The sequence below is a fragment of the Pagrus pagrus genome (genome assembly GCF_965226575.1).
Source record: "Pagrus pagrus genome assembly, chromosome: 15".
NCBI classification, from domain to species: domain Eukaryota; kingdom Metazoa; phylum Chordata; class Actinopteri; order Spariformes; family Sparidae; genus Pagrus; species Pagrus pagrus.
This window is the reverse complement of record NC_140199.1, coordinates 15,296,187-15,533,120: the sequence shown is the minus strand read 5'-3', so window position 1 is coordinate 15,533,120 and position 236,934 is coordinate 15,296,187. Positions and strand designations below refer to the sequence as shown.

Here is a 236,934-nt window from a genome sequence, read left to right as displayed (position 1 = left end):
GTCCTTTAGTGGCCTGGAAACATGCCAGCAAGGCCTGCTGTATTTCTCTACTGTGCATTTTACAGGACAAACAGTAGAGGCCCGCTCTTTATGGTTTGGTGACCTAAATTGCCCACACTGTCAATCCCAACACATTTTAGCTTAGAGATGTAAAGAAATCCCCTCGCCATCCATCTCCCATGACACACCCCAGTCTTGTCTTCACATCTCAGCTCAGACACTTCTGTCTGTGTCAGCGGCTGAAGGCTCTGATTGACGGCTAGCCTTGGCTCCAGAGAGTGAAAGATAAGCAGGCCCAGATGGGGCAGGTCGGATGTGTCTGCCCACATGATTTAGCCCTGAGTCTGGGACAGTGGAGGGGACCAGCATTGAGCGTGCACCCCCCACCCCCTCCCCATGTCAAATACATACCACATGGGAGAGGTGTAGATCACCGTTTGATCTGTCCTCTGGGGGAATCAGGAGATCCAGACAGGGCTGGTGTGTTTCTGTCCTCAGCCTCTGTATGACCCAGCTACCGCGGGCAGCCAGAGAGGATGGGATGGTTTAGTGTGCAGTAAATTGTGATGGATAAAATATATGGCTGCCCATTATGCCACAGATGAGAGCTGATGGGTTGATCTTGGCTCCTTCCATGACCCTTCTGACTGGTTAGGTGAGGAGGTTGCATTACATCGTGCTGCAGTGAAATAGATTCAGTTAAAAAGTGGCTGCTAATCATGACTCAGAAGATGAGTGATGGCGCTGTAATAGTAGCCAATGTTGTCATGTAAGAATAAGTGTTTCTGTCTGACCTGCATGAAGGGAATTATACTCACATAATAATTATCCATTATTTTGTAGTAAACTGTGATGGATTACAAGTCGGTGAAGACAAGTCTGGAGTTGAGCTTGATCCTTATCAGCTCTCTTTGACACGTGGTTGTTAGGGAGAGCTATGCCAATAACAACAGCTTTTACAGAAACATCCCAAGCCCGTGCATTTCACACACAACATCATTAAGACTTCTTCCTAAATTATTACAACACACAGTAAAGTCAATATATTACAGATAACTTAGAGATAAGCCACATTCTTTGAGCCAAACCGTCAGCATCTATCATTTAAATCTAACCTTAATAGCTCTGCTATAGTTTAGAAACATTACCTCTTATCTTAACTGATGTTTAAGGAGTTCATGCCTAAAGTGCTGTATGCTACCATTATGGTTCACATGATGTATGAGTTGTTTTAGCCTGTGAGCAGCTCACTGGGGAGAGGAGGACCAGCAAAGCGTTGCGCTCTAGCAGAAGTACTGCTTATTAAAGATGAGGAAGGGAAATAACTTGGTGTCAAAGTTTAGCAGAGACAATAAAAAGTGTTTAAACAAGACTAAGAGTCTACAGCCGCGCCAGGGGCTCTGTGAGGTTGTACAGTAGGTTCCTTTAGACACAGCAGTGCTTTGAGCTACATGCTAATGTCAGAGTGCTAACATGCGCACAGTGACAATGCTAAGGTATAATTTTGTGTTGTCATGTTCCTTATTTTAGATGATTTTAGTGTTATTTGTATTTTAGCATGCTGACATGCTAAAGTTTAGCAGGTAAAATGTTTATCATGTTAATTATTTTATTTGTCGTTTTATTTTAGCATGCTTACATTTCTTAATTAGCACAAAACGAAGAGAAATTAAGGCTGATGGGAATGTGATCAGGTATATCAGGTCATAATCCAAAGTACTGAACAAATTTTGACCTGATGATGGAGTTAAGAAAGTTAATTAAGGGACAGACATTCACATCCATAGAGGTGTTGCTAGCCTGGCTAAAAAGGAGAAGCTTGTGAAGTTTAACTTGGATCATTCTGAGTTGAAAAAATGAAAAGCATTAATCAGTAGCCTACTAAACAGATTCAGTTATGGTTGGCAGCTTTTCAGTGCAATGCACTTTGCACCTTGTGGAAATACAAATGCATTCTGCTAAATTACAGCAACACACTGATAATTAGCTTGGTCTCAGTAGGCCTGCTACAAGTCTTGACCTGATGTTAAGGTATTCTTTTGTAACTGAGACTTTCATTATCTAAACCTTTAATCCAGATTATTGAATGCTTACAGGCAACATTAGATCCTACCTAACCTCAGCTGAAAGATTTTGAAAACATAATTTGTTCACTGGCGAGATGAATTTATCAGTTAATTATCAGCTTGGCTTCCAGTCAAGTTCCTCTTTTGATGGTCTCTGTGTTGACGCCACACACGGTTTGTGTCCAAGCTATCAAATGGCCTTCCTTTCACATGATCAGCTCTTTTGTGGCCTTTGTGTGCCTCTGTCTTTTGCACACGCTCAGTTTCACCGCACACGCTCTGTGTCTCAATACTTCTGTACACGCTCACTGGCTCTGAATACAATAAAGCCTGAGGTATCCCTGGTATTTGTCTAGCCCCCGCAGCAGCTCCCTCTGTCTTTTGACACATACTCGACTTTCTGAGGAACAGACCGTTATTACAGGCCTCCGGACAATCCTTTTCTGAGCTAATTCCTATGTTTGAGTTGAGAAATGTAGAGTGTGATACTGTGTGTGGCATGTATTACCATTACATTGAGTGAAGGATTGGTTTGTGAAGTTGAACACAGGTTGACAGGAATGTCAGAGTCAGTGGACATTTAGTTCAACAGAGTAACTGAAGGGGTGTCAAGTTAAAATACCTGCAGTGTTCTTCCCTTCTGTGGACAGGTTTGGACAGATCACCACCACATTACCACTTAAACTACAGTGTCAGCTTTACAATCAGGCAGATAGTCGTTGAGAAGTTACTTAACACAACATTTTAGAAATATGCAAATTAAATCAGGTTGCTTCTCTTATTGAAATTGCCAGGCCATCAGCCAATAGATTTATCTACCTATCCAAATAAATACTGTTTCAGAATTTTGCCCTTTGTCCGTCTCTCTCACAGCTTCTTCTTTTGGTGTCCAAATAGTCCAAATCCTAATTAAGAATGTATTTTCATTTAAAGTCGCACTAATGAATATTTTTTATAGTATTTAATGTGAAAGAGGTTTCTTGTACTGACAAAATTAAGCGAAAAATTATCACTCAAATCTGCAGTTACCCTCATCTTTTCCATCTTTTTGCTCATTATTTTGGTTTTACAACCTGCGCTGTTTGTGGACTGTCTCACCTGCATTTTTATGGATCCCATCTGACTTCTTGTAAGACCCGCCCTACTCTGCCTCTGATTGGCTTGCACTATCTTCCCATCGAAAAGACTGAATAAATCTGATGGACATTTTCATGGCACTGGTAGTCCACTGGAAAACAAGAGGGAGGGAGATCGGTGGTGCCTGTGCCCATGGCTGAGTGACTGTTCCCAGCTGTCCTCCCTTGTTCACACACCCCTGGGTGCCCTGGTAGTCTGCTGGACAACCAGAGAGAGGGAGGGAGGTCAGTGGGCCAGGATGAATTTATTATTTAATCAGACCACAAAGGAGACAAGAAATAAGTAGTGTGCCATTTTCTAATTGTATGTTCAGTGGTAGTCTGGTGTCATTGGGTTGTGTCAGTGTTTTTCTCATGGTTGGTTTGCAAAACAGGCAGCCAGCGGCAGAGCTGATGCAGTGGATTGTGAGCAGTAGTTTCCCCAGTAAACACACCAACCAATTTGACTTTTTTGCAACTGTAGCGTTTAATTTATACAAAATTAATGAATGCAGCTTAAAATCCACTTCCTGTTCAAACCACAGGCCATACTGTGATTCCAAACAATAACAACCTGTTAAAACATAAACTTATATGTAGCTTTGAAAATGTTTATGAAAGATTATTAATGCTAAGCTAATGCATATGAAGTAAACCAGTATTGGTGAGGTGCGCTTCGCTGCTTTCTAACAGAGCTGCTGATGCTCCAATAGATGCTCATTAATTAAGCAAAGCTAATCTGATTATGCTTCACTTCTGTAGATGTAGAAACCATTTCACCAAATTCTAAATGCCAAATGAGGAAGACAGATTGTTAATAGTTGGTGGCACAAATGGAGTTAGATGTCATTTTGCTACAGAGCGCTGACAGTGTGCGGCCATAATGTTCATCGTCAACTGTCACAAGGTTTTATCCGACATCCTCTGGAAAAAAAGGACAGCAGAAGACAGAGATTAATTGGATCCATTCAGTAGAGATAAGAGTTGCATTCACTGTCTGAAAGAATGAAATTGTCAAATTAAAACTGTTGCGATCAAAAGCAGAGCAGATGGTGTCTTTAAGAAGCCTGGCTCAAATCTTCCCGTGTCTGCCTCTCTGCCTTTCCGTGCTCAACACTGTTTTGGAACCAATTGTGGGCTGCGTGCCGTACATGGAGCTGCCGCTACAATGAGCAGCAATTCCCGAGAAATCCTCAGGAATGCGTTTCTTATTTCAAATTACACAATTAAGCAATTTAATAAGAAGCATGAATGCAATCAACTCAATCAAAGTGCTTCTAAGACGACAGCTGGAAACCTCCAACACTTCCAATGAACTGAGCTTTTGGAGATAATCTCGCCAGATGTTACAAAGCACATTGCTGTTGTGCTGGAACTAAAACCACACATACTTCTATCTAAAGCTGATGAAAAGTAGCCAACACACACTCTCTCTAATAATGTAGAGTGCTCCAAAACACTCCCAGAGATCATAAATACTCATTATTATTATTATATTATTATTATTATCATTAGAATTATTAGTTAAATGAAAATAAATCAAAGGAATAACTTTCTGTCAGTTAATTTAGGACTCTTCTCTTCTGCTCATGTTTCCAGCAACTGCAAAGTGTGAGTCTTTTAATGGACACAACAAGATTTAAAGTGCCAGCTACAAACAGAAACTTTTCTCTTCAGCCCTGGAATGTTATTTACTGACCCAACAGATAAGACTTTCATAAACCAAACTGGAGCGACACATGTATTCCCAAAGGACATCCAAGTAGGCATGAAGAAAAACAGGAAGTAATCATTCGATCAGATTGGAGGTAACCCGACAGCGATGGGTTTCAGTTGAGGTCAGTACCCTCCCAACGTTGTCATGCAACACCCATGTAATATACACCAGGTTCAAAAGTAGAACTGAGCAGCCATTCACTCAGTATCTCACGAGGAATGCTGAAAAATGTTCCTCTTCCCCATGTGACCAGTGGAAATCGTTACTGTCTGGGTCATTGCTCGATAATTGCATCCAAACATCAGTTTTACGCACATTATATCCTTTAATGTGAATCATTATATAACCACGGCTGTGTACATTCTCCAAATTCCGAATTGGTGGAGCATGTTCTCACAGCCTGAAGCTTATTTCTAACGAGGAACAGACTCAAAGAACTGTACAGTACGTTGTGTCCCTCAAGGTATCTAAAGATCTCCACCAGCGCAATGTGAGACATCCATGACTGCTGCTGGTGCTAATATCTTCCTCCCAGCCAATGATGTGAACACAGCTCAGGTCCAGGCCTCCAGCTGGCCTCAACGTGACTCCAGCTGGTATCCTACTCTGCTCACCCCTCATGATACAGGCGAGGGCAACCTGCCAGTTCTCATGGACATAATAATGCTTTGGTTGTGGACGGAGCAGGATGTAGGCTGGTGGAAATGGACTACCGCAAGCTGATTGCAAGAGTACGGGCCTATGGCACGGCTACTGGAATTCCAGTGGGAAGACTCACTACTTAGCAAATGATGTATCACTTGCTCTCTTTCCAAGGATGTGAGCCAGACGTGGACACATCAGCGTAGATGTGGTCAGATAGTGTACTGTACAAGAGTTTGTCTCTTCAAGGTTAAGGAAAAATCCACCTCAGATACTCTTACACCATCATCAATCTGAGATGTTCAATGCATTCCAGGAGTTATCATGTGATGAAGTGTAAGATTAAATTACATTTTCTTGTATTTTCTTGTATTTTCCCCTCAAAGTTTGTCCTTTTCCCATTTCCCAGAGAGCATGCCTCAATTTGCTGCAATCAGCTGTGGTTTAAACGTGGACGTCACAACCACGTCGAGAGGCATAGCAGTGAAGATAGTGAGCAACAGCATTAATGAGTGGGTGTTGGCAAGTTTTCCCTTTAGCAAGATTGAAGAGTGCCCCTTACTCCAAATGAGGCGTGACTGTGGTTGCAATGCATTGTGGTCTTTTGAAGCCGTTATTGGTCAAGTGCTAAGGTTGGTATATGTGCCTTGTTTATGAAGATTTGTCAATGTCAGTTTGTTTAAGGCTGCATTGATTTTCTGGCCGCTAAGGGACTGTGAAACAAGCCGTGAACACAACATTGACCGTTGTCGGGGCAAATGTGTTCGCAGACAGCTACGTAGTAACACCTGAGCAACATTAGCATAATATAGAGTCATGTTTCTGACTACCTGACAAATGTAAGTCCAACTTTTACTGTCTTTTTAGGGCTGTTTTGGTCTTCACCAACTCCTTCCTTGAGAATGTATCCGGCTCTTTAGTTACTACAGATCTTTTTTTACTAGCTAGTCGCTTACTTTTTCAGTGTGACATGTGGGGCAAGTAATGTACAGTGGTTTTCAAGTACATTTTTAATGCATTTTTAAGTATTATACCTGTAACAAAGTATTTCTACACAGTGGTATTGTTATTTTTCCTTTACAGGATCTGATGACTATATCCAACATTGAATACCAGCATTTCAAATCCTGACCACTTGCTGTCCTCGCTTTTGAACTCCACCTTTCACCTCACGCCAAGTTTGTCCAAGTTGCTAAAATAGGTACAAAAGCTGAGGTGCTACCTCTGGTGTGTGTGGTCTGCTGTAATTCAGGAGGGTGCATCGCCCGTGCATACACACAAAAAAACATTTTGGGATACGGCCACAGAGCAAGACAGTGTTTAGACTACCCACAATCCCCTCCTCCCTCCCTCCCTCCCTCCCTCCGCTCGGCTGCACATCTCCTGCACTCAGAACATTGGCCAGTGCCCTCAGGATCGGTTCCCTCCCTGTGTGCTGCCTGTGGGGCTGGGAACATTGTGAAATGTTTACTGTCAGGATGAAAATAAATGTGCGCATGTGGACCTACAGTGAAATAGTGCGACCCTGAGAGAGAGCTTTGATAAGACTGTAAAGGAGGCAGTTATGGACGAGGCTGTCAACATGTGGCGTCAAGTCTCAAACTGTTAACAATGTATATTGAGCATTTTGTTCATTTTAATGTTATGAAAACAGTGAAAAACGTTGTGAAACGCCACTGAAACTCCTCCTGAGTTGTAGGGAGGAATGTTGTTGTTATTGCTACATATATCTTTATTATTTTAGAGTTCCCTGTGGAATTACTCACACTAACCTTTTCAATACCCTCCTTATGAGAGTTCACAAGCTGACATTGCACTGTGTCCACACATATGTGCAAATACTCCCCATCTTTCTATCTTGATCACACACTAGATGATTACAGCACGTAAAAACTGGGCAAACTTCCATCAGACCGTCACCGGTTTCAAATAACTGCACTAAAATCCAGCAGTAGGAGCAGCAACCTTTTTAAAAAAAAAAATCAATAGTCGAGCTTCGTGATAGTGTTTCATATTCCTCACCTCACTCACATGGGCCACTTCAGACAGCAAGTGATAATGATGTAGCTTACTCCATAATGGGTGTGAACACATGCGTCGCAGCAGCTGGAGGAGGAAGGGTGGAGTCGGCTGATGTGTCAACCGAGTGAGGTGATAACATGAGATTAGAACTGAATCTGCGAGAAGGGAGAAAGTCTTCAACAACGCTTACTGCAGGCTCATTACACCTTGTGAGTTACAACAGGCAAGAGCGACCTGCTTCTTTAAAATCCTGTTTTTCTAGGTTGATTTACTTTAGTAGACAAGGACAGGCTTGTTTACCTGACCTAAGATCGGCACGTGGTGTGTCCGCTGGAGAAAAGTAACCTCAGTGGAACAGTTTAGACAGGACACCTCAGACAGAAAGCTCTCCTTGTGTAAACGGCAGAGACGTGGGCCGAAGCAGGCCAAGGCAAATGAGTCTTGAACTGGAATAAAAAACGAGTGTCATTTCTCCCAAAAACAAAAATAAGATGACAAGCATATTCCTGGCAAATACTTCCATATTCAACAGAACACAGCATACAGTTTATGTTAGTGTCTTGAGTTTGGTGAGGAAAAAAAAAACTCATTCACTTCAATGGTGACTTTGGTAACACTGTAATAAGGCACATTTTTTTTAACTAATGTCAGTTGTGACCTATGACTTTATAAATGTCAGAAAATCATTCATTAAGCCTTTATAGATCAGTAACAAGCCAGGTCTGCTGGGCTGAAAACAATCTGTTTGTCTGGTGTATTACTTTCAACCTTTAGCAGACAGTACAGACTTTATGACTAATTAAAAAGTGTGTATGATGATATGTTAATGACTTGCTAACATGTAAGTACAGACTTGATGACTTAATAGAAAGTGAGTAAGACCACATTCACAACGTAGCAAAATAAAAACACCATTGCTTTGCTCCACACAGGGTTGTGAGGAGTCTGTGGCAGCTAACATATCTGCAAATAGTAATGAGTAAAAACACTTTAAAAGAGCTTTATGTAAGAGTTTTTGTTTAAAATTAACTAAATATAATCACCAGAGTTTGAAGAAATAACCACTGATGTCATTTATGGTAGCGTCGGTTCTGCCCTAAATCCAACATGAGAAAATGAAGCACAACAACAGTTAGCCTAACACTGGCATTTCCACTGCTGGAGACAGATGTTGACAAGTAAACTTATGTACTCATAGCACCTTTAAACAAGTTTTATAATCTCACCTGATCTGTTCTGGTGAAGCCACCAGGCAAAATGAGCTACATGTAACAATATGATTGGTGATATTTTACTCAGGCGATGTTTTTATTTTGTTTCTAATGTGATCATGATTTATGGTTCATCATTCAAAAACACTCCTCATTATTTTTTCCTCCATTTTAAATTCACAAGTAGTAGCAAAGGTCAGCACAACAAGGATCAAAGCTTAAAAAAATGTAACCTTTCGTTGCCATCAGTGTGTAGATATAATGCAGAATAATCTGTAGAATGACACTGAATGTTGTGGTAATGTCATGTTGCTGTGTTCTGAATCTGACAAATTAATTTAATTTCACCACTTCCTGATTGATCTGCAACTGAAAGAGTGACGGAAAGTGAAAACTCACTTCCAGGCTTTATATTTTAGAAACAATACATGCCTTTCCTATCATATCAGCAACACTATCAAATGGTGAAGTTAGCTAGGAAGTGGCTGAATGCTAATGTTAGCTGTTGTCTAATGGAAGCTAATGGGTTATCAAATATGTTGTTTAACATTAAAAAGTGGCTCGATGTTCCTCCAGATTTTCACTATCCATTGTCTTTTCGGTTGCTGATCATTAGAAAACAGTGAAGTGATAACGATTTGTCAGATTACAGCAGTGCGAGAATTCACCTACCCACCCTGACATGATGTCAGTGGAAAATAGCAGCTGTATGAATATTACCTCTGGAATTCTGTCCTCATTCACTCTGAAATTACAATGCAATTTTGATATAACAGTAAAAAAGGAAGCACATGTGGAAAATAAGCAAATGTTTAATGGCTGAATTCCATTTAGCTGCATCAGTTTCTCGGTTATGGTATTTTGCATGCTGGCTCATGCGGTCAAACTGTCATGGTTTACTAGGTCACTAAAGAGCCATTGTTAATAAGTCAAAAGACCTATTAAGTTTAAGAATATCTTGCCAACGGACTGCAGCCAGCTGGCTAACACTGACGCACTTAGAAAGATGATTAATGTGCATTACCCTTGTGAATAAGTAAATTAAAAGATTGATTAACCATTTATAAAGTAATTACAACGTCTCCTTCACTCACTGAATTTCCCATCCCTATTACTACTTTATCTTTCTGGGGGGAAAGTACATGGAGTTTCCATGGTTGCAATGGTCCTCCTAAATGAGAAGACAGTGTTGTGTGTTCTACTTACAGATCATGTGCCGGCCACATGGACGCCGCGATGACATCACCCCCAGGCGACACAACAACACCATGCTAAGAGGGCTCCATTCACAACTGCTGTTTAGCTGGTGCTAAATAACGCCTGTGCAAGTTAAATAGAGGGTGTCTCAGCAGCGTAAGCTGTCCACAAACACACACAACCACTGCATTCATTCATTTAAGTGGAAGACTTTGCAAAGCATCTCATACGGCTAGTTATTACAGTGGTGCATCCATGACATGAAATATAGCAGCGGGGGAAAAGCAGATTAAGGAGAGTGAGCTATCCAGGCCAGATATAGCAGGAAGGAGAAGCGAGAATTTGAGGTGTTTGCAGAGGGATGTGCCGCCTCATATGACCGACAAGGCAGGATTATCGTTTAGGTACGACTCCGGCTTGTGAGGACATGCATTCACCCCCTTTCTTAACCGCAGACACACACACACATTGATTTAAAATACAAGCACCCCTCCCCCCACATGTGTCGTTTGCCCCTTTGTAATCCACTGTACAGGCAGAAACACACACCTCTCCTATGCTTTCCCCAGCCTCTTCGGGGGGCAACTACACAGCAGCGTGTGACATCACCTCTGGGCTGCACCGGTTACCAAGGTGACAGGATTTTTCTTTTAACTACATAGGAATAGACCCAAAAAAATGGATGCACCGGCGAGGTTTGCCGTGTCCTTGACTTGAGGGCATCAGGTTAGAAATGTGTCTCTGTCTTTGAATTTTAATCATATAGAGCAGCACAATTCTCAGAAGGTCTGTTTTTGCTGCAGCTCTACCCACGTGCCGTCCATCAGCTGGTTTTAAAGTGTCCCCTGCATGTGCTGCAGTGCTGCAGTATTCTGCAACAATTAGTCACACAGTGTCGCCCCGGCTGCAGCTTCGAAAAATAAAGACCAGTGCACAAAATGAACAGAATTAGGCAATTTTGAAGAGGCAAACAATTAAAGGGTGGGTGTGCATGTGTGATAGACAGATAAGGATGGAGAGGAGAGGCTTGAAAGACAGACAGGAAGAGTCGAGTCAAGTGTCTGCCGGCTGCATTTACAGAATAGCTCTTATCAGATTTGGGCAGTCGCAAAAGTCAGACAGGGTGAGGCAGATGAGGGAGAGAGAGAACACACATTAGTGAACATATCATGGACTGTTTTAGAAGTGGAGAGACAGCCAGACATCCCATGAGGCGCGCAGTGCTCATTTTTTCGAGCCGGGGCTTGTGATCACTCGTCACCGCAGCTCCACCAAGGCGCAGGAAGCAAGGAGGATCCTCAAAACACCACAGAGCTGCTTTAAAAAATCTCAGCTCTGGGTAAGGAGAGAGAGAGGACAGACATGCACAGGTGCCGCTAGAGAGAGAGAGAGAGAGAGAGAGAGAGAGAGGAAGAAGAAGGAGGGGGAAGTTGAGGGGAGGTGTAGGAGGAGACTTGACTTGAATAGGAGCCGGAGCGCAATTCCAAAACAGCTGTCCGGCAGACGTCCCAGTCGACAGAAGTGCAGCCCCGAGGCAGAGCAGTGTCAACATGCCACAGGAGCAGCACAGCAGCCACCGAACACACACATACTGACACACACACACACATCAACCTGGGGCTGCAGCATTCAGGAGAGCACCAGCGATACCTGGGAAGGATCAAGACCTCATCGGAATATCTGAGGTGAGTGAGATCAGAGATGTGTTACAGTAATCTGAAATAGTAGGTCGGATGATGTTGCTGCAGTTTGCTTGCTGTCACGGAAGTGTCCGGGTTCTTTGTGAATGTCTAGACCAGAATATGATATTGCTTAGTAACAGTGAAACGTGCAGAAGCATGCATTGTAAGTTCAGCTTGTGTCTCACAGACGCTCTTCGTGTAACACAAGAGCTGAACTGTTAAGAGGAACATGATATCTTCCCCGCTTTCCAAGGGAGACATTTTTAGTCCAGCTACACATTTAAGGCATGTTCCTCTGAAAAAAAATGCAGAGCTGGCTTTGCCTTTATCTCTCGGGGGAAGGAAAGGAGTTTTTTTGTTTTGTTTTGCCAGTATATGTTGACATTCCCTTCATGTTTCATGCGCTTCCATTCGCTTTCCTGCTCATCTCTGCCAAGGATAACTCTGGCAAGTGCCGGCCATGCTTGCGGGTGGCACACGAGGAGAGCGAGAAAGAAAGACAGAACAAATACTCCACCCTGCTATTCGCCCTGGTCCCAGCACCGCCACCAGGCCCCCGAAAGTTAGGCCTTTGCCTATAATTGAGGTTTTTTTTTATGAAACAAACAGCTCGGTCTATTCTGTAAGGCTACCATTACCCTCTGTGGTATGTGCTTTTTATAACAGCCCCAAAGAGAGGGTCTTTCTGCTATTCAAAGGCGTGACAGAAGTCAAGGCTGGTTAGATGTCAGAGGAGTATTTGGAAACTTCAAACTTCCATGAAGTCGCTTTGAAGACAGTGAGAGGATGATGATGTTACGCTGACCACAACTATGACAGTGCAGAAGAGCATGCTATTTTTCAGCGGCACTGATGTGAAATGTCAGCACAGTAATCCCATCACAGGAGTAATATTTAGGGGATGCACAGTTTCTATTTTAAAGAATGAGGAAGTCGTATGCAGGTCGTATTTTGAACAGCTGCTCTCGCTGTCCATCCCTCATCGCCGGCTTCGGAGCAGTTTACTGTAAACTGCAGAGCATCATTTGTTTAGTGACACTTCCTCTAAGAATACACTGACCCACTTGTGTCGCACGTGACTTTGAGGTGTCCAGAAATACCCAGACAAATCGTGAGTCGTCACTTTAATTACCAGATACCAACCCCACATTTATCTGCTCCAAACTTTCATCACCTCGGTCCTTCTGCTGCCCCCCTCGCTTATAACTAACCCTCCGAGCACGAGCTGATGAGGCAAAGCTCCATTTTTAAAGAGGCTGGAGTGGCTCCAGATCACTTCATGCCCAGACAGATAGCTCTTGCTGACCCAATGACACAGTGGCTTTATCCCTGCAGCTCCCATTATGACTGGATGGCTGCTCAGGCAAGCACTTCTGAAAGGAAGGTGCCATCAGATCCGCACTTCCCCGGAGGTGTAAATGAAACCCGCGACCGCATTCTGCGGAGGTGGGCGCCGCTGAGCCTCGTACCAGTCGACACGTGCCACAACGCCTTTTATTTGGAGCACTTCCAAAAGGAGGGTGCAAATCTGGCCTTGGCTTTGAGATATACCAGAATACACCTGCTTGACTATTAACAGCCTGCAGATACACAAATGGATTGATTGGGTCAGTCGTCTTGAGGCATACTGAGCCCTTGTAATTGATTAACTTCCTTTTGGTCCAACAGAAGCTTAACTAACATCACTATGACTCTTGAGATTCTCTACATATACTCAAATCAATGCTAATTTCCATAAGCCCTTATTAAATTAACCCTCATACTGGTAGACATGAGGATATTGTTTTCCTCATGCTTTTCTCTCAGCCTTCGAAATTCCAGTCATGTTTGTCATAGAAGCCAAACTGAGCCACCAGCAGGACGGCTGACGTGAAGGTCAGACCTCCAGGCTTTCACCATACCAGCTGACTTCTCACGGGCCACAAGTGCTGACCTTGAGGATGCACAGCAGATGTCCCCCTGAGTTGGATTCTTCTAGAGGAAGACACAAGTTCACACAAGTTCAGTCCATACTATTGATTCCAGCCAACATTATCATCTATTATAATGCATGAGCTTTGCGCTTTCCCGTGCCACTGGAGAGCAGAGGGTCCAAACAAACCAGGCGGATGTTATAATTTCATCAGGGCGGCCAATAATCAATAGGAATGCTTGATGGGAAGTGTGTCAGCCAGCAGTGCAGCAGTGACCTTCTATTCTTAGGAAAAAGTTAACACAGATATGGATATGTGCACCCTGAGCCCACAGGAAGCAGCTTTTGGCGTGCTGCATGCATTTGTCTCCCTTCCTATCCAAGCCCAATTTCCCACTGCAGCATCTGAGCATCAGCTGTCAAGGTCAGAAATGAGTAAGAAGCAGCAGGGAAGGGGAGAGACAATACAACAAGGGAAAAGAAGTGGGAGGAAGAGAACAAAAATAAGAGAAGAGCTGGAACTAAACAAGCCAGGGATTTTGCTGTAACCCCCCCCCCCCCCTTCATCAAACACTGCAGCACTCCTCTTCGCCCTCCCTCTCTCCTTCTCCCCCTTTCCCTTTCTCTCCCTCACTATTAGCAAACAAACACGCTCTCCTTCGCACACATGGCGTGGATTCAAAAGTGCTATCTCAGGCGCCTCGCACTCACACCAGCACTCGAATACACAAGGACTCTTGCCATTCAACACACTCACACATGTTCTGCATCTCTCAGTGTTTGTCATGCCTATATATAGCCCCATAGCGCTCGCTGGGTGACAGGTTTATTTGTGTTGTAATGGCGTCCCCTACTTCACATCACATACAGTTTATTGAAGTTCTGGCTCTCGTACGGCAGACACTGGCGCTATGGCACTTCATCAAACAGGTTGGAAGCTCAAGAATCCAAAATGGATGTCAGTGCAATGGTTCCCAGCCTGCTTTTTTGGATTCGAATACGCAGCAAGTGTCTGTCTCTGTGGCTCCACACTAATGTGCCTGCTGAATAAACATAGCCTACTTAAAGTGTCTCTGATAAGGCTGATGCAGTGCGTCTCTACGGGGTCGGTTGCAGCAGGAATGTGGATGTTTTCTCTGTGAAACCTTTTTGCTGCGGACTTGACCGCCCAGGCGCTTTCTGTGCGGCGGTGCGCTCTGTCAGACGGTCACTGCTGACAGACCTCTCATAAGTAAATATGTCTATAAATGGGCAAGCTCTCTCTTCACTGGTCCTCTCTCCCACCCCCCCCATCATGCACACACACACACACACACACACACACACACACACACACCCTGTCAACTCCCTTCCCTCCACCAAGTGTTTTTCCCTTTCTCCCCGGTTGCTATGTCATTTCAAACGGTCAGAGCGGTTCTCTCCTCTTTTTACTGAGTTCATCCTACACTAAGCTGGCTGCCAACGTGGTGACATTCTTGCTCGGGTCGTAATGGAAAAGCTCAATGCAATCAGGCACCTTTTATCAAATCCAATACTCTTTAATAATGTTTACCCTCCCCGATGCATTGTGCACCCTAGCTGGTACCTCAGCCCTTTATTAAACTCGAAGCCGACCCTCTGCCCATCAAATCAATTCACATTCTGCATCACCTTCTTTCTTAAGATCCACTTGCTCCATAATCCCTCACTCTATCTCCCTCGCACAATCCCCCTAAAAACCCCCCTTCCTCCCCTCTTTCTCCCCCATCTCCTTCTATCTCTGTGCGTGTCTGAGCAGTAGCTCGCTTCTAAAACAGGCTGCCCTGCTCTGATCCTACTAAAGTCCCGCTTTGCTTCCCCTCTCCCAATCTGCGGTCCAGCTGTTCCACATTAGCACATCCAGAGCTGCAGAGGCCAAAAGAGGCTCATGTGTGGAAATGTGAATAGAGCAGCAGAACGCCTTCGACCCAGGCCTCATCCTCCTCTGCTCTGGCTTTTAAGCTTGCCAGATGCAAGATGAGGATATTTTTTCTTGCAAGATCCGGAGTTTATTTGTGGGACTTGGTGACTGAATTTCTTTTTCTGGAAGGCAGGACAGTAGAAAGACTCATCAAAGTAACCTTCAGGGAATTTGTCAGTGCTGAGTTTGTGTTTTTAAAAAGATGCTGATATATTCTCTATTTGTCTCTGATTTCAGGACAGTTGCCATTCGACCTTTCAACACCGTCGGACGTCTACAGTCCTGCTTGGAATCCCATTTCCTGATCGATGCTGCAATTGCTGAGATTATTTTTGGAGTCCTGCATGACTGGTTACTGAGAATGTAACTCGAGCTTTTCCCCAAGGGAACTGTAACGTCCAGAACTTATAAAGCACTTCCGACTTTTCTATCCTGCATATCTGAGATCTCTTCAGTTACAGCCATGCCAGCGAAAGCACCAATATACCTGAAACCAAACAACAGTAAGAAGGGAAAGAAATGTCGCCTCAGAGATATTTTGTCCCCAGACATGATCAGTCCACCGCTTGGGGACTTCCGCCACACCATCCACATTGGCAAGGGCGGAGAGAGAGATGCCTTCGGTGACATGTCATTCCTCCAGGGGAAGTATGAACTTCTACCTGGGAAGGAAGGGGTCCACCCCCAGTATGGTGCCCAAAGTGAGTTTCTCAGAGCAAACAGCACTGGTGATGCTTCCTTTGCCGAAACACCCTCTCCGGTGCTAAAGAACGCCATCTCTCTCCCAACTATTGGCGGCTGCCAGGCACTTACCCTTCCTATGATCTCCTCCACTGTGTTCTCCATGCCCCCAGAGCCATTGGAGGACATCATTGGACCTACAGCTATCATGAAACCTGACAGCACAGAGGAGGTAGAGATCCTGCAGATGGATGCTCTGCTGCGCTCCATGGACGTCTTCGGCAGCGAGCCTTCGTCTCCCTCGGCAGATATCCAGTTGAAGCCTGACGTCCTCTTGGATCTGCTGGAAAACACAGACAAGTCCACCTCTAAGGCAGTTGCCAAAGCCAACAAATTAAACAAGAGTGACACCAGATTTGACAAGCCATCGTCCTATTACATCAACGGTCACAGCAACAGCACCTTCAAAGCTAACGGAAGCCTGAACAGCAACACAAGCACCGACAGCTTTGAGAGCTTCAGTGGTAAAGGGGACTACCAAAACAAGATCTACAACGGCAGCAGGAGTCTCAACAGGAGCGGCAACTGCAATGGTTACGGACACTTTAACAATGACATTACCATGGGCTTCAAGCAGGAGCTCTCAAAGTGCAATGGAGAGTGGGTGGACAGAGACAGTGGGGTGGAGGAGGGCCGCATCTGTGATTTTGAGTTTGAGTTTTCCAAGGAGAAGAGCACGTCGCAGGATTCCCTCGCCCAGATCACGGGGTCATTCCTCTCCCTCGAACTTGATCTGGGCCCATCCATCCTGGACGATGTGCTCAACATAATGGATAAACCCGCAGCGAAGAGCAGGCCTTGAGCTGCGCAGTGGCCCCAGGAGGAGAAAGGGAATAATTAAACTATAGCCATGAGGAGAGAAAGACTCACAAAGCAATCAAAATGGTGTCTGGATATATCATTGAGATGAGAATGAGCTACAATAGACAGAGCTGCTTATGTTTTTATTGTCAAAACATATAACTATTCTAGCTTCTATGGAGTGTTGATTCTTCTTCTTCTTCTTTTTGTTTGCCATGCCAGCCGCATGTTTAAGATGCATGTACTATTGAGTTACAGTTAAAACATGGCCATCGTGCCTCTGACTGTAAAAACGCTACATGATAGATTTGTGTTCTTACGTTGACTTCCACGGTATACACACGATGACTTTGCGGTCCTTTGCTTTTTTACACAGTCTTGAACATTTTGCATTTTGTGACTTTAAGTGTGTTTAACAAGGCATTATTTTGATTGTCACATGATTCATTTTGCCACATGACAGAACACTATGCATATTTGTGTTTTTAAAGATTTAACACAAATAAATTGATTTTGTCCTATTCCGGCTAATTTCTTGCAGGTAATGTGTTCATACTTCAGATCTGAGAGTTTAAGGTGCAGTATGTAAGAATTCATTATCTGTTGAATTCACACCTAAAACTAATAAGGAGCAACACCAGATAAGCCACCAACTGCAGGTAACCGCTAGCTAGTTAGCTCAGTTAGCCATGCAGCTAGCTGTTCAGACTGGGGGGCTCGGAGCACTCGGAGAAAGTATTGGAGTTTACACTGTTAGCATAGGAGCTTTGGACTGTGATGGACCAGAGCTAGCTGGTTAGCATGCCGAACATGCTTTGCAACACAATACATAGACGTCGTAATGTCAAAACTGTTATACCCTCACCTTCTGTTGATAATTTTAGTTAAGTTTTGAATGTTTTCCACTCAAATCTTTTTATATAGCGCCTTTAATTCCAGACATGATTAAGTAAGTCAACTGAAGAGAGGCTGGAAATCAGAATAATGCTGGAAAAAGAAGTAGCACACAGAGAGATACCGAGGAGCTTCAGATTGACAGAGAAGGATAGAATGGATTTATTTTCTCGCCTCTGACATTCCTTACATTCTGCCTCCCTGCCCTGCAGTGGGAGCACCGGTGGGCCTTCATCTGCCCAACCAGGCGCCTGCTCCATTTGTTTGCGTGTGGACGGGACATGCAGAGGAGGGGTCTTTGAAATTCCCTGCATTCCAACCACAGAGCACAAGTGTCCAGGACCAGACATAAATCAGCTGTTTCAAGTGCGGAGGGAGGGCTTCGGTCTTAGAGCTACACTATCTTCAGCCGCAATGTTTATATTGAGATGAGGTTATAAAACATGTGCTTAAGGCAAACTTTGTCCAGTGCTGAATGATAGTCTCGCAGAGAGTCAACAGCCTGGAAGAGCAGGACAGTGATCACCCATACATGCGGCCTCTTGAACTCAACAACCCTTTCGCCCCCCCTTGTCATGATCCTCTGTCCCTTCGGGCCCTTCAGTGTAGACACATGAAGGGTAAGTTATAACAACACCTTATGGAGGCTTATGGCAGGCTTCCCCCAATCACCCACGTGCCGCTGTGCCATGCCGGACTTCCTCACATCCAGAGTCAAATGTACTTGTGCTAGCAGGCTAATTTCACATGCAAATAATTATCTGGGGTTCGGTTTCACTTCTGTCATTGAGCAGGGCCAACGTGGCCAACCTCTCAAAGGCTTCAGAATGTCCGTAAACAACCGCAACCGGTCCGGCCAAGGCATGTGAAGCTGCCGTGAAACCAGATGTTCGAGCAGACATGAACATTTCCCCACACATGAAAACCCATGTCATGGCAGATGCTCCGTGGAAAATCCCAGAGTTAGAGCTGTAGAGTTTGCATAAGCTCAGCTGAAGCATACAACTTCTGAGTATGAGTAATGAAAACCTTTGCTGTCGGGGTAATTACTATGCTTCTACCTGCAATGGTACATCATTGACTTGATGACAGCCTTCATTTTGACAGGCATGGACCCCAAGCAAACTGCGTTTGGTTTACAAAAGAATTTGCGACCACAGCACTGTAGCGTATTGTGTAACATATCAGAGGAATTTCTGTGGGGATGCCAAAGCTCCCGGACACGAAATACCAGGAAATACCAGTGTTTTGTGAAATCCAATACAAATACTCGACATATGTTACACCCTGAGCTCTGCCTCCATGTTCTCTGACTGTGAGTTCAACACTCTCACATGAAATAAACAATGAATTTTGTTTGTGTGAGCGACCGGTTGGCTTTGAGCCCTCATTTTATGGTGGTATGTCTTAAAGATGCAATATGTAAGATTTGGCCATCTTGAATTCATGCTCGAAACAAATAGAGGTAACATATCCCCAGAATAAGTGCTACCTGCTGCTTACTGTATTTTTTTTTTATACATCCATGACTGTAGCTACTGTTAGCTTGTTAGCTTAGTTAGCCATGAAGCTAGCAGAACTACAAGGGCAGGCCTGGGGTAGCTGGTTTGCATGCTAACTTTAGCAGGTATCTCTTCAACACATTACATAGCTGTCAAAATAGTTTTTCTTTACATTATGTTGATAATATTAGTTAACTTTGGGATAAACTAAAATTCTTACATATTGCACAGATTGATTATTTCAAAGCCAAGACAACAAGCGGGCAGACACAGGATGTCTTGTCTTGTTTCTGGCTAAATTCTTCCCAAAGGGCCTGAGGGCAAACGACAAAATACCAGAGAGGGAAGGTAGAAATACTCCTGGTGGACTGTTTTTCATTACCACAGGGCCAAGGTGGAAGTTTGACCCGATGAGACCTTGACTCCAGCAGCCTCTGATATTGAATGCCGTACAGCAGCGCGATCAGGCAGCTCATTGTGACTCCCACAGACTCACAAGAAAGAACAATATTCCACTTGTTGTAACGAGCAAGTCACAGTGTAGCTCAGCTTCGTGTTTGTCTTGAATCTCTCTCGAAATAAATTCACTTCAAAATGAATGTCACTTTTGTTCAGATGTTTGTTATGCAGCTGAACGGGTGTTACTACTGAAAACAGGGGAGTGACTGCCAAATTGGTGATGTGAGCCGAGTGAGGGAGGAGACACGGGTGTTGCCACTACCTGCTGCCTTGTAATTTCCCGACCAGTTGCTTTCTTGACTAAAACAGAAAAAGCCTAATTGCTGAATTCTGCCTCTTTGACTTTGATGTCGTGGTTTGGTAGGATGGTGAAAAACATGAGAAAAAAAACAAGAACTTTTTAAGCATGTTAGAATTTTTAGCAACCAGACATTGCACATTTAAAACAGCTTGTGAGGCATATCCTACAATAAAATATAAGATATCGAGACAAAAAGGCACACAAAAGCCCTTACATTACAAGGTAAATCATTCAAGAACATTTCATGAACCTTCCTCCAGCAGATCAGTGATCCGGGGGATCCAGCTCCTCAGTTTCCTGGGCTAAGGTGAAGCTGTCAGTTCACAGATGAATAAGCTTTGGCCCAGAGGCCACCAGTGCCAAAGAAAGCACAGCTCAGACCCTGCAAAATTTTCCACCCAACCTCCACAACAGAGCTGCATAATGTGCACACTGTCTCCCACATAGAGGTATCGGGGAAGGAGCCCCGCGTAGCCGGACTTGAGCTGTGTCAGGCGGATGAGAGGGGAAACTTTAATAAGACGTTTCCCTGCTCACTGGCCCTCGATGGAGACAGCAGAGGCGTAAGCAGGATAAAGCTCCTCTTGTCTTCACCTGCTGTAAATGTCCTAGAGCACAAAATGAGCCCAGACACAGATACAGTACTTTCCCACTAGCAGGAAGAAAGCAGGAGGAAATGTCTGAGGTATGAGAACAGCCTTTCGTAGAAATATTATTGTTAAATATTTCTCTTCTCTCTCGTTGATATGTACTGTACCTGATCCAAAATTGAATGCCATGACTGCGATAATCAGGGCCTCAGTAGTAGGACTTCCTTGGGAACATTTACTTTGGGATGCTGAGCATGGAGCTTGGAATCAAGTGTTCTGCAGATCTGCTGATTTAGCAGCGTCGGGCCGCAGCTCCCTTTCAAAAGACAACAAGAGGAGCGAGCGGAGAGAAGTTATTCTCAGGGGTGAATAAAGTGAGCCCGAGCAGGGGTTGATGCAGTGCAGATACGAGGGAGCTCACATGCAGTTTGGTCTGGCAGGCGAAGCATGCCTCAGGTTCACTGCACTGTTGACTGTTGTTTGGCGGACAGTAACCATGGCGAGTTGAGTTTGTATCTTCAGCACGTGAGGGCCGAGCCGAAAGGAGGGCAGAGACAGGGCGAGAGTTAAACAGAGCAGCGTCACCTCAGAGGCACCAGAATACCTCTGTGACAAAACACAGGCCCGGTTAATGGCGCTGTCACGCTATGTAGAGCAAAACAAGAGCTACTGTACGCTTAATCGTGCCTTTCGTTTATCTCTAATGAGAATCATAATTCAGGGTGATTTATATTGGGCAGTATTCAGCACAATAACTGGTCTTGTGTGAACTGTACCATTCAGAAAGTGTTCATATGGGCCCACATGTAATACAGTTACAGCTATTAAGTGTAATTTTTAAAGGTAATTACAGTATTAAATGCTTTTTATTTTTAATGTGTATACTTTATAAATTTGTATAATTTGGCATCAAATGAGCTACAAGAAACTGTAGGCCCCTGTGAACTAAAGCTGTCTGAGCACCACCGTCTCCTGCTGTAAATATCCTAGTCTGGCCAGCACATGCATTAGTTTTTTTAAAGAAAGATGGATAGAGATATTGACATCATACCAGCGTTTCACTACAGTTTTCATGTCTTTATCCATCACGATATGGATAGAAATAGAAATAGCTGAACGGCAGTATTTTTCTGGCGCACTCCCTCTCTCTCCCTTTCTTTCCCTCACCCCCTCTTCTGCAAGGAAATCACCTCATCATCATTATTGATCATTATGAAAGGCAAAATCCATGTAGAAAGATAGGGATGTAAGGAGAGGCAACAAAGCAGCAGTTTGTAGACGCAGCGCCACACTTTGTTCATAAGGTCCTGGGACCTTTCCCAGTTAGTGCTAAGAAAAGATGATAAAAAGAAAAACTAGATTTAAAGAAAGACTGCAGCCTTTGAAGGAGTAAAATAACACAAACTTCCTAATAGCCTAAGAATAAACTTGTGGATTTAACAACAATCACTATTTTTGTCGTTTTGTTGAGTCATTCAAATCCTCTTACTGTCGGGCGTCTTATTGTATTTCCCAGATAAACACTAGATATTGTACATTACTGTATCAGGCTGCAGTCAGTGACTTTCACTGTCATGTCAGCTTTATGATAAATACAAGGCTGCCCTGAGACACCGGGGTGAGCATAAAGTCTGTGCTTGCCATTTAATCGGCTTAATTTACAACAACCCCCACACTGCAAACAATTCATGAATTATTCATGTTTATTCACATTTATTCCAGACTGAGAAGAATGAAGAAGACTGTGACTGAGCCCTGTAGGATGGGACAGCAACATGCGCTCTGTATCTGAGCTGTCCTTCTAAGGCAGCACAAGGGAATGAAACCAAAGGCAGTCGTCATGTGAGTCTTTCTAAGATCACCCTTGTCTATATTTTGTCTCTTTTCAAATGGCATGCCCCCAACCCAAGGCAGCAACTACCCAGTCGGGTGCTCTCCTTGGGCCAGCAACCTATATTCACCCATGGGAGGTATTTATATATGTGCTCTTTGCTGCATTTCCTCCAGACAACCCTCTGAGAATTCCTAATGCCAAGCTAAGGGAAGGGTGAGGGAGGGGAATGGGATTAGGGGTGTCTCCCCTTATAGATGTGGGTGACATCACTTGCCATGTTTTCCTCTTGCAGGTCAACAACATCTCTGTAACCCAAATAAGATGACTGTACTCGGTCACTTAATGAGGCCAGGTCACCGAGTTGCCCTGGGTGTGGTGTTTATTGGCGCATTTGTGACACGTCTAAGAATAGTTGAGAGCGTTTACGAGATTTAGATGCAAAACATTTTTGCATTGTGATTTTAAGTGTTCATATTTGTTGATCAATGTATTAATATATTCATTTGTTAAATATCCAGTCTTTTGTTATTCGGACTTCAGAGTGTTCACACACATGGTTAGCACCACTGCTAGCTTTGTAATCAAACTTTCCAAGATTTTTTTCAACATTTCAGTTAATTTGCAGGGAACAATGTGTGGATATTGAGCAATATACAAATAAAAATGTGTTATTCTTCCACAACAAAATAGCTGTGACAGATCTGGTGAGCTTAAAGGGGCACTATGTAAGAATTTTACTTTACAGTTCTGACATTATGACTTCTGAATATTATGTTGCAGAGCTATCTACCAAAGTAAGCATGCTAACCAGCTTGCCCCAGCTTGTTCGACCAACATGTGTATTAGCAAACCATAGAAGTGCTGCTCGGCAGATTTTTCTTTTAAATATGGACACAGGCAGGCTAGCTAATGCTCTGTTTCCAGTCTTTATGATACGCTAAGCTAAGCGGCTGCTTACTGTTGCATCACATTTGGCGTACAGACATGTGGTATGAATCTCGCCATCTAACTCTCAGAAAGAATGAGTATATTTTCCAAAATGTTGAACTATTGCTAAGTAACATCCTTCAGCTGCTCCAATTCAACCCCAATGAGCATTATTTAGTGCTTTTAACTCTCAAAAGGCCTTCGTAAAGCTTACAGCTCTCAAAAAGCGAATCATTACACATTGCCATAAAACTACCTTGGCTCGAGAAAGTTAGCCTGCTGTTTATTTTCACTGTAACTGCCTCTGGTCTCTTGATATCATGTTGAATTCCTGACTGTCTTATATCTACAAGAGGGATGACTCAGTACTGAACTGTCTAAGACCATCCAGCAGTGTCGGCCATTTAAGCATATTCTTATTTCATTTAGGTTTATTTGTTAAGAATGTAATGTGAGTTCTACCTGTGTGGAAGTACACAGCTACAGAAAGTGGAGTGTATGAAAGTACCAAGCGTTCAGGTCAGAGGACTACATTCCTGCTGTTATGGCCTACAGCCTTCAGGATTCTGCCTTTTAAGGTAAGACCCCACTCTGTTTCTCCTTATCCCCATGCAAGCTTGATCCCTCTGTCTCCCGGGGGCTCACTGGGTGCCCCAGAGTCTCCTTTTATAAGTTGTCACCAGCCAGTCATGCGATCACATCTGCAGGAAATTTCCGAGGCAGGTTCCTTTTCCGAGGACCGTAAAAAAAGAAACAGCAGCTGGTGGCCATTCGTTTTACGCTTTGTTTGGAGGGGCTTTTACACTTCAGGTTTGCACAGTTGAGTTACAGCCAGGCAGTAAAGCGGAACAACACAGCATCGAGAAAGAGATAGACAGCGAATCTCCAAACTTCTCATTTTTAGAAAAGAACGAGGCAGAGTTATGAATGAGTGTCGATGATCTTGTGCCGTGACCTCCGTCCTGCTCTCTCAAGAGCCGCATTGTGCTTCCACCTGAAAAACACCAAGCTACGTCTGCGAAATTCATCTCATTTCCATTTGACACCGCGGGGAGTAAAGCAATATAACAGCTTATACTTCAGCCTCTTTCACTGGATTGTCAATCATCTGTGAGGACTGAGGAGCCCTGGCTCTCTTCATAACCCCCATCAACTTTAAGAATGTCTTGGACAGACTCCTGGTATGCATCAGGATCAACATTAAATGACTACCAAGAGTTTTAACATTGAACAGTACAATAAGAGTCAATGTCTGGATCAGCAAGGATGGCTCAATAACTCAAAGCAGAATGTCATGTTTTCTTCAAATATTTCGCTGTAATAATATACCTCATAATCTCTTCCCCATAGGCCCATGAGCCGAGTTATCAATTCTTCACAAAGCTGACAGAAGAAAAACAGTTACTCCAGTGAGCCCTCTATCGGCAAGTCCTGCCAAAACACTGAAATACAGTACGCACTATGGAGAATTTTACTTTCGAATGTTCACTTTCCCTGTAAACCTCAGGTTTCCTTTGCTGATGGCGTCTCCTCTGCACTGTTGCACAACAACCTCATTAATCCCACACAACAACTCTTACATAACTGACCTTTCCCAGGGTCACAGGTCACAGGGTCTTCTTTTTGCAGGAGGGGAAATACCAGCGGTGAAGTCTCCCAGATGCAAAGTTCATTTTTGGGCTGTCAGAGAGTCTGAAGATCGTGACATTTTGTGAGGAATATTCCCAACCAAAGACAAATCACTGAGGTCAGAGTTAATGTCCTCTGAGGACCTCGGTGAACATGGCCTTCGGGAGCTGCTGTCCAGTTTTTGAAAGATGTCAAATTGATGAATTAATGATGACTATTCAGATAAGGAGTCCACACACAGAAGCAGGGTAATTACTGCTAATACCAGAAACTACAACTGTAGTGTCTCAGTGATCTCAAAGTTGGAAACACATACGCAACAATCAGCACACCATTAGCCCGGCGAAATTTGTCAGGTCTCCATCTAAATTAAAACTAGGGTTGGCATGGTTTTCCAGAGGCAATGTTTGTTATATTTGAATATCATCATGACAGCAACTAATACATCAAATGTTCTGACAAATAACAGAAAAAAACTCACTGTCGCAGGCCTCTAATAAGAAAAGGCTAAGCATATATATTTGCAAAAGCTAATAGCAAGCTAGTCGTAGAAGAATGGAGGACAAAGTGCAGCCAAATTCTCCCAAATCTAACATGCTAGGTTGACAGCAGTGAGTACAAGCAATATGTTCATTGTTTATGTATGTTATGACAATTTGAGGCGTTTTCTTACATGTGAGTGAGATATGAGGTAGCTGGACATGGTTAGCGATGACAACGATGCTCTGCACTCACAGTACACAGCCCTTGTTCAGCGGCTAACCCACTTAGCACAAAGCACTGACCTACAGCAGTCAGGAGTGGGCTAACTGTTGTGCCAGGTTGCCTTTTGTTTGTATGATTGTGGAAGTTAGCTAAAACGATTACATTTCAGTAACTCGATTAGACACATTTTATTGAGTTTATTTGATTAGATACTTATTTGAGAAGCTGGGAAGAAGTTGAAGAAACATTGTTGTTATTGTACAGTACATTACATCTGTGGAAAAATTATAATTTAGATTTGTTCACACGGTTTGGGGACTGGTTAATTGATTCACCCTGTTGATGAGACTCATCACTGTATCACACGCAGTACTTCTTAATGGTAATGGTAAGTTTATTGTGTGCATTTGGAGCCCTCCTTCTTATACATTGGGAGGATTCCCATCGTTATTTGCTTGTGATTTATTTACTCTGTCTAGCACATGACAAACATTGAAATATGTAGCCTGTTAATGGTGCTGACAATCTCTGTTTCCAATCAGCTACTCACTATGAGCAATGTAAACACAACAAACTGACACAGTTGGAATAGTTTTGGTTATTGCACATGACAGATTTATGTATATCTGTTTTTTTCTGCGCTCTTTTCACAGTTTTGAAGTGGATGGGACTCTTTCGGGAACATGATGTCACAAACTGTAATGTACTAATTAGGGTTAAGCAATATTTAAATCGAAAACTGATGACAGCTGGGAGGTAGTACTTTATATTCACATTAACATCTGATCAAACTGCACCAAAACAGTCTGGATGAAGCAGATAAGATGCACTTTTAGACTTTTTAAAGGTGGGTTGAGCGATTTTGGAGAAAGATAGTAGATTGTTGAGTCTCATTTGCAGGTCATCTGTACTTGACGACCTGGGAAGGAGACTCAACAATGAATGATAAGGGCTCAGACAAAGTCACCGACCCAGACTGTCAGTATTTGTTGACCTGAGAATGACACTCAACAATCAGCTTTTCTTACAAATATCACCTCTAATACATTTCAATATAAAAAAAATATTACAATAATGAAGATATCGCTAACCGTGATAAAGGTTATTATTGAATTCAGTCTTGACTCAATCATATATATACAATTAGGCGAAAATATGGGAAAAAAATGGTTTTATTTGTGCTCAAATACTGGAACAAAGTCACTATCAGCAAGTTGATGGATTGTATTGACTCTTCAAGAGACTTTCATAGGAACTTGATGGTTAATATGTAAATTAAAGGATAGTTCTTTATAGATAAATCTTATTTTATTTGTGTTTATTTAACTTAAGATGGTTATTTTGTACAATTAAGACTCCTGAAAAGAAATGATGTATGTGGACTAATGATTTTGAGGAAAGCCCACTAACGTATACTAAATATGTCTACTACATTTAATTATGTGTTTAAGTTTGTACAACTTGACCTGCTTGGTTTGTTTTAGTTTTTACTAACATTAGGTCGGAGACCTACTTTTTTTTTTTTAGGAGAACAGCTTGATTTTACCCAAAACTAGCAGTTAGTCTGAAATGTCACTGTTGTTTAGCATCAGAGTCACTGGCAAAGCAACACAGTACAGAAAATAAGCACAGTTGAAAATTCAGATACATGTTTAACTTCTTCAAATGTGACTGTTGTTGTTTGTTGTTATTGTGATTTGGTCTATGAAGCAATACTCACATTTTTAAACCAAGTTTTCAGTGGCTTTAAGAGCGTGGTTGGTTTGTGTTCAAAGGTAAGTATCATTACTTTTATAAAAATATGAAACCTTGTGGTCTCCGCACAGCCTAGTATGGCTGCATGTCCACCTTTCTTACAGTAAACCCAACATCTTTCGGTTGTGGAGACAACAAGACATTTCAGGTGGTCATGCTGGGCTTTGGGAAACACAGAACAACTAATCGATTTATTGAGGAAATAATCAACAGATTAATCAACAATGAAAATAATCATTAGTTGCAGCCCAAACTGAAACATCAAACAAAATTAGTATATGAACTTTTTCATGTTGGATCATGAACTTATTAATATAAAGACACCCTCTTATCTAGTGGAAATGAGTGATTGATTAAGGCAGATCAATAACAGCATTACTTTCAAACACTGTAATTTGGGCTGTTAATAATAGAAGTAAAGATATTATAAGTGTAAATATTTACTTTACTATTTATTTAAGTAACTAAATCAACAGTTTTTTAAAAAATGGATCTTAATCATTCCCAGTCTCTCCTTTTCATTTTTGTTCTTCTTTCGTGTGTTTGTGTTTTTTTTCTTCTTTTGTTTTTGTTGTTGTTGTCTCTAAATATGAATACTATCCATTTACTTGCAGGATTGTGATTTACCAGCTACAATCTAGGAAACACAAACTATCAACCCAATGTTAAGGACGTATTCTTCAACATGTCACATGCACAAAGAATCAGAAAATGGTGAGCAGCACCCTCTACTGTTACAGCAGTTAGTGTCTGCTGCCCACGACCATTAAAAGACAGCCACATTTAGCAAAAACACAGAGCTTTAACAATCATAGCTTTAACTTCATTAAGAGGATTTTTCCGTTGTTAGCCGATCTCCAGACCACCCAGATTTGTCTCAGCAGTTGACGAGAACATTCCTCCAGTCGCTTATGAATGTCAAACACAATTAGGACTGAATGTCCTCAATTGTTCTGAGACCAAGATCTTCTTATTGTAGCGACATTAATCTGTGCGATGGTAGTTAAAAACTCTCTCTGGATAATCTGTCGATCATATACGGGGTTCTGTTTAATGCTTTTGTTCTGTTTTTCCTGTCATAGCCTGTCACTGGATTGTGAATATTTAAACTGCTGATGGAAGTGTTTGAACGATCAAAGCCTGCAGATGACAAAACAGATCAACATTTTTGCGCTTTAACCCCACATATCAGAAGGATCTTAAGATGATCGGGACACCTCTGGGGTCACCCAACGTCCATCCATCGTAGCAGGGTAAGGTCAAAGGGTCAACACAAGAGCTAACAAGTCCAGGCTGAGCTGGATGGGTGGGTGGGTGTCCGATGAAACAGGAAGATAAACTTTACCACTTGGAGTACACAGTGAAGACGATCACATGAGGAAGATATAATGATAACATTTAGACTTGTTTAGATCTATCTCTGTGCAGCTGCATCAGTCCTCAGCTACTGAAAATGTTCAACCAAGGGTTACTCTAAAGCTCTTTTACAAAAGTTATGTTTTACTAATGAGATTATCACTTCCCTCCAAGGGCAGGGAGAGGAAGAATGAAAATGACTCAACTATTTTGTGGTCTGGCCTGATCCCAAGTCCTTTGCATGCAACCTGCTAATTCGTCCGGCTGGCTAACGACCTGCTTGCGTGCCAGTCGATCATTAGCGCCCCGTCAGAAACGGTCACCAAACATGTCACATGGCCCCCCGGTCACTCTGCTCAGGGCCCAGTGCTGGGGGCATGAGCAGGGGTGGACATGAGACACACAGCCAAGACACTGGGAAAGAAGGGAATAAATTGGCCATGAGAAGCACAAGGCTATTAGACGCAGTTAGGGCTACTGTTTGTGTTTAATTATTCCTGGCATAGACAAATAAAACCACTAAAATGTGGCTCTTGATCCAAGTTGCCAGGTGGACAGTGATTTATAAAATGCTGTAGGTAAAACACTTCACTGGAAAAACACAGTAGTTATCAGAGAATCTTGTGATAGATTACATATGCACGTCCTGTTGCTGTATGATCACACTGAGCAGTGTTTTTTCAACCATTAAATACACATTTTAAAGACGCTTTTTAAAACAAAAGTAGTGTGTCATTGAAAGGGGTTTGAGAAGAATGTAAAAGAGAAGAGGTCGTTGTTGGCCATCTGCTGTATTATATCACTGTTATAAAGCTAATTTAAAGAAGCTACAAATATTAAAGGAAATTATAATTAGAATAACAAAACTTTCCCTTACTGGTATCCTGTCATGGAGATAGATTTCAGTTTTGAGATGTCAAGATATTTGCCACTGCTGAAAATTATGCTGCTACCCCAATACTATTTTTATAATTTATATATAATATATATATATGTATATATATATATATATATATATATATATATATATATTTAATAAATATGCAATTATGTTAAGATTTTAAAGTAAAGCTGCTACAAGGAAGTTTCATTTTATGTTGATCCTGGTGGCCCCTTGATGACCATGGTGATTATTTTAGTACCGCAGCAGCAGACGACAGAGCAGCTTCTATCATCAGGAGACTCCTCCATTCATCCTCAGCACTCTGCAATAAAAAATTGTTTTAATTTTATGACCTTTCCAACCAGGAATAAGTCTGAATCTGACCCAGTGACAGGCTATAATAAAAAATATCCAGTCTGCTCACTTGTGGTCTCGTTTTCTTATGTAGGTCACATAGAGGCATCAGTATTAAATAGACTGTTTAGGCGACATGTTCAACCAGTATGATGCCAGTGTGTAACACAACCAGACAGTGTTGGATAATAAAGCGGAAGGTATTCTAGTTATGGACTTACAGTGTATCTTATACAGTATTATCTATTTAAGTACTGTTTTCTTTCTGCTACTGCACTGTATTTGTTATTACACATGTGGCTGCATGACATGTTAAGACACATGAAACAGAGAAATATTTACAGTACCCGCTGTGAAATTCAATACGAACAGTTGTTCCTCTGGATATGTAGGTTTGAATGTCGCTCTTCTAGTGTCATTAGTTGTGATCGATCAGTTCATCAGCAAAGTCATACGAGGAAATCCTCTGAGTGAAAAAAGATTAATAGTGGCAAGAAACATGCTACAACTTCAGACCACTGTGCTGTATAACTTGAGGGCAGAACTGAATCTAAAAAGACAAGAGCAGAAGAAAGAAAGTCATGATTGGATAATATCTACACTGCCTCTCTGACGCACTGTAAATCTGACTGTGTGCTGTCAGTTATTCTCTCTCTGGGAGTCTTCCCAAGCAAAACACAATGTTTAAAGCCTATTTCTGATTTACAGGAAGAGAAGACAAAAAAAGAGAGCAGATTCTTCTTTTGCTCAATGGAGTGACTGTGATAATCATTTTTCCTAAAAACACATTTTACATTTTTAGTTGTTGTCATGTGTGAAATGGAAACTCAATTATGGTCAGAAATCATATTACTTTGTGGTAAAGAGCTACACAGATACAGTACAACCATGTGTCTCCTCTTTCACTGCGTTGTGTTTTTCTGCAACACAGGGAACCACTGGGTGGCACCCTGCCTTATGAAATACTCTGTAAAACTGACAACAGATAATCATGTCTCTGTGCTGTCATGAAACTTTCTCCGCAGGGCAAATATCCCCAAAACAATGAGATTTGATAATTGTCTGAGCGTAGCAGGACTGACTCTTAATGGGCTGGTGGTTTTATTTAGTGTCCTCTGTCTTAAAGGTGTGTTTACAGATCTTTGTTAAAGGATAACTACCGTTTTTTACAACCTGGACCTTATTTCTGGCAAAACATATGGTCATTTACTCACCCAGATAACTTTGGTGTCATTCGGCGTCGTTCGGACGAAATTAGATCCAGTGTAGCGGCGATATATCCATATAATGGGAGAGACGGGGCAGCGACACACAGCCTCTATATAACGCATTATCTGCCACGAAACGAGTTAATTTCATCAATATTTTGTTATGAAATGCTAGCGCTATTCCCCTCTGAGTCCGGGCTCGTCCGTTATCAACATCCGGGGTCAAACTAGCAGTAGCAGCTACAGGTAAACAAGCCGGGCTGTCGCGGGTGCGCGCGCAGCTCAGAGACGACATCTTCCAGGTCAGAGGTAGTAGATCAACCTACAGACCCCGGATGTTGACAACAGACGAGCCCGGACTCAGAGGGGAATAGCACTAGCATTTCATAACAAAATATTGATGAAATGAACTAGTTTCGTGGCAGATAATGCGTTATATAGAGGCTGTGTGTCGCTGCCCCGTCTCTCCCATTATATGGATATATCGCCGCTGCACTGGATCTAATTTCGTCCGAACGACGCCGAATGACACCAAAGTTATCTGGGTGAGTAAATGATCATATATTTTGCCAGAAATAAGGTCCAGGTTGTAAAAAACGGTAATTATCTTTTAAAAGGTACACTGTGTATTTTTGGAGAAGAAATTCAAACGAAGAATTTTAATATTTACAATATTAATGAGGTGATAATACAAACTCAGAGATATTCTTTTTTTTTTCATTTTCCAGAAAATGAAGAGAGTTTTTTCTCTTCTGATTAAAATGTTTTCCCCAAAACTACATAATGCACCTTTAAAAATAAAATCTTTTTAATTTTTATACATGTGTATAATATTTCGCGATTATTTCTAATATTTCTGATTATACATGTGTGCGCTCACATCATGTGTGTGCTCCGACATGTACTCCTCCCCATATAGATGAGCTGATTGTTGAAAAAAACGAGACTCCTTTTCATCATTCCAGTTACAAAGTTGCACCACGTTGCAAGTTCTCCTCTCCAAGACATAAATGAAGCTAGAAACTTAAAACATTTGGTTCGTCGTTCAAGAGTTTCATTCACTCGAACAATCATGTTCATCATCTTCTTCTTCATCTGTATAGATCTGTATTGCTGCTTTTTCTACATATTCAGCCTCTTCTCACTCCTAACATGTCAAATACATGTTTGAAACTGTAGTTACCCCTCTAGCCAACTCTTGAAATGTCTCTGCAGAAAACTCAGAGTTGGTGGGTGGTTAGATGGGTCACACACTGGATGTTCCCTTCTTCGGGAGACAAAGGGTCCCTTGTGTGACCAGCGGTCAAAATTGGTTTGTTTTTTGGAAGCTGGTGATGAACTATCATTTTAAGGCCACTGACCAAGCTGCTCTATTTGATGAGTTAGGAATGAGAACGTGTTGAAATATCCAAAATCTTGACTTGTTTGCATCCGGTCCTCTTCACTGCCTTGTTGGTGCACATGCATCCTCGTAAGTACAACAAAACGAGGAGCCAACTAAATGAAATACTCACCACTTGTGACCCCTTTTGATAGGTTAGGGCCTCAGAGTTGACATAATTAGACAGATTTTGAAAGTCTTTTTTTTTATTTAATTTTAAAGAAGAAAAGTACAGGAAACTGCAACATTATTTAAAAGCATCTAGTGAGTCCTCAGATTTAGTTACATCTTTATTATCTGAGAAACTAAATGTTTGTCCTGAAGGAATCTGATGTGAAATCTTCTCCACTAAGACGAGACTAAACATAGACATCAGATCTGTGTCATCTTCCTGTGCTGAGGTCAACAAAATTCTCACCAGGCTGCGGTCATGTCATAGTGTTTGTGACTTTATTGTCAAATATCATTATGAACCATTCAAGTTCAGCACCGTCTCATTTTGACCTGCCCCCTGAGTTTGTATTAAGAAGGGCCCCTGGCTGGCACTGAGACAGAAAATTATGAGGGAATATTCAAGCCGCTTAGTCCTTGCATGCTAACTGATCCATTAAAGCCCTAAAATGATCCGATCCAAGGCAGCTTTTCTTAATTACATAAACCTTATTAGAAGAGTTTAACAACTCAGAAAGTGGAGCGGTCACAATACAGCCGCCATATGACTGAAATCTCATCTGTGAACGAAATGATGTTGTTTTTGAAATCTCGTCTGTAATCTCATATGAAAACCTATTGTTTCATGTTTAAACCAATTTCACTGACTTAGCAAGCCATGTGGAAAGTTTTTGTTTGGACTTTAGTGGTCACGGTTCAGTTTGCGCCGATGGCCACTGCAGCAAGAATATGTGTTTCTGTGCATCTACTGTATGTGCAACACTGCCCGGCATGCATTTGTACAATAGTCACGTCTGCATATTTGAACAGTGTTTGTAGCGAAAAGTGATTTGAGGTGAAGCTGAGCTGTTATTTGACGTACTGCATTCAAAATGTCTTTTGACTGACAGCCTCTGTGTCTGTGATGAAGCCATAATGAGTTTTCTGTCTCCAAAGAACAGTTTGTAAATCCACAAGTGAAGCTGCTTGTTTAAAGATGACGAGATCAAAGAAGACTTTTCAAAGCTGACAGTTTCAGTGTCTGAAGTGTCAACTGTCTGAAATACTCTGCTGCTTTTTTATGTAGCACCAATAAATGTGAATAACTCAGACTTCAAAGGAAGTGAACGCATCACAGTGAGGAAACTGTGCTGGGAAATGGTTGTATTTATCATTTTTGACTGCAGGACAGAGCTGATTATTTAACCTCATGTGCCATCTAGTGTTCAAATCAACATGGTGCAGCACCCACTACTGTCTGTGTACAGTACGAGCAGGGGCGGAGGAAGTTTTCAGATCCTTTGCTCAAAGGTGCACTGTGTAGTTTTGGGGAAGAATAATCTTCGTTTACCTTTGTTTACATTTGGCGGACCCTGCCACCTGTCTTGCTTCAAGGAGTGGCGCAGAATCTCTTATCCTGTGTCTTCTTCATCACGTTTCTGGCCCTTCAAATAAAGTGGTGCCCCGGTCGGTCTTTAACACTGATAAATAACAAATAATCATCAGTGTTATGTTTATGAAATCACATTTATTAACATTTTTTTTTAGGTATCATACATCATACAGAAAAAAAGTACAACTGGAAATTAGATCATAATTTTGGAATTCATTGTACTGAGGTACATTATAAGATATAAATCACTGTTCAGAGAAAATGTTTGCATTCCCAGTATGTTTAATTACTTCATGTATATAAATCAGGTGCGTTTATCTGCAAAACTCACACAACAGAAAAGTTATCAGTGTGATTGATAACGCAAAGTTGGTAGGTTTAAAAATAACCTCATTTCTATTTATAACTGTTGACATAATTTCCATTATGCTTGCCATTGCACTGAACACCTTCATCACCATCACAGCTGAGTGGTTTATTCAACCCATAATGAATATCTGGGAGCCAGCAATAACTTGATTAACAGGCGATACAGGACTGCTGTGGGTGCGGCTGTTTTGTTGGCTTTGCGATCCTTTGTGACTTTTCATGACAACTTTCTGTGTTAACCAAGTGATTGGGATTAAAGTCAGGCGTTTGGTGTCTGACTGTGTGCCGGCGCCCTGCATACAAATAGCCATCGATCAATAATGACACAGCGAAGGGTACATGGGCAGGAGACGTTACAGACAACGCAGCGTTGGTTAAAATCACAGGACTTCAGTTTGTTAGACGTCTCTGTGTGTGTCTGTCTGTGTCCTACTCCTTTCAGGTGTATGCTTGAGGATGAAGACAGGTATATTGTGTTGACCAAAACAAACATCTGTTAGAATTGTTTATGTTGTACGACGGAGAGCTTGCATGCATAGTACTTCATGTGTAATAGTATGCTGGATGTATACTGGGAGTAAATAGGTCACTGAAGGGATATTGAACAAGCTGCATCCTGAGATGAAGGAGTCCCCTGAGCATTACTTGAATTCTGATTTCATGGTACCAACAGTATTACAATCACACAAGTAAAAATCTGTCATTTGAACCTATAGAAACAGTTTGTTTTATTGTTTCATTGTACAGGATAATATCATTGTTCCTGTAGAAATGATGTACAGCTCAGTGTAAGAAGTAACTCATCATATCTGATTGTTATCAAAGATTTATTTTTCTCATTTCCAACCATAAACCTAGAGTGGGTCCAGGAAGGATATAGAGCAGTAGCTGAAACATTGCACATGAACTCTTGTTGCAGTAGCATTGTTCAGTATATTACAGAGAACGTTTTCTGCTGACTGTTAAGATTTGGGCAACATTTTGCTCCCCATCATTTATCATTCGTTGGTACTTTTAGTTCAGTGGGTATTTCTTCCTTTTCCTTGTTTTTATCTTTCTCTGGAACCTCCTCTGAGTGTTTTCAACTTCTTCTGCCAAGACATTATTAAAGGTCATATTAATTTTTTGCAGACAAATCTTTTTTCTTTTTTTCTTTTTTTTTTTACAAATAATGGAGAGGTTGAGGAGCGGTGCAGAACAAAGTACCTCTTTTCCTTAAAAACATAATTTTTCAATGTTTGTCAGGTCCAAAGTAATTGTTTTGTTTATCTCTGTGTAAGAATTCTGACAGCTGGTTCCAGCTTCTAACAAGGTTTGTGAGCCAATAGTACAACGCCGTTGGTATCGCGTGGTGTCCGTGTTTCGTCAGTGATCAAGAGTTTTGGTAGTTGCCAGTTTGTGGGGAAAAACCCATAAAAATGATTTCTATATTCAGTATGCACCCAGCATACTGTACCTCCCTCATGTTAGCTACAGTAGCTAGTAACATTAACATTTGATATCTAACGTTAGCAATATTAGCTTGTGCAACAAACTGACAACCACTTGAGGGGGGACTCCCTAAAAACACAGTAATACGGAGTGTTGTGTGTCTGGTTGTTCTAGTTGGCTTGCATTGGGTGTCTCGTCACTTGTAACACCAAACAGAGATGATTTTCATTTATGGTGATCAGATCTCACCAAGCTGTATCTTAAAAGTGGAAATATTTTTTAAATACTTAACCTAACATTAAATTCACTGAGTCTAGTGGCTGAATGTTATCAATAACACCTTTAAACTTTGAATCCTTCAACTCCAGTCAAACCCCAGTTGAAAGTTATTTGCTGAGTGGTAATTACAAATGGATTTATATGAGGATTAAGTGCTTCTTGTGTGGCATCCACTGCAGCAGGTCATCATGTATTCCCGCTGCACCGCTTCGTTAGAGGTCATCAGACGTACAGCTACTTTGCTATAGGATGGGACGTAATGGCATTAAGCATGCGGCAAAATTTAATTAGATGCTTTTAAAAACGCTGGCAGAAGAGCATGTTACAACCCCATCACTCCAAGGTCATCCATCAAACTGTGTATCCATAGCAACAACGAGACTTTGTTAAGAGGTGACACCCTCCAATCAGCCAGGACTCTCTGTTCCCAGCCCCAACCCCCCACCCCTGCTGACCCAGCATGACTCTGGTCTCATAAATCACCAGGCTTCACAAGTGATGCAGGGCACTGTGTCGTAATCCGACCAGGATTGATGATTTCATCAGTGAGAGACGATGCCCCTTTAAAGGGAACTTTCAGGATTTCTCAACCTTATTCTTGTTCTGATGATTTAGTCGTTCTGACTAAGGGCTATGCTAACTGCCCCCCAAAGACTGCATAGGCCTACGTCAGGAAACTGGTGGTGCTCCTATGGTCGCTGCTCTCTATAGTCGATGAAAAGAAGAAAACTTTTTCTGGGAAGAGTGGAAGATTGGAAAATCTAGATGTGTTCACACATGGGAGTGATCTCAGCTGAGTAATCTCAACAAATTTGCAGCTCAACATCGCTGCACATCCCCTAAATCAATAAAAGAAAAGACCGAAGGTGAAACCAAATCCTACACACCTTTAAATATCAAATCAGAATCAGAAATACTTTATTGATCTTGGAAATTGAATACGTTACAGTGGCTCCTTCTAGAATAGAAATATCACACCATGAATATAAAGAAGATATAAATAGAGAAAGACATAATAAAATGCAGTACTAAATGTTTATTTAGATAAACAAATATAATTGTAAAAATATGTGCACTAAAACTGTAATTTGTGACAAATTTGTATACACATATGTATGTAAATATATATAGCTGCTTACTGCGCAGCATGCTGAACACCCTGGACCCACATTTGGACAGTTTGCCCGCCGGCTGAGATTTTTTATCACCCAGAGGTGGGAGAGGGAATGTGGGTGGAATTACAGATATTTGTCTGTACCAGTGAATCTCTGCTGTCACATCGTGGCCAGCTGCCTCCCCCAGGAAAAAAGCAATCAAAGTGACTCCCTCAGTGCTGGGGCACTGCCAGGATGGTCTGTAGCTGAGTTTCTCTGAAGCGAGGGCTGGCTGAGACAAAGGGAGAAAGGGGCAAATGAGGGGAGAGCTGTTTGAAGTTTGATTTGTGTGAAGAACTGTCAGCCTGAGTCTCACCCTGCAGCACTGAGCTGACCTGGGAACCATGATGAAAGAATTGACCGACTGCCATCAAGACATTTTCCTATGCAACCTTTAATTGAATTAACAGACACATTATCCCAACAGACCCCAATATCCTAAAGCTGAAAGAAAGAAGTGAAAAACAAGACTAGTAGTTGATTAATTCAGTCTTTAACTCCCTTAATCCTGACACACAAACATAGAAACACAGCAGCTTTAATAGGTCGCAATCACAGGGTCTGCTTAAGCACCTCTGTTGAATTTTAATCTAAGCCAGCCTCCTCTTGAGAACATACAGATGGATGTTAATGTAGATGCCTAGTTGCCTGTGAAATCGTCAGGGGGTTGTTCACTTCAACGCACTGTAATTTCGTGCTAAGCCTTGGCCACCACCCCCCGGTGAGCACAATTTGTATGTTTTACCCATTATTTCTCTGTTTGTTTACTCGCCCCTTCAAATTAAGACTGTTTTCATTTAATTAACTATGGTTGCTCTGTAGAACTCCATGTTGAGTAGACACAAAGGTGTCATCTGCATCTGGAGGGTTTCATCCTCTCTTCTCTGGTATAATACTCTTATTGTCCTCTCTTAGAGGCAGAGTAGCATAATGACAACAAGCGTTTTTCGAAGTGTTCTCATATCTCCGGGAGAGCTGTCAGGGATTTAAGAAAGAGGCTGCACCTGAGGGAAGCGATGACAGAAACATGGACAATCAATTACCTGAACTGCTTTTTGAAACCATTTTGAACATCTACGACAAATCCCCATCTGCCCACCTGAAGTTCAGGTTCTACTTCAACTCCAGATTCGTGGCAGCGGGAAAAATGAGAGATGACAGACGGCACGACGCTCTGGGATAGTGTGCACAAGGTGAGGCAGTGAGATATACCTCCAGGCCAGCCTTCACTGCTCGCCCAACATCACTGCTCTGTAGCGCTATGACGCATTTAAGCGATGACATCTGTAGCCATTTGGGCCCGGGCTGCACCCTCAAATGGTGCCTCAGGGTGACACTTAGGTTGATTTACACCTCAGATAAATTAGGGGACAGAAACATGTCTGCTGCGCCAGCGGTGCCATCATCAGCCTGTCAGCTGAGCCCTAAATCCAGCACAGTGGACAGGGACCTACCAGGAAATTCATGCAGCAAACTGTGATGTCAGAACAGTTAACTGTCAACAACACAGTCTGTAAATTATACAGACTACATGGGTGTAGAGACAACAGTTTCACAGCATAAAATGCATGTAGGGCAGGGCTACAAATCAGTGGGGAAGTAAAAAGGAAGACACACGTGTTTTTTTTAATACATTTTCTGGAAATGTATCAATACACACGGTAAAATGTGCCATAAGTTGGGTCAGAATTCCAATGAGAGTTTTCAGCTAAAAGTAGTGTCAGGCAGTGCCATCATGAATCACCTCTGACAGGTGACACCATTCTCTATCCTTGACCAAAAACGTTAAAGTTTTTGAATACTTCTCCTGCCTAAGTAAAGTGCAGATACTCAGCTGTTTGATCATAACATAGAGGTAAAATACAACTTAATAAATCCCAAAGGAAATTCTTGAGAATGCTAAAAATTACAGTGACAAAAGGAATTAAATACATTTCTTATATCTAAATTGTATCTGCTTAGGCTAAACTACATTAGCTTTACATTTCTTTACTTTGCAACTTTATGTTGTTTTAGGTTCAATTTTCAATGTTATGTTGTCACAACGCTGTGCTTATGGTCTGGTTAGTATTAGGCAAAAAAAACCCAAAACACTTGGTTAGGGTTCAGAAAAGCTCTTGCTTTTGCGCCAGTGGTTTTGTGCTTACAAATGTTTAACTGCTGCCTTGGACAGTGTACTGTCACTGGGCACTTCTGTTGCAACAAACATGGAAAATGTCTTGACAGCTCATTAAAAATATCCAGTGGTTTCGTGCTTACAGATATTGAAACGCTGCTTCCAAGAGTGGTCTTTCGCTTGGCACCCATCTTGATTACTGTTTTTCCTAGAATTGGAAGTTGTAAAAACTGAATTGAGAGTACAGTGGGGAGTTTAAGGGGATTCTAAACACATTTGTGCAATCAGATTTGAAATATGTAGTTGTTAAACTGGTGAAAATCAATATTAACCATAATTTATCAAGATCTGACAGCACCACCATTTGTTGACTGTACCCATTTGATAGCTGAGGTCAAGAGCTCTTTATAAGAGTTGGTCCCATATCTGTAGCCCTTTTTGTTGCTGAATTATAAACTGTTAAGCATGCACCCAGGTCAAAGTTCAAAGGTCAGTATTTCAAAGCAGGAGACATGAAGAGCCGTCATACTGACATATGTTACTCGCCAGGTCAAGACCTTTCCAACGATATATTTGGTTTAGCTCTACGACAAAGTTAGAATTTCTTCATGTCACGGACAAAAGCCATCGGAGGTAAAGTTTCAGAGGACTTTGTGGGCCCAATATATAAAATGAACATTTTTGTTTGTCAACAGGTTTAGCTCTGAAGGTTAGTTGTTATGGTCACTATTTCCACTCAAAAAGAAAAACAAACAAACAAACATTTTCATTCCATGCACAGATTGTGATTTTGAATGTAAACATTTAGAAAAAAAGGAAAAGAAGACTTGGAACTGTACAGATGAAAGCAAAAGATCTAAGCCGAATGGAATGAGAAGATTCCATGATGCATATAGTTATATCAGTGGCTCTTCTTCAGACCATCAGATCATTGTGAACAACCATCTAAACAAGTACACTACTGAGAAAAGGGAAAGCAAAGCAACGATTCAACAGGCAGATCACTGATACAGACGACATCCGTCCATCAGACGACATCTGTCCATCAGAAGACATCCATCCATCAGAGTCAAACTGAGCATTACTCTGAGACTGATTCTACCAGCCAGCGAAAATGCGGTCTGTGAGGAACACGAGAGGCATCCAGAGGACTTCTAGACGGCAGCTCAGAGACGGTTTTCGGGAGAGGCTGTCCAACAGGTGCCTTGCACTTTGTCAGGAAAATGCAGAGCTGACAAGGAAGTTGGGTGAAGAGAAGAACAACTCTGTCAGTCTGAAGAAACTGACAGTCCAGAGAGACCAGGTCGACAAGGACATGAACAAGCTCCTCCAAGACGAACTGGACAGGATCAACAACGAGATCAGCCAAAGGTGCGAAACCGATGTCATCAATGCCAGACAGCAGGTTGACAACCTTTTGCGTGAGCTTGAACATGAAGTCCAGCAGCACAAACTCCTTCAAAAAGATTACAAGGAGCAGCGTGTTGCACGCACGTTCAGCCAGGAGAAATTCCCAGCTGAGCTCCGTGCAGAGATAGAGAAGAACAGGATTCTCCAAGAAGAACTACAGAAGACATCTGTGTCATACTATGAGGTCAGCCAAAGATACGAAACTGATGTCATCGCTGTCAGACAGCAGGCCGACACTCTAAAGCGTGAGCTTGAAAAGGAAGTCAAGTCTCACGCAGACACAGTGTCCGCAGGCTGGCATGTCATCAACAACTTGAGGGCTGAGCAGGACACCCTTCGTCAAAAGATGGCAGAGGAGATCAATGTCCTGCAGCAAAACACCGCAGAGAGGGAGAGATCTTATCTGAGAGAGCTGGAGGAGCAGAAAACTCAGCTCAACCTTCAGTTCTCGCTCAACCATGAGCTCTCCACTAAGCTCACAGCTGAGAGAAAGCCCGATCGCTCTGCTTGCAACAGAGGCATAAGGCGTAAGGCGCATCATGACACTCTCAACACAGATGTTATCATGCTTTGTGTGTAGGCATACTGGTACATGTCACACTGTGGGTTTCCCCCGGGTGCTCCGGTTTGTCCCACAGTTTTAATAAAAAAAAAAAATAAACCAATAAAAATTGAGAAATAACATTGAAAATAAATTGTCTGCACTAATAAATGTATTTTGTAGGATGTAAAATTCATTAAAATAATGGTTTGCAATTAGAACAAAGCTACAGCATGAATCTCATAGCGAGCTTGATGGAGAATGAGTAATCCAGTAGACAGCAGTGGTGGAATGTAACTAAATACATTACTCAAGTACTTTACTTTAGTACAAGTTAGAGGTACTTGTACATAACTTGAGCATTCCAATGGCATTTTCTGCTACTATTTCCTAGGCCTGGGTGATACAGCCGGAAAGTCTATCATGATAGTGAAGTTTCATTTTGGTCGTTCATTTTGAATGAATGAATTTCTTTTTATCATTTTTATAGACCAGGCCAAAAAGGTTGACTTTAACTTCTTTATTTTGAGTTTTAACCACTTTATCACGGCAAAAGGGTAATAACTCTTCATGTGAGACTGGGTTGTATCTACAGATGTGTAGTATGCAAGACATATAAAATGCCAGCACTTTATTCTGGCTATTGGGTTGTTTTCTAGCCACAGGCCCTTTTAATCTAATTTCACTAATCTTACACAATGTCTCCAAAGGCTTAGTAGTGAATGCAGTACGTTGGCAGTGCATCAGCAGCAGCAGCTTCAATCCACCGTCTGTGTGGACACTGGATGCATTCAGGCACAGTACTGAGTGTATAGGTCACCCACATTTTGGTAACAGTAGGTGCCAATTCCATAATCACTGTAGTTACGCACATTAAATGGCATAAAATAGACATGAAGCGTACAATTGTGATTTGGCTCATGATTACATGCATATAGTGATGGTGAAACGTGGGCTGTTTCACAGCCTGTGTAGACAGCTGGATGGATTAAAATAGACACTATCTGTTGGCTAAGCAAACAAGGGCTCAGTCTGCAAACGGATATGGACTTATATTTTATTGCGTCAGTCATTTTCTTCACTTTAAACAAAGTAAAGTAAATTTTGCATTTCAAAGCTTTTCTGTCACACAGTTTTACTCTCATCATGTGACTGCCATAAAAGCCCCCAACTCCCAAGGTCCAGCACTTATAAAACACTTCACCTGTTCAGTAATTACCTGTCAAGTGCTCGTCAAATGTCTTCAAGAAAAATTAAACTTGTCAAATCCTCAGAAAAGTTTAGTGCTGAGTGCTGACACTCACTGTCATTATAAATCCCTGTCTGGTCTGGACTTTGCTGTGATTGTCACACACCTCATTTAAATTCAAGACAACCGAGCGTCGAGCATGCAACTTCCATGTCAGAATTTAAAGCCAGCGAGAAAGGCAGAACTCAGATATGACACAAATCAGAGGAAGCTTGATGTCTGTATCTGCCTCTGCCTTTAATCTTAGTGGCCTTCTGAACATTGTTAGTGCGCTTAAAATGCTGTGCTGGAGATGGCAATCAATGCTACTTTTTTTTTTTTTTAAATCCCAGACTCACAGCAGGAAGAGCAGAAGAAGAGGCTGAAATGTAGGACACAAACACATTAAATTTCTTGCTTCCATGGTGACCACAACTCTCATTGTCCTTCCTTGTGGATTCTTTGTCGTTGTACTTTTCTTAATATACTCAACTGTTGCTTGTTAGCTGAAATCATTTGTACGTTTTCACTGTTTGAATGTTAAACCTTAAAATACATTTTTGTTCTTTGCAAAACATACATTGAGCATTCCTTTCATGCTTTAATGGTGAAATATGAAATATAATATTTCACATGCCAGTAGAAATGTGAAATTAAATTACTTGACTGACTGACTGACCTGAGTTATTATCACAGTCTGTCATTTCCCTGTTGTTTTAAGTGTTATTTTCAAATGCCAATCGCACTCTCCCACACACCCTACACAGATATTGCTACGGCACTAGACTTCATCCATGAAATACGCTATTCTCATGCACAACCACAGTCCACTTTATTACAGATAGAGTATTGGAGTTGATGCCAAACTGACTTACACCTCCATGTGATGAATGCAGAAGGATGTGAAATGCAACAAATGTTAACCTTTTCATTCCTTTATTTGCTTTCTCTGACTTCCATTTACTTGGCCCTCACAGTGTATCATTAGCAGGGAAGATGAAGAATTATTTCATATTGCATTCAAGATGAATGACGGGTTATAAATATGCTGTAACCAGGGAAGATGTGAGGTTCGGGGTGGAATTGCCCAAATTCTTAGTTGTATAGATGAACTTCTAAGCTAATACCACCTTAAAAGAGTGCAACAAAAACAGAAAGTAGATTTTACTTTACTTAAATCAAACAATGTCTTAACTGGAATGGGATTATTTTTTCTTTTAAATGTATTTTTATTTTATTTTGCATAGTCATAGAAAATGCACACTTACTCATTTGATAGCCCCATCCCTGGACACATATCAGTGAATCAATCCATAACAGCCACATTTCACATACAGAAACACTGTATTTATACAATTTAAATGAGATCAGCTGATCACATCTATCCAATAGCACAGCCACACACCTTCACTGTTAGCCTCTCATCTTGCTGCTGCTGTCTTTTAAAATGATTGTCGCTCTGCTTTTAGTTCATTCATGCTGCTGTCTTGCGCTCCTCCTCCACCTCCACATCACTGCCCAGTCTTTGTAGATGCACCTCCACCCAGTCTTCACAGACTCACCAGCTGCATCATTTCATCAGCCTTCCAGTCTCAGGGTTAGCATTAGATTTATCATCAGCCACCAAGACTCATTATCACATAGCGTCCGCTTTAATCAGCATTTCCTTTGCTTCATATTAGTCTGTCCTGATTGAAATTCATATCCACCATTATTTATTCAATTCAAGCAATGCAGAGTTGTGATTCCCGTCGCTGTTCATTGCATAATATAATTTTGATATTAATCCCTTCCGTGAATTTGCGTTCAAAGTTATGTTTTTTAATCAGGGTGTGAAACATAGGAACAATTCTGAGCAGTGTTTGTTTTTACCCAGCTCCTTGTCTGAAGGAATATTTTATTAAGTGCAGTGGAAAGCAAATATAGGGCTTTTTTTTAAGTCCCTTTTCTTTCCAATTGGCAGTACAGTAATACAATCTATCAGAGGGAGTGTGTTTAAACAAAACATAATGTATTCCTACCATGTTATGGCTTTCCTGCCAGCAAATGTATGGCACTCAATCTTTTTTTCTTTTTCTTTTGTAGAATGTGAATAATTAACAAAATCAATACAAACATGAAGCAGCAGGGGAACTATTCGATTACAGTTTCACAGTTTTGGAGATACGTCTACACAGTTTCTTTCAAAAAGTTAGACGAGAAGATCAATACCACTCTTCTAACTTTGAAGTAATATGAAGCAAGAAGACAGTTAGCTTAGCTTAGCATAAAGACTGGAAACAGGTCTACAACCACAGTTTGTCGCTTTTTGCACTTCACATTTAAACGGATTAAACAAATGAAGGTGAAGCTGTTCTGAGGACCAAGATGACTGAGTTTTTCAAAGCGGCTCTTTCAAAGTTGTCAGCAGATGGATTTGAGTGCTCGAGAGAGAAAACAAGCAATGAATGCACAAGGATGATGATTACGTTGCCTCGTGCATCATCAAGAAGCATTTGGTTAAAACAATGGCCGTCTGGAGGCGTGAAAAACACTTTTGATGGATTACATCTGAAGCTATTTAATGAAAGCAGATTAGAAAAATGTCTCACTCAAAACAAAGAGCATGGAAATCAGGGTCAAGTTATAAAGCTTGCTTTTGAACTATGTCACCACTGTGGGCAATCATTCATTGGTATTCATGCAGAAATTTTAATCTTGAGAAAAGAGCCTTTCAAGCGTCAAAGGGAAAAAATAATAATAAATGTCACAGTTTGTCATTTTAAAGTGCTCTGCAATGAAATGCGGTTGTTTTTCCAGTTAAGTGGGAAGTTTATCATGAAGATGAATGCTGCTGACAGGCACATAACACTCATGCTACAAGATCCCATGTATGCACTACACTCTGTCATTGATTTTTCTCCTTTTGTCTTGTATGTGTTTTTAACCTTGTGCCAGAGGATTTGCTACAGACGACTGCTGCATAAAAAGATGAAAATCTGAGCAGGAAAGTGGGTAAAGGTGCTTAAAACAAGAGAGCAATGTTCCAGTCCACTTTAAAGCCTGAAACAGCTCCTTAAACAGTCTGTCAGCTGCCTGCCAGGAGAACTGCAGAGGAGGAGATAAGATCATTTAATCAGAGTTGGGCCAATTCCTCAGTGCAGGGGACTCACCTGAACAGAGGTAATTCAGGAGTGATGGGTTCATCGACGAGGGTCAAGGGTTCACCCAGACATGTGGGACAGTAAATGGGACAGACTGACAGTTCAAGGGCTGTGAAGCTGAACAGGACAGAGAGTAGAGATGTACGAGACACGTCCCTACAATCACAAATGTCAATTCAAGACATCAAGCTTTGAGCAATAATAACTTTCAAACGTGCCTTCAGGCAGCAAAGTCTGCTTGTTGTTGCCCTTCAGAGTTCACATCTAAACAGCATCATTCATCCTCATAAACTGTCTACTTTGACATCGTATCCAGCCGCCGGCTGTGCTGCTTCAGGGAAGTCTTCACAGCTGTTGTGGAAGCAGATGGCAAACAAAGACGATCCCTTTTAAGAACGCAGTGACGATGTTAACCTGCCAGCTGGATGGTTTATTACAGATCTGTGCTGTTGCTGTACAGCTGATTGTGTCTACAGTATATTCTGTTCTTATTCCTGGAAATGTATGTCAAATTATCCTGAAACGACTATCCCAGTCGAGCACAAAGTAAATTCAACTTCCATTTGGAGTATTGGCTTGGTTTCTGGCTCTTTTGAAAGATTGTAAGTTGATTTTTTTCCCAAGCCGTCAGAAGCTCTGTAAGTGCTTCTGGCAGTCGGAACAGACTGAATTATTAATTCATTGTTCTCGCCTAAATTTTTAAATGCAAAAATAAGCCTGCAGATGACCTGCAACTGCCTCTGTTAGCTAGAAAGCACAATGGGTCCACAACATTTAGTCTTACATCGTCCAAGTTCAAATTAGAAAACAATATCATACAAAATTAGCATGTAGCATGTTTTTCTAAGGAAATATTCAGGCGCCTGGTGAAAAAAAATAATTTTGTGACCTCAAGATACTCCTAAGAGTCACAGGGGCAAAAACTCATTATCGTTCTTTATTTCCTGATTTACACAAACTTTATGCAACTAAAAGAGTCAATAACAAGTGGTCAGGTGGAAGGAAAGCCTATTCAAAGAAAAAAACACATAAAACTAGATAAACTTGCATAATTTCCAAGTTCAGGGCTTTAAAAATTAAAATAAATAATATATTACTGGATTTGAAGTCTCATTTCCTACATGAAGCATCAATCATCTGGAGGCCAGCATGTAAGTAGTTGAGGAGAGAGGAGATAGAAGAGAGAGGGGGTCACTTGTTTACACAATCACTCACTGGCTGGTGAAGGTTTCTAGGGAGGGCATATAGGCTGGACAGGCTCTGTTGCACATGATTATTTTCACCATACAAAAAAGAAAACACTTCCTGGCTTTCATCAAGCTTCTTAATCAATACGTTGAAAAACACTTTTCTTTCCACTTTATTTTTCAGCATGTGATTGTCAACGTGTACTATGAGAGAATAAAAAATGTCTCTGACGGACTGCAATTTTTACTTTCAAAGAAAAACTGCAGAATTGCACATTGCAGCTCAATAAAATGGATGTACAGCAGTGTATAAATAAGGGGAAAGTATTGCAGCTGTGTCAGCAGTGAAAAACCTTTCTCAGGGTTAAATTTGTCACAGTGCAAGGAGTCCTTTCTGCCTGTGACCATTCCTGTGGCCACCCTTCCCCTGAGCCACAGGGTGGTCGGAAAAAGTCATTGAACCATTGCAACACAATTATATATGCATTGTGGGAGCAGCCGTGGGCATCATATAATAAGATCTAGTGCATGCACAGTTCATGTGTGAGCAGGTCCCCTCCTCCTCCTCCATCCCAAAGCAGGCAGAAGTCGCTCCGAGCTTTTGGCTGCAGTCAGAGTGAATCTGTGGAGGAAACATGGTGCCATATGTTTTTGGTGAATATCCTACTACTCTTCCAAGCTCATTGAGATGATGGGCTTAGCGGATGAGCGTGCACGATTCACCTGTAACCTATTAAAACTGTAATACATGTATTTAAAGTTTTCCTCTATATATTTGCTCTATAAAGCATTTTAGAGTCTTTGAGCTCACTGTTTTGAATTGCACACAGATGAAGTTGGCAACTGAAAAGAAACATATTTCTGTCAGGACTGAGATAAGAGGAGAGTTATGGTTGGACTTCAGTCGACTCACCCTCATGCTGATGGAAAGTTGGGTGAAGTTTCGAAGTCTACACACATTTCAGTTTTACAGCATTCTCCAAACTACTGAAGTAGATGGTGACTTAAAATGTTGAAAAAAAACCCCACAAACTTATCTTTTAAATCTGCTACTAGGAGCTTTTAGTTTTTGTTAATTATGGCAGCCCCTAGACAAAACCGGTATAAGCACCACCGCCTCCTGTGGTAAAGATCGTGATCTGACTAGCACAGGCATTTGTCTGGAAGCAAGTAAACGAAAGACATAACATATTACACCTCTTTACATGGGTGCTGAAATAAAAAGCAAGCTGTTCTGTCAGAGCAGATTCTTTTCTCAGGCTGTGAGAGCCATCAATTCATCCTCAGCACTCCACTTCATTATCAGTTAAAATGTCCTTGTATTGCATTTTAAGAGCTTTGAAAAAGAAAAACACAGAATTGCATGAAATCTTACTCTTTGTAGCCAATTAGCAACAAAAGATCATACATCAACACAGATCATGGGATGACATTTTGTCTTGTTTTTTTGTTTTGAAATTCAACTGGATCGGGTGCAATTCACACATGTGTATCATGAAAAAGAAAATACAACTCATGCAAAACATTCTTTGGAAAGAATTAACTTCAGACAACTATACGTTAATTCACTGAATAAATGCATTTAGTAAAAACTGTCCAACCTCAGCCACCCTTGAGCGGAGATGCACACAGGTGGCCAGACACCATGAGTCAACAGAGTAAATCATTATGAATGTTTCAGATGGGCTGCAGCAGGGAGGCGCAACATCCTCAGGGTAAGCAGAGCTCGGACTTGTCAGTTCACCGCGCCTCAAACAGCCTGCTGCTGGAGAAGTGGTTTGTATTGATCCGCAGGCACCGAGGTCATCAGCTGCCAGTGCTCTGCAGCACAAACACAGGCTGGCATCTTCAGCATCACATCACTCTCATTTCCTGCCTCTGTATCTGTATCATGTCCACTGGCCCACATGAATTCACCAAATGACTGCATTTTAGCATTTGAAAGGAGACATATTCTGCTCATTTTCAGGTTCATAATTTTATTTTAGTTTTATTAGTAGGTTTACATAATTTAATGCTCAAAAAACACATCAGTTTCATACTCATACTGGCCATTTCTGCAACAGTGTATTCCCCCTCTGCACTTGTGCCGATTACTACCGCCACTGTAGTGTGATGAAGAAGGATGACCATGGGAGGAGAAGGGAGGGGAAAGAAATGAAAGCCAAAGTGGCAAATGAGACGGAAAACTAGACTCAGCTCAGAGGCTGGAAACGGAGGTAGAAGTAATGGCTGTAGATGAATAATCTCTCCCGCTGTCACTGACCACAGTTACCCACCTACACTGTCACAAAGACAGAAGTGGCATATGAGACCGAGCTGCTCTGCCGCAGCGTTAATGGTGGCTGTTGTGGCATCTGGGAAGTTTTGACATTGTGCCTGGCAGCATGGCATCTTCGCTCTTTGCGTGAGGCTACATAATAGGACTGTAGATGTATGTTTTTGTGCACGTTGAACATTTGTTTCTCCGACTGTGGTCCTCCTCCCCCCTCTTCCCGCTGGGTTTATCTCACCGACCTTGTCCTTGAGATACTGTACTCGCCTCACACACTCAACCCCATCTCATCCACCACCTTCACACACACATGCACCCCGTCCAAGAAAATCTGCTGAGGAAGCTTTTGGACACATACTGAGAAGTTATTTGCAGGTTATCTGTCGTTTCTCAGTTTAACACTCCTGTTTTTTTAACATTGAGTTTAATCACATCTTATATGTGTGTACAGTACATGCACATCAAGGACATCCATGATGGGTTTAATCTCACCTTGCTCTGTATTTGCTCATCGTAGGGCTCTACTGTACCAGCACTCTGGTTCTCCTCATATTACAATAGGCAGTAAATGTTTCGCAGCCAGGCATGAGGATAATAAATGGGGTCTAATCAATACCCTGTCTACTGCAAAGATAAACCCTCAGAGACAAGGGAGAAAAATCGAAGCAGAGACTCTTATTGATTAATCATAAACAAACATGAGATTACTGGATAAATGCATTGTTTTTTCCTCACGTCAACTCATTGATTCTACAGCATAAATGTAATGGTTGTGAAATTGTTAATGCTTTATTGATCTGAACGTGAACTCTGCCATATATCAACTCAGCTACATATTGGCGCTGATGTCAAACTGATGTCAAAGTAGCTATTATCTTCAAATGTCATGTCATGTTCGTGTTTTTGTTCCCTGGACCTGACATCAAAATACAGTCTGCCCAGTGTAATCTTTTTCTTTCTCTCTGCCTGGGAGCATGTGCATGATCCTGCCCATGAGCTTGATGAAATATTAAGACAAAATGCTGTGTGCCTGTAATTTTAATACAATAATACACAATTTTTAAGTGGAGCTGTGCGAAAAAATAGGTTGTTCACTATACCCTATATAAAAACTCCATTTCATGCTAAACTGAGCAGTACATTGAGATTTAGGACACTTGTGGACCATCATTTTGCATCATCAGAGATGAGTCACACCACCTGCCTGTTATTTCCATTTGGCTGCCCAGCAAAGTTGAAGTGAGTATCCAGAAATATTGGTAGATAAAGTATGGGTTTGATGTGTATTCATGTTGAAAGCACATCATAAAAAAAACCCACATAATCTGCATAAACGGCAAGGACTTTAATGTTAATGTTGGCCATGTTTCATGCTGGTTGAAAAAAAAAAAAAAAAAATGCAATTGGAAATATTATAGCAGCTAATCAAATGTCAGCACAATCAGAGCTGCAGCCATAAAGCAGCTGGGAGTTGACCTGTGAAGTCAAGAAGCATCCTCATGTACCACAATCAGTATCTCTGCCTCATCAGTCTCAGCGTAGGGAGGATACACTGAGCATACTAAGTACATCTTTGGATTAGAAAAGCAAGTTATGCCTGTTGGCATCAACAGCAGAGTATTAGTCCACATGGTTGGAGAAGAGCTAACTTTGTCGTTTGTGAAATTAAGTCAACAGGTCTGATCTAAAAACTTGCTAAACCTGCCAAAGGGCAAACTCGCCATGATGAAAAGCCATTTTCTGCTCACTCGCATGCGGATGGAAAGTCAGGTGAAGTTTTGTAGTCTACCAAACATTAGACTGTTTTGCTGTCAAGCTCTCTCCACCTTCATGGGGGTGTGTATTTAATGACCGAATTTTCATTTCAGTGTGAACTTATCCTTTAACAAAGTTAGGCTGGTAGGTTTTCTTGGGCATTTTGTACAAAATTGGACACTATTTTGTAAACAAATGTGTTTCCATAGCTACATGTAATTTGTTAATGAAAATTAACATATTATTCAACATAATCAGGTTTCATAACCCCATTAATAAACCCTGATAATAAGCCTTACATGCAGCAGTTCACCATTCTCTCCCTTACAGCTCAGAGTCACATCCTGAACCTCACTGCTGCAGAGAGAACGCAGGTTGGCAGCTCAGTGTCAGAGCAGCTTTAATTCTAATTTCAACCCCATACTGTGTGTACCGTGCATAAACCAGGCGTGCAAGTTTTAAAGAGAGGAAATGTCTCAAAGTCCTCCTACCAAATCTTCTTACTTCCTCCTTTTTAAATATCCTCCTAAATCTCTTGACTCTGGGGCTCCTCATATCTGCAGTAGTTTCAGGCAGAGCAGAAGTGCTGCACAGCAGCTGGACTCAACGCTTCAGTGGTTGTAGTTCTCCGTTGATGGCATTTCCCTGTAAACCCTCCTGTGGAACAGATTGTGCCGCCTCTCTTGGCCCATGGTGGATGATATTGACTGCTTTGAAGCATCACTTCACCCAGAAATCCCCAGTAGATGTTTGTACTGAAGGTTTTCTGTCTGGGAATCTGAGGAAAACTTCATATTAGAGGATCCTTTTATAGGATATGAAAATTCCTACTGTTCTGTTTTATTACATTTACCAGGTCCACAAATGTCACGGTAAGTAGGTGGTAATTGCCAAGTAACATAATTATTATCTCAAAAATTACAACAAACCTAATGAAAATCACCTCAACATGATTGTCCAGTAAAGAGTTAATAAATAGCTGGTACTTTCAAGGAAACTGTGTTTTTTTGCTTCTGTTGATCATGCCATTTTAAGTGAAATATATATCAATTCTGCATTAAAACGTCTAAAATTGCTAAATGTAACTGCTGCTGTTAAGATAATTAACTACCGCTAAGATAATTAGCATAGTTAGGGTTAGTGAGGAGAGCATGCAGGGTCAGGGACAGGAGAGGAGGAGGCCATGCCAGCTGTAAGATACAGATGATTTATTTGGACCTTTTCACAAGTTCCTTAGCTTTTCTAAGGTTTTATTTAACTTAACTTCTATCTTCAGCACATCAGTTCATTTTTGGAGCAATTTTCCTAAATGTCAATTTTTATCCACCATAAATTGCTAAATACCGACAAATACAACTTTAATATCAAGAAGCAAGTGATTAATTTCCCATTTGAGTGTCGCCTATTGTGGCCTCATTAAATGTTTTCACAACACTCAAGTTAAATGTCACTCCTTTTATATTAGTAAATCAGTCGATAACAGAAAAAGTTCATATTTATAACAATTTAACTGCCTTCATATAATAACTATGAGTGTGTGTGCATGTGTGCGTGTGTGAGAGAGAGACAGACACAGAGACACAGAGAGAGTGAAAGAAAGAAAGAGCCTGATTGCTGAATTCAGTTCAAAAGTGAAAAATAGCGTGATCAGCAGAACTTAAGCAGAAACCAGTTGGAAGTTTTCTGGAAATGTTTTGAAGAAATAGGCAGCTATTTGTAAAAACTGCTTGTTGGAAATAGCAGATTATTATCATCAAATAATGTTGGTCTTTCTTTCTTTTCTCTGTGAGTTTCTCTTATTCTGTCCTTGGCATTAGCCCCCACACCTCTCCCGCTGCAGCACTGACGTTAATTGCCACAACACGCTACAAGACCTTCACCACGATACATCGCTGTGATTGTGAGCAGGGCACAGCATTGATCTCCACACATTTTCAGTGTTGGTTGCTATTTGTTTAGAATAATTAGCTGATGCAGGCGGGCTGTCCGCCTCCGCCGTGTTTGAAACCAATGTGGGACTGCTGGTGGCTGGAAATAAAGCCAAAATCATTTGAGCATGAGCCACGGTGGATTTATGCTCCCAATTTCCAATCACAGTAAATCAATTATTCCAGTTGTGTAACACATGAGATTGTTGTGACTATTTAAATTGCAGTATATTTATACAACTTGGATATAGATGTAAGTGTTACATTTTAAATATGCATAATTTCACATCTCAAATATATGTCATTGTCACATAACATCAGACAGACAGACATAGAGACAGAGATGCATCTGTTCTCCCACACATGCTCGTTAGACATGATTAGAATGACAATGAAGCTGCAGGGCTGACTACAAATGGTCCTTGTGGTATTTTATAATTGCATCTCAAGGTAATGGCTCAAAGATTTGACCTATCCAACAAAGACAGGTACATTGGAATACTGTGCAGTCTATAATGGATGAAAGCTCCAACGTATCTTAAATAATATGTTTGCTGTATGCACAGTTATTGATGGGTTTGCAGGAAGGTAAACAAAACAGAAATCTATCTGTGCCATCTGTAATAGTAAGAGCGTCACAGAAATCATTAAGTTTGGAAAAGATTCACATCACAGGATCAGAGCTCAAACATTTAAAAGAATACTCAAGTTTGGGATGAATATTCTGCAAGAAAAAACATTTCTGAGAGTAATAATACAGCAGTTTATATGTTGAGCACACACATAATTAAAGGAACTTGTTTGCCATTTTACCTGGTGTCAGATGAGGAGATTGATAGAAAGGTCATGTCAAGCCTCCATTACAGTGATTTGCTCAGGATACATGAAGCCAAGCTGAGATTGGTATCAGAGCAGGACTGAAGGAGAAAGGAGAAACAAGATCAATCAGAGTCATACTTGTCAACCCTTCTGATTTTCCTGGAAGACTCCTGTTTTTCATCGCACTCTCCCGGTTTCCTCCCAGGTTCAATGTTGTCCTGTATTCCCCTGATTTTGCTAGCATTTGCTGTCTGGCACTAAACACAAAGTAGCCTGCACGAAGCTGATGGTAACGCCATTAGCTCTGCCAGTAGGCCTACATCGTCATCGACTAAAGTACTGAACAAATACATCTTTTGACTTGATGACGGTGCTAAAAGAGACATCAGAAGTTGACAAATTAACTACAATTCACCCGGAGGGGTTTATAAATATCTGTAATATTGTGACAATTTGTCCAGCGGTTGTCAAGACTTCTGACTGAAAAGCAAAAATGTCCATCTAATTGTGGTACTAGAGGAAAAAGGAAAAGTCATAAGGATTTAATCACTGAAATATGAATGTTTGTACAAAATTGGCAACCCATCCAACTGTTGATTAAATATTTCAGTCAGCACCAAACTGGTGGGTAGAGGGATGATCACACCGAACACTGATTATACAGTGTGGAAGTAAAGATGAGCACCTCTCACTCAATTAGGAACTAGAGCCTCATAAACTCACTCAACTCTGTGTCAGGTGTTACCTTTATAGATAAGAGCTCCAGCACCTCAAAGCCTGCCGCTCTGAAGCAGTTACATGTTAAGAGTATGGCACAAAGGAACAAGATATAATGAGAGGCACTAATGGTCTGAAGGATGAATGTCAAAAGGTCACACGAGGACTGGTGAGAAAGTTATAGTGCTGTAAAAAGCTCATTGAAGGTGCCTGCACGTGTCCATCTCCTCCTCTGCTCACACAGTAGTCGGTAGGCTTATATGAATTGTATGCAAAGTTTTCAAAGACACTTTATCTGATGCTACAGCCAACTCGGAAGCCAGCTACGCTAGCTGACAGGCTAACCTCGCTAGTTAAAATCACCTACGTGATTATCTAAATCAACAAAATGGATGAAAAACTTGAGATAACTGTAGACATATGCTGTAAAGACCTACAGTTTGTAAAGCACATGTACTGTATGTCCCACTACATTGTGCAAGTGGAAATAAATAAGACTAAAAAAAATGCCTATGGCCTAAACTGTTGATGTATTCTTGACTGTGTGCTATAAGTGCTTGAACTTGACCATAATAATGTCAGGAAAACAAATTAAACAGTAAAGGTGCACTATGTAGTTTTGGAGAAGACATTTAAATCAGAAGATCTCAATAGATTAATTTTCATGACTGAGTAAACAAACTTATTCTCCTCTGAGGACAGCTTATTTATTCTGTTATTTCTATTACCATGTCTATATTGCTTCCATACACATGAACTGTCCACTGTCCAATGTTATAAATAATAGTAGCTTTCTATATCAGTCTATATTGTTTACATTGAGTTTGAAAAATGAAAAAAATGTCCAGCGCTTGTCAGGTTCCACTTGTGCTCGTAGATGATGCCAATAAAGTCTTCAAAGCCAAACTGGAGCTAACAGGTTTCACACTATGTTTGTATTTTCACACGTAAAAATCAACAGCATCCCAGTAATATCACACTTTCCTGGGGAGCGCGTCTTTATGTTTTTTATGATTTTGAGTGAGGCTTCAACACAACCTTTCAGCACAAATTTCCAATCCTCTCACAGCTGCAGAGCGACACAAGCTGAGGAAAGTTAAATAATTTATCTCAGGAAAAGGCCACTTCCTTTATGTAAGACTGAGGTGAATAGCGTGCAGGTGGATGGATGGATGGATGGATGGATGGATGAATAGGAGGATGGATGCTAGAATGTCAGCTGCAGATAGGATCATTAAGGTGTTGCTTGTATCCCTTCTGGTAGCTTCAAGCCTGCTGACAGAACATGGCAGATTGATGCAGCGCTTAGATTATCTTCCCTAACGCTGAAATAGATTCTGAATAGCGATAAACCTCTGCGACATTTGCAGAGTTTATTACAGTGAGCAAAGCCATCCTTCCTACAGAAACTAGGGCTCAGTTTCAAATGTCGTACAGGGCCGTGAGATGAATCCCTGAGCAGGTTTTAAAATGAAAGGAACTTGTTGGGGTTATTGTCAATGTCATTTTATGATTACACAGGGACATTTGTTAACTGATTTCCTCTGATGACGTAACATGAACAGCAATAACGACTCATTTGGTGACACTGAAGCAAAGCAATAAACTGAGCGAAAACAATTTAAAGGCCACGTAATACTGAACGCTGCTTTTAAGAACCATGGATTTTCAAGGTCAAAGAAAAACCTTTGCCTGCATCGCTCCATGATCACTGCAATCACCCTCTGCACATTCAACTGCACAGCATGGACAAGCCATTTCCAGCACAAACAGGTATTCCCTTACTGAACATAAAGAGGATATGTTATCCCTATAAGGATTTTCTCCTGCAGAGCTGCGATTTTGACAGCGAGCAGGGTGTAAATTGTATCGTGAACACACTCCAAGGCACAGCAAGATGCAAACACCTGCTGTTAGGGAGTGTGCCTCTACCACAGCACATTATACCTTTCATGCAACACAAAATCACATTGCACTAATATGTGGGGCTTAATTAGCAGGTGGCATAAAATTGATTATAATATTTCAATTCATAAAAAAAAAGAACAACCCTCCCTTGTGTTAATGTCATGCAACAGATCCATGTCAATCTCAAAACTGACATCATGACCCTGCATTTTGCATTTGATGGGGAAAAACATCTAGCCATTAGATCTTTGTTTGCTTTTCAATAAATATCACAAGGGATGAATACAATAAATGTGGGGTGAAAAAAAGATGACCATACCCATAGAAGAGAAAGTTCACAGCAATACGTATCTTTCCTCGCGCCTCTAGTAATTTATCAAGTAGATTGGTTTGGAGATATCTGAATATAATGGAAGTAGGTGGCACTCAGCTGGTGGTGCTCAAAGTGCCAAAGAAATCCACAGACCCATGTTGTGAGGAGTCATATGTCCTGTAGTACTATTCTCTCCCTGTATAACTGCACAGAAGGAAGCATGAATCTATTAATGGACGAGAGGCTAGCCAATTAAGTTGCAGCAAATGTTACAGCTCAGCTGAGGAGGATGGTATTTATGTTCGCATCCCCAGGTGTCACAAGCTTCTCGTCCATAAGTAGATTCACGCTTCCCTCTGCATGGTGATGTGGGTGGCACAAACCCCCAGGCACAGCGCCAGGCTTTCTTGGTAGCTAAACTGTGTAATTACTTCACGTGATGCACTGTGGCCCAAAAACACTTCCCATAAGCTTATATTGTGAAAGAAGCAGCTGTAACACCGTGGATATTTTTGAGTGTCACAGCCCTCATAATTTGAGCCGTTTGCACCACTAAAATGCAAAAAGACTTGCAGAGCCACATGCTTAAATCATTTTATTTCAATTAAAGTTAGCCAGGCGCTAAACTGGATGTTAACCAGCTTTTTTGACTTCCTGCGCCACAGCTTTTATAGGAAAGAATAGGGCTCCGACGCTAGTTTTTTGATTTTGCTCCTGAACTGTTACCTAAAATCTTCTGTGTGGCCATGAAAGGCCATTTGCAACTGATTGCAAGGAGCAAGTAATTGGTAGTCACTTGGTTGTCAGACAGGCAGCAGCAGCTGTCAGCTGTTATCACATGGATGAAAGAGCCCCCACCTGAAGCAATCACTAGGTAGATGGAGGTGAAAAAAGACACTGGACAAGTAGGACGAGCGGAGGGGAATTAAGGTGAGGAGAGTCACAGACAATAAAAATGGTATTTTTTATCTGCTGGCTTTCATGACAGAGCCTTGCTTGGAGACATCAAACATCATGCATGTGTGTGTTTGTGTGAATGAGTTTCGGAAGAGATGGAGCCAACGCCACCGTGGGACCAGTCTGCTGGCAGAAAACACACAATCCCTTGATGAAAACATCAAAGAAGCATCCAAACCTCCTCCTTGAGGGTCTTACCCCTCAAAGACGTACAGAAACCTCATCCCACATCAGCAAACCGATTCCTAATGAGGTTTGAAGACTTCAAACAGCTCTGACTCAGCCCTGCTCCCTCGAAGACGAGGAGCAATGTATTAAAGATGAGACGAGCTGATCGTCTTATACCTGCCACTGTCTTTGCACTTCGACACACAGTAAAAGCTCCACACACACACTTTTGACCCGGTTCTCTGTTTCATTCATAAGATTCCAGAGAGCAGACTTTCTGAAAGTCTCCACCAGCTTCCTGTGTTTTGCTGTTTTACAGTGTTATGTAACTGGGAACAGGTTGTAGTAGGACGAACACAAACATTTACATCAGACAGATGCAGACTGCTGCTGAATAGACTTTTGGTTACCTCACTGCTCATTACATGTACGTGCTGTTGGACTTTACCCATAACTCCAGGGGTGTATTTTACCGTCTAACTGTTCACTTCACCAAGTTTACTCACTGAAATCTGCTTGAAAGTACAATTGGCAAGCAAATAAAGACAGTCCAGTGTAACAGCAGGATTACACAATATACTCTTGGAGTGAGGAGAATGAAGTAGCTCAAGGTGCTACTTGAACCATTATTTAAGGAAATTTGATTATATTAATAAATGTGAATCATTCCACTGTATTGATACTTTGCAAACACAGTAATAAGTACGGTTTACTAAAGCTTTTACGCTGATTGATCGAACCACCTGGTGCGATTTGTTCTTCTGACAGGCTGTACATTGTGTTCAGGTCAGGTTTATTAATTACTTTTCTATGCGTTATTTATTATTTCTATTTAAAATGCTCTGGTTATTTCCATGAAATACTGATCGCACATTGTTAAGGCAAAATGTAAGCACCAACACAGCCTCATACCTAAATGAGGTCACCAGGAGGAGGATTTAAGAGGACACAATTAAAATATAATGTACACCAAGCACCAAGTATTGAAGTAATGATGTTATAAAAAGACCCTGTGGACTGAGTTTTTGTTTCAGGTGTTACTTCTAAATGAGTGTCACTTGAACACAGGCCTTCCAGTAAAGCAGAGCTGCACATTATTGAGATGTGAACTTTACTTGATGATGACTTTTCTTCAGTGGATTTAAGACGCTCCCTCTTTCACCTCCATGACCCAATTTTGGAGCTTATCTGAAAGTCTGCAGTGCAGCCAAAGACCCGTTCCTCTACATTTCAGGGTTCTGCTGGTGATCCATAAGGAAACTCTGGCAGATGCACTTTGGGTTTCTGCATGTGAAGTTCTGCTGCAGTTTTAAAGAGCTCAAATCAACTTTTTGAGTAGTTTGTTCCTTGTCTGTCCATCACGTCTTTCTGGCTCACCATAATATAAAGCACACTGCTGAGGCGGTGGGAGTGATGAAGCTGGAGAGGGAATATTATTTTCTCGGGCTGATACTCAGGCAGAGGCAAACATTGATTTGAGGAAACACTAGATTTTTACACACAATATAAATATTCATAAATACTGGGCCATGTCGGCATTTCAGTAATCTGACCAGTGGCTGCATTGTGAAACAATCGAAGTGACGGCGCACAAAATGCACAAACGCAGCGCACACACTCATGGATCAATGTTACCGGAGGAGGAGTACATGTTCCTCTTTTCCAATGAGAAATAGTACGAAATTAAGTACATTTCGATTTGAGGCCTTTAATCACACACATGGCACAGACTCAATCTTCCCGCAAGATAGGATGATAAATAATCAAATTCACTCATGCTGCAAATTTGGTGTGACTTCCATCAAACCGCAACAAGACATACTCATTCACCACCACAGCAGCACCTAATTAATTTGTCTCTTTGAAGTTTGATTACGAGGCAGCCATGCAGGATGTACGTGAGTGATTTGCAAAAGGGTCTTTTCAGCGATAACTGAGCAAATCATGACAGGAATTCTTAATATATGAAGCATTGTTCTATTTTTCAACATTTTGTTTTGAATCATCTTGCCAAGAACATTTGCAATGTGTAACTCAATGTGAAATACAATATGTTAATAATGAGCTTTAGAGGCGGGCTTGTTTCCCTCCTGCTTTCAGTCTTTCTGGAAAGCTAAGATAATCCTGGCTAGCTCAACACTGTGAAGGCAAAGGAGATATTTTAAAAACATGCTTATTCAATTCTTGACTGAGATTTGGATGAGAAGGCCACAGGCTAGTTTAGCTGAGCGCAAATCCTGGAAACAAAGAAAATACTACCAAAAACATACGTAGGCATTTCAAAGCATCTGTAATAAAGAACACAAATTGTCTTTTTGTAATGGCACAAATTCACCAGGATTGTTAAGCAACAAACACAACTAACTGATTGACATTTCTTCACCTACATATTTATCTGAGTGCATGTTTGACAGTGAGGATTTGGCTCTCTGTCAGATGGAGGTAAGGGATATCACAGTGTTTGGGCTCCACTACTGGAAGTTTGTCATTACTCAACACTGTATCGTGTCAAACAGTCTTGCAGATCCTTTTTATTTACATTTGAAGGGAATGCCGCAATGCTGCAATGAAAATGGCCATAAAAGATGAGTCATTAAACACTTCTTTTCAAACCATTATCACAGCAGTTCATGAAATACTGCCAAAATTTAATACATAGGCACAATTTATTTGCTTATTTTTTTCATGACAGTCAGCAAAAGTTTAAAATGGAGGATTTTTTCCCTGTACACAGATCCGAAAGTGCTTTTGAGGCCTTTAAACTTAACCACAGACTGGATGCAAACCTTGGATTGTGGTGTACCGGTCCTGGATTTCCTACACCAATCATCCACCTCGAAGAATAATCAAAGAAACATGGTGCAGGCACGAAAGATACTCATGCTGAGTCACGAAAACAATTTAAATGTTGCGTCCATGTACACACATCCTGAGTATTGGATATCATGACAAAACTCAGCCATGATGCTACAGTATGTTGCTCCTTAGTTATATTGCACCCTAAAATCTCACCAGCTAATTGGTTTGTGCCCTCAATCTCCAATCAATGACCTTTGAAGATATTAATCACTTCCTGTTAAGTACAGGTGATGAAGTAAAGTTGTTTTAAAAGTGTCCAAAGTAACTGTACCCACCCTGATGGGCTCTGCAGCCACAAACAACCCTCCACCTGACCTCCATCCACCGTAAACCTGACCAGGACCAAGTCCAAGTCTGTTCTCACTGTGAGGAGATAAGCTGGACAGTGATGATGAACCGGGGAGGATCCGATGGCCTCTAAATTGTCACCCTGCCCCGACTATGTTATCTGGTTTCACCCCCACATGTCTATAAGTTTTCAGGCCCTGCAGAGTGAGAATGAAGATGTGTACAGTCCTTTTCATCATCTATCATCATCTTCACCACAGGGGCAATACTGTCATATCAGATGTCTGTCTGCTGGTGTCCGTTGCGGCTGTTAGAGGGAACTTTACTTTATGGGCCGACAGCAAGCGTCTGCCTCAGTGTTGGGCTGTCTGTTAGTGTTTCGAGTTAACAAGGAAAATCAATGAGCATTCACAGCTCATCATCTTTCATTAAGTTATTTCATGACGTTTTAGTCAGCTTAATTAACCTCAGGTACCACACACTAAAGGTGCTACATGATAATATTGAATACAGAGTGTACATGTACACATGAAACATCAATACAAGTAATATCGTATGAGCAGGGTCTGTATCAATACCTGCTTCAGTCGCTGTCTGACATTAACCTGACTTTTAGAGATCAGATTCCACCTTCACATGGATTTCCAGTCATCTGCTTGTACTGGTTGAGAATAAAATACTCTTACTATATTTGTCTGACACTGACATACAGTAGTATCCTGGATTTTGCAGTCCCAGGGCTCTGCTGGTTCTCATCTCTTCTGCTGTGACCTTTTGTCTTTCAATTCCTCAGTGCCGCATTGACAATATGTTTCGATGGTGAGAATGGTGACAACTATAAAATATGCAGTAAAATACCATCTGCTTTGTGCCTCCTAGCAAAAAACTTGGCTCTCTGATTACACCCATCACTACAGCAGACAAACCAGATTCTGTACTTTGAGTAAAACATTGTAATAATGTTGTTTTTGGGTTTTTTTTAAATGTTGTTGGTGAATTATTACATTTGTAGGGTCTTTTGGCTTTCTCTTAAACTGTGGGAAACCTTCAAAATGGAGGGCACATAAGAAGGAATGAGAAATGAAACAACAAGTAATTAATATCACATGGTTGTCCTATTTTCTGTACATGTTTGTTAGCTGCCTTTCTAGTGTTATCCACAGATAAGCATACATTCAGAAAATAACCTGCTGGAGTGCTGTGTGCTGTCGCAAGGGCTAATGTGGTGGTCAGTTAATACCAGCTTTTGTTGTTGTTGAAAACGAATGTTTCCTCATGTTTAATAAAGAAGATGAACGTCTGGAGGCTTTGAAGTCGTTTTAAGTCACATCTGACGGAGCTGGAATGAGTAATGAAAGTAATAATAAGCAATGTAACACTTAAGTTTTGCTGTCCAGTAAAGTGATGTCTGTTTTTTTTTGTTAACGAGAAATGTATTTCAAATTACATTTTTCAGTTACGCTCCTGGTTTTAGCTCCATGGCGCCACTTAATAACCACGGCATAATATTTGATGTTTGTCTTGGCATTAAAAAAAAAAACATGTGGGAGCTTTTAAAGGCATTTGAGACAGCAGGCTGCCCTATGAATAACATAAACTTGCCAGCTACAGTACTTGTTAATTAGGAGTCAACATCGATCAGCGAACACCCACTCACTTGTCTGTACTCTGTATGAATGAAGCGAGAGGAAGAAAATACCGGGAATTTACTGCAGCACATAAATGCGGGGTTCTCTCTGTGCATTCAAAGATGTGTACGGGAAACTATACATCTAATTACATGTTCACTGGCTGAATGCTAAACAAAGGGACGTGTCTCTCATCCATTATTAGACATTGTTTCCACCAACATACCATACAACACACAGCTGCCAAGTGCTCGTCACATGACTTTGGGTTTAATTTATCTTGAGTAATGTAACACTCATTTGTGTCAGAATATTAATGAGATTATTTGGTGTGATAAACAGGATAACGTATGGTGAGTCCGACAGTATTGCCCTCAGCAATGACACCATCTTTTGCCAATAAAGGAGAATTTCACTTCCTCAGCTCCAGTGTATTGTGTATATGCTGTGACTGCTATCGGCTAAACCTCCCCATGTTATTGTTTTACAGACACATTAAACCAGCGGTTCAAACAGAGGGCTTGTACCAAAGCAATTATACCCTATTGGAGCAATAACTACACGCAATAGCTTATTACTACATACTTTTGTAATGTTTCCTCTAACTTCAAGTTAATTTATATGTTGCTGTGTCTGCACATACAGTCATCTTTAGTTGCCTTGAGCAAGGTGAAGAGCTTTAGACGCAAATTACACACATCGAACATAATAACTGGGGTGTTGTGATTGCCTCGGCTGCAGGGCAGAAAGTAATCCAGATGGACATTAATTATGCAAATCAATCGTAAAATCGCAATCAATTGGTTTTAAATAGCCACAGTCTCTCAGGGGAGCCTCGTCCAGACTCCCAGTATGTACTTTACATTTCTGGCCTCTGCTTAAAACCAGCCACCCTCCCACCACTCCTGCTTTTGAATCCGCAAATTACTTTTTGTAAATCGAGTCTTGACGAGATGCTTATTCTAATAACATGTGCATGCCTGTGCGTCTTGGGGGACATCAATCCAATTAATGTGATGAAGAAGAACACCACTTGTTTATGAATCAGCATTTTATCACCATGACAGCCAAGGACATTGAAGATGACACTGAGGGTTGCTTGCAGTGCATGTTTCAGAGTGAGGTGAGGGGACACTGTCTGCAAAGCTATTACTTATATAATGATGACCACTGCAGGGAAGTTCGCCACAGAGAAATTCAAACACTCTTATTCCTCTGGCAGATTTAGACAGCAGCACTTGACTGGCGTGAGATTACCCAGCGGTGAGGTGGGAAGACAGGGCTGATTGAGTCGGGGAGAAAATAGACAGCTGACACTGACAGGTCCCACTGGGTGAGTGTGTGGTGAATGCTTTTAATGTGCACAAAACCCCCGCATAAAGAGTGCATCAGCAAAAACAACAAAAAGGGAAGATAGAATGATACTTTTGCCGTGCATACGTGAGTCAGTCATGGTCTGCAGGAGGAGTGGTGGTGCTGTGTTATATTCAGTATTGACTTGAAACCTTTTTGCAGTATTGTACTGAAAAAAAAACCCTCCAGAGATGTCAGTCCCATCAGAAAGAAAGGTGAAAAACATTTGAGAGGAATGTCAGTGCTCAAAGGAGAGAGCAACGGAAGAGAGAGAGATGCACAAAAGCAAGCGCGGCTGCACTGACAATAGCGTGAGACTGTGGAAAGAGATGTAGGTCAGGAGTGTGTCTGGATAAAAAAAACAAGCAAAATCTATTCAATCACTTTTGAAACACAGATAAATCTTAAGGCAACTGTAAACACAGAACATGAAGCTTGGGGAAGAAAGCTGGGGATGTGGAGCTACATAAACATGTGTGAACAATCAATGCAGCCTCTTATACGTACTGTAGTATTGTATAGGAATTGTACACATTATTCATTATGATTCTTTTAATGCCATGCTTAAGAACAGAATTAAGCGTTTAAAGTAGAGTAAAGTAGTTAAAAAAATGTTTATGACACAAAAATACAGTAAATTCTACTTGTAACATTTACATGTTACATGTTAGAGTGGGTAGCAGGTGTGATGTGAAGATTAAAGGGGATTCCTGTAACAATTTGTAGTATTTTACATGTATCAATCACTGTTTTATTGGCCATATGTGAGGAGATTGTAAGGTAATGTGAAAAATTACACTTTCCCCTTCTCTCTCGGTGGAAGCCTGTGGACAACTTAGTTTAAGTTGTTTAATGCTGCTGGACTCTGGATTTCTTTGTGAGCGAGTCGGGTCAGATTTTCTGCAACACTTCGAAGGATGTGATTTTAAGCCTCGTATCAGTGCCTCTCTCCGCTCTGCTAACAGAGAGCAACAGCAGCTAACGTTAGATTAGAAATGGACTCCACTAATAGAAGATAACAACCGGCTTCGGTTGCATTAATGTCTTTTTGGCCACTTGGGAGCAGCAGAACAAACAGTCACACAGTGACATGTTATCACCATATTGCAGGAACAAATCATTAATAAGTTTTCATGTGACCTGAAGTAAACTGGTGTCCTTGGTATGTTTCATTTGTGTGTGAGAAGCTTTGCTTTGCTGCGTGAGGAGATAGGTGAACATTCAGTTCTTATGAAACGTACAGTATGAGCTCAAAGCAGGTGGCTGATTGTGCTCAATGTCAACTAAGATTCCTTTCTTGCTCTTCCAATGAACTGTACTTCTTTGTCAGACTCACCAAGTGCACTCCAGTGTATGAGCTCTGTCCTTTCAAATGAAAAAGTTGCTTTAATACTCTGTTCTCTGTTCTCTGTACTCTATTCTGTTTTATCACTTAAATAACACAAAAGAGTACCTTCTGTTCATCCAGTCTTTATTTGTTCACTTCTCAAGGAAATTCAATTATTTAAACCTCGATTAAACACAACAGACACTGCAACAGTAACATTCATTTGGAGCCGTGCATTCAGTCAACAGATGAATGTAAGTGCATTATTCACTCTCTTTTTAGCTCTGTTTTGGTCTCCACTAACTCGAAATGGGGCTGTTGAGCTAATTAATCCTCCGCTATGCTGCCAGCTAGTCGCTGACTTTGTCTGTCAGGTGTTTTGTACTGGCCAGGTGGATTTTTTTACCATAGAGGCATCCAATTTTTCTAATTTGTGGCACAAGGGAGGGCAATTAGTGTTGAGTTTGGGTGCCAGAAAACCAAAACAGTTGGCTAAAGGAGGCTAAAATGTAAAAAATTTATGATCAGGTAATACTTTTCTGTGGGTTAATTAAGCAACCCATTTCACAATACACATCACTGCAGCTTTTAGAATTACCTCCACGTCCCCCTGGCAACACTTGATAACACTGGCCAGGCTCGACACCAGCCTGACAACAAAACCCTTTTGGATCCGTGCCTCCACAGGAGAAGAGAAACCTCCTGGGGTGGAAAAAAGATCTGAAGCGTCCAAGAATACCTCCACTGCTCCTCTGCTGATCTGAGAATTGTAGCCCTCAGAGTCAATCATAACCTTTTTATGTGTCTCTCACTATGGCATGTTAACACGTGTTGTAGTTTACATTTATGACACACAGCTTTGAAATCATGCTCAGCCTCAGACGTACACACCATTCTATCTTATCCAATTACTGCCAGAGCAAGATATGTTTAACTGGAATGAATTATTCATAACTCGATAAAGATACAACAAAAAGGTTAGCCTGTTAATCTGGCGTCTGCTGCTCTGAATCCCTTTAAAAGATTATTTCTTGAATTCAGCTGACATCACTGCCCGCCGTAATTAAGTTGTATTTTGCGGCGGCAGAATTGGGCCACCAATCTGTGACTCACGCTGATTGCTTTGTAATTCTGGCTGCCCTTGCAGCTGCATGGAATTTGACTCGGGTCTCGTGTAACATTAAAACAAAGCGATTAAAGTAGTTCAGGGTGAATCTCCTGACATCGTTTCAACTCAGGCCAAGCACACACATGCACATTGTTTGCATGTGCCAATATTTATCTCTATTCTATTATAGTAAATTTAAATATAAGCCTTTGTTTTCTGGTTCCAATAACCACATAACTTGTTGCAGATTTTGTTTACCTCTCTATTTTATCTTTCCCTGCAATGACCATGAATGCATCAATTAAATGCCTGTCAAAGACGTAGACACTGCAGGACTCAGGCATTCATACATTTTTATTCCTCAGACAGACAGAAAAGCTCCTTTGGCAAATCCTCAAAGACACTTTGCAACGACAGCGATGAGGAATGATGATAGGTAAATCACTGAACGCCAAGTGAGATGACGGCAGTGACATTCACTATCGTTTGAGGGAAATGTTCTCTTACATTAACTGCTTAGCTTCATGATACGAAACCGTTGTAGTCCAACACCAGGCTGAAAATGCACAAGCATTTTAGCTGCTATGAAAGGACGAAAACAGATGTGAGAAGCTAAAAGAAGTCTTCCCTTGAACTCGTGCACAGACTGTCTACAGCAGTGCATTAAAGCTCCAGTCCTCAACTTCCAAATGCTCCTCTCTGTTAATCCCTCAGTAAGAGCAGGGATTATAACGGAACAATTTGAGAGAGGCTGGTTTTGGGCACATGCATTATTTCTTCTTAAAAATGATTTTTAAAACGGCACGTGTAGCTGCTCTAGCAAGAGTATGGTCCAAATGTAAGTTAAGAGGCTCTACGGTGCAACTTCAGATGAGTGCCCTCTGGAGCTGGAAGGAAATCAGTCAAGATCCTCAAGTGTTGGTGGAGGAGCTCATTAGGGTCATCACTGCCAGCAAGTCTTGCCCTGATTATTAATTATCTGGTGAATTTAAGGAGTAAAGAGACATAGTTGGTAACTATGACATGACCGAAAAGACAATGAAACAGATCTAAAGGTATTTTAAAATATTTAATCCCAAACCTAAAACCAGACGATTATATCAGTGTTGTTTTTTCAAAAGATTTATAAATTCCCAGTTCTTCAAAATTTCAGGCAATTTTGTGGCATCAAAGACTTTGATGTCTGAAAATGAGCATACTAACACCTTCGGATGTCTCCGTTGGTCACAGTCGGTCACCCTTTTCCTGTTTTTAGTCTTTATTGCTAAGCCAACCTAACCTCCTGCTGACTGTAGTTACGTATTTAGCATACGAACATGACAGAGGTATCAGTTTTCTCTTTCAACCCTTGGAAGGAAATAGAAGAAGCATATTTTCTAAATGTTGAACTGTTTCTTTAATCCCCCACTCTGCATTGATCTCTGACAGCTCAGAAATGACTCACTCCCTTGTTCTGTCTTTTTCTGGTGCAGGACTTTGCATTTTCCAGTTGAGATAAGGATTGAGCTTATAATTTCCAATGACGAATAAATGTTTACAGCTTGATTTTCCTTTCCAGCCGAACGCGGGGATGAAAAAAGTCAACAAATTAACACCTTTACTTCTGCCTGCAGCTCTGTGGCCACGCATAAAAGTGGTTGTAATGATCGAATGAGCCGACGGGGCCGTGATTATCACCTCCTCTTTGAAGCTCCACAGCAGCTCGCTCACGAGAGACAGACAGTAGCATGACTGCAGACTAACAGCAGAAGAATAATGATATTGAATTATGTGAAGATGTGCAGGAGAGCTTGTACAGAGCTGTGAGATGTCTGAAGCGCTGATGTTTGTGACAGTTAAAAGCGTGTTAAAAATTCATTATAGAACCAATTCACAGTACAGTGAGTATAATGCTGCGGTAATTGCATCTCAGGGGGCAAAGCAGCAGTTGCTTGTGTGTATGCGAGCAGATGTGTTTTGCTAAAGAGTGAAGGCTCATACTGTACTCTCGGAGATTACCTTTAATAAGACTCGACCCAAAACGCTCGTCGCTTCTTATTAAATTGAGAGAGAGACAAACTAACAGGAGGAGGGAGACCGATAGAAGGACTTTGAGGAATGCTTTGATAGGGAGCTTGACCTAGTTACACAAACTCTGACCAGAAATGAAAAGCACAACAGGGAAACTCAAATAGAAGCATCTGTCTTTCACTACTTGAAGAAATTATGTCAGCAACAAAGACTACGGAATTGATTTATACAAGAAATAAAAGAGTGACGCCTCCGCACAACAACCTTGACCTACATCTGGCTAATTTCTTGTCAATAAAGCTTTGTTCAATTTCTGACATTTACAAAACATAGTCTTCTTCCTGTTGATTTTTGCAAGCCGTTGACCTTTTTATTCATTGGATTTGGTTACTCATTTTAAAGTGTTGATGGCCTGAACAATTCATTTATGGCTCACTGGTGATGCAACTGTTTTTCAGCATAGCGACAATATGCTGTTCGTCTGCAGCAGCCTGTGCACTGAGACGTCAATATTAAAGGATGAGTTCACCCAAAAACTTTAAAGTCAATCATTATCTACTCTCATGCCGATGAAAAGTCAGGTGAGTTTCGTAGTCCACAAAACATTTCTGGAGCTTCACAACAAAGCGCAGCTGCACAGCGTTACAGCATTCTCCTAAACAAGTGAGGTAGATGGGGACTTGTTTTAACTCGTAAAAAAAAAAAAAAAAAAGACAAAAATGGCTCCATACAATTTAGCTTGTACAATCCAAGTCTCAGAAAAGCCCTGGGATCCTGAAGTGATTTGAAAAGAGGTTAGTTACACCCGCAACGCACTGTTCAATTTGTGCACCCACTTTTGACACAGCGCGTGCTAATGCTTTTAGCGTCATAGCTACAGTAAAGATTTGGCTTTACAAAGGGTGTGAATACCGTCTTTTCATATCAATTTGGGATCTTCCAAAACTTGGATTACGCCAGACGAGCTATAAAGAGCCATTTTTTGTTTTTTTAGCTTTTTAATCCAAGTCCCAGTCCAAGTCTTCAGTTGTTTATGAGAATACTGCAACTCTGTTTTGCTGTGAAGCTCCAGAAATGTTTTGTGGACTATGACACTTCACCTGATTTTCAGTTGACATGGGAGTGAGTGGATAATGACTGAATTTTGAAGGTGCACTATGTAGTTTTGGGGAAGAAGATTTGATCAGAAAAGAAAGATCTTAATTGACCATTTTTTATGCCTAAACCAACTAAATAAACAAACATGACTGAATAAACTGAATAAACAAACTGAGCTGAAATGACAACACAATTCAAACTGTTCTCAAACTTATTTTACTTGTTTGTATGTGGCGGACCCTGCCACCTTTCTAGCTTCAAACGGTGTTGTGGGGACCTTATTTTCCTCTGAGAACAGCTTGTTTATTCAGTTTTGGGAATTTGTTTTATTACCTAATCAATATCGTAAATATAAAAATGATGTGTTTGAATTTCTTCTCCAAAACTACATAGTGCCCCTTTTATTTTTGGATGAACTTGTCCTCTAATGATGTGTGCTAACATGGGCAACAATGAAATGGAGCCACTGACCACATTACTCCAATTCCCTTTCACAAATCCCTTATTAGAGCGCCCGACTACACCATTAATCCTGGTGGCTTTGAGTATAGAGCTTCATCTATACCTCAAGTGAAATACCATCAGACTATGAATGAACATCACAAGTGTGTCAGTGGAGGAGCCGCAGCGTAAAATTAAAACATTCCTGGAGAGTCACGCACATCCCCGGCGTGTGCTCTCATCTCTTGGGTTATTCGGGAGAGATCTGCTATTTTGAATCAACCTGTAGGCACTGAGAAATGAGGTCAGACACAAACAAACATCTCTGCAGGAATCCAAGGTTTCGACACAGTGACATTTTCTGTGTGGACACAAAACTAGAGATGAAGAGCACCACAAAATGTCACAGAAGGTACTGACACACAATAAAAATCTGCCCTGTGAGTGACTCGACCACTTCCAGGCGTTCTCAAAGCAAAAAATGTACACAATCATGACACTTTGGATACTTCAAACGCACTTTTTACTTTCGGTGCCTCATTTCCTGTTATTCAAACACTCAATTATTATTTTTTTCCAGCTCCCTTACTTAAAGAGGGATTACTACTATAATAAAAAGAGATATAAATCATATGTGTACTGTTTAATATATGCAGGAGCATCATTAGATTCAACTGTAGGTTCCAGTGAGTAGCTGGGCTTCATTTGTGCTACAGCTTAAAAAAAAAAAAAAGAAAGAAAGAAAAAAGAAAGGAAAGAGACGTTCAGTGTTTGGTTGAGTCTTTTGAGCAGGGAACAGTTTTGAAAGAGCGGTCCTTGTTGTTGTGTCTTCATACATAAGCATCTTATTCAGCTTTCAAGTGCTCATGATTAAACCGGCAACACTTTACAGTAAGGTACACAAAAATATAAGACATTACTGAGAAAAGAGTAAGGAATTAATTAGGAATGACTTGATGGTTAATGATTAATTAATGAGTAATTACTGAATAACTGTGATGAGGCATTACTACCTTGTGCAGCAGCTGGCTCATAGTTAATCAGGAACAGCTCATGAAGAAAGTGGTCACAGTGTCAATTCAGATTTTTATGAACTAATCATTACCTAATGATTCATTAATAGATTATCTCCCAGTGTGTTCTCAGGTAATTCATCGTTAACCACTATATAGTCCTCAAATCATCAATTACTCATTAGTGATTCATTAACTATCAAGTCGTTACTGATTCGTTCCTCACTTGCTCCTCAGTAACTACACACATTTTCATGTACCTTATTGTAAAATGTTACTGATAAACCTCAAATGAATGTAAACTGCGGTCTTAGATGCATTTAAACATTTAAAAACACAAAAAATGTATAAAACAGATAAAATGCATGTGAAGTCTTTGTGTAGAGGTTTAAATTATTTACCTTGTTACAACAATTGAACTGCAGGCTACATCAGTTCTGCCAAAGTTAGTCCCAATAAGATGGGAAATTACCTGGAAACTTTTTAAAAACTAAAAGCATGAAATGTTTGACATACTCCATCACCTGTACGTATTTTGTTTTTCAGGTGACATTTTTAGAAAAGGTGGTTTTAAATGCTCCATATATGTTTATTCAAACGTAGCTTTATTGACCATACAATTATAACGCCCGTGTTCGTCTCCAAGCCGAACATGTGGGTCAAAAACTATTTTACTTTGAAAGTTGTAGCGGAAATATGACGTTTGTAAGCGGCCAGGTTTGACAGTGTAACATTGACCCACTTTCAAACAGCAGTCTGTCTCGGGCTGGTTTTGAATGAGCGGCGCGGGGAGCGCGTGGAGGAGCGCCCCTGGAGATCACGCAGCCTCTCTCGTGCGAAGGACGCGCGCCCTCATCACTCCACGATGCTGCGAACCAAGTTTTCATCCACGCGATGAATCCCGCCAACGAAACCAGAGCCGAGAGAAGTGCTGAACATTATATTTTTGCAGTTGGCACCTACAAACTTCTCGCCTTCACCATCGGGACTATCGGAGTGCTCGGCTTCTGTAACAACGTGGTGGTCCTCATACTCTACTGTAAATTCAAGAGACTCCGGACGCCCACCAATCTGTTACTGGTCAACATAAGTTTGAGTGATTTGCTGGTTTCTCTGGTCGGGATAAACTTTACGTTTGCTGCGTGCGTCAAAGGCGGATGGACTTGGAGCAAGGCGACATGCGTCTGGGACGGCTTCAGCAACAGCTTGTTCGGTGAGAGAAATAAAAAAATAAAAAAAACCAATATATTTTACATTTATGAATATCTACACTTAAAACTTTTTAGATAATGTAGTTCAAGTGTGCGAGTGTGTTAAACTGTTTTCCCCTTGTTCCCTTCATTACGTGTTCCTCGCTGAAGGCAGAAATATTATATCTGAATAAGAGCAAACAGCCGAATGTAATGTGAATATGTTAAAAGCAGATACGAGCTCATCCGCTGTATAAAATTCATTATAAAGCATTAAAAAAATGGATATTCCACGTGGAAGTGATTTCTATAAAATGTATGTAAATACAGATTCAAGCTGAGCCTCATTTGAACACTTTTTCTATTAGATTTTGTGCAGATGTCCTCACTTTATTTGTCAAAAAACAGTTAACTGACCCTTTAGTCTCCCAAACAATGAGCTGCAAACAGCCGTGAATCCCTGCTGATTATATACTTCCCTTCTCCATCAGATAGTGTGTGTGTTTTATGTAAAGTGATCCTGCTGTGCAGGTCCCTGCTGCATGCAGAGGAATCCTTTTGTCTCCCCCATCGCACCCACAGCCTCCATTTCTTTTACTGTAACATGATTGTCCATTTATTACCTGCATAAGTGTCTCTGGCGGTGACGTGTGAATGAACACTCAGGGTCATTCTCCAGGTCCCCCTCCTGTAGGATTTACAGCTGGGGAGGATGAATGTGTGATAATGAGCTCATTAGAGCGAAAGCCTCGAGCCTTTTTTTGCTGCTTTATCAGCAGTCTAAACACAAGACATGTGCTGGACGCTCGCCCTCTTCTTCTGTGGTCTTATTGTCCTTTGGTTGACATTGGCTTCTCTGCACATGATCTAAAGGACACGTTTGTCTGCCTCTGTCGTGTGGCACCACTGACTTTATTCATCTGTTTGCAGATGAGGATTTTAGATTAAAGCTGTGCAAAGTTTGCGTTCAGAATTACTCAAGATTATAGCCTTCTTTCATCATCGAGGCGACATTGAGCAGAAAGGTTTCCTGCTGCTTTGGCCCACGCTCACATTGGCAGAACAAACCTGGCAAACAATGGAGATTTCACTTCACATCCTGAGAGCTCACCTGCCTCTCCCCCTAGTCATTCACAGAACGGCACAGCAGCTGAAAATGCTCAAATCTACTGGGTGGCATTTTCACTTGTGAAACCCAAGGTCACCCACCTAGCCATGGCAGGATCACAAATCTGGAGAACCTGAGAAAATGAGTTAAATAGATACAACTCCCTGCTGACACAGGCTATAATACAGAAGTGTGCAAAAATAAACGGCGTAGCTCTATCTGTGTCCTCTGGTTCTCCAGACGCGAACATGCTGTCATCCTTCCGCCTTATCAGAGGTATTACTCAGAGGAGGTTTGTGTCAGTGTGCCCGACACACACAGACACACACACAGGGGCCACACACGCTGCAGCAATAAGCCCTGGCAGTTCTGTCAATGCTAGTCAGTCCTGCTGAAACCCTATCTGGGTAGACATGTGGCCCAAGCTGAGAGCACATCCTGAAACAATTCACCGTATCATGTGTTTGTAATTCAGTCAGTTCTCGTGTTGATCCCATTAAAGGGGCACTGTGTAGTTTTGGAGAAGAAATTCAAACTCAGAATTTGAATATTTCCAATATAAATGAGGTAATATGTATGTATTTTTTCCATAACTGAATAAACAAGCTGTCCTCAGAGGAAAATAAGGTTCCCAGAACACTGTTTGAAGATAGAAAGGTGGCAGGGTCCGCCAAATCAAAGTAAAACAGTATGAAATTGTGTTGTCCTTTAAGGTCAGTTTGTTTATTCAGTCATGAAAACAAAGGAGTTTGTTTATTTAGTTTGTTTAGCCATAAAATGCTATCACTGAAGATTTTTCTCTCCTGATTAAAACTTCTCCCCTAAACTACATAGTGCACCTTTAATGAATAGATTAGTGGATTGCAGACAGCGATGAAGCGGGTATTGGAGTGTGTAATTGGATAGATGTGTGTCATGTGCATCGACTTGAAAGATGCAGAATCGATTTTTTATACCTTATCATGCCTCTGGCTTTAACTAACATGCCATGATCAGTAAAAATGAGAACAAAATTATGCAACATAAGAGCTGCAAATGTTTTTATATAAGATGTACACACCATTCAGCAGTACCCACTTCACTTTGTGTGGAACAAGCCGGCTGTCCGATGCAGACAGCAGGTCTTAGCACCGGTGTGGGGGGGGAGTAAAGAGTCTTTTTAACAACAAAATGCTTGAATGCGATTGTCAGCTGCATGATGTCCAGAATTCTGTTGAAATTATGATGAAACCCATTCAGTCTAAAGAGACGCTGAGTAGTCACTGACCCAGATCCTGCAGTGAGTGCTCTGCATTACTCAGCATGGCTCTCTGTCTCTCTCCACTGCCAGGCATTGTTTCCATCATGACTTTGTCTGCCCTGGCCTATGAGCGCTACATCCGGGTGGTCCACGCGCAGGTGGTGGACTTCCCCTGGGCGTGGCGGGCAATCGGCCACATCTGGATGTACTCCCTGGCCTGGACGGGGGCTCCCCTGCTGGGGTGGAACCGCTACACGCTGGAGATCCATCGGCTGGGCTGCTCCCTCGACTGGACGTCTAAGGACCCCAATGATGCCTCCTTCATCCTCTTATTCCTCCTGGCCTGTTTCTTTGTGCCTGTGGGCATCATGATCTACTGCTATGGGAACATCCTCTATACAGTGCAAATGGTAAGTCATGCAGATTTTTTCTGTGTAGTTGTTTGCATAGTTAATAAATTATGAATGAGTTAGATGAATAAACAGAATGAGTTACACAGAGTTGTGAGTGAAGGGTTTCTGGGATCAGGGAAGGAAACATTAAAGATGATTGTATCAACTGACAAGTGGGCTCGTCCCCAACTAAAGAGAGAAAGTTATGACTGATCTGCCCGTTTAAGCTGCTTCTCATGAAATATGTAACAGAAAAAGTGTTATATATTATTAGAATTATTTACAACTATCACTTGAGATGATCGTACACAAATGACATTTCAACTCCTCACAGTGCTCACACTTGAACTGTCTGCAGCACCTCCACTTCAACCAAAATTTCAACTACTTTTACCATTTACACGCACGTCAACAGACATTATATCCACTTTTATCTTTGTCTTTACCACTGACAATTCAACAGCTTTCATCTGTTAATCTTTAAACAACAGTTCAACTGTGTTAAACTAAGGGTGGCCAAAAATTATCACCTGGATCTATTTGATTACAAAAACGAGCCACAATCTGAATTGTGTCCTGTAGAATATTATAATTAATACAGAGTTTAATATTAAACTTTATTTTTTTTGCCCCTTTTGTACAAAACTTGCAGCTCAAAGTGCTCTTTACATTTAAAAAGGAATAAACACAAAGTTAAGATAAGAGGTTTAGAAGTATAAAAGGAATAAAAACAGCAACACAAATTTAATTAAAAGGAAGCAGGTAAAGATAAAGGTAGACACTCAAACGCATAAAAGGTCCATTAAAAACAGAATATGGGACACCAGTGTGAAAAATGCAAATGGTGGCAACATCGGCACCATTAAACCACAACGTTGCATTAAAAATAGTTCTTTCTTGGCACAAGCTCCACGTCCGCCATGTGACTACCTATAACTCATGTTGCATTATTTCCAAGATGTCACACAAGGAAGTGCCACGTGAAGTTATTGATCCAACCAGCATGGCAGTCTAGTTGGCTGCATCACTCTACTTGTATGTTCATGTTTAAAGGAAATGGAAGTGTGTGATCTCTAGGATTCTATCGATCGCGATCTAAAATGATCAGCTTGCCAGCCACTACTTAAAGCACATAAAATCTGCGTGACACTTCAAATGATTTCAGGTCTCAAATGTTCACCTTCAAACAACAAACAGAAAACTACCTCTTCCTCCACAACTTCCACCATTCATACACAATTTACTCCAACTGTCAGCACTTAAATTGACACTTCAGCTTCTTCATTCAGGAACACTTTTTTTGCTATTGTCTTGAACTGGCATTATATCAGGACTTCAACTTAAACCGACTTCCAGGTCAAATTATCTCCTATTCTGCCACTGACATATCAGCTCCTTCTTAAACACTATTACTACACACTTAAACTGACACTTCGACTTTATTCAGCAGCACTCTCATTGCTAATATCTTTCCATTTATATTCCTGAACTGGCATTACCTCAGGACTTCCACTTCAACTGACTTCCAATATATCACCTACACTGCAACTGACGTCACTGAGCTTACTCTTAAATCAACACTTCGACTTCATTCATTGCTTCCAATCAAACTGAAAATATAACTTCTTTCAGCACTTCCATTTCAACTTCTTACAGTATCTGTATTTCAGCTGCCACTAAATAACAAAAAAATCATACTTTTACTACATAATAACTGTGAAATTTAAGCAACACAGACACGAACATTTTCCCCAGAATATCTACCCTTTTCCAATCAGAGAGGTGAAATAATGGATCACAAGTATGCAGAATATATCCTGGACATTATTACTTTCGGCCATAGTCTGTGCAGATTCAGACTCCTCTGGGTTTTCATTTTTATGAAAAGAAACCCCTCAACCCTCACTCGTCAAGTGCTGCCTTTCACTCCTCTTTCATTACAGGCACCATTTCCATAATATGCCACGGTGCCTTCTGGGTTTGTCCTGTACAGTGGGAATCAGTGGAAAGCTCATTGTTCCTTGTGGCTGTCCGGACGCATAGAAGTGTCATTCATGTCATTAGTCACTGAAGACAGCCTGGTAATATGTGTCATGCGAGCAGGTTGTCAGGATGAGAGTTAAGCAAAAAAACGATGGAGAAAGTATGACTGTTAGAAATTGGGGAACATTAGATTATCATCGTGCTTGTATCATCTTCATCTGTTTGTACAGTCGGACAGATGGCCACTGAAGTGTTTGAACAGAATAGTATGTAAGCAAACGTGTAAATGAGAAACAACACAATGTCACTCTAATCAAATGAGCCAGATGTCTGTCTGCATCACAATGTGCAGCTGCTGCTGTTCTCCCTTTTTTTAAGTATTCACAACCTTGTAGGAAATATGAGCCGCATCACAAAAAATCCCTGAACGCCTCAGAGGCCTGGGAGGACTCATCACGCGTCACAGTGTTCAGGGAGATGCTATGAAAATCTTCAAAGACAAGTACTCTGAACCAGACAGTATTTTTGGCTTGTTGTGAAAGCCGTTGGCTCGCGTTGGCAAAGCCAGAAAATCTCACTTTAGACACATGAAAACCTGGAGAACGACATCAATTAACAAGGAAATAGATTGTTTCAGAAATATAGAGCATAAACAAAAACAGACCTTGTGAATTCATGAATAAAAATAGAAGGTTGCGGTGACTCAATCGGCTGCTGTAGACTGTCTTGAGGGAGTCTAGAAAATTGCCATATGCTCTATTATCTCATCCGTTTAGCTGAAGGGTCTAATATAATCTATAGTGTCAGTCATCAAATCTATTGAGGTATTCACAGTGTTGTCTCCATGAGCTGTTAGCCAAGATTATGGAAATAACACTGCATAGTGAACACTTACAAGCAGTCATATGCTTTTAAATAGAAAGATTCTCAAAGCCAGGTGTCTCTCCATTTTGTTAACGCTGCTTTTAATAAAGTGTTATATATCCTTGCCTTAAAGGTAACTGCATAGTAAATAGCATGCAAAGCGAGAAGATATATTCTCCCTGATGTCCATCGTGCGAATTACAAAGTACATGTTTCATAGTTTCCTAGTTCCAGTGTTCATAAATGCACTCAAGGTCATTGAAGTCAGTTGGTCCCAAGCTTGGGAACTAGACTCCTCGATGGGTCTGAAGATTTATCATAGGTGTCCCGAGATGACTAACTAACTAAACTAAAATACTATTAAAAAGAAGCAGTCGTAGAAGAATACATCATTCTCTGTTCACACTGCTCCTGCTCATAGACATATGCAGTCGGTGACAAGGCGTTACAAATCGTCATGACTTGGCTGTAAGGTCAAAAAGGTTGGGAACTAGTGATCTAATTTATTCCTGACAGGTGGTGTTTGATTATTTTGGGATGACTATAAAACCCCATGTAATACAAATCAGACTAGCAGCATCTTGACATCAGATGAAGGCATTTAGGCATTTCTCCCATTCTTCTTCACATGCATACACACCAAGCCAGCGGAGTGTGTTCACACAACAGCCTTTATACCCCTCATGACAGCATCCTCCTCTCTCTTTCTTTCAGCTGCGCTCCATCCAGGACCTCCAGACGGTTCAGATCATCAAGATCTTGCGGTACGAGAAGAAGGTTGCCGTCATGTTTTTCCTGATGATCTCCTGCTTCCTGTTGTGCTGGACGCCCTATGCTGTTGTGTCCATGATGGAGGCCTTTGGCAGGAAGAGCATGGTCTCTCCAACCGTGGCCATCATCCCCTCGTTCTTTGCCAAGTCCAGCACAGCCTACAACCCCCTCATCTACGTGTTCATGAGCAGAAAGGTTTGTAGTCCTTACATTCTGAAAACAATAGATTTGAATTTTGGGTCATTCAAACACCTACAAGTAAAAAGATGTCAGATGCCAGCATTCATTTCTTGCTCTGTGTGACTGGTGAGGGTGGCGTCAGTTGAAACGTTCAACCATGATTGCTGAGCTCGGGCTTTGCTGCCTCTAGAATATATTACATGTTTGGCTGGAGAGCTCCGATTGGCCACTTCCTGTATGTTCAGTCGATTTTTTCCCCTCCAGTGACCAAAGCTGAACTCAGAACTTAATATGGACAAATAGGGCAAATCAATAGCATCTCAATAGGGGTGATGGTTTGCTCTCCTCTCATGCTGCTTCAGTTTGTGGTTGTAAAAGAAACAAGTGAGCAGTTGTGGGAGAATTTTCACAAAAAATAGTGCAGAATTTGATTTTTCGATGGGAGACATTCTGTAAAAATGATGGAAAAGCAAGAAAAAAAGAGAAACTACAACATAGTATGTTCTCACACATTTCTTCAAGCCTTATATGTACAGTTTGTGTGTATTGTATGTGTGGGAGTGAAATTGTCACTCATTTAGACTGCTGGCATCCACGTGTTTGACGGGCAAATAAGTGAGGGACGGGTGCTATTTTTTCCCTGTGCTAAACACCATCCTTGTACTTCCCCTCTCACAGTTCCGGCGTTGTCTGCTGCAGCTGCTCTGCTCGCGCCTCACGTGGCTGCAGTGCAGCCTCAAAGAGCGCCCGCTCGCTCCGGTCCAGCGCCCGATCCGACCGATCGTCATGTCCCGGCAGTGCAGCGGCAGGGACAGACCCAAGAAGAAGGTGACCTTCAGCTCCTCCTCCATCGTCTTCATCATCACTAGCGACGACCTCCACCGTCTGGAAATGACCTCTAAGACTCCAGATTCCACGGACATCAATGTCATCCAAGTGAGGCCCTTGTGAGCCATATGGACTGGACTCCCTCTCCCCACTACTCAGTATGCCTTAGGACCTAACATGCAATTCCAAGCCAAAATAATCCTGTCTGACCTCCCTGGACATTTCTGCGTCCACACACGGTTACAGGCTCGCTACCACTAATTGTAAATATCCACCTGTCAGCCCGAGATCTCAACTGAACATATTTCCTGACAGTGTTTTGTCTCAGCAGGTAGTATGAATGTGTGACATCCTCATCTAACATCAGCTGTGGTGATAGAACATAGTACATACTTATGTAGTTAACAACTAGTAATATGTTTCTCTTGGAAAAAAGATCACACTTATTTGTCAAATATGCCACGCAGTACACAATATGTAACAAGAGCAGAGTATTCAGAGGACAGCAGTGTTATGGACCTGAGTTTGGATCAACATGTGATTTTTGTTTTGGTTGGTACCCAACTGCAAGTGTGTAAAATGGAAAATAAGCCTTAGCTCCTTAGCCATAAACCATTAATACACAAACTGACATTATTGTGTATGGATTCAAATAAAGAGATCCTATTTTAAGCTACCAAGCTTGTGTACTTTATCTCATTTCGATCTAACTCTCCGTGTGACGAGCAGTCACTGTGAAATGACACGTGGTGGATTTATATGTATGAGGATTACAGGAGTGTAATTAGATAAGAGGAGATGAGACTGGGACCTTAGTATGCTCCAGTGACACACTCCTTTCATAACCTCCTGGGCTGTCAGCTATGAATAGACTTGATGAATGGATTTCCATAGCTGATAAGATCCTTCATTAAGGGTGTGTGACTGAGTGACTGAGTGGTCTTTGTTTTTTTTTTGCTGTTCAGTTCAAAATATAGATTGATTGTATCTAAAAATGCACCTGTTGGCTTTCTTGCCAAGAGTTAGATGAGAAGATTCACACCAATCTCATATGTGTTTGATTAATATGAAGCTGTAGCCAGGCCAAAGCTAGCTTAGCTTAGCATAAAGACAAAAAACAGCTGGCCTGGCTGTGAAACAGGCTTCTCTGCATATGGCAGCTAAATCTGGTGCTTTTCAGTTCGAGGACAGCCAACCTCAGGGATACAAATGGACTTGAGCACATCAATTGATTTGCAGCATCTCTTAGTAGAGTTAAAGTCTTCATATGCATTGAGAACTCTATTTTTAAAGTGCATCTTCAGAATCAATTTGTACAAATAAAAGCAGCAAATCTGTTGCTCTATTGCTTAATCCCAAATCTTGCAAATGGATATTTATATCTTGTTTAACATGTAGAAAACGCCCAACAGGTAGCCCTCAATAAAACACAACATTGTCACATTTACACTTCAGTTTTGAAACAGATTAAATAAACAAGATATAACATGTAAATCATTTCAACTTGAAAGGTGCTGCTAGCCACATATTTCTATCACCTTTGGAAAGTCAGGCTAGCTGCTTCAGGTTTTAATGCTAGGTTAAGCTAACTGCCCACTGGCTGTAGCTTCATGCTTGAAGGACTGTAGCCCAGTAAAATGTTCTATATATACATAGATATTATATTCACAATACATGTCTGTGACCTGACTTTCATTTCATATCAGAAGACTGAGGGGATGGTGGTGGAGTTAGGGCTGCCGAGCCAGTGACCACTGTTCAAGGCTGAGTTTCAACATTTGCTAGTGTGAAACCATTGGATATATTTAAGGAGCCATTGAGACAATTTCCAGCTGTGTTTGGTGCACTAAAACTGGGCATTTTCTACGAGACCTTGCGACGTCTAAGCCGTGTTTCTTGGCAACCAAAATAAGTATTTTAAGACAAAACATCTTTTCATAACTCCAACAAAGTGTTTTCTGTGTCTTAAACAAACCAGACTATAAGCACAGCACTGTCATGACATAAAAACTGAACCTAGAAAAAAGTTTTCATTTCATCTTGTTGAGGACTGATATGAAAGTGGTATTGGTGAAGGTCTCTGCTGCTCAACAGTTATTGCAGGTTTGAGAGTTTGTTGATACAGAGTTGATATATGTCTCTCATTCTGCTTAAAGTAGGAATGCAGCTGAAGATAAAATTAAACCTGGCAGTGACAATGAAAGGAGGGAACATTTTATTTGCAATTCATGCGTAAGCGTCTACATAAACTCACACAGCGTGTACCCTGGCCACAGCCTGTGAGGTCAATACTGACATATTTGTTATCACATTAAAAAAAATTGCAAATAATGACGATGGCATGAAAAGAATCACGTCTTAAGACTGAACAATCCACTGTTGGGCTCCTTCAGACAAACCATAACCAGTTAAATTCTGATTAAATGTTACTATCAATCATGATGACTTGTATAACTTGGGGAAATTATTATAATAGTACATTCACTTGTCAGAACCTTCATTGTGTTCATTACAGGATTCAATCAAACTCTAATTAAAATTTGGACAATTTCTGTTCATTCTCGTGCTTGATGCTCCAGTCTTTGCTCTCGTCTGTCAGATCAGAGGAAAGCGCTCACGGGGTCCTGAGGGCCACGAGCCTGCTCCACAGTTTCTCAGCAGGGATGGTGAGTTTGTTGATATCAGGAGGATTTTTAACGAGCAGGTAGGAGGCTCCCAAAACAGCTCCTGTAACACTGAACAGCAGGCTGCGGTTTATCACCTGCGAAGAGCAAATAAAAAGCACCTTCACATCAGCCTTTGGACATTCATTCAATTGTGAGGAACATCATTTTCTCCAAAGCACATCACAACTGCAAAGAAAATATCCTGTCATGCACTTTATTGCTTTGGTGCCATGTTAGCAGCTCTGTGAGGCTTTACTTGGGCACAGTACTGTTAGTGTTGAACTAAACACGGACACGTTGTCACAGTGACAGTGTTAATGTGCTGATGTTTGGCAGGTGTTATTTTTATCATGTTCACCATGTCAGTTTAGCGTGTTAGCATGCAAACAGCTGCTAATCAGCAGTAAACACAGAGAAGTACACTTGTATTCAAGTACAGGTATGGAAATGTCATTAGTTTGTTGGTATTTGTTGGTAAAGTTTAAATTTAAACTTTGACCTGATGCGAGGTGCAGTGCTGATATACCGCTCCCTATATGTTTTGAGCATGAATTTGACAGGTGGCTGATTGTTACATATCACACCCTTAATGAAAATAATATACTTATTTTAATAATAAAATAACGCTTACAGCAGCTTTAATGATGACGTTCCAGGAACAACACCAACACTGCGAGATCTGATACACTGGTGTTAAGCAGTTGCGAGTATGGAGGGTCAAGCTGGAGTTTGTCACAGCCACATTAGTGCACACGGAGCAGAAATGTTCCCTCGCTGGCTTTTATGTGCGTGGGTTTTGACGCTACTTAAGCACCACAGAGGAGCTCCATTTCTCACTCTCTTCTTCAGTCTTGCGTCTTTTTCATTGCAGCAAATACAACGTCTCCTTCTTGCGAGTACTGATTTGGGCATCAATTACTGTGTCAACATTAGAAGCTTTTAAGCATTGGGGTCAGCCCTCTGGGAACCATAAATGTTATCTGTATCAAATTTCATGGCAATCTATCCAGTAGTTGTGGTGATAATTCAGTCAGGACCAAAGAGATGGAAAAAAGCAGCCTGGCTAAAAATTAAGCTTAAAGGTCATACTGAAGTCAACGTTAGTTAGTGTTAAGCGACGTAAACATTTGGAAGCTAGTGCTGGCAATGTTGGCTAGTGCAACAAACTGGCAACCACTTGAGGAGGCAGGTGATTCGAACAACAGGGGTGTTGTGATGTGATGCAGTGGAAGGGGGAGCTGGAACGCTACATTTAGTGACTGAATGTCATCAGTAACACCTTTAAGGAGTTAAATCACACGTATCAAGACATTTAACATGCTGTAATTTATGTGTAATTTTTGGGTATTGAAATATAGTCAGTAAAATCTATTCTGTTTGTAACTGTAAGAGAAAGTTCAATGCGTGAACACATACAGCTGTATATCCTTCACCTTCACCTTCACATTATAACTACAACATCCCCCCTACACTACTGTGTGCAGCAGACCTTTCTCTGTCCATGTCAGTGTCACACTATTTGGCTATTTCATTATCCGTCTTCTCCTTCTGTATATGCTGCTTCATACAGCACTTTTTCTCCCCTGAATGGAGGTCATTTTGCCCTTTGCCCAGACATCCCTGCGGGTTTAATCAATTTACAAGGGAGGCTGCGAAATCCCTGTTGTCCTTCTGACTGTGGACCATTAGCGCCGAAGCCATCAGCACAGGTCACATCAGACAGTTCAGCACGGTGCCAAGGACTAACCAGCTCCTCCGCGGCCAAACTGGAGAAATCGGAAACATTTCTCTGTGCAGCAAAGCTGTGTGTTTGTGGTGGAATAATTCAATGTTTCTAAAAGAGGAAGTGTTTACCCAGAGAGAGTCACATCCGCCTTTCAAGCGTGTTGCTGATAATACTGCCACTTCAAAGGACTTCCAAATTACAATACTCAAATGTTCAAAGGTATGAAATATGCCCCCCCGAAAATAAATCGTACGCGTGGAAGATAAATGAAAGAATGTAGAGGTGACGTATTTTCTTAAAGCATCTTACTTTGTCTTGCCAATGCCAGCGCTCCACAGCTTCATGGTACCTTATCCTGCTGAAAGTGACCTAGAGACAGAGAAAGACAATAAAATGATATATATTTGTGGTAGACCGAGCAATGTGACAGTGATTATTTATGTTTATGAGGAAGCAAACCATTGTGTAAAGAGGAATTATTGTCTTTGGCATGATGAAGTGGAGGAAGTTATCAACATGTTTCCTAAAAAGGAACCATCTGGAGTTGACATGAGCTCGCATCTGCAAAACAAAACAACGCACATGTGTCAGTGAAGTGAACCATCTGTCCTTCACCACATCCACAACACAAACTGACTTTCGTATGATTGTGAACGCCTTTCAGAGAGCTTATTTAAGAGTCAAAGCGGTATAAGACACTTTTCACTGCAGATAATTTGACATGTCAAAGCAGGAAGAGTACAGGTGGAGTATATAGCATCATGTAGGTGAGCTGGTTCCAGGGCTATGGTATTGTGTATGCTCACTCAATGACACGGCTTACTGGGACACTTAATAGAATGGAGCCATCTTTAAGGTTATTCTTCCCACCTGCACTTTTCCTGCTTTTGTCAAAAGTTGTGAGCCATAGTTTTATCCTTTACAAATGTTTTGCTTTCTGGCAGTTCAGCGTTTTACAGGTTTATGGCTATTTGACATTGGAATGAAGGCGTACGTGGACTTGAACAAGTAGCAGTCAGTGTGTGTCTTGAACAGGAACTAAGCTTAGTTTCATTTCTGTTAATGTCAAATGCTGTGAAACGCCACGATGTAGTGAATAAATAAATAATCAAAGCCTTAAATGAAAGATCTTCATTTGAAGTCACTACTTCTAAAATTGTAGGATTATTCCATTTCTAATAGATACCTTGAGACAATTTTATTAGTTACATTGTTGTGTAAATATATGCATTTTAAAGTAAAGGCTTAATTTGGAGGTATCAAATAAATATGCATTACTTCAATGTAGTTGTACATGGCCAGATCTGCGATGGCGTGATCGTCTGGAACTCGCACTCTGGTATACTCGGGCAGAACAGCACCTGGGAGGACACGGAAAGGATGATTTTTCTAATGAATTGTCTCTTTATTCGCTGCGTCCTGTTTAATCTTTGTTCATTTAAATGTACTTACTGAAATCCTCATTGAACTGTTCCATTATTTCTTCAAAGACAATGCAGTCCTCAAATCCCTACAAAGCATGAATGGATGAATGAGTCTCGGTTTAATTCTTTCCTGCCTTTTCTTCTCCTCGCGTCAGTGTTACTTACAGCGTTCATCCCTTGCCCATAGAACGGCACCACTGCGTGGGCTGCATCGCCCATAAGGACACATTTGTCGCCGATGTGATATGGGGTGCACTTGACAGACACCATGGCCTGCCCAGGCAATCGGAAATAATCCCTCTTGAGAGCATCACTGCGAGGTACAAATGGAAATAAAACAATTACAAACTCTCTTAGAGATATTCAAGTTGACGGTTGCTTTTGTCTCTGGTTTTTGCTTGCTACAAAAGCATCTGTCACATCTGAGTAAGCTAAAATAACCATGCTCTGTCTGCCCCGGTGAAGTTAAACAGCCAAACAGAGGAGTAACAGCATGCGTTGGGTTTGTTTATGCCTGAGCACTCCAAATAAAGTTAATCCAGAGAGGATGTGAGTGAATAAAGCCTCGAGCTCTTCTCCTGCTCATGCCACCGTTATCTCCTCGTCACCCACAGCATACGCTTCACCTCAAATTAAAACCTCGCCGCACAAAGCCACGTAACTCAAAGTCTGCAATTTCACACATCACAGATCACGGCAGTGGATGTGCTGGAGTTGACAGGATGACGGGAAATAAAAGTGTTTTTGAGGATGGCTTGGCAGGTTGGATGAAGAGATAAAGCCAGAGGGAGATGACAGACGGTGGAGCGAGAGACATGGGTGGAGAAAGTCACTTACACTCCTATTAGCGGTATGGTGTCAGGGAAGTATTTCTGGAAAAACTCGATGACTTCATCTCCTGTGGTGATCTTCTCGAACTCATCAAAGGGCATGAAGAGGGTACAGGTGAATGTCTTGTCCTGAATTGGAAAACAAACACAGTGCACATTGTGACGCAGTTCTTGTCGAGTTAAATCGAGTCATCTTTGTGTACACGAAGACTTTACACTTGCAAGATGATTAAAGGAGCTCAGTGGGATAGTCAGGAAGCTTCAGCAAATTGTCATTTTTTTTAAAGATATGTTTCAGACATGGCCAAAAGTTTCAGGAACAGTTAAAGCAGCGACGAGGAACTTTCATCTTTTTGAGATTATGGTGGTACCTGTGGTGAAAAGCAGTGTGAGCATCTGTCATAAGGATCTTGATCTGGCTGGCAAATTTAGTGAAAGAAAGAGGCAATACATACATTTTTTTTTTTTAAACAGCTGTTTGCAGGATACCTGGTGATGAGGTAATGTATCAGTTTCTGGCTATTTAAGAGTAATAACTGTAATATGTCGATGTTGAAACAAAGTAAACTTTGTAAAATGATGTCTTGTTATATAGTCTTCTTGCTGATTGTCTCATTTGCATATGTAGGTCATACAGAGGGATCAGTACTCAGTTCTGACTGTTTCATAACCAGTTATAAACTATTGGCAGTATGATAAAATAAACAAGCCTTGCATTTATAATAGTTAATCACAGATGTCTCCTCAAAGTCAAAGTCAACCCCAGCTCTCATAAATAAAGTAGCATCCTTTCATACACGCTGCATCCTGTGATACTCTGCAGACACCAGACGTTTAACATCTATTTTGTCATTTGTTATATTTTAATACAGTCACACTCATTTCAGAATCTTCTATCATCAATGCAAATGTAATAGCTCAACTACACCCAGTGCAAGTGATGGATGAAAGTGCAGTGGGGGTTGTGGGAGTGCCATTTTGTGCCCATCTGAGCAGGTGCCATCTATCAACCTCACAATGTCCTCCCGAGGACCTTTTAGCACCTAATCTGTTACCATGGCATCCACCGCGGCGGGGATGTGTTTTGTTTTTTCCCCCAGCCCTAATGTGTTCCTGGGAACTAGGGCAGTGAGTGACAGCACACATGCTCTCCAAAGTCAGCTGTCTTAACCTGGTCTCACTGAAGAGAGCAAAACTGTTGTGCTGAGTCAGCCATGCAGAAAAATCGCTGCAAGATTAAGAAGCACAGGAGAGACGGAGAGATGTCTGACAAAAGGACACAGCGAGACTGATGACACAACTGCTGTGTGGAAACTAGGTAAGATTTCGGATGAGCAAGCCTCTACTGGCTATGAAGCGTGTGTAAACAAGGCTAATTAACTCTATGAGGACACCCCAGAGGTCAATCATGCCCTGAAATTCTCTGAAGTGATTATGCTTTGGTTTTCCTGTAACAGTTAGTAGATGCCAAAAAATGTGGGGTAATCACAACAGCACGTAGTTGATATAAAACACAGGAGACAGGAAAATAAATACACACTCACCAAGTTGGGCAGGGCGATCATCATGAATGTGTTTCGTGGCCAGATGTGCAGATAATTAGGCTTTATGGCGAACTTGGGGGCGATGATGAAAGGGGGACAAACAGAATGGAAATAAACAAAAACACATCTAGACTGGTGTTTAATAAAAACTGACTTTCATACCAGCAGCGTCTCACCACCTTCAATAAGAGTAGGGTGCTTTACAGACTGCAGACTGACCTCTCCATTGATGGGTGGCATGGTGAGCTCCATGTAGCCGTGGGGGATGTAAGTCTGGCTGTAGCTGAAGCGGCTGCGGCGAAGGAATTGCTTGCGGATGGCAGAGAAAGCTCCATCGCAGCCAACAATCAGGTCTGCCTTGATCTCCTCTTCAGATCCATCTGACCTGAGACCAAACCAGGGACAACACAAATTAACTTCAATGTACGGTATACAAACACCCATATAAGCTGAAGAAATTAGCTTAACTAGATTTTAATTGATTTAACAGGCTAACCTTCATGTCTTGCTCGAGGGCCCTGAACATTTAAGAAAAATACCAGCCATCTGCAGGTTAAATAATTGAATGAGCAAAGGCAACTTTTCAGTAAGAGACAGGAATTAGGCTTCCTGGAGGCAACGTCCTGATGCCTACACACCTGTCACCCAGGCTGACACTTGGGTGTGTAGGCAAAGTGTTCCGTTGTGGATGTTTAGCCTGAGAAAAGGAGGTAAGTGTTTGGCCCTCAGGCAATGCTTCAGGTTTGATTAAGACAGGAGTCCAATGCAGACCAAGGGCTGAATGTTAGAGCTTCTCTCTCTCACACTTGGCCTTTTTAACATGCACTCTTTGAAAGTCGTCAGGAGGTCCCTCTGCAGGAATTCACTTAGAGTTGCAGCTTTTCTTTAGTTTCTCATTAATATGATGGGAACTTAGGGCACTGACTTTTTGTATTCGTATATGTTACAACTATTTATATACTGTATATACTCTGAAGGAGTTCACTTAAAGGGGCACTATGTAGTTTTGGACAGGAAATTCAAACTCAGAATTTGAATATTTACAATATTAATGCGGTAATACAAAATCAGAAAAAAATGTTTCCCATAACTGAATAAACAAGCTTTTCTCAGAGGAAAATAAGGTCCCCAGAACACTGTGTGAAGCTAGAAAGGTGGCAGGGTCCGCCAATTATAAACAAAGTAAAACAGTATGAAACTGTGTTGTCCTTTAAGGTCAGTTTGTTTATTCAGTTTATTCAGTCATGAAAACAAAGAGTTTGCTTATTTTGTTTGTTTAAGCAGAAAAAAATCAGCCAATAAAAATATTTCTCTTCTGATTAAACTTCCTTTCCCAAAACTACATACTGCACCTTTAAAGGTGAAGCTTTAATTGACTCTTCCTTTTAGTATGATGGAAATTACGACACTGACCTTTAATATATAACAGGTTTTCACATGGAGATTTAAATGGCACCTGGCTTTTGCCCTTACAAAATGTAAAACAAAAATGGTAAATTTCATTATTAATTAAAAAAATCAAAGTATAATTTATTTATAATGACATTTAACTATCTTACAGGCTACTCACTAAATATACAGTAATAATGGTTATGACAGTATCTGTATAACATTCACGGTCATCTCACTCACAGTCATGATGGCCACAGATGATAGCATCATTGGCCACTAAAAAATTATGGTTTGGCACATCTGCTCTTTGCCATGAAAAGCTGTTCCAAACAGCAGGAATCAGTATTTCACCGGAACAAATATAAAAATGATGTCATTTTAACTGGTGTCTGTACCAAATAAGTTTGTTCCCCTATGTTTGAAGAATATGACCTGTAGGCTGGGACCTCTGTCTCTGTAGGACCAGTCTGATGTGCCACATGAAAAAGCCTCTTATCGGCTCTGAGATCTGACTCTAACAGGTATCGGCTCTGAGATCTGACTCTGTTCGCTGAACAGCATGCATTAATGACCCATGTGGAACCGCTGGTGCAAATGTTAAGTACATCTGAATGTATTATCAGCACTCTATCGTCTCATTTAATGATCCTTACAGGGGACATAAATGTGTTTTTTGTTGCCAAATTGCTTTACACACCATCATAATCATTTGGACACCAATCAACATTCCTGCAGAGTGTTGCTCATTTAATTATTCATGACCCCATAAACATTACTGTATTTATTCATGCGTCTCAGGTCACATCTTGTATGAGGATGTGCATCACCATGCACCAGTCCAGGGATATGGGTCAAAACATGAAGCATTGGAAATTGTCATTACAATCCATCAAACAGTTTGAGATATTTTAGTCCTGACTAAAGTGGTTGACCCAGGGACCCACATTACTGCACCATCCATTAAGCCACACAATGCTAGCATGGCTAATAACAGGTACTTAAATCATTTATTAGGAAGTCTGTGTGTTCATACCTCACAATGATAGGATAGCAGAGATAGTACTTCACACTGATTACAGAGTGGAGTATTAAAGGAGACATGTTATGCTCATATTTAGGTTCATAATTGTATTTTGGGTTACTACTAGAATAGGTTTACATGATTTAATGCTCAACAAACACTTAAATTTTCTCATACTGTCCAGTGTTGCAGCACCGTATTCCTCCTCTGTCTGAAACACTCTGTTTTAACTCCTGTCTCTTTAAGGCCCCACTCCTAACCTGACCCAGCACCGCTAGGCATAAACTATGCAAATGCATGACTTGGTGAGGTAGTGTGATGTCACAAAGTCACATAATTAAAGGCGGGACTACTGACGAGGCGTTTCAGGAGCAGTGTTTACTGTAGGAGACAGGAGCTTCTTTGACCTTTTTAAGTTTCAAGATCTTTTACGTGCACAAAAACCTCCTTAACCTATATTAAGGAAGGAAAAAAACCAAAAAAAAACATAATAGGTCTCCTTTAAACTAATTTTTACAATTTTAGCAAAGTATATTTAAAATCAGTTCAATGACCAGCTTTAGTTTCACATAGAAATGACAGATGTATGAAAATAATAAATGTGCACAGCGACCAATAAATCTGTAAACTGACCTGCTGCACTGTGTGACAGTACGTGGTTTCCTATTTACAGTGTTGTGCAGCTCTGGAGAATCCTTTTGTAACATGCATGGGCCTGCACCCGGGATGTTGATTTCACATTGTGTTAGCTCATCGCCTAAAAATAGCTATATATCAGAAAACTAATAAGATTTTATTATTGAATAATGTTCAGGGATAGTCTAATATTTCATTAACATGTTATTAGATTTAGCACGATTATAGACTATAAAAAGAAAGCAGGTCATGTACATCTATTTGATGCTGATGTCTATCTCTGCATTGCCTGGCTAGTATGAGAGGAAACTGGCCATCACAGTTGGAATAAGGCTGTCTGTGTACATTTAATTACGCAAGCTGGAGAGAGCAAATACGAGCTGTCACAGTTCAACTACAGGGCAGAGGGAAGGATGTGTCCTGGATGTGTTAGGTGACTTCTGGATTCAAGGCACACTCGCAGCTTTTACATAAAACTTGATTAAATTAAAGTGCCTGACAGACTTTGCTCACTGCACAGTGACTCATTCTGTGTCACATTTTAGGTACACGTTGGTCTACCAGGCATAAAAACGAATACATAAATAAATAAACGAATGAATAAAGATGATTTACAAATCAAATGGCTTTCAACAAGTTTTAGATGAGGACAAATTCAATTTAAAAACTCAGTGATCAAATTAAAAAGTGTCTGAGCTCCCAAATATGGTGTGAATAATTGACTGCATGGGTCCGCTAATTCCCACAACTTAAAAGAGCTGGAGGTGTTTCAGTGTTAATTGGGTTGTAAATTGTGTGTCACCTTTTCCTCAAGGACAGCCAATTACAGAGGTACACAGAAGTCACGTACAGAGGCTTCAAAGGCAGCATGTTTATCACCATCCCAGAGCTATCATGTACAAGGCCACATGTGTTTACACGTAGGAGCACAGAGGGAACACGATCAATGAAGCCATTTTTAAAACAAAGAATACAAATGAGTAGATCCTCCTCCGAGATTAGCCTCATTATATGCGTGTTTGTGTCTGTGTGCTGTGAGGGGGTGCACACATGTAAGATCGGTAACTATTTACCTGACAAAGGTCATGAGCCCTGTTTCAGCACTCCAGTCCTGCAGCTTGCGGTCAAAGTTCAACTTTGTGTTTGCATATGTCTCCGCCTCTGTGGGGATCAAACGTTACAAAAGGAGCTTATATGACCGATGCAGGTGTGACATCAGCACTTTAATGTGACATGTAACATCTTGTTAAAATGCACAGAAAACATTCACAATTCTAATGAAGTGCAGTCAGGACACAGCCTGTCAGCAAACAGTTAAATCAATCCCCCACTGAAGGGGAATGACCTCCAGCTGATTAGCATGAATCTCATGAACAACACGACTCAGCAGTCAGTGAGTCTGGTTTCGTGGACACTAATGTTTAAGTTGTCACGCTTTCTGAAATCTCCTCATCTGAATGTTCATTCCAGGAGTCTGGATTGGCCCTGATATGAGCGACGGCTTTACAATCGGCCTCATTTTCAGCACACAATCTAATTAAACATGAGCCTATGCTGTTGCACATTATCTCCAATTGTTCACTGAGGGGATTCATTAAATATTAGGCAAAATCCTTTTAGCCCGAAAAGACTAACACATCCCCTGACATTCTTGGACGTACTCGTGCAGTGTAAAGTCTCGCATGGCGCTCACACCACGGAGTATCTGAAATGGATAAGGCTCAGATGTTGGCGAAACAGCCTAATATAGGACAGTTAATGGAAAGAAAGAATATAGTCTTTTAAGTTGGAGCCCTGTGTAGATTTAATGCATCAAGAATTCATTGAGGGTACAGAAACTTTATTAAGGCGTTCATAGAGTTCAAGAATGTGTATTAATGTACTGTATAAAGTATGCTGTTTGTAAAAGTGGACTGGTTCTCCCTTGAAAAAATATTATGTAACTTTGGAAAGAAGAAATAACACATACTGCTTACAAAGTTGAACTCATTAATAATAAAATTGCTTAATTAAATACAATACAGGGTAGCTTATGAAGGCTGATGTTAGTTAATGTTAGCAAACTTTGGGTACATAGCCTACTGCAGTTTACTGACTTTATGGCTGCGTCCAAAACCACTAGCTCGTTCACTCACACAGCAGGCTAATGCTTATACAATGGACTCTCAGTAGTTAGTAGTGAGATCTCAAACACTAATGAAACATCATCATTTTGCAGCATTATTTTATAAATGCATAAGAACTGTTGGCATTTGGATTGTCCATGCCAGGGACAAAAACTTAGTTGTTCCATTGTGGAGATATGCTGTAGAAAAGCTCCACAAAAGTTCTCTGTGCAATAATTTCTGTCAATTTACATGTGTTGATCGCCTTCTTACTTGCAATATCTGAGCAGTTTGTAATGTGGTGCGAAAAATAAGACCTTCCCTGTCTCTCTCGGTTGCCTATATGAGCCTGTTGACGATTTGTTAAAGTTGTTTAATGCTGCTGGACCGTGGATTTCTTTGTGAAGGTTGGATTTTCCACAACAGTCCAACAGATGTGACTTTATGCACGTTCTCGAATCTCGAGTGTCGTGTCTCAGTGCCTCTCTCCGCCCAGCTATCAGAGCAGTAGCTATCGTTAATCTAGAGATCGGGTCCGCTAACATAAACTCATGTTAAACAAATTACAGTCATATTAACATAATGAAAGTGATTGAGAGGGGCTTAAACTCTTTATGAGTCAAATTTTGAAGTATTTTCTTGGAGAGCAGGTGCATCATTTGAAAGTTAACTTACCATAAACTGTAAATGTTCTTACCTGTTAGCAGCTCTTTGTTCAGATTGGCTCGGTCTACTGACAGGATGTACTGAAAGGAGATCAGTCAGTATTTTAGTTTAATTCCGCAGGTACAGCTTCACAAACAGAACTGCAGCACTGCTCATTTAAATGGGAACAGGAAGTCTCTGTGGTTTATACTCTGTCTCCCTACATTCATGACTCTACATGCTTTCACTGTCTTTCTGGTATATTTTTGTTTTATTCAACCATCTGAGTCCCAGTGAGATTAAGACTCCCTGCCAAACTGGAGCCAGTAATTAAAAATGACTATTTTCAGACGGGAACACATTTTATGATGACATACAAACCTGATTTTCTTAGACTCTATTGTTATGTGAGGACGGACCAAGTGTGCGTACACTGCAAGTGAAAGACTCCTGCAGCACACACAGGAGAAAAGTCTGCACATTGTAACGTTTTTGTTATCTTCTCAGGGCAACCTTTAGATGTTCGAGTGCTTCATCAGGCCCTCTATTGATATGTTACAGCAATTTAGTACCTGCACAGACCTCTGTGTGTGCTCACATATTGCAGTTTCTTTGTGTTTCTGTATCTGTGTGCTTACAAACACATCCATGCCGGTGCCTTTGAAGTCTAACAAGCAGCCAAATTAATATTTAATCTGTCGACTGAGTCAGTATACATGAGCCAATTCTTACGGCCTGTTAACTAACAACCAAACACTTGTAATTTAGATGTACTGTAGCTGGATATTATTTCAGTAAAATGTAGGAAATGTTAGAAAAATACTGTCTATATGACTAGGCCTTGAATGAAGTAGTGACAAGATGCAATATGACCATGCAAATAATAATCCAATATGTTATCAACCATTAGAGATTATACACTGTAGAGACTTCAGTGTACAATTTGTACAATGAGACCTAGCTTGTTACTAATTTAAAGACAGTTTAATCTGTAATCTTATCTTCATTTTCATGACTGAATAAACTGAATAAACATTCCAAAGGACAACACAATTTCATACTGTTTTACTTCTTTATATGTGGCGGACCCTGCCACCTTTCTAGCTTCAAACAGCGTTCTGGGGACCTTATTTTCCTCTGAGAACAGCTTGTTTATTCACTTGTGGAAAAAATTAATATATCTGAGTTATTTTATCACCTCATTAATATTGTAAATATTGAAATTCTGAATTTGAATTTATTCTCCAAAACTACATAGTGCCCATTTAAATGTCTTATTGTACGGCTACGTTGCAAGACCAGTTCCTAGCTAATTATTAGCATAGCCATTAGGATATTCTTACATCACAAAAAACAAACGAAAAATTTGATGATATGTCAGTGTAGTCATAGCTTTGCACTTTCTGTGTTTTGCAGGATTAAATATAATGTCACGTTACAACATTGGCCATCTTACCTGGCCTTTCTTGCCATAAGGGATCGGGGACTGTTTCCCACTCAGAGAGTGGATCATTCTTGCATGCATGGGGATTCCCTTTGAGACAATCTGAGGAAAGATTATCAAGACAGGGGGTCAAACTTTAACAATGACTTTTATCAACAGTGAGGATAAATAATTCATGAAAAATCCATGTTTTCAGTTTAAATTTATGAGAGGTCCAAGTGCACGGTATCAAGCCATGGACAGTCCACCTAGTCTGTGCAAGCCTTGTTTTGTCAGGGCAAGTCACACAAGTTTAAAAAAAAAAAAAAAGGGTCTGATGCAGTGTTCTCAGGCGGACATAACATGGTCAGTGTAGCAAATGTGGACCAACAGAAAAGACTGCTGACCTCAGATGCCAGAATAAAACCTCTTGAGTGGACTGCAGGCAAAGACAGCAGGGGGGGACTCATTCCCTGGAGCCATGTATTTAATATTTAATTAATAGAAAGGTACAGCTCAACAAAAAATATTGGATTTCCACCCCCTTGATTCTATGTCAGTCAATGATATGTGGTTAGAAGAGGACTTCTATAGGGCAAGAGTCCTTTTCAAAAACAAGCAAGATAGGATCACCATGTCCCTGCAGTACGTCATTGGTACTTTATCGGTTGAATAATGACTACATTTGTTGAGAATACCTTGTCCTCCATCCCAACATGCTTCAGTGCTTGGCGGCCCCTGTGAGACAAAGCCAGGTTGATGCTCCTTCCCTTCACAATTTTGGCTTTCCGGATATCTGACCAGAAATCAGACACAATATTTCAGTCTTACCTTCGTGGAGTGTTGGTTATCGATGTTTCTATTCACTTTCATATGTACTGTTCAGTTATATTGTATGTTTGATGTGTGGGTCTATTCCTCAGAGAGAGGAGCAATGTGAGGATATTATTTATTTAGAGAGCTTTTCATATTACCTTCTCGAGTTTCAAACAGTTGCACATCAAAGCCTCTTTTGGCAAAGAAGCATGCATTCAGTGCTCCAACCTAGAGGTCGAAGGGGAGTTAGGTCAGACCTTTGAAAATCTTGCCAAAATCACTGTGATTTACACCATCATACATAATTTGCCTTTAACCGTACAATATTAACACTATATAGACAACAAAGACATTCCTAAACACCCCACTCCACCTTTGTGATCTTATTTCCTTTATCCCACACTTTTAAATTCACAAATACACACATGATGCAATATATAAGAAAGAAAGTCCTCTCGCACGTGCGCAGCCAGTTTGGACATTCACATAGAAAACCATTGATTTTGCAGCTGTCGCTCGCTCGCGTCGCATCCAGTTAGGACACGGTGTAAGGCTGTGTGGAAGTGTCTCCTTTTAAAGAGCACAGTTGCCTTGGTAAGGGACAATGTGCAATCCAGAGATCAGAAGACAAGAGGCACAGCACTTTGAATTACAGTACTGTTCTTACCAAACCACCGCCCACCACTGCTACAACTTTTCTCTTGTCTGATCCGCTGGCTGATTCCTCCATTGTGCTGATGTTCCTCTGGTGCTCTGACCCTCCTCACCGTCCAGTGCAAAGTGATTTACAGAAGTGCCTGGTAAAGACTGAAAGGAGGAGGAGCAGGGTGGGTCTCATGAATGTCACTCATCGGGACATCAGTTCCCCCTTTAAAGCAAACACAAGTAGATAGATAACCCAGGGCTTACCAAACACGGCTCAGCTACCAAAAGGCCTAAACCATTCACTCTTTAGTTAAGCCTAACTTTCGGAAGGAGGTTCACAGTTCTGTCTCAGAAAATCGCCACTTCCTTGATGGTAAGCCAGCAGATGCAAAGGCAAAAGTTAAAAAAGACTCTGAAATGACCAGCTGTTGGTTTTTAAAAGGCTTCTTGAAAAAGAACCTGTGTCTAGTCCTTATTAGTAAAATGATCATTACAACAGGGGTATTTTCCATGCATCATGTGCAATGCATGTTAAGTAATGAGATGTGTAATAGATTACTGCTCATGTGTCAGCTGACTGATACTGAAAGTCATTGCAACGCTCAAGTAAAGAAATCTGTCGCCATCTAGTGGCTACAACATTTTCAGCAGCTACATAACCAGAACTCATTCAGATACACACACACACACACACACACACACACACGCAAATTCAAAGAGCGCATTATATATCAAATGTTCTGCATCCATCCAGTAGACTGTAGGCCTATATTTTGTGTATATGCAATGAGACATCAAATGGTATCCAGTTTCTCTGTGATCCACAGAAATCACTCAATATTCAGCCTCTCCAATTCATGTTTGTTGTATATATATATATATATATATATATATATATATATATATATATATATATATATTACAGGTCTTTAGTAAGCCTAACTAAATGGATTTACGGATTTTACAATAATAACAGCAAAAATCAAATATACCTTTTGCAAGTTTAAGATGTTTCCACAAAGGGAAGAGTGTCATCGAGGTATTTCTTACATTTTATTTTTTATTCAAGAACTTGAAATACATACAAACAATCCATACAAGTTCAAAAGTCCAGTCCATCCAGTTAAGAGGTCTGCTAATTAAAAGGGGTAAAATTGTTTTTACCAATTTCTGTTTTTTCTTAAAGATTTGAATAATTGTTTTTTGTTTTTCATCAGCTGAGTTAATTTCTCACCATGTAATGTATCCACAGCTGAGTGCGCAGGACAGAGCTAGAAACCACCTGATACTCCTCACTCAGACCATCGTAGTCGATACCAGAGTGAATGACACAACGCAATTTTTAGAAAACATGCCAGACAATTAGCCGTGTCCCAGCCACTTTAACTTTATTTATTTAACTCAAAGCCATTGTCGTGATCGCATGTATCAGCCTGGCTTCACTGCAGAATTGATAATCCACCGTGTTGATTTACAGTCCGATCTGGGCTCCACTACTTTTGCCTATACAAATATGGCGCTGTAAAAGCCGAGGTTTGTTTTTCATGGGTGCAAAGTATGTTTAAGTGCATTAACCGAAAGGCCCCGTTTACGAGATATCTCCAGTCAGCAGGCTTCGGTTTCTATCTTCATCAAGATTTTAGGTACGTGTTTTCCCGCAAATGTCGTATTTTTTTTGTTTAAAAACTAATTGCGTTATTTTCTCACCATACGGCAGGCTAGCTAGCTAACAAGCCGGGCCCTTAAAGCCGGTTTGTTGATCTAAGTTAAGCTCCCTAGCAAGACCGAAAGTGTTAGCTTTGCTGCTACTTAAGGTGCTAGCTAATACGGTTTGTGTGTGGAGCTTCTTTTTAATTGGAAAATTGTAAATCACTTTACAACAGTGGAGAGTTAAAGGTAACAAGTGAATTAGACACACTGCCACTTGGCTGCTCTCGTTTTTGTAGCTTTTGTTGCTAATTTAGCAAGCTAATGCTATCTGCCTGCTGTCCGTGGGATTATTTTATGTCCTCTAACGAGTAACGGTAGCCAACCTCTAGTTGTACCACGGCAGTTATATTTATGTTTCCAATAATCTACCTGTCAGTGAGTTATTAAGTATTTTGTTCTTTGTAAATATGATTTTACGAGCTAACTGGTACTTTGCTCCACAAAAGGAGGAACGCTACCGGCTCAGCAAAGTAGCAGAACCAGCTCTTTATCCAGTTTGAAACAGGTTTGTTGGTTATACTTCCATTGAAAACACGCTATGCTTTTACGGTGAAATGGTAACACGATTAAATTCTTCCAAGGGTGGTCTAGTCACATCAAACCAAGCCAGCAGCTGTCATACTGATGTAAACTACCAGGTGCATTTAATTGCTGTGGAGTCTGAATGTCTAGAATTGACTTGATTGTGGCATCTGCTTCACCTCAAAAAGGTGATTCATGTACTGTGCTTGAAATCTATCTGTCAGTCTTGATATACACAATGTCGTTTGTGATTTCCGTCCCCAAGTCATCCTGTCCCCTGCCAAAAAAAAGATGCATTTGCCCTCAGTGCTAAAATCTCCCAAGCATAGCAGGTCAGTATCCTTGGCTAACTGCACTGTGCATCTGATTCCCTTTACTGCAGGCTGGTGTCATCCTTGCCACTCAGAATGACTGATCCGGCTGAGAACAGGGTGGTTAGTGAAATAATTCGCTCTCCCGAGGACAAGCGGGTTTACAGGGGCCTGGAGTTTACCAATGGCTTGAAGGCAATGCTCATCAGTGACCCAACAACAGACAAATCCTCAGCTGCTTTGGATGTGCACATAGGTGAATGTCTTCATGTCTTTCATCACTATTGTTTTGCCAGGTAGTCATGTATCACACACCCTTATTACACAACTATGAAAAGCAATTGGGAAAAGATATGTTTTTACATCTGCTTGAGTAACCTCAATATTCATCCTGGGCTCAGGGTAAACGGCTCTCTGTCATGCAGCATGCTTGTTTTAATCCGGTAAACATAATATTGCTGTCAGTCAATCTTGTAACGTTGTAACAATACCAGGTACAATATCAGTATTAATATTATAATTAATATTTTTTTCCTATTCCTTTTTGATTAACAGACCGCAGACAGTGCTGGTACAAAAAGTCACTGCACACATACCAGCACATTTGTAATAATAATATTTTTGCAGCCTTAGCTTGAAAATCCTTTTGTAGAAATGTTTTTTCTATAGCTTCGGTATTTTCAATACTATTGGATTATATCAGTTTAAACACAGCATTGAAAAAGTGTTAGGGTTATTGGAAGTGTTGATACTTTTCAAAACCTGACAGCCTGGTGTGCCATTAGTTGTGACTTCCTCCTATTAAGTCCTCTCTCTGACTAAGCAGTAGTAGATTACATTCACTGTAGATAAGGAAGTTATAATGAAACACATTACCAAGTTTTCTGAGGGCAATAAAATTTTATCCATGAACTGACTCAGAAAGAGGCTGAGGCATTCAGTGTAGAAGCTTTTCCAGCTTGCTTTTAATTATATTATTAAGATACAGTTTTTGTGTGTTGATTAAAACCATTGCTTAAATAACACATTAATAATGAAATTCTGTGTATATAATTGTAGCCTCTGTCTGGGTTTATATCCTCTTTTTTCACTTTGGCGAAGCATCTGGCAGACACTGAAAAGTGCAGATGTTGTATCTTTGAATTGATCTGTTAGCTGCAGCTTGATCACCTGACTTTCTGCGGCCATTTTTCTTAAATTCACAGGTTCATTATCGGACCCGGGGAACATCTCTGGCCTGGCACACTTTTGTGAGCACATGCTGTTCCTAGGAACAAAGAAGTACCCCAAGGAGAATGAGTACAGCCAGTTTCTCAGCGAGCATGCAGGCAGCTCCAATGCCTTCACCAGCGGAGAGCATACCAACTATTACTTCGACGTGTCCCATGAGCACTTGCAAGGAGCACTAGATAGGTACTTTTCCTATTAATTTAACGTGATTTAATTTTGCTCTGTACTAAAAGTAGTGTGTCTCATATCCCAGGTACATCTTTGGTGTGTCCTGTAATCTTTGTTTGTTTTATGGGTGTGCTGTTTTAATTTATGTTGACTTTGGCACCCTTATATGACTTGGTTGAATTGGCTGACATTAACTACTGAACAGGCATATTCATCATAGTCTTATTCATTCAACTAGTCTCTGATATTTAAATCTTTAATACACCCCATCTGTTAAAACTTTGAGTCTTTGTTATAGGCTCGATATACCTTTGTTCAATGAAGAAATACTGTTTGTCATCTCTCTTCTTAAGTGGTTGTTTGGTTATCGGTATACAGTGTTCCCCTTGGGAGTCCAGGTGTTAATCCAAGTAAGCTGCAAGCTCGTTGTCTGTCCGTCTTTGGTTACCAGACGCAGCTTTATTGTGCTCTCTTCTGTAACCACCAGCAGAGTTCCCACCCCCCTCAAGCACAGGGTGAGACTGATGTCTTCATCCTTGCAGGGGGCTCTGCTCACGTGTCAGCTGTGCTGGTTTGGAGAGGACAGTCGGGCAGGGTCAGAACCTATTGAGATGAGCTTACCTACTTATAAATGAATGATAGTCTAGCAAGCACCTGTTTATGTGTCACAGGCTAATTGTTCCCCTGCGCCAGTGAATTGTGAAGGCCATCTGGACTGTAGTAGGAAAGGACAGTGCCGAGTGTGTTGAAATATTGATGATGTTGCCTCTTTGAAAGTAGAAGAGCACCATGTCTGAGCGTATCATGTGTGTCATTAGCTGGCCCTGTTAATTTAATCATACCCTTGCTGTAATAATCAGAATGAATGTATTATTTGTTTCTTTCTAAGAAATTAGCACATTTGCCAATTTAATCAAATGGCAAGATTTTTTCTCGACCAACCATTTTGTTGTGAGCTAAAAAATAACCCTCAAAGTATAAACACATTTCAGTACAAAGGGTCAAGGTGTGATGGTTTGGCAATAACACTTTATTGGTCCAAGAACCAGCTGCTGTGACAGAGGTAATTCTTTTTTTTTTTATTGGTTCAATCACTGACCTTGGGTGTAGCTTTGAAAGCATTCAAATTTTGTGTCGTCTTGTCATTTCCTCATTTGCATGGCAGTTGCTCTCACTTTGCACATATGCAAATAGTTTTCATCATGGCTCCTTTTCTGTGTGTACAAATGGTCCTACACACCAACAATCTGCTTTTAACCCAAAACTGAAAGAGCCAAATCTTAAAATGTTGAAAATGACATAGGTAGTTTCATTATACATAGTGACCTATACTGTTGGATGTTTCTTAAATCTCTGTAGGTTTGCCCAATTCTTCCTGTGCCCATTATTTGATGAGAGCTGTAAGGACCGGGAGGTGAATGCTGTGGATTCTGAGCACGAGAAGAACCTGATGAATGATGCCTGGAGGCTGTTTCAGCTGGAGAAGGCCACTGGCAACCCGAACCACCCCTTCAGTAAATTTGGAACAGGTATAAAATCTCCACAGAGATGACACTGACGCTGTTATTCATTCTGACTTTCTGCCTCCATCTGTCTCTCTTGGTGTGGAAGTACCACTGCCTCCATCTGTCTCTCTTGGTGTGGAAGTACACTGAACACCACTGGAATAACAAGCATAATAACACACTAGATATTTAAACAGTAGGCCCTTGTATAAGGTAGATGGTCTGATCTTGTCCATTTAGGACCAGTCTGTTGGCCTTTTTGCATATTAGAGTCAAAGTTGAAATTTGTTGTGTAATATTTTTATACTTTGGAGTTCATATTACACCTGCACAGTGTTTAAAGACACGTATTTTGACCCACAGAAATGTAAAATATTATGGTCTGTGACAGTGACTTCATCATAGTGAATATTGTGAGATATAAGGCAGCATAAGTTCCCTGCTTTATCTGTATTTCTTTTAAACAAAAGGACAGTGTTCTATAGCAATAGATAAAATATATTGATTTGTGATATTTTGAACAATTTATATGGCTCCTAAATATTAACATTCACTCAACTGATGTTAAATGTTATGGAGGAAAGTATCTCACAGCATTAAGGGAGTTTGTTCTCTGTGCCAGTGAATTCCCAGATCAGAGTGACATAGACTTGGAACAGCTCCAAGCTCAAAATAGCCACCTGATGGCAGTCTTGAATTATATAATCGTTATTCCAGTTAAGAATAGAAGAGGATCAGACAGACCTGAAAGTCATGCCCTGTAAGCAGACCAACATAATCTTCTCGAGATTGATGCTTTGTTTTTCTGTCCGAGTCTCAACAGACCTCAGTAACTGGCTCTTCACTCGCCTCAGATGTAAGCTGCAGTTGTACAGTTGGATTGTTCATGTATCTGACTGGCAACTGTTTGTGGGCCATTATATACTGATTTTATAAAAAAACGGCCATCGTGTTTTAGATTGAACGACTCACAAAGTTTCATATTTTAGTTTCCCCAAAAGGCCATGCTGATGTATTTTCTGTGTCCTTTGGCTCCAAAACAAACCACACTGATAATTGCATTTGGACAGTGAAGATGAACTACAAACAGGCAAAGATTAATCATGAAATTTGTGCTCTTTCATGGAGAAGTTGTAGTATGATATTTTTTTTAAAAAAAGAAAGAAAAAAGCAGTTGCTCACTACTAATGTTTTATTTCTCTTAAAGGTAACAAATTGACCCTTGAGACCCGGCCGTCTAAAGATGGAGTTGACATCCGTCAGGAGCTCCTGCAGTTTCACTCTACATACTACTCCTCCAACCTCATGGGACTCTGTGTGTTAGGAAGAGGTAAGAGTTAATCTCTCACAAATGTGGTCTCAAAAGTCTCATGCAACTTGTCAACCCTCTTTACTGTCAATTTCTCAAGATAACAAGCAGGAACAAACAATGCAAGTCATGTATGACTTGTAAGTTTTATCTTCATGTTATTACATAACAGGTCAACATATCATTGGCGAATCATTTGTGATGCTTTACCTTAGTATAATTTTCAAGACCGAGTAGCTTCTTTGTATATCTGATTGTGACTTTCTTAAAGGTTAGTCAATACACAGTGTGACCTCCACCTCCTCTTTTTCCTTTTGCATGTTTGTGTTTAGCTTTGCTAACATGGTGGAATTAATTGATTTAATTAATTTAAAAAATTGACCTTTAACTTCTCTCAACCTTTGTGATGCTATGTCATTGTGACAGACCTCTGCTTCCTTTGTGGTAAGAACAGCACCGTCTTCCTGTTTTGCCAACCATAAGAGTGTCTGTGTTGAAGGACAGTTAATATTTCCCAATAAGCTGAAGCAGATATTGCATTTGTTAAAATAAATCCAGGTGGGTCTCTGAAAGACGGGCTTACATTTTTATGGTCATTATATTAATAACACCGATATCTTAGAATGACTGGTAGTAGTTTATTGATGTTAGGGTGCCATTTACCACCTTTTATATTTTAAAGTTATTTAAATGAATAATTTTGTCAATCCTCTTGTATACAGTGTTTCTTTGTAAAGGTCTTATTACATTAAGCTGAAATGTATATTGTGCCAAACCTTGAATTGTAAGAGATGCTTTCTGACAGAATTGCTCATAAGCACATCCTTACATGATTATTGTTCCAGTTGCTCAGTTACTGCTGAATGTTTATTGAGCTTTCTTCTGCTTTTATTGGTCAAAACAACATGGGAGTTGAACAGTGGTGTGCATCTTGAAAAGTATTTATCAATTCAGTTGATTGGTTTAGTTGGTTTATGGTTTGTTAATTGAGTGCAGTCAAAGATCCGGTTAATATTACGAGTTCAACACTCAAGTTAATTTGGTTGTCATTGTACTCATATGAACAACTTGTTGTGTAATAACTTTAAAGTAAGTCTAAGCTGATTATGTAATACATTTATAAACTTTATTTTTTTTTCTCTTTACCTACAGAATCATTAGATGAGTTGACCTCCATGGTGGTTAAGCTGTTTGGAGAAGTGGAGAACAAGAACGTGCCTATCCCAGAATTTCCTGAGCACCCATTCCAGGAAGAACACCTCAGGGTGAGCCAGTTACTTATCTCACCTGCGTTTCTCACACTTTACAGTCTACTCTTTACACTTTTACAGCAGTATAAAACCATTACCAGTGTTTTAATGAGATACAATTTATTAATTTATTTGTTATATATTATAATATATTTTTAAAAATATTTTCAACATTCTGGCACTGAAAATATCATATGAATGACTTTTCCCACGTAACAAGCAACAACAATTTATTTTTGTCTGTTTTGTTCTCTCACAGCAATTCTACAAAGTAGTGCCCATTAAAGACATCAGGAACCTCTATGTAACTTTCCCCATCCCGGACCTGCAGAAGTACTACAAATCCAACCCAGGACATTATCTGGGACATCTGATTGGTCATGAGGGACCTGGAAGTTTGTTATCTGAGCTAAAATCTAAAGGTAGGACATGAAGTGAAGCCCCAAGAAGGTGAAAAACAAGCTTTAAGTATAATGTATGTATGGCATGATCATCATCTCCGAACTTTATAAATGTAACATGGAATATAAAATAATAACAAAAATCAGGGTATGTACCATCTTCTAATTAACTATTCAACCATAGAAGGTAGAGCCACCGCACACCATTATACACTTTACTAGCTGAGAAACGCTTTACCAATCAAGACGCACTATAAAATGTTAAATTTTCAATCTTAAAATTAAAGGAAATGTCTACTGAAAACGACCATGATTATTATTTTTAAGGCTGGGTGAACACGCTTGTTGGAGGGCAAAAAGAAGGAGCCAAAGGATTCATGTTCTTCATCATCAATGTTGACCTGACCGAGGAGGGCCTTTGTAAGTAGAACCTGTACTGGAGTTCATTCACCATCTGCTGATGTGCTTTGCATGTGATTGCTCCCTGCTGTGGTCCGAGGAAATTAAATGAAAGCATGTGTCACTGCAGTGCACGTTGAGGACATCATCTTCCACATGTTCCAGTACATCCAGACACTGCGCACTGAGGGACCGCAGGAGTGGGTGTTTGAGGAGTGCAAGGTAATTAATGTGTAGTCAGCCAGAGGGGCAGGGAAAACGTGACCTACATATTCCTAGTTAGTGAATGAACTAATAGAGCAACACTGACAGAATAGACTGATGGATTCAAACCTGCCCATTATTTTCACAATCTTATCTGCTGAATGTAGCCAAGTCAAATGAAGCTGGATAGTATTTATTTTCTATGCTACACTGTAACATTTACAAAAACAATTTCCTTAAGGGATTACAATAACACAGATTGCATCTTGTGTAGTTTCACCTTATAAATGTATGTCCATGTGTTGAATGGATCCACCTGTGTCTCTCTCTCTCTGTAGGATTTAAACAAAGTGGCCTTCAGGTTCAAGGACAAGGAGCGACCCCGTGGCTACACCTCTAAAGTTGCTGGTTTACTACACGTAGGTCCCCCTCCATCTGCAAAGGTTGTTTCCAGGGAGACACAGTGCAGGCCATTGTGTTTCAGCCTGCTGTCGTCATCAGGCTGCCTGCTGCTGCTGTTGATTCTGTATTGAGAGAATTGAGATTTTGCAGAGGCCCAGTTAGAAAGTTAGAAAATTATGTTCCACAGATGTTGTTTGCCTGTTGCAGCCAGCCTCAAGTAGATAATGCTTATTCTCTTAACAGTTTTCAGGCTTTGATTCAGTTATTTTAAACTGTTGATGATATGTCAGTCCACTCGAGTGGCAGTCAAGATTTTAATTATTTGTACTTTACCACAAATGTACAGAACAATCCTAACAGCTTGCTGCTCTGTGTGTTACAGTACTACCCTCTTGAAGAGGTTCTAGCAGCAGAGTACCTTTTAGAGGACTTCAGGCCAGATCTGATCGAGATGGTGCTGGATAAGTTGAGACCAGAACATGTCAGGTCAGTATGAGAACATCAGTCTCTGATGTCACCCATGCACATGCCATAACAATCTTTTTATCTATTCATATTCCTAAGTATAACAGAGATAACACTAGCATTAGGCTAATGTCTCTGTAACACACCACAAGTGAAGTGCAGCTTCAGACAGCAACTGAAATGTTGAATAAGTGATTAGTGCAAATCATTGTAACATTATTTACAGTATATTGTGTACACCTATTTGTTTTTTTCAGTGTTAGTGTTATTGATAAATAGATGCATTGTGAGCGAGCCTTACTGTATATACATGGAGGCTCTGTCCACATGTACACAGATATTTCTTTAAACATAGTTTGTTGTGTTGTGTTTCGGCCTTTGGTACACATGTCAACAGCATTTTAGGTCACTAAGGAGGGGCCTTTTCGAAAACTACCATGGTGTAGATATTCAGAAACTCTGTTTTTAGTGTTTACGTCTTAAGTAAAAATAATACATAGTATTTTCTGTAACTATGCAACCAACCACAGTATACAATCTCCTTCCTGTTTACACTGGCACAAGCATACCCAGTTTATGTGAATGATCATGCACTATGTGTTTTCAGGTGTGTTTTGTATGGCCGAAGATTATTTCTGAAATGGTGATAACAGGCTTGTCTGGATGGAGATTGTTTTTGTTTTAAAACTTTTAAAACCCCGTTTTAAAAAACCTGCGCATGTGTGGACTAGGCTGTAATGTGTGCATTTGTGCACAACACCGAACAAATCCCTCAGGGAGTTTGCTGCATCTGTGATAGATAATAAGAGGATGATAATAATATGGAAGATAATAAATTCAGATAATAAATCATTTTTGTTGTCTGCCAGCTGCAACAAAGTGCTGTTGGTCTGCTTTTGATATTTGGATGAAATGACTTTTCAATTTTGTGCCTTGAAAAGAAATGCCAGACAACTTCACAGATTTGATTATCTCTGTAGCCTCAGAGGTTCAGTTTGTAACACCAGGAGAGGGATGTGTGTGCTCAGGAATACATTAAAAAGTTTTGCTCTCTGCATTGGAAATGCTGGTAGTCTCACAGGATTTTTGCATAAACAATTTGGCCAATATGAAATGTTTTCTAGCTCGTTATACATGTCCCATGTTGTTTAAGGATGTTGGCCTGTTGGATACTATTTTGTGTTAAAGTAGAGTTATGTGCCTTAATATTGTCTGTTGTCTCCCTAGGTGATAAGCTAAAATGATATTGGTAAACCTTTTATAGCTTAAATGATGTCATTTGTGAAGTTGAAGAGGTTCAGCCATGTCGGTAGAATGAGGCTGTTTTCTCTTTGACTGTTTATATGCAATTCATAATCTCCTATGTGACAAATGTCTGACATCTGAGGGGGAATTGCACAATCTTCTCTGTTTCAGCCCACCTTGGAGTCTTACGTAGTGTAGCTTTAACACTCACTCATTTTATGGGATGCTACTTGTGTCAAGCAAAGTGCAGACTTGTAACCGGTCCATCCCTTAATGCTTACCAAGGATGAGATTGCATCCCCTCATTGGCCGACCCCGGCAGTTTGCATGCCAGTCTCTTCCTTTACTGAAGTGGCTATTTAACCTTGGGGATTTGCCAAAGTTACTTTGAATTCACGACTGTGTTTTCTTACGTATCAATCTCGGTCCAGAGGCTGTAAGTGAAGTTATAGTAAGTGGGTTTGCATCATTGAAGGTCTAGAAACTTAAGTCATACACATTGTTTTTAAACTGAGTTCTAGTTGTTTTTTTTTGTTGTTTTTTTTACAAACGGGAACCTACCTGCCACTTTGTGATTGAATAATTGTTGAGGTGCCAGTGAAGCACACTCTTAATGCAGCCGACTGGGCGCGTATAGGAATTCTAAACATGGCTCATTGGTTAGAGGCAGACATGTTGATGGATCTCCACTGCCTCAAATGTGATCCAAATGCAATGCTAATAGAAAAGCACTCACATTTCATCTTGTGCTGTGGTTACAAACTCAGAGTACCTAATCAGTTCTGACAGAGACGTTTTGGTATCCATGTGATGTAAGATTTTTTTTCTCTCCAGAGTTGCAGTCGTGTCAAAGTCATTTGAAGGGCAAACCGACAAGACAGAGGAGTGGTATGGCACGCAGTACAAACAGGAGGCCATCACTGACGCGACCATTGAGGTGAATCACTGCAGTCACAGTGCTCCAGTCAAATCACACTGGGAGTCCTTTTTTCTGCTTTGTGATGACTGTATGATTACTGGCTACGTTTTTTTATAAGGCACTGCTTGCTCACTGTCTTCCTGTGTTTCAGAAATGGGCCAGTGCAGACGTGAACGGCAAGTTCAAATTACCCATGAAAAACGAGTTCATCCCAACCAACTTTGAGATCTACCCTCTTGAGAAAGACTCTCCATCAGTCCCCACTTCAATCAAGGCAAGTGTTTTTGCTGTGCAGCTCTATCATCAAAGTATTGTCACTCTGCATTTTCCAACTGCACTGGACAATCCCTCCATAACTGCATATTGTTGAAAACTTCTGTTATGCTTTCATATGATAATAAGGTATTGTGACCGAGACATAAAGCATTTAGTACTGTTGTTACCATTGTTTCAAGATCAGAGGCGCTATGCTGTTAACGACAGTGCACATATTCTGTTCTCTGAAGGAAAGACTGATTAAAAGCCTGTGTCTTTTCTGTTTTATTGCTAAAAGAACATATGCTAATCTGATATCAAAGTAAATTTGTTTAATTTATGTTGAACACTATCTGCTTGTGGTGTGTAGCTGAAGTGTGCCTTCGTTGGCATTTCCGGGGACTGCAAACGACTATCTTTGCACAGAATGGACTTCTAATGAAATGACAATAAAAGCTGCCTGTGTGTTGTGTTCATTTCTTCCAGGACACTGCTATGAGCAAGGTGTGGTTCAAGCAGGACGACAAGTTCTTCCTGCCCAAGGCATGCCTGAACTTTGAGTTCTTCAGGTGCGTAACTAGCTCTGAACCTTTGTGCTGGAACTTTGGACACATGGTCCTACTCAGTAAATCAATAAAAGCAGCTGAAGTAAATACATTTTAATTAACAGTAACTTAACTTTACAACGCCAGCAGCACATCAAATCAGACCAGATCAGAAAAGATCTCACCTCTAAGATGAAGGCAGGAATAGGAATGTAGGAGAAAAGCAAATCTCAAGACTACGGCCCTGTAGTTAACACTATATTTCTAAATCTACTCGAAGTTGAACATTTGATCTTTTTATAAGGCCATTTCCAGGGCAGAACAATTCATCAAAATATTATCCAAATTCTGCCAAGCACTGTAGTGCTAAATAGACACCCTGGTCTACAAATCTTACCAATCTTTCTCCAATTGTAAGAACACATGTTCGGTACAGACTCCAATACCGGATTTTTTTTAAAATATGTTCACAGTTTCAAACAGTTCATAATTTAAAGATGGGAAAAGAAAACGAGCACCTGCTTGCTTTTCCAGTGTTGCTATAATTGACGAGGAGGCCATAATAACTTGGTAGGCTGTTCCAGTGTTTGTGTGTGTCACACAGAAGATACGACTATAAAAGCTGTGACAGACTGGGATAGATTGATTTAGTCAACAACTTAAATACACCCAAACCATTCTAGGTGGGACTATAATTCAACTGTATTAGTAGGTTGTAATAAACTGTAACATGTCAGATACCACACCAGTAGTGTGTATAATCGTGTACTGTACGATACTTGTAGTCCCTTCAGCTCCTACGATGTAGAGACCCATATCTCTACACTGTTTCTATGCTGTGTTTGACCACTGCCATTTTCTCTACAGCCCGTTTGCTTATGTGGACCCATTGCATTGTAACATGGCATATTTATACCTGGAGCTCCTCAAGGACTCCCTCAACGAGTATGCATATGCAGCCGAGCTAGCTGGGTTGAACTATGACCTCCAAAATACCGTCTATGGGATGTATGTAAGTATTCACTCCGCATCGCCCTCATGCTGCATCCCAAACGTTTACGTCCCGGACCTCTTATCATCCTCAGACTTGGCTACTGTGGCTCAGCCAGGCCTGGGTTGACAGGTAATTTTAAGCCATCTGTAGGGGCAGATTGGAAGGTTTGTACTGTCAAAAGACTTGACAATTTGACTTTATCCCCACCCCCGCAGTTTTAAAAAAATGCTAATTTTTTGCAAAAACCTTCCGACCCAGACCTGGCTGGTCTAGCCTATGTATTACCTGCATCTTCCTCTTCATTCTTCATCAGTCCCTTTTCCCTCTATACTCACCCACCTACCGCGAAAACCTTAACTAATGTGCTTATTTTCTCATGTTGTCAGGCACATCGAGTCATCGTCATTTCTTCTCCGTATTAGTTTTAAATGCACACCTGTACTTCACATCAGGTGAAGACGGTGATGGCACGAGTCTTCCAAAGAATATAGCTGTCTAAAAGCTGGTCATGAGGCTGCATATACATACTCTTCTTATCAGTCTTCTCAAACTTGCATTGTATTGTGTTTTTTTTAAATTTCTTTTGACTACCCCCTCATTCCCAACAAACATGTATTTTTTCTTTTTTTTCCATTTCTTCCATTAGTCGCTACCTATACGCAGATCCCCTCCACTGCAACATGACCTACTTGTTACTCAGGTTACTGAAGGATGATTTAAAAGAGTATACATATGCAGCCCGCCTGGCCGGGCTGGTGTATGGCATAGCCTCGGGGATGAATGCCATCCTCGTAAGTAAGCCGTTTGAAGTCTGAAGGGAAGTGGGGGTGCCAATGAAGGGTCCATTTGAGGCTTTGGCAGAGTGTGGAAATGGCTTGGTTTTCTACGCTCCATTTGATTAAGTGAAGTGCTGTGTGTCCTGTTTGTCCAACCTGAAGGATTTATAGGAAAACTCTTGCTTGCTTCTGCAGACACTAACTTAATGTGTCACTTAACTGAGTACATTCCCCTCAAAGTCTTGTGTTTGAGAGAATCTGTTAGATTTCACAAGAGAAGAGGAAACGCGTTCAGATTTTCCATTGTCGGAAGACTTTTTCAAGAAAAGTTTTTGAGTAAATCAACCAAATATATGGGTTTTCATTTAGGCCCTCATGTTTGTACAGCAGACAAATTTAAAACTCTGTGCAGACGTTCAGTGTACAATGAACTGAACTGATATCACCGATTCACTTCTGATTTATTTTATATATTGGTTACACTGGTGTGCTTACGTTGCACCAGCACATAATTTAGGTGCATCTAACAATACATTTTAATTTAATTTCTTAACTAATTATGTAAATGACTGTTAAAAGTAATTATCTTTTCTTCATTTAGATAACAGCACATACAACAAGAAAGTGTGCTAATCTTATTTGTTAAAATAAAGTTACAAAATGCTGATATTGAATAATCAACCTCAGGTATTATTTGGGTTGTTATAAAAACCATGAAATGATATAATAAAGTTTGAACTGTTAAAACCAAAGACTATAAGAGCTGGCAAAATAAATGACATAATAATTTATGGAAAGTGTGTTTATTAGCCAAAGGCAACTATCTACACGCCCAGTTGATGTTGAAATATTTGTATACATTTTTTAAATTCGACCTGCTGAATATCAACCACACTGCTGCAACCAATGGAAATTTTTAGTTGCACTTGACAGATTTTTAGGCACATGTGCGACCAAAATAGTTGTACCCTGGAGCCAGGGGGTAATGTATTAAGGCAGTGTGTGTCTCATACAGTTCTTATATCAAAAAGCATAAGACATGAAGAATAAAGTCAACGGATACAGATTCTCTGACGTATTTAGTCCCATTTCAGCTGATGCTAGTAAACAAAGTATGTTGCAAGTCTTTTTTCTGGAATGGCAAGGAGCGACTCATCTTTGTTACCCCAATTTATGAATGCAGCAGTTTTCTCAACTGTGTGTGTGTGTCTCAAAGATTTAATCCAACCTACATCTGAATGAAACTGGTTTGCGGTGGTGATGTTCTCTGTCCTTTCAAGCTTTCTAACTTCTGCACCAACGCTCTGCACCCTCTGTCATATGACCTACTAACCTGCATTCATTAGCTTCCTCTCACCAGTGAATTCATGATTGTGGTGTGTCATTAAAGACAGTCACTCGACACACTGCCCGTGTAGCTGTGTGATGGCCTGTATGAAATTGATCCGAGTCAGCAGTATTGGTGCGGCTGGCCGGGTGTTTGTCAAGGTTAATGATGTTAGGGGAGATTACTTTTAACGTGTGTCACCATAGGGACCTGGCGACAGCGCGTGGGGAGGAATGGGATGAGTGTGAGAGTGTAGCCATGTAGCTGGAGGTTTTGCTGAATCATGAAGGGCCATAAGGAATGGATGACATTGCAAAGTAGAGGCTTTAAATAACCTTGAGTGTTCTTTTCCATTTTTATAATGCTCATTTGCATCGAAAAACTTTATCATCAACCACTTAGGTCTGCTCTGATGCCCTGAAAGAACACAGTGAAATGTTTGTACTGCAGGAGATGTTTCAGTGATTATTCCTGTTATAGATCAGCCTTTTGTTTCCCTTTTTAACTTTGTGGTCAATGGGAATCTTTTTTATTCCTCCCCCTTTTTAGTCATCAACATTTTAGGCAAATATAGTGGTGCTGTTACATATTTTGTGACATTTGCTGTCGTGATGGTGACTCATCCTAAGCGTGGGAGGGATGGACTTTACTTGACAAGCATTTGGTCAGCCAGTAATTACAGTACTGAGTCACATATTATAAATTAAAAGGTCAGAACCTTCAAATCAACAAATGAAACTACAGTGTGATCTTTCTGTTTGTTGATGATGTGCCACCTGTGCTCTGTCACTGTCTTCCGCAGCTGTCTGTTAAAGGTTACAATGACAAACAGGACATCTTGCTGAAGAAGATCATTGAGAAGATGGCCACCTTTGAGATAGATGAGAAGCGCTTTGACATCATCAAAGAGGCGGTAAGCTCTGAATGCAACTCCATCATCGGCACAAAGTTATGAGTCATGATCTATCGAACAAATGACATGATGCGTTTTGTGCAGCAGAACTTTAACCCTTTACCTCACCTCACTACACAAGAGCAGTAAAGTTACACACATTTTCTTGCTCTACAGTAGCTTTGACATACAGTACTTCTTTTTTTAAAAATCCAGTTCAAGTGTTGAAGTTGAACTGACTTTGCCTTCTCTCTCCCTGCAGTACATGAGGTCTTTGAATAACTTCAGAGCCGAGCAGCCTCACCAGCACGCCATGTACTACCTCCGTCTACTAATGACTGAGGTTGCCTGGACCAAAGATGAGCTCAGAGAGGCTCTGGATGGTGAGATGCTGCTCCTTATCTCTCACTTTCTTTAGTTACTTCTGTCTCAGAGTCCCAGCCCTTGTGCCTTGGTAGCCTCTTTCTACTGTGAGCCAAACTGAGTTCGCTGAACTACAGAGTAAATGCATTGTCAAGCTTGGGAGATGTAGCTAGTTACAAAACATACGGCTGTAAGAAATGTCACTATTCCGCAGTTTCATAGGCGTGACTTGCTGGGTTAAAGTTTCAAGGAGTTTGGCTTACAGTCAACAAGGGGCTCCTCTTTCTCACTTAAGGTCTCTTCTCCTCTTGTGTTTTCCTCTTTAAATCCTCATTTGAATGCTGAGGCTGTCCTCCAGCAGATGCCTCCCTAGCTGCAGTCTTTCCTCGCTGCAGTGCCAGTCTGGATCCTGAAGGGCAGATTGTTATATTTTTACCACGGGGCTTACACAGACAGTCCTCTGATTCACATGAGACTCAATTAACCTGCAGGGTCAAAGCCTGCAGCCCAGTCACTGGGGCCTCCAATTACCACCTCTTGTTCCCTTATCAGTGCCCTTATCCTCCTGCTGTCCCCTGTCTGGGGTCTATGAGACACTTTCAGCCTCTTCTTTCTGTGTGTGTGTGTGTGTGTGTGTGTGTGTGTGTGTGTGTGGGTGTGTGTGTGTGGGGGTGTGGGTGTGGGTGTGTGTGTGTGTGTGTGTGTGGGTGTGTGTGTGGGTGTTGGTGTTGCGGTCAAACAATCATTTAAATAAATTGTGTGTGTATCCCTGTAGTAGCTCATGCTTGAATCTGGGTCAGACGTTGCTTGAATTTAGATTGGCCAGCCCATCGAGACAGACTTGATTCTTGTGTGTGTAACTGAATGTGTAAGTGTGTTTTACCAGGCTTGCACGACTGTCTAACGTACGACCACTGTTGTCTTGTTCGTGACAGGAATACTGAACGATGAAACAGCAGTTATTCTGCTGTTTTTTACCTGATTCACTCCTGATAACAGCTTGGGAAATTGCTCTGTGATTGATTGTTGTTGTCTGTGATCTGTATTCCAGATGTAACTCTCCCACGCCTCAAGGCCTTCATACCTCAGCTGTTGTCACGGTTACATATTGAAGCCCTTCTTCATGGCAACATCACCAAAGAGGTTTGTCACACTATTTTCATTGCCAGCCGAGGGAGTTTGAATTTTGTTAGCTGTACCCACAATAGTGCAGCTTTCACTTGAAAATGCTCTAAGTTTTGTCATATATGTTGATGCCTCTTTCTCAGTGAATATTGCACTTTTTATTCCCAGACAACTTTTGAGTCACCTCCAGCCATTATCTGTCACTCCGATGGTATCACAGAGAATATTGTCGAAAAACTCTTATGAGATCCTGCGATAAAGTCGCACTTTATATGCTGTCTGAGCTGTCGCAGCAGCCGTCTTACACCATGTAATGATGACAGCGTCACAGTCTGGTGGAGAGAGAATTGGAGTCACTAGCGGGAGCAATGATCCATTTTGTCATCATGGAGCTGCAGTCTTGCTCTGCAAGAACTGACCAAGTAGTTTGGTAGAAAAGTCTCACACAAAAAAAGAAAAAAGAAGTTGGGATGCTGTGTTAAACTTATAAAAACAAAATGCAATTTGCAAACAACCTGCATTTACCGACAACAGCATTATGAAGTCTTCTTGAGCGCATGTAGTAATATCCTTTATACAGTCATGTTTATATTCAGTAGTTAACCTAGCTGCCTCCTTGCTTGTGAACGACAGAGCCTTTCGCCTTACTTTATCTGTTTTTTAACTCCTGATGTAGCCTGCTCTGATTTCTGCTTCTGTCCCAACATCACCAAATGAAACATCAAATTCAGAATAAGCATAGATAAATCAATGAAGTTGATGAGGTTAAACAATAAATGTGTCGTCTTTCTACTGTTTTCAATGGCATTTTAAGTTTAAAATCATTAGCAAATTATTCATTGAGTTGTAATATGAGGCTGTATGATAGACGAGGAATCAGGGGGTCATGTTTTGATGAGAAACTTTAATGTAGAAATGTTGGCAAAGCAGGCCAATCGGAGGGTTAGAACATACAGTATGACTATAAAACATTGATTTAAAAAGAATCCATAGGTGATGTAGCTTCTATTACCTTCTTGTTTTGTAGCAAGAAAGCTAAATCTATTACCATATGGTTCCTCTTCCCTCATATTTAAATAATGAAACTTAATTCTCCAGAACCACTAACTTTTTCCCCGACCCAGAAACCTTTGAATCCCTTGTTAGCAGTCTTCCCATATACTCACCCGAACATATATTTACACATTCCAAATGGATGTATAACACCTATGGCTGTGACACTGCTGAGTCTACAAACTGCAGTGAAGTTGGCTGCATAGTTGATTTTTATTTTTACCTCTCAGTACATTTAAAGTCTCATTAATCAAAATGACAAAAATCCCCAAGGTTTCCCAAATGTAAGCCCTGGTGGTTTTGGATTTATCATAGAGGTTCTGTGATAAATCTGCTACTGAGACTTTTCTGCTCAGGATAACCCACAGAAGTATTTTCAGCTGATTTAAAAATAAAAAATAAACGAATACTGAAAAGTGTCCACAGTGAGGTCTGCAAAACTATCAGAGTGACAAGTAAATGAAGGGGGAAAATACACATTGAAGATGCCTTATGAAGCTAGTTTGACTGCAATTTATAGGTGAAGGTTGAGAAAGCGATGCCTACTCAAGTGTAGCATCAATTTGCAATCCACCTTGAGGGTATAAAAGGTCCAATGTCAAGATAACTTAATTCTGCTGGGGTAGAACCAGCAGCTAATGCAGCATGGTGGGGAATGTCAGAAGCAATTCTGGGTAATGTACAGAGAAAATTACTAACTGGAATAGGAGCCAGGTTGAGGGAAAGTGTGGGTAACGGAAAATAAATAGATAAATTATAATTTCCTGGAGGAAGCAAAACATCAGAAGTGTACTAGTAGAATTTTCCTTTAAAGATACTGTTTTTGTGGACTCAAATGTTTTCTGTCTGGCATCTCTCTAGTCTGCTCTTGGCATGATACAAATGGTGGAGGACACGCTCATCGAGCACGCTCACACAAAGCCCCTCCTCCCGAGCCAACTGATTCGCTACAGAGAGGTTCAGGTTCCAGACGGTAGGTCCTGCACGCCCCCGCAACCCGCACACACAAGCACTGCAGTTAAGCACTCGTAATCATCATCTGCCAGTCATGTCTGTCTCCACGGCGACCATGCAGAAAAGTCCATTCCCAGTGCTCTTGCCCTCGTCATCAGTGATGCCATGTTGCGTTCATTTTGACCTGATTAAATTCAACATCCCTCATTTCCCACCGAGGAACATAATAGTCACTCAGTGGAAATTGAAGTCACTGGGCAAAATATGTACACACCTTCCCCTCAGCTCAAAGACGAACGCACACACGGCAAGCAAAGCACCTGCACTGCCTTTTTGATTACATTAGCAGGGTCGAATGATGTAGAGAGGAAAACCAGAGCTGCACACGGCCACCTGGAGACATCCTGTGTCTCACCGAGGGATTTTCCAGGCCTGGCTCCAGACTGTCAGTCGGACATAGAACAGAAGTGCTGCAGAAGGACGTAAAGGATGTAAACACAATTTTGGCTTGTGGAGTGACTGACTGGCTGACAGGCTATCCAAGAAACACGTTATTATTCTCAGAGCTGAAAGCTTTAGAGCGGATACTTCACATAAATCTGTCCAGTTACTCATTCATCTTTGTTAAAGGCACTATGTGATCCAGATGCAATCAGAATTATAGACTATTTTCATAGCCTGCGATTACTCTCAAATTGATTGACAAGCTTTTTAATACAAGAGGTAACACTGAAAAACAACTAAATCTAAAGCTGAAGTTGTTATTGTTTCCTGTAAGACGTGAAATACTGGCATGCCTGTCATTCATATGGGAACAAAATTATTGATTGGGCATTTAAAGTAGTAAAATGTGCAATTAGCCATTGTGTCAGTAAATATGCGCTTCCATCTCTAAGTCTGTGGTATTTAATCTGTCACGGTTGTTCTGAGTTGACTGAAAGCTAGCTAATGCCACACTGTCAGTCTGAGATTTAACATGCTGTGACAGAACAAAATACACAGTGACATCCAAGCCTGAAAATGTCCACACTTCTCCTTAGTGCTGTGATTAATCAAAGAGCTTATCTGCCCTAAACAGTTTCCTTTTATTTAAACTTGAGTAAAACTTCTGGTGTGCTGAGATGAATGGCAGAGGAGATGTTGAGGATTGTGGACATGACACTCCCTGAGCACGGAGCCAAAGTGCCCCGTCAGCGTGTACGTAAAGGTACCTGCATTACCCAGCTACAACCCGTCCTCCATTCAAAGTGAACTTGATCACAGTGGACTCAAACAAACTGAAGCTGAGCGTAACGGGATCCAGTTTTCCGTCTCCTACAATGGATGGCTCCTCTCGACGTTCTGCGCCAAAGAAAATTTCAAGCGCAGATGAAAGGCAAGAGGAGACCAATTTGGAACCACTCAGCAAAAAAAAATCACAATGTTGGCATCCAGCGGGATGTCTCCGCCTTTCTGGAGAGTGTCAACGTTGTCCTCTGTGTGAACTTTCCTGTTTCACTGTATATCTATGCCTTAAGCAAAGTGCTCAGGAATAACAATTGCTCACCAGTTTTTCTGCAGCCTGTACTTCAGGCAGCATTGACGTTTTTGAAAGACCAGATTATGCATACAGGTATCGTCATTTAAAGTGGATTATATAGAGGTGTACAGCAAGGTCGGGGAAATTCAGTTTCGATACTTTCACAGTATTTATGTGGCACCTAGACTTTGCTTTGTAATCAAAAAAAGACTTGGATATGTTGCTTTCTATAATATGAGACCTAAAACTACCTCAGGTGGTCTTTACCATCATATCTCAGTGCAGACCTGTCATGACAGAACCGTTTGAGCTTTTACAGGCTTTATAATCCAAATTAAATCTACACACACACCATTACATAAATGTAAATGCTTACGTTATCCTTCTGTCTTGCATTATTTGTTCCATATATTCAAAATGCATGTCTGCTTCTTCAGTTGGGTTATATTAATATTATGTAATATTTTTCCAGGCCCAGGACAGGAGCTCAGCCTTTTCTTTCTGCTTGCACATCCAAGGAAATGTGTTTGCTTTGTATGATGTAGAGTACAGAAAAAATAAAAAACAAACATTGTTCTGTCCCTCTCAGGTGGCTGGTATGTTTACCAGCAGAGGAACGAGGTACACAACAACTGTGGCATTGAGATCTACTATCAGACAGACATGCAGACCACCAACGACAACATGCTGCTGGAGCTGTTCTGTCAGATCATCTCGGAGCCCTGCTTCAACACACTGAGAACCAAAGAACAGCTGGGTGAGCCCAGCAAACACAAACGGAGGATGCAGAACACATCATGTGGACCATTTTCCAACACTGTTTTCAATATTCTCTATATTAAGACAAGACAAAACTCTGGTAGTTGTATTTAATTTTGCTACCAAGTGGTGAATATTCATCCTGGGATTTTTCTTTGAGTGTTATGCAGCTTTAAGCTGTATGTAGTAATTAGATTCTACTCTAGAAGGACCAGAAAGGGATGTTTCTAAGGCACCGTCAGCCAAGATGATGTTTAATAACTTGTGGAATGAACTGACTGAGTCTCTGAAGCACATTTCCCTGGAAGTATTGCTCTAATAATATTGCCTGATTTAAGATTAATTACAGAGTAGAAGAAAAATGTTTTTGAAACCACTTAAAAATCTGAAGTGAAGGAGTTTATTATTGTAAAGTTACTGTCTGTCCTGTCTGTCCTTAGTGCTGATCCCTCGCATGTCTTCCTCTCTCTCTAACCCCCCCAGGCTACATTGTGTTCAGTGGGCCCCGGCGGGCTAACGGAGTGCAAGGCCTGCGCTTCATCATCCAGTCAGAGAAGGCACCACACTACCTTGAGAGCCGAGTGGAGGCTTTCCTGTGCACCATGGAGAAGGCTGTGGAGGAGATGAACGAGGAAGCCTTCCAGAAACACATCCAGGCGCTTGCCATCCGCCGCCTGGACAAGCCCAAGAAGCTGTCTGCTGAGTGTGCCAAGTACTGGGGAGAGATCATCTCTCAGCAGTATAATTTTGACAGAGGTGAGACCTCCGAACTGTCCTCTTCACCTCGCTGCTAACTCCTAATTATGCATAGGTTTCAATGGCCAAATGCACTTTTTTTTTAAGTATATTGAAATATATTCCAGAACTCTTTCTGATCTGCCAGCTATTATAAACATCTTGTGTTAATGTCAAATAGGACTTCTTGAGAGTTATCAATATTTCGGTCCGTCCCAGAGGTGAGCAGGATGTTGCTTAGAGCTGCACAAATTGGGATCGATTTAAAGCCTGAAATAATCTGCAGCCGTAGCACACCTCTCTCTTGCAGCACTCTCCTGAGTGCCGTAATGGATTGTAATGGGCCTGATTCACTGGTAATCTGCCTAAAGCCCAGAGAGAGTGATGGCAACACTGAAAGGCTGCCAAGGGAGTGGTGGTGATTACTGATACTAGCAGCGTTAGTGGAGGAGGGGAGTCAGGAGAGCGAGCAGCTAACACGCTAGACGCCAAGGGCACGGAATAACATACAACACACACCATTAGTCAGTACTTACACACAGTCTGCTCCATGGGGCTAACTGTGCCACACAGCTGCTTTTGGTTAATTGTTTCTCTTTGCTTGATTCAGTTATTGTTGGGTTTGATTACATTCTGCGCAAAAAGATGCTTATTAAATATGATATAATTTGGTAATAATATTGGTAGCTCAAGTTCAGATATCAGCAATTGAACACACTTGTGTAACAGTTATTTGAACCCTCTGTGCTTTCATTTGCGTTATTATCCGCCAACAAGAACTTTGAACGTTCACTCTGATGAATCACTGTTGTAAAGCATTTAAGACATGAACTGAAACTATTGGCCGCCTGCAGTGGAAATGATTGGTACAGTTTTGACAACAGTCGGTTGTAACTTAAAGGTGATATCAACATATTTTAGTTTGTAAATGATTCATTCTTACAACAGAGTTTTTGAATCAGTCCAGTAGATCACCTCAGCCGGAAGCTGTGACGCTGCTGCAGCGGCGGCACCGTAATTCTTTGGGGCAACCCTGACAGTCAAATTACGTACACTAAAAGTATTTTGCCACTGACAAGCTGAGGTTGTTATTGTAAGTGTCTGACAACATTATGCAAAGGATTCTTACAGAGGGAAACCTTGTTGTTACCGGAAATAAAGATGTAGAAGTGTGACTCGTACATTTGCAGGGTGAGTTGTCACAGTTGTTGCCTCGTCTAGATTGTCAAAATCAGTTTAAATATTCAGCCATGACTTTGGAAATGCATTATTGCTGGCGGTTCATCAAGGTAAACTCCAAACTCTTTTCTTCAACTCTGACTCACGTTTTCACCATCACCTTCCTGCAACAACTCACCTCGCATGAGTTTTTTAGTTTAGATTATTTTTTGTGAAATGACTGCTAGAACAATACTTATGGTTCTGGTTCCTGGAAGGATCTTATCATTTAACAAAAAGGGGTGTCTCTGTATGAATTGTTTCTCTAATGCTGTCTGATACTTGGAGTAATAACCTCAGCATGTCAGTGGCAAAAGCCTTCAGCGGATGTAACGTTTAGGGATTAAAAAACCTTTGAGCGGTAGTAATCATTGACACATCAAAACATGTAAATATAGGGCCCAGGTTTTACAGTACTGGGATTTCCCTTTAACACAACACTACCAGGGCTAAAATGTACATTTTGTGCCGGCCAGCCCCTCTTTGAAACGCTCTTCTTGGGGTTTGAGCAGTACAGTATTGATGTTAATGTTTTGTATTACAGATAACATTGAAGTGGCGTACCTGAAGACGTTGACTAAAGAAAACATTATGCACTTCTACAGAGTAAGTAGTACAACTTTATGTCATATGTTGTTTCTTCTCTTGAATAGAGCTTCACAGTGAGATTCCTGAAGTGCAAATCTTGTTCATATTCTGAATGAAGGATGTCGACTGTTAGCCATAATGTTGTAAACCATCCAAGAGTGTGAAACGATGGTATATTGGTAAATCTGTATGATGTCAACCTTCGTTTAAGAAAAATATTGCTATTGGTGATGTCATGAATAAGCACTAGACTTCCCACAATTCTACAGTGCAACAGCAACATTTCTGACTGGAAATGTTAACTGCACACACAAAAGCCATGTCAGCTAGTTGGTTACTGTCACCACTGGAGCTCGTTTACATTTACCATTAAGCAACCGTGATTTCTCTTTCTGACATGCTGCATTGTAGAAAAAAAAAAGGAAAAGCATTTAACAGAGTGAAAATCATTACAAGTCAGGCGGCGTAGTGTCTGGTAGTTGAACGTCATTGGAAAGGAATAATTTGTAGTAGTTTATGGGATGTCCTGTCCTGCACCATTCATCAGATGTTTATGGCCATGATTCATCTTATAGTTGGTTTGGTTCCAGGCTTAAAATATAGACATTTGACAGAGTGAGCCGTGTATTTTTTAAATTTAAACTTTGCTTATGTGTATTATATTCATTTTTATTTTAAAAGAATATTTTCCCCAAATTGTAAGAAACAACATTGACAGATGCATCAGACTCTGCACAGAGACGTGGGGATGATGGAGCCTCTCTTTTTTAATTAGGAGATCAGATATTCTAATCTTCACATGTTGTACTGAGTGTTTGTTAAAACCAATAACACCAAACAAATCCCAGCTTTAAGAATGCTAGCACATCATTTAATATGGAAAGAACCGTTTGATTTTTCTAAAACGACTCCCTGCATGCATTTAGTTCAGCCACAGTTCTGTTTGAGCAGCCTTGAATGATGACTCATTTGATTGTAACTGTGGTACTTTACAGCTCTTGTTAATGCTGTATCGACAGCAGAGGTGTCATTAGGAGGCAGCTACATAAATTACAACAATAAGCCCACGTTTTATGACATGCAGAAGTCATGACATTTTTCAGAGGTCCTTTAATCATTGTTGAATGCACATTTGAACTGTCTGCTGATAAATGTAATATCCACAGCTCTATAATGATTAAATTACAGTCTACTGTTAAAGTAAGTATAGACATATTATGTCTTTTCATAAAACTGGATTCTTTATGCAGTAGGAAGATGCAAATATATTTGAAATATGTGGGCCACCCCTCTCTCGAAGTACAATCTGTAGTTGGAACAAAAGCCCTAGGGCCAGTAAAAGACTTTTGCTGGCAAATGAGCAGGGAGCTCTGTGTGCCATTTTACAATTGTTCATTTGCATATACTACACACATTGTAATGATACAAATCTGGTTTCCTGTTAACATCTAATGCCTTCGTACAGTGGCGTAACCTAAACTGAACTTTTAAGGCACTGTTTACATCACTTTCATTGAGAAATGTCCTGACTTTTTGACATCAACTTACAATTTGATCATCATGACCTGACGAGAAATGAAATGTTTAGTCTGAGTCATTCATAGATTGACAAGACGTTTGGTTGGCATGATTATTTACTTATTATATTATATTATTTTATACTTATTTAACAAAGCAATGGTAGTTGACCTGCATGTTTGACAGCTGTTTGGGGTTCAGAGTTCATCCTTGACCTTGGAAATGGCACGAGAAAACACTCCAAACACGAGGTCCATTTAGCTGCTCTGGAGCTTTTTATCATATAGCACTCTGCTCTGGTATCATGGACGTTCAAATTTCCATTTTTAACTGAAAACTTTAAGGACTTTATAGAGACCCATGTAAGCTTGAAAGCTAAGGTTCATACTGAAAAAGAGGACATTTGAACACCTCCAAACCACAGTTACATTACAGCTGGGCGACTCTGTCTGCTTATGAAGGTGGAAAGCTCCAGAATACAATTAAATAAACTTATATAAGCACATTGAGGTCACAAGGCTGTCTTCATGAGGCTGCCACTCCATAAAAGAGCATTGATAAGATTTTTTATTTATCACTAGCAGCTGTTGAGGCATTAATTGAGGCATTGTTTTTAATGGATCTTAAATAATGGGGAGCTCAGTTAAGAACACAAGCTATTTACAGAACTTTAAACAAAATGTCACGGCAACAAAAATCTATTAAATTTGTGTGTGTGCGGGCCTGTGTCTGGACACACATGGTTTTAGTGGATACAGTCTGCCCTCCCAGCTTTCATCTCCTCCTGCTTCTATTCATAGCTGTGGAGGTGACACTGACACAGGACGCTCGCAGCATATCAGCAGCCGTAATGACAGCCAGCCAGCCTGTTTCGAGGGGGATAAAGGGCCAAAGACACATAGCGGCTGAAAGAATTGGCATTATCTCAGCCTAGCAGAAACCATTACAGGCCCCATGCAGAATAAACCTAATGCATTTCTAATGTCATATCGGCTGCAATCGCACAAGCATTTTCTTCTCTTTCTTTCTTTTTTTTTTTCATTTTTGGTCGCCCGGGTCGACGCCGTCTGACTGCAGACGAGCCAAATCTTCAGTCTAATATAATCCTCCATCCAGAGACAGTGATGAGGCCCGACTGTGTGGCTAAATCTCCACAGGGCTGTCACAACTCATCCCAGACTCTCTGTGAGAAACACACGGTCATCGAGGCCAACACAGCGATGAGTCACAGTGACTATTCTTTTTGATGGAATTATGTGTCCTTTTCCCCCCAAAAAACTACTTGCGGGCATTTAAAAAATGAATGAAGCTCCTGATTGTAGTTATAATAATACTGCTGTTTGTAACAAAGTTCACTGTCACCCTCCGTGCATCACCTGCCTGTCTGTCTCCCCGCAGGATCGGCTGACCGTTGAAGCCCCGAAGAGACACAAGGTGTCCGTGCACGTCCTGTCCAGAGAGATGGACTCCTGTGAGTATCCATATTCATGTCTTGGTTTCATGGGCTTCATTCAGTGTCAGGTTGACCCGTGCGTCACTGTGTGTGTTCACCAGGTCCAATAGTTGGCGAGTTCCCTGCTCAGAATGATGTCAACCTGGCCCCCGCTCCCTCCCTGCCACAGGTAATCGTCATGTTCTCTCATTATGCTTATACATTCATTAACCCGACCGCTCTCCCAGCTAGTGGGACACATTCACCGTACTCAGATTTTTGTTGTATGACATTTGCAGCTGAACTGCACAAAGCACATCTGTGTTTATTCAACAGTAAACTGCTTTAAACAAAAGGAAAGAGGAAAATACTTTGAGTCTTTCTCTGGACAGAATTCTTTGTTAAAGAAGATTTTACATATTGTATTTCAATACTGCACTTTTGTGGGTAGAAGAGATTCACTGTCTTCATACCAAACAATGAAATTTAAAGGATAAGTCTGGTGATGTGCGTTTTACATATTGTTAACTAATCACAGGCAAAAGCCAAAACCAACTATGAAATGGATTGATCCTACTAACAGGTATCGTGTTATCGTGTGTATCTATTTAACAACGATTAATTGACTAACCGTGAAAATAGTAATAAATAAAAATGAATAATAATAGAGTGATGAAAGTAGTTGTTAGTTTCAGCCCTGAGCTGTAGCTGAAAATTGTCCCCAACAGACGCTTCTTCCACAGAATCTTCCTCTTTATGTAACATTTGTTAAAAACTACAGTGCCAAGCTAGTTAAGGACCTTACTAAGGTTTTTACTCTTTTACATTGATGTGTGTCAGGTTTAGGTTAGGAAAGTCAAGACAGTATCAAAAGACACAATGTTGAAACTGGTCAGGTCGGGGAAAGTACATCATCTCAAATGAATTCTCTGTTGTCGTATTTGAGGTTGTCGTGTCAGATTTCTAACTTGAAAACAATACTGTGACTAATATCAAGGTTTGATATCACAGGGGGAAATGGACACTATTAACAGCATAACATTTCAGATTTATATTACAAGATAAATATAAAGAGGCTTGTCTTCTGTCTGTTAAGCACAACAGCATTAAAGGTAATTTAATAGTGACTGCATTCAGAAGAGAGAGAAGAGGTGTGTGTGTGTCAGCTGGTACTGATGTATCTATACTGTGGAAAATGACTATTGAAACTATTTCAAATACTCAGAATCCATATGTAATGATACATCAGTATTTTTGACGACACTGTTCAGTTGTGCAGACATCTTGTTGTCAGTGGCCACATTGCAGAAAGCCAAACTGAGAAAACGTCGAGCTGTGAGAAAAGTTGGTTCATTCTGACAGAAAACAAAATGAAAAACATTTAGCAGCTGCTGTTGTTGATACAAACACGGAGTGAACACATTGTAGGTGTTTCTCAAAGACCGTGCAGGTTACCTTAACTAGTTACCATGGAAACAATTTGAATGAAGCTCCTTTTGCTATCAGCATCAAATGTTGTTTATGGAGGACTTTGTCCTCAGAGGAACAGACGAAGCAGAGTGTTTTGAAGCCGTCAGACAGAATGACGCTCTGACCTGCCGCCTCTTGTTTCTGCAGCCCACGTTGGTGCAGGACATGACGGAATTCAAGAGGAGCCTGCCTCTCTTCCCTCTGGTCAAGCCTCACATCAACTTCATGGCTGCCAAACTGTGAGCGAGGCCGGCAGGACGACACGCAGCAGCAGCACGGGGGGCGCCGGGGAGGGCGACCGTGAGGGACCCCGCCGTGTTTCCCACCTACACCACCATCCTCCTGTCAGGAAGACTCTCATCTGACTGAGCCTGCATTAGCGTGTGTGTGTGCGCGTGTGTGTGTGTGTTTGCGCGAGTGCATGTGAATGTGTGTGTGTGTGCACGTGTGGCAGGCTGGAGCCACTAGAAGAGATGCTTGGAAACAAATATTTGAATCACAAAGTTAGCCGTGGTTGTCGACATAGCCGTGATGACGATAGAGGTCACACCAAACTCACCTCATGTTATGCGCCTCTGCAAGGAGACGCAACACTCACACGCATCACAAAACTGTGTTGGCTGTCGTAGAGGAAATAGATTCAACGTAAAAAAAAAAGAGAAGGGCCAGTTCCCTTTTTAAAAATGAGTTAAAGTGTACTGCAGAAGCTTCACAGCAGGAGGCGTTTTATTTGAATAATTCAGACATGCTGCTTGAGAATGGATAGCTGGTTGATTGTGATGAACTGGGGGCTGTAGAGGTTGTAGCCCCATGAAGGTCTTCTTCTTTTTATTTGTCGGACTGGTATGTTTGCCATGTAACTCTCGGAGGCACCACGGCGCTCCTGAAACCGTTATCACAAAAGATGCACTCGGTCCAACGGAATATTTTAATTACAAATTTATGCATTTCTGCAGAATACCTGCCTTCCTAATTGGTTTTAATCCTTGAAATGTTTTTTTCTTGTAAACTGGTAAAATGTTGGGACCCTTTGAGGAGCTGTTTGAAATCGCAGATGACAGAGAGCCATGCCCACGGAAATTGTTTTTATTTTTTGATGCATTTTACAGTAATTCAGACATCTCAGGGGAACCTCCATGCTGTTTTTTTTACGTTCAGTTTAACTAATGATTCATTTCAAATAAAAACACTTTTATCAGTCTGTCATCTACATCGGTGTTTTGTTCACGTCACTAAATGTACTCAGATCCTTTTTGGTTATTTTTTAGTCCGGGACGAACAGTATTTTATTTTTTCCACTTTGTCAGCTCCGGGGAGATCGTCATTATTCTTCCACTCTGTGTCCGACACTTGCAGAGACTTTCTGCAGCTTGTGCCTTTCCAGGGGGGCATCAGTTACTTTGTATCTGGCTGCACTGAGCTGCTCCTGGTCTGACCTGGGGGCAGAATCCTGAAGGATCTAACCCCCCCTAATTTGCTGGACTGTGCACTGGCTCTCACAGCGTAGATGTCACAAAAACAAAAAAAAAAAAAAAAGCAGCTAGAAACATTTCATGTCGCTGTCTGAAGGGGGTTGAAGGACAGGATTTCATTCTGAATATATGCACTTCTCTCACTAAGCAATAAACTTAATGATGTGGACAGGGAACAGTGTGAGGCTCTGCACTGCTGATCAGCTCCAGCCTAAACTGCGGAGACGACGCCGTGGTGGTGTGAGGATAGTGATGTCAGCGCCGTACAAGCATGACCTGCTCTCTCAGGTGCTAACCACTGCTGGTGGAGCTGCCAGCCAAAAATCTGAGTTATGAATTATTATTTTTTTCCCCCTCCTGCCCCACCGTACCTGCTCTCAGGCCGAGTTCATCGCTCACTCACACGATGCTGCAGAGTTTGAAAGACTGATTCAAGAGAGTTCTTGTATCAAAAGCTTCTTCAACGTTTTCCAGCATTTTACTACGTCGCAACCAGATCAAAACCATTTCGATTTTTTATTAACGAGGCCCTCCTTCATTATCAACTTTGTTAAAAGGCAATATTTCCTGTTCTGGTGAAAACCCAAAGACGAACAGCAGCAGCATTAGGTAGACTCTCACTCCCACAGGCGGCAGCTTAACAGCACCTGGAGGGCGGTGGCATTTTTCATGCAGTGTTCAGAAGAAATTAGCAACATGACATATCAGGCTGGGGTGGGCCATGCACCATGCACCGTTTGCTGTGTGAAGTACATAGTGGGTTGGTTTACAATTAGGAAAATCTGAAGCATTTTTTAATTTCTGGATGTTTTTAGCAACACCAGAGACTGTGATAATTGGCTGGTTGGGTTTGTGGGCCGCTGATACGAGTGCTGACATTTTAAGTTTGTTCTTTTTATTGTCTCCTGTGTGTGTTTCTAATTAATAAACTACTGAATGGAACCCTGTGTGTGTGTTTTTAATGCAACATTTGGTAACATTTCATTTTACAGGTCTTACGAAGATAGACAGCTGGCAATGTCCTTAATACATTTCGAGAAAACTTCAAACTGGCCTCTGCTAATAATTTTATTTTCCAACTGCTTTCTGTACAACTTCCTCTCAGCAGGCCACTAAATTGAGGAGCGCTGTTACATTCCAACTAGTTGGAAATTACACTGGCACGATCAGCAGATGAGGGAAAGTTAGAAACTAGTTGGAGGTAAAGCAACAACTCGCGTCAATTTAGTGGCCTGCTGAGTACTTAGACAGAAACTAGTTGGAAGTTAAGGCAGGATTGGCAGATGTTAGCCACAAATTATTTTTTACAAAATGGAAATTAAGCTGCACAACTCATTTAGATTTAATGGAAAGTAATGTTACTTGATAATTACCACCTACTTGCCATGAAATTTGTCAACCTGTAAAATGAAGACCTACCCGACATTTCCCTCCCCACAATCAACACGTGCACGTCAACATTGGAAAAATACATTTATTCACAGAACCGATACCATAGAGCTCTAAAGTCAGACACGTCGTCTGTACAACACAGTTCAGACTCGAACGTCTCTTTTGGCAGAGTGGAGACTTTACAGTGGATGTGCAGGGGGAGGCTGTGGTTTGCAGGCTGCAGGAGGACGTCCGTAAAGCAGGCACAGTTTATATGTGCGGGTTAAATATTCCACGTGGTCAGCTATGCCTCGTCACAGGAAGTCACACACTGATGTTTCTGAGCTCCTTCCAGAGGTGGAACACATCGACTTAGAGCTTACTTATCTGACAACTGCCACATGAAAAAGTGAAAGTCATAATCACATCACGCTCCCAATGATTAAAAACAAGCTTATTTACTATAATGTAGAGCCCGACTGATAACTTTATTGGCTTATCACATACGTAGTGCATTGGCATATATATTACCAGGTATGAAAACTCTTGTTTTAAGAGATTATGCAGAAAAAAAATGTTGGGATAGTTTGTGATTATTAAATTCCCGTCAACACAAGGTGGTTGTTTAACTGAAAATATTCATTTTTGATTTATAACTACATCTCAAGTTACTGCAAAACAATGTGTGTATATCAGCCAATATATTGATATTGGACTTTTTTCCTTCCCAAAAAAGGTATCGGTTACAAAAAATCAAGTATCGGTGGAGCTCTACCGTCTGTATGTTAAAGAGTCAGTTCACTAAAACGACAAAAAGCCCTATTTTCTTACTTAGTACTTACGTTGGGCTAGTAATGGCAATCTCAAAGCCTAGACAAACAAAACACTACTGTTCTACTGACAGCATTTAAATATACATTAAGAAAAACAGCAAGTAGCTGTGAAAGGTTTATTTTCTACTAAAGAAATGGTCCCAAATTACACAAGAATCTTTTTCTAATGCAAATTAAAAAAACTATCTGCACGCCTAGAAACCACGAGTCGTAAATGAGGAAAATATGGTTCGTATCATTTTTGTTGAACTGACCCTTTAATTTTCCCAAGAGTCCTGCCAAAATGTAATCTAACTCCAGTGACTCATTTTCAATTATCAAGTCCAGGTTTCACTCTCATCTCCATGGTGATGACCTCAGAAGCACAGACTGACCTGAGCCGCAGTTCACACTCAGACAAGTCAAATAAAAACCCAGACCGCATCAGTCAGGGCTGAAATGTTCAGTTCCACATCTCCCATTGAAAAGTGCTGCGTCGAGCGTCGTTCAGGCGTCACCCGAAGCTTTCAAAAGCATCCATTTTATCCGTCACGGCGACAGGCTCGTCCTGCAGGAGCTCAACCAAACTTAGGGAGGGCTGCGGCGGCCGACGAAGCTTCGAAAACACATCCGAGTGAAAGCGTTTTGTAAAATGGAGATAAAGCTTCGGACACCTGATGTGAACACTGCCGAGGCATGTGAGCGAAAGAATTAAACACCAAAGTCGTTCAAATAACGCCGGGCTCTATAACAAAACTCTATATTAACATCCTAGCTGTGGTCAGTGTGTTAGGTAAGTTTTCTCCTAATTCTTCCTGGTTGTGATGTAACGTACTGCATCATGATTCACATCTGTCAACACATTTTATTATTTATCATTAATACATTCCACTCACTGAACTTCATTCAATATCAACCCCCCAAACATTGGCAAAGGGGGCTTTTCAGATCTGCAAAATAAACATTATAAAACAATTATTTATTATTAATATTATTATAAAACTTTCTAATTACACATGCCCCGCATTTTCTTTTCCTTTAAAATACAGTAAGTTTACAATAAGTATTAGTCATGTGATTGTATAAGCACATCCACCCTACAGTCGCACAGCTGGAGTTTCTTGGGAAAGAGACGTGGTGTGTGTTAATGTGTAACGGATAAGTGTGTCTTATCTGTTTTCACCTCACAAAAGCATCAAATTTAAAACAAAGTGTAGTGCCGGTGGTGGGGGATCCTTGCATGAATGTCAGCTCCAGGGAGGGGTGAGGGGGTGAGGCGCGTGGAGGAAGAGTGGGTGAGTAAAGGGGTGACGCTGATCCCGAGTCCGTTTCACCAGCGCTTCCTGCTCAGAGTCTGACGGTTCATTCCCTCCCTCCCCTCGCCCCTCCAGCAGAGGTGTGTGTGGTTCGTCCGGCCGGCCGGCTTCCCTCCGGACCGCCCGGCCTCCTCAGGCCTCCTCCTGCTCGGGGAAGTTGAGGATCCTGCGGTGGGCTTGCCTCAGGTACTGCTGCTGTTTGAAGTACACCTTAAACGCCCCCTTGATGGCCACAAAGGCGATACCTCCCTGTAGGGAAACAAACAGGGTGTGTTGAAAGAGGGCTTAAAGACACATTCAGCTCAAAACATCAAAGCTTCTCCCACTCAGGACTTAAGAAGAATCTTCTTTCATTCCCACGCCGACTGTCACACGTATGACAGCAACTTACATCCCATAATCACATGCAGATAAACAGACAGAAGATCATCTGGTTGCTTCCTGTCCTGCTACGAGTAAGGAATATTCTACCACATTTACAGCACCTCATTGTCAAAATTGGCTCTGTGAAGTCAAAATTAACATTCACGAGCAGCTTCAGTGTAAATGATGAAATGATACAGAGAGCCTGATTTCCTGATGCATGGGAGCAGCAATACAACCGGAAGAGAAATCCGGCTCTCCTGTAACAAACTTCAGACGCAGGCTGACTGCATATGGACATGATTTATTTAAGACGATGAGTTCAAAGAAAGAAGTTCAACATTTTGTGAAAAAAGCTCATTTGCTTTCTTGCCATGAGTTAGATGAGAAGATTTGTATGACACTTAAAATAACATAGAGCTACAGCAAGTGGCTGGGTAGCTTTTCATTCAGCTCCTCGTGCAGTTAACCAACAATGTAATCATGTGGAATTTATAATTATGGATCCTACATATTTTAAAAGCATTTTACCTCACAAAAAAATATAACAAAAAAAAAAAAATTGTACCTCGCTGACAGTCCTGTTTTTTGCATTCCTGGTTTAATGCCTACCTTTAATTTGCCCGTTAATGTTTCCTGTTGTCAAGTAAAACAGTCTTGTTATTTCAAATTTGGTGATTCATGTTTTCCTTTTCAACGAAGCAATAAATAACCTGGGTCTTTCTTCTTCCTTCCTTTAAAGGTATAACTTTGGCAGTCTGTCACTCAGAGCTCAGTAGACGAGGACACGGTGTTCAGAGGTATCAGTGCAGCCTGGATCACACGGGCCACTCTGGTTACCTCTCTGTCGTCAGCAGTGAGAGAGGAGATCGGGGTTTCTCTTAGCTACCAATGGCTCATATTTTGCACCATGCATATTGCATATTTTTAACAGCCGCTAAACTGGAATCATTTATTCACTAGCACTGTTGTTGTGTTCCCCTTGAATCACAAGGGACTAAACAAGAGGAGCCTGTAGAAAGTGTTTAACTCACCTGAACACCTACAGAATCATTTAGATTAATGAATTAGTATACTGTGTTTTTCTGTTTTGGATGCATGAGCTGTTTGTGATTGTACCCACCAGGATGGTCCTCTGCAGGTTGGAGTTGACGCTGCTGAACATGAGCTTCCCCACGATGGTGGCGATGGTGGGGAAGACCAGAGCGCCGCACAGGATCCGCGTGGCCGACACGTGGTCCGCCAGGGGGCTGGCCTCTGCTGGGATACGAGGAACTGGGCAGCCAATCCCTGCAGAGACGCAAAGACAGCGGCAGGGAGCCAGATGAAACACACATGATTGTATTTGTACCTGAGAGCACAGCTGATCTAATCAGCAAAGAGAGCGTTTATTCATTTACCGTTTTCTCCAGCAGTGGAGGCTGCGCTCCAGCTGCAGTAACACACTACTGCTGACTACAGTCACAGCTCTAAAACACATCATCTCGTAATATTTGAATAAGGTCCAACACAAAGACAAATTAATATATGTGTGAGTGTGTGTCCTGACCTGGGAAGATGCTGTTGAGGATCTGCAGTTTGTTGGAGTACTTCCTCCACAGACGCAGGACATAGTCCTCCCAGCGGATCATCTTGCCGAGGATCAGCATGACAGGGATGGTGGGCAGGCCAATGAGCAGGAACAGAGGGTCGGCCCGCTCCATAACATCCAGGCCCTCCTTATGGCCCACCACCTGGAGAGCAGACGGGCCAGTGAGAATGGAAAACTACAGCAGAGGAGTCAAACTGGGTGACTTTCACTTACAAATGAGAAAGAGAATGAAAGAAAGGGGCAAAGCTGGAGCATGTGCACATTATTTGCAGTTATGTAAAGTGGAAGACGTCCAAACATAAATGCATGCGTGACTTGTGGAACTGCTTTGTAGTGTCAAAGTCACAGTCCTGACTAGACAGAACGGACCTATGCTAAAGCAAAACCTCTCAGGAGGGATCACTGGTCATACCTGCATGACAGTGACAGCTCCGTAGGTGACAGCTGTCCAATAGATGGAGCCCACCATGATGCCAGCAGCGGCGAAGGGTCCGGCTTTAGAGATGAGCCGGTCGGCCAGGTCCAGCACATAGACCACGGGACCTGGTGGTGGAGAACAACCGAGAGTGAGACAGACTTGTAGACCTGCAATATATAGTAGAGCTGAAACAATTACTTGATTAATTGATTGAAAGGAAATAATTTAATTGCTTATTAAATGTGAGGATTTACTGCTTTTCTTTGTCACTTATTTTAGCAAATGAAAAGTCTTTGGGTTTCAGACTGTTGGTTTGGGCAAAAGAAGCAATTTGAAGATGTTACTTTGAGCCCTGGGAAATACTGAAGAGCATTTTAACAACTTTTTTATGGACATTTTATCCCATCACCAGTTAATTGATAAGAAAAATAACCTTAAGTCGCAGCCCTTCTGAAATGACAACAGTTAGATTTTAATCAGCTTTAGCTAGTTAGCTAGTGTGTAGTCCATGAGTCGGTTATAAACTCTCTCCAGCTGGTTGATTTTATACATCAGCACTGTTACAATATTGCAGTATAAATCTAGATAGTACTAGATTTAAATAATTGGCAGCAGCCCTAATAGGTAGTAATCAGGTAATCTCAGCTGGTGTAAAAGTTTGTAATGTTAGTCTGAGTCTGATCATCCTGCTTGAAGAGACAACACTGAAGCCAAGTCAATGAACACTGTTCGAGTGTACAGCAGGGGTCATGAGACTCCTGCTGGTAGAACAACCAGTATAACTAGAAAAGCATCCAACGTCAACACATATACTTTCATAACTATCTACAAAACAGAGGCGCCAGCCATCTTTGCTTGCTACTATTGTGTAAATGTTGGCAGGTGAAGCGATGCAGGAATTTAAGCAGCACTGTGACCTGTAAAAACAAAGATTCCCTTTCTGCCTACAGGATGAACGAACTGGGTTTAAAAGAAACTTAAGACACAAGGAAGCTCACTCTAAACAAACATCGTGTTCAGGCTGTCTTTTAGTGAAACGAGAAAAATGGCAGCAATGCAGTAATGTCAAAGTTAAAAAAAGGTGAAGCAGGCCAGGTATGGTGCACACCTTGTGCTGCGGGGTTATTGACAAACAGGGAGGAGCTTCTCAGGCAGGTTCAACCGAGATTAGAAAGAACTAAGCTTGATTCTCGACAGACATGTAATGAGGATTAATCTGAAGTCCAAACGTGCCTTCAGACCAGCTCCGTCCATGTCTGACATCAGGAGCAGGACCTAAAAATTCTCTGCTGCATCCTCCTCCCTGGCATTCCAGGCTGACTCCAGGGAAATCATGCAATATTTACAGGAAGGCAACCTGATTTCCTCACTCAGACAGACCCATCCACAGCCTATTAATAGCTCGCCCAGGAGTCAGTGGGAGGAGAGCGGGGTGGGGACGCGACCGGAGGGAGCGAGCACACAGCACAGCACAGCATCAGACCGTGATGTGTTGCAGTGCAACCCAGTGAAAACTGCAAACAAGCACCTAAACAATTTGCTGGATGTATTACAGATAACTATTATTTTTTTTATATCCATTTCTTTTGGATAACTATTTTATTCTATTCTGTGTAGAAATATGTGTTGACAAATCCTTTAAAATACCATTTCATTCTTAGTAAATTAAAGTCTTTTATAATCACTAATAACTTTATTCGATTCTGACTTATTAAAACATTCACATTATGTTCTGTACAAGGCAGCTCAGATAGTTGTTTTGACAGTCAATGACAATCAAGACTTGAAACTTTAAGAGAAGATTGGCAGCACAGAGCAGCCTGAGTTTAAAGGCCCTGAAAGCATATTTTCCCAAACACCTTCTGACCGTACTGTAAACAGCGTTGTCCTACATACAGTTAACAATACATTATCTGACATAGCAGAAGCAGATTGGGGTATTTCACATCAAGTTTATGTCACTGACCATTCACTAAGCTTTTTATCTACTGTTAAATACACTTGTTAAGCTTTCTGTTCTTTGCATGGTACAGTCTATCGCACTGTTAATTCACTTCACATTTACCATTTATTATTGATGGTTATTTGAAGGTGTTACCAAAAAGTTAGAAAGATTTGAAGCCAGGTTGTCAGGAGGATGTAACAGAAGTGAAAAAAGTATTTACCACAATTCAAATACCGTCAGCAAAAACACAATCTGACAGTTAGTTTGGAGCAGTTAAAACTGGAGCTCGAAATTGCAATACGGCCCAGTGCAATGGCCTACAAGTTAATCATATCTGCAAACACAATATCTGTCACAATATCCAAAATATGATTTATTTATTTTGTACCATCTGGTGCAGCCCTTGTTAAAACCTTTTCACATTTGATGATGGATTATTGTACAGAGATGTGAAAACACTCTCACATATTTATAAAAGTTGTTCAAAGGTCATTTCAACAGGCTTTCTAACAAACACGTTCGTCTCTTGGGAAGGGTGACTTTTATAATCCCATTTTCAAAAGCAGTGATTTTGACACATGTTTTGTCTGGTTGAGAAATAAAGCTGTGAAGTGGTATTCAAACACTGCTGAGTCACTGGTCATTGTGAAAGCAGGCCTTGGTTCAAGAACACTTTCCCCTCTAATGTGTCAGCAGCAGATTGATAAATATATTATCCTCGTCATTAACGTTACAGGGCTGCTGTACAGCCACTAAAAAACACATCGACCTTGCAGCACAGAAAGCTCCCATCACTTTAAGTTAAGAATGACTGTGTTGAAGTTGTTACAGGCCGCTGGCAGAGCTGTCGAGCCATCTCCTAGTCATCAGATTTAATGCAAGCACCTGAGCAGATACATTTTCATGAGCTTGTACAGGAAACCGAAGCGGTGAGACCAAACGGTGACATTTCTAACTACAACGCCGACATTAGCCGACACACCATGTGTAATAAAAGCAGCAGCTTTTAAAAATAATCCTGAGGCTCAGTGGTTATTTTGGGGTTATGGCTTTCTGCAGTTGGGACATAAGTCAGACTTTATTAAGCTGTTTGTACAGCCAGGCCACCGTGAGGCTGTTACCCATAAGCACTTGCCACAAGTTGTATACAATCCAGCCACTGTTAGCTGTACACCTATTTCTGCAGCTGAGTACATCCACTCTGTAAAGGCTTTGAGTGGAGAGCACAGTTCAGTGCAGCATTTTAAACAGCTCCTTCTTTTTAGACGGCGGTGCTCCTGGCCACTTGTTGAGGAAGGAACCCAGAGCGAGCAAGAAGCATTTGGCACTTTTAGAGCTACTTAACACGCGACGGAAATATCACACTTTTATTTCAAAAGTAGTTCGAAAAAAAAAGAAAGCCCTCTCTCGTCCTCTGCCAGCTTTTTGATGCTTTCCGGAGCTCCTTTTTACTGCACCTGTGTTTGCCGACCGGAGTGATCTCGGCGTGCTTGAGCGCATTATTAATATGGCATATTTTGATGACAGGGTTGGAATCTCTTCCGCTTTCTCCCTGCCTAAGCATTACGCCATCGTGGCCGTAGGGAACTGGGTCGCCCCTTAATGGCCGCTGGCAGGATGGAGAGCTGAGCAATTCATTTCATCCACTGGCAGCGGATTCCAAAATTAAGATAATTAAAAAGAAGGGAGGGGGGAAAGTGAAGGAGAGAGGGGAAAAGTGCAACTGCAATTCCTCAGTAGTGGGCACGCATGCTGGCACACGGTTCCAGCTGGCTTGTTTACTCTCTCTAGGCGGAGAGTCAGTTAAGAAGGAGCAGCAAGGACACGACGTCCTCAGAGTTATATTGCCCGCCAAATTAGCATGATAGGCTGACTTTGGCTCTGCAGCAGGTGCTGGTGGGAATTGGGCCAGAACAAAATATACCCTACGCTTTGTGAGCTGCAGTGACGCTCGCTTCCTGTGCTGTAAAGTCAGTGAAAACAATCAAAACCTGGGTTAATAGAAAAGGTGATCTGTGGCTCCAGATCAAACCCCATCTGATCCAGTGACGGGCAGGGGTCCCACCCTGGGAGCCAAACATGAGTAATGCCTGTCAAGCTTCTAGAAATGAGCTGGCCTCTGCAGCAACCCTGAGAAAATAACCGCTGTGGCAACCTCCTAGCTGAGCTCACTACCTGTCCACAGCCATCACCCAAAATGAAAGCTGTCATCCCAGGGTTGTCACTAAGTTGTGAAATTGCCATTACTCTGACGGCTAATTAAAGCTGCTGCGAACGCCACAGCATGTGAAGCCAAGCCACTAAAACGATATTCAAACAGGAGGAATAAATCTGAGATTTTAAGTCAAACTAAACATGGAGCAACTGGCCGTCTGTATGATAAGCAAATCATAAAAAAGGTAGCATTCTGCCTATATCACTACAATAAAGACAAAAATAAGAAAGGAAAATTGCAGCAATGATGCAGCAAAACAAGCTCCTCCTGCTCACTTTGAAGTGCACTCGTGCCCAGCGTATCCTGCAGCTAGAGACTGGAACTCCTCAGACGACATAAATAAAATCCCAGCCAAGAGGTGCAGAGATTTACTCTGTATTTATTAGTAGTATTCGTGTTAGTGATCAAGCTTGAAATGAGATATAGTAAGACCTTCTAGTGCCCTACAGCCTGATTACAACTGAATGCAGGTGTGGGGTGGCATGTTTGAGATGTCTGGTTCAAACTTTATCATTTCTGGTTTAGGTTACAGAACAAAACAGTCATGATCTGGTAAAACCCACATAATCTGGTAGTCCAAGTAACAATCCCAAATAATTTGCAAGTGCAGTTTGACCCAAGAATGACATAATGCAGGCCCACGATGCAAAAATTAGTAAATCAGCATGCGCTGCTCTGCTGGGAGGATAAATCCATCCTAGTCTTTATTATCTAGATATGTCACCACCACAGACCTGCAGACATGTGACAAGTCAATTAGTCCAAGTCATTTTTTCTTGGGCAGGTCAAGTCACGGGTTGTGTTAAGTCAATTCGAGCCCTTAGTTAAGGCAAGTCAAGTCACTTTTGCCTCACCCAAGAAACTTAAGTCTTACCTGCAGTATCTGATCTTTACAAAAGAGAAAAGTATTAGCACCTGTCAAATGAAGATATCATTGACCAATTTATTCAACCTGTTCGAAAAGTATAAAAATTGATTGAATTAGTTTGAGATTCAATGAGATAAATATAATCAAACAAATTAAATAAAAGCTTACTTCATGTCTTGTCAATCAAAAAATATTCCCTCTCCATCACTTTTAAAGAGTCATTCGAGTCATCATGTCTCATGTCAAGTCAAGCCTCAGCTGATTAATTTTGTCAAGTCAAGTTGCAAGTCATCAAAACAGTGACTTGAGTCAACTTGAGTCCACATCTCTGCAGACCTGAGGTCTAGTGACAAATGAATGTCATGTTTCAGTCACAGGGAAACACTGCAGGACAGCTGTGATTTCATGGACTCATCAGCAGAGCGGCGGTATAACTCCATTCATCTCCGCTCTGCTCCGTCAGCCTTTGATGAGCAGCACCGTCGGCTCCTCCCGTGACCCAGTTTCACTCCCACTCCTCTGTGCCAGACACATCCAGCATCCCTGCTGCACGACTCCCTCGCCACCTCTGTCTGACACTGGCTAATGGGATTAAGAAAACGACACTTTCCCCTGAGGATGACGAGCCTCTCAGGTAAACTCAACAGGCTCGGTGCATACAACCAACCGTTAGTCCACACATCCTGTCCAGATACATTCAGCTGCTAAATTAACCTTCCCTTTGTTCTGAACATGGCTAGAAAATGACTCGACTTCTGTGGTTCTGGGTTTAGCACTTAAATATCAATAAAAAGATTCACAAAACATCTTGAGGCTGAAACTCTTAAAAATAATGGGCAGATCAGCGCTTACTTTGACATTTTAAGTTTAAACCATTTAAAACCTCTCAGTCAGACAAGTAAGAGGCAACCCAGAGGACTGAGACCACTTAATAATCTCTCAGCTGACATCAGTGTTTTGGAAAAAAACAATAATTAACTGGAAAGGATGCTCTCAGCAGCATTATTTTATTTTAACTTTTATTTAAGCAGGACGAGTCCCATGAGATTAAAAATCTTGTCTCAAGGGAAACTTAGGAACTTTTAGCATAATTTCAGACAGTTCCTTGTGATAAGATACTCTGTGAATACATCCCATTTCCAAAGCTCTGCTATTTGCATATGATAAACATCCTGATTCCCAGAGGGACCATCTGAATCTAACTCCACACTTCTCTCATTTAAAAATGCAAAACTGACAAAACTTTTCTGACTTTTAACAGCCAGTTAGATGTGCTGCTTCTGCCCACTCATCCTCACAATCTGTCATCTTAACTGAAGGGAAACCAAACAGAGTCACACACAGCTAAATCAAAGGTAACACAAGCCTCTGGTTGCTTATACAAAGTCCTCATTAAAAGAATGGTGATTGTGGCAGAAGCCTGCTGTATCATTCTCTATGGGCGCCATCACTCAGCAGATCAGCCACAGCAAAGAGGAAGTTCCCTTTCAAAATAAACCACTGGCCCATCCATCATAGCGGTCTATTGCTGCTGGCCAAACCACTTGAGCATTTGAACACATGACAAAGAAACACAAACTTTGGAAAGGGCGTCAGGAGCTGATGAGTGTAAACACTTTACCTCGCAGGCCACAACTCCTCTCTGACTGTAAAAAAAAAAAAAAAGGACTTGGCCAAGAATAACTAACCACGAGGACATAATGATGAGGCACACTGAGAAAACACTGATGCAATGTGTCTAAATCATGACTTCAAAAGTTCCTGTGTCAAACAGACTCAATTCATAATATGTCTCAAAGCCAGAGCATGTGAGTGAGACTAACAATAGATAAAATGTTTGTATATCCTCTTTAAAACAACAACACATTCATCTGAAGCTCAACATCAACACAACCAATGAGCTTGTGGAGTGCTACTGCAGTAGTTAAAAACATCATCGTCATATTCCTGTATGTGTTCACGTGTTTGGCCAATAAAGTCAATTCTGAAACGTCGATGCTTCACGCACGTTCAAACCGGCAGCGCAGAACATATAATCAATCACCACAGTTTGAAGGTGGGCACCAAGAATTAGTGTCACATAATTCAATATCTGTCCAAATGTGAGATATGGTCACAATCACCTTCTGTTCCTGAGTTATGGCATTGAATAATGGCAAGAAGTGTTTCTGCAGAACTTTATGATGTCACAGGGAAGTTGACCTTTTGTATATAAAATGTCATCACTTCATCATCCATCCTGTTTGACATTTGTGTGAAATCTTGTCATAATTAGCGTATGAATTCTTGGGTTATGGTCAATAACGTGTTTTGTGAGGTCAGAGTGACCTTTGACCACCATAATCTAATCAGTTCATCTTTGAGTCCAAGTGGACGTTTGTGCCTAATTTGAAGAAACTCCCTCGAAGCATTCCTGAAATATCTGGTTCACAAGAATGAGATGGATAGACGGATGGATGGACAACCCAAAAACATAATACCTTCGACCGAGGCTATGGCTGTTGCAGAGGCGTAAAAAAGTCAGACAAGTTCTCTTTGACTGAACAAGAATAGATTTGCATTCAGTTCAGCCTGAGATTGAATATTAACCTAGAAAACACTTGCTGTGAAATACCAAAACAACAACAAAAGATAACTTTGTTCCCTGCTCTAGTAAGTCGTCTTTAATTTCAGAACCATAATTTTGACAGAATTAATAAAACCACACAAGGAAAGGGTACATGAATATCCAGTGTATCCCTGACTGTGAATGATTTGTCCTAATATAGCCCGAAGAGCACCTCTCCTTTTACCATGTTGCTTGGCAACCAGTCAGTCATGGCCTCGCCTCAATTTCACTGATTCACTGCACGTTTGTGCTTCCCTTTGCTGAACAGTGATGAATTTGTAACTAATGGACTTATTCTTCAGCAGTGACACAAACACTGAGCTCGCGTTTACACCACTAATCCAATGACACTAAATATTAAACTTATTTCTGTGATGTAAATTGAAGTTGCGAGTTCAACATTTATTCAACTGACGAAACTCTTGATTGTAGTGAACAATCAGACGCATGCATGCATTTCATATATATCCCGGGTGATAGAAAATACAAGAAACCTGTGAAATAATCATTAATACTTTAAATAAGCTGCACAAATTGTCTTTTTCAGACATTTAGACATGTCATAGTAAGAAAAGCACAGGTGTTACTAACAACATTAAAGACGGCTCTGCTCTATTCAAATGTCTGACACTGAGCCAGCACGCACAACAGCAGGACTTGGACACTGAAGCCATCATTAACTTTATTATTTACACCTGTGCCGCTTCTACTGTGACATGTCAAAATGTCATCTGTGAAAATAACACTGATTTAACTCTGTAATGTAGGCTTCACACCTGAAAGCACGCACAGCAAAATGAGCAATAAGTATAAATGAATTAGTATAATTTTGTGTTATTACAGTGAACTGACCTTAAAATGGCCGAGATTTTCATCTCTTTAAGTCTATATCTTGAGACGCGTATTCAGTGCACATGCAAAGCTCTGGTTTGACAGATACTGCTGCCTCCTAATTCAACTATCTATTCATCTATTCACCCGATTTGAATGTCTCCTTTCTGTTAGGCCCTAAATCAATTGTGTAAAAGATCTGATCATTTATCGTGACAGCGATAAACACAGAAAATCTCCACTCAAATGGTACCCTCTTAGTTTTGGAACATTTCTTTATGACCTTGCTGGAAACTCCTCAACTGCCTCATATTAGTGAGATATTTTTTGCTTCAAGGCAGATTTTTTTTTATTTGTGAGCCAACAAATGTGATAATTGAATGACTTATTAATTATCACTTAACACGTTTAATCAATTAAATGTGTTATCAGGGACTGTTGGACTTTTTCCTGCATCTAACGGTTGATGCAGCACTAATTGCCTGTGAGCCAATTAACACAACCTTAAATACAAAAAGCAAAGGGCCTGACAGACGCATTCACAAATATCCAGCAACGAGCCAAGTGCCAATGAGTAGCTCTCAGAGTGAGATATAGACATACACAGGGTTATTTACTGAGCAAGAGGAGGAGGAAATGTGTAAAGGAGCTGACCCGAACCTTCTTCTTATAGCACCAAAGTGAGTGACAGCACAGCCTTGGTCACTATAAATATACATGAACCTGTTTACCAGGCAGGCCAGGCCTCCTGCAGACTAACATTGTCTTAGGGCCAGCTACTGTCTCAAATTGCAACTTCTCTCTAGAGGTTGAAATAGCAGTGGCCCAGAGGCTGATGGGTAACCCAGTGACAACTGTGCACTATGAGCCTTATGTGTGTCCAGGTTTTCACATTTGGCTGTAAAACTTCATCAAAAAAGGCCTCACCTACTCTATAGATGAATCTAGAATATTCTTCAGTTGCTACAAAACACTGCTGCAACGAACAGCATCAAGTCAGTCAATGTCTCAGAGAGATATGAATGGATCTGAGACAGAGAAACGAAATGTGAGGAGGTTCTGGCCAAATAAGCATGGTCGTGTTTGGTCTCTGTTCATTAGATGAGTCATAACTGGTGTTTGGGAACAACTGAAGCCCTCGTCACTCTGACGTGTCAGGATAATTGAGGCAGCCGCTTTTCTAAACTGCTGCTGGTCAATCAGCCAGGAGCTGGGCTGTGTAACAAGTGAGCACCCTTCTGTTCCCCGTCACACTGAAAGGAAATATTTACCCAGATCACCGCAGAACCTATGCTGGCTCCGGAGTAAACAAACATCCACTCAGGCAAGACAAACTGAATAGCTCTCAGAGCTTTGGGTACAGTTACAGGCAGCAGCTATTAGGTGCGCCTTCAAAGAAGAGCTTCAGCAGTCAATGTACATGAAGACCTGCTCTATAAGGCTGCTTTAATGTTGACATCTGGTGGGAAATGACAGTTGGCATTACAACAAGTCAAAATCCGAATTACAAGTTGGAAACTTTTTGACAGGTTCTCAGTCGATCTTAGTGCTCAGACAGCAGACAGGCAATCTTTCACTTTCGTCCCTGTTTGGACATGCGTCATGCACATAAAAAGGTGCTTTACCAATTTAGCATTGCATTCCTATAACATTGTCAGAGTCACAACGGACAGTTCAAACTAAAAAATCCCCATGCCTCAAGATCAGAGTGATGCTATGACATGTGTTGAAGTTCTGGATGCTTATTTGTTAAAACTTTTCCATCCATCCATGTCAAGCAGCACTCAGACATTATTTAGTTGGCACTGGGTTTCGAAAAGAGAGACTGAAGAAAAATATATTTTATAAAGTAACCGCCGCTGCATTGTCAGTAGCTTCATGTCAGTACACAATCCTCCTTGCAAGCTGTCTAATCGGTACTGCGCATGTGCAACTTTCAACAGCGCTGAGAAACAATTTAGATGTTTCACTCCTGAGCAACTTTTGTTGTCAGCTCCCGGAAAAACAATCTGTATAATTCTGAACAAACAAAATAAACAAACTGACCCTAAAAGCACAGCACAATTTCATATTGATTTATTCTGTTTATATTTGGCGGACCCTGCAACCTTTCTAGCTTCAAACAGTGTTCTGGGGACCTTATTTTCCTCTGAAAACAGCTGGTTTATTCAGTTATGGAAAAAAATATTATTTCTCAGTTTGTAAATATTAAAATGCAGTTCAATTTCTTCACCAAAACGACATTTTGCCCCTTCAAATGTGTAAAAAAAAAATCAATTAACCTCAAAATCTGTATTAAAAAAATAAATTCCATCTCTGAAAATATCTGCCCTGCTTTCACCAAATGCCTCTATTTTGAATAAGACTGAAGCAGGACAATTTTAATCTTAACTCATGAAGCTGACTAAAGCGTTGTGCAGCCACACTTGACCTTGGAAACTAAGTTTTCAGCAGGCACAGAAACCTTGCTCTGAAACTTGAGTACCTTTAAGCCATGTTTACTAATCAGTAAGGACGCATTTTGACCCTAACAGAAAACACAAAGCCTCTTCATGGTTGTCTTGCCCTAGTTTTATCCTTTGAGAAATGCAACCCACCCAGCTTGGGAAAGACGATGAGGTATTCTGCATTGCATTGTGGGCAGGCGACACGCGCCGTGCTGTTGCCCCGCTGCTTCTCGTCCACCCAGCGCTGCAGGCAGGCCTGGTGAACCCACTTGGTGGAGCCGCGGCAGCGACACGGACGCACCCACTCTGCCGTGCGGTCGTCCTCGTCTGTGGCGAAGCACACCCAGCAGCTCCTACAAACAAAACACACACACCCATAGGTTGGATGAAGACAATGAAACACATTCACACACCCTGATAAGTGGAAAAAGGTTGGATATTTCTAAATGGATCTCATTTCCCCATTGTGTTAGAGCTGATGAAAACTGATCTAATTTGATTTCAGAAAAGACACAAAGCGATTAGATAGAGCTTCTGCACTTCTAAATCAAAGCAGTGTGATAAATACATTTGGCTGGAGTAAAAACAACTCAAGCACAGCTCCTGCCCACTGGCACAACATACAGGCAAAAGCAAGCAAGCGAGTCAGCCAGAAAAAAATACTGGCTTCAACACATGTGACTATAGATTCAGTGTTAGAAGCATTAAGAGGCCAGCTCGTGGATTCGGTCCAGCAGCCTCTTTCTCATCACTAATGTCGCGTTTCTTTAATACAATGCTGTATTTCAGCTATGTGGGCCTTGTCAGGTATTTATCAATATTTTTGTATGAATATTTGTTGTGCTTTTTTAACAGTGAGGCACATGTGTGTGAGCATCTGTTTGTGTGCGGTAGACTGGATGCGAGGGTGCAAGAGAACAAGCAAGACGAATGTAATCTTTCTCGTCCCCTTGAATGAAAAGCAGGCAGTCAATGACACAAAGTCACTTCAAATGACTCAAAGGTTTCAGCTGGCCTAGCTAGAACACACACGGACACACACACAGCATCACTCTGAGCCAGGGACTCAAAAATCAGCCAAGATCAATACATAAACCCTATAGGCAAACAAAGTGTTATATGCTGACTGCTTGTCAAGCATTTCTGAGAGCACAGCAGGAACTGTCAATGCACACCCTCATACTCATACGAGCAGACCCTTCATCCTGTTATCTGGATACAGGGCAAAGAATTTCCGGGGGATTATATTTCCGATCACATCACAATGACAGATATTATTAGGTTTCAAAATCAATACTTTTTTGACCAATATATCCAAAAGAGGGCCAACATTTACCTTACTTCTGCACCGTTTCTCTTGCTACATCTGACCACTTGCTCTGCATCTAGTTTGAGCCTCATTCTTCTGACATTGCCTTTAGGATTAACCACGCTACTACTCAAACCTAAATTTACTGGGGCATCCCCGTGTGAGTGAGCACAATGTTCTGATAAACCACAGCTTGGATATGCAGCGGGGCTTGGTTGCAGACAATATGAGGAGACAGTCTCCCTTGTGTGTGACATCCAGACAAATACCTTGTACTGGCCTCAAGCCAAACCATATTTTAACATCCCCCTTCTGCCTACAAGTATCCCAACACATCCTCCTTCCTCTCTTACCGCATTATATTCTCCCACACATACAGTGAACATTCTGAGTAAAATGTCCACCTCCACCTCAAACTTATGCCTCCTTACTGAAGTAAGTAAAGGAGCCATTAGTATTTTTGGCCTGTCTTCCAATTAATTGGACTCCTTCTGTGAAGAAAACACCCCCAGTCCTCCTCAACTTCATGTCTGTCCAACATCTGGGAGGTAATTTGATCCAAGTTCCCTGACCTTACCCCAGTACATCTCCAACTGTGACATTATATTGCTTTTCCATAATTAATCAGCAGCATGCGACTGGTTAGAAGGGTCACCACCCCTGTGTCTCACTGCATGAGGCTCATTTCAAGAATCTAGACCAGTGACATTCTTATTTTAGCTGCTACGTACCAATGAAAATAGTCATAGGTTAGACCTGAATAATTGATTTAAGAAAATCTGCAACAGCAGGCCATGACTACATCAGCTAAGCTCCCAATCTGTGACTCTGGAGTTCTTTTGGTTCCAGTGGAAATGAGGAATAAAAGCAGTTATTGTCCACCAGTGTGATAAATTGTTAAAATTAAGAAAGATAACAAAATTAAATCCAAAATGTCAAGATTGTACTTTAAGCCACAGTCCCATTCAATTCAGCCTTAGACTAGCTTGTTGCTAGGAGATCCTCTGGTTCAGGAGCTGGCTGCTGCCTTCGACCCATTTACAGCCTGACTATCCGTGTGTGACATTTATGTTCTCATTTTCATAATTACACTGAACCTTGAACAGTTGGCATTTCACTGGATGAATGAAACAATGATTAGTCCACACACACACACACACACACACACACACACACACACACACACACACACACACACACACACACACACACACACACACACACACACACACACACACACTTGAATGACGAGAGAAAAACTTTAATAGAGATGTTTGATTTTGGGTATGATTTGTATGAGGACATTTGTGATAATAGATCTGGAAAAAAATGGCAGATTAATATTCACCAAAATCCAGTAAACAACATTCATACATCATCACCTCCACCATTACACAGTGAACAGGTGTATCTGTTTTAGAAATACATCTAAACTTATGACAATAACGTGAGTGGTTGGTTTAAAAATGGGCCAAATGCAGGATGAGAGGTACCACTCAGGGAAGTATCTCTTCTCTGAAAGGGTTTAGACAACCACCTGCCTGTGCCCGACCTGATGAGATGTATCTAGAGTTTACAGTTTCATTTCCTGTCTTTAACACCAGGTATGCCAGGAATGGAGGAACCCTGCTGCCTTGTTACTCTCACTAGGAAGAAGGAAACGTTTCTTACCGCATAAGGAATATTAGATATACCCGACTGTGGTATGAATTACAGCTCTAATTGCTAAACTTTTTCTCCAGAATGCAGAAATTTCATTGACCCTTAAAAGCATTTGCAAGGGTGGAAAAGGTCTGCTGGGTTTACTGACAATCATTATGCAAAGAAAGTACAATAAATATACGTCATCATTTCCCAGAACTATTCACTGTCTGTGACTGATATTCCCACTGTGTTTCACATTATTCCGGTATATTAGAGGATCAATCCTCTTCTTCACTCAGGTTTGGTTTGCCTTGAAATCTGTATGGACTGTGAGGACTATGCAAACATGTTTGGATGTCTGTGATACCACTGCTCTATGCTATTAAGCATTTAATTTCAATGCAACAGTGATCATGACATGACTGTGGATAAATAGGAGGTAAAATTCTAAGCCGAAGATATCGATATTCAATTTTAAATAATAATTTGACAAACAGCCAATACCAATGTTTTTTTAAAATCGTCGTTTATTTATTTTTTAAATTTATTTTAAAAACTGAATTCTTTTAAAGTGATTTAATCCTTCATTACACTATCTTTGGAAGGACAGAAATTCAATAATCCCAATTTATGAAACAACCTTAAATAATCTTTTTTGGAATAGTAAATGCTCCAAAAGCCTTTGTTAACCTGCTATACAGCTACCTACACAGTCATAAAAAAAAATGCCAGTACTAACAGAGCCTTACAAGCTGATGGCAGGGATGTCAGGAGCTACTACCTCATGATTGTGCCAGCTCAAATTGAATGAGACACAATAGATAAACAACTGCAACAGCCATCAGTGAATGTCATCCTATTTGTTGATAGGCCGGTAGCAGATACCAATGTTTGGCTGATAAAATAGTCCATCTCTAGTAAATAAAAGGCAAACATCCCCCCAAACTGCCTATAAAAAAAAGTCACCAAAATGCTATTTGGAGGAAGAGGCTGGTGAGTTTTCTAGTTACTGCATAGCAAACTTTTATTGGTGAACACCTCAGGCAGCACTTCCATGCTGGCTTCAACCTTTATTCAGCAGTTGACTCAGCGATTTCCCTTGGTACAGTACACCATGTATATTTCAACCTTGCTGCTCCCACATTTAATAATGGATGTCAAATCTGGGGCCTTCTGTCATCGTCACACTGGGGTCTAGGTGTGCTCTGTTACTGGGGCGTACAGGGGGCTCAACTGTGAAAGACTATGGATGACCAACTTGGATTATTTGCTCGGGTTGCTGCCTGCCTGCGATGGCTAATTTTCCAATACTCCCCTGGTGCTGAATAAAACATGACGATGCAGGAGAGGAGCATCAGGGTCGAGGCGCTCAGGTGACATGGCCAGCTGAAGGGCCACGAGGGGCGCATGTGGTAAAATCGGAGAGTGACGGAAACCTCAATTCACACTTCTGTCTAATGTCCTTATAGAGCTCACTTCTGACAGGTATGCGAGCCTGCACCATAGCCAGTGCTTCTTGAAACACCATCGAATGTATTATCACATTTGCATGCACTGCAACGCTAGGAAAGGTAAGATGCGAGCATGCATCTTGTGGACATTTCCAATGTTCTGCACTGCTGGACTTTATACCCACAAAAAACAGCCCAGAGACTGAAAGTGAAGCAGTTATAAAACACAAGGATGAGGAGATGAGTCGAGCAGTGGACAGATGTCTCCACAAGAGCAGGACAGTAGAGAACAAAACCCGGCGCTCCCTTAGATCCACTGGCTCTTATTCCTGTAACCCAGCCCCACAGCATGACAGGACCCAATACAACAGCGTCGAAATGCTATCCTCTATGAGAAACCTTAATCTCCGGCTCGCTGTTGCCTCAACCTGGTTTAACAGAACACTTGGGCAAATAAACCTGCACTGCAGATGTACAAAATGGTCTCCTGCTTACAGAGAATTCCTATGCAATTTGACATGAAAACTGGCTCGTCACCCCATGAATTATAAACAATAGACACTACAAAAGTGTTTACTACTTTGAACTCTGATTTAATTGACCCATCATATTTTTGATATATTTATATCACACAAGCCCATTATGCTGACAGATGCTACCACACCTGTCACATCCCCCGTCACTGCTTAACAAGATCTGAAAGGTTTCCATTAAATCGTCCTTCAGGAACATGAGATCTGATGATGGGCGGCTTGCCTGAACTATTCTTAAGTTAGGTGACCTGCTGTCTCCACCACTTATTTACAGGCTAAACAGGCAAATTCGAGTGGAGCTTTGCTGTTTCCACAATGAGCTTTAATCCACCTAATTCTAACGGACTGCTTTGAAACTTCAAGGGCAGGCAAACGGCAGTGTGTGTATTATCCTTTTCATTCCACCGGTTATTCTGAAAAACCTTCGAGCTGCCAGGATCAAAAGAATGTGCAGCGATGAAGGACTGCAGATCCTTCTAGCCAAGCTAGGCCAACATCAGCTGAGGACGTCAATTTTGACAAGCTAAGAAGTAGCAAAGAACAATATCATGAAGTCACACGAACACAGGGGAGGGGTGTCTGATGGTGGACTCTGAAGGAATACAGAATGACAGTGTGATTGACACTGTGTACAAAGATGAGTGCGACAACGTAGCTACTTTCTCATCATCTCACAAGTCAGGCTCCCGTTCTTTAAGAAGCACATAAGCCACCCCACAAAGGCTCCTTTCACTCGGCAGTGGTCACGTGATGGTGGGAAAGCTTGAGGTTCCTCAGCACAAAAGCAGGGCACAGGAGCACCGGATTCGAGCCCACAAAGATCTTAAAGGAAGGTTAGGGTCTAGGAGGGCTTCTCCATGTCTGACTGCATCGACTCAATCACAAACTAGTCTTGTCCATGTCAGTTAAACAACAACTTGGGCTGTTTGCCACCCTGGAACAGAATAGTATCCAACTACTCAGAGTCTAAGATTAGTACCTTTCATGAGCCTTTGGCAGATAGACTGGTGAGCGTCAGCTGACACACTGACACTGAAAAGATCTGATGCTTGAGTATTTTCCACACGAGGTGGACAAAATAACAGGGTGGCCTTACAATATTGTGCAATCTATTAGAGCAACATAAACTTCAGCTTCTGCAATTATTAGATTTGAGTCAACACCTTGCTGACATTGTCATCAAAACCATTTTAGCCTTGTAGTTAATGCATGTATACTTCACTGTAGTGGATAATAGTTTGTGACAAAAATAACAGAAACTGACCAGTGAACATGATTCATTGAGTTGTGTTTCTGTTGTTCAGTTCGAGACACTGTGACCTTTGTATTATATTAACACGTGCACAGGAGTCCAGCAAAAGGCATTTGCTTTTGCTTTGATTGGCTCATGACTTTGACTGGCCAACTTCCAATGTGAAGAAGACTTCAGCCAGCAGAGGATTACAAACTATTAATCTAGAATCTTCCTTTTTATGGAAGTCTAAAGAGTCACATTCCACGTTCACATGTTTGTAATAAATAATGTGGTAATTTTATTGCGCTGTCTGTGAATGTTCCCAGTATTCAAAGATACAAAGGGTGAAACAGCACTGAAAAAAGGTTTGAGATACCTTAAGCCTACTAGCTACACCACCTAGATTAAGACATGTCAATTGGCATTACCTCTCACTTGAGTTAATGCCATGCTAGTTTAGGTGACAAAGCCATGACTGTTGGTGCATTCAGACTCCTATGTATTCCAAATTAGGGATGCTCTTTGAGAAAAAGAAATATTAGTTATACGTAGGGCTGCACAATATGGTTAAAAAGTGATACTGATACTGAATTAATGATTAATATGGATGACTACATTTTACATCACAATTTTCATTGTCATTGAAAAACCAGTAAGATCATGATGTGGCATTTCTCCCGGTCGTTGCCAAACAAACATGTTAAATTACATCTGGAGAACAAGCTTTGTAGGCCAGAGCATCTCTGCAGCACTACAACATTTTATTTAAACACTGTTTGATGACACATTTACCTATATTAAATAATTGCAGTTTGGATATTGCACTTAATCATATTGCGATTTCAAGTATTTTGCAATTTATTTGTGAGGCCCTAGTTATATGGCTATGATGAAGCAGATAAATGCGTTTCATCTTATTGTGCTACGAAAGACAGTGTAGAATAAAGCACAATGAAAACTATTTTAAATAAAGACATAAATTAGACCTATTATAGATGAATTTGCAAAAAATGTGTACCACCTGTTGTCAGAATCAGGACTAAATAATATTAGTGTCATAATTGTTTTTCTACTTAATCTGCATTGTGTTCTTACAAAAGAAGGCTTTCCTCTTTCCTCTATGAATGTTATTTCCACGGGAATGAAGAGAGCCTGGTGGAACAGACACCACCCTATACAAAAATTACACCAAATCAGGGTCAATCATTACAAGCCCTTATACATACACACAACATCCAGCAACTATTCATTGAACTGGCCACATAAAGAGCAACAGGGTCAGGATCTGGACAACAAACGCAGACAAGAAAAGAGTAAAACAAGGAGGTTGTGTGAGAGCCAATAAAAAGGTCAGTCTGGATTGAAATGTGTCCCCCACATCTATTTGTGAAACACTGCATTGCAGGGGCAGCTGGCTGCTTGTGGCAGGCCCAGATAAGAGCCTGTGGAGCCTTATGTTTGTCAGTGATAGAGGCTGGGTACACAACTGTCTAGAAGCGAGGGGACATGACATACATCTTCTTGCTATCGGCTCCTCAAACACTGTCAGGGTTATTGCCTCTGCCACACACCCGCAGCACGCAGCTGAAGCACATTTCACAAAGCTCACATGCCCTTCCTTTCTTTCTGCTACTGTACCATGTGCTTGGGAAATGGTTTCAAAGTCCAAAGTTCAATAATTACAGAAAGTGCTGCGTCAAATGCCTTTTAGTATGCACTGCATAAGCTATCAAATGCCAGGGACTATTTTGAGGGGGAACAGCACTACGATGTGCTCGGACACTGTTGCAGCATCTGTTGACCACCACTCACACAGAAAAGGGAAAATTCTGGCCACACATGTAGGATAATGACAGCTGGAGCGCAGCCAACATGTCCGACTTAAACCAAACATACATACACAAAATGTATCATTACATTCAGAATAAAGCTGGGTAGACATTGAGCTGCTCAGTTGAGAGAAATGTTTGAGATTTATCTACATCCGAGTTAAAAACTGGATTCCCTGCTCACTTGGTGAAAGACACTTAGATCTTATCACATCTAATCTAATTCTGCAGCGCTTGTGTGTCCAAGTTTGCACTTTAATTTTGGGTAGAGTGAGAGTAGTATGTCAAAACACTAAACCTATTATGAATCACCTGCCAGTTCAATAATAATGATTATTTCACTGAATTCATCCCATGGATGTTTTTTGGGAAGCAAGATGATAACACTAGTTTGTACAGTACACCATGACCAGCATTTTCTACAATGATAGTTTATTCCAGGTATTCTAATATGGAAAATACACTGATAGCAGAAACAGACATGACATCAACTTAATTTATTTAAACACCAGCTCCCATGAAACTAGGGTTTCAAAACAGCAGATCACACAACTAGTGTTGCTGACATGTCTTTTCTGCTGATGTCAGGACAAGTAAAAAAAAAAATAACTGCAATTTATGCATCTGCTTATGAAGCGTGTTTCTTCCTCTCTTCATATAGCAGGCTATGACAGAAAAGGCTGGCCACATCTGACTTACCAAGTCTCCCTTTTTTCTTTAGTTTCATCATGAAATTAAAACCGACAAACAGAGGCTGAAAAAACTCTGATCACACTGTAAAAACAAAGCAGTGCTGATGAAATATGAACCACGATCCTGTTCATTGTCCATTTCTCACCTTACATGTTTTCTGAGGAATATTTTTAGTGTACTGTTTAGCTGTAGCCAAATAGTTACTCGTTTCAAAACAGACTTCAAACCCAAATAAAGCCCCGCCCAACTCGCAGCACATCAACCATCAGCGTGAGTGTTTACTGGTTCGATGCAGCACAGTGCATTCCAGTAGTTGTAGGTTTTCTATCTTTTGGGCAAAAGGGTCTGATTTTCTGGTCATGTAGCACAATTTGTGTGTCTTTTTGTGTCTTTCTACTGGATCGACAGCCCACTTTTATGCCGGGGCCATCTTTCCAGTGGTTAAATGCTTCATTGTGCTCCTGAGGTCAGCTAACTTCCAGTACAACTATTTTTAATAAAAGCAAAAAACCTAATTGGTTGTTGTTGTATTTCAAGGGTTAGAGTCTTAGACCCCAATCACACAGAGACTCGTTACGACAGGAGCAGGGCAAAACAGTGTGGGGCAACGGGGCCATCATATCATATGTGATTAATGGAAAAAGCAGTGACACTCCATGCCTTGCACTGAAAAGTAGAAAATATTTCAACTTCTAAAAACAGCTAGAAAAAATATCGGCACAGTGCAAGATAGGAGTGTATGCCAGGCATGCTGCACCATTGGAAAGCAATTGTTTTGCTGGCAATGCGTTTCTAATGACGCATCTTGGTGTGATCAGCCACTTAAATGACACTTTGTCATTATGACATGCCTGTGGATCACCATTTCTTTGCAAGGCCGCAAGAAAAAGCCGCATCACCAACTGAAAACAACACTCGAAATGTTTATGGCAGAAACTGATGTTCTAGCCGACACAACCCAGGAAGCCACACACAGGCAGAATAACAATGTGCTGAAGGTGAATTCAACTTGTTGCCTGGAGAGGTTGGCTGCTGGCTATCACAAATAATAAAAAAAGAGCATCCTTTTGGACATGGATTTGTGGCTGCAGTGTCTGGATTTCATGTCTAGTGTGACCGCCAAAGTGACGAGATACAGCTCTGAGCAAGGTTCAGGGCCATGCACTGCTCCAAGTGACACGCAGAGTTGCTGACTTTGTGCCTTGACATCCCTGATGAAAAGTACTGAGGGTAGGATTGTATGTGTTTATAGCTCAAAATAATTCTCCACCTGTCATGATGTATCGCTCCTCCATGTGACCATTAAACTGGGTGCCGCAGTCAGCCGAGTAAAACTTGTTTTGTCAGACATTTCAATGTCAGAAGCCATGTTTGAACTTCTTGTGTCAGCTGGAAAACTTGCCACTGCAACACTTCCCTGGGGCTTCAAAAAGAATTCACCAATTTGTGTACACAGGCACTGGACAGCTAGGACAGTTTGGCAGCGTGACATAAAGCTACATGTATATGTGTTCATATAAAATGTCTACACTACACAAAAGGGTTGCCATTTCACCCAAAGGCAGCTTTGCTTTGTTGCTATCTGGATGTGGTTTCTCTTCATTGCTTCCAACTATATGTGCTTGCTGCTTGTAAAACTCCATAAATTCTCATGATGCTTCAAGTTTTTTTGTTATTGTTTTTTTAATTTAAATCAGGTTTGCGGTGTTGAAGTTTCCAACGCCGAGTATGCCACCTGAAAAACTGTCAGTGCACAATTTGCATTCTGCTGCTTTGCTGTATCCTGGTTCAGTGTAACATATCCAGATTCTTCGTTAGTGACAGATATGACTCATACTTCCTCTCCCATACAACCTTTCCTGAAGATCTCCACCAGTCAGCCTTTGTCCCAATATATGCTCAGCATGATTTCCTCTTTTGCAAATCTCAGTGGTGACACAAGCTTTTTCCACATGGACAATTCATATTATCAAGTTACTTAAGAGTTACATAAGTTGTGGCTATTTTATGCACAAGTGCGTGTTGATATAGTAAATATCCAGATAAATGAAAACAAACTTGTCATGAAAATGGCTTTCAGTGTCCCATGTAACAGAAGATAAGAGGTGTATTCATTCAGTGCCATAATGATTGTTAACTGTGAACGTGACGATTGCAGAAATCTTACTGGGTAAATAGTTAACATGCCAAATGATTTGAGGAAAGTGGCACCTGACACTATGACCTCTAGTTTATGTCCGGGTCAGGAGGTCAGCGTTACAGAACTACATATATAATGTTCAACGAGATATGCAGGTATTATGATGACATAATGCAGTAATCATGTTATAACGGTAGTAAGTTAGCGGTCGTGGAGGACGCCCTGTATCAACACTGCTTATATACACTCACTCTCTAACGTTAATTGTTTCTAATTATTCAGTTTTAAGTCAGGGGTCGGTAAGAAACCACAACTACACATTAAAGTTGATAAGTTTCTGAATATTTTGACAACAACTGAGTTAACTGCTCTCCATTTGTCCACCGTGTTGATTTTACGTAAAGCTACGTAGCACCCATTAGCATGTTAGCCGCAAACTTGAACTCACCTGTCCAAATTCTGCTGCTGTTCCGCCATTATCGTGGAGAAGCAAATAAATACTCAAGTGCTGGCTTGCTGATGGAGCAGATTAACTCCGTTACGGATAAAACATTAAAATGGCACGCCTGTTTAGTTGCTGCAGCTGAGGTTGGCTTTGAATCACTTGCTCGCTTGCTAGCTGAGGAGCTGACGCTAACTAGCTACATAGGCCTTTGTGTTGATACGCGCGTCAGCTGCAGACGAGCCAGTTGTGAGGCGTACAACTATTCCTCCGCGGTCATGGCAGTCAGAATAGCATTCATCTGCGCCCGGTGCACTATTTCAGCTAAAAATCCTCTTTATAACGGCTACGGCCTCGTTTGTCACTAATATTATCGCATTGGCGTGACCGCTTGACTCCATCGACTAGCCGTCTCTGAGGTAACGCCAAATAGCACGGCTGTGCGTGGCTGCGTCATCAAAACAAGGACGGCGCGCTGAAGAACGCTCTTCCCCTTGTCATGGGAAATGTAGTTCCATAACGCTTCCCACCCTCTTATGGCCAAAAATATCAAATTAATGTCCTGAATCCACTCCCGATAGATGTGCCAAAGAGAGACAACGGCTTCTTGGAGGTACAACCGTCATGAAGATGCACATCTGGCTACAGAACACGTCTAAAAGCGGTAAGGCGTTTGGAAATAGGGAGTTATCTTGCTCCTCACCCTCTCTGTCTTCACTTGACTGTGAAAGTTTTATAGTCATATAACCTTAAGATTTTTCGCAAAACTGATTAAAGCAATTAAAATAATTGTGATATTAAGTGCTCACTGTATAGCCTGTTAATCATGCGCGTGTGTTTGTGCGTATTGGAGAGAGAGAGAACTAGAAAGAGAGAGAGAGAGAGAGAGAGAGAGACTACTAGTGCCAGTCATATGTATTTTATTCACTGCTGCTTCAGTTGCTCCATCGTGTAACCTCGCCCATATGTCAGCTTTGAAACTGATACTTTTCATCGCACCAGTCAAGAAGACATAACACTGGCTACATGTTTGTTGACTAGCCACTGCAATCGACAGAGACTACAACTCCCTGCAGCCTCCTCGGCATCATCCATGCGCCGCAGTCAATCAGCTGTTGAGGCAACTGCTGACTACCTCGGCACAAGGGTAGCTCGTTTGTCATATCTAAACCCAGACGAGGCAAACAGAAATATCTTTATTTACAGAGTCCCCAAAAGGTGAACGATAAAGGTAATTCAGACTCCACGTCAGGCAGAGGGGCGACCACGCTGTGTGTGCATGCTGTTTTGTCGTTTGTGTGGAGGGACACATATGGATTAAAGGGGGATTTCAAGGCAAGACACAGCTTCATGACATGTATCGGATGCCTCGATCGGCGCGATAAGTGGGCATTTGAATGGTCAGGGGGTTTTGGGCAGTGTGTGTGGTGAAGGGGCCGGTGAGGTGAGCCACTACAGGCTGCTGATTGTGCTGCTTTGATGACCTTGGACGCGCAGCTCTCGGAGGAGAAAACACGGATTAACTGGTGGGGTGTGTGCAATGCAGACTATTGCGATTACCTTGAAAGTCCAACTTGTATCACTGCCATCACGGTGCTGCTGAAATTATCCTGCATGTCATCTGGGAGTGTTGATTACAAAGTCTACAGAGTATTGCATCCATGTTGTCGAGAGGCCTCTCAGTGTGGGCTGTGTGTTAGCTCTCCTGCAGTCAAGAGGAGTCTTATCAGTGTTGTCATTTGCTTTAATGTTGTAAAATTTATAACCTTGGGTGATTTGACACTGTGTCACAGCATATGGCTGTGCCTTGCATCTGCTCCAGCTGTCAGAATTGCTCGGTGGAGCCTTGAGGAAATCAAGCAAACTGTGATCTATTTACATTTTAGATTGCCCTGCAACTGTTTTGTTTAATGATATGGAAACTTTATGGCTTTTCTGAATGCAAAAATCGTCATGATAATATTCGAGGGTGAGCTTGGTAACTGGGCTTTTGCAAGGCGTTGGCTCTGACATGCAAAGTATATAATAATTTTGCATGGAAGCTTCAACATATAGTCTAACTTTCAATAGAGGACAGCGAGCAGGGCTGTCAGTGACATTCCAGCTTATATTATCGCCTTTAAAACTGCAAGTTGCATGAGTACATTTTGTATTATGTCAATGCCAACCCGTGGCTGTGTCAATGCGGACCTCGGGCAGAGTCCCTCTATGCGCTATAATAAAATCCCTCACTATAAATCATAATAAATCAGTGCGTATTATTTGGCAATTTGGCCAGTCAACTCCCTCTTATTTATTAAATGATTTTTGTCTTCACATCGTGGTAGAACAATTGGACTGGTGCGTGTTTTATTGTAAGGGAAAGGTTTGGATCTTTGCATAATAAAGTGCTCAGGTGCGTCACTTTCTGCTGCGTAAAAAAGGAAAAAGGGGCGAAGTGTGCCTTTGTTTTTTTTTTCCTGCTTTAGTTCAGAGAACCTCCGTTCGTCGAAGTGCCTGGGTCAAGGTAGAGCTGCCTTTTAACCTTGTTGAAGGACAGCTGTATTTACTGACGTATGTAAATGAATATAGGGGAGGTCCTTGGGCAAAAAACACACACTGAATCAGTTTCACATTGCAGCTCCGGAGTTCCTGCGTGGAAGGAAAAACGAGACGTGGCGAAATCTGGTGAATATCTGCAGCCATATGCCCCGTGTGTAATTTGTGGGATTTTCTGAATCATTCTGGTGTAGTCTTGGGAAGTGTGTTTTTTTTCCTCCTCTTCTTCTTTTCGGCTAAATGGGTGATCACGCATTCGCTTTGCAGTTGCCTGGTCCCTCTAACATCATATCCTTGTCGGAGTTGTCCCAGTTCATCAGATACTACAGCAGCCCCGCCAGCCCGGTGCGTGATCTCCTGAATTACAACAATAATAATAATAACTCCTCGTCTCTGTTTCCCCTCGTTGCAGCTCAGCAAACCATGCAGGATGATTTACTGATGGACAAAAACAAAGCCCAGCCTCACCATCAGCAAGATCCGACGCAAGTAGACCCTCCTCCCTCCACCCCGACCCCGTCATCGGAGCCCACTTCTTCTTCATCGGAGTCTGAGAGCCCGTCGACCGGGAGCAACCAAGCGGCTTCAGCGCTGAGCAGCAGCAGCAGCAGCGGCGGCAGCAGCAGCAAGGACAAAGTGCCGATGGAGTCGCCGATCCTGCCCGGGTTGAGCTTCCACCACCAGCCGCAGGAGACCGGCGGCCCCCTTTCCTCCCCTCCCTCCTCGTTTGGGAGCACTTGGTCCACGGGAACCACAAACGCCGTGGACGATAGCTTTTTCCAGGGAATACCCTCGGTGAACGGGACGATGCTTTTCCAGAACTTCCCCCACCACGTCAACCCGGTCTTCGGGGGTAATTTCTCCCCGCAGATCGGCCTGGCTCCTCAGTCCCAACAGCATCAACAGCAAGCCCAGCAGCAGCAGCAGCAGCCGCCGCCGCAGCAGCAGCAGCAGCCCCAGCAGAGGAGATCCCCTGTCAGCCCCAGTCAAGGCCCCTTCCCCCAGAGAAACGCTTATCAGACCATCATGAATAACAGCAAGGGGTCCTCGACGTCTTCTTCGGCCCCGTCGTCTGCTTGGAATAATCACCAAAACGCCGCATGGAGCACAGCCTCCAACCCCTGGAGCGGGCTGCAGGCAGGCAGGGACCCGCGCAGAGCGGTGGGCGTCGGGGTAGGGGTCGGGGTCGGAGTCGGCGTCGGTGTGCCGTCACCCCTGAACCCCATCTCCCCTATGAAAAAGCCCTATTCCAGCAATGTTATAGCACCCCCCAAATTCCCGAGACCTGGTCCCCTCACCCCAAAGCCCTGGATGGAGGACAGCGCCTTCAGGACTGACAACAGCAACAACATACTGCCTTTCCAGGTAAATAAGAGCAGGCTCAGGCCTACCTCTGCTGCTTCAGCCTCTGTTTAAAAATGTTGACAGCTTTGACACGTTGTCAGTTTTACCTGATGGTCGACCTCTCAAAAATACAGACCTATAGGCTGATTATTTTTGATGTATTCTCTATAAATATCCACGGGAAACCATCGGTACCTGAGATGAAAATAGAACAAAGTGGGCTAGGATAAGGTCACCCTGAACTCATCAGTTCAGATTTATAATCCGTCTGTAGCTACATTATAGTGATTGAGAGGATATTTATTTATTTCAAAGTCAATTAGACAAATTTGCAATTAAGTAGGCTATTTTATACCATGACTGACACTATTGTCGGTCTTGTTCCACATCATACAATGTCTCTCACATATGATTGGGACGCACCTGCAGATGCGTTAATTTTGATGTAATTATGATAATTATTCAGCACGAAAAGACATTTATTTTAAATGAGCGATATTGAAGCTTTGACTTATGTGGCTTAGTTGAACTGACAAATGACCAAATGAATTTTTGCCGGTAGTACTGGTAGTAACATTTTAATATGGCTTATGCTGGCAGATTGTGTTGTGGAGGTCAAATTATTCGAACGAGACAGTGAATTACTCAAGTAATAATAATCGATTGTTGGTATTTTGTTGAAATCAAAGACAAACACCACCGGGTCAGTCCTAGAAATAGTCGCTAGGATCGGTTTATTGCGCTTCATGGTTAATTTTCCTCTGCCAGCTCACTCTCCGTGAGGTTTAAAGGACACATGACGCATTCAGGTGCTCCTCGTAACCTTCGAAATTCAGACGGACGGGAACTCTGTGTGCGCACTCGATCGCCAGATCATCCCGATGATCAGAAAGGATTTCTTGTTTTCACGGATACATTTAAAAAAAAAAAAATACCGTATAGCAAGCAGCAGAAATAATATGTATCATTTCTATCAAATGAAAGATTTAATGCTCTTTATTAAAAAAATCAAAACACCGACATGTATTATTATTATTTCTTTGTTTTTCCTTTTCAACACCGTTCAACTTCCCTTCCCTCCTTCTCTACGCGAAAAGTCTTCATTTATTTGTCGCTGTTTTCAACATTGTTGGCCTTTCTTGTGCGCTAATTATAAGATTTTCGACGGTCCATAAAGGCAGCGGCCGTGCTCTCATTTTATTGGCTTGTGACCGGGTAGGGGGCGGGGTTTGAAGCTGAGGCGGAAACGGAGCGCAGGTCAAACTCTGAAGGTAGAGGAAGTTTTATTTTTCCAACAATTTACAGTAAGAAGAAGCCAAAATGGACACCTTCTTGTTGTTTTTCCACATATAATTGTACATAATGCAATTGCTGACTTCGACGTGTGTTTCTGTTTCTGCTGTGAGAAAGCTGCATGTCCATTTAAGCTTATTTTACTCAGGTTTTACGTAACAAATAAAGTGTGAAGCTAGCAAGCGAAAGTAAAGTTAGCATTACGGTTAGATAACACATCCAGTTCGAAAATGGGTGACTGTGTCCCTGTCAGCAGTCCAAATTCAACAAAATACCTTTGGCTGGAGGTTCATATAACAACATGCGACCGTCATTTGGTAGTTAGAGTAACATAATAAACGCTGACAGAGGAAAGGGCAAGGATGTCCTGTTTATTCTTTGAATGCAGAATGAGTCATGACATTTTCAAGAGGACAAAGAAAATGTTTTCATTTCATTTTTTATGTGGCTCAAGACCGTGATCACATGGTGTTTAGAATAAACGGAACACACTGTACTGATGCTAACGGGAAAGCTTTATTGTTGTTTCCTTGTTCAATACAATAGTCCCCTGTTTTTCTGACTTTATCACTTAATACCCCACACTGACATGTGACAGGCTGACATCCAGTATTGCTGCATGTCTTTTGGTCCATATATGAGTCAACAAGTCATTGTTCACCATCATAGTCAACGGCAGGGAGTCAGTTTTGTACTGGTTTAAATTAATTTCAGTCAGGATCCTGCCTAGTCTGATTGCAGAGTAGACAAGCAGTACCAATACAGTATGGCTTTTGCCCATCGCTGGTCATGTGTCTCCCTGTGTTTAGTTATGCTGTCTGTCAGACAAGCCAACGTACAAAATAAGCCAGCTTTTCTCCCCACTAAAGTCACAGGCTTTCTTAAAAAAGGAGCACTTGTTCACCCGATCAAAGCAGTGACTCGGGAAAATGGAGCACCAGCCAAAATGTTAACTTGTTACTGCAGGGAGGACTGCGTGTGCAGACGAAACACAGCCCGGCACAGGCTGAAATTCCAACCGGCTTGAAACGTATAGCCTTTTGAGGAGATAATGATTGTGTGTGTCAGTCAGGCCTCCCTAGGCAGTTTCCTCTGTTGAGTGCCTCTATCTCTTCTCTCTTGGCTTGGCCGGCTCAGAGCTCCAGTTATCACCAGGAGACAAGGTCAAGGGGCCACGTGTCATGCTGTGTAGAGTGGTCTGTTTACTGAAGGGAAACTAAGGCAAACAGCCGAGAAGAGGAAGAGTCATCTACTCTTATGTGGTCAAGTGTTGCCAGATGAAACATTAGGGTTAAAGTGACATATTGCAGAAGTTCACTCATGTATATAAATGTCAATTAGAGCTGACAAGAGTCTTGACAGACAATAAATCTGCAATTATTCTGATAATCTATTTGTTTGAGTCAAGCAAACTCTGAGTTTGAGTGCTAGGTATTCAGTGTATATTCTACTTTTCTCTGTTCTCTTTCTCTGTGTAATATGATAATATAACTATACTGTGTATAGTAATAATATGATATATTGTAAGTTAGACATCACTGGTTTAGTAGGACAAGACAAGCAATATGAAAACTTTCCAGTGGAAACTTTTTAGAACCTTTTTTAAAAAAAACAAGAAAACAATGAATCAAAAAAAAAAAGAAAATTTCATCTTGTTGGAGCCATAAAACTAATAATAAAAGAAAAAAACCCACAATGTAATTAGATGCTTTTGTCGCAAATTAACATAAATCAATGCAAGAACAATAGACTTTGAAGTAGAGCTGCAACTGACGATTTATTTTAATTATCAATTAATCTGATCATTATTTTCACAATTACTCTGTGAAACAGTTGTGAAAAATGCTCATTACATATTCCCAGCGCCCACAGTGACATCTTCAAATTGCTTCTTTAGTCTAATTAACAATCCAAAATCCAAAGGCTCTCCATTCACTATCATAGATGACAAAGAAAAGCAAGGAAATCTGTACGTTTAAGAAGCTGGAACCAGCAAATATTTGACATTCTTCTAAAAAAGAATGACTGAAGTGATAAATCGATTATCAAAATAGTTTGTAAATTATTTCTCTGGATTGACCAATCAAATAATCGACAAAGCGTTACAGCTCTACTTTGAAGGGCTACTCCAGTTAGTACTGCAATTTTAGTGTCCATAATGTTGGGGGACTTGCAAGAGACCGATATAAAAAACAAAGAATGATCAAAACTGAAGCAGCAGAGGCTGAGACATAGTACGAGTCAAGCTGGATCCTACCTTTCCTATAATTTATTGAATGGGAGCTTTCATTAGGCTGTTCCTGCCTGTCAAATGCCTTTATCTTTCAAACGTCCCCCAGTTTATAATGCAAGACATGGGGGCAACTCTGGGCAAATACGAAATGCTAAAGTCACAAGCCAAACTCAAATAATCCCTGATGATGTCGTCAGTGTTACTTTCTCAGACATTAGAAAGCTTCACCTACAATCACAGACAGCATTATTTAACTTTTTTCACAAGCAGAGAAATTAAAATGTTCCTTTATCCTTTACCAGTATTTGTATTGGTGCTTGGAGTCATTCAGCATATTTGCAAGCATTTTCTGCTCTTTAATAATCAGTCTGACGGGAGAGTATTAATTTAAGGGCTTATGAGTTACCCCAGTGATGAAATCCTGGCTGTAGCTCACACGTAGCTGTTTAGCAATTACACCCATAATTGGAGAAGAGTTATCACCGGGCTGTAAGGTCAGGGTGCCACATGTCAACTTTGCAGTTTGCCGAAGTGAAACTGAGGCGAATTCCTGAGCCGAGCAGCAGGGTGAAACGTCGAGTCCTGTGTCCTCTGATATGTGCTCTTACTCACCAGCTGCTGGGTGCCGCTTAAAGGCCGAGGAATGTGCGGAATTCAAGTTAACATGTCAGTGTGAGGCTTAAGACGTAAAGTCACATGAGCTTCTCAGGAGATGCTCTGATTTGAAATGATGTAAGTGCCTTGTGAGGTGCTCTGTGATCATAATCACATCATATCAGATCAAGAAGTTGGAAGTTGGTTGGCAGACTGATACGTGGAGTCTAACAATCAAATGCCGTCTGATGGTCATGTGAAGCCGCAGGAGCCTTGACAAGTGTGAGGGTGTAACCATTTTGATTTATGTTAGTTTGTTTCTTGTGTCATTTTTACTTTACTTGCTACATAAACTCACCTTTCTATTTGCTATTTAACCCTGTATGCATTTAAAGAAAATATATAATATAGTTTAGGATTGAAAGGCAAAACCAACTGCTGAAGGTTCCAGGGAACAGAGGGCATGTTGGTTCATAGACCATCTTCACACAGCAGCCAATTTCCTCTGGTATTGCGCTCAGGGTTGGAAGCTCAAATGTACTATTGTGTTCCAGGTCGCAAGTCCTATAAACTTAAGGAATCGGACAAATTGTTATAATTTCACCACTTCCTAATTGACTCACAAATGAAAACACGTTGGATAGTGAAAATCCCAAGGACCATCGGGCTGTATTTTAAGTTAAAACGGCACATTTGATAACCCATTGGTTTCTGCTAGTCAATAGCTAATGTTAAACCACTTCTTAGCTAACATTACTGAAAATGGCTGCCATGTGAATATGGTCAATGTCCTTTGGTGATGTTCATATTCGTACTGAGGACATGAGTCAATTGATTGCTAAATCTGACCAAAATTGATCGAAACCATCAACAGTTTTAATAGTTGAGATTGTGGCCAGCCCTGTGACTTTTAAGTCATTTATGAAACAAAACGCGGACATTGAAAAAGAGGACATTAAATATTGTAATCTCTACGATTTGCCTTCAAGATTGATTATGATCTAAAATACTTAGGCTGCCCACCACCATTTTCTAGATTAAACTTGCTGCAAGTGATGTTTTTTTTAATCAAAATAAATGTTAAATAGCTCTATATTCCGACAGTAATCACTGTAATAGACTGTTTGGTCACTAGCCTGTGTCTCTCTTCTCCCTGCTCATACAGTAAAAGAGAAAAGACATTTTCTGGTATCCCTGCCCACTTTATCCAATCAGGACAGAGAACTCCATAAAGAGGCGGTCCTGTCGGCTCGTGAACGTATAAATGGCTATACTGTACTGTTCATTGTAACTCTGTGTGTCTGTGCCCTTGATTGATTGTGTGGTGGTGAAGCTGCACATTTTAATATTAAACATAAAACGAATCATGGAAAAAAACAATAGATGATAAATTCACTTTCTCCTTCTGAATCTGGCCACCGATAACCTTGCGGAGCAGCCTTTATTTATTAAAACAGGTATTCACTCGTATCTTAAGTGCCTAGTTTGTTTCTGATCAACACTCTCTTATATCTTGTTTATGTGTCATGAGGAAAGACGAGCTGCAGTGTAGTCGAGAAAGGTCAACTTGAACCTGTTCTCCACATTCCGGGTTTCTCATGTGATGTGTGAAACAGTAAAGTCTGCTGGGGACTTTTGTATATATGATCTCTTTAGGTCGTCTGACTACGCTGAGCTCTCCGACCTCCGCCCCTCCCTGTGTTCATCCACATGTGTCAGAGAGGAGGGGAGGGGGAGAAAACTCAAAGCTCAGCATTTTAAGTGTTTACCGTTTGTACCAAGTGGGCAGATTTTTATCTACGTGGCGCTGTCGGGTCCAGAGTGAAGGGAATAACACTTTTGAATGCTCAGCCGAATGGGCAACAATAGCTGTGGTGTGCAAACAATGTGGCCCCGGCTTGGGCAGCGGACACAGGACACAGCTGCCAAGGCTACAGCCTCCAGCTCCGGTTAGGCACTCTCAGGCTTTACCTTTGGCACACATGTCATTCTCATAATTCACTCACACACAGTGAGCGTCTCATTTCATCAGCAGCGAGCGGTTTAATCTTGAGGTGTTTGATGTTGTATGAACTGTCCTGTTGTGGACTCAGTTGGACCAATCTAGCTCATTGGATGAGGAAATTAGTTTTCGTAAATCACCAAAATACATAACAAATGACACACAGTGCTACCTGCTGCAGCACAACATCTTCAAAAACAGCTGAATTTCTGTCTATTGAAAATGAGAAATAGGATTAGATAAGGTTGTCAAGGTGCCTGCATAACATCTTTATGTAACCATAAGTTATTCTTGGATCAGGTATTTCATGGTTTGAATCAAAAGTGATTAGTTTTGAACAAATGTAAGTTCTTGTATGGCTAATTCTAATCAGACGACATTTAACATTTTAAACCTTTGGCTGCTTTTGAAAGGATTGTCTTTATATATTTATTGATATATTTTTTTACCCTATTTGTGTAAACAACAGTACCCAGGCCTGTGATCATAACTTGTTAATACACCTGGAAAATGTGTGGTAGACTCGAAAAGCAGTCAATCTACTGTCGAACAAGAATGGCACTCAGTAGAGCGTATACCAACAGCGTTTCACAAAATGAATGAAACCTTGGACTGAACCATCAGAAGGTCATAAGCAGAGCCCAACCAATATATTGGTCAGCCAATATTACTGGCCGATACTGGCCTATCACAGACACATCGGTATCGCCGTATATGTTGTCTGTTATGAGAAGATATGAAAACTTTATTTAGTACTAGGGGTAATGTGTCATTATTAAATTTCCAGTGAATTTTATTCTTTCAAGGCGCTGATGTCATTTTGGACAATAGAGTTTATTAAATACGTATCTTTGTCACAAGTGTTTCATAATCACATTTGAGGGATCACTGCAGAAATGTGTGTTTCTTTATATATTCTGTGTATAAAAGAATATGGGGTGATACATGAATATCAATAATTTTTTACTCCCTGATATAGGTGTCATAAGCCCCACAAATCCAGTATTAGTCAGGCTTTAGTCACAAGCAGAGAGAGGAGTACTTAATCAATTACAAGCCCAAGGAGTTACTGTTTATATCACATATTAAATTTGCTGGGTTGTTCCAGCTCCATCTACAGACTTAATGTTTAAGAAATTCTGTACTAAATTATCTCAATCCAGACAGAACCTCAGGGCAGAACCGTGTCTCTGCTTTCTCTGCAGCTTTTTGACATGAAAAAGAGCCTCAGACTGAGATTCATATCTCCTTTTCAGTATCAGCTGTATTCACCATCATCCACAGCGCTGACACATGCATACTGTTTTCCCTTCTTCCCCTCTAACATCTAGTCTCAGAACCTCAATTTATATAAGTCTAGGTTCGCTAAGAATGCATCCCAGCCTGCCTTTAACAAAAAGGGGAGCTGTTAGTACATGCAAGTTGTTGCCGGTGGTTTGCCCTTGAGCAAAGTAACGAGTAAAGCAACCAACTGCTAGTTCTAACTGTAGCTGCCATAAAATGATAAAACTGTTCATTTTGTATGTGATCTACGGTGTTCACTTGAGTCCTAACCCTCTTCCTGTTTTGCTGTGTTGCAGGACCGGAATCGGCCCTTTGATGCTTTTAGCTTGCACTCTTTGGAGAATTCCTTAATGGATATGATAAGGACTGACCATGACAAAGGTAAACCACACCCTGCCGGTGGCCCACCAATGACTATCGCTGATATTATATGGAGGAATCATTTTGCAGGTTAGGAATATTCATACGTCCATGCTTACAGTATTTGGGTTGTCTTTTTTTTTTTGCTTCATGGGCATTAATCATCTCTGGGTACATTTGTTTTTCTTTTGCTTTGCCAATCTCTTAACCAGTCCACTATGGATCATCATGTACTGTTTGAAATTTAAATGAATAATTAACATTATGAGCCTTACCTGCAAAATCTCACATAATTTCTGTTTGTGTGTGTTGGTGTGTAGTGGACCAGACGTGCAGAAATGTGCACTCAAGTGGTCGTACTTGCAGTTTGCACTTTCCTTCGTCCTTGCTTCGACTTATTACCTGTTGCTTGTCTGCTGATTGGAATAAATGGATCAAGTGATGGTGTCACATTACTTGTGCTTTTGTTGACTGAATATGTTGTGAGTTTAAAGGAAAAGTTCAACAAAAATGAAAATTCTGTTTTTCTCATTGTCTACTCATCCTCATGCCGATGGAAGATTTCTACGAAACATTTCTGGAGCTACACGACAAAAAAGCATTCTCAGAAACAACTGAAGTAGATTGGGTAGATGAAAACATCCAACTGAAAAAGAAATCAAATCAATTTTACCTCTTGGGGCTTCTCGGGACTTGGATTATGCCGTATGAGCTGTATGGAACCATTTTATGTGTTTTTGTTGATTGTTTTGGTCCCCATCTACAAGTTATTTAGAAGAATATTGCAATGCTGCTGTGCTGTGAAGCTCCAGAAATGTTTTTGTGGACTACGAGACGGTATGAGGGTGAATTTCATTTTTCGGGTCAACTTTTCCTTTAAATGTTGAGTGATTGAGTGTGTTTGTGGTTTGCATTCCTCCTCAGTGACATGATCACCACAAAGCAGAATTCAGAAATCAGACTCGGATCTTTATTTTGTGTGTGATCATGCGCCTGGACATGCCACGACCGAGTCAGAGCTTGAAGATCAAATCAGTGTTTCTAAGCAACCCCGATACACAGAAGAAGTTATTTCTAAACGGTGTAATGCGGATTCACATTCAAATAAATTAACGTTTCATCTCCTAGGAAGTGTAGAGAATTTATTAAATCGTGAAAACAATATTAAGAAATCTCTCCACACACCCTTGTAAGGCCATCCAATGCATTACGGGCCTTCTAAGCCAATATTTTTGTAGCACAGGTCACGTGTCTATTGTAAAAACTCTGGATCCAGTCTCCCAGATGGGGCCCCGTCAGGTTGGGTGTAGGGTTTTTATGCTGCCCCATCCTCCCACCTTAACAATGGAAAGATTGGTGGGAGGGGTATATAATGAGCAGAGCATGTCGCTTTCTCATGCATGGAATCTGTTTTCCCAATCTTGTGCTGAGAGAGCATTGTTACAACAAAGTGGTCATCCTGGCGGGGCAAAACTTCACTGGAAAGGTGTCGTAATGTCCTGCTGGGTTTTTCCTCGTGATTGTTTATCAAAGCACAACAGAGACGAAGGAGATACAAGGACAGACAGGGAGGGTGCTACATGGACATGTGTGTGAATTCCTGCATCTCCCTTTGCTTGTTTACCCCTCTTGTCATCATGGAGACAGCATGCGGCTGCAGTAGGCTACCGTGCCAACCAAAGAGCAGCTCCACCCAGCCAGAGTACCTTCTCACTGTCAGAGAAGAGCCTGCACGCTTCGGCCCGGTCTTCTGTGTAAGCTTTAAAACCATAGATACTGGTGCTTTTTTCAGCTCAGGAGATCAGAACTTCTTCTCTTCTTTTACAAACAAACAATTTGGGTGCATTTTGTCCCATGGACCCATATACGGAAATGTCCCTGACAGTATTGATTTAGTATTGAATTGAATAACTAACGCTACCTGCGGGAAGAGTTTTGCTACCTGACCTCAACAGCGCTCGGCCAATTCGTTGTGCAAGGGGCCTGCTACAACAGTCCAACAATCGGTCATCGGCCATTGTCGGGGCCGCCTGTGAGCATCTGTGGCCCTAGTTTCTGTGATGTGTACCACACTGTTGGCACTAATCAGCCCTTGTCGGTGGCTTTTCAGCCAATTGAGCAAGTTAAATCAGCAGCGGAGCCCGTTTGTGACAGAACCCAGAACCCCTAACCTCTTACTATTGGCTAAGACACAGGCGACACGAGGCAACACAACAGTCGGCTTTCATCGCCACTTGTCCTTTAACATCGGTTTGGTGCTTCTGGGTCAGTCATTTTTTCAAGAAATTTCTATATTTCTCTCTAATTCTGCCGATTGTATGTGTCCATTTGTGTCATTTGTTGAAAGTAGAGATGACAGTAGGGCTGCCCACTAGGAGGGAAAAAAACATGGGAAAAACAACGGGTTGACGAGCAAAATGTTAGTTATTGAAGAAATGTGTCGGGATTAACTTTGAGTCTCCAATTTGGCAGTACCAGTTGGGTTTGGTCAGGTCAAAAGGCATGGTAAAGGCAAAGTATTATTACTTTGATGATGATAAGAACACTCACCATATAAGAGTTGTCATGTCTTAAATTTAACTTACAAAACCTACCTTACTAAATCCTCCTGCTCAGTTCTGATTGCTCAGTTGTTCAGAGAATTAAGAAGCCGTCAGTGAGCACAACATCAGACACGTCTCCATCATTAAACACACGAGAGATGTGGGTGAAGATTTAGAGGTCTGAAACCAGGCTAGTTTCAGAAGCAGCCTTACAGTGCAGCAATGATAACAGAGCATTTTAACGCTGCGGTTGTGAAGTTTTGTTGTTTTAGCTCTTAGTTTCTGTGCAGTATGCAGTGAAGGTGTCAGACTAACTGGGGCCTTTGTCGCTAAGATGATTTGTTTTTTTAGTATTATGAGTCTGTGGGCTAAGATTGTCTAAGGCTAAAGATACACGCGTTAAAAACGGCAGGTAATTTGAACAAGAACATGTTATTTACAGAAGCGTTGAGATTCAGCATGGGCAGATGTGACACTGATCTGACAAGCAAAGTAAGGGTATTGACCAAAGAAAATGTCCAACGAATAGATAAAATGAAATGGCTATTTTAATTTGAAAACATTACTGGTTGCTTTAAGCTATTCATTTAGTTGTTGGGTGCTTACTTTATTCAAAAATCTAGGCAGGTAACTCTTAATTAAAACCTAATGAGACAAGACTAGAGGATAACAAAAGAAAATATATGCTTTTATTCTAAGTTGTTTCCTTATCCAGCTACTCTCGTAGTAGGTCTGACATGCCACTTTGAGGATATTACCCAGCAGCTGAGAACCACCAGTCAAAACTAATTAACCCAGTAGGCCCAGTTTTGCATTCCCAGCTGAATGGCCCTCACCCACATCCATCCCATCACAGACATTTCTCACATACTTCTCATTGTGACTGGAATAGCTGTTTTTTCCTCGAGTGTTTTATGAGTCCCTGTGTATATATATGTGTGTGTGTTTTAAAGAAGGAGAAGCACTGTGATGCGAATGGTGGGTATTGGTGGGTCTTCTAAAGAGAGTGTGAGGTGGCCCCCACCCACACCCCACCACCCCCCTTCTCTCTGTCAAGACTGGGAGGAGGCGAGGCCATCTCGATTCAACCAGTTTTTTTTTTTTTAGCACTTGTTTTGAGAAGAGTCAGCTTCAAAGGGAGTGTGTGTGTGTGTTGTCTGTGAGAGAGACTTTAATGTCTCGATCCTCTCAAACTTTCTAAAAGTTCTTTACTTCTGGGTGAGGGGAACAGGGCCGCAAGGACGTCTGCACAAACACACACACACACACACACACACTGGTCTGCATGTAGTTCCTGAACTGGGTCAGCTGAGCTCACGTGTGGAGAGCCAGACACCCCCACACAAAACACACACACACATCAGAGATTCTCCCCTTGGCCTGGAAAAACACCACCGGTTTGACAACAGCCACCACCGCTGCTGCCAGCAACATCATCACACACACACATACATGCAGAATACACACGTCCAAATTGTTTCTGACATGTAAATCAACTGTGACATTCCATGCAAAGCAATCTTGCCTCACACTCTCTCTCGGGCCGTCTTTGACGAAGACGACTCAGCAGACATGACACTGTCTGCCGCATGCAGCCACTCCCCACACACATAACCTCAATGTTGACACCAGTCGAGATACTTAAAAGTGTTAATAAGTCCCTTAAGTCCTAGTGGAAGCTGTGGGTGGATCCCACCCACCCACAACGTCTCTCTCTCTCTGAACACACATACACATTGCCTCAGCTGGTCTGACTCAGATGATCTTACTCATGCGTCAGTTGTGATTTGTGTTGTCTCTGTCTGTGTAATTGCAGCATTTACAAGATTGAATTCCATTAACAGTAAAGGTGGAGTAGGTGATTCTGGAGAAAGATAGTTGATGGTTGAGTCTCAGTACCAGGTTGTCAGATACCGACGCAAATACACCAAGCCAAAGCATCTGTGTTTGATGGCCTGGGAACTCAACAATCAACTATCTTTCTCCAGAATTGCCTTCACCTTTAATGCAAAATTGAAGCTCTGAAGTAGAGCTGCAGTTTGGGATTAGCCAACAGTACAGGCCCAATCCCAATAAACCCTTTGTCTCACTACTTTGCCCTACCCATCCGTTTTGTGTGCACATGCCTCGGGGTAGGTAGTTACGGCTCTTGTTGGGAAAGAGGGTGTAGGGCAAGGTGTTAGGACTACATGGCCCTCCAAAGGTGACCCATTTTCATCCATATCAGTTCAGGTGCTGGTGTGGAGCCAGTGCCTACTTCCAGCGACATTGGTCCGAGTACCAGTCGTGTTTGGATGCCAATGTAGGCATGGCACATAGGCACAGGCATGAGAATCACCACTCTGTGGTGATTCTCATGCCTGTGAAAAAGCAAACCGGTTCTTTAAAAGGTTTTCAGGTTGAGCCAACTCCGAACCAGCCTAGAACCAGCAACAATTGCTGTTAGTGTGCTGATGTCTCGGTAGCTAAGAAGCTAGCTAGCTAACGCTACATTGTTGTTGCTGATTTGTGCATGACAGTCCCACGTTTGGAGAGACTTAATTGTTGCATATTGAATCAGTTCACTAAAATTTGGGACCTGGGGACCAACTATTGAAAAAGTACCAGCAACTGGTATTTGTTCTGAAAAATGCTGACTAGTTTAGCTTGACACAAGCAGCTTTCCATTGATTTAAAAGGCTGTGTTGTGTCTGGGTGTCACCCTGGTTAACAGCCTGCAGTGTTGTTGTAACAGATAGAAGAAGGTGTTGGCTATAATTGAGGCCAGTAGTCGAGGGCGAGCAAACACTGGTGCTGTTTGACTTTGTGCGCTTGTTGACAGGAGCATCGGTCAGCGGATAAGAGTCGACTCACAGGGGCTTCTATCAGGAGGAAAACAAGAATTGCAAGGGCAGAACAGGTCGGATGAGAAACGGTGTGATTAAGCAAGGTGACAGTAAGGAGTGGGTCTCCTTATACAACCACAATTCGTCAAAAGTTGGGACGATGCCTGAAAAATAAATAAAACAGAAAGCGATCATTTGCAAATTAACTTTGTTTACGGTTTGTTTGTGTTCCTGAGCCCATGTAGTAATATCTTTTACACAGTCACGTGTTTCACAAAGTGGCGAACCTCGCCCCATCCTTGGGAACGACTGAGCCTTTCGAGGATGCCCCTTTCAAACCCGGTAATGATACTGTCATCTGTTACCAGTGAACCTGTTTACCTGTGGAATGTTCCAAACAAGTGTTTTTTGAGCGTTTAACAACTTTCCCAGTCTTCTGTTTCCCCCGTCCCAACTTGATTGGAGCATAAAATTCAGAATAAAAGAAGATGGTGAAATATGAAATATATTGTGAGCAAATTGTCACGATTCAGTTCTATTTATGAATTTAAACCTTTGCAAAGATGGAGCCCCCACAAAGCACTTTCTCTCACTATATAAGCTAATATTGTGATGTGAAGGTCTCCAGTGAGGTTTAAATCAAGAGTCAAGATTTATAAAGTTTTTAGTTAAAGATTCAGCTTTACCAAAAAATAAAAACTACCTTCCTCACTTCCTCACGCTAGGTTGTCAAAGATCATGTTTGTTTGGAAGAGGAGGTCTACATGAACTTTTGTTTGTTTTTTTACGTTCAAAGAGAGGTCACCCAAGCTTAACCTGAGGTGAGAGGTCAATGTCTGAAACACTTTGTTGGCCTGACGTTCGGCTGGCAAGCTGCACTTGACCTCTCAACTTTTCAACCTGTCGTAGCGAAAAACACTTGAGATGATCTCCGTGTCAGAGGGATGCCCAGTACTTTAAACAACCTGTAATGACTCTATAGAGATAAGACGATGTGTTTGTTGGCCGTGTTAAAGGTTAAATCGCACCTTGCTTCCAATAAACCACACTGTCAGAGTGCTGTGTTTTGTTATGGTGGAAAATTCATGACTCCTGCGAGCATGACTGAGCTAATCCAGTCCAGGCAACAAAACAAGTCTAGGCTTGTTTTGTCTATTAAATTCATGGTTTGTCCAGATCTCACAAGCCATGAAATACTATTGGAAGCTTTACTATCTGTGCCAAGGTATGCAGCAGGCTTAACTGGATTCTGTAAATCCTATCATTATATGATAGGCATTTAATAGTTTTATGATTATCACTTTTATGAAACATTAAATAACAGTGGGTGGTTGGCATATTTGGGGCCTTTCTACTAAAATATGTCAAAACCATTTGTGTTTTATTGGCTACATAATTTTATATAGTTTCACGTGTTCATAGCTGAAGGACCTTTGGCCTTGTTTTAATCATCTTGACAAGGGTGGTTGGGTTCAGCTCGAGCTGGAATGAAGGGAAAGAAGTAGGGCATTCTGACAAACAGACACAAAATAACTCACAAGGTTTCTTCCAGAAACATCCATCCCACTCAATCTTTCCAGTCATATGTTGGCTAGTGTGCAAACACATGCCCCTTAGTGGGTATTGTCAACTTTTTTTTTCTTTTTTAACCACGTTTTGGCATTGTAGTGTTCGTAATTGAAGGTTGCTTTGGCACAAGTCAGCAAGAAATGAAGCTTTGGGGCACCCTGCTGCTGAGGTGTTTTTTTTCATCAGCACTAACATTTCCACACCTTGCTGTTGGCACACCCACTCGCCTCTTTTAACTCCTGCTGGAGCTTTCTCCTAGAGGTGTTACTGGGGGCTTAAATATGTGCTATAATGTGGAACAGAGGGAGCAAAACGTGACCAAAGCAGTTGAGAAGAGCTCCAGGTGGGACACAGTCGGTGGTGATCAGCCACATGGAATCTAGTGAAAATTTAACCACTTAGGGACCTGAAGTGTAGTGCTCACGTAGCTCTCGGATAGTCATTCCATGTAGTCCAAGGTTCCCAATGTTATTTTCTTTCCTAGACCTCTGAAAACTTGTGCACCCTACAGTCGGGCTGCAAGACTTATTTATCTTGAGCAGACCCAGTGACATCTTCAGATTGCTTCTTTTGTCCAACCAACAAATCAAAACCCAAACACTCTTCATTTACTATCATAATGAGAAAGAAAAGCAGCAAATCCTTCCATTTAAAGGTGCAATATTTAAGTATTTTAGTTTGGTAGAAAACATTAAAAAAATAACTTAAATTATCAATATGAAGAAAAAAACATTATGACGTCTGTTTATTGTGTCCCAGAGATATCTACTGAAGCTAGCATGCTAACCAGCTAGCCTTGGTCCATCTTGGTCCAAAGCTCCTTTGCTAGTAATGTGAACACAAACACTTTCCGGGCGCCCAGTCTAGACTGCTCGCCAGCTAACTAGCTAATGGCAGCTAAAGTTAGCAGCAGTTAGTGGTTACTCAAGTGGTGTGCTGCCCCTCTCAACAGGTGACCAGTTCTTACATATTGCACCTTGAAGATGCTGGAACAAATAAATATTTAAAATTTTTGCTTAAAATATTTCTTAAAAATAGTTTTTGATGAATCTTATTAACCCTAGACAGGAACACATGTTGTGTAATGTCCAGCTAATCCTTCCATTACTCTTTATCACATTTCTACCACTGTCCACTCTGGACAATCTGGAGATTGTCACGCAATGAAAGGGAGGCACTGTTGGATCCATGCCTTAGGAAGTGGATGGCGTGTCTCCCGAGTGGCCGTGCTGCTGTGCAACCATCATGGGGAGGTTGAGAATAGCTCAGGCTCTCGATGAGGAAGTGTCACCAGAAGAGCAGCAGTGGCCGCGACTCAGGGGCCCCTCAGGCCCTGCCACTCAACTCCTGGGGGAAGCAGATGGCACATGCCCAGGGCTATTTTAAGGCTTCAAGAGGGCAACTGTCCCCTTCCGTCACCCCAATTGACTAATGTAGACAGAAAAGCAAGCTCTGTGGTGACTTTTCCCCTCCTATCAGCAAAGTCATGGCTTTGATTGTGAGTGTGTTCAACGGAGTGTACTTGTCTCTAGTGTGTAATGTAGAAATTCATCGATCTTCTACATCAGTGGTAATAGGTCAAAGTGCATGCTGTGGAGCTATAAGGGATTCTCTCCCGAGGATACTTCTGCCAGTCAGTCATTTGGTTTCAAACCCTGTAATTTGGTGAAGGACTAAAAAATAGACCACCCACGTGTTTACCAATACACATGATTCCGTGCCGTTGCCCCTTGGGGCTCTCGCACTTGATGAAAGTCTGGCCTGACTATCAGCAGGGAGGCTGGTGAGATAGAGAAAGCAGTATGATTGGAGAGCTTTCAGTGTCAGGACATTGGATTTTGCTTTGTTTGCATCTAGTCTTTGCCAACAAAATATCCATTTCCTCCTAAGTTATAAAGAGCAAAGATAGTGACTAGGACATGTCGCATATCTGCGTGTGCAAACAAACGTGTGTGAATGTATGGGCTAGTCACACTCCATTTGCCCCCGAGCTCTGCTGTTGCCTGGATTCTGACTGGCTGAGAGGAGTGTGGAAATCCACATCTGTGGAGCTGCAGGGTGGCCGCCCCCTTGTCCTCCCTCTACCCTGCTTCTCCGGTTTTCAATCAGGTATAACTGCCAGTTAAAATCTTGTTTGCGAGCTCGGAAGAGGCCCCCTTGCTGTCCACACTATCTGTCTTCTGTGGGCAAATTTTTGTCTTCTTGTTTGCACCATAGCAGCTTGCAACACACAGCCGCCTGTCTCTTAAAGTCCATGTTACATATGGAGAAACGTACACCAGCTCTAAAGCAAGGTATCTGTTGCAGTTGTCCCAGTCAACCTTTACCACCCATCACAGTGTTAAAGGGACAGTTCACCGCAACATCAAAAATACATGTCGTTCCTCTTACCCGTAGTGCTTTATCCATGGAGAATTGTTTTGGTGTGAGTTTCCGAATTTTGGGGATGGCTGCCTCCTCTCCAATATAATGAAATAGAAAAAAAAATACATTTGAAAAACTAATTCCAGAAATCATGACCTAGTTACTCAAGATAATCCACATACCTTTTATGTGAGCAGTTTTGTGAGGGAAATGCTTTCTTTCGACCAGAGTGCATCTCATCACCACAAAGAAGCAACCACACATCTACTCATGGACGACAGGCTTGTGACGGGATGTAGACATTTATGGTGTCCTCCTCGGCTGAGCTATCGTGCTAGCTTGCTAAGTTAGCTAGACTTTGTGATGTGTGAAATAATACATTGCTTTTTCAATCATTTAGTAGGTGGTGGTAATGCACCTTAACGCTGGTTGTGACCCGTCATAAAATGGAAAAAGAAGACGACACGGTATCTAGCTAGCTTTCTATGCCACAGTGTATTGCTATTACTGCCGCACAAAATGTTGGATGGAGATGATGGACAAGAGCAAGACACTTAAGTGTTGTGGTAAATATCGTTGTGAATTCTTTTTTTTTATCTTCAGTAACTGCATCATGATTTGGAAAGAGACATTGCTGTTGAGTTCTTTAAAAGTCCTTTTCAGCGCCTTGGCCTCCACATGTCGATTGACATCTAGTTCAATTATGTTAGAGAGAAGGCAGACATCTCTACGGCCGATATCTCCAGAATTCGTCAACTCACACCAAAACAATCCAAATGGATAAAAAGCACTCCAGGTCAGAGGAAAAATATGTGTTTTTGATTTTCGAGTGAACTGGCCCTTTAACGTTGAAGCAATGCTCTGCACAAGGGCATCCGCGCTGTTTGCAAAGGTTGTGTCTCATTAAATCTAAGGGTATTTGCCTAATACTGCAGTGTATCCCAGTAAAACTGTTGCTTCACCTCCTGTCTTTGTTAAATGACTCTGTCGGCTGCTTGTTAGCTGTGTGTTGAGTAAAGAGCTGTTGTAGGCGGATTTTGACAGAAGGCCCTAATTTGAAGTGGTTAGGGATAAAGGGTGTGCCTCTGCGGCTGCCACTTCAAATGATGTTGACAGTGAGACGGCGATGTGTTGTCCTAAACCAGGTAGGCTATTTCTGCCTTGGCTTAAGTGTATTTCTCTTGTTGTCGCCTGTGCAAAAAGGAAGACAGAGATAACCAGGAAGAGTTCCATGTAGATGTCCCACACCAGCCATCCCTCCAGAAAAGCCCTGACAGATGGGCTCTTGTAGCATGCACGCATTGTCACCATAGCAGAATACATGCTCTGTTGAATTCCTAGCCTTATAGCTGCCTTTGTTTTTGTGTGTGTGCGTGCGTGCGCGTGTGTGTGTGCATGCATATGAGATATGTGACAACAAAGGAATGTGTGTTTCCACCTCATTTTTCTCATCTGTTTTCTGTGGCTGTCCTTTCTGCCATTGTATCACGTTGGGTGCATTTGTTGTTAATTCATTTCATGTTGAACATTTCATCATGGCTGGCATTTTCTCATTGCCGACAGTAGAATGGAAGATTAAAAAAAATGTCTATCAACAGGGTGGTTTTTATCAGTGATTTCCATGTTTCCCCTCTTTTGTAAAATCTTTTCTTTTTTCTTCTCCGACAGGACGTATGGGCCTCAACTTTCATCATCCTGGAGCTGACCACATTATGCCGTTGAATAGTAAGTCAGGTTTCATTGTCGCATCCATCATCTTCTCCTCCATCTGGAATTAATCAAATTGTTTCAGTGTTCCTGATAAGTGTTGCTGCTGCTTTTTGTCCTCTTTGTTTTTGAAAGAATTAAGAATGGGAAGTATTTTTGAGGCGTGTTCTCATGAAAAACATATGAGCCCTGTGTCAGTATTCGCTGGGCACACCTGCCTACCCTTTGCTAAGGTCACAATTCCCTGACACCACAAACCTAGGACAGACCTCTTAGCACTGGGGGAAGCACAGTTGATCTGTGAATAGCACTTCCAAAAATACCCCGACATGTAAGACTAGATTCCCCCTGGTGTCCCACCAGCCGGCAGATGACCAGCAGTGACAGGAGACGAGCCAGAGAGAGAAATCAGGTCTTTATCCCATATGCTGCTGCATGGATGCCGCAAAGTTTTCCAGAGCAGGCCCTGCCCTTGGATCAGGGATGATTTCTGAGAGTCATGTTTCCCATTTTTTGTTGAAATCTTTGCAAAATATGAAGGATGTCTGGACGAAATGGTGATCAAACCAAATCAGTGAAGCCCTAGATTCCTCTATGTTCAGTTGCCCTACAGGGTATAGGAATCGGTAAAGGCGGAGGATGTCTAACATTAAAAACTTTCTCAGTGAAGCAGCCTACCATCCCATCTTGACAACACTGGTGCTCCTGCCTCATTTTGTTTCTTTCATCACTCGTATCCTCGGAGAACGTGTCCCGGATTGATGTTAAACTGTTGTGTCATGGGATTACACTCAGGCAAGCACAGATCTGCCCAGATCTTCCTAGTCTGTCAGAACTGGCTCTCTCCGCCATAGCCTGTGATGTGTGTAGACAGGGAAGCTTTGGTTTCAACTTTAAAGTGTTTTACTCAGTGTTTCTCCTTCATTTCGTCCCATTAGCTTTGAGGCTTCACGCTGTGAGAGCCTGTAAGCGCTCTACTTTCTCCGGATGGCGTTAGCACTTGATGTGAAGAAGAAAGAGTGGAGAGTAGTAAGCGTAGGTCCTCTATCCAGCTATATTGGTGTTGTTCACTTGACAGCTTTAGTGGAAGTGTCTGAGGCTTTGAAGCCGAGCAGAGCAGGAGACATCAAACCCATCACACCCAGAGGAATCACCCAGTTTCCCTTCAAACATTTTCTCTCTTTCTCCCGGACACCACCCGGTTTGAAGTTATTCTAACCCTCACTTTTCCCCTTCCTCTTCTCCCTCATGGGATGTATTCTCCCTCACCGAGGCATCGACGGTTTCCCAGTGCAACGTTTACTTCACTTTGCCCCGGTTGCTAGGTGACTTTGTTTCCGCCGAGGCCAGACGATGAGAGGGCAAAGCTGTAGAGAGCTGCCCAGGTTTTTCTTTTTTGGATTGGAGAGCCAGATCTTTTTAATGAAAACAGAGCAAGGGAGAAGAGGCTCAGAGACAATATATTCCCCGAGAGAAGCCAGAGGGGCAAGTCGCACAATGGGGCTCTCACAATGCAAAGGCCCATATTGGTTTTAGAGGCGATGAGTCTGCTCTGTGACTGATGTGTTTTGGAGGAGCAGGAGGATCAGTTTGGTACTGTATTACCCCTCCTGCTGTTTGTTGGAATTTGCGCCTTCTTCGGCCATAATGTGCCTCCTCGGTGGTTTGCAGATTCAAATCGAGCTTGTTCGTGGGAACATTTCATAGATTAGAATTAAATTAGAAACAAGATGTGGTGTTTACTGCACATAAAACTTGAGTTACTTTGAACATAAAAGTTCAATTGTGATCTTGTTAACTGTGGTATGGAAAAAAAACATAACTCTGTTTTGAATCTTTTTCCAGAGCATTTGAATGCATCTCATTGTCTTTCTCAAAGCATGAAATCTGCTTATTTGTCACGGAGATAGTTCAGCTGTCATCACGTCAACTCAAGACCTTTACACACCAACAGCGATGCAAATAAACTGCACGAAATTGGGAATAATTCAGAGCCCATGTGTGACAAGAAAATACTATTAATCTGCAAATGCGTTTGCACAAAAAAGGTCTGGTGTGCAAAGGGTCTGGACATTTTGTCTCGCAGTTAATATTGCAAATGGAAAAAGCTACTAAGTGGACCTTGACGAACTGGAAATAATGTAGCCCTTTTAGACAAGAAACAATGTCCATTTACTAGCTTTTTCTTGATATGAGCATTCAAGTGAATCCCTGGTCTATCTCAGCAGATGGGTTTGGGCATAGTCGTGATGGAGAAAGCGCAGCAACCTATGAGGGGAAATGTAGTAATTTGATAACAGGTGGTTGCATAAAATTGGAAGATTGTGAGACGTAGAGAAAGCTGCCAAGTGGACCTTGACTAACTGGAAATAATGCAGCTTCTTTTGACAAAAACAATCAGAACTCAAGGTCAGCTTACTATCTTTTCCTGGAGCTTTCAACTAGGGATAGACAGATTCCAATAAAATAAGATAGACCATCTTCTGATTAAATACAAATACATACTCAAGTTAAGTACCTCAAAATTGGACTTAAGTACAGTACTTTGTACAGTAAATTGTATTTAGTTACATTCCCTCACTGTTTATTCTAAATTTTGATGCTCAGATTTTGATTTTTTTACTGCTGATGTAATCGAAATATTGGTTATCGGTCTCCTTTATTATTAATAATTGGTATCAGACCTGAAAAAAATACATTTTGGCTGATCCTTACTTTCATTTGCATTTCATGATCTTCCTCAGCAGATCGAAATTGCTCAGTTGTCATGGACCTTAGGTCCTGTGATAACAGTTGATCGTCAGGGGGAGGAAACCATTGACTGTGATTAAAAGCTCTGGAAAACACTAGTAGACGGATATGGAAGCAGAACTGGAGCTCAGTTTTCGGGGTTTTTTCCCCTCCAAACAATGCATTGTTTTGAGTTGGTGAACAAGTAAATTTTAGAAACATACTCTGATGACACCAATAAACTTCATGACTGTTATCTTTGTTTTTTAGATTTCATCTGAGTCATTGCTGTGAAATGAGCTTTTAAAAGCAGAAAAAGATAAGACAGCAATAATACTGAGAGCTGGCACATGTGACCGCTGATTAGATATAAGTGATCACACTGTTGTACCTTTGACTTGCCACAGATTGAGATCAGTCCAGCACTGACATCATAGCTTGCTCTCCACTGCCCCCCCCTTCCTCTCTGCATGTCATCCTCCCTCCTCAGAGCCCCGAGGCTGCTATCCACCTCCGTACCCTCTCCTTATCCTGTGGGAAGTTTCCACTGGCACCTGGCCTGCCATACTTGACCTGAGAGCAACTTTTAATATTTCACCAAGGCCATGATAATGACTAACCTGCTCTACCTCCAGTCCTGCATGTACTCTGCTTTATGGCCTCATTTGTGAATATTCACAGAAGATTAGCACGAACGCGAGCCATTGCGGGTTCATTAAGCTGAGATTACGATCTCCGGCTATGGAGCGTCGCATTATGCTGCTAAGTATCTTGGCCATTTCCGTGACTAAACCTCACCTACCGCCCACCCCCGCACCCCCTACCCGCGTGCAGCATCTGCATGCGTTTGTTGCCAAGGCAGGTGCAGCAGGTTTACTGTGGGCTGGTGCCAGGCTGTAATAATCACCCTCCTCCCTCCTGTTGCGGAACCTTTAGGTGTGGCCATCTGTGGTTTCACTGTTGCCTTAGAGATGTTCCTGGTTTTGGTTTATTTCCACAAAACCCATGTCTCTGTATCTCTTTCCCTACCTCTGTTCCTGACCCAACCCTCTGTCTCTCCTTGTGTCTCTCTCCTTCCCCCACTGTGCTGACAAGCAGCCCGGAGCTATGGCCGCAGAAGAGGTAACGTGTGGCATTTTCTCTGGGGTTCTGTCTGCCAATGCCGGCCGTGTCTCTCTCCGAGGCTGAGGGGGGTCTTAGTGTGGTGTCACGATCTGCTTTTCATCTGTGCTGTGATTGAATGAAATCATATTAATTTTGACACGCAGTCCTCCATGTTGTGCATTTAATCAACATGGGGCAAGGGTCCACCGAATCTGTCTACATGAATCTTGTTTTGCTTGATGGTGAGAGGAAAAAAATCTGGCTGCCAATTTTCTTTTCTCTCTATTCTGAGTCAGTATTCTACCTGGAATATTTATAATAAAAAATATATTTCAAATTATGTTTTATTGCAGAAGCGTCCCACGTTCAAAGAACAGGGATGAATTCGATTTCTCAAGTTTCTCAACGACAGCGTGATGCTGCCACTAAATCAAACATTAAACCTTTTCAAATGATATTACATGGTTGGTATGAGTACTTCCAAAATGAACCGCGATGGAGTATGCTGACTCAGAAGTGATTCATCATCTGAATGGCAAAGATGGGTGCTTCCAACATGGATCATGTCTGATTTGATGTGCTTTTTGACTAAATCTGTCTTTCTTCAGCAAGGAGGAACGCTGCTGTGTGACATTTTTAAGGTCACTCCAATTGATTGGGCTTATGTTATAGCTGTTGCACGGTAAAGCTGAAAGTGCAGGGCTAATGTTCGAATCAAATTGCTTGGTAACAAAACATATTGCAATTGTTATGACAGATATTACAATTGTGATTGAAGATTCAAGATTAATTTTTTTCTCCAAATGTTTTATTATCAATGAAAAAGAACTATAAAATCATGATGTCTGTACTAAACCATCATGTTTTCTTACATCTAGAGAACAAGATTTGTAGGCCAGGGCATCTCCGCAGCACTACAGTACATTCTGTTTTCTCACACATTTTAACTTTATCCAAAAAAATTGGGATTTTGATAATGTTTTGATTAATTATTCAGCCCTTATTGCTTTTAATAAAATATGCCAGCAAAAACACACTTAGGAGAGACAGGAAGTGCTGAAAAATGCAATTGCTTTACACATTTGGCAAAAGTCAAATATTAATCCTGCTATAGAAAGACAATTGCGGTTCTCTGGATAGAGCACACAGTACTTATTACATTTAGACAAGCGACACCACAATCACAAAATTCACTGGAATATTACGAAGACTTTTCTGCACCAGTGGAAACCTCACAGTGGGAAACATGGTGTGTTTATACTTCCAGGAGGAGAGAATACCACAACCAGACTCATCACTGACTTATCAACACTCCCTCTATTCCCATTATGTGCTGCAGTTCGACCGATATCTTATGATATGAGTCACCAGGAAGTTCCCAAGACGACATTATGATGTCATGATTATAATTTCATAAACACTATGGCTAAAAGTATGTGGATACCCATAGCTGACTGTCGAACTTATTCTTTCCACAATACTTTAGAAGCTTGTAGATTCATTAATGTCCACATACTTTTGGCCATATGGTGTTTTTGTGGGTTTCTTCTCAGATTTTAAAAGAATATCCAAAACGATTTTACCTCAAGGAAAACACAAGACATTTTTAAGTGTTAAGTCAGACGGTACAGTCCAAACTGATTGTGCTGCAGTAATTGATTCCAGATGTGATTAATTCGCTCTCTCTCTCACACCCTTCCTCCCTTTTTACTTCACGCTCTTGTACCTCTCTGTCTTTCCCTTTCATCCCTGTCTTTCCCCCTGGTGTCCTATTCTTTTCCCCTCCTCCCAGGTCGCTCCTGTCTTTTTCCCTTTGAGGATGGTTTCCTCGATGACGGCCACGGTGACCCCTCCTTGACCCCGGGCCTGAACTCGCCGACCCGCTGTCAGAACGGAGAGAGGATGGAGCGCTACTCCAGGAAGGTCTTTGTCGGAGGCCTCCCCCCTGACATAGATGAAGGTAAACAAAGGATTGATTTTGATTTACACATCTAGAGAAAGCTTTTCACTTAATCTCAGACCTCCCTCCCTGTTTTTTAGCACTGCCCTGCTGCAGATTTATACTGACACAGTACATAATGTACAGTACATTCACAACTGGAAGCCTCCCAGAACAGTCTTTGTATTCGGCTGTTTGCCACCAACAGTTACACTGAAGAGTTTAATGCTTGCTTAAGGGCACCTTGACACTCCTTGTTGGGGATGTTAATTTAGCTCACTACTTAAATATGTTGGAAGAGACCAAAACCTCACTGAAAGAAGAACAGATATAGTTCCTGCATTCATCACTTGGCCAGACTCGTGACTCCAAACAAAATGCAAATGTTGCTCTATATCTGCTGGATGTGTTAATAGGCAACTGCTTGTAAACACACTCATCATAAAACCTCAATAAGAAGATAACATGTCAATGTCTGATGCCCTCAAGTGGTCAACAAATCAGTCATGCTGTTATTTGACGCTGTTTTCTTAGCTATCTCACTCTTAAAAAAAGTGTGACCAATACGCTCTGACCGCTGTGCTGTTGCCACTCACAGCCCCTCCTGTACAGTACATTCACAACTGGAAGCCTCCCAGATCAGTCTTTGTCTTTGGCTGTTTGCCACTGACAGTGACACTGGAGTATTCAAGTCTTGCTTAAGGGCACCTTGACACTCCCCGTTGAAGATGTTAATTTAACACACTATTCAGCAACTGTAAACTTAACGGAGCTGTTCACACAAAAAATTAAATGTGAAATCAGGGTTTCATAGTCCATAAAACATTTTCTGGACCTTCACAGCAAAAGAACGTTGCAGCTTTCTCCTACACAACTGAAGTAGATGGAGACTTGCTTAGAAATGTAAAAAGACAAAAAAAAAAACACCCGCTGTATGGCTCCATACAGCTCGTCCAGCGCAAACCAAGTCTCCATAAGCCCTGAGATCCCAAAATGATTTGAAAAGATGTTATTTACACCCTTCACATGTGGTTGAGGGTGTAAATAATACCCACTTCAGACGGGGAGCGCTCTTAGCTTGGCAGCTACAGACAAGATTTCAGCTTATAAAAAGGTGCAAATAACATCTTTTCAAATTCAAATCTCTACACCAGATGAGCTATATGGAGCCATTTTATGTTTTTTGTTTTATTTCTGTTGTGTTTTAATTCAAGTCCCAGTCTAACTCAGTTGTTTAGGAGAATGCCGCAACGTTGTTTTGCTGTGAAGCTCCAGAAACGTTTTTTTGCACTAAGAAAACTTCACCCGACAACTCTTCCTTCAAGTTAAAAAGCCACAGTACAGTTTGAAGTGTTAACTCACATTTGCTGTACAAACAAGAGAGGTATTGATCTCTCATGTAACAGGGCAAGAAAGCAAATAAGTGCATTTGTTGATATAAATTTTACCCACAATTTAGCTAACTTCAATTAGATAGCTTTAATATATCACTATGTCATTTCTGCTTCCATATGCCTCCGAGAAATGAGCCTACTGCTCAAACAATCTTTTTATAAGCTTCAGAATAGATTTTTAGGTCACTTGTAATGATTTTGTGTAACGTCTGTGACCCGTTACATCACAGACCTGTCGTTATTTCCACAAACTCTAGAGCATACCAAAGACTTTAACGTTAATATGGAATGTTTCCTTTCATGTGTGCCCAGCCCGTCGAACAAGCACATGTACTACGGAGCTGATGCACAATACATGCCCTTAGCCGGTTGAAAAATTAATGAGTTTCCACTGCACGAGTCAGCCCAGCGCAGACTGGATGTGCCCGGCCTGTGTTCCTGTTTAATGCAGTGGCTACTACTGCAGCAGGAACAAGGCGAAAAATAGAAACCTCTCCTGTCTCGTCACTGAGTGTGGTTCTGCATCAAGTCCTGCACATGCATATTACATGAACAACCATGAATGTATCTTATAATGTCACTAAAATAACATTCAAGTCTCATTTTCTGTCTCGTTTGTCCGTTTCTCTAGATGAAATCACCAACAGTTTCCGTCGCTATGGACACCTGGTGGTCGACTGGCCCCACAAAGCTGAGAGCAAATCCTACTTCCCACCTAAAGGTAAAAACATTTTCTCAGAGCATAATCTGTATTTTCCCATCGGACATCAAAGTCTACACCAATAAATATCACCTCGGGTGCGTCGCCATTTTAGAGTTTTGTAAAGAATCGTGTTACCCAGAATTCATGGCTCCTGCTGCGTAAGCATGGATGTGTCTGTTTATGTAAGTTACCCCCTGTAGTCATCTTGCAGAAAGACTCATGCAGCCTAAAATGACTCCATAACCGTTTTGACCTAAGAAGAATTTGCTTGAACGAGTACCTGAGGAGTGTGAAACGTGTTATCGGGTGTCATTTTCAGGCAGGTGATCACCGCCGTCTCCCAAGCCCTCTACATCACTCCCTCTGGCCCAGGAGCTGCTGTGTGTCATATTAGGAAAGCTATTAAAGACGCTCTGGAAATAACTAACATTCCATAGGCAGATGGTAATACGCTGCATCTGGAGGACCTGTGAAAATCACTGCCAGTCTCTCCCCCACTCTCATTTTTCAACATCCCGGTTTTTTTTTTAGCTTCGGGAGGATTATTTTGAATAGGCTTGGCTCTACTAATATCCAAAGCCAGCAGGAAAAATGCAGCATCCTTTTAGGGGAATGAATGAGCTTACAGCAGCGAGAGGACGCCGCCATGTAAGGGGAGGAGACATGTGGGACTAGTGATCTGTGTAGAATTCATCTCTCACTCTAATTTAAAACCTCCAACTCCAAATTTCCAAGGGAAGCTGCTAAAATATCCTGTTTATGTGACACTCTACATGTTAACAGGCAAGGGATCTTGTGCAGATGTCTGGTGACAGAGTTCTTAGCACTAATAGCTTCAGGGTCGAAAGCAAGTACACATCTGCACATGTGAGCGTGTCGTACTGTCATGTGGACTGTGTAACGGCTGATTTACGGATGTTGGATTCACATCAGGAGGTCAGCGGCCTCTCCTCGTGTTGAACGTCCTTCCAAGCTTGACCGAATGGAAGATAGTTGTCACTTTCCGTCCTGCCTCACATTAAACTGCCGGCGATGTGTGTCTGCACTGTTATGAAAGTGTTTTGGTCCACGGATGACTCATATTGTGGCTCAGGCCGACTTCAGGGACAGGCAAGGACACATTTGGTACTTGGATAAAACTGGCGACTTGGATGGGAAGTAGGAACAGGAATCAGCTAAATGCTCAATGTTCTTGTGTTTTCACAACTCCACCACTGTATTGTAACTAGAGGTATGGAGATTTTTAAAGGCCGATATAATAAGGATAGTTTGGGAAAAATCTGATAAATTGGCTGATACGATACTGACAGGATCAAGTTAAAAGTGAACAACATTACACGAGTAATAGAGAGACAGCATGCCATCGGCAGAGCAGCAGTTAACTTGAGTCTAATGCATTTATAATGCCATACTGTAAGCAACAATCTTATCATGCTCATAATAAAGCCGTCTTATATAAAATTAAAGCAACATAATTTAGTAATTGGAATTTTGTGCATTTGCCGCCCCTAAGGTTCCTGAGTGCAACACCACCGTCGTAAATACAAATCCCTAAATAACTACAAACAAGACTCATTACATCATAACAATGTTATGTGTTGAAAACTTGTATGTTACACACTCAGAGAGACTTCATGGTGCATTCAGGTGTACATCTTAAACAACATTGTTTCACGGCAAGGATACGTGCGCCAACAGAGACATCAGTGGGGCGTTCAAGTGCACCTCGTAAAAAAATTTCAATTACAGTTGTTGGGGCATAAAAATCTAACAATAACATACACGTCAGTGCTGAGAAAAAATTTAATTGAAAGTTGAATTGAATTGGGATTGGATTTGGAGAGTTGTGACACCTCTTTAAGGTTGTATATGTTTTTTTTTGTTTTTGGCTAAAGTGAGAGTAGTCATATTTTTTTGGCAACGGAGGGGATCGTCTTTTCTCTTGTCTCTTCTCATTCGATTTATATTTTATCACATTCCTCCTCTGCTAGATTTGTTGTGGAAAAAAAGACAATATAATAATTTCCAAAATGCCAATTTTGCTCATTCAGTGACTAAACTGTAGTAGATGTAATGTTCAGTGAACGAGTCACACCATTTTGTTGTATGGGCCATAGATTTGACACTGCAGTTGTCCTCAACTTGACAGAGCATTTTAGCTTATTTTAGCTTGTTGTTTTGGTTTTATGTCCGCAACACTGGTTTGATTCAGTCTTCCAGAAAAAGATGGCGACTCCCTAGTTAAAGCAATGGAGCATTTAACTGCTTAAGAGCTAGATATTTCCCTTTATGAGTTGGTAGGGACCAAATCAGAGCTAATAGAATAAGTATAAACCAGCAACCGACATGACAAAGAAATGCTAATGTGTTCTGTGTCTACTGGACATGAAAAAAGGAAACTGCATGCTAACACGTTAACCATATACCTTTTATAGGAAGATAACATGCCAAAGCTGTATTTACAGCTTGTTCTGATGTCCCGAAGTGGTCACAAATAATGCTGTTATCATAAACAATGCAATATTTGACGCTGCATTTTTGACCATCTCACCCTTAAAAAAAAAGTGTGACCAACAAGCTCTGACCATTGCGGTGCTGTCACTCACATCATCTGCTATCATCCAACACTGTCCTCGCTGTTGTTGGCAATAAGCTTGAAAGGTTAAGGAGCTATTTCTGTCTCTGATTGGGGAAGAGGAGGAGGAGGAGGTAACGCTGTCTGAGCACTGGGAGCTATATACTGCTACAAATGCTATTGCTCACGTCATGCTGCAATAACAGTGTGTCAGACTTGTTTGAAGGCTTCAAAAGGCTACAACAGAAGCCAGTTCGACTAAAGCCAGTTATTATCAGCTTTTTTAGGCCGCCTTGAGGGAAAAATGGACATTCAAAATAGAAGATGAATGCGGCAAGCCTCGAATAATGGCAGCAGAGAAGTGCTGCAGTGGCGACAGTCGCAGTATTGCATCGCACTGCATTATTCAGGCTTTGATTTCTCTTTTCGCCCTCATGTAGGGATTATATCCAGTGAGTGACTTCTTCAAATTGAGATGATTAGCGACGCTTGATTTCACCCCTCCTCTACTCTATCACTGACTATTCTCCAATTGCTCCAAAGCTTCAAGGCTTGTGTTTGTTTTTTAGGAGAGCAGATGTTTGTGTCTCACTCCATCCATGTTGCCAGGCCTTCCTCATCTTCTTCTCCCTGCCTCTCCCCTCATCATGTAAGCTGCTGTCAGCAGTCGGTCTGTTGACATTTTGTGGCAGGGTTACAGCCCTCTGCGGATTTCTTTCTCTCTCTCTCTCTCTATTCTCATGGGACGGATAGCGTACATGGAGGGTTGGATTCTTCTACGCTTTCAAGCAGAACTGCCCCCAGACTTTCGGAGCAGGCCGACATGCGTGTTTGCAGCCAGGAAGATGTTTTTTTTGCACATATTCTCCCATGTTTCTCTGATAGCGAGTGGCAGATTTTTTTCTCGGCTGCTCGGGTCACTCGGGCAGAACACGTCTGTGCCCTCGCCTATGGGAAATAAATCTCTGGACACATGTCTGTTGCTGAGTATGAAAAGATAAGCCTGGATTTAAATGTCACTATTAAAGCCAGAGAGATGGACATTGTGAATATGCTCACTCAGTTTATCTAGTCATCACGGATTGGATTTCAGCAAAGTCAACGCAACTTTCAGTTGATGAAGTAAGGGAGGGAACAGGGGGGCAATGTGGTACTTTGATATAGCAGTGGAAAGATGTTTGTGTACTACTTAGTGACTGACTCTACAATATCAGTTCCACTCTGGTATGTGGGTAATGTAACATATCAGCTCGCACCAGGTACCAGTGTAATGCGTTCACTCATTAGTGTATTTTAAGACCATTACTCAATTCCCTTTGGCTTCATAACTCAAGGTTATTGAGATATTAGCAATTTTCTAGGAGTTGCTTTGCCTCGAACTTGAACATATCGTATTTGATTTCCTGTTATGAAAAGCACTTAAAGGAATAATTGGACACTTGAATACTTTCTTGCCAAGAGTTAGATGAGAGGATCGATACCCCTTCATTTTTGTGTGCTCAAAATGAATCTACCAAGAGCAGCAAGTTAGCTGGGCATAAATACTGGAAACGACTAGCTAGCTGTAACCTTTTAATTGGTCTGCTTTAGCAGTGCAAGTGGCCTGATTTTGTGACCTTTTCCCTTGATTCAGTCGTAATGTGGGGTCAGTCTTATGCTTCCAAGGCCCTGTGTTATCAAGGTTCTTTGTTTGGGGACAGATATGACAGTGGTATCAATCTACTCATCTAACTCTTGGTATTAAAGCGAATAAACATATTACATATCCCCTATTAACTATTCCATTAATAGGCTACCTGTTTCCCATTTGCCTGAGTAAAGCTAGCCTAATGCTATTTATAGGTAGCAGTTCGCTGGTTAAGTCATTGCATTTGATGAGTTAATGTCTTTGTTTTTACGGCAATTTGACAACTCGTCATCAAGTTGCTGTTGAGGTTACCATTCGTCTCCCCATGAGTCAAACTCTTGGCCTCCACTACAGGAAAGCCTCTGTCCTGCATGAGGTCATTGGTTTGTCTGCGCAACCCACAGGGCACTCTGCCTATCGTTTGTCTGTAAGCAGCGCTCTTCAGGCTGGAAAATGCTGCGGGTGTACGTATTCCGGTCCTCCCTGGACAGTGCTGGGAGCTCAGCAGCAAAGCCCCTATAAATCTCAGGCACGAGCCACTGCAGATCTGCGCTCTCCTGCCGCGGTGTAAGCCTCTGCACTGCGCAAGGCTGATGGAAAAAGACAGATCCTCAGCACCATTCAGCCCAAATATCAGAGCATTAAAGTAGCATAGAGCCCTATGGAATCTGGCACAGGCTGCTTTAATGCAAGGCCTCGAGTGTTGATGTTTAAAGCTGAGCCGTATTCATTCAGCTGTGTACACACTGACCCAATCAAGTATCCATGTTGTTCAGGCTATTGATCACAGATATTCTGTGTCCTGAGAAACCAGTAAGGGTAGAAAACAGCAAAAGTAGGAAATAATAGGTGACAAATTAAACACAAGTAGATTATAGCACAGGTCCTGGCAGGCTTTCTGATATCATTTGGTACAACAGAAGCCAATTACTCAGGAGAAACACACTATTATAAAGGGGAAACACTGATAATCCTCCAATTATATTGACCAAAATGTAACTGTTATGTGGCCTATTTAAATGAATAAGTGCTGTTAAAAGTGTGCAGGATAATAATAGTAGACAGATGCCACCAAAGACCCACTTAAAATTGTTTTTCTTTTCTTTTTTTTTGTACGTTTTGTTCCACTCGATGTCCTTACTTCTAAGTTTCATTTTGACCTGACAGGATTGAAGGATGTACCAGAAGTCAGCGCAGGACAGTACTTGCAGTGTGAAATTGAGTGTAGCACATGGAAAAGGTTGCCCGTCTCACTTTTCCAGGCCTCCTGCATCAGTTTTGTAACTTTCTAACACGGTCCATTAAGGTAGCAGCTTTACGTCTGTCTCTACAGTGTCTGTAAGCCCCATGTTCCTCCTGCTCCGTGCCCTGTGTATTTTTGAACTCCCCGTTTGTATGGCAGTCTTCACGCTGCTTCTCTCCTTACCTTTTCTCACTTTTCCCCTCTCTTTCCATCTGTCTCACTCCTCTCCCCCTCCTTCTTTTCTCTCTCTCTCTCGGTCTCTCTCTCCTGCCCTGGGTCATGGAACACGTTGTTCCCTCCTTCAGACTGTATGAGCTGCTGGCTAGCTCTGCCTTTTCATGCTGTTTTTTTTTTTTTTTTTGTGCAAGACTGCAGTTGTTTTTTCTCCGAGGGGGGATGTCAGTGCTAAACCACATGATTTCTCCCAATGACAAACCCTCTTTATGTAACCCGGCAACACGGAGACACAGGGGTCTTATGTCGGCCGATGACGAGGCACGTGGAGAAAGATGACGATGCACAAAATGTCAAGTCTAATCGTTTGTTTTTTTTGCGGCTGGTCTGGAGAGGAGTTGGCTCTGCGCTGACCAATTATAAGAAGACAGCGATTAGTCGGTCACTTAAAGCAGCTGATTGAAATTAGTTCTGACTGTGAATATTTTAGTTTTGCCCACGATGGCTGAGCTTGTTATCAGAGAAAACATTACAGTCCCACTGAGGTTATTAGCCTGATAGTTGACTCTACAGGGCTCATAATAACAACCGTTACAACTGTTAATTAGAAAGAGCCTCTGTGGTTACTTTGCATATTAATAGATGAATACAATCACACAACAATGTGTGTGCTGATGTGTTGGCATGGAGCAAAATCTGGTATTGATCCAAAAGGGACACACAATGTCCTTATAATAATTTGGGTGTCTATATAAAGGACGAGGACACACAGACCTCCTTCTCCATACCTTTTCTTTTCTTACTATTATTCCTGTCATTGTTATAATACTGTTTTTGGCATATGCATTTAACTCAGAGCCCTCGTGATGCACTAAGCAGCCTATTATGGTGATGTTTTTTTTGTTTAAGGCTGTATATAGTTATTTCCCCTTTAATAGCCACAAGCTGTCAATATCACGTCACCATTATGGCATCGGAGGTCAGCAACAAAATAATTTAAGCTGGCTAGAGCTGCAAGAATTAATTGATTAGTTGTTAACTATTAGATAAATTAGATCATTTCTTAATCAGGTTGAGTAATTTTTCTAGGAATTGCATTTTCTGGTTTCTTTCCTCCTCTATGACAGCTCAAGTTTATCATCATCATCATCAGATTCTAACACTGAATGTTCGTACCACATCATGATCTGCAGACTAGTTTGCTGATAGAGCAAATGTCAGAAAGTCACAGCTCTGGGCAGATCATTGTCACGTCACTGTGACAGAGGACACGTCACATGCATCAGGACGCGCGTCACACACAAACAGAAGCCTGTCAGAGAGGCGGGGGTTTGCTTACGCACCTGCTTTTTTTTTTTCCATTCCGCCTCCGACGCTCGCTGCCTTTTCTTTCTTGTCTCGCTTTTATCCCCCCGCCTCCCTCCACAGCGGCGCACACTCACCCTCGTCCTCCCTCCCATCCACACTTTCACTCAGACCCATCCACATACCACAGGTGACTGGCTCTGCCGAGTCAGGCTTTATTCCTCCTTTCCGCTCATCTCATCTGCTGCAGCTCCGCTCAGGAATGTTAAGAGTGAAACATGACAGTTGCACATTCCTCTTCCTCGCCATTTCCACTCATGCATTTGTCTGCATAAGTGCCTGAGTTAGTGTGTGTGAGGGAGGGCGGGAGGGAGGGTGACACTGAGAGATGGTTTATAATAGCAGCTTCTCAAGAGACAGCGGCAACACATGGCTTTTCTAGTCGTCTCAGGGGACACTACAGAAGAAGGGATGAAGAAGCTAGTCTGTGGGTGTGATCGTGTGCACTTGTGCGTATCAAACCCATCCCAGTTGCTTCGCTCAGATGGCGGCTCATATTCCCCTGACTCATGGGTGCCACAGGTGGTGCCGGGCTTCTGCTAATAACATAACCAGAAAAATGCAGTCATAATTTACAACCCATTCAGAGATGACTGTGTGGGCCAACATCTGCTACTTTTTTTGATGCTATTACAAATATATCCACTCATGCCAAGAATTGTGTGTTCATTGTTTGGCTGTCAAAAAAAATCTCTCTGATTTCTGGTTTCTTTGTTCTTTCTCAGTATAAATCACGTCCCTCTAGCACTGTATGACGGGTATACCCTATTGAGTCGGCTTTCTGTCCCTCCCGAAGCGGCTTAATAGCTCTGACCTTGGATAACGTTCTCTGCTCTCAGTGCTAAATAATTCAATAGTACAGAGTGACTGTCTGAATTGCTCTTTCTTTCTGCCGTGCGCAGACATCACAAAACTCTCTCTACCTGAACCAATTCTCGGGGACGATCTGCAGTGGGTTAGGCTGATCAATTTTGCATGGTTCCTTTAGGAGTGGAGCACTCTCAGCCATTTAATCTGAAGCAGCGCAGGCAGGACGGTGCCGGCTGCAGAGCGTCTCATGGAGGCAAGAGAGGACAGGAGAACAGGTCACAAGGTCATGTGTGTGTGTGTGTGTGTGTGTGTCGAGACACAGTTGTCTGAAACTATGAATAACAAGGAGAAACGGGGGGCTTAGTCATATGATTGTGACATGTACAATGTAGACACTAGAAAATACTCAAATGTCTCTGAATTGTTGTCCAGAGGACAGAGTTGGAGGCATCATGATCAGAAGCGTATGGCTATTAATTGCAACAGATGTAGTTTTCTTTTTTTTCCTAAGATTCCCTGTCTGCTCTTCTTTGCCAGGCTACGCCTTCCTGCTGTTCCAAGAAGAGACTTCTGTTCAGGCCCTGATCGACGCCTGCATCGAGGAGGACGGCAAGCTCTACCTGTGTGTATCCAGTCCCACCATCAAAGACAAACCGGTAAGTGGCAGACATTCAGTGAAGGAACATGGTGCAATATGTAAGAATTGGCCACCTGTCGAATTCAAACTGAAAGCAAGTAGAGGGCAGCATATCGCTAGAGCAACTGCTAACTGTAGCTGCTGTTAGCTAGTTAGCTCGAGAACATTTGGTGGGTCCAGCTTCCTAAATGTTAGATTTGCTGCTTTTCTTTGTCAATTATGAGTGTTTGGGTTTTGTTAGTTGAACAAAGTTGGGCCTTTTTAAAAAAATAATTTTAAAGACTAAACAATCAATCGATTAATTGTGAATAAGAACAATGAAACTAATGTTTAGTTGCAGGCCTGTTGTCCTCCATAGAGCCACACTGCCAGCATGGTTACTAAAGTACAGGCAGTACACCACCATTGCTACCTAAATGACCACATTTTTCCTTCTGTCTTACGCAGGTCCAGATCCGTCCCTGGAACCTGAGCGACAGCGACTTCGTCATGGATGGCTCCCAGCCTCTGGACCCCCGCAAGACCATCTTTGTAGGGGGTGTGCCGCGGCCCCTGCGTGCAGGTAACCAACTAATATGAATGGAATATTTTTTTGCAATCCCCCAAAAGCCTCTAAATTGGCTTCATAATGTAGGCTGGCATGGAGTACACTGCCTGGAGGCTCTAATGAAAGTTCTCCCTCTGAGAAAGCAATCCTCTACTTGGGTTTCCAGGAAGATTGCCAAGTGGTCGTCATGTTAAGAATTCATGGTGTAATGGAAGGCTCAGTCCTTCTGTTCTTGGGATAAACATCGCTGGCTTGTCTGCAATGTGACCCCCAGTAATTATACCAGCAGTTTGAGACCGCTGCTCTGATGAATAGTGGAGTAGGGTAGATTTTTACATCAGGTATTAAAAGCGTCAATCACAAAAGTCCACATGAAATCTTTCACTAAGTTTTTTAAGAAAGGCTGAGTGCTTTCAATATGAGGACAAAAGTAAAGCCAAAATCTCCCAAGGGGCCTGGCTGTAGCACTAATCATCCTCCCGCTTTCCTTTCTTCTTCTCTCCAGTGGAGCTGGCTATGATCATGGACCGGCTGTACGGAGGTGTTTGCTACGCCGGCATCGACACCGACCCAGAGCTCAAATACCCAAAGGGAGCGGGCCGTGTGGCCTTCTCCAATCAGCAGAGCTACATTGCTGCCATCAGCGCTCGCTTCGTTCAGCTGCAGCACAATGACATCGACAAAAGGGTGAGTGGGTTCATGCGCTTCATTCACAATATCCTTCCTCTCCACCACAGCTGAGGTTTTCACAGTCATTCCTATGGCATGCTGCAGAGCTGAACTCTGCCTGAGCCCTCTCCCATGTTTCAGAGCTTTCATTATAGACGGGTTTTCAGCCAACTGCACAGCCTACAATAACGGAAGACCGAGCCCAGGCTGTGCAATCACTACGGCCCTTTGCTGCCGGAGTCCCGACAGATGTTTCAAGTTGCAGACACAGAGGGTTGGTTTAATTATAGTAGTTCCCTATACATGCATATCCACTCGGGCTGAGCTGCAGCCTGCTTATTTTAGGCACGTCGGCCAATTGCAGCGGGACAGATCGTGACCAAGAGAGACTGGGTGTCAGCCAGGAAGCCGAGCCTCTGCAGGGCGGGGCAGTCCGCCCCACCTCAGCTATCACCATCGATCTTCAGTGGGGGTTTAGGGTGTCATTATTATGACTGGGACTGGGCGGAATACAAATAAAACAAGTTAAAGAAGAAAACACTCAGGAAAGCAGGCGAGGATTTTTAATTTTAAAGCTGCAAATATCATCACATCATAGTTTAAAATGATTTATGCTGACAGAAAGAAGAAGGTAAAGAATCTGTATCTACTGCAGAAAGTGGGAAACATCCTCGAGAGTGTAAAGTCGTGGTATGGAACAAGGATGCCTCTTTTTGCCACTTTCCTCTCTAATTTTCCCTTTTCTCGCCTTCAGCGTCCACAATTCCATTAACAGTAAATGGCTCTTGATGATGGGACACAGAAGCTCATTACCCTCTGGTCAGCTTCGTGTCCGCTCAGTTGATATCGGTGTTTAATAGCGTGGCAGCGCTCCTCATTTGTCTCGTGGATATTGCGCTGCAGTCGTTGCAGAGTTGAACTAAGAGGGACGCTCTCCTGCAGTTGAAGCATTTGATAACCTTTCATTTTGTGGCCGCGCTATAACAAGGTTAGCATCCACCCCTGCCTACTCATGCACTGAGGCGTCTCCATGGCGACTGAGTTCTCATTTCTTGTCTCCAGGCTTAGTGGTCAGACTCATTTCACTGCTGGACGGGAGGATACCTGCCTCAATCTAGCCTGGTTATATTTTGGAGAATTGCACAAAGATTGCGTCGCGTGGGGGGTTTGTGGAGAACGGCCTGAAGGAGTGAACATCCCTGGAGAAACATAGCTGTTATTTTAGCATATTTACATCCTGTTTGTGTTGGTCTTACAGTGTATATGTCCAGCATAAACAGGAAGAGGACACCAGTTAGATAACCCCCACTTTTTTCCAATGTCATTTTCTTATATCAGTTGGAATACCCATCTTATTGAAATCTTTTTACTTGTTTTAGGAAGAATAGGATTGTTTAAAGGTCTAGGTGATCATAAACTAATGAAAACATAATTATAATGATTACATAATCAATATTATGTTCAACTTCTGCATATAAATCCCCCTAAATCCAACATACTGGACCTTTAAGAGTGAATATGAGAACACAATACTCGAATGGGGACTGCATTTTTACCATAACTATGCTTAGTCTTGCATAGAGACAAACCTTTCACCTAATGCCAGCAGCTGAGAGAGCTGCTTACTGGCTACAAAAGTGCCCATTCAGGGCAGAATCCATGTTTATCTAACTCGGTGGCTCTCATACTCGGAGGTGGGACCCCCAGGGGGGCGTAGATCGACTGCAGGGGGCTGTGGATGAATGTGATTGTGTGAACAGAAGTGTTTGCTTTATTTTTACTAAAATTCGGTTTGGATCCTTTTTAACTGTTGCTTCCCCAATAATTGCTAATAATTGGGGTGGGGGGGTGACAGAAAAAGTTTAAGAACCAGTGGTCTAAGAGATGACTGTGAATAAACTAGACTCCACCTCTCATCCTCCGTCTCCACAGGTGGAGGTGAAGCCGTACGTCCTGGACGACCAGATGTGTGACGAGTGCCAGGGGGCACGCTGCGGGGGGAAGTTCGCCCCCTTCTTCTGTGCCAACGTCACCTGCCTGCAGTACTACTGCGAGTACTGCTGGGCCAGCATCCACTCACGAGCCGGCCGAGAGTTTCACAAGCCACTGGTGAAGGAGGGGGGCGACCGCCCTCGACACGTGTCCTTCCGCTGGAGCTGAGGGGGCGTCACCAGTCAGCCCTGCCCCGGTGAACCCACACCCGAGCCCCGAACACCTCCCGCACCCCTCCTACCTTACAGGCCGGGACAGCGCTGCAACCCCTCCCCCTCCCCCATAGCCCCAGCTACTCCACCCTGCTCCCCACAAACACCTCATGAAAAAAGCAAAAAGGATACCGTCAAACCCATGGGACTGTCTTCATACCACATGGCTCTGAACTCATTGTCTAGTGTTCCCCTCTGATGAAGCATTGCGGGGAAATGAAATGCGAAAGTCTATCAGCTTAGAATTTGCACTTTGGCACAAAATCTTACGAAACACACACACACACACACACAGAAACACACACACAGGATGGTATGTTAGACACCTGGCTACTTTCAGTTCCCCGTTCTGTTGACTGGGTGGTGTGGTACGTCCTGTTGGACCCCCCCCGTACTGAGACAGAGGTGGGACCACACAAATATTTAAAAAAAGTATATATTTTTTGTTTTGTACCTATCTATACATATATGGATAATTTAAATTTTATGTAAAAGGAGCATGCACTTATTTTGAAAAGCTGTAGTTATATTGCCCCTAGTAAAAAAAAAAAAAAGTCATTACCAAAGGCAAAATGAAATTTAAGCATACAGAAAATTTAAATAGGTGGCATAAGATGTAGCAAGATTTAACAACTATCCAGTAGTGTGGGCCCGTATCGCCCAGAGTAAAAGTACCACGGCTATATTCGCTCTCAATTTTGACTCTGAAAATATTAATACCTCATACACGCAATCGGATTAGTTTGCTTTCGATTTCTAGGTCTTTATTTTTATAATAACATTATTTTTTAGTGTTATGTAAATGTAATGCTGCAATAGCTTTGCTGCTAAATCCATGGTATAAACAGATACCATACGTACTTTATTCAGGCTAGGGTGTAAAATAATAACGGATCGAGAGGAGTGACGAGCTATCACAGGGGGAGGGGGCGCCCCTAGACGACGATGGCTACCTTTTGTGGGGGGTCGGGGTGGGTCGCCCCTAACTGCATGTTTATTTCAATCAGGTTGCTGCATGCAATAGAATTTTTCAGTATCATGTCTACTATTCGATTCTGCCCATGTTTGCACAACACACTACAGACGTACGTTCGACTCGCACGGAACTGGACAGAGGCAGGGAGGACCGGTCGTAGGAATCATGGCGGCTCCGCGTCGCCGGTCGGGCCGACGGGCCGCGGCCGCCGCAGACACATCCTGCACAAACAGGCAGTGAACACATCCAGACGACGGGGGAAAAAAAACAACCTTAATAATCACAAATCAAATTAAATGTAGGATTACCATTTAAAACTGTCTATGATAGGTGAAGTACTTTTTTGCAGTGATTGTTGATATAATTGTGCAATTTTTTATACCGTATGTAGTTAGGTCTGAGTATGCCTAGAACTGTGATTCGCTTTAACTGTCGTTAATGTCCGACATAGAAGTCCTGTGAAACTTCATAACTAGTGTATGCAGACGTATATATGTTCTCTTGTACACACACTTGCACCAGTATACACAGAAGCCTCTCGACACACACAAACACACACACACACACACACACGGACGGCTGTCTTTCTTACGCACACAAACAGACGCCTACAGAGTCTGATCCGAAGAGAAGACGCAACAATGTGAGCTTAAAACTGAGAACTGAGGGTTTTTTGTTTTTTTTTTAGTTGTCCCACCGTCGACAATAAGCGCACGTTTACGTCCCAGAACGCAACCAAAGAGCTCACGTGTTCGACTTTTAACAGACACAGAGGAGGCCGCCGCCGCCGCTCGCACGGCCTGCAGTGGTGCAGTGGATTAGATGAGGAAAGAGGGCTGATGGGAAGAAGAATCTGGGTGGGGGGGGGCGGGCGGGTTGAAATGAAACATTAAAGCTACTGGAGACTTGAGGTTGATTAACTGAGCGCCGCACATGCTCTCACTACATGGCTGGGCTGGGCTGGGCTGGGGTGTTTGTGGGTGGGTGGGTGTGGGTGGGATCCAGAAGATACAGATGTGCAAGCTGGGGTTACCATATTTATCCAGATGTTTTTTTTTTTCCTGCAAAGCTTGAAGTAATGGACCTGCTAAAAAAAAAAAAATGGTGGACATATATATCTTTTAGTTTTTTATCAAAAGGTTCTAGTGCGCAGTGCAAACAGGATGGGGTGGGCGGGGGAGGGGGAAGGTGGTTTTGAATGCAATGAAATTTAAGTATTGGCTGCTGAAGACAGGGCGGCTCTGGTTTGGGGTCAGGGGTGGGCGGCCAAGTTACACTGGTTTTAGCAGTCTTGTGGACAATCCGAACAGGATCCTACATCATTGCAAGTTAATGTGTGTCGTCCTCCCCTCCCCCTTTTCTTTTTCTGTCCGTGAGTTGTGATTGTCCCGTGCTGGCGCCCCGCAGTCCCTCTCCTCTTTCTCGTTTTAGTCGCAAACTGTTTGTTTGTTTTTTTTGTTTTGTTTTTTTTTTTTGCTTTAGGATAGATGTTTTTGTTGTCCAAGAAAAAAACTAATTGAAACTAAGCAGAAGATACTTTTTTACTGATAGAAAAAAAGACTTACAAACACGAGGCTAACCATGAGTAATAATACGTATCCCTATGAAAGTGAATTCTGGGTGTTTTTGTGACATTTCTTTCCCCACCCAGACAGGTTTTCTATGTTTGTTCCTTCTCTATGATAGATATTTGTTATGCACTACTCTTTGTATCTGAACAGTTTTCGACGGTCAGCAGTTCTTTTTGTTAAAAGACAAAAAAAAAAAAGACGATAAAGCGTGCTTTCTGACTGACAAGATCTTTTGCAATACCTCAATTTTGAAATATATTAGGAGAGAAACTGATATTTTCTAAGTAAGTTTATTCAGATGAAAAAATATATATTAATTTAATTCTTCGAGAGAAATGATTTAACAGATGGTTGATTTTTTTATTTTTATCATGCTTATTTGCTTTTATTTTAAGAATTTATTTTTTTGAAAAAGACAACAACTGAAGGAGCTAGAGCTTTATAACTAATATAATGACGTAGTTAGCGAGAGTACAGTCTACTTTATTACAGTGGAGGTGAGGGTGAGTGTCCCACTGGTCAAAATTGGTCGAAACATCAGAGAAAGAGCTCTTTAGGAAGAAAAAAACTATCAGGTGCTCAGAGAGAAAACTGAACATATTTCCCACGTTTTTGTATATTTATAATCAATCATTTACTATGCTGACCAGAGTTGTGAAAGAGATCTTCTGTTCATTATTTTTTTAAGAGAAGTTTTTTATGTTTCCTAAAAGTATGTGCTCCCTTTTGTTTTGTAAAAAAGCAACGCGACCCTGATTTTGTTAGCCTGACGTCGTTGGGAGAGAATAAAAAATAAAAGGAGACTTGTGAGAGTCGCTGAACAGCTGGAGGTAGAGAGACGAGAATGTTATTTTTAACACAAAACAGACACAAGTGTTTTCACCTGTAACTTGATCGAAAGCCCCCAAGGTGCATCAATTGACTGGTGGCCTTCTATTCACGCAAGACTTGAATTAGTCCCATTTTTTAAGGCTAAGAACCTTGATTCTTTGTTGTAATGTGCAATACTGTTTGTACTGTTTGTAGAAAAGAAGAAAACAAGAAAAAGAGGCATAAATCTTTATTGCAGAATTATTTTCATTGCAAGCATTGTGATTCACTAAAATCATTTTCTACTGTGTATTTACCTACTCTACCTGCTAGTACCTTCCAGTAGTAATGTAGCCTTTGTACTGAGAAATTTTCATTATTTTTAGAAAGTTTTGCTAAAAAAGAAAAGAATTTAAACATATTTACATATTTTCATTTTTATTTCGTATTTTTTCTTTACAGACTTATTTCTCAACCATTAATAGTTATTTCTGGGGGAGACTTTCATATCTGGTCAATGTCATTAATATTATTTTGTATTTTTACTTGGAATAAATTAATTTTATGATGCTAATTCTTTAAAAGTTTATTTTTTTCGTTTGTTCACTTTTTTCATTTTTTGAAGCTGAAAAAAAAAAACTTTGTAATATTGTTACTAAAGTGTCTCGATTCTTGAAATGCTAAGCTTTATGTGTTAACTCGCTGATGTTGCTTACATTAGTGTGAAAATGATCTACGGAGATAAAAAAAAAAAAAAACTACTCACAAACAACAGATTGGTGGTTGGTGATGTTTAAGTGATTCGCAATGTAAACAAATGAATGGGCAATAAAATAAAAATGGCAGAATGGAGCATACGTGCAGTATGTTGTGATGTAATTGTGGAAGATGGACAACACCACTGACCATTTACATTGCTTTTAGCCTGCTACTATTAGCACTAACTCTACAATAACCCCTCCTGTTCCTCACATACAGCTCTGTAGAAACAAACAGCCATGTCACACTCCTCCTCTTTCTCGTAGGTTCGGTCCCTGCAGAGTGCACCAGTGTGATTGTATTTAAGTATGAATGTAAATGTAGAGATGAATTGTGTAATATGCTATAAGTTTGGGAAGAGCATGTACCTCTGTAGAATGGTAACTTTTCATCACAATTGTCTGAAGTGTTTTTGGTTTTTTTTTACTTCCCCAACTTTTGGTTTGTTTCTGTACTTGGATTTTTTAAAATCATGCATTTCCCCTGCTGATCTTCTAAAAGACGAGTTTGACTTTTTGGGAAAAACTCTTAATCCGTGTTCTTGATAAGAGTTGAAAGAGAAGACTGACATCACTCACATGATTGTACAGTATAACGCTCTATGGCTAGCTTGGAGAGCATTAGCTTAGCATAGCATTAACACCCAGGCAAGATGAGAAGATTGACACCACTCAAAAATATTGCAAAGAATACATAAGGCTATATAGCCAGGAGATTGTTAGCTTAGCCTGGCATTAACACCCCGCCAAGAACTTGACATAAACAAGATAAAATGTGGTCATTTGTCACCTTTAGAGTTGCTGGTAGACACATTTTTGGACACTGCTGGGCTAGGTATCATACAACTTCCAGTCTTTATGCTAAGCTAAGACAATTGGTCATTGTTTGTAGGTCAGTATTTGCAATATTTGAAAGACATGAGATTAGTTTGCACCCTCTATCGGTAGCTTAATTGCTTAAAAGAGTTGGATGAGACGATTGACACCAATCACATGACTGTACAGTCTGTGTAAAGCTATAGCCAGGGGAGTGTTAGCTTAGCCTAGCATTAACACCCCGCCAAGAAGTAGTCCAGCACGTAACCCTGTCATAAAACTGTTTGAACTTTGTGTTTGGATTGGAGAGAGATAATGTGTTAATTTGTGAGCTTTGAGACAGCTAGGCTAACTACCACCCCCTTGCTTCATGTCTTAATGCTAAGCTAAGATAATTGGTCGCTGGCTGTAGCCTCATATTTAATGGACAGATATGAGTGGTATCCACCCTCTTGCTTGCTTTCTTGCCAAGAGTTGGATGAGAAGATGGATACCAGGCTCGTATCTGGCCAATATGAAGCCAGCTTCCAGTTAGCTTAGCATTAAGGCAGGAAACAGGTAAATAGCAAGCCTGACTATGTCCAAATGTAAGAAAATCTAGCTTAGATTCTGAGCTCTAACACCTCGAAAGCTCACCAATGAACACGTATCTCTTTGATTTAATCAAAACAGAAACAGAAGTGTACAACTGACACGTTGTTAGGTTGATTATTTGGAAGTTTAGTCCAAAAAGTCCTTCATATAACCCCTGTAACACTTCAATGTGTCACTTTACGGTTTTGTTTTTGTAGGAATTAAACAAACAACATATAAAATGTTAATTAGTGAGCTGTGAAGGTGCTGGCAGGCAAAAACTGATAGCTTTGTACAGAAAGAAACTAGCTGGCTGCTGTTGTTTTGATGCTAAGTTTAGCATTAAGGCTCCAGCTTCATATTTACTGTGCTGACATGAGAGTGATGTTGATCGTCGAACTCTTAATAAGACAGCAAATCATTTTCCCAAAATCTCAAACAATTATTATTATTTATTTTATTTAGGCTGAAGCTCCATTTTGAAGTGTTTGTGACGTCCCGTGCTCTACTGTCATCATCCAAAAAGAGACTCCAGCGCTCATGTGAGAATGTTATTTCTGGCCGGCCTTTTCTACCAGTTTATACAGCTGATGCTAATAACAACCCCCCTCATGTCTTTTAAATAGTCCCATACTTTGTCAGTGTTATTCACCACCATACCACCAAGTATTTATCCATCTCTTGGCCCTTTTTTTCCCAGTTTTCTCTTTCACTGAACAGAACCATTTATACCTGAACTATAACATAACGTGTATGTGCAAATGAAAAAGATGATGATTTGGATGATGGCAACCATTTTATATATTCCTCTCTATAGATATACGTATGTATTTCATGTAACTAGACTTGGATAGTATCCTGTATATTCACTTCTGCTTCATGGGCGTTCTCTGGGTAGGTAAACACTGTAGGTCTCGTCATGTTGTGATCTCAAAGTAGATGAAAAAAAAAAGATTGGTAGTGTGCTTTTTTCCACAAACATCCCACTACTTTTGAAATGTATTTGTTTTTTCCCCCGTAAGGCATCTGTGCTTTTATTTTCTAGGTTTTTTATTTCCTGACTTGAACACTGGTTCTATCTTGACGAGGCTTTTATGAGATTGTTGACTTGGTCTGAACTTTTTTGCAGTATAACTGTGATTTGAAAACATGGAGCTCAATGCTGCTAATGCTTACTACTGCTTCAGAGTTTGTAGTTCCCACCTTAATTTTTCCTTTTTCTGTACTAATAAGCAAATCTTATTAAACGTAGTTGTATGACGCTGTGAAACCTTGTGGTCTTTGGCATGGCATCCTCTCCCTCTCCGTCATCTCTGTCCCCTGTTAGAAAAGAGCCCATCAGTACTAACTTGCATTCTGCCGTTGGCGACTTACCGTCTTTACATTCACACATCTGTTCGTTCAGTTTAATGGATTCATTCTTCAGACCCGCTGAGGCAGAAAAAACATAATGAACTGGTTCTGTATTTGAAAAAACGATCTCCCCAAAGTCCATTTAGTAGCTGTTCTGAAACTTTCCATCAAATCGCACCATCTTCATCGGCAGTTTGCCAAGTTGTACAGCTTTGGTGGAAGCAAAGTAAGGCCAGAAGAACAGGAATCATGTAAAGACACTGAAATATTTTAAATGATCATTTCAAAAGTGGCGCAATGTTGTTGTTTTTTTAAGTTTAAAAATTCAGAAAGAAAATTCAAGTATTCAATTTAAAATCAAGTCAAATTCTGACCTACAAATTTGAGTAAAAAAAAAAAATATATAAGGCACCAAAATTCAAGATGAGAACTTGCACATCTGGACCACAGATGGTGACCAAACAGACCTATCCTGTCAGATGATACCATCAGTCACATGATCCCAGAAAGATGAGCTCAGATAAACGACCCTGAGACCCTGCATTCTTGACCTAAATAAAACGTTATCTTTAAAAGGTGCACTTTAACTTTTTTTGAAACAACCATTTTGGTTATGTAATCCTTTTTTAACTGTAAGACTTCTAGATGTGCTGGTTTGTTTTTAACCCCACCGTAATTCAAACTCAGAAAGCCAGTTCGCTTTAATGTTTACAACCATTAGGCTTGAAAGTTCATCTAAAATGTTAGTTGCACCTTTAATTGTGAATCTGAAACCTTTAAAAATTGTAAAACTTGAGTTTATTTCTTACATTTCAAAAGAATAATTAAGATCACATATTTCTCAAAGTTCTACATTTGATGGTATTTAGTAATACTGAAATTTTAGCATGAATTACCAAGTAGTAATGACACAATGGAGGTTGATTTATTAAAAAAAAAAAAAAAATTCTTTTGGCTTCTCTTTGCTTCCATAAAATGTCCATTTCAGGACTTCTTGTCCAGGTTGGCTTAAAAGTGTAAATTTAAACATATTTCTTGACCTTGGAGACAGAAGTAGACAAAACAACTGCATCATAAAAGGGTTCATTCAGTTGTCAATGAACTTTAAGGCCAACACAGACAGGAACTCCTTAAACTGCTTTCTGCTGCCGTGTCTGCATCCTTTAATGTTTTGCTTTGCAGTGTGTGGTCATTATAAAGCAGGAAATAATCCTTAAATATGCATTTATGTGTCAGAAGACCAATGTTATCATATTTTAGGTTCAGTCAGGTTCAGTCTTATCTGTGCAAGCACACCATCTACTGGCCATCACTGTACACATGCAAAGAAGAAAGAAGATATTTTGTTCAAAGGTTTGTAGAATTTATTCCAATTCCACGATCATAAAGAAAAAGCAGCAATTACAGAATTATGTACAAGTCTATTACTTTTTTAAAATACTTGTGGCATGTTTCAGGTACCAGTTTCAGCTTGGCCCCATGTTCAGTCTCTGTAATGCTGCTTCAAGTGCAGTGCTTTTCCAGCTCATTGTTACAGCACATTTGGAGGAGCTGGACACGACGCAGACTCTTTATCATCTCACCACAAAGCCTCTCGATGGCCTCGGGTCATGTGAACAGTCTCTCCCTGGGGCGAGTAGAAACCATCGCCATCTGGAGGATGGGGAGCTCAGCAGTCAGCAGTGTGCTATAAAAAGCCAGAACACCGTGTTGACATCCTGTGGTTTCTCCAGCGAGCTCGTCGCTCTCGGCCCGTTTCCCTTTGTTGTACAAAAACATGTTTGTATTTATCAGTCGGAGAGGCGTTGACAGGTGTGGCTGGGTATCGCAGTGCTTTTAAGACCTTGTGACGAGGAGGCGGACCAGATAAGAGGGAGGTGGGACTGGGTAATGGTGTCTGAAGCAGTTAACACTGTATACTCTGGTAATGTAACATGGGAGGAGGGCAGTGGGCTGTAAAAGTAGCACCTGGTGCTGGAACTATAAAGGAGAACTATAATTATGATACACTGTACGCTTGAGAGACGACAGCACTGTACACAGTAGTGGAGCTGCTGTTTACTCATGTAGGTGATGTAAACAAACACCGGACGTGTCTGTTACAGATGGTGCATCATCATCATACCATTATAGTCTCTTAGCAGTTTTGGAGAGGGTTTGTTGAAAAGGAATTATGGGATGTCCGACCATGTTAAACATCAGAAGGAACCATTTTAACACTGTTGCAGCATTAATGTTGGTTTGAAAGCACTAAAAATAGATTCAGTTCTTATTCTGGCTGTGTTTTAGTTATTGCTTTGGGACTGTAACTATCAGCCATCAGTGACTCCTCAGTAATCTTGTGTCAGGTTCGGGCAGATGACTGCAGCAGTAGGGCTCTCCTCAGGCGCTGACCAGGTCCTGCTCGGCCAGCAGATGGAGGCTGTGTGTGAGTGTGTGTCTGGGGTGGGGTGGGGGATCGTACAGTGCTACTGCAGGGAGTGCATGAAGTTATCCAGGTTGTACTCTGTGTCGTACTGCTGCTGGTCCCATAGCTCTCCCAGGCCGTCCAGCACAGACTTCATGGAGGCCTTCCCTGAGGTTGACGGCGACTGCTCGCCCTTCTCACCCTTTTCTCCCTGAAACACATTTATATAAGTGACATTTCAGTCAAACATGACGTACAGTATGTACCACATGCAAGAAGAGGTGTGTATGTTGGGAATGTGAGCCTGCAGTACAAGCACTACCTGGGTTTGTATATCTGATGTTTCCTTTTCAAACAAACTAATTTAGTTATTAGATAATGACCTAAACAACATTCTGAATCATTAAAATGTGTCTGTACCGGTTACTTACTCTGCTCTATTGCTCAGAACTTTATTAAATGATAACACTTTAAACATGAACAACATTAAATTAGTCTTTGGTTCAGACGGAGTAGTATTCTACACAGAGCTGTAATAAACCACATTTTTCTTTTCTTCTCCCTCACATCAGTATCTGCTCTAGGATAAAAATCATGTGATGGTTACTAGAATGACCGTATTACAGTAGTAGCAAACATGGCTTAGCTCCATGTAGGACATTCTTTGGCACGCACTGACATGTTTCCCCTCGTCAGTCTCACCTTGTCCAGAGTGAAGAGGTTGAGGAGCTGGTCTGTGCCCATGCTCTGCAGGCTGGCGTTGTCTTGGCTGATGACAGTGTTGGCGATGCTCATCTTGAATTTCTGCAGACCCATGATCTTCTCCTCCAGTGTGCCTCGTGTGATCAGCCTGTACACGTTCACCACCCGTTTCTGTAGAACAAAGACGACGGGAAATGTTACCAGAGTGTATTAGATGTGTAGGACAGGGCCCCTCTGCCAATTTAATTTCACTTGGTTCATTTTGCATCGCTGGCTTCAGACAAGAGCAGCCGTGTCACACAATCCGAGGCTGTTCAAAGGCCATATTTAATAATGCATAGAGGAAACACTGATGAACAAGTCACATCCTGCGGTGGGAGCCACAGAGGAAGCTTGAAGTCAGCACCATTTTAATAAAACTGGACTTTATCAGTGCAAACGATGATCTACATGTTATTTGGATTTACAGCCTAGGATGTGGTCCATACTGTTTACTGATGTATGGTCAGTGTATGTAACAACAGTACCTGTCCTATCCTGTGGGCACGGTCCATGGCCTGCAGGTCCCTCATGGGATTCCAATCATGTTCCACAAACACCACGGTGTCTGCACCCGTCAGGTTCAGACCCAGACCGCCAACATGGGTGGTCAGCAACAGCACGTCGATGGAGGGGTCATTGTTAAATCTGAGATGGAGAGGACAAACAGAGAGAACGATTCGACTTTGGTGGCAGCTCACACAAAAAGCAGCAAGCAGAATTTTTAAATCAAGGTTTGAACTGGTTGATACTAAATCAATCCACTGACCTGGATACGATGGAGTGGCGCAGGCCCGCCTGCACGCTGCCGTCCAGTCTCAGGTAGGTGACTGATGGCAGTTTGGGTTTCAGCAGGTCATGCTCCACAATGTCCAGCATGCTCTTTAACTGACAGAAAATGAGAACACGATGCTGGGCCACCACTGCCTCGGTGCCCCCCTCTGATCCTCCACCACCACCGAGACCACAGTCCAACAGCAGCTGTAGAACAGAAAACACATCAGAGCTTCAGTTTGAGACAGTGGAGAGGTCCACAGTACACTTTTCACTGGTTCCTTTTTTAAACGCAGCCATATTATTTTCATGAACACTTGATTACACAAACTCCGCATCATTTTGGGTTATGTGAAACGTTATAAACTGAGCAGAAATGATGTGGTGTAGTTGATCTAATAGCCGCCTGTTACCTGTTTGAGAGCGGAGAGTTTGGGCGCGTGCTGAATGTCCCGCAGGCTCGAGTTTTGAGCTGCCAGCTGCTCAGTGATGCGTTTGTACTCTGGATGCTGCGGGGTCAGGACTAAGCTCGGGTGGTTACACAGCTTCCTCAGGTACTGCAGCGCCTGAGAGAATGCAGAAATGAAGGGAAATGTTACTGCATGGTGAGAAGCATCTGTAAAAGATATTGCATTCAGAAAGTATTAATAAATGATTTGATTGCAAACAGCTACACCTCTGCTCTGTGAATCAAAAGTTTTTTTCCAAACCAAACTGCATTCTTTGAAATATTGTTGTAAACGTGGAGTAAGCAATGCTGGTTTCACGGGAGAAAATGTATTCACAGTGTTTTTTTGAGGTTTACCTGGAAGACATGGCCTGTGGCCTTCAGTTTAGGCTTTTCCTCCTCCTCAGTAGAGGCTACAGAGATGCTGTCCTCCACGCTGGCCTTGGCTCGGGACTTTGCAAAGTCTTCATATAACTGAACCTGCAGGTAGTGAGAAAGCAAACCAGGTTGTTACACTGAGGCTGAGCCATTGTTCAGTTGTAGTTCCTATGGAAAACAGTCACATTACTTCTAACCTAGACATGTGTGAGCATCCCACCCATTTATAATGCATAAACTCATATGGAAGGCTTATCATTAGCTTCTTTTGGTCAATAGAAGACAACAAGTTAAATATCCCAGACAATGAACTAATTGCAAGAAAAACGAAAATGCAAAGCTGAGATAATGTCTTCTCAATATTACAGAATAATTGTTAGCCTGTGGGTATTTGACTGCCCACTCGATAACCGTCGAGGGCCACAAGTACCTGCAGAGGACACAGGTTGCAGTAATAGTCCTGAATGATTTTAGGAGGAAGATCCTGGAGGACATCTTCTTTCATTCTCCGGAGAAGGAAGGGTAGCACCTGTCGATGTAATGCCTCCATCGCCAGGACACCTACAGGGAAAATCCAATATTAACCACAGTTAATATCCGGATCTTAATAAGTCTCTTTTAAAAAATTGGATGTTAGAAAAGGTAATAATCCGTTAAAAATCAAAAAAGGGAGCCGTCATACCTGCCTCCTGTTCCCGTGAGGAACTTTTGGCATCACGGCTAGCCAGGATAGGTTTACCATAACGAGCAGCAAACTGGCGTTCTGTTCCGAGGAAGCCCGGCATGAGGAAGTCAAACAACGACCAGAGCTCCAGGACATTGTTCTGGTAGCAGACAGAATGAGAAAATATTCATGCTCTGACAAGTAAAAGATAAGGAGAGAAGTACATTTCAACGGCCAAATCTATTTGACAGCAAAGAGGGCATCTCACCTGAATGGGTGTTCCTGACAAGATGACTCGGAAGTTGGCAGCCAACTGCTTAATGGCTTTGGAAAGTTTGGTCTTCCCGTTCTTGATGACGTGACCCTCATCAAGGATACAGTAGTTAAATTTTATATTTCTAAAAAATGAAAACAACAAGGTCAAAAAACATTAAAAAACTGAGCAGCTACCTCCAAAACAAAAAGCCGGATTATTACACTTAGTGATACTCACCTAAAAAAGTCGATGTCATTCCGTACAACATCGTAAGAGGCGACTATGAGATTGTGTTTTTTCACTTGGTGTTGCAACCTGGAAAAGTAAACGTTTGTTTAGCTTCTGTTGTAAATGAGACAGGCCGAGTATGTTTGTATTGTATACAAACATTCATCATAAAATAATGAATCCAAACAAACATTGAAAAATGCTCAACGGCCTTGTGCTGCTGTACTTAATCAGTTTAGGATGAGAACATAAATCATTCTCGGTGTTGCTGACAGACTTTTCCTCTTGCATTAAGTCTGACTAAGCTTACCGCATTCGTTCTGTAGGGGGCCCAGTGTAGTGCAGTGGGTTGAGGTACTCTTTGGTGCAGAACTTGCCGACTTCATCCACCCAGTGGCCGGTCAGCGTGGGAGGACACACCACCAGAGAGGGCATGGGGCTGCAGTCTGCGGCCTTAGTCTTGGCATATTCCTGTGCCCTGAACAGACATCAAACACACAGACGGATGAGTCAAGTTTACTGACAGAACTTCAAACACCAGAAGAGTGTTTTAAAGAACAAGAGCAATGAGATCAAACACCAGCATCAAGACTGGGACAAAACAGGGGTTTTACTGAAGCTGTCAAACCCTGCTGTAGTCATAAATTAACCTTTTCATATTTATGATTATTTACCAACTAAGCTTAACAATACGATTTTTATGTGTAACTCAGCCTCAATGACAAATTACATCTGTTGACTTGCAGTGGTATTTTTTCGTTTTTTTTTTTTTTTTAAGGGTGTGAATCTCTCCCATATAAGATGATTCGATAAGCATCTAGATGCATGGGTTACCATACGATTCAGGTATGATATATTTGGTGCAATTCAATTACATTTGTTTAATGTGGTCATTGATTTTTCATTATAAATTAAAATAAGCAGTTTCTATTAAAGTGGCATTACTTGGATCTCTACAGACCTCACAAAGAACAGACTTTTGTCCAATTTTCCATCTTTCTTATAAAACCCAAATGTCTTCCACATGTTAGATGTAATGGTGCACTGTGAACCGTGTCAGCGTTGTCAGACGTGTTGTTGTTTATCCCTCGCAAGTGTGGATCTAATGGGTCTGAACTAATGGAGGTGCTAACGTAACTCTTGTAAAAGTAATGCAAGAGTCTCGGCTCTGGACTTTAAACTTAAAGACTTGGCGATGCTTTGCAGAATAGTTAGCAGCTAAGCTTCAGTCAACCAATTAATAACTTTAAAATCAGGCCATTGTCTGATTCACAGTACATTTCTATCGATGCAGGGATAAACACATCATTTACTCGCATCCTCAAATAAAAAATAAAAAATTATGAATCATATCAGTGAATCCTTACAGCCCTTGTATTCTTTATGTACAAAACAGTTCATATTAATCATGTAGACAACTGACAAGAAGAGGAGATATGGATTCTGTCTGCATTACCAATTATTTACATTACCTTTAAAAATAGAGAGAACAAGCCTGAAGCTTAATATTATGAAAAAGTAGTCTAATCTTTTCTGTGATTTAGAAGTAGTAGGATAACAATAATAATATCTGACACTGATTACATACACTAGCATATGAACGACTGGTAAAATGATATTCAATGTGTACATATATTTTATTATTCACTTCTAAATCTTTTTACAAGTCATATGGATTGTAAAGTTGTCATGGAGAGAATAATCATTTGAGGGATGTTGCTTCTGAATAGAGCTGACGCTGTAGAACTGAAAGTCAAACAACAGTAACAGTAATAGAGCTGCTTGGACTCAGTACCTGAGGTAGTTATCTCCTGCCAGAATACAGATTGACTGCAGCGTCTTGCCGAGACCCATGTCATCACACAGGATCCCATGCAGCTTGTATTTGTTCAGGAAGGACAGCCAGTTCACTCCATCCTGCAAGATGACACAAAGACACACACACTGAAAATACTAACACAAAAATCTGCTCACTAAAATAAACATAAAACCAGCTAATGCACTGTGACTGCAGTTGGTTTCAGAGAGACATTTTCCCCTCAGTCGGTACAGTGGCTGAGGACAAACAGTAGTAACAGTGGTAGCAGCCTGTAAACTAGATTTCTGCACTGCTCCATTAAAGAGATGGATAGCTGGTTCTCAGCAGAGCTGCCTGACGGTACACTTCTAAAAAAAAAAAAAAAAAAGGAGCCAGCACACATATCTCATTCTCCATTCAACAGCTTTAAATTTACTCTGAAGAAAACTATTTGTTGTCAGTGTCTATTTTTACAGCCTGTTGTTTTTTAAAGCAAAAAACATCACGCCTGAACCTAGCAGAAAAACAATCAGACTCAAGGTGAAGAGGCAGAAGTATTCAAGGAGGCTGAAGTATTCATGGAGTAAAAACACAGGCTGGCCACCCTTCATCTGCTGCTTTAGGAGGTATCGCAAGGCGCACTGGACCTTTAAACCTGTCACACACCTGCTGGTACTTCCTGAGCTCAGCCTTGATGGGCACTGGGATCTTGTAGTTCTCCAGTTTTCTGCCATCTAGTAGTTGCTCCAGGAAGTGGCGCTCTCTAGCCTTCTGACGAATCAGGTCAGCAGACATGGCTGGAGGGTCTGGTATGCCTGCCTGGTAGACATTTAAAAGCATTTAAAAACACTGGATAATCACATTGTGTCATCACTGTTTTAGCACCAGAGTGATCTCATTATTTTACAGGGACCCTTAACTGCATCAAAACTACATTTAGCCTTCTGTTTGTGTGCTCCTACCTCTAAGGGCAACAGGCGGATGAGTGTCGCAAAGCACTGTGTGGCCATGAAACGAATGCTATCACTGGGGTCACTCATACGGCCCAGCACCGGTACAACCAGCAGTACAATGTAGGGTACGATATCCACATCCAGCTGCTCCATGACACCTGCAGGGATGGCAGTCAAGGACACTACTGTACAGGTATAACACAGCGACAATTACAAAGTCGATGCTTTAATCCTCAACAACTTCTCCACACTGTTTTCACCCAAGCGGTTTGTGAAGGATACAGGCTAAAGCCTCGATGGCACCCTCCTGTTTGGTGCAGTCTTCAATAGCAGCTAACCAGGGGAGAACACACTCTAGGAAACTGTTCATAGTCTCCAGCATGGCTATCTTACTGAGCACGCCCACACAGCGGGCTGCCATGTGACGCACCGCTGTGTACGGGTGCTGCAGGCAGGTGAACAAATAGGGAAGGTGCTCCAGCAGCTAGAGAACATCAAACAGAGGAGACACATACAATAATATTTATTCATTCTAATAGTCGTTCAAGATGTTTTTATGAACTGGTCCTGGAAATCATTTTGCCAGTTACTCTGGTAAATGAACTTTTTGAGACAGACCCTTTGACGATCCAAGGAACAACATTTATCTATAAAAGGCTTCTTATGATGCCACAGAATTCAAATCAGTGATAAGACTTCTGAAAATGGTGGTAGGAAAACACAGTAGGAGTCTTAATGGATCAGGAGTCTTACCAAAGGTTTAAGTTCAGCGGCCATGGCTCCAGCCATGACTTCCAGCACTTGTAGAGAGTTAACCAGTTCCTGAGCTGCACCGTCTCCCCTCTCCAGCTGAGCCTGCCTATCTAGAACACACAAGAGACACAGGGTGATTCAGAGTACTGAACCATGTCATCCTTCATTATCTTGAAATGAAGTGTATTGAATTGATTGACTGACTGACTGAGAAATGATGCAACCTCTTTCATGAGTGATCATAGATACATTGAGTGAAAAGTGCTATGAGTCATCCTGAGACAACTACAACTTCAAACTGAATTTTGCATCTGTATTGCTACGGTTTGCTGTATTCAAGTCCATTTAAGGCTGAAGTACCTGGTGGCACATTTGACCTGTTTACACAACACCCTAACAACAGTATGGGTAGTAGTTACAGTTATGAGGCCAAAAATAAGTGAAGAAATCGCTGTAACTAATCTATATAGTATAAAAAAATGTGATCAACCAAATCAACATACCAATGCATTGATTTTCAGTCACCACTGCTCTCAGTGGTCCCACTGTGTTCTCCCAGAGGTATGGCAGAGACTTGGTGAGATCTGCACCAAAGTGCCTGGCAACAGTTGTTAGGGAGAACTCTGCCCCTCGCCTCTGGATCAGAAATGGCTTCTTGCTCTAAAATCAGATCAGACAAAGATAGGTAAACACAAACTGTTGTCGTTACGATTTAGATGTAAGGAAAATGTACTTGAGTAAGTCCTCTGTACCTCATCATTATCAGTGCTGATGGTGCTGCCAGGAGGAAGCTCTGTGCTGGGGGTCTTTGGGGCTTTAGGGGCCGGCCCCCTCTTACTGGTGATGGCAAACGCTGCCCTTTGGTGACGGTACAGGGTAATGATGCCTCTGGTTTTGTTTACCATGTGATGCATGCCGTCTTTCTCCAACCCTGGGCCTAATGGCATGAGAAGGAGAGAAAAATTCTCAATATCAAGCAAACACTTCTTCAGTATTGATACATGGTTAATGAATGGCAGTTGTTGTACTTTTTATTCTACAAATACAGAAATCCTGAGTAACCTTTGGCATTTTCCTGTGTTGGGGGTACAGGACAAGCAGATGAGGGTGTGGCGGCTGAATCGACGCAGGATGAGGCACAGAGGTTTTTGATGATCTTGGGGTTGGGGCACGGCAAGCGTCCCGCACACTGCTGCAGCAGCTTAGCTATAAAAGAAGCAGCGTATCCTTGGATCAGGGTGTTCTCCTCCCGCTTGATGGCCTCCATCAGAGGCCTGACTAGTGGGTTGAGCTTGTCAGGAAGCACCTGCAGGTTAATGACGGCGCAGGCTGTGAACATGTGGACGCGCAGATGCAGCTGCTGCCATTCTGCACTGGTTTCCATCACTGTCGATTGAGCCTGCTGTCGTTTACCGTCCAGTGCCTGCCACTGTTTGGACTTCACGTTCAGACCGGCCGTGGATTCTGTAAAGATGGTGGTTACCTAGGGAACAAGTAGGGGGGGGTAGATTTTGAGTGACTGGAAAAGGAGCCATCTGTTACACAGTGCAACATCCATTGACCTTTGAAACTGAGAATCAGCTGGGCACCAAATCATTTACAACGCTGTCAGTTGAGCAAATAAACATCCGGGAAAATGAAAAAACGATCTGCTACTAAAACTAAAGTATCCAAAAAGCTTGAAATGAGCCTAATAAGCAAATAATAATTTAGATCAGTTTACACAGTAACAGTCTATGGGTTCACACAACTGTTCAGAAATCATGTACAGTTGGTTTCAGGGGTGACATCCCATTTTATCAATTAAAGCAAGTGGTTAAAAGGTTTTGGCTGAGTGTGCATGTGTGTGTGTTGCTGGACCTACCAGTTCATTGGCTTGATCAATTGTGAAAACACTACAATTGAGGCGGTCTTGCAGGTCTATGTTGGAATCAGCTAGCAGAGCAATGAGCTGCTTGCACTCATTCTGCATGCGTGTGAAGGGGATGGCGATCTCATCATAGTACAACTGCTCTGACAGAATGGCCAGAAGGCGAGGCTGCACCATGGATGATACTACCTGACAATCCTGAAACAGATTGGAAAAGTAAATTATTCATCCTGTAAATGCCAGATTACACTACATCAGAATCATTTCTAATATGTATTGTTTTCCCAATAAAAATAAGCTAATTGTGTCTGAGCTTCTTACCTTCTGCACTGCAGCCCACTCACAAAGCACCATAGCCACAGCTATGCGCTGCAGGGCAGACTTGGAGTTGAGGTGGAAGAGCAACAGCTGGCCTAAAGACTCAGCTGGTCGGATCTCCTGAGATGCAGCATTGAGCTGAGGGTCACAGATACACCTACACAAAGCCCCCAGCAATCTGCAATACAGAGATACAAACAGAGCAGGGAAACGCTGTCAGAGCTGTGAACATATTAATCTGACATTTGTGAACAAGTTTTGTGGCAATTTTGGATTTCTTTCCAGTGCAACAATCAAATCTTACTTGGCAGCCATGAGGCGGGCACGAACCACGACGTAGTCCCTTGTCGCTGGGTCGTCTGTCACCGTCTCTGCACCTGCAATGTACTCCTGGACTGTCTCCTTCACCTGATTGGTCCCTTGACGTGCCTTTGCGCCGGCCTTATCCTGTTGCATCAATAAAACATTAATTATCGCAGTACATGGTAACTAAAATGACAAAATCAGCACATTTGTCTCTGCTTCTAATACACGTTGAATCAATCTGGTGGATGAAACATAAGGCTGTACCCACTCATAACTTGCAGTCACTTGACCTCAGCGTTCAGCCACATTTCATTAAACAAGCTGGTTATCAAGTCACGCATTGGGTTGAACTTCTCTGCTGTATACCAATTTCCTCCTCCAGACTGTTCAGGTTGTTAAACATACAGGACATTGCTTTCAGAGTCTTCTGTTACCCTCACCTTGTCTGCTAGTCTGTCGCCTAGCAACCTCTGTGAGGTTCATTGTTTTGTGTGACGTCTTTAAGTCCCTACATTATATGCATGAATTTGTAGATACGATTTGCAACACAAACACACTACCATGCCATACCAACCTATTTAGATATTTTGTTAGATCAGATGTGTTGCATGCTATATAACATGTTGCCATTTATTTATTGGTAAAAAAACTGACCTGAGATTAGTTTTCCCAAATCTTAAATGTAAAATATTCATTTCGCTGGCTAAATTTCCTACCAACAAGCAGATACTGTTCTTTGAATGAAGCATCCGTTTTCATTGAAGAGAAAAACACTACACAGCTAAGAATGGAACAATATAAAAATAATTATTCTTCAGTCTTATTTAGCTATGAATAAAGTGTACAACCTTAGAGCGGGCCTTCACTTCCAGCAGCATGTTCAGGTCTATGGGAATGTGTGAGGCCTGCATCATGAGACAGAGCCAGGCTCCCATCCATGGACAGCTGGCTGCTACCACATACTGCTGGGGGGCCTGAGACAGCAGCTCCATCCACACCTGCAAACCGTGACACAGTAACAAATCAAGGCAAAATCCAAAAAGCTCATTTGGATTCAAGGAGAGACAAGTCAGCCATATCCCAGTACAAAACCGTATAAACCTTAGGATGGGAATTGGACAAATTGTGGCAGTTTACTTCTAATAATCAACCTTAGGCTGTCTTAGCAATTTTAATGATGAGATTTAAAATGAGTAGTTTGGGTCATACAACAAACCTTTTGGACCAGTTCAAGGATTTCCTCATTGCTCTCCAGTATGCAGGACTGAAAGATGTGCCGGAGCATATCTTGTAGGATGGGGTTGATCCACAGTGCACAGCTCTGAAGAATGACAAACATGAAACAGTGCCTTATTGGGCGTGCAGCACATTAGTCAGCACTGAAATTGTGGACTTAAAATGTATTGCATTTGTATTGTTAAACCCTGTGTGTACAAACATTGACAGGTAAATTACAAGAATATCCAACTGCTCTCTGTCAGATTTACCTCTTCAGCTTTAGACAGAAGTGTGAAAAGCGTCTCCAGTGCTGCCCGTCTTACTGATGATATGGTGTGTCTCAAGAACGGCCACACCCGAGGGACCAGGACTGTTAATGACTGCTGCATGCTACAGTGGACAAGAAAGTGAGTCAATATAAATACAGTCAGGAAAAGGTCACGTAAGAGTACAACAAGCTGAATATAATAATACCTTATGAAGTAGGTATACATTAACATCTGCCTACACTTACAGTGTCAGTACTCATCTAAAATTGTCTGCTTGTAGCAAGTTTGCCAAGTGGTGGTGTGCACTGCGTGCTTTTATGTAAATCAATTCAAATGTTGTTCAACCAACCTCTTGGCACAATGCTGGTATTTTAGTACACACACAACCGCAGACAACTTGCCTGCCTTCAGCTTATGACAATAGAGGAGCCAAATACTTGTTGCTTTTCCTTTGCCTGCCCTTTGGCACACATACTGTTGTTCAACAACGTTATCAAATGAGACGCATTAAAACAATCAGAGCTGAGTGTCCCTTTAGAGTCGGTCATCATTATGATTTTGAGGAAGTAGTATATATCGTGTGAACATCCCTGAGACTGACCTGCACTGTCGGACCTGCGGATAGGTGAGCAGTGAGGACAGCAATGTCATGATGCTGTTGGTGGAAGCAGTGAGGTCATCAAGGTCCAAAAGAGCATCCCATAGTGTGTTCACAATAAAGGGTACCTGAGAAACAGAGAACTGTGTGTGTAAACAACTACACTAAGAGGACAATGTGAGAAATAAGTGGCAACAGGTGGCAGACTTCATCACAAACTAAAACTAAACAAGGATAATGTTAAGACACTGCTATTGCCTCTCTGACCTTATTAGGCAGTAGTTGTACCAAGCCTTCCACCACAGGGATGAGGGCTGAGGCTGCCACGGCCCTGACATCATCATCTAGGTCCTGTAGGCCTATGGTGATGGCAGGAAGCACCCGGGGAAGTAAAGCTGAGATCAGGTCCTGAGACAGAGATACAGAGAGAAAAACAGATACATAATGATCAGCATTTATGTATATACCATATGTGTGGGTATTCGATCACAAATAATGACCTTTACAGTGACATCTCTCCACATGCAGCACATATATTTAGTGACCAAAAGAATCTTTTCCTCTTTCCACCCCCACAATTTATATTCACAAACATATGGTGCTCAAATCAAGTACATTATAGAGTCCTGCTGTGCTTACTTAAGAGCTCATCATATACACAGAACAGGTGTTACCTGTCGGACTGCCAGGGCATATTTGATCCCGAGAAGGCCTCCATGACGGGCCTCCCACTGGTCTTCTTTTAGCAGCTTCAGCAGGACGTCTACTGTCATGGAAACACCAGTTTCATTCATGTGGCGAAGGGCCACACCAAGTGTCTGGGCACACGTCTCCCTGACAGGAGCCACCACCTGGTAGAGCAAAAAGGTGCAAAAACACAGGAAAAACTAAATGACTCACGCCTTCACACCAACACAAGGTCAATTCATGACTAGTTCCTCTGCTCTGGTTGAACTTCGGCTGTGTTTATTCTGTCACACCTTTCATGTGGCAAGAAGTAAAGCAAATGTTTCACAAGGAAATGTAACACACAAACCTCTGAGGAGAGGATAAACAAGTAGATTCCTTCTTTCTTAATGTCATTTTTCACCTTACCGATGTTCTACAGTGTTTCCACAGTGATGAGGAGGAATAAAACTACAATGCCACTTCATTTATAGTAGAACGGCTGTACTATGCATCACAATAGTACAGACAATTGTTAGAGTTAGGAGAGGTAAACACTTGCTACACAAATACATTGTAGGATGCTATAAATAATGTCAGAGACAATTCCTGCAAATATAAAGACAACTGAGACACTGAACATTGAAGATGTTACAAGGCCAATTATATACTTCCTTAATAAATAAAAAAAAGTAAATCAGGATGATTAAAAAAAAAAACCAAAAAAACGGAATCCTACCTCATCAGATACAAAATCTCCAAAGCGGTCCAGAGCAAAGACACAGAGCAATCGGATGACTAGATCCTCTATCCACTCCTGATGCTGTCGCAACATCTAAAAACAGACGTCAAGACAGTTTGTGTCATGTTTATTTCTCACTGAAATATTAAACAGAGGACAGGGGTTATGTCATACCTGTTCTGCAGTACTTCCCACCAGCTTCCCGCCCCCAGCACCATGGGACTTGATGATTTCTCTAAGACCTGTGCCAGCACCATGACGAATCTGTAAACAAACACATGCAGTCTAAATGTACTTGCTCACATTAGTCATATAAAATTGTGTTAAAAGAAGTTGTATGTAAGCACTTATTTGCAGCTCACCATCAACTAAAATTAAGTATCATGGGACTTAAAAATGCTTTGTTTTTACCTCCCATGAAGGATTGAACAGGTCATTGCAGAGCTCCTCACAGAAGCTCTCCAGAGGCCACTCTTGTATCTAAAAGACAAAGCAATGAGAAATCAGCTGCCTCATCAACGAATGCAATTTATAGACATCAATGAGTCATTGAATTGATTGATACTTTACCTCCTCTGAAAGACTGGAGTTATCTGGAACGTTGTCAATTAAGACTTTATGTTCAGTCGGTTGGTCAATAACTACGTTGGTGGTTTTCCTTCGCTTCTCTTCAGGTTCTCCCTCAAAACTGTCATTACTAAAGGGTGGAGAGAGATCACAAAGTGAATCATTTTATCATTACAACCCATCAAACAAAAACCCTTGAATATGTAGGATTTTAATTGAAAGAACCACTGTTATGATTTCTAGTTGGGTAAAAATAATAGCCATAATTAAACTGGGCATGCTACAGGTACACAGTATATATATATAATTATCTTACCTCTTTTCATTTGGATCAACGTCTCTTGATCTTTGTTTGGCCACTAGCTTGGCCATCCTCTTAGCCTTATTCTTCTGACGATTGCTCATGCCTGGCCGGAACTCTGAGTCAATCAACTCAGCCGCCTGAATGGGCTGAAAACAAAGCACAGGATTTCATTATTATCTTTTATGTTTAACTGAAAACATACATCAGATTTAAACCAGGTCAAAATAAACATTAATTCTGTGTATGCATCACAAATTTCCAACTGCTGTATCCGGCTTTAAGCAAATCTGATCTCCTACTCCAAATCAACAGTGGTTCTTCTGGGTTATCTGCATTCTCCTTGTGTATTCATGCACAAGTCCTGTTCATTGTTTTATACTGTGTAGGAATTTCTGCAGCAACAGGCCATCAGTGAACTCCATACTGTTGGTTCAACCATAGCAACCAAGGCAACAAACATTGAGGCGTTTATCATTTCTGGCATGTCTGACATCTTGAATATGGATCGGGGGAACTACAAAAAGGCTTTTAGGAAATTGTATTCCCACAGTGACTTCTCTTCCTCCTACTAACATGAATGTGTGCAGCACCTCATAGTAGATAAAAGGCACACAGGCCCAAGAAGGTGTAAAGATCAGACAGCATGATCAAAGACTGAAACTGGTAACACAGGAAACACCATGGTTCATGAGAGACAAAGAAAGAAAATGATTCACAAAAGGATCATAAGACTGAATCTGTGTGAATTTGATAACAGGATATCTGTTCAGAAAGTGTTAAGACAAGATTTTCTGCTGCAATGCAAAAGGGTTTACAAAAACAACACAGTACAAGTCGTATTTGTGACTAGGCACTGCACAACAGCCTCCGTCATTGTGAGACAAGTTATAGCCTGCCTTCCTTTGCCTCATTAAACTCAGCTAGGCAAGTCATCCTCCAGTCAAAAATATCTTTTTCATCTTGTTCCTACAGTTAAACATTTACAAATACAGATGCATGACAACCTAAGAGGAAACATGTAAATGACTGAGTGGAGAAACATGGCAAATGCAGGTGCTTTCATACAGGAAACAAGGGGTCACTGAATGGTTTCATGAGAAAGAAAAACATGTGAATCATTTGAAGACCTAGGAGAGAATGGGGAGAGTTCAAGCCACAAGAAAGTGTTTTTCCTTTAAATGTTCTTTCATCTGTAGTTCGGATGCCAATTCTGGTTCAATATTCAGCAGACACAACTGTGATGTGGAAACTTGAAGCAGTCTAATACACATACACTGAGAATGGACTTCTGAAGTAGGTGGCATCTTGTGTACAGCCATTAAACTTTGGGAAAAAATAACTAAATATTCTGGAATTTTCTAACAAGGGAGAAAGAATAGGTGCCATTTTAATGTGTTAATCGTACTTTTTTCCCTGTAAAAACCATGTTTGAGGGGATTTTTACACCCAAATATCTCACAATAGTGCATCACTCAACTGCTGACATAAACAGCTGCACACTTCCTGCCTCACACTGCACCCATTTTTCAACTTTATATAGTTCATCCAAGGCTACAACTGGCAGTAAGAGCCTAGTTGAAGCAAAGGTCACAAAGTACTCATGCTCAAAAGTCTGTTGAATCAAAGCAAAGAGGCTAAAATGAGACCCACCACGTGGTTGCGGGAGCTGGAGCCAGCTGTGGCTTTGCTTCCATGGGCTCGAAGCCCGCTGGTTTGGCAGGTATAGTCGAGGTCCTCATCGTTGAACAGCTCCTCTGTGTCCATGCCGATAGCAGCACCCATGTCCAGACCCAGCTTCTTCTGAAGAAGCTTTCTCTGGCGGGCCAGACGTTCCTTTGGGTCCATATCACCTGTCAACAAATGACAGGATGCCAGGGGAAAATTTTAGAAACATAGCCTAGAGAACAAGTACAGGTGTGTGAGGAATACTGATAATGTGCATGTGAAAAGGTGTCATTTTGGAGCTCAATACAGCCGGGAGGCAAAAATGATAAATACTGGAACAGTATTATAAATAGCTTTGAAACTTGCTAAATTTAGCTTCAACAGTACAGGGAACCTTGAATGAGAAGTGAAATCAGATCACAGAGAAGCAAGGACTGGTACAACAACTGAATACAGGAACACACAAACTGGCAGGAAGTTCAAATTCAAATGACCACCAAAAGATAATGATGAGCGGCTTTCCCTATTCAAACTGTATTCAAATTCATGGATAAGTAGCCACGTTGGTGATGTGGCAGTTGTGTTTGCATCAGGATCAACCTGGTGTCAGTGTTTGCGTTTCATTAATCCAGTCTGAGTCATACGTTCCTATAAGCGTGTGATTTTAGGAATAAGGAATATATTTAGTGTGTAAAGTTTGAAATCAAAAGTCATGACAGAATCCATTTCCTCAAGGAAAAACTAACAGGTTGGAAAGTACAGAGTCAAACTCTCCCAAGTAGCTCAAAAATAGAAATGCTCAAACACAAAGGCTGTCCAGTGGTCAGTGTCCCAAAAGACTGGCCATTAACCAAGACCATCCTATTCTTATATTCCTGGTTTAATGAGTCACACCTTTACTTTCCACAGGTTATAATCTACACAAAGCATCAACACAATGTAACAATGTAATCTGTTCCCGGTGTGCCCGTGGGTGTGTAAGAAAGTGAAGATTATTGTCAAGAAAAGAAAAAGAATCACTACAAACCAGTTTTGTCATCCTGCAGCTCAAACTCTGCCCCAGCAGATCCCAGCAGAGAGGCCCCGTGTTTGAGTAGGCGGGAGATGTCAAAGTGGTAGAAAGTTAGCCGGTCACAAGAGGAGTCCTCCGGAGACAAGTCTTCACAAGACTCTACAAGAAACAAATAGACAAGTTTCATAACTGCATATTAGTACCACCAACTACTTATTGAATATGAGGTCACTCTGCACTAATGCCTTTCATCATGAACACGCTTTTGTTTTCCACCTAAGAAAACTGGGCTTGCACAACAGATGAGTCTGAGGTCTTACATTGTTATGTGAAGAGGAACAAAGTAAGCTTGTCTAAATCAGTGACGCATGCCTTCACAGATATTCTCCCTTTCATTTTGTACGAAGATCACACAATACAGGTGCTGTCATTAGCCTATATTAATGAATGTTTATCTTTTAATTAGCGGTCTCAATGTGGCAGCCCAGAAAAACACCAAGGTAAGCGTTGATTATTAGAAAGCATTTACAAGCCATGATTAAAATGACCATTTCATTATCCTACAGTCAAGTGACAAACACATAATGCATCTAATTTGTGTGTTTGGCTACACTGAAATACAGAAAGTGACCATGGCAAGTATAATGTGTTAGAACAGGTGCATTCTTTCAATACATGTAATGACTGCGACATGAAATTTTAAGGGGAGAGAGCAATAACCACCTCTCTATTGTTTAGGTGTCTCATTGTACAATGATCTTTTTTTTTACCCACAATGATCAGAAAATAGATGGACCGCCTATAAGATCATCTTTGTTGTTCATTACCAACAGAGTGCATTACGTGTTTGACCAGTAAAACCTGCTTTGCTTCAAAATTAGGGCGGATCTTTCATATTTTGCCTATGTCCTTGTCAGATCCATTAATTGCCAGGTAAAAACAGCTTACACAACAGACACACTGATTACACATATTGAAACTAAACACAAGGTAAACATTAGTGCTCTGAGCCTTTCCATAAACAGTGAGGCTTAACAATGTTGGAGATCATTTAACAAAAACAACTACAGATGCAGCGTTTAATGTGGCACATTCCCTCAGCTTCATATCATTCAGATTAGACTGACCGACATATTTTAATGACCAAACCTAAAAGCTCACCTTCTTTTGGCTTGGGCGTCGGGTTCCACTCAGGAATATTCTTCACAATAGCTTCGACAGCTTGGCCTGCTGCTATACGAGTGTCCCAGTTAGGACTCCTTAGGTAGGTCAAGACCTTGTAATTGAAAGAAAATAGATTTAATTTACTACACATACAACTGCCTGTCCTATAAAGAGAAGGAGAGAGTGAAGTAAAATGGCCAACATAAAACGCTATCGGTGCTCTTGCTTTTTTCCATTTGTCACGACGTCAAGGAAGTTTGTTATGGTTGTAAGATCAGACGGAATCGCATACAAGATTCAATCTAGCGAGCGAGATTTACACTGTTATACACTATCAGTGTTTCAAATATTTGAGTGTTTGTACAAAGCTATCAAAAAATACCTTTGCGAGGAGGTTGGTGAGTTCATGCGGGTGGAGTTTGACCACTTCTCCAAGTTGCTGAGCTGCTGCTTTCCTGGTTACTGGTGTTGTTCCGGTGTCAAGCAGGATAAACAAACGATCAAGTCTAAAGAAAGGTTACAAAAAAAGCACAAGAAGGTCAACAGAAACATTGCAGACCATGCACAAGACAACAGACGACATCTAGTCCCATTTTTCGACAACATCTAACATTTAGCTTTAAACCACATGAGCAGACCAGAATATATTAGCTAATCTTTGAGTTTATTAAGATGATATTTGTATTTTGTCATTTTCACTGAACTGAAAAATGGTCTCACAATTTCACTCATTGTGTCAAATGCTCTCAAGGCAACACACGTTTGTTTGCAAGGAAAAATCTTTTACTATAATTTGTTTGGCTTAGCACCAGGGTAACCTGTAGTGATCCTGGTCTTTCCCTGAGGTCATTAGCAGTCTATTAATAAAGTGAAGTAGATTAGAGATGTACAGGGCGTGAGCCCAGGTACCACTAATACTTAAGCTGAACTGCTGAGGAGTCTCCTTTACTATGCAAAGATGGGACCACTGACACCACGTGGGGTTATCATAACAACATATCACTATGGACCACATTAACTTCAATACACATCAAAACAATGACAGCAATATTACCATCAGTGGTGCATTTGCATTTTAAAGTGACGTTAAAGAAGACCACGACTTTAGCATCAAGGACAGGCTGCAAATACTTCAATTTGACAGGCTTGTATGCATGTCTGTATGTCTGTATAACTAATGTCCCTGTCCGGGTTACACAAATGAATATAAGTCAACACAGGCAGTCAAAGGAGGCATCTCGTGTTTGCAAACATGGCTTTCCTCACACAACTTCACAACGTTGATGTTGGTTAACGTTAATCTTTAATTAACGACAAAGCATCAGCAGAGGGCTGTGAAACCCTTAACATGTGAAATTAATTTCAAATGACATCACCATCAGTCCAAACTGAGTTATGAGGCCACTAAGTTCCCGGCCTGCAGAGCTGCGCCACTATTAGTGAGTAAAGTTACACTATAACGTTACACTGTGTTAGCTAGCTAGCTGGCTGGCTAACGTTAGTCGGCCGTCGCCATGCCATTCTTTGCCGAATCAAAAGCTAGCAGGTGGTAGCAGGTTAGCTAGCTAGCTAGCTAATTGTTTAAGAATATCGAAAAGATAAAACCGACTACGTCTTACCTTGATACAGCCATGACCAATTATTATATGGCCTCTCAAGTCCCACATTCAACAGGCAACCAGTAGTCTGACACGTTTCCCTTTCTGCTGTTTAACGTTCCCAATGAGGCAGATCAGTCAGTAGCTAGTTAGCAGCTACCGCTAGCTAGCCGAGGCCCAGGCTGTGTGCTTCCGACCACCCCAACTCTTGTCTACCGAGGAGAGCGAGTTCACCACCAATTCATGGCTTCAAAGTTGTCCCTCTTGTCTCTTCGGTATCTTCTCTCACCAAATGTCGCCGGGTACCGTACGCATATCAATCTATAGCTCGAGTTACCCCTCAGAACTCTCCGCGGATAAATATTTTAACCTAACAAGATGTAAAGAGTTATTTTGTTGCACGTTGAGGGCAACCCAGAAGACTGTTTTTATACGAGGAGCCATCTTGCATTTATTCCTTCCTCCATAGCAGGCGGAGGCTGATTGGCTAGAAGCATCGGGGAGAGCCAATCAAAATGCACGTTAAAAGGGGAAGCGAATGGAGAGGAAAAAAAAAAAAAGAGAAACGAGCATTACATTTTTTTTCCTCCATAATGTTTGATGGGCAACAGAGTTGCATCCTACGTGGCTGTAGTTTATCTAAAAAATAAAACACTCACCACTGATGGATTTACGTGCGTGTTTGCATACTTTGCATGTGCAATCCACATATTATTTAACCAGCAATTACTGAATTTGCCTGTAACATCACACTATCAAACACTTTTAACATTCATCCTGATGTTTTCACACATTTTCACTCCAGATGTTTTTGGATTATCTGATGCTGCTTTTCAGTTTAAGGTGCAGAGGAGCCCTGAGCTGACCATGGTCCTGAAAAGCCAAAGGTTAACCTCCTCGGTGTCAAACAGAGAAACCTTTGCAGCAGCCTTGAGTTGAGACACACGGTGTTGTAGCGAACACCACAAGTGGCATTCAGCAAAGGTCAATCATGCCGAGTGTGTCAGATAGCTATTGTTAATGTGGTATTAAGTAGGATTAACCAGCGGGGCAAGTATGTAGACAATTCAGTTGAAATATTTGCAATACAATTGAAATTTGTATTTGTTCATCTGCAGAAACGTGACTGTTAGTACACCCATCAGACACACTTACACACACATTTTCATCTGTTTTTCAATCACATCATATATACTTGATTTATATTCTCTGATAGGTAACATAGTGCATAAAATTTGAGTGCATTTTAAAAAACAGAACTAGACACATGCACGTAAAAAAACAAAAAACATTTTCTAACACTTACTCAGCATATGAATATTCACATTTTATTGATTGTCGTCATGCCAACGTTTACTGAATGTTTATTTTGCTACTGACCTCTTGACAACATCAAACCTCTTTGCATCAGCGCAGCAGCAAGTTGCATGCTTTTGACAGGCAACAGGAGCAAAACAAGAAACACTATGGGGACTGTTTCCAGAGTTAGCTGTGTGTGTGAGCGGTTTTTCTCATACTGAATTTTCAGCACATGACTTCACGGATGACCTTTCTCAGTCTGACCTCATAATATTTTTAATGGTCTTTTAAATTGGGAGACTTTCATCACACGGCCTTTATTTCTTTCTCATAAGTTTAAGTATCCTGGAGGAAGAGTTCTATTTTTCTGCCATAAATGTGATGGCTGAGTATTACAAGTGCAGTCTGACCTCTATTATTTGAAGGTTTATTCTTTATCTCTCAGCAATGTGACTCAGAAATGAATTAAAAACCATGAGCGCCTTTCCAATACTGCCTATGTGTTCTTGAAGCGCTGACTTTCATATAAATCAGGTATTTGCTTTATTCACAGCTCAAGGTTGAGCATGCTTGACAACTGCAGATTTCAGGTCTGCATGATATCCTTTATTATCCTTCATATTAATGAAAAAAACAAAGAAAACCACGCAAAAATCTGCAGCGGTCACACAAGGAAAAAGCACTGCAGGCATGGGATTAACTCCATATTCTATAGTGGATGAGCAGCAAAGGAGAAACTTGACTTAAAGACAGAGTTGCATCCAATGTCTTGTACATCGTGGTGCACAGAGCGGCTGCACAGAATTTGAATTTGAAATGATTTTATCACGTAATGAGCATCCTGTCCGTTTTCAGAATTTTGGTTATGAAACATTGTTATGCAATGTCTAAAATAAGCACAGGGCAGCGCAGTTTGGAGTGCTATGTGTGCTCACATACAGATTCCAGTAAGCCTGTTTTATCTCTTCGGGGCTATGCGATGTATACAATCTGATTAGGTTACAATGCAAAGTGAAAGACATCTGGACTATAGTGTTATTGAAAGCTCAATATCTTATGTAGAAATAGATAGAATTGACATTTTGTATATTTTATTCATTTTGTTTATATTTAAAACCAACAAAATCACTGGAATCCATGACGCTTATGTGAATTAAATGTATATTTTGCATTTTCACTCTGGCCTGACTGCTATGTGCATAAATGTTAACATTAATGTTTACATAAAATTTCTTGATAGAAATAAGAGAGAGGATTTTCTTTTTTTATTCCAATTTCCCCTGTTGCCCGTTAAAAATATAAACATAGTAAATCAGCATAGAGCATATTATGTTTGCTCAGTGCAGCCTCCGAGTATTGGAGAACATGAGCCGTCAGGTATCAGGTGTGGCTGATGGCTTGCAGTACGAGCTACATTACATTAATATCGAACACGTTTGTTTTAGAAGTGACAGTGATTCACGTCGTGTTTCAAACCTGATCCGTGTTTCACCTTCTGATGTAAGTAAACAGGCTGCATAACCAAGAAACAGCTAAAAACAAGGTTAAAAATAGGCACAGCTGCAGAATCAAAATGTGTGGGCATGAAACATAATATTAAGTAATGTGTTTTATTGTGACTGAACGCTGGATTTAAAGGGCACCAATTTTACACTTTAAAGTGTGTTTACAGGTATTGTGGAGTATTGGAATACATGTAATGGGATTACGTAATTAGAATACAAAAAAAGTAGCTGTGTTCAGGTAAAATTACAGAAAAGAAGATGTCTTTAGATCACAGAGTAAAAAAAGGGGATTACTAACAGGATTACTATTTTAACATAAAGAATGATATACTTGTTGGATATTTCTTTTCTCTTGTCTTTATTTGCTTATGTTTGGTATTAAGATAATCCAAAAGTAATTGAAAGTAATCAAGTTACATTATTTAATATTGCGATAGTTGGATTTTGTTACTGACCACATTTTTTAACAGGTAGTTAGTATAGGAATACATTTTCAAAGTAACCCTCACAACCCTACAACACAAAAAAGTGAAGAAAGTAGTGGAAAGCCTTTTGTGGCTTCAGAAGCTGCATGTAACCTGATAAATCGCCTCCAGTGATGTCACTCAGTGTTGCATTGTGGGAAGGCACCAGGTTTTGAAAAGGTCCACCAGTCTATCATTGCACTTCTATACTGTGCTGTTTTTCAGTTTTTTCATTTTTTTATTTCACACATTCTTCTTTCTTTTCAAAACCTGACACCTACATTACCCACAATTCAACTTAGGCGCAGGATGACATCACTGGAGGCTACTTATCAGATTACATGCAGCTTCCACTGGAGCCACAAAAGGCTTTAAATGACTTTTTCCCACATATGCAGTAGTACTTCAGAAGACCTGTAAACGTACTTTAATGTGTAAAATTGGTGGAGTTACCCTTTAATTTGTTTTAGCTGAAGAACATTTTTAACAGGAATACCCAAAGACAACAGCTATACAAAACAGGTCTTATGAAAAATATCATCAATCTTTACATACTGACACGTATCGAATTAGATCTGAATACCTTCATCATCGACAAACAGCATGTTGCCGTGTACTGTCTGACATATCAGACCTCTTCATCTCCTCTTCATCTCCTCTGAATACACTGCTTGGATCTCAGTGACATTGCACACTGGCTGGTGTGTGTACCATCTGCCTTCTAAGCAGTGCGAAGGCAAATAGATCATCCACACTGAAAAGAGATTGTGATACAATTATAAAGAAAATACATTTCCAAAACTTTGAATGCAATCTATCATCTGACAGTATGTAATGGGCTTATTCGTCCTCCTTCAGAAGGTGGACAATGTGATTTTCGTGAGGCACTTTTTGTGTAATGAGCTCATGAATCTGGAGGAGGAGGATGCATCAGTCAGAGAAAATCAGATTTTTTTTTTCTTTTTTCACAGTGCACAATGCTCTGATTTGATCCCTGTTTAATCCTTGAGTGGAGATGTCACTCCCGGACTAAGCTGTGGGCCTGTGTGACACCATACAGCAAAACCATACAGTGAACTCTGCACTGAATAATACTTCTTCATGTGTTAGAGCACACAATGTTGCTTATCTGATTATATCACAATGTGACAGATCTTTAAATGCTGGCTTTGAAATAAGATTAAAAAAACTTCAACCCCTTAATGCATAAATTATATAAATAGCATGCCCAGTTAAGTCCCATGGAGGACAGAAGATCGTCCTAATGCTAAAAGAAAGCTAAAAAACAACAGCAACAAAAAAGTTGTCCCCTTTCACAAGAAACAATCTTGATACATATAATAAAACATGTGTAAGCAGTTAGTCAGTCAAGACATTTCCAATTAATCGCCTGTGGTACGCGAATGAAAACACATCATTTTTTCATACTGTCTGAAACACTGTTTTAGCTCCTGCCTCTTTAAGGCCCCCCCTCCTGAATACCCAAACTGTTCTGATTGGTCAGCTCACACACGCCTGACCCAGCACCGCAAACAAGAGGTTAAATTATGCAAATGTGTGACATGGTGACATAGTGTGATGTCAATATGTCACAGAATTAAAGGTGAGACTACTGACGAGGTGTTTCAGGAGCAGTGTTTTCTGTGGGAGAGAGGAGCTTCTGTTGGTGCGGACTTTGACCTTTGACCCTGGATCTCTTACTTGCACAAAAACGTATATAAAAAGCAGAAGGAAAGGAAAGAAAATGAAATGAAAGAAAAGAAAAAGCATATCAGGTCATCTTTAATCCTTGATGCTTTGTTATTATTACCCCCAGTATAATATAATGTACCTCCAGTTATATTACTGCTGTATATTATGACAAGATACACACAAAAAGAAATTAGAGGAATTGTTTCCTTCAGATTTCTCTTGTTTTCAAAGTGTTCAATAATAAAGCAACACAATGTAACTTCCTGGAGAAAGATAGCTGACTGTTGAGTCTCATCATCAGATCTTCAGACAGCTCGGGTCAGACGTCAACCCAAAAGCATCAGTATTTGAAAACCTGGAGAAGAGACTCAAAAATCAACTTTCTTTCTCCAGGAGGTTACATCATGTTGCTTTAAATAAAACACGCCTCATGCCTCTGTGATGCTGATGGGTGTGACAAAATGTTGGTATTGGATGACCTGGGAATGAGAACAGACTGATCAACCTCTTATTCCCTGAAATGCAATACTTGATTTATGCTTACTGTGTGTCCAAAAGCAATTGCAAGAAAAATATTGTAGCATTAGTGGCAGTAGAAGAAGATAAACCGTAGCTCTTGTTATAGTTTGGGTTTGTTCTAGTCAGAGCAACGTATCTTTGTCGTTGTCTGGATGTGTGAGTGTTTTGTTTTTGCCCTGGCAATATGAAACGCAGTAACGTACCAAAGTGTGTCTTAGAGCATCCTCACACCGATCTGCCCTTGTTGTTCTCTTGAAAATAGACACACAGAGAAACGTGAGCCTCCGCCTGCATGTCCTGAAGGAACAGTTTGACTTCAGAGTGCAAGAACAGCTTGACAAGGCTTCAAGAAGTGTAGAAGCTTTTGTCTGAACGCAGAACGCTCCTCTCTGCGAGACAGAGATATGAAAATAAAAACAACCTTTTTTTTGTTATTGCTTATTCCGTTGGTGCTTCTGTTTCTCCACTTTCATCCTAATTGCTTTGTGATTTTTTAACCAAATACTTACATTTAGTCAGAACCAGACATTCCCGCCTCCCTTCTTAAAGAGTTTTACTGAGTTGCTTCTGCTGTTTTGATTATGACAAATTATCCCCCTGTGCTGCTGCCTTTCTGTTTAAGCATGCCTTTGTTCAACACCTAAAGAGACAAGGCCTTCATTTCCTCAAATGACAGGGTGAGGGAGGAAACCAAATTACCTTTTCTGTCTGAGTGCTCCAAAATGTGTTTTCCTCTCATCCTTTATCACACAAGCCATTACTGCATATAAATATGAGTCTCTTTTAAGAAAACTCCAACACACTGAGACAGCCCCGACCTCCGGACTGTGCTTTTCTGTTGAATTTCGTTAAAAAATGCATCTTAAAGGAACGGTTCAAACACCGGACACAATACGTACATGCCTATGTGTGCATTGAAAGAGAGAGGAGAGCTATAATCATTCCTTCAGTCTGTACTGGCTGTGACTGGATCCCTCCTTGAAATGCAAAGTTCAGCCAAAGTACAGAGTGGCTGAACTTTTTAATGCAAAGTTAGTAAAGAAGTTCCTCTTTGTGTTATTTACTGGAGTTTGTTACGGAAACACAAGACAGACTGCCTCATGTTAGCATCAGCTAAACAGGACATCACCTTCGTTGGAATCACACTATGAGCGGATCCATTCATGGCCAGTATGGCAGTAACAATCAGCCACCACTTACTTTTTCAGTGCATGTGAGTATTAAATGTGCAGCATGTCAGAATTGTATTTTAAGACATTCAAAACGAAAAAAATATCATCAAAATGTGAAGAATTAAAGTTTTGATGTTATGGCATCCATGTATTTTGTAGATATCTATGATATTATATATCATATGCTATTGGTGTTGACACCAACACTCACCCTGATGCTCTGATCTCCAAGTCTGGACCACTAGATACACGGCTAATCAAGCTAGCGAGTGATAGCTACAGTTAGCGGTTACTCTGGTGACATGCTGCCACCTGTTTATTTTTCAATTCTTACATATTACACCATTAACACAAGCTGTCTTTTCACGGTGTAGCTCTGCTGCATTTGTGTTTTTCAGATATTACTCAGTGTGTTCTCTTTGCAGATATCTTCACATACCTGGTGGTGTACCACAAGGGCCAGTTTTGAAAAGTAATGTTGCTGAAGTTTCACTTCGCTTGTTGTCTCCTTCAAAGTCTCAGACACCAACTGTCTAGCTGTTCTCATGGTGTGTCTATCAGTGTAGGACAAAATGCAACAAAATGTCCCACAGTTGATTACACTGCAGACGGAGGCGGTAAACACTGACCAGCTCATAATAATATGCAGTTGCTGAAGGCTCATTTATTCACACTGCCTTTACCTCGCCTGCTGCTGTCTGTGTTTGTAATAATATGTGTGCGTGTGTCTGCCTGTGTGTGTCTGTGTGTGTGTGTGTGTGTTTAAGATCTGTTGCTTATGGACTGATGTTTATCAGTTTTTACTTGTGAAGCAACATGTGACTACATGGCAGTATCAGATAAACTACTTCCTCTCATTTCGTAACATATCACAAAGATCTGTCACTTTTTCAACAATGGTTTAGGTACATGGAACAGTCCTTTATAAACCTTTGTGGTGGTTTACATTTAGTGTAATCTATTCTTGGCCTTATTTTTGAAAACAATAATTAAATCTGTTACTTGGTTCTATAAAGTTCTTCCTTCAAAGTAGCAGTTAGTGCTCAGGATTCACACAGGAGGACCAGTCGAGTTCTGCTTCTTCAGTTCGTCAACTCACTGCTCTGTGAGGGGCTAAAATAGCTGAAAAGGTCATTAAACTGTTTGAAATCTGACAACATTTTAGTAATCTTATGCTTACTCGATTATAATGTGTCAAACTTGTAGCTGATATGAAATTCCACCTATATTTAAATGCATGTATATACTGTATTCTAGGGGTTGACGGGTTATTGGCCTGGCCAATTATTGGATCCAATATTTATGTATGTGGTCGAGTAAAAAGTCCAATATTTGCCTCCAAAATGCAGTGAAGTGGAAGTATAAAGTACAGTGCAAATTTAAAAAGTTGATTTTACTTTTAAAAAGTCAGGTGGGGCACCACGGTAGCTCAGTTGCTATAGCGCACCACAGGTGCAGAGGATGCATCCTCGCTGCAGGGCTCAAGTCCAACCTGTGGCCATCTGCTGCATGTCACCCCCTTCTCGTTCATCCCATTTCCTGTCATCTCTCAGCTGTCCTATCTGTACTACCGTGAAAGGCCAAAAAATACTAAAAAAAAAAAGTGAGGAAACCAAGTTAAGTAACAAATTATTAAAAAGTTATTTAAAAAATGATTAGTCTGCGATTTCCTCAATCTTTTTTTAAGTTAAGTCACTGTCAGATTTTAGTGTAGTAGAATATGGAAATACTCATGTAAAATACAAATATCTTAAAATTGAACATATGTACTATACTTGAGTAAATGTATTTAGTTACATTCCACCACTGACGATGGTCCTGACTAGGTTTGTGCTGTTTGGCTTGTACCTTGTGTACATGAGCAGAAATAAACCGATGACAGAGATTACATTCAAAGCTCAGACTCTGACACTGGTGACTTTAGCTTGTCCAAGTAAAACACCGGAAAGGAGAGACAATACCGCACGGAAAGAGTGTAAAATAAACAGAAAATTATTTTTAAATCGTGGTATAATTTGGAATCACACCGGTGTTGTGCACGCTGGCTCCATAAAACAAGATCCAGACCTACTGAAATGCACACACTGATGTTATATAGGCCACACCCTTGTAACACATGTGAGACTGATCAGACAATCATTCTCCAACACTCGGGGAGGAACAAACGGTCAAGAAGCCTGCTGTGACCAAAAACTTTGAAATAGTTTGATGGGCTGTATCCTGTCACCGTCTATCTGTGAAGTAAAAAGAACTAAGAAAAGATGTTTTCCACCACATGTAGGGACTCAAACTCCACAGTACAATACATATCTGGGTAAAACTGAAAAGATATGAGACAAAACACCTTAAACCAACTATCAAACAAAGTAAGACTAAACTACTCCCCCTTGATTTTTGTCTAAACAGACTAATCTAAAAAATTATTTCCCCAATATCTCAATGTCCCGTCTGCAAAACAGCAGTTCTAAAAAAACAAATCTAAAAACGTGACAGAATATAATGAATGCGAATTAGAGTGACTTTGGGGTGTTTAGCTTATAAGAGATAACTTTACTGTACAGGTTTGCTGTGTGGGATGTGACAACTTTGAAGCTCAGTATCTCTGGAGCTCTCCGACTGCAGATCAAACCTCCGTGATCATTAAAGATGCTAAATTTAGAGAGGGGGGAAGACTGCTGTCGTTAACAGAGAAGTCATGGAGTTTGGACAAAAGATGCACTCATCTCAATGTGACCAATTAAATTGCCCACATTTCTTTCTTTCTTTTTAAAAAAAAAACTTTTATCCATAAAAGTCTGGATGTTAGATGGCCAGTGACAGGTTTACTGTTCTTGTTTCGCGATGGCACCAAGACAAACCGCGGCAGTTCTTTCCTCTAATTATCAAAGCATTACATCACGCTGATTGTTATAAATGTACACTCTCAATATGGAGAATACAATTAGCTAAATCCTGTTAGTGTGCAGGGAGTAACAGATGGATGGGTGGGCGTTTTTTTTTTTCTTTTCTCTAGACACAATGTTTGAGCAACCACAGAAAAGTATGTGAAGCTTGGACTGTTTTTCTCCTTAACTTCGCCTGGACCTTTAAAAACGATCATACAAGAAGAGACTCAACCCATGCTGCCTGGCGGGAATAGTTTACCCTGTTCACTGTGGCTTCCCTTCATCATCCTGACCGCACACGCCGAACACCTTTGTGAAGTCAAAAGGCTGACAACAGCATCAACACTGGGCCAAGATGTATTTTGAAAGGTGTGTGTGTTGGCAGCTGCTGGCCTGCATCCAGACTCAGGAGGATACAGTGAATAACTAGGTGGTTAAGATGGAGCTTCCTGGATGGCTTCAAAAATCCACCTACTGGTTCTGGCTGCTGGACTTGATGTCCACGGTGAGGGAACAGCAGTGTTTGGGAGGGGGAACAGAGAGGTTCATCAGTCTGCTTCCTCCTCCACAGGAAGCCCTGCAGCGTGTAACCCCGCAGCGGAAACGCTATTTTAGTAGGCCTACCATATCGTGACATGTAGGAATCAGGAGTACATTAGAGGTTAACTTGGAAATGTTGTTTCCGTCAGACCTGACCGCATTGTTATAAAGCAGGAACTGACTTAAGACCTCTCGGGGTTTCCTTAATAGTATA

General features: G+C 41.4%; 7 protein-coding genes across 22 annotated transcripts; 4 read left to right on the top strand and 3 right to left on the bottom strand.

Annotated features, from left to right (window-relative positions):
• The first annotated feature begins 11,155 nt into the window (after positions 1-11,155).
• On the top strand, positions 11,156-17,566 carry cdc42ep3 (CDC42 effector protein (Rho GTPase binding) 3). Its single transcript, XM_084376059.1, has 2 exons — positions 11,156-11,655; positions 15,741-17,566. Exon 2 carries the CDS (start codon positions 15,967-15,969, stop codon positions 17,044-17,046), a length of 1,080 nt encoding a protein of 359 aa, XP_084232185.1. The 5' UTR covers positions 11,156-11,655; positions 15,741-15,966; the 3' UTR covers positions 17,047-17,566.
• A 54,391-nt stretch (positions 17,567-71,957) lies between these two features.
• On the top strand, positions 71,958-80,421 carry opn3 (opsin 3). The gene is made up of 4 exons (XM_084374917.1): positions 71,958-72,402; positions 74,818-75,137; positions 78,681-78,932; positions 79,596-80,421. Exons 1-4 carry the CDS (start codon positions 72,084-72,086, stop codon positions 79,866-79,868), a joined length of 1,164 nt encoding a protein of 387 aa, XP_084231043.1. The 5' UTR covers positions 71,958-72,083; the 3' UTR covers positions 79,869-80,421.
• A 1,522-nt stretch (positions 80,422-81,943) lies between these two features.
• kmo (kynurenine 3-monooxygenase) lies at positions 81,944-97,793 on the bottom strand. 3 transcript variants are annotated; one of them, XM_084376550.1, is made up of 16 exons: positions 97,717-97,793; positions 96,641-96,841; positions 96,132-96,201; positions 95,856-95,953; positions 95,191-95,280; positions 93,787-93,835; positions 92,058-92,145; positions 88,155-88,320; positions 87,936-88,007; positions 86,399-86,520; positions 85,727-85,874; positions 85,590-85,647; positions 85,416-85,498; positions 84,597-84,698; positions 84,447-84,506; positions 81,944-82,506 (listed from the first exon to the last, which is right to left on the bottom strand). In XM_084376550.1, the coding sequence occupies exons 2-16, from the start codon at positions 96,701-96,703 to the stop codon at positions 82,360-82,362; spliced, it is 1,416 nt and encodes a 471-aa protein (XP_084232676.1). In that variant the 5' UTR covers positions 96,704-96,841; positions 97,717-97,793; the 3' UTR covers positions 81,944-82,359. The 3 variants fall into 3 exon arrangements, with proteins under 3 accessions (XP_084232676.1, XP_084232677.1, XP_084232678.1); XM_084376551.1 differs by lacking the exon at positions 97,717-97,793 and adding an exon at positions 96,883-97,021 and having other exon boundaries at positions 96,641-96,780; XM_084376552.1 differs by lacking the exons at positions 96,641-96,841; positions 97,717-97,793 and adding an exon at positions 96,399-96,471.
• A 323-nt stretch (positions 97,794-98,116) lies between these two features.
• Positions 98,117-127,382, top strand: ide (insulin-degrading enzyme). 3 transcript variants are annotated; one of them, XM_084376549.1, is made up of 26 exons: positions 98,187-98,261; positions 98,775-98,833; positions 99,233-99,417; positions 100,367-100,574; positions 101,919-102,088; positions 103,272-103,394; positions 104,526-104,638; positions 104,883-105,045; positions 105,352-105,444; positions 105,554-105,645; positions 105,966-106,046; positions 106,412-106,515; positions 108,574-108,676; positions 108,810-108,932; positions 109,400-109,482; positions 110,326-110,470; positions 113,358-113,468; positions 113,710-113,830; positions 114,862-114,953; positions 116,850-116,961; positions 119,051-119,218; positions 119,704-119,976; positions 121,718-121,779; positions 124,678-124,750; positions 124,834-124,901; positions 126,329-127,382. In XM_084376549.1, the coding sequence occupies exons 3-26, from the start codon at positions 99,258-99,260 to the stop codon at positions 126,422-126,424; spliced, it is 2,937 nt and encodes a 978-aa protein (XP_084232675.1). In that variant the 5' UTR covers positions 98,187-98,261; positions 98,775-98,833; positions 99,233-99,257; the 3' UTR covers positions 126,425-127,382. The 3 variants fall into 3 exon arrangements, with proteins under 3 accessions (XP_084232674.1, XP_084232673.1, XP_084232675.1); XM_084376548.1 differs by lacking the exons at positions 98,775-98,833; positions 110,326-110,470 and adding an exon at positions 111,099-111,243 and having other exon boundaries at positions 98,117-98,261; XM_084376547.1 differs by lacking the exon at positions 98,775-98,833 and having other exon boundaries at positions 98,117-98,261.
• A 1,729-nt stretch (positions 127,383-129,111) lies between these two features.
• On the bottom strand, positions 129,112-156,151 carry marchf5 (membrane-associated ring finger (C3HC4) 5). 2 transcript variants are annotated; one of them, XM_084375229.1, is made up of 6 exons: positions 155,720-156,151; positions 144,589-144,791; positions 133,519-133,649; positions 133,065-133,248; positions 132,639-132,790; positions 129,112-131,401 (listed from the first exon to the last, which is right to left on the bottom strand). In XM_084375229.1, exons 1-6 carry the CDS (start codon positions 155,746-155,748, stop codon positions 131,285-131,287), a joined length of 816 nt encoding a protein of 271 aa, XP_084231355.1. In that variant the 5' UTR covers positions 155,749-156,151; the 3' UTR covers positions 129,112-131,284. The 2 variants fall into 2 exon arrangements, with proteins under 2 accessions (XP_084231355.1, XP_084231354.1); XM_084375228.1 differs by having other exon boundaries at positions 132,639-132,805; positions 155,720-156,150.
• Positions 156,152-156,304: 153 nt separating this feature from the next.
• cpeb3 (cytoplasmic polyadenylation element binding protein 3) lies at positions 156,305-199,917 on the top strand. Of its 11 annotated transcripts, none has more exons than XM_084376242.1 (12): positions 156,691-156,944; positions 158,334-158,380; positions 158,664-159,616; positions 167,298-167,451; positions 178,331-178,387; positions 182,198-182,221; positions 183,996-184,163; positions 186,168-186,257; positions 194,571-194,689; positions 195,118-195,232; positions 195,723-195,904; positions 197,819-199,917. In XM_084376242.1, the coding sequence occupies exons 3-12, from the start codon at positions 158,675-158,677 to the stop codon at positions 198,044-198,046; spliced, it is 2,079 nt and encodes a 692-aa protein (XP_084232368.1). In that variant the 5' UTR covers positions 156,691-156,944; positions 158,334-158,380; positions 158,664-158,674; the 3' UTR covers positions 198,047-199,917. The 11 variants fall into 11 exon arrangements, with proteins under 11 accessions (XP_084232359.1, XP_084232367.1, XP_084232368.1 ...); XM_084376238.1 differs by lacking the exon at positions 156,691-156,944 and adding an exon at positions 156,972-157,239; XM_084376233.1 differs by lacking the exons at positions 156,691-156,944; positions 158,334-158,380 and adding an exon at positions 156,305-156,377 and having other exon boundaries at positions 167,298-167,382.
• A 5,962-nt stretch (positions 199,918-205,879) lies between these two features.
• On the bottom strand, positions 205,880-227,093 carry btaf1 (BTAF1 RNA polymerase II, B-TFIID transcription factor-associated). The gene is made up of 38 exons (XM_084375055.1): positions 226,666-227,093; positions 225,429-225,552; positions 225,044-225,158; positions 223,898-224,041; positions 222,856-223,055; positions 221,218-221,351; positions 220,905-221,031; positions 220,746-220,814; positions 220,509-220,598; positions 220,332-220,427; positions 219,601-219,777; positions 219,194-219,334; positions 218,930-219,054; positions 218,329-218,449; positions 218,058-218,162; positions 217,690-217,839; positions 216,840-216,982; positions 216,539-216,713; positions 216,212-216,415; positions 215,410-215,830; positions 215,100-215,284; positions 214,851-215,007; positions 214,348-214,457; positions 213,877-214,078; positions 213,604-213,752; positions 213,308-213,460; positions 212,639-212,760; positions 211,154-211,321; positions 210,853-210,930; positions 210,628-210,757; positions 210,378-210,519; positions 210,126-210,256; positions 209,675-209,797; positions 209,283-209,435; positions 208,865-209,076; positions 208,584-208,743; positions 208,057-208,227; positions 205,880-207,565 (listed from the first exon to the last, which is right to left on the bottom strand). The coding sequence occupies exons 1-38, from the start codon at positions 226,677-226,679 to the stop codon at positions 207,416-207,418; spliced, it is 5,571 nt and encodes a 1,856-aa protein (XP_084231181.1). The 5' UTR covers positions 226,680-227,093; the 3' UTR covers positions 205,880-207,415.
• Positions 227,094-236,934: the final 9,841 nt, after the last annotated feature.

Excerpts from the sequence above, each read along its gene's own strand:
- cdc42ep3 (XM_084376059.1), top strand. The coding sequence starts at position 15,967 with ATGCCAGCGAAAGCACCAATATACCTGAAACCAAACAACAGTAAGAAG.
- opn3 (XM_084374917.1), top strand. The coding sequence starts at position 72,084 with ATGAATCCCGCCAACGAAACCAGAGCCGAGAGAAGTGCTGAACATTAT. Across the intron at positions 72,403-74,817 it reads CTTCAGCAACAGCTTGTTCG|GCATTGTTTCCATCATGACT; the intron begins GTGAGAGAAATA and ends CTCCACTGCCAG. Across the intron at positions 78,933-79,595 it reads ACGTGTTCATGAGCAGAAAG|TTCCGGCGTTGTCTGCTGCA; the intron begins GTTTGTAGTCCT and ends CCCCTCTCACAG.
- kmo (XM_084376550.1), bottom strand. The coding sequence starts at position 96,703 with ATGGAGGAATCAGCCAGCGGATCAGACAAGAGAAAAGTTGTAGCAGTG. Across the intron at positions 95,954-96,131 it reads ACTGTTTGAAACTCGAGAAG|ATATCCGGAAAGCCAAAATT; the intron begins GTAATATGAAAA and ends ATTTCTGGTCAG. Across the intron at positions 85,875-86,398 it reads ACCATACCGCTAATAGGAGT|TGATGCTCTCAAGAGGGATT; the intron begins GTAAGTGACTTT and ends TGTACCTCGCAG.
- ide (XM_084376548.1), top strand. The coding sequence starts at position 98,176 with ATGTTTAAGTGCATTAACCGAAAGGCCCCGTTTACGAGATATCTCCAG. Across the intron at positions 99,418-100,366 it reads TGCTTTGGATGTGCACATAG|GTTCATTATCGGACCCGGGG; the intron begins GTGAATGTCTTC and ends TTAAATTCACAG. Across the intron at positions 106,516-108,573 it reads TTGAGACCAGAACATGTCAG|AGTTGCAGTCGTGTCAAAGT; the intron begins GTCAGTATGAGA and ends TTTTCTCTCCAG.
- marchf5 (XM_084375228.1), bottom strand. The coding sequence starts at position 155,748 with ATGGCGGAACAGCAGCAGAATTTGGACAG. Across the intron at positions 144,792-155,719 it reads CAGCAGCAGAATTTGGACAG|GAGCTGCTGGGTGTGCTTCG; the intron begins GTGAGTTCAAGT and ends TTTTGTTTGTAG. Across the intron at positions 131,402-132,638 it reads ACCTGCAGAGGACCATCCTG|GGAGGTATCGCCTTTGTGGC; the intron begins GTGGGTACAATC and ends GTTTCCCTACAG.
- cpeb3 (XM_084376232.1), top strand. The coding sequence starts at position 158,492 with ATGGGTGATCACGCATTCGCTTTGCAGTTGCCTGGTCCCTCTAACATC. Across the intron at positions 182,222-183,995 it reads GAGCTATGGCCGCAGAAGAG|GTCGCTCCTGTCTTTTTCCC; the intron begins GTAACGTGTGGC and ends CCCTCCTCCCAG. Across the intron at positions 184,164-186,167 it reads CCCCCCTGACATAGATGAAG|ATGAAATCACCAACAGTTTC; the intron begins GTAAACAAAGGA and ends CCGTTTCTCTAG.
- btaf1 (XM_084375055.1), bottom strand. Across the intron at positions 219,778-220,331 it reads GAGATTTTGTATCTGATGAG|GTGGTGGCTCCTGTCAGGGA; the intron begins GTAGGATTCCGT and ends TTGCTCTACCAG. Across the intron at positions 211,322-212,638 it reads GCAGGAGATAACTACCTCAG|GGCACAGGAATATGCCAAGA; the intron begins GTACTGAGTCCA and ends ATGTCTGTTCAG.